This window comes from Ranitomeya variabilis, chromosome 3 (genome assembly GCF_051348905.1).
Source record: "Ranitomeya variabilis isolate aRanVar5 chromosome 3, aRanVar5.hap1, whole genome shotgun sequence".
Taxonomy (NCBI): Eukaryota; Metazoa; Chordata; class Amphibia; order Anura; family Dendrobatidae; genus Ranitomeya; species Ranitomeya variabilis.
Window position 1 is genome coordinate 78,637,829 of NC_135234.1, and position 288,358 is coordinate 78,926,186.

General features: G+C 45.1%; 3 protein-coding genes and 1 long non-coding RNA gene across 4 annotated transcripts in view; 3 read left to right on the top strand and 1 right to left on the bottom strand.

The window, feature by feature from the left end:
• The first annotated feature begins 6,942 nt into the window (after positions 1 to 6,942).
• CENPV (centromere protein V) lies at positions 6,943 to 32,825 on the top strand. Its single transcript, XM_077294239.1, has 5 exons — positions 6,943 to 7,407; positions 21,522 to 21,620; positions 23,255 to 23,324; positions 26,575 to 26,689; positions 32,576 to 32,825. The coding sequence occupies exons 1-5, from the start codon at positions 7,100 to 7,102 to the stop codon at positions 32,698 to 32,700; spliced, it is 717 nt and encodes a 238-aa protein (XP_077150354.1). The 5' UTR covers positions 6,943 to 7,099; the 3' UTR covers positions 32,701 to 32,825.
• A 5,073-nt stretch (positions 32,826 to 37,898) lies between these two features.
• Positions 37,899 to 191,190, bottom strand: PIGL (phosphatidylinositol glycan anchor biosynthesis class L). The gene is made up of 7 exons (XM_077294243.1): positions 190,925 to 191,190; positions 188,494 to 188,593; positions 79,543 to 79,633; positions 72,207 to 72,274; positions 46,004 to 46,035; positions 43,930 to 44,063; positions 37,899 to 38,294 (listed from the first exon to the last, which is right to left on the bottom strand). Exons 1-7 carry the CDS (start codon positions 191,142 to 191,144, stop codon positions 38,169 to 38,171), a joined length of 771 nt encoding a protein of 256 aa, XP_077150358.1. The 5' UTR covers positions 191,145 to 191,190; the 3' UTR covers positions 37,899 to 38,168.
• On the top strand, positions 90,449 to 92,628 carry LOC143815230 (uncharacterized). The gene is made up of 3 exons (XR_013223705.1): positions 90,449 to 90,710; positions 91,522 to 91,645; positions 92,038 to 92,628. It is a non-coding gene; the product is annotated as an uncharacterized LOC143815230 (long non-coding RNA).
• A 10,101-nt stretch (positions 191,191 to 201,291) lies between the features above and the next one.
• NCOR1 (nuclear receptor corepressor 1) overlaps positions 201,292 to 288,358 on the top strand; it is a 181,055-nt gene continuing 93,988 nt past the window's right edge. The window contains exons 1-13 of the mRNA XM_077294240.1: positions 201,292 to 201,754; positions 228,295 to 228,469; positions 243,551 to 243,654; positions 247,853 to 248,042; positions 251,105 to 251,284; positions 252,755 to 252,868; positions 258,329 to 258,385; positions 260,719 to 260,771; positions 262,041 to 262,107; positions 270,155 to 270,327; positions 270,716 to 270,806; positions 272,220 to 272,398; positions 273,569 to 273,623. Of these exons, the coding sequence (XP_077150355.1) occupies positions 228,365 to 228,469; positions 243,551 to 243,654; positions 247,853 to 248,042; positions 251,105 to 251,284; positions 252,755 to 252,868; positions 258,329 to 258,385; positions 260,719 to 260,771; positions 262,041 to 262,107; positions 270,155 to 270,327; positions 270,716 to 270,806; positions 272,220 to 272,398; positions 273,569 to 273,623 (1,368 nt within the window). The 5' untranslated portion in view covers positions 201,292 to 201,754; positions 228,295 to 228,364. The remainder of the gene's footprint in view (positions 201,755 to 228,294; positions 228,470 to 243,550; positions 243,655 to 247,852; positions 248,043 to 251,104; positions 251,285 to 252,754; positions 252,869 to 258,328; positions 258,386 to 260,718; positions 260,772 to 262,040; positions 262,108 to 270,154; positions 270,328 to 270,715; positions 270,807 to 272,219; positions 272,399 to 273,568; positions 273,624 to 288,358) is intronic.

The following is a 288,358-nucleotide window of genomic DNA, read 5'->3' on the forward strand; positions in this document are numbered from 1 at the left end:
TGAGGGGAAAATAGTGAAGTGAGGGGAAAATGAGAGGTGTGAGGTGAAAATGAAGAGGTGTGAGTGGAAAATTAGAGGAGTGAGGGGAAAATAGTGGAGTGATTGGAACATGACAGGTGTGAGGGGAAAATGACAGGTGTGAGGCGGGAAAATGAGAGGAGTGAGGGGAAAATGAGAGGAGGGGAAAATAGTGGAGTGAGGGGAAAATTAGAGGTGTGAGGTGAAAATGAGAGTTGTGAGGTAAAAATGAAGAGGTGTGAGTGGAAATTTTTGAGGCGTGAGGGGAAAATAGTGGCGTGATCAGAAAATGACAGGTGTGAGGTCAAAATGATAGTTGTGAGGGGGAAAATGAGAGGAGTGAGGGGAAAATGAGAGGAGTGAGGGGCAAATAGTGGAGTGAGTCGAAAATAAGAGGTGTGAGGGGAAAATGAGAGGTGTGAGGTGAAAATGAAGAGGTGTGAGTGGAAAATTAGAGGAGTGGGGAAAATAGTGGAGTGATCGGAAAATGACAGGTGTGAGGTCAAAATGACAGTTGTGAGGAGGGGAAATGAGAGGAGTGAGGGGAAAATGAGAGATGTGAGGGGGAAAATGAGAGATGTGAGGGGGAAAATGAGAGGCGTGATGGGAAAATGAAAGAAGTGAGGTGCTGCTGTAGTATGAGGCTGTGTATAGAGAAGAGTGAGGCGCTGCAGGTGGAGGCTGTGTATAAGGCCACATTCACACGTTCAGTATTTGGTCAGTATTTTACCTCAGTATTTATAAGCCAAAACCACGAGTGGGAGAAAAATACAGAAGTGGTGAAGTGTTTCTAATATACTTTTCCTGTGATTGTTTTACTCCAAGTTTTAGCTTACAAATACTGACCAAATAATGTGTGAACGAGGTGTAAAGGAGAAAAGTGTGGTGCTGCAGAAGAAGTAGGCTGTGTATTCGATACGCTTTATTGCAATTAGCGCAGGGGCGGACACAGACAGCTTGGGGCCCCTGTGCAGAAAATGTGTCTGGGCCCCCCTCCTTTAAAGGCGACAAAGCTACATAATATATATATATATATATATATATATATATATATATATATATATATATATATATATATATATATCCACACACATACATGTATATATAAAATAGTCTCCTTTATTATGTATATTGCCGTCCCTTATTATACAGTGCCCTCTCCTATTGTGTATTGTATGTACTGCACCGTCGCTTACATATTGGATTTTATAGAGCCCTGTGTTTTTATTACATACCGTCCTGTCTTGTTAGCTGTAAAATGCAATGATGGCTGATGGAGCATAAGAAAGCTTCTTTTCTAAAGGAGGAGCTGATGGACTGGTAGTCTGGTCACCGGCTCCTCCATCAGTAGTCATTTTATATCTAACAAGAGAGGGGACAATGTAATAAAAGAACATAAGGGTGAATGACCTCGAGGAGATCAAAACATCCAACACCGCGGAGACACCATCACGTGTTTCTCAATGGAGTGATCCAGATGCTGCCCATCCCGTGGTTGTTCCTTCCCGGTGAAAGACCTGGCTATTCATTGCTTGCGTTGAGAAACATGTGATGGTGTCTCCGCGGCTTTTCTACATGCATTTGCATATTTCCCTTTAGGGATGGGGCAGTGTTCTGGATCACTGCGTTGAGAAACACGTGATGGTGTCTCCGCGGTGTTGGATGTTTTGATCTCCTCGAGGTCATTCATCCTTATGTTCATAGCCTTTTCACTAGGCACTGCTCCTAATAGCCAGTTTCCTACTCCACACTGATGAGGGGCAAATACCCCGAAACAGCTGTCTGTGGATGGATACCATGTTTTGGCATAGGTGGTTTTCCTTTATTGGATGCTGCCCTTCCCGTGGTTGTTCCTTCCCGGTGAAAGACCTGGCTATTCATTGCTTGCGTTGAGAAACACGTGATGGTGTCTCCGCGCCTTTTCTACATGCATTTGCATATTTCCCATTAGGGATGGGGGCAGTGTTCTGGATCACTGCATTGAGAAACAGGTGATGGTGTCTCGAACCTTCCACAGTCTCATTGCCCACTCTTGGAAAAACTCCACTTCTGCACCACGTCCTCAGCTGCAGGCTGGTTTTCACAGAAATTTGTCATGACAGGCATAGGCTGTCAACAGGCCTCTGGCCATCATGGCGACCCATCAGCTCCCCACCATCATGTCACAAGTGTCCCAATGGATGCATTGATCAACACTCTCCCCTGCCGACATGCTGTAAATGCTGCTGTCACAGATCCACAGCGGTGTTTAATAGGTGAACAGTGGCTGTTAGTGACAGATGATGGCTGAATATCACTGCCATCATTTGTCAGGAAATATGCGGGATCAGCTTGCGAGCCTGCATGAAGGCAGGAAGGCAACATATGATGTATGCAGTATGTCATATTTCGTTAAGGGCTTATACAGTCTGGGGAGATTTTTCAAAACTAGTAGTAGGAAAAAATGATGTAGCTGCCTACAGTATATCAATGCATCAGTGTACTATATAACTATATATATGAAGTGCACTCATAGTACATACCTATATAAAATGCATACATACACTGTAGAATATGCCTATGTATAATAAACACCTGTGTCTACTGCATATGTGACATACTATACATTAATGTATAAGGGTATGGTTCCACGGTCAGGAATCGGCAGTGCTTTGGATGCAGCACATGTCTGCTCGGTCCAAAGCGCTGCCGGCTTTTGTACGAGTGATGATTCCGCATGTGTTCATTGAACCATGCGGAATCACCGCATCCTATACATTGGACTGTGATATTTATCTTGCGGAGACTGAGCGTCTCCGCAAGATAAATAGACATGCTACGGTCTAGAAAGATGCGCCGCATGTCCGTCTCCGCAGGGAAGCTGCGGGGGCCGCTGCATACATAGTGGACATTGGATTCCTTGAAATCTCATGCACTATGCTGTAACATCCGGCTGCTGCGGATTGGATGCTGCGGATGTACACAGCGTCCAATCTGCAGAGTTTACTGACAGTGGAAACATACCCTTATATGTGTCTATGTATTGTACCTGTGTGTTTAATGCAACAGATGCAGTATATGTGAAAAAGTCTTCACTGGGGGATGGGCCCAGGGGTCAGTCCCAGCCTGGATCTGATACTGCAGTGATGACTGGAGTCCCGTCAGAGAATAGACCCAGTGATTTAGTGACTGTGTTCCCCAGCTCTGAGCTCTCTGGTCCCTGATGTGTGTGTATGAAAATCCTGCACTGACCAGAGAACACAAAGCTCCGGGGGTCACAGTCAGTAAATCACTGCTTCTAGTCTCTGACTGCAGCCCCTGCCTCCCCTCTTTACTCTGCACACAATCCGTCACATTCAGACCGTTCTTTACCTCCTGTTCAGGGTGATTGAGGTCCTGCACACAGCTGCAGCTTCCTTCCAGCAATGAGTGTGCAGACGCAGTTCTGCACAGGCTGGAAGTGTGTGCAGGGAGAAGGGGGGTGATCTAACAACAAGCACCAGACAGGAGGAGCAGCTGTGAAGAAGACAGGAGATGTCTCACCTCTGCGCACGGATCCTGTCCTGAAGCTGCACGCCGGCAGCTTCCTGTCTCGCACAGCCGCAGCGCGGAATGATGATGTCATTCAGCCGCTGCTGTCTGTGTGAGAAAGGAAGCAGGATGGATTCATTCCCTGCAGATCCGTTGCCATTTCCTCTTGCAGGCAGCGGAGCTGCAGGGATTGCTCCCTGCCTGCCGCACATGAGGGCAATCTGGCCAGGGGGCCCCCGGAGCCTCAGGGCCGGATAGACTGGCCAGATTGCCCTCTATATTAGCCGCCCTGCAGGGGCCCCCCAGAGCCTCTGGGCCCCGGTGCAGCCGCACCGGTTGAACCGGCGGTATGTCCGCCCATGAATTAGCGCAATTTCTCTGGGGATCAAGTGTTTCCAATTGTATATGGAAGAGGAGTGTGAGGTGCTGTCGGAGGAGGCGACTATACAGGAGAAAAGCTGTGCTTTATGTGCAATATAATCATTATAATTTGTTATAACTAACCACAGTTAGTTACTTTGCCCAGGCAACGCTGGGCTCTTCAGGTAGCATATACAGGTCCTTCTCAAAAAATTAGCATATAGTGTAAAATTTCATTATTTACCATAATGTAATGATTACAATTAAACTTTCATATATTATAGATTCATTATCCACCAACTGAAATTTGTCAGGTCTTTTATTGTTTTAATACTGATGATTTTGGCATACAACTCCTGATAACCCAAAAAACCTGTCTCAATAAATTAGCATATTTCACCCGTCCAATCAAATAAAAGTGTTTTTTAATAACAAACAAAAAAACCATCAAATAATAATGTTCAGTTATGCACTCAATACTTGGTCGGGAATCCTTTGGCAGAAATGACTGCTTCAATGCGGCGTGGCATGGAGGCAATCAGCCTGTGACACTGCTGAGATGTAATGGAGGCCCAGGATGCTTCAATAGCGGCCTTAAGCTCATCCAGAGTGTTGGGTCTTCCGTCTCTCAACTTTCTCTTCACAATATCCCACAGATTCTCTATGGGGTTCAGGTCAGGAGAGTTGGCAGGCCAATTGAGCACAGTAATACCATGGTCAGTAAACCATTTACCAGTGGTTTTGGCACTGTGAGCAGGTGCCAGGTCGTGCTGAAAAATGAAATCTTCATCTCCATAAAGCATTTCAGCCGATGGAAGCATGAAGTGCTCCAAAATCTCCTGATAGCTAGCTGCATTGACCCTGCCCTTGATGAAACACAGTGGACCAACACCAGCAGCTGACATGGCACCCCACACCATCACTGACTGTGGGTACTTGACACTGGACTTCAGGCATTTTGGCATTTCCTTCTCCCCAGTCTTCCTCCAGACTCTGGCACCTTGATTTCCGAATGACATGCAAAATTTGCTTTCATCAGAAAAAAGTACTTGGGACCACTTAGCAACAGTCCAGTGCTGCTTCTCTGTAGCCCAGGTCAGGCGCTTCTGCCGCTGTTTATGGTTCAAAAGTGGCTTGACCTGGGGAAATGCTGAAATGCTTTATGGAGATGAAGATTTCATTTTTCAGCACGACCTGGCACCTGCTCACAGTGCCAAAACCACTGGTAAATGGTTTACTGACCATGGTATTACTGTGCTCAATTGGCCTGCCAACTCTCCTGACCTGAACCCCATAGAGAATCTGTGGGATATTGTGAAGAGAAAGTTGAGAGACGCAAGACCCAACACTCTGGATGAGCTTAAGGCCGCTATTGAAGCATCCTGGGCCTCCATAACATCTCAGCAGTGTCACAGGCTGATTGCCTCCATGCCACGCCGCATTGAAGCAGTCATTTCTGCCAAAGGATTCCCGACCAAGTATTGAGTGCATAACTGAACATTATTATTTGATGGTTTTTTTGTTTGTTATTAAAATACACTTTTATTTGATTGGACGGGTGAAATATGCTAATTTATTGAGACAGGTTTTTTGGGTTATCAGGAGTTGTAGGCCAAAATCATCAGTATTAAAACAATAAAAGACCTGACAAATTTCAGTTGGTGGATAATGAATCTATAATATATGAAAGTTTAATTGTAATCATTACATTATGGTAAATAATGAAATTTTACACTATATGCTAATTTTTTGAGAAGGACCTGTATATAAACCACCACATACTCACCTCGCTCTGTTCCCCCGCTGCTCTGCTCCAGTCTCGGGTGCACTGCTCTCCGCACAGCAGACGCAATGTAGTGATGTTATTGCATTTGTTGTCTGAGTTGCACGTGCTTATTAGTGCGAAGAAGGAGCCGGTGGCTCTGCCCTCCACCAATGTATTCACCGCTATGTATCTAGACGCAGGTGGTGGAAGCGGAGGGTCTGGTGAGTCCCGGGGGCCACTGCTTTCTGCCCTTCGGCTGTTTTGGTCCGCAGGCCGCACTTCGCCCAGGTCTGCACTACTGTATTACAGTATATTGTACCAGTCAAGTAATAGCGGATTTAAGTGCCCCATGGGATGATAAGAACTGTAAAAGTGACAAATCTAAATATTTTTCCTATCGCTCATTGTCTCATAACGTAAATAATAAAAAAAATCATATATTTACAATTGCTGAGTGTGTAACCGTCTAAAATTTGTACGCTAGACTCTAAACTAATAAAATACCATATTTATCCCATATGGTAAAAGCTGAATAAAAAAAAACACGTAAGGAAGGTGGTGTGTGTGAGATCATAGAGTCTTTTGGGCCCTAAAACACGAAAATATGAACTTGTGGATGGTGAGGCGGGAAAAGCAAAGGGAAAGATGAGCCCACTGGGGGCCCACCTACAGCTCATGACATGAGTGGGTCAGGAGGATGCAGTTTTTGTTCTTTTTACAACCATCTGTTACCTCAGTAATGGCGGATGTACATTACAATTTGTATGAGGGTAAGAAAAACTGAGATATCTGTGCGTCTGAAGGAGGAATCATACATGTGACAGGGGCTGATACTTGTGGCATTCGTGGCACATGCGGGTGCTGACTTGCCTACTACACATGCGGGTGCTGCCCGTGCCCCTGTGGCCCTCCTTCTACACGGCAGTGCAGAGCCTCCATACTGCGCTCTCTACTGCCCCCTGCTGCACATGCGGGTGCTGCCCGTGCCCCTGTAGTTTGCATTCTACACGGCAGTGCAGAGCCTCCATACTGCGCTCTCTACTGCCCCCTGCTGCCCATGCGGGTGCTGCCCGTGCCCCTGTAGTTTGCATTCTACACGGCAGCGCAGAGCCTCCATACTGCGCTCTCTACTGCCCCCTGCTGCCCATGCGGGTGCTGCCCGTGCCCCTGTAGTTTGCATTCTACACGGCAGGGCAGGGCAGCGAGCTTCAATACTGCGCTCTCTACTGCCCCCTGCTGGATGTTCAGCGAAGCGAGCGATTTAAAAAAATAAGGGCATTGAATCTGCCAAACAAAGCGAAAACAGCGGCGCTGTCCTCAGCTAGGACTTACCGGTGACAGCCGCTTATCTCCGTCCTGAGCGAGGACTTACCGGTGACAGCCGCTTATCTCCGTCCTGCCTGGCGATATCCCCCGGGGGGAACTACAACAACAGGGACAACTAAGATGGTGAAGGCAAAAAAATCGTCACCTAAACGTGTCGCAAGACTCGCAACCCCAGAGCGACACACGAGGACTGCGGGGGCAGCCGGGGCTTTGCTGGAGGCTCCTAAAGCCGCAGTGCAGGTGCTGGGCACCAAGAAGGGCAAAGCCAAGAAGGCTGCCATCAGGAAGCAGGTGGAGGAGGACAGCAAGGAGGGCGACCATCGCTTCTCACTGCTGGACCTGGGGGCGCAGAAGGATCGCTGGGTCAGCTTCATCCGACAGCAGAGTCTCAGCACCGAGGACGCGGCCAAACTTCTGCTGGACTCCTTGTAAGTAGCCTGGGGGCACGGAGAACTGACTATGATCAGCATGGGTGCTGGGTGCTTGCCCTGGACAGTGGGCAGCAGGTGGTGGTGCCCACTGACCCCACATCCCATCCATGTCTATGGCACCACAGGGCACTGGAGGAGGGGATTGCATGGCTGCCATTGTGATGGACAGCCTCGGATAACATGGCAGCTGATCTGACAAGGGTCTCTTTCTTCTTAGTTAGGGGTGTCAGGTGTCTTTGTCCTGGGGGCCGATCCTGTGATTAAACAATATCTTCCCTCTGTATCAGGATTGCACATTTCTATGGGAATCCGTTCTTTACATTTATTACTTAGAATTTTTATCATATATCATCGTATAGTTCAGGCATTACTAATAATCCCCATCCTTCTCTCCGATCGGTGATCTGGGCTTGTAGTAGGTAACCGGGCACAGGATAGCACAAAATGGCAGCTGACAAATGCTGGATACAGACACGTCTACCCCCGGGGTCCAGCCGTATACAGATATAGCGGGGTCCATGGTTATCACCTGCCATCACCTGTACAGACCCAATCTTATCACAATCCTCCTCCAGTTCAGGAACGCTTGTACTGGGAGTCGGTGGTAGAATAGTGCTGGTTACCAGATGTAGGAAGCCGATAGATAATATATAGGATGATCTGTGTGACAGATCCTCCAATAATCGCCCTCATCTATTACCGGTGTCTGGTATTGTAGCTGGTAGATCCCATCATCTGCGCAGGGCGGATGCTGGGAGTTGTGGTAATGTTGAATGGTAGACTAGTTTTAGGTCAAATTCCGCACTTTATGTCCCTATCAAACGTGTAACGTGTCAGACTACGTGACTGTATGGCGGTGTACATCTCCCCATGAAACTACACAGTATATGCTTTACTTTAATATAAAAATTGCCCTTGACATTGCCAGCCTCTGTATGGACCGGGAGGTTTTTCTGTGAATTTAATCATACAGGAATAATTGTCAGCTAAAGGCTCATTCACATTCTGGGCTCGTGCACACGACCGTAAGAATCCGACCAGTGCTATCCGTGGTTCTGACCCCTACTTATTCCATGTGTGCAATATTTTCATCAGATCGAGTTAAAAAATACACAGCATGTACGAGTTATATCCGATTATCAGATCTCTCGGCCATTCATGCCTATGGGTCCGTGAAAAAACAAACAAACAGAATGCATTTAGATGACATCTGAGTGCAGTCCAATTTTCACGGATTTATAGAATGGAGAAGATTGAGAATTTTTTTTCTTCTCCACATCTGAGAAAATCGGATCAAGCTCTGATGAGAGTGTAACGTTAATAGACCTGATTCTCTCGGATGAGAGACAGTCGCTCGTGTGACCCCGGCCTACGTTTGTGTACAAGAACCCCGACTGTTTTTCATCAGTGTGCTGGATTCAACTTTCATCTATTTTTTTTAGTTTCAAGTCCAATTTTATTATGGCATTATTTTTTCTCAATTGCAAAAAACCCAAGTACATTCCAAGCTTCTCATTCAGACGGGCGAGTTTGCTCCAGTACACAAAAAATGGTCTGAGTGTCATCAGTGTTTGGTCAGTTTTTGCCATCAGTAATTTTCGCGGATGGAAAAAATAAATGTCAAACCTTCCCCTATCCTTCCCAATGTTAATCTTGGACAGCGCACGGACTGTACTCTGATTCCATCCATGATTTTTTTGCAGCCATAGACTTGGATAAATACACTTTCTTTTTTTTAAAGGACACAATTCTCAAAAAAACTGTGAAGAGCTCCACAGTCTGTATTGGGTACATGTTCTATCTGTGAAAACCACGGCAAGCACATATATGTGAAAAACAGATGTCTGAACTAGTGATGAGCGAACGTGCTCGGATAAAGTGTTATCTGGGCATGCTCATGTGATAATAGTGACTTCAGCGTGCTCAAATAATATGTTTGATTTCCCGCGGCTACATGTCTCGTGGCTTTTTGACAGGCGCAACACATGAAGAAATTGCCTACCAAACAGGACATCCCCGCATGTGTTGTAGCTGCCTAACAGCCATGAGACATGCAGGTGCAGAGACCCGAACATATTTTTCCCTCTCTTTTTTTTCCTCACAGGCCCATTGATTTACATGGATGAGAAGCGGTCATGTCTCTATTTTTTGGGCACACTCGGTCTGTTCTGTTAGGCCTCATTCAGAAGTCCGATTTTTTGCGTATAAGTGTTATCTGTGATTTTCATGGATAGTACTCATACCTGTGATATATGGGACCATTCACATGTCCGATGTTTTCCTCAAACCGACCAATCCACCGAAAATATAGGAGACACGTCCATTTTTGATCCAAGGGTCGTTTCAATGTGTTGACTAAATCATATACAAGGAGAAGTGAAGACATGGGGCTATTATATCATTGCTCATGTAGTAGGGGAACGTTACTAGGCTCTGTGCATTGTGCCCTACTCAGGCTGGGGCTACACACCAGTGAAAAGTCCAGCCGTGTTGGATGTCTTGCGACTTGCATATCGCAGGACCCCGGGGTCGCAGTGCGTCCCCCTTCTTTTGTATTGCGCTGCAATGTAACAGCGACACCAAGCAAACTTAGGCCGCGCTACAGTAAAGACACAATATACCGTGCTGGTGTGGAGTGGGTACAAGCTTTGCACGCGCTTTAGTGGTCCATTTGCCACCACGGCGTTTAAACAAAGGTCTCGACAGTTGGAAATGGATTGGTTGCTATTGGCAACTGCTCCATTTTTCCTTCCTAGCAGTTTTGATAAATCTTCTTTGTCTCCTGTCGATCGTCAACGATTCGTAGTTTCTTGTAACCCAAGGCCAACACCGTAGCCGGCAGCGGAGCGTCTCCTTTCTCACAAATGATGGATGGTTTGTTTGGGTATGTTGCATGTGCGTGAGGTTTTGTGTTATTGTTTTTTTTTTTTAGCATTTTTCAGTACAATTTTCACTAAAATAACAGATAAATCATGTAGACCCTGAGCAAATGTAAGTGAGGAGACCTTCAATGCGTCTTCTAATATTCAGAATTTTGGGGTTCACAAGGAGACTCATTCACTTGCTGCTATTCCTATTCTGACAGGAATTTTAATATCCTGCGTCCAGCTGCTTTCTTGGTCGGTATCTTTTACGCCTATAGAATTACAGGACCTAATCTAAGAAACTAAATATACAATGTAATGTCACCTAATCTCCAGGCCTTGGGGCCACAGAGTAAACTGCTACGAGAGAGAAGTCTGCAGCGTCCGTCTATAATAAGGTCAGATGCTGATCTCGCCCCTCTGCTAACGACTGACCGGCGGCGATAAGTGACCGCTACATATTTACCTATCGGTGGTCGTTTACCAGCCCGATTACACCCACAGATCGCACCCACAGATAGCAATGCATACTGAAGGATCTCTACTAGATCGCTCGTAGGCTCCAAAAGTTCTCGACAGCACAAGTCCTGGTTATACGATGTGCCGCCGAGAATAGTGATCGTTTATGCTGCACAAAAGATCACCTCACCCGATGAACGAGCATTTACCTGGTTCATTTGGTGATTGACAGATTTTTTTATTGTGAAATGTGCATTCTTAAAATTCATCATCTTTCATGGTAAAATTCACTACTAGGACAATCCCTTCTTGAGCAAAATGTTTTCCCCCCATAAAATAATAAAGCCTATACTCACTTACCGTGTCGGCGCCATTCTCGCGCGTTGTTGCGACATGTGACCCCGGCACCCAATCAGCTGAAGCTGATCTCGGACTTCCTCTTCATGCTCAATTCGACGCTAATGTTGATTGGGTGCCGGCATCACAACAACAGCACGGACGCCCCTGGAGGGCGAGTGCCGACACCGAGGGAACGGCGCCAGCACGGGAGGTGAGTATAGGCTTTTATATTTTATCGGGGCCAAGTGAGGGGCATGAGAAGAAGTTGTCCAAATAGTGGACAACTTCTTCAAGTTAAGTTGCCACAATGAGTATTTTTGGATTTTTTGATACTGCATGTGCAGATAATCCCCTTAGACTTCTATTAGATGTGGAAAATTCAAAGGTAAAAAAAACCGCACATGTGGAAAAGCACTAAAAACTCATGAAATCTACACATGACTGTTTCAATTAAGTTTTGACAAAGTCAAATACCAGGAAGTATCAAAAACAAAGATAGCTTCATTAACAGCATAACAAAAAATGTAGAGTCAAAAACATGATAAAATCATGCAGATAGCCTAGTTTACCTAATGGGTGCGGAAAATCTGCAGCATAAAAAACTCACCAAATCTTCATTGTGGGAACGTAGCCTAAAGGCCCCGTCTCACATAGCGAGATCGCTGCTGAGTCACTAGTTTTGTGACGCAACAGCGACCTCAGTAGCGATCTCGCTATGTGTGACACGTACCAGCGATCAGGCCCCTGCTGCGAGATCGCTGGTCGTGTCGGAATGGCCTGGACCTTTTTTTGGTCGTTGAGGCCCCGCTGACATCGCTGAATCGGTGTGTGAGACACCGATCCAGCGATGTCTTCACTGGTAACCAGGGTAAACATCGGGTTACTAAGCGCAGGGCCGCGCTTAGTAACCCGATGTTTACCCTGGTTACCAGCGTAAATGTAAAAAAAAACAAACACTACATACTCACCATCTGATGTCCGTCAGGTCCCTTGCCGTCTGCTTCCTGCTCTGACTGAGATCCGGCCGTACAGTGAGAGCACAGCAGTGACGTCACTGCTGCGCTCTGCTCTCACTGTACGGCGGCTCAGTCAGAGCAGGAAGCAGACGGCAAGGGACCTGACGGACACCGAAAGGCGAGTATGTACTGTTTTTTTTTTTTTTGGTAACCAGGGTAAACATCGGGTTACTAAGCGCGGCCCTGCGCTTAGTAACCCGATGTTTACCCTGGTTACCCGGGTGCTGCAGGGGGACTTCGGCATCGTTGAAGACAGTTTCAACGATGCCGAAGTCGTTCCCCTGATCGTTGGTCGCTGGAGAGAGCTGTCTGTGTGACAGCTCCCCAGCGACCACACAACGACTTACCAACGATCACAGCCAGGTCGTATCGCTGGTGGTGATCGTTGGTAAATCGCTATGTGAGACGGGGCCTTTAGGGTGCATTTACAGTTGCAGACTTGTGTCGTTAAACAACCGCTGATCGGCTACATGACTGCTGAAGGGCGGTCACTAAATAGCCTGTTTGGATAATCCAACTACTCTTTCTATGTGCACAGAATAATCCTTTTTACTTTGTATTTCTGCTTTAGGCTATGTTCACATGTTGTGTTTTTGCGACTATGACTCCACAGCACTGGTCACTACTGAGCATGTGCATAAAGTGCAGCACAGATTCATCTCCTCTATGACCCCACAGCACTGGTCACTACTGAGCATGTGCATAAAGTGCAGCACAGATTCATCTCAACGAAAAGCTGAGACCCTTAGATCAGGAACAGAACAGACATTTATAGGACATTTCATAACTTTCCCAAATGCTTATGAAAAAATTTACAGTACATCCTGCATTGTACTACTGTACCCAATGTATTATATATTGTCTGAGTCGGTCCATTTTATACCGACTCCACCAAAATGGACTCCAACTCATACTCCACAGCCCTGCTTTTTATGGTGTCATGTTTTAAATAAAGCTGCTTTGTTTTTGATAGTTTGGGGTATTTCGGTTTGACAAAACTTTATTGATACATTCATGTGCAAATAGCATGCATTTTGGGTATGTGCACACGATGCAGATTTAGTGCAGAATTGGTGCAGAACTGCAGCAGATTTTTCTGCTGCAGAAACGCTGCAGAACTGCACTGTGATGTACAGTACAATGTAAATCAATGTGAAAAAAAAAAAGCTGTGCACATGGTGCAGAAAAAGAAAAATCTGCGCAGAAACGTTGCAGATTTCAAAGAAGTGCATGTCACTTCTTTTGTGCGTTTCTGCACCCCTCCATTAATAGAAATCTGCAGTGGTAAAATCTGCACAAAAACTGCACAAAAAACACATAAAAAACGCACGAAAAACGCACAAAAAAACGCACTAAAAACGCACCTGCGGATTCTGCCAGGAGTTGCAGATTTAGTGCAGAAAATTCTGCACCACATTTCCTACGTGTGCACATAGCCTTTTGATGCGTTTCCATAGTAGAAGTGCAATAAAAATGCATGTGCGTTTTTTTTATCTGTGGATCTAATGCAAGTCTATGGAGAAAATCCATAAATAAATTGACATGCTGCGGATCTGAAACACGCACCGCAGGTCAGTTTACACTGAGTAAAGAATAAAGCATGGAGGGTAGGAGATCTCTATGAATCTCATCCACTTTGCTGGAACTGTAAGATGCTGCGTTTTTGACCCAGAGAAAATACGCATCATCAGAAAAAAAGGAGAATTTTCTCCAAATGGATTTTACTTGAAAAAACCCCCAAAAAACCTCATCAGATTTATCCTCCTCCAAAAAACTCTGTACACACCGTTAAGCTGTGTTCACACGACTGTATTTCTGTCCGAGTGCCGTCCATGGAAATAAAACCTGACATTTGGACGGGATATTTGAATTTCCATCTTCAAAAAAATTAAAAAAAATCTGATTTCACACGGATCAACCATATGGAATCCTATTTTATGGATACATTGCCAGTATTCACATTGAAATCGGTTTTTGGTCCCGTACATTTTATTCACTGCTGATGGATAAAAACAGATGCCGTATCGATGACAGCACAGATGAAAATCAGACTTTTTTTTATTCCCTGTGTTCTTTCGGGCAGCTGGTAGCATTCACACAGGCACTTAGTTTCTGGGTCACACAGGGAGGTGTACAAACTTCCAGCAAAACGGAAAACCAACAGCCAGGGATGGCACAATGCAGAGAAAGATGAAGAAAAGACGCTTCAAAATTGTTACTAATAGTTTATACAAGAATCTACTAAAACAGAAATGCAAGGAGAGCCGCTGAAATATGTCTTGAAAATTTGCAATATTTTTTGCTTCTATGGTAATTTTTAAAAAAGCTGAAAAACGTCTGTATGTAATTGCACGACTTTGTTGCCCGAGATCCAGTGCGGGCACAGTGGTGTTACATGGTTGGCACGCTGGCATTTAGTAGGTATAATGTTACAGGCGGCTGTAATCTGTCTCCCTGCTGCGGGGCCGTCCAGTATCTGTTTAATTGGTGCATTGTTTAGGAATTTGGGGCCAGCGGAGGATAAATAATTGGATCAGACTACACTCACTGCAGCTGGTGGAAAGTACCCCACGCGCCCGAATGTCCTTCTTAGGGTATGTTTCCACGGTCAGGAAACGCTGCTTGTTTGACGCTGCGCAGAGCTGCAGCGTCAAACAAGCAGCGTCCAGATGTTCCAGCATAGTGGAGGGGATTTTATGAAATCCCGTCTCCACTATGCGTGGAAACCCGCACGCGGCGGCCCTGCGACTACGGACATGCTGCGCGTCTTTTCAGATCGCAGCATGTCCGTACACCTTGCGGGGACGCAGCGTCCCCGCAAGGCATATCACAGGGCCCTATGGGACAGAGCGATCATCCCGGATGTGAAGAGTTAACACATCCGGCATGATCGCGTCCCAGAAAGGGGGCGGGGCTTAGCGCCGAGCGGCTTCGCCGCTGCGGCGATACCGCCGGCCATCCTGAACGTGGAAACATACCCTTACATGGGGGAAGGTGACTTCTGCACTATGAACTACCTGATCATTTTACTCTGAGATCTAGTGATAGAGGTGACACATTGCATTATTAATACTATATGGTGCTGTCCCTGAACATTTACTGCACTGTTCAGCAGGGCTGTGGAGTCGGAGTCGTGGAGTCGGAGTTAGTTTTGGTTGGAGTCGGAGTTGGTAGAAATGTACCGACTCCGACTCCAGCTTTAAAAAAATGTATTAATATTTCATAATTGAACTTTCATATGAATTTTATAAATGTTACTCAAATATATATGTTCTATCAAACTATGAACAACAGTGATAAGCAGTTCTGCTGGAGATAAAGACATTTCTAAAGGCCCCGTCTCACTAAGCGATTTACCAACGATCACGACCAGCGATACGACCTGGCCGTGATCGTTGGTAAGTCGTTGTGTGGTCGCTGGGGAGCTGTCACACAGACCGCTCTCTCCAGCGACCAACGATCAGGGGAACGACTTCGGCATCGTTGAAACTGTCTTCAACGATGCCGAAGTCCCCCTGCAGCACCCGGGTAACCAGGGTAAACATCGGGTTACTAAGCGCAGGGCCGCGCTTAGTAACCCGATGTTTACCCTGGTTACCAAAAAAAACAAACAGTACATACTCGCCTTTCGGTGTCCGTCAGGTCCCTTGCCGTCTGCTTCCTGCTCTGACTGAGCCGCCGTACAGTGAGAGCAGAGCGCAGCGGTGACGTCACCGCTGCGCTCTGCTCTCACTGTACGGCCGGATCTCAGTCAGAGCAGGAAGCAGACGGCAAAGGGACCTGACGGACATCAGATGGTGAGTATGTACTGTTTTTTTTTTTTTTACATTTACGCTGGTAACCAGGGTAAACATCGGGTTACTAAGCGCGGCCCTGCGCTTAGTAACCCGATATTTACCCTGGTTACCAGTGAAGACATCGCTGGATCGGTGTCACACACACCGATTCAGCGATGTCAGCGGGACCTCAACGACCGAAAAAAGGTCCAGGCCATTCCGACACGACCAGCGATCTCACAGCAGGGGCCTGATCGCTGGTATGTGTCACACATAGCGAGATCGCTACTGAGGTCGCTGTTGCGTCACAAAACTTGTGACTCAGCAGCGATCTCGCTAGCGATCTCGCTATGTGAGACGGGGCCTTTACTTCTTGTGTGTCTCTGTTCTCCACTGCCCTTATCTAATCTTATACTTGGTTAACCTCATGCTGCCCCAACCCCCCTACTTACAATGTATGTAACTGAAAGTGAAAATGTGTTGCAAATTCTTAGTAGTAAAGCTCCTCCTCTAGACTAGATGTTTACTAGGTGTGCATCTTCCAAGCATCTCACAGCTGCTACTCAGAAGAGGAAGACTGTAAGAAGTATTATCCTTTCAACAAACTTTGCATCAGTTAACTGTGAGTACATGAGGAATAACAGTATTACTGACCACTATATCAGCTGTACGACCTGGCAATAATTTTGTACAATTGTTTTTAAGAAAAACAATTGTCATTTGGATTGTGAATGCAGATTTAAAAACCTGACAATGTCAAAGAAGCGTCACATTAAATCAGCTGTATTTGAACATTTCACCATCACTCAAGATAGAAAACATTATGTCTGTCAGTGTATGACAAATGATCCAGACGAAAACAAATGCTGTGAAGCCAAGATCAGTGCATATTCAGGCAAAGATAAAAATGCTCCTACCAGAGCTTCTAATCTAAAGAGACATTTACAGCGCTTTCATCCAGAAGTACTGAAAGCAGTGGATGAGAAAGACTGCATCCAAACCAATTAACCAGTGCCCAGCTCTTCCAGCCAAACAAAGGAGCAGAGAACTTTGCAGCCATCAGTTGCAAGATATTTTGTCAGTGACAAAGTTACTGTGACAATGACAGTAGACACATTTAAAAAACAGATCATAGAGCTTGTTGTAAAGGATAATGTGCCTATTTCATTATTTTCACGACCAGCTTTTATGTGTCTGAATGGGGAAATGGCCCGCGAGCTTGGTGTTTCTCTGGAGAGAGAGAGTATTAGAAAATTAGTAATCGAAGAAGCTTTTAAACGAAAGGAAGAACTTAAAAAAACTCTCAAGGGACGCTTTCTGTTTCTTAAAATGGATGCCTGCACACGTCACAGAGTGAACTATTTTGCCATCAATGTCCGATTTGTTTGTGACAAAAATGAAATAGTTACCAAGACATTGGCAGTAAAAGACACCAAAGCTCATCACACCAGTGAGTTTCTCTAGGTCTTGGTGGAAAAGGTTCTGCAAGACTATGAACTTAAAAAAGAGCAAGTTCTTTCTGTCGTAACTGACAATGCTTCAAATATGATAAGTACTATTAAGCTAATGAATGAGAGTAATGATGGTGACCAGCAGCTAGAAGAACATTCTGGGTCCACAGACACAGAAATGTTTGAAATAGAGGAACACAGTATTGTAACTGAGGAGCAAACTGAAGTTGCTTCAGATGAACAGCAACATGATAGTTTAGATGATCTTGCTACTGTTGCCAGAACCCCTAAAGTTGACTCAATTTTGAAGAGACGTGCTGGAAAAGGGGCAATTATTGATCAAGCCACATGATGGGGCAATACTTACTTAATGATTCAGCGCTTGGCTGAACTGAAAACCTTTCTTGTAGACATGGCTAACCCTCAACTGACGCTAAATGAAAGTCAGTGGAATCAGGTGACTGACCATATTGGGTCTCTGTTTCACCAGCAGTATGGCCGCTTCATTCTAAGGGGGGCACGATAGCTTACGGCCGAGCTCTCATTTGACCAGTTATCCCTCATGACTTCCCCATACACGTGAGCATTCAGCACGATCGAACATTCGTGTGATTTCAACCCAGAGCTCAGAGAAAGCCACTGACAAACAGCTCGGACAGAAGCTTATTTCCTAAATAAAAGGATCAGGTGTCAAAATTAAAGCTGCCTAACCCCTATCTCCCCAGACATTATCTGCCAGGGGGAGTCTGGAGCGCCCCATACACACTAGGCTGTCGATAGAGCTCAATATCCATGGGATCGTCACCCCTTGGCCTAATGTGTATGAGGGCCATAAGGATTTTTACATTTTAAAAATTACAAAAAGGAAAATGGGCTGATGCAAAAGTTTGGGCACCCTGCATGCTTAGTACCTAGTAGCACCCCATTTTACAAGTAGCACAGCTTGTAATGGCTTTTTGTAGCCAGACAAGATTCTTTCAATTTTTGTTGAGGGATTTTCTTCCATTCTTCCTTGTAAAATTCTTCTAGTTCTGTGAGATTCCTGGGTCGTATTGCATCCTCTGCTATTTTGAGGTCTAGACACAGACTTTCAATGATATTCAGATCAGGTGACTATGAGGACCATTGCAAAACCTTCAGCTTGTGCCTTTTGAGGTAGTCTGTTGTGGATTTTGACGTGTATTTAGGATCATTATCCATTTATTGAAGCCATCCTCTTTTCAACTTGTTTTTTTTTACAGATGGTGTTATGTTTGCATCAACAATTTGTTGAAATTTCATTGAATCCATTCTTCTTTCTCCCCATGAGATATTTCCCATGCTATTGGCTGCAACACAACCCCAAAGCATGATTACCGTAATCCACCCCCATGCTTAATGATTGGCAAGATGTTCTTTTCCTGAAATTCTGTGCCCTTTTTTCTCCACACATACCATTGATATTTTAACCTCTTCGGTCCACAGGACTTGTTTCCAAAATGCATCAGGCTTTAGATGTTCTTTTGCATATTTCTGACACTGAATTTTATGGTGAGGATGCAGGAGAGGTTTTCATCTGATGACTCTTTCATGAAGGCCATATTTGTGCAGGTGTCTGTGAACATTAGAACAATGTACCACAACTCCAGAGTCTGCTAAATCTTTATGAAGGTTTTTTGCAGTCAAGCGGGAGTTCTGATTTGCCTCTCTAGCAATCCTACGAGCAGTTCTCAGTGAAAGTTGGCTTGGTCTTCCAGACCTTATCTTGTCATCTACTGTTCTTGATAACTGCAGTTTTTTAATTACATGTTGAACTGAGAAAAGGGCAACTTGAAAACGCTTAAATACTATCTTCTTACAGTCCTCTCCGGCTTTGTGGGCCTCCACCATTTTCAGAGTGCTAGGCAGCTGCTTAGAAGGACCCATGGCTGCTATTTCTTTGGCACAAGGTTAGAGGAGGCTGGGTTTTTATAAATTTGGGAAATTTGCATCACCCGGCCATAACCCTAATAAGCTAAATAAGGTGTGAAGCCTTTGTCAAAGTTATCTGAGCACACAGATCTCCAAGGGTACCCAAAGTTTTGCATTGGCCCATTTTCCTAATTTTTAAAATGTAAAAAAATATTATTTTTTTTTAACTAGAAAACAACAGTAATTTGTAATCTTTAACTTTAGGCCTTTTAGAGATAATTTCACCTTCAACTTGCTTAACTATTCACAATTACGGTAATTTTGACTAGGGGTGACATAACTTTTACATGCTACTGTATATTAAATTTATGGGATCAGATAGCTAAAAATTGTCATGTGCATATGTATTCATCCCTTTTGCGATGAAACCCCTAAAAACTTCTGTTGCAAGCAATTATCTTCATAAGTCACATGCTTAGTGACAGAAAGTCAACCTGTGTGCAATCTAATGTCACATGGTCTGTCAGTATATACACTTTACCTTTTCTGAAAGGCCACAGAGACTGCAACATCATTACGCAAGAGGCATCAATACCAAACACCATGAAGACCAAGGAGATCTCCAAACAAGTCAGGGACAAAGTTGTGAAAAGAACAAATCGGGGGTTGGGTTATAAAGAAAAATATCCCAATCTCTGATGATCCCCCAGCGCACCATCAAATTCATTATCATCAATTGGAAAGAACATGGCACCACAACAAACCTGCCAAGAGAGGTCCGCCCACCAAAACTCTGAGCCTGGGCAAGGAGGGCATTAATCAGAGGCAGCACAGAGACCAAAGGTAGCCCTGAAGAAGCTGCAGAGTTCCCAAGCAGAGACTGGAGTGTATGTCCATATGACCACCACAATAAGCCGTTCACTCCATAGAGGTGGCCTTTATTAAAGAGTGGGAAAAAAAGCCTTTACTTACAAAAATTGTAAGGCTCTTTTTGAATTTGCCAAAGGACATGAGGGAGACTCCCCATATGTATGGAGTACGGTGCTGTGGTCAGATGAGACCAAAATTGAACTTTTTAGCCTCCAAGGTAAATGTTATGTCTGGCACCAAACCAACACAGCTCACCATGCACACAGTGAAACATGGTGGTGGCCGTATCATGCTATGGGGATGTTTTTCGGCAGCACGGACAGGGAAAATGGTCTGAAATACAGGAATATTCTTGATCAAAACCTGTTTGTCTGTCAGTGATTTGAGACTGGGACGGAGATTCACCTTCCAACAAGATAATGACCAAAAGCATACTGCTAAAGCATCACTCGAGCGGTTTAAGGGGAAATGTGTAAATGTTTTGATGTGGCCTAGTCAAAGTCAAGACTTTAATCCAATTGAGAATCTGTGGTCAGACTTGAAGATTGTTGTTCACAAAGGAAACCATCTAACTTGAAGGAGCTGGAGCAGTTTTTCCTTGAGGAATGGGCAAAAATCCCAGTGGCCAGAGGTGGCAAGCTCATAGAGACTTATCCAAAGCGACTTGCAGCTGTAATTGCCGCAAAAACGAGGCTCTAGAAAGTACTGACTTTAGGAGGGTGAATAGTTATGCACACTGAAGTTTTAAAGTTATTTTGTCCTATTTGTTGTTTGCTTCACAATAAAAAGAAAACCAAATGTTTACAGTTCTGGGCATGTTCTTTACATGAGCTAGTGATAACCCACAAAAAAAAACTGTGAAGTTCCAGGTTGTGAGGTAGCAAAACACGAAAAATACCAAGGGGGGTGGATACTTTCCTGTTCTCTTCCTTCTTGAAGAGACAATTTGCACATTAAAGATACAACACATACCAATTATAGTCCATGATGCTATTCACACGTCTGTGTTTCTTTTTTGAGGAGTGAATGTCCTCAAATAAATCACGGAGACGTGCGTTTTTGATCTGAGTCAAGCATCAAAATTACTAATACAAATCCATTGGTCTGTGCAAGTCACAAACAGCAGACGCATGGCATAAGTGTACAGTCCCTGATTAACATTGCAGTGTATAGGTAAAGGTCTGTAATATATTTATTTTCATATACGAACATTACTGATGTTAAAAATTGATACTCTGCCCAAATACTGAGGAAGATCAGAGAAACTTTGTTTACATGAAAAATCACAGAGGAGTGAATGAGGCCTAAAATACAGTGTTTATTTGTCAATTTCCTTAACATAAACTTTTATAAATGGTGTTTTCGGGATGTCCCCCTCAGTCAGGTCACCTGTGTCCCACTATTAATGCAGACGATGTGAACAATACCATTCCTGTCATTCTGCAGTGAGTACAAGGGGCTGGTGAAGCACAGCGGAGGATGTCACTGCGGAGCGGTTCGTTTTGAGGTTTGGGCATCTGCTGATCTCCATGTCTTTGACTGCAAGTAAGTTATGAAGAAGTACAATGTGAAAGTCACTCATATATCATTAATAGTATCACCCAGACCATGTGCCAGCACAAGGTAGTATATATACTGTAAACCTGATGTATTTGTCAATAAAAGCTTATAGGGGTTATCCAGGACTAAATAGTTTTTTTTACTATGGGCCTAAAATCTAACAGGCAGGTAGTTGATAACAGAGGCATCTCCCTGCCTGTTCTACCCAGTGCCAGCGCATCGTGGTCACTGACCGCTCCTGACGGCGATTCAGCTGCTGCATGTCAATAGAGCAGCTCTTCTTCTTCCTTGCTCTGTTGACGGGGCGTGACTGTGGACGACATGCTGATTGACAGCCAGGTCACTTTGGCAGAGAAGCCGCTGCCCTGTCAACATGATGTTAACGGACGCCACTGAATTGCCGGCTGGAGCGGTCTGAGCCAGCAGAGACCAGCGTTGGGCACAATAGACAGGTAGTTAGCAACTACCTGCCTTTTAGTTCTTAGACTCATAGTAAAAAAAATGGAAGACCTGAATAACCCTTTTAAAAGCTTCTGAAATGTTCATAATTGTACTTCAGTAACCAAAGAAACATCTGACTAAAAGATCTAAAAACACTAAAGCTGCAAAGTCTGTGAAAAGCAAAATTTTTGTCATTGTACCCATAAGGCTACTTTCACACTAGCGTCGTGCACTGCACGTCGCAATGCGTCGTTGTGGAGAAAAAACGCATCCTGTAAAGTTGTCTGCCGGATGCGTTTTTTCTCCATAGACTTTTATTAGCGACGCATTGCGATGCAGTGCCATATGTCGTGCGACGGTTGCGTCGTGTTTTGGCGCACCGCCGCCACAAAAAAAGTTACATGTAACTTTTTTTGTGCGTCGGGACCGCCATATTTGACTGCGCATGCGCGGCCGAAACTCCGCCCCCTCCTCCCCGGACATTACAATGGGGCAGCGGATGCGTCTTAAGACTGCTTCCGCTGCCAACGTCGGGCATTTTCTTCACAGTATGCGTCGGTACGTCGGGCCGACGCAGCGCGACGGCCCCGTACCGACGCTAGTGTGAAAGTAGCCTTAGTGTCACATAGTGAACGTGGAAAGGTTATGTTCTTTAAGGAAAATGATATTGCTTTTTTGTGCTTTGTGAAACACAATTTTGCAGGGGAATGCCTTCTCTGTCCCAACATTAACCCTGTAGTTTTACGTCAGTCATGCAGTTGAATGGTTTGACATGGAATACATGGAAAGCTCTATGTTTCCAGAGCAGCTTTTCATTCTGGCTCACAATGGGAAGGCGTCTTGCAAATGCTTTACTAGGGTGGCGATACATTGTCTCCCAACACACAGGCTCTCCATGCATGTGCTGTGACAGTGACACATGCAGCTGCGGAGCCGATCAGTCGGAGCGCTCCATGTATCCAGGTTCCCTCTGCAGCTTATTCGGTAAGCGCTATAGCTCGCCGAATAAGGAAAGACCCGATCAAATTCTCTCAACTCTAATTGTCAAACACCCTATCAATATTGAGCATAATATCGTGAAAAAAGTTCTCTCGTTATGTTCCAAACAGCCAAAACATTGTTCCATTATACCTATATTTGTGTGATGCAGTTTAACTTACTATAGATTTATTTTTTAGCTGCAGCATTTGTGTGAAGAAGCAGAATCGCCATTTCATTGTCCCATCGTCGCGCTTCAAGTTACTGAAGGTAGCATCTATTTTTCCATTTTTGCTCAGCTGAGGCCCTGCTTGTGCACGTTTTTTTTTAGCTTTCTTCTTTTGTTCTGTTCAAATTTATGTATTGATGAATGTAACCATGAAATCATTACGAGCTGACAATTTCAGGAAGGTGGTGAACAAGAATAATCCTGATAAAATGTAGGAAATTATAAACCATAAGGATAAAATAAAGTGATAGGTCTGTCCTGGAGCATAGGACACAATTCACATCATTATCAGAGACCAGGATACGAGACCAGGATACGAGACCAGGATAAGAGGCCAGGATATGAGACCTGGATAAGAGGCCAGGATATGAGACCTGGATAAGAGGCCAGGATACGAGACCAGGATACGAGGCCAGGATACGAGGCCAGGATACGAGACCAGGATACGAGACCTGGATAAGAGACCAGGATACGAGACCAGGATACGAGGCCAGGATACGAGGCTAGGATACGAGACCAGGATACGAGACCAAGATACGGGACAAGGATAAGAGACCTGGATAAGAGACCAGGATATGAGACCAGGATACGAGGCCAGGATACGAGGCCAGGATACGAGACCAGGATACGAGACCAAGATACGGGACAAGGATAAGAGACCTGGATAAGAGACCAGGATATGAGACCAGGATACGAGGCCATGATACGAGGCCAGGATACGAGACCAGGATACGAGACCAGGATACGAGACCTGGATAAGAGACCAGGATACGAGACCAGGATACGAGGCCAGGATACGAGGCCAGGATACGAGACCAGGATACGAGACCAGGATACGAGACCAGGATACGAGACCAGGATACGAGGCCAGGATACGAGGCCAGGATACGAGGCCAGGATACGAGGCCAGGATACGAGGCCAGGATACGAGACCAGGATACGAGGCCAGGATACGAGGCCAGGATACGAGGCCAGGATACGAGGCCAGGATACGAGGCCAGGATACGAGACCAGGATACGAGGCCAGGATACGAGGCCAGGATACAAGACCTGGATACGAGGCCAGGATATAAGCATGCTGTAATGCCCTGATATAGGGACTCCTACAATACAGATCTCCTAGTCTATATTCACCACTGTTCTGGATAGCAAAAAGTGTTGAGATGTCAGTAAGCGACGATCCTTGATTTCTTTTCGTTATCATCTTCTGGATTTATGATCTTTCCCTTAAAATAATGTTTTCCTTCCTTACAACGGTCACTAATTATTTCATTTACAAAATCCATCTGGTAAAGAAAAACTTATTTGTGATACGGTCAACTAATTGCAACACTGTTTTTTTGCCATTTTTAAGAATATAAGGCTCTGCTTAGACCACACTTCCATCTGAGGTATACTGTACATCAGGAGGATTTCTCCATTATATTCCTTTTACTTAGTTTTTCTCATAAATGGATAAAAGGCATAAGTACACCCTCTTGGAATTCTAGGGTTTTACATATCAGGAATTCTGCTACCATCATTTGAAAGCAGCATAATGTAGGAAGAGAGACCCTGATTCCAGCAATGTGTCACTTAGTTTACTGGGTGCAGCAGTTCTGATACAATCAGGGAATGTGCACACGATCAGGAATTGGCAGCACATGTCCGCTGCGTCCAAAGCGCTACCGGCTATTGAACGCAGGTGGTTCCGCATGTGATCACTGAACCATGTGGATTCACCGCGTCCAATACAGTATGCGGGTGAAATTTATCTTGCGGAGGCTCGCGTCTCTGCAAGAGAAATTGACATGCTGCGGTCTGGAAAGACGCACCACATGTCCGTCTCTGCGGGTGAGCCGCGGGCATCTCTGGACGTATAGTGGACACGAGATTTCCTGAAATCCCATCCACTATGCTGTAATATCTGGACGTTCCACAAGTTCGCAGCGTCCAACCTGCAGCGTTTACTGATCGTATACACATACTCTCAGAGTTTTCTCTGCAGTAGATGTAGCAGAGCTCAGAAAGCTAACCCCACCCGCAGCTTACCATGTACACTGTATAGTGACAGAGTACTGCTAATCAGTGCTGAAGGCGTTGTTGGACCAGGAGGAACGCGGCAGCTAGTCTGGCAGTGATAAACTGTTTTTTGTTTTTTTTTATCTCCTGCTGATAAAACACTTATTGTATTGAAACAACAACACACTACCTAGTAAGTGACATATCTCTGGAATCAGTGTCTCTGCCCCTACCTCAATCAAACTAAGAAAAAAATAGCTGCACTGTGAAATGGAAAACATTAAATCTAGAAAATTGGAACTGCACTCCTGCCATAAAAATTAGGTGAATGCTATCATATATACATATGAAATATAGAAAAATGAAACTGCAATATTGCTACAGAAAAACTTGCTATAACAAAAAAACCTGAAGGTAAATTGGTCAATTTATAGGCTGAGTACCTTCATTTTTTTTGTAGCAAATTGTAGACTTTTCAGCCCAGGAGAGGAATCATGTCAGGTTAGGTTCCCCACAAGAGGGTACACCTTGCTGATTGGCCCCCATAAATTGTCTGATATAGTTGACTGGGTCTCTTTTCAGTACTTTCCTTTATAAAGATAACTGGTTGCTTTAATTGAATAGATATTTTCATTGCTATCTTCTAGTTAATAAAAATCCTTGCTGGTCACGAGATGGGCAAACGGGTGTACGGCTCATTACAGTCCAGGCTACAGAGCTGTGTCTCGGAACGAGTCGGGCACCCTTGTGTCCAATACAAGATCAGTCTGGCAGAGGGATATCATCATGATGTGTGGGCCCGGCTGCGCTGATGAGATACAGAATATAAACGAGGCTTTGTTTTATTCCACCCAACGCGTTTCATGTCTTTCTCAAGGTTGAGAAAGGCACCGAAACGCGTTGGTTGAATAAAAAAAACCCTTGCTTATACTCTCTGGATCTCACCCTTTCCGTGAGCGCAGTCCGGCCCGCACATCACGGTAATACCCGCTTTGCCAACCTACATTCTGAACACTACTCTCCTCCAGCCACGGGGCCGCAGCTAAGGCGCATCAGGCTTCTTCAGGTGCTGTGTCCATACACATCCCTTACAGGTGAGCGCTGCTGTCACCCTCAACCCCTTTTTGTTCCTTACAGTACTGCCCTATCTGTGCCCGTTTATCCCATCACATGATCAGGACAGACTTATATCCCATGGATGGGAGTTATTGATAAATGACTGCAAGCAGAATCTTGAAGGAATAATGCAGAAATTACACTTTATGTTAATTGTGACTTTTGCATCTTCAGGGTGCAAATAACCTTACAACCTACACGTTCAACACCAAAAAAGCACAGCATACGTTCTGCAAGACCTGCGGCGTCCAGAGTTTCTACACCCCTCGCTCCAACCCCGATGGCTATGGTAAGTCATAAGTGATGGCTCTACGTCCCCCTGTGCTGCCACCACTGTTCCTCCTGCACATCAGCGTTTTATTGTAATCCATCCACTATTCAGTAGTCAATACTAAGTTATACAATCTAAAATATGAGAATGTCCATTATACTCAACGGCAAAGAGCAGAACTGACGAGTCAACAGTAAAGTCAGCCATCAAAACCAATGTCGGCCAAACCCACCGATATTGGCAGGACAGGCACACCATCTGTTGTTGGACCTGAATTATCAAAAATTCTAAATTCCTTATCCAAACTACTAACAAAATGGGTATTTTGGGCAAATATGACCCCTTAATTATACCTGGTAGAGCCTCGATGACCAGCCATTTTTTTTGTTATTACTGTTGTAATGCAGGAGGACATATTGATTTTTTTTCTTCTATTTTACTTGCATGGACTGTTCAAGGCAGAAAATGTCATGCCAGTGTTTGGGAATCCATTTAAATTACTGTGTCATTTCTATAGATTTTAAAATATAGTTTTGTGAATATAGCTGTTCATTTAATTCAGGATATTACATCTTCTACTGGGTCATAACTAGAATTTATAGGATTCCCTAGTAAAATTACACCATCTAATTACAGGAAGCTTAAAGAGCAACCATCGTTTCAAGTTGTATTTCAGAAATCACATTGTGCTACTTTACTGATTATTAACGCGTTACCATAGACTTAACTTATATTTCAGAAATCAATAGTACACATGAAAATAAGCAACATTGTAATAAATCTTATCAGAGAAATCTGCTTCTTTCTCTGCCAAAATAGATCAGTCCTTAGCAAAACTCTCAATTCTGGGGTAAAATCTGTATTCAGTGAAGGCAGGTTATTACATTACTGAGATAGGAGATGAGAGGCGCTACTGATGAGATTCTATGTAGATAAAATATATATATTGAACCCCCTCATAAATCTCAGGGCGGTGTTGCATTTCATTTTATTGTGTACTTTTACATGGTACCTGGGGGGTTAAGGGGAGGAAAACAGAGCTACACCAGGGCACAGATTGTCTATGATATTGCAGCTCAGCCCCCCATTAACGTCAGTGGTGCCAACCTACAGTATGTGCACCCATGATGGAAAAATCCGTTATAGATTTGTTCTGCAAAGCTGCATGCACTACATTCTACATACAGGGATAGTAGACACAGTGATGTCACAGTACAGGGATAATAGACAGTGATGTCACAGTACAGGGATAGTAGACACAGTGATGTCATAGTACAGGGATAGTAGACACAGTGATGTCATAGTACAGGGATAGTAGACACAGTGATGTCACAGTACAGGGATAATAGACAGTGATGTCACAGTACAGAGATAATAGACAGTGATGTCATAGTACAGGGATAATAGACAGTGATGTCACAGTACAGAGATAATAGACAGTGATGTCACAGTACAGGGATAATAGACAGTGATGTCACAGTACAGGGATAATACACAGTGATGTCACAGTACAGGGATAATACACAGTGATGTCACAGTACAGAGATAATACACAGTGATGTCACAGTACAGAGATAATACACAGTGATGTCACAGTACAGGGATAATAGACAGTGATGTCACAGTACAGGGATAATAGACAGTGATGTCACAGTACAGAGATAATAGACAGTGATGTCACAGTACAGGGATAATACACAGTGATGTCACAGTACAGAGATAATACACAGTGATGTCACAGTACAGAGATAATACACAGTGATGTCACAGTACAGAGATAATACACAGTGATGTCACAGTACAGAGATAATAGACAGTGATGTCACAGTACAGGGATAATAGACAGTGATGTCACAGTGCAGAGATAATAGACAGTGATGTCACAGTGCAGAGATAATAGACAGTGATGTCACAGTACAGGGATAATAGACAGTGATGTCACAGTGCAGAGATAATAGACAGTGATGTCACAGTGCAGAGATAATAGACAGTGATGTCACAGTGCAGAGATAATAGACAGTGATGTCACAGTACAGAGATAATAGACAGTGATGTCACAGTACAGGGATAATACACAGTGATGTCACAGTACAGAGATAATACACAGTGATGTCACAGTACAGAGATAATAGACAGTGATGTCACAGTACAGAGATAATAGACAGTGATGTCACAGTACAGAGATAATAGACAGTGATGTCACAGTACAGAGATAATAGACAGTGATGTCACAGTACAGAGATAATAGACAGTGATGTCACAGTACAGAGATAATAGACAGTGATGTCACAGTACAGAGATAATAGACAGTGATGTCACAGTACAGGGATAATAGACAGTGATGTCACAGTACAGAGATAATAGACAGTGATGTCACAGTACAGAGATAATAGACAGTGATGTCACAGTACAGAGATAATAGACAGTGATGTCACAGTACAGAGATAATAGACAGTGATGTCACAGTACAGGGATAATACACAGTGATGTCACAGTACAGAGATAATACACAGTGATGTCACAGTACAGAGATAATAGACAGTGATGTCACAGTACAGAGATAATAGACAGTGATGTCACAGTACAGAGATAATAGACAGTGATGTCACAGTACAGAGATAATAGACAGTGATGTCACAGTACAGAGATAATAGACAGTGATGTCACAGTACAGGGATAATACACAGTGATGTCACAGTACAGAGATAATACACAGTGATGTCACAGTACAGGGATAATAGACAGTGATGTCACAGTGCAGAGATAATAGACAGTGATGTCAAGGTACAGGGTTAGTAGTGATGTCACAGTATGGGGATAAAACATGTCACAGTACAGGAATAATGGACAGTGATGTCACAGTACAGAGATAATAGACCATGATGTCACAGTACAGGGATAATAGACAGTCATGTCAAGGTACAGGGTTAGTAGTGATGTCACAGTACAGAGATAATAGACAATGATGTCACAGTACAGGAATAATGGACAATGATGTCACAGTACAGGAATAATGGACAGTGATGTCACAGGACAGGGATAACAGCGATGCCACAGTACAGAGATGATAGACAGTGATGTCACAGTATAGGGATAATAGATGATGTCAGTATAGGAATAATGGACAATGATGTCATAATACAGGGATACTAGACAGTGATGGGATAATACATAGTGATGTCACAGCAAAGATAATAGACAGTGATGTCACAGTATAGGGATAATACATAGTGATGTCACACTACAGGAATAATGGACAATGATGTCACAGCATGTATGCACTGATCTGTAATAGATCACTCAGTGCAGACAGGCTACCATTGTTCTGGCAATACGAGCCCTATTAAGGCTAAGTTCACATTAGCGCTTGAATCAGCAGTGTGCTGCTGCGGACTTCTTTCCTTAGCTCCGCCTACTTCCGCATGCGTCCTGCGTACCTATCTTTAACATTGGGTACGCAGGGACATGCATTGTATGTGGATGCGTCCACGTGCGTCGTTTGGACGTGCCCATTGAACACAAGAAAATGCAACATGCTGCGTTCGGCGGTCACGTCAAAATGACGCACGCAGAGGTATCCGCATACAACGCATGTCCCTGCGTACCCAGTGTTACAGATAGGCACGCAGGATGCATGCAGAGTAGGCGGAGCAAAGGAAAGAAGTCCGCAGCAGCACACTGTGGACTCAAACGGTAATGTGAACCTGGCCTTACAGAGGACGATGCACCGGCAAGAACAGCACAAAAGATCATTTCACCTGATGAACAAGCATTAAGCTTGTTATCTGAGTAATCAGCAGCCTGTTTACTTCAAAAGATTACTGTGAAATTAGTGTTCTTAGGGTACCGTCTCACATAACGATTTACCAACGATAACGACCAGCGATACGACCTGGCCGTGATCGTTGGTAAGTGGTTGTGTGGTCGCTGGGGAGCTGTCACACAGTCAGCTCTCCAGCGACCAACGATGCCGAGGTCCCGGGTAACCAGGGTAAACATCGGGTTACTAAGCGCAGGGCCGCGCTTAGTAACCCGATGTTTACCGTGGTTACCAGCGTAAAAGTAAAAAAACCAAACAGTACATACTCACATTCCGGTGTCCGTCCCCCGGCGTTCTGCTTCTCTCCACTGTGTCTGCGCCAGCCGGAAAGCACAGCGGTGATGTCACCGCGTCACCGCTGTGCTCGCTTTCCGGCCGGCCGGCGCTCACAGTGCAGAGAAGCAGAACGCCGGGGGACAGACACCGGAATGTAAGTATGTACTGTTTGTTTTTTTTTTACTTTTACGCTGGTAACCACGGTAAACATCGGGTTACTAAGCGCGGCCCTGCGCTTAGTAACCCAATGTTTACCCTGGTTATAAGCGAACGCATCGCTGGATCGCTGTCACACACAACGATCCAGCGATGACAGCGGGAGATCCAGCGACAAAAGAAAGTTCCAAACGATCTGCTACGACGTACGATTCTCAGCAGGGTCCCTGATCGCTGCTGCGTGTCAGACACAGCGATATCGTAACGATATCGCTAGAACGTCACGAATTGTACCGTCGTAGCGACAAAAGTGCCACTGTGAGACAGTACCCTTAGTGATGCCTGTTCACAATAATCTTGCAGGGTACATGGACCTTAGACTGGCTTTAGTCATTAGCTGACTGCTGATCTCTTTTTTCCTGACTTCTCATTAGACTTCCATACTAGGCTGAAGAAGTTTGCCTTCTCAGTAGGAGGAGGAGAGTACGGCTCACTGCATTTATGCACTAAAAGTCATAAGTATATGACCATAAAAGTTTACAGTTTATAGTCCAAATTCTCATGGGCTCCTTATCACCAGAGGCCAATAGTCTGCTTATTTGGCGGTGTGACTGGTATGCCAATGTGACCGTCATTTCCTATTTGCCTGCATAGGAAAGCATTGCAGGCGGCACTTACTGATGCAGCGGGTCACTGCAATAATCATATACTGTGCAATGTGGGCTGTTTTGCAGTAGTTCGGCACTAAAGCCGGCCACACACAATAGATGGCTGTCAGCTGAACTATGCTTGGGCTGACAGCCATAAAGACTAACAACTCTCCTATACACAGGAACGCTCATGTGGCCACGTGCTCTGATGTCCTCTATGAGATATTCGTCCCAAGACATGTCGGCAGCTTATCTCTGGGAGGAAAAAAGCTATTCTGCACTACAAAATCGAACATGCAGATTTACGGCACATCTTCCGCAACAGTCAGTTGTCCCAGACTCCCATACACATTAGAGTGGTGGCCAAACCTGTCGGCGACTTTGTCCTTTGTCAGATCCCTCTGATGGCAGCTTATCTCATCCATAGAGAAAGATTTGTCCAGGCCCATCAATATCAGTAGGTCAGGCTTTTAAAATACATCTAATGTGCATGGCCATACCCCAACACAGTCATTTCACAGCAGATGAATATTACATCGAGTCGTCTCATGTCCTCAGTGATTACCTTGCACTTGAATAGAGCAGAAACTAGTGAAAAAGAAAAAATTTAAGGGAATCTGTCAGCAGGTTTTTGCTATGTAATCTGAAATCACCATAATTTAGGAGCAGAGAGCCTGACTCTAGCGATGTATAAACCACAAAATAATTGTGTTTTTCAGGAAACCTTTGTCAGGGCACCTCGGTGGTCACAATACGACCCCATTCACTTGCATCTTTGGCCACACAGCCTTTGTTGTTGCCACCTAGCCCGAGCCATATAAAGACACGGTGACTTTTGTTCTAGTGTAGAATTCCTCTGTATTAATAGATAATGCGGAGACTTAGAATAGTGGGAATTCCATGTGTATTAGACAATAGTACAGATCCATTTCTATAAGAATCAATCTTGGGTGTGGTGGAATGATGATATACTGTATATTATATTGTGTTTGTCATTTTCAGGCATCGCTTCACACTGCCTCGATGAAGGGACAGTGCGCAGTGTCCACATGGAGCAGATCAATGGGAAAGAATGGGAGAAAGCTATGAAAGAGCACAAGACCATCCGCAGCATGTCAAAGTCCTGAGAGCGACCAGACACTTGTTTTATTAATTCTTAGTCATTTATAGGTTTCTGTCCATTTCTAGTTTTATACATTTCTGCCATTGTGGCCCGTCTTCAGTTTAGTGAATTAAATCTTTTCTATACAGTCAATAATATTTCTTCTGTGATATTTTTAAAGCCCATCCATCAATGTAGAAAAATCAGGCAGTGTGTAAGGTATAGTGCCAGCTGTGTTGTGCGACTGAAGCCAACGGAATCCATCAACTTTATAGGCACCATAAAGAACCATGGTCTAATCAATAAAAAGTACACTTACCTATCAATCCCTCTCTGCCCCCTCCTAGCACTTCCTAGGTCCCCCACTGGTCTCGGTGCTCCCTCTTTCCGGGGGACTGGTGTTGCTCACTTGTTTGGTGAGTGGTTAGCTAGAAGAGCAGCCACGGAGACCATCAAGGACCAGGGAAACGCTGTGAGAGGAGCAGGGAAAATATGATTTTTAGGATTTTATTAAAGCAGTCCACATGATTTTTGGGACAATTCCCTCTAAATGGCCATAGTGGATGGTCAGAAGATTTATAGAAGACCACAGTGCTATACAAAGCCTATGGCACCTGCATTTTCAAGGTCAGTGCGGGGTCCTAAGCTTGGACTACTACTAAGCATAAAATTATGGAACGGTCAGCACCTCCACTGATCAGCTGCTTGCAAATCTGGTGGTAACTGGATGCCAACAGTATATGGAGTGGAGCAGTAATTGTGCTCTAGTACTGCAGCTCAGCTCCTATCCACTTTAATAGGAACTAATCTGAATAACCAGGCAGCGGCTCTACACAGTGCATGGGGTTGCGTTCTTCCAACTTCGTGCAGTAACATCCTACTGCTGCCATGGGAGCTGCTAAGATCTGATTGTCCATGGTTTTGGACCCACACAATGTGATACAAATTACCTAGACTAAGTCGAAGCCATTATTGTCTCAGTCGTGGACAACCCCTTTAAATAAAAACCGAGTTAGGATGAAAAAACAATTAAATATATCACTCTAAAAAAGGTTAAGAAATATTCTGAAAACTGTTATAAAACAGCTGAAAATGGAAAACAATTCCTCTTATATATCAGAACAATTCAGAATAATTGAATAAATGAACCATTAGTTACTGTCTGGGTCACAGAACATCACTGCAGAGTATACAGCAGACTGCCCAGGCGTCACTGCACAGTATACCAGCTGTGGGAGCAGACAGCGTTGGACTTCCCATAGAGAAGGCAGAGAGGGTTCATTACCCTCTCTGCCTTCCTGATCACTGTATACACAGCACTGAACAAGAATCTTTTATGACGTTGCGCAGGGCACAATGTGTGAAATATAAAAATAAATTAAAGCTGCTACCCAACCCTCCTGGAAAAAAAAAAGGGTTCAATATATAAAAATAATAATTAAATAATAATAATAATCTCTTTATTTATATAGCGGTAACTTATTCCACGGTACTTTACAATTTTTTGCACACATTATCATCGATGTCCCCGATGGGGCTCACAATGTACATTCCCTATCAGTATGTCTTTGGAATGTGGGAGGAAACCCAGGGGAAACCCACGCAAACACGGGGAGAACATACAAACCCATACAATTATTACAAAGGTGAACAAGCGTAAACATTTATTTTAGTGGTCCTTTGTGGTCATAAACAAATGAAAAAATGTGGGAAAAAAAGACAAGTATTTAATTTCATTTTCTCATGGCTTTTTCCTGACATCGACAAAAAATAGAGTATGAAAATAACATAATAATTAAGCCCCATGTATCTTGAAAAAAAGAGGCAAAAAGTATTTGAATATCTAAATGAAGCCATTTTTTGCAGCTTTTAACCCACATATGAAAAAACCCGAAACTGGTACTGGCCAGAAACAGGTGTAAATGGCTCAGTACTGGACTGGTTAAAACTATTCAGAGATCTGTTCTGACTTCTGCGCCAATAAGGATATCATTTATACAAGATAATGGATGTCTGGATTGCTGTGTCTACAGGAAAGAATGGCAGACAGATTAGAACAACACAGTAGAAGAAGCAAATGCCAAAGAAAAGTTATACAATGTGCAAACAGTAACTGGAGAGAAAAGGTCACAGGCAGCTCCTTACCTCCACACTGCAGGCGTAAGAGCGGCCTTATATAACACTGATCTACAAACAAAAAAAAAAAATAATAATTTCTGGCATGGACTTTAAGATCAGTTTTAAACTAATTTGAGGGTGCTGAATTCAAATCTGATCCTATAATTTCTCTATCACATCACGTTTTTGTGCTATAGGTATATAGCCCATTTTCAAGAATTCCATGATAAATATAAGTAGTGTATGAAAAGTGCCGGTTTATACGGTTCACTAAGGTAAATTTAGTTTTCATTTAGTCTCCCAATAAATGTGAGAATATCTTTGTTTTCTTTGAACATGCATAATTCCCATTTGTTACACCCTTGTTTTCTGTGCTACTGGGACAGTAGAGCTACAGCAGAGCATTGGGTGAAAACTGAATGGCCTCAGCGACAGAGTTTGGCATCTGGCGATAAGAATGTCATCCATGATCCTCTAGTGGATAGGAAGGGCATTGTCTTTCCTCCCTTACACATAAAACTTGGATTGATGAAGCAGTTCGTCAAAGCTCTCAATCACAGTGGAGAATGCTTTAACTATATATGTTCAACTTTTCCTGGTCTTAGTGAAGAGAAGAAAAAGGCTGGAATATTTGATGGACCTCAAATAAGAACACTTATGAGAGACCCAAATTTTATCACATCAATGAATGAGACAGAAGAAAGAGCTTGGAATGCATTTTGTAATGTGGTGCAGAATTTTCTAGGGAATAAGAAAGCAGAGAACTATGAAGAGATTGTGGAAGAGCTACTAATGAGTCTGCGAAATCTTGGATGTAGAATGAGTATCAAGATTCACTATTTACACAGCCATTTGGACTTTTTTCCAGAGAACCTTGGGGATGTGAGCGAGGAACAAGGGAAGCGTTTTCATCAGGACATTAAAACAATGGAAGAACGGTATCAAGACAGGTGGGACTCACATATGATGGCTGACTATTGCTGGAGCTTGTTGAGAGACAACCCAGAAGCTGTACATCACAGATCAGCCAAGAAAAGAAAGTTCAAATAACTGCCATTTGTCATTCATCTGTGTGCCATACAGTTGTGGCCAAAAGTATTGACACCCCTGCAATTCTGTCAGATAATACTCAGTTTCTTCCTGACAATGATTGCAAACACAAATTCTTTGTTATTATTATCTTCATTTAATTTGTCTTAAATGAAAAAACACAAAAGAGAATGAAGCAAAAAGCAAAACATTGATCATTTCACACAAAACTCCAAAAATGGGCCAGACAAAAGTATTGGCACCCTCAGCCTAATACTTGGTTGCACAACCTTTAGCCAAAATAACTGCGACCAACCGCTTCCAGTAACCATCAATGAGTTTCTTACAATGCTCTGCTGGAATTTTAGACCATTCTTCTTTGGCAAACTGCTCCAGGTCCCTGATACTTGAAGGGTGCCTTCTCCAAAATGCCATTTTTAGATCTCTCCACAGGTGTTCTATGGGATTCAGGTCTGGACTCATTGCTGGCCACCTAAGAAGTCTCCAGTGCTTTCTCTCAAACCATTTTCTAGTGCTTTTTGAAGTGTGTTTTGGGTCATTGTCCTGCTGGAAGACCCATGGCCTCTGAGGGACACCCAGCTTTCTCACACTGGGCCCTACATTATGCTGCAAGATTTGTTGGTAGTCTTCAGACTTCATAATGTCATGCACACGGTCAAGCAGTCCAGTGCCAGAGGCAGCAAAGCAACCCCAAACCATCAGGGAACCTCCGCCATGTTTAACTGTAGGGACTGTGTTCTTTTCTTTGAATGCCTCTTTTTTTCTCCTGTAAACTCTATGTTGATGCCTTTGCCCAAAAAGCTCTACTTTTGTCTCATCTGACCAGAGAACATTCTTCCAAAACGTTTTAGGCTTTTTCAGGTAAGTTTTGGCAAACTCCAGCCTGGCTTTTTTATGTCTCGGGGTAAGAAGTGGGGTCTTCCTGGGTTTCCTACCATACAGTCCCTTTTCATTCAGACGCCGACGGATAGTACGGGTTGACACTGTTGTACCCTCGGACTGCAGGGCAGCTTGAACTTGTTTGGATGTTAGTCGAGGTTCTTTATCTAACATCCGCACAATCTTGCGTTGAAATCTCTTGTCAACTTTTCTTTTCCGTCCACATCTAGGGAGGTTAGCCACAGTGCCATGGGCTTTAAACTTCTTGATGACACTGCACACGGTAGACACAGGAACATTCAGGTCTTTGGAGATGGACTTGTAGCCTTGAGATTGCTCATGCTTCCTCACAATTTGGCTTCTCAAGTCCTCAGACAGTTCTTTGGTCTTCTTTCTTTTCTCCATGCTCAATGTGGTACACACAAGGACACAGGACAGAGGTTGAGTCAACTTTAATCCATGTCACCTGGCTGCAAGTGTGATTTAGTTATTGCCAACACCGGTTAGGTGCCACAGGTAAGTTACAGGTGCTGTTAATTACACAAATTAAAGAAGCATCACATGATTTTTCAAACAGTGCCAATACTTTTGTCCACACCCTTTTTTATGTTATATTTGATTTGCTGTACATAGGACTGTAATCTTTGTTATTCCTTGATTAAAAATATACAATGTAGTATTGAAAATCATGTGTTTTTATCATAAAACATTAGATAGGAGTAATTTTCATCAAAAATTGAAAATATCTCGAAATCCTGATGTGATAGCCAAAAAAAGGAGTTCATATTCATAATCAGCAGCCAAAATTGACTTAAAATATGTTTTAAAACCTTTTGCCAGAAAAATTGCGTTGACCAGTGTAATCAATGACATATATCATCCCTAGGACCACCACTAATAGATGAAAGAAGAGACTGCATTACACCAAGAGAACTGCCACTAATAATGTTAGGAATTCAACTTTTCACATTAAAGGTAAAAAATAAAACATTGATCATCATCATCATCATCATCTCTTAAAATACAAAACAGGACACAGACATGAGAGAAGAGCCACATTGAAAATAGTTCAGTGCAGAGATGTCGGCCTATTACTGCGTGCTCACATTGACATGTAGGGGCGAGAGGGTGAAAGGCATTTCTATGTCACCTAAAGCAATGGAAAGAAATACAGGATTGCCCCCAAAATAGCATTTTTTTTATTGTCACCTGATCCCAATACAGTAAAAGTATTGCCAAATTTATATCTTGTTACAAATCAAATCTCATGCAGAGATTGGTACCGTAAAAATATAATAATAATAAAGTGTTTATTAATGCCACCCACCAACCAACCACTAGTCCAGTATTAAACGGACAGGTCATGTAACATCCTGGATGCCAGAATGTGGCTGCGTCACGCTGGGACGTCCGGAGCATGGCCGCCGTGCGGAGAGCCGACAATGATCAGCTTTCCTTTTCGGCTGTCTTGTCTTGTAAGAAATTTAGCGAGTTAATCATCATGTAGCGCGAGAAGAACAGGTAGACGTGGCGAAACCAAAGTAGTTGACTCTGATGTTGCAGCATTGCCTCCTGGAATAAAAACATGAAGTTTGCATAAGAAATCGCTTTGTAAAATATAATGCAATTGACCCAAATGAAGCCATCGATGCTGTAATCATCTGTCAGACAATCAAAGATATATAATTTTAGCCTTAAAGGGGTATTCCTATCTCCACGTCCTATCCCAATATGCCGTAGTTTTAATAATAATATTATCAAATACCTTCAATTCGACATGTAGTCTAGTTCTTCTAATTAGCTATGTTGCTTACCCCATGTGCAAGGAATTGCAATAACTTAGGTATCCATGGTTACAATCACTAATCGCTAACTGTCACTATACGAGTACTCGTATCCATGGATACCTAAGCTGCTGCATTGCCTGCACATGGGGTAAGCGACATAGCAAATCAGAAGAACTATGCTAAATTTGCATTGCTCTTGTCAGGCGTCCAATTCACTCCCCCATGGTAGCCGGTCTTCACTTCTGTTCCCTACATACTCGGCTCATCACCGTTTAGGCTCTGGCAGTTATTAGACTATGCGACATCATGATGTGCGTCATGAGGCCTGGTAAGTTTCTGGGCAGCAAGGATGCCACAAAGTGAAGACCAACTGCAACGGGGAAGCGGACTGGACGCTGGACTAGGGCAGCACAAATCCAATAGCTTATTTCTAATAGTTACATATAACAGATTAAAAAAAAAAAGATATACGTACATCAAGTTCAACCGTGGTATGGGAGAGATGGTTGCAGGGGCCGGTGCACTCCTGAAGCTTGACAATCCAGACCGGCATGTGGCACCGCCGGACCGAACTGTGCTCTCTCCCAGGATGCTAGCAGGGGCAACTTTACCTCTGCTGAATGGGAGAAGTGCAGGGGGACTAAAGCATAAAGCTGCTGGACATCCTCTCCTTGCTCAAAAAAATGAATGATCCCTATAAAAGGTGTTGACCAATGTTTTCATTTTACAAACTGGCCCAATGTGGTTAAAAATAAGAAAAAATACATAGTCATCCATTCCCTATCACTGCCTGGGTTCCCAGATGGTCTCCTCTCTTTTCCAGCGAGGTCAGCACAGGACTGTTATAGGCAATCAGTGGCTTCAATGGTGTAAAATGCACCACTGATTGTCTGCAGCGGTCAAAAGGCGACCTTTGCTGAAAGAGGAGATCAGCATGGGATCTGGGCAATGGGACGGAATCAGGTATGTGCTGCTTTGTACCACTGTAGGCCAGCTTCTAATGCGGAGCACTGACCCTTTAATCTCGTGACTAAGAGACTTGTCAGTGTTCATCCCACACTTTCTCTATGGCAGCCATATATAGCGTCAGTACAGTATTTGGCAGCTCGGACATGGCCATAGAGGCAGATCCTGGGCAGATCTCATCAAGGGAAAGAAAAGCAGAGTTTTTGATTTTACTTTGGTGGATTCAGCTCCCATCAAGGTTCCCGCTGTCATGTGACAGAAACTCTTCAAATTAAATCAGATCTTAGTGGTTCATTAGTTATTATTTGTTTACTTGTTGTTCATCCTGATGTGCCGGCACTATACGCTCATCCTGAGGTGCCGGCACTATACGCTCATCCTGAGGTGCCGGCACTATACGATCATCCTGATGTGCCGGCACTATACGATCATCCTGACGTGCCGGCACTATACGCTCATCCTGACGTGCCGGCACTATACGCTCATCCTGACGCGCCGGCACTATACGATCATCCTGACGTGCCGGCACTATATGATCATCCTGACGTGCCGGCACTATACGATCATCCTGATGTGCCGGCACTATACGATCATCCTGACGTGCCGGCACTATACGCTCATCCTGACGTGCCGGCACTATACGCTCATCCTGACGTGCCGGCACTATACGCTCATCCTGACGTGCCGGCACTATACGCTCATCCTGACGTGCCGGCACTATACGCTCATCCTGACGTGCCGGCACTATACGCTCATCCTGACGTGCCGGCACTATACGCTCATCCTGACGCGCCGGCACTATACGCTCATCCTGACGCGCCGGCACTATACGCTCATCCTGACGTGCCGGCACTATACGCTCATCCTGACGTGCCGGCACTATACGCTCATCCTGACGTGCCGGCACTATACGCTCATCCTGACGTGCCGGCACTATACGCTCATCCTGACGTGCCGGCACTATACGCACATCCTGACGTGCCGACACCATATGATCATCCTGACGTGTCGGCACTATACGCTCATCCTGACGTGCCGGCACTATACGCTCATCCTGACGTGCCGGCACTATACGCTCATCCTGACGTGCCAGCACTATATGCTCATCCTGACGTGCCGCCACTATACGCTCATCCTGACAGGCCAGCACCATACGCTCATCCTGACGTGCTGCCACTATACGCTCATCCTGACGTGCCGGCACTATACGCACATCCTGACGTGCCGGCACTATACGCACATCCTGACGTGCCGGCACTATACGCTCATCCTGACGTGCTGGCACCATACGCTCATCCTGACGTGCTGGCACCATACGCTCATCCTGACGTGTTGGCACTATACTGTCATCCTGACGTGCCGGCACTATAAGCTCATCCTGACGTGCCGGCACTATACGCTCATCCTGACGTGCCGGCACTATACGCTCATCCTGATGTGCCGGCACTATACGCTCATCCTGACGTGCCAGCACTATACGCTCATCCTGACGTGCCGGCACTATACGCTCATCCTGACGTGCCGGCACTATACGCTCATCCTGACGTGCCGGCACTATACGCTCATCCTGACGTGCTGGCACTATACGCACATCCTGACGTAGCGGCACTATATGATCATCCTGACGTGGCGGCACTATACGATCATCCTGATGTGCCGGCACTATACGCTCATCCTGACGTGCCGGCAATATACGATCATCCTGACGTGGCAGCACTATACGCTCATCCTGACGTGCCGGTACTATACGATCATCCTGATGTGCCGGCACTATACGCTTATCCTGACGTGCCGGCACTATACGCTCATCCTGACGTGCCGGCACTATACGATCATCCTGACGTGCCGGCACTATATGATCATCCTGACGTGCCGCCACTATACGCTCATCCTGACAGGCCAGCACCATACGCTCATCCTGACGTGCTGCCACTATACGCTCATCCTGACGTGCCGGCACTATACGCACATCCTGACGTGCCGGCACTATACGCACATCCTGACGTGCCGGCACTATACGCTCATCCTGACGTGCTGGCACCATACGCTCATCCTGACGTGCTGGCACCATACGCTCATCCTGACGTGTTGGCACTATACTGTCATCCTGACGTGCCGGCACTATAAGCTCATCCTGACGTGCCGGCACTATACGCTCATCCTGACGTGCCGGCACTATACGCTCATCCTGACGTGCCGGCACTATACGCTCATCCTGACGTGCCAGCACTATACGCTCATCCTGACGTGCCGGCACTATACGCACATCCTGACGTAGCGGCACTATATGATCATCCTGACGTGGCGGCACTATACGATCATCCTGATGTGCCGGCACTATACGCTCATCCTGACGTGCCGGCAATATACGATCATCCTGACGTGGCGGCACTATACGCTCATCCTGACGTGCCGGTACTATACGATCATCCTGATGTGCCGGCACTATACGCTTATCCTGACGTGCCGGCACTATACGCTCATCCTGACGTGCCGGCACTATACGATCATCCTGACGTGCCGGCACTATATGATCATCCTGACGTGCCGGCACTATACGCTTTTCCTGACATGCCGGCACTATACGCTCATCCTGACGTGTCGGCAATATACGATCATCCTGACGTGGCGGCACTATACGCTCATCCTGACGTGCCGGCACTATACGCTCATCCTGACGTGCTGGCACTATACGCACATCCTGACGTAGCGGCACTATATGATCATCCTGACGTGCTGGCACTATACGATCATCCTGACGTAGCGGCACTATACGATCATCCTGATGTGCCGGCACTATACGCTTATCCTGACGTGCCGGCACTATACGCTCATCCTGACGTGCCGGCACTATACGATCATCCTGACGTGCCGGCACTATATGATCATCCTGACGTGCCGGCACTATACGCTTTTCCTGACATGCCGGCACTATACGCTCATCCTGACGTGCCGGCACTATATGATCATCCTGACGTGCCGGCACTATATGTCCCTCCAATCCAGGCTAGGACTGGAGTAGCATTTCGGTTATAAGAAACACCGTCAGTTTTATTGGGTTTGATGGGTGGGCATTATCACGTTACATCCTGCAGTGGTTCCTCCCAAGCTACACCGATTTTGGCAGAGCAGGCAGAACATGGCATAAAAGTGAAAAAAAGTTTTGCTTAACGCCACGCTGAGCAAAACTTTTGCGACTGCCTACGCAGGCGTGCTACTCTACCCTGAGGGCAGCGCAAAGTACTGCAGTATGTAGGCGCAGGGAAAGGTCAAAGAGCCCCGGCACACGTGCACTACAGTACTTTAATCTGCCCTCGTCAGGGCAGAGAAGTGAGCCTGCGCAGGAGCACGATGCCGGGGACACGTCATCCACACAAAGGACAGAAGGGGACAGCATTGAAAGTAGAAGGGAGGATCTGGAGCAGGACCAGCAACACCCATCAGACCCGACCGCCCCACAGGTGAGTATAATAAAAGGTGTTTTTCTTTGGTTACATGCTGGATCGGGGCCATACACAGCATTATAGAATGCTGTATAGAGAGCTGAAAGGTGGTGGCCATATCTTATATGGGGAAAGCCTGGTCACAGGTTCCCTTTAATATTATTCTTTGATTAAAATGTACTTTATTAGTAGGAAAACCCCTTTAAATGCTGCAGTCAGAGATTGACAGAGGCATTTAAAAGGTTAAAAGCAGAGATTGCCAATAGCGCTGATCACTGCTTTTAAAGACAGATACCAGCAATGTAATATAAAAAGCAGCAGCCTAAGCTCCTCGGCAGCTCCAAACCCCCAGACACATGGAATAGGACGTCATGGCGAGTTTATGGGTAAAGTGCATTTCTATTACTGTACCAATGCATTTTTCCTTAAAGGGGTATTCCCATCTCCTATCCCAATATGCAGTAGGTGTAATAATAATAATAATATTAACAAATACCTCCAATTAGAAATGTAGTGTAGTTCTTCTGATGAGCTAGGTTGCTTACTCCATGTGCAGTGCATTATAGTAACTTAGGTATCCATGGTTATGACAAATAACAACTGTCACTAGTTGAGTGGTCGTAACCATGGGTACCTAAGCTACTGCAATGCCCTGCACATGGGTTAAGTGACATAGCTTATCAGAAGAACTATACATTTCTAATTGGAGGTATTTGCTAATATTATTACACCTGCTATGTATTGGGATAGGATCTTGGAGATGGAAACACCCCTTTAATCTTGCAAGACCTCCATATGCTGCCAGTGAATTAACCCATAGGTGTAAAACCTGTCCTGAAAATGTGTAGGTGAGTATCATTGAATGGCTGGAAGCAGAAATATAAACTGTGGGATGCTGAAACGCAAAGTTGGTTACAAAGCAGCACACATTTTCTCCCAATACATAAAGCAGAGCATTTGTTATCACCCCCAGCCCCTCCATTACAGGCGGCAGTGTCAGGTCGGTGTTACCTTGGCCCGCTTGTATTGCCTTCCAGATGATATAACGAGAACGTCATGGTGGAAGAACCAGCTGAGCGGCAGGTCCAGTACTGACATGTATTTCCTGAACATGCTCACGGATTCCAGCACCAGAACAGAACACCCTGCGCAGATCCACATGGACAGAACAACAGTTACTGTTATGCAAGTGATGAGAATAACTGCAGATTTGTAAAGGGATTAGAAAAACATGGCCGCTTTCTTCTAGACCAGCCCCTGTCTCCATATACCCAAACGGCACAATAACAAGAGCAGATCTGTCCCAAAGTTCAGCGTCCCCTCTAAAGAGCAGCGCAGTCTGGTGTCAGAGCCCCTTAAAGTGGACGGGGCTGAGCTGCAATGCCAGACACAGACTGGAAGAAAGAAGCCGAAACTTTCTAATCCTTTAACTCAACCTGGAAATCATGTACTTGTTCTACAATCAGAAAATGTCTACAGATTTGGTGTGGGATCAATTCTAAAATGCATATAAAAGTGTAAGTCTATAGACATCAGGTGTGTGTTTCCTATAATGCCCCCAATGATTACACTGCATGGTATATAAAAGCTACAGGGAGCAGTCAGTGCCTGGATGATGGGTGTTAATAATTAGCAGGACGGCGGCATTGACCTCTCGTGGCCCCGGTGATGGCTCAGCTGTTTGCCCACTGTGGATAAAAGCAGGAATATTTGCATATAATGAGTGAAATTAACCAAGAGATGGAGCTCTATGCCTAGGAAACAGCTGACAGCACTGGCTAAGAGCACTGGCTAAGTGCCGGCTTCTGCTAAAAAAATGCTTTTACATCTTGTTTTCTTATTCATGGGTAAGAAGAGCCGTGACTTCCCGCAGATAATAGGCTACAACATGGGAGCAGGGGCCAGCAGGGTGTGCGGAGGACCGTGGTAAACCATGGCCGACGGTCATCCATAGACTGGACATTGGGAATACAAATTATGGTCCTGTGACTTCACACATTGTGCAGTCTCCTAAATGTCTGCACCAGACCCGAGTCATGACCACTTTGGCCATTATCGGGATAATATATCATGAGTCGTCACGATAGACGTCGCTGCAGCTCCATCGTTCTAACGCACTTGTGGTTCCAAATTAGTCCCTAGCTGTAATCTTGAGTTAGATCAGAGAATCTAAGTATTAAAGTGGCTCTCTCACCAGAGTTTACAATTTAACCTGTATACATCATTAAATAGATTAGACCGGATGAGGCTGACATATTTACTTTGAAAGTCCATGTCAGAATAGTTGTATAAGCGGTGCATTGAAAAAGAGATAAATCACACACAAAAAACAACTTTACAGACACCCTATTCCCCCCATCCTTCAACAATACAGGGCTGGATGCATCAAGCAAAGATGGAAAAATACATAAGGAATTAGTTGATATTCTGGCCAAAATCCGTAAAATGGCTGCTGTGTGAGTGATTGCTCATCAGTATTTTGGACCTGTGCTGCCTCTGTCTTTTATCAGAATGGCTGTATAGATCGGATACTACAATGAGCTGCGGCTTGTACGTAGCAGTGTGAGATCTCAACAGGAGGGAGGAGGAGGTACATTGAGGAGCTGTCAATAAAACTAGACTTTTCAAACAGGGGGGACATTCATGATTTGAAGATATGGGCAATGAGATTTAGATGGTCATATCAATCCGGACAATCACAGCTGCTGGAAAGGAAGACACTGCTTTTCTCCAGACAGTATGTATGTGCCACTTTAAAAAGGACTTTGGGTCTTAAGGCCCCCTCGCTCTCGCACCTATGCTCTTGATCATTATCTATGATGATCATGTCTTGGCTCAGGGCTCCACTATACTTGACAATCACTCCTGTTAGGCCAGTTTTCACATAACAGTAATGCTGCCGCATTTTGGCATCATTGTCCAGCCACAATACCCGGACCTCTCATGGTTTTACTGGACTGACGTGAGATTACTATAAAACCCTATGGAGATCTAAGGTCAGCTCAGTAGAATTACTTATGGCACCCATAATACATCCTAACACACAAATTAATACATGGCACGGATGAGAAGAGATCGGTCATACCTTCAGGTAACTTTCCAGAGCTGTGGAGGGATCTAGAAAAGGAGAGAGAAAGATACTGCTATAATATCAGGCAGACGACATGGGGACACAATACCTGATCATCATATAATACGTCTGCAATGTGCCCTACTAATGTTCTTCTCCTGATGTATTGTAACCATAGCAACATTTATTCTATGTTCAAATATTTTTTTCAATATTCACCATTGCCTGGTTATAATGTCAAACACAGGCAGGTGCTACACTATATGGCATCGGCACTCACTGCCCAATTGCTTCTTGTTTTCTGTGATCCTGCCATAATAATGGAGTCCTTCTGCTTTATCTTAGCGATCACCTATTGTTGTTTTTTTCATCCTCCGGTGAGTTATCTGGCAGTCAGGGCAGAGGAATCAGTAAGCCAAACCTCCGACTCCTCAATTTCCATAACAACGACTCCACCAAAATGGGCTCCGACTCCACGACTCTGACTCCAGAGCCCTGCTGGCAGTGTGTGACGCTTCCATCATACAGTTGTCCTTACACCGTAGACAGCCATCAGCCGATATCTCGGACGACTGACAGCCATTGCTCCTGACACGTGAATGTATCGCTTGGCTTAACATTCCCGTGATTTTACAAGGGAACAGAGGACAAGTCCACAGTCGGACAGTTCAGGCAGTGGCTTATCTACCAAGAGAACAGAAGGATCGAGCGCTTGTTTGGGGCACTCCCAAGTCTCCCCCTGAATTATACCAAGGGGCAGTCAGGAGACCTCCATACACATTCGATGGTTGGCAGATTCAGCCAACTGGGGCCTGAAGAGCGCGGCGAGTCAGAAAGATATCCACAATGTGTAAGTGCATTTGTTGCAGACATTTCCACATCAAAAACGCTGCATAAAAAGCACAAGTTTTTCCGCCTGTTTTCTGATTTTTTTCACAGTCATTAGAATGGGTGAAAAACGCTAAGAAAATGCTCAAAAATCTGCAAGGAAAACATAAGCAGCGTGTGCATGAGATTTCAGAAATCTCTTTCACGTTTGCTGGGACAGTAAAATACTGTTTAACTTTTTTTTTTTAAGACAAAAAAATATGGCAAAAACGCGATGTGTGCACATATCCTAAGAACACATGCATCTCAAAAGGAAGACAGGATAATGTCAAACATTCATGGGTGAAAGCACACATGGGGGAGTTAGAGGGGTATTCCCTTCTCCCAGAGCCTATCCCAATATTTGTTGTAGGTGTATTAATAATAGTATTAGAAAATACCTCCAGTTAGAAATGTAGCATAGTTCTTCTGATTCGCCATGTCACATTCCCCATATACAGGGCATTGCAGTAGCTTAGGTATTAGTGATGAGTGAACGTGCTTGGATAAGGTGTTATCCGAGCATGCACTCTATTTCAAGCCCTTGCCTCCTCCTGCTGTCTCAAACTCAAAAATATTTCCCGGATCCGTGCATTCCTTGACCGCGACACCACAAAAACACTAGTGCACGCCCTTATCACCTCCCGCCTGAGTTACTGCAACCTCCTACTCCCTGGCCTCCCCTCTAGCACTCTCGCACCACTCCAATCAATCCTACACCCTGCTGCCCGACTAATCCACCTGTCCCCCCGCTATTCCCCAGCCTCTCCTCTCTGCCAGGCCCTTCACTGGCTTCCTATCGCCCAGAAGCTGCAGTTCAAAACCCTAACCATGACATACAACGCCATCCACAACCTGACTCCTCTATACATCTGTGACATGATCTCCCGGTACTTACCTACACGCAACCTCCGATGCTCTCATGATCTCCTTCTCTACTCCCCTCTCATCTCTTCTTCCCACAACCGCATCCAAGACTTCTCCTGTGCTTCCCCCATACTCTAGAACTCTCTACCCCAACACATCAGACTCTCGCTCGCCTACCATAGAAACCTTCAAAAAGAGCCTGAAGACCCACCTCTTCCGACAAGTCTACAGCCTGCAGTGATCCTCAACCTACTGAACCGCCGCACAACCAGCTCTACCCTCTCCTAGTGTATCCTCACCCATCCCCCGCAGACTGTGAGCCCTCGCAGGCAGGGTCCTCCCTCCTTATGTACCCGTGTGCCTTGTTTTTTGCTCATGTTTATTGTACTTGTCTATATTTGCCCCCTTTTCACATGTAAAGCGCCATGGAATAAATGGCGCTATAAAAATGTATAATAATAATAAATGCTCAAGTGCTAATAGAGTGTCTTCGGCGTACTTGAACACTATGTTCGAGTCCCCGCCGTCTGCATGTCTCGTGGCTGTTCGATCTCCGCAACACTTACAGGGACTGAGTGCTCAGATAACACCTTATCCAAACACACTCGCTCATCACTATTAGGTATCCACGGTTACAACCACTAACGAACACTATATATGAGTGTTTGTAACCATGGATACCTAAGCTACTGCAATGCCCTGCACATGGGGAAAGCAACATAGCGAATCAGAAGAACTATACTACATTTCTAATTGGAGGCATTTACTAATATTATTATATTACACCTACTACATATTGGGACAGGATCTTGGAGATGGGAATACCCTCTAACTGTCCCCCCAGCAATAGAGTCCCTCCTATACCATTCTAACAACAGGTATTGAGTGCTGCTGGAGGGAACCATAAAAACAATCTGAAAGGGATGAAACTTTATTTTTAATTAACCTATCAATCCCCTTTACAACCTATAACTTCCTCTTTACGTGGCACAATTATGGAACTACTACCAACCTATTTTCATCATGTGTTAGATTAGGCATGTTTAGTTTCCCTTTATATGTATGTCGGGTCAAATATTTTGCAGTAAACTGAATTTTATATAAAAAAAAAAAAAATCACATAAATAACACATTTTAACACTATGATATTAGTTTACAAAGGTGCATTCATTTAACCCCTTCATGACCCAGCCTATTTTGGCCTTAATGACCTTGCCGTTTTTTGCAATTCTGACCAGTGTCCCTTTATGAGGTAATAACTCAGGAACGCTTCAACGGATCCTAGCGATTCTGAGATTGTTTTTTCGTGACATATTGGGCTTCATGTTGGTAAATTTAGATCGATAATTTCTGAGTTTATTTGTGAAAAAAACGGAAATTTGGCGAAAATTTTGAAAATTTCGCAATTTTCACATTTTGAATTTTTATTCTGTTAAACCAGAGAGTTATGTGACACAAAATAGTTAATAAATAACATTTCCCACATGTCTACTTTACATCAGCACAATTTTGGAAACAAATTTTTTTTTTGCTAGGAAATTATAAGGGTTAAAATTTGACCAGTGATTTCTCATTTTTACAACAAAATTTACAAAACCATTTTTTTTAGGGACCACCTCACATTTGAAGTCATTTTGAGGGTTCTATATGGCTGAAAATACCCAAAAGTGACACCATTCTAAAAACTGCACCCCTCAAGGTGCTCAAAACCACATTCAAAAAGTTTATTAACCCTTCAGGTGTTTCACAGCAGCAGAAGCAACATGGAAGTAAAAAATGAACATTAAAATTTTTAGTCACAAAAATGATCTTTTAGCAACAATTTTTTTATTTTCCCAAGGGTAAAAGGAGAAACTAGACCACGGACGTTGTTGTCCAATTTGTCCTGAGTACGCTGATACCTCATATGTGGGGGTAAACCACTGTTTGGGCGCACGGCAGGGCTCGGAAGGGAAGGAGCGCCATTTGACTTTTTCAATGAAAAATTGGCTCCAATCTTTAGCGGACACCATGTCGCGTTTGGAGAGCCCCCGTGTGCCTAAACATTGGAGCTCCCCCACAAGTGACCCCATTTTGGAAACTAGACCCCCCAAGGAACTTATCTAGAAGCATAGTGAGCACTTTAAACCCCCAGGTGCTTCACAAATTGTTCCGTAAAAATGAAAAAGTACTTTTTTTTCACAAAAAAATTATTTTAGCCTCAATTTTTTCATTTTCACATGGGCAACAGGATAAAATGGATCCTAAATTTTGTTGGGCAATTTCTCCTGAGTACACCAATACCTCACATGTGGGGGTAAACCACTGTTTGGGCACATGGTAAGGCTCGGAAGGGAAGGAGCGCCATTTGACTTTTTGAATGAAAAATTATCTCCATCGTTAGTGGACACCATGTCGCGTTTGGAAAGCCCCTGTGTGCCTAAACATTGGAGCTCCTCCACAAGTGACCCCATTTTGGAAACTAGACCCCCCAAGGAACTTATCTAGAGGCATAGTGAGCACTTTAAACCCCCAGGTGCTTCACAAATTGATCCGCAAAAATGAAAAAGTACTTTTTTTTCACACAAAATTTCTTTTAGCCTCAATTCTTTCATTTCCACATGGGCAACAGGATAAAATGGATCCTAAAATTTGTTGGGCAATTTCTCCTGAGTACGCCGATACCTCATATGTGGGGGTAAACCACTGTTTGGGTGCACGGCAAGGCTCGGGAGGGGAGGCGTGCCATTTGACTTTTTGAATGGAAAATTAGCTCCAATCGTTAGCGGACACCATGTCGCGTTTGGAGAGCCCCTGTGTGCCTAAACATTGGAGCTCCCCTACAAGTGACCCCATTTTGGAAACTAGACCCCCAAGGAACTTATCTAGATGCATAGTGAGCACTTATAACCCCCAGGTGCTTCACAGAAGTTTATAACGCAGAGCCGTGAAAATAAAAAATAATTTTTCTTTCCACAAAAATGATTTTTAGCCCAGAATTTTTTATTTTCCCAAGGGTAATAGGAGAAATTGGACCCCAAATGTTGTTGTCCAGTTTGTCCTGAGTACGATGATACCCCATATGTGGGGGTAAACCACTGTTTGGGCGCACGGCAGGGCTCGGAAGGGAAGGCACGCCATTTGGCTTTTTGAATGGAAAATTAGCTCCAATCATTAGCGGACACCATGTCGCGTTTGGAAAGCCCCTGTGTGCCTAAACATTGGAGCTCCCGCACAAGTGACCCCATTTTGGAAACTAGACCTCCCAAGGAACTAATCTAGATGTGTTGTGAGCACTTTGAACCCCCCAAGTGCTTCACAGAAGTTTATAACGCAGAGCCATGAAAATAAAAAATTATTTTTCTTTTCTCAAAAATGATTTTTTAGCCCACAATTTTTTATTTTTCCAAGGGTAACAGGAGAAATTGGACCCCAAAAGTTGTTGTCCAGTTTCTCCTGAGTACGCTGATACCCCATATGTGGGGGTAAACCACTGTTTTGGCACACGTTGGGGTTCGGAAGGGAAGTAGTGACGTTTTGAAATGCAGACTTTGATGGAATGCTCTGCGGGCGTCAGGTTGCGTTTGCAGAGCCCCTGATGTGCCTAAACAGTAGGAACTCCCCACAAGTGACTCCACTTTGGAAACTAGACCCCCAAGGGAACTTATCTAGATGTGTGGTGAGCACTTTGAACCCCCAAGTGCTTCACAGAAGTTTATAACGCAGAGCCATGAAAATAATAAATGTGTTTCCTTTCCTCAAAAATATTTTTTTAGCCCAGAATTTTTTATTTTTGCAAGAGTAACCGGAGAAATTGGACCCCAAAAGTTGTTGTCCAGTTTCTCCTGAGTACGCTGATACCCCAAATGTGGGGGTAAACCACTGTTTGGGCATATGCCGGGGCTCGGAAGGGAAGTAGTGACGTTTTGGAATGCAGACTTTGATGGAATGGTCTGCGGGCATTATGTTACGTTTGCAGAGCCCCTGATATGCCTAAACAGTAGAAACCCCCCACAATTGACCCCATTTTGGAAACTAGACCCCCCAAGGAACTTATCTAGATGTGTGGTGAGCACGTTCAACCCCCAAGTGCTTCACAGGAGTTTACAACGCAGAGCCGTGAAAATAAAAAATCATTTTTCTTTCCTCAAAAAAGATGTTTTAGCAAGCAATTTTTTATTTTCACAAGAGTAACAGGAGAAATTGGACCCCAATATTTGTTGCCCAGTTTGTTGTGAGTACGCTGATACCCCATATGTGGGGGTAAACCACTGTTTGGGCACATGTCAGGGCTCGGAAGGGAAGTAGTGGCATTTGAAATGCAGACTTTGATGGAATGGTCTGCAGGCGTCACATTGCATTTGCAGAGCCCCTGATGTGCCTAAACAGTAGAAACACCCCACAAGTGACCCCATTTTGGAAACTAGACCCCCCAAGGAACTTATCTAGATGTGTGATGAGCACGTTCAACCCCCAAGTGCTTCACAGAAGTTTACAAAGCAGAGCCGTGAAAATAAAAAATAATTGTTCTTTCCTCAAAAATTATGTTTTAGCAAGTAATTTTTTATTTTTGCAAGGGTAACAGGAGAAATTGGACCCCAACAGTTGTTGCCCAGTTTGTCCTGAGTACGCTGGTACCCCAAATGTGGGGGTAAACCACTGTTTGGGCGCACGTCGGGGCTTGGAAGGGAGGGAGCACCATTTGACTTTTTGAACGCAAGATTGGCTGGAATCAATGGTGGCGCCATGTTGCGTTTGGAGACCCCTGATGTGCCTAAACAGTGGAAACCCCTCAATTCTAACTTCAACACTAACCCCAACACACCCCTAATCCTAATCCCAACTGTAGCCATAACCCTAATCACAGCCCTAACCCCAACACACCCCTAACCACAACCCTAACCCCAACACACCCGTAACCCTAATTCCAACCCTAACCCTAATCCTAACCCTAATCCCAACCCTAACCCTAATCCCAACCCTAACCACAACTGTAACCCCAACACACCCCTAACCCTATCCGTAACCCTAACCACAAGCCTAATCTTAACCCTATTTCCAACCCTAGCCCTAATTCCAACCCTAACTCTAATTCCAACCCTAACCCTAAGGCTATGTGCCCACGTTGCGGATTCGTGTGAGATTTTTCCGCACGATTTTTGAAAAATCTGCAGGTAAAAGGCACTGCGTTTTACCTGCGGATTTACAGCAGATTTCCAGTGTTTTTTTGTGCGGATTTCACCTGCGGATTCCTATTGAGGAACAGGTGTAAAACGCTGCGGAATCCGCACAAAGAATTGACATGCTGCGGAAAATACAACGCAGCGTTTCTGCACGGAATTTTCCACCCCATGGGCACAGCAGATTTGGTTTTCCATAGGTGTACATGGTACTGTAAACCTGATGGAAAACTGCTACGAATTCGCAGCGGCCAATCCGCTGCGGATCCGCGGCCAATCCGCTGCGGATCCGCAGCCAAATCTGCACTGTGTGCACATGCCATAACCCTAACCCTACCCCTAGTTCTAACCCTAGTTCTAACCCTAACTCTAGTGGAAAAAGAAAAAAAAATATTTTCTTTATTTTATTATTGTCCCTACCTATGGGGGTGATAAAGGGGGGGGTTATTTATTATTTTTGTTATTTTGATCGCTGTGATAGAACCTACCACAGCGATCAAAATGTACTTGTAATGAATCTGCCAGCCGGCAGATTCGGCGGGCGCACTGCGCATGCGCCCGCCATTTTGGAAGATGGTGGCGCCCATGGAGAAGACGCATGGACACCGGGAGCCTCGGTAAGTATAAGGGGGGGGAGATCGGGGCACGGGGGGGGTGCGTCGGAGCACAGGGGGGTGACATAGGAGCACGGGGGGAGCGGACAGGAGGACGGGGGAGCGGAGCACAGGACGGAGGGGACTACGGGACAGATCGGTGGCTTGGGGGGGGTGATCGGTGGGGTGGGGGGGGGGTCACTTCAGTATTTCCAGCCATGGCCGATGATATTGCAGCATCGGCCATGGCTGGATTGTAATATTTCACCAGTTTTTTAGGTGAAATATTACAAATCGCTCTGATTGGCAGTTTCACTTTCAACAGCCAATCAGAGCGATCGTAGCCACGGGGGGGTGAAGCCACCCCCCCTGGGCTGAAGCACCACTCCCCCTGTCTCTGCAGATCGGGTGAGATTCGAGTTAACCCTTTCACCCGATCTGCAGGGACGCGATCATTCCATGACGCATACGCTGCGTCATAGGTCGGATTGGCACAGACTTTCATGACGCAGCGTATGCGTCAAAGGTCGGGAAGGGGTTAAAGAGGTTGTCTGGTGAAAACGAGTTATCCAGAGTATAGGTGATAATTTACTGATCAATGGGGGTCCGGCCGCTGGGACCTGCCCCGATAGGCAAATTTTTATCCCACTTATAAAATGGACCTCTGCTCCATTCGTTCTCTATGGGGCTGCTGGAAAACGATGAACGCAGCGCTCAGCAGCCACATAGAGAATGAAGAAGGTCGACCATGCGCACTGTCTCTCCATTCTTACAAAGATAAAAGTGACCCATTCTGCTGATCGGCCCCAGCAGTCGGACCCCACTGATCAATAAGTTATCCCCTATCCTGTAGATATGTAATCATTTGTTTTCGCCGGTCAAGACCTTAAATGTGAATGGTGTAATACTTTATTTTACCTGTGGGGGCACTGCAGGAGAATTGCATACTTATTCCCAAGCTTCCCTTCAGATCACAACTGATCTTTCATTCGTGGAACATCCTTTGATTAGAGGAACTTTTCTACCAAAAAGTAATTGTCCCAAATAGACAACCCCTTAAACTCTTCCTACATGCCAGACAGCTCGTTCCATAAATAGCACTGTACATTTTTCTTTAATATGATGGTTCTCCAGGCAGTAATCTTTCAGTCTGGTATTTTCCAGAACTGTCTGCAAAACACAACCCCATTTTCAGGAACGGCTGTGAAAAGGCAATGTGGAAAAGTGAGTGATTAGGATGAAATGTTCTTCGCCAGCACATAGCCGATGGCAAAGGGAGCTGTAAACTGGAGAAATGATCATAATGACACCATGACTGTTCATTTTCCTTTTCTTAAATTCCGACCTGGCTTGTGATTCCAGTTAGGCAAAGTCTCCTAAGAGAGAACGCCTTCTTATTATCTGACTGTGGGATCCAGGCCAACTAGAGGAAAGGTTCCACTTTTCAGAAGTCCAACTAAGGTATATTCTGGTAACCCAGGATCGGGGTGTTGTATCCTAAACTGTAAAGTAATGTTGTGTTACCGAACAGCCTCGGGGAAATCCCATCTCAAATTGCATGAGATCAGGTGATAGGGTCCCCCGACTATCTTCACGTCCCCCTTATTCTGTTATGCTAGGGAAAGGGTCTCCTTAATAAGCTTAGCCATTGAGTCTGGACTTTACCGACTGCTCCTTCCAAATCTACTAAAGTCAATAGATTGTTTGCTGGTGTTGTCCTAAGTTACAACACATCCCAGGTTGCACCCAGAGTAGTCACTGACTAGCAGAGCGAGCTAAGGGATAGACCTACACAAGCCGGTGTGCAAACCAGAGATATCAAGACAATGACAAGTTCATAACGAAAGAATGAAGTCAGGAAGGGACGATAACTCAAACCGAGCAAACAGGTAAATTATAAGTCAAATAGACCAAAGTCAAACCAGAGGGCACTTACACTGGGTTTACAAAGGTCGATTGCGGCCATCAAACAAAAGCCGATCAGCTATATTCAGGATAATCGGCGGTAGTTTAGGCCAGCCGATCACAATCCTAGGCACACGGAACAATCAATATTATGATCTTTCTGTGAGCATTGATTATCACATTATGAACATAAGGATGAATGACCTCGGGGAGATCAAAACATCCATCACCGCGGAGACACCATCACGTGTTTCTCAACGCAGGTCTTTCACCGGGAAGGAACAACCACGGAAAGGGCAGCATCCAATAAAGGAAAACCACCTATACCAAAACATGGTATCCATACACAGACAGCTGTTTCGGGGTATTTGCCCCTCATCAGTGTGGAGTAGAAAACTGGCTATTAGGAGCAGTGCCTAGTGAAAAGACTATAAACATAAGGATGAATGACCTCGGGGAGATCAAAACATCCAACACCACAGAGACACCATCACGTGTTTCTCAACGCAGTGATCCAGAACACTAATGTTAAGTATAGAAAAAAAAACGCATGCGTTTTTTAGCGCTAAAACGCAGCGGCAAAAAACGCAAGTGTGAAACCAGCCTAAGGCTATGTGCACACGTTCAGGATTTTTTGCGGTTTTTCGCTATAAAAACGAGAAAAAACCACAAAAAAAAGCGCATACATTAAAGCATCCTATTAGAATGCAATCCGCAATTTTTGTGCACGTTGCGTTTTTTTTCCGCGGTGGAATCGCATTCCAGAAAAAAACGCAGCATGTTCATTCTTTGTTCGGATTCGCAGGGATTCCGCACACATAGGAATGCATTGATTCGCTTACTTTCCGCATGGGGCTATGCAAACCATGCAGGAAGTATGCGGATCATGTGCGGTTGGTACCCAGGGTGGAGGAGAGGAGACTCTCCTCCAGGCCCTGGGAACCATATAATTGTTAAAAAAAATAAAAAAATAAAAAAATAATAAATCGTGATATTCTCACCTTCTGGCGGCCCCGGCAGTCATCCCGCTCCTCGCGATGGTTCCTTTCCCAGGGATGCTTTGCCGCAATTACCGCTACATCATCTGGGGTCATTGCCGCTAGGCATTATTGGGAACGGGAGCATCACGAGGATGCGGGAAGACTGCCGGGGCCGCCGGAATGTGAGAATATCACGATTTATAATTTTTTTAAATAATTTTTAACATTAGATCTTTTTACTATTGATGCTGCATAGGCAGCATCAATAGTAAAAAGTTGGTCACACTTGTCAAACAATATGTTTGACAAGTGTGATCAACCTTTCAATCAGTTTTCCAAGAGATGCTACATATTGCTTGGAAAACGCTAGTGTTTAGCGGGAAAACGCATGCCAATTTCGCATGCGTTTTACCTGCGGCACAGTTGCGGAATTGCCGCAGAAATTTCCGCGGCAATTCCGGACGTGTGCACATAGCCTTAGAATGAAATAGTCAACAAATGGGTGGGTCGGAACACCAGACATCTGCTCAATGAAAAGGAATCTGTCAGAACGATCCACAAGCCCCAAACTGTTTATAGGATCATGTTGTTCTCTGAAACATCATGTCACCCAAACCTTTACTAATGTAATCTGTTGCTTCTTGATTGAAAAATCGCTGGTCATATTAAATGTGTTCTGATTAGTGATGAGCGAGTATACTCGTTGCTCAGGTTTTCCAGAGCACGCTCGGGTGATCACCGAGTATTTATGACTGCTCGGAGATTTAGCTTTCATCGCCACAGCTGGATGATTTACAGCTAGTAGCCAGGCTGAGTACGTGTGGGGGTTGCCTGGTTGCTAGGGAATCCCCACATGTAATCAAGCTGTCTAGTAGCTGCAAATCATCCAGCTGAGGCAAGGAAAACTAAATCTCCAAGCAGTCATGAATACTCGGAGACCACCCGAGCAACGAGTATATTCGCTCATCACTAGTTCTGATGAGAACGTTCTTCACAACCTCTTTCCGCCAGTGCTGCTCTCCGGCCAGCCTTACCTCTTCTGCTTGATTGACAGCTCACAGGCTGCTAAGCCAAGCTAGTGACCTGTCAGTTGCACAGAGGAAGGTGGCATTGGGTAGGGAACATAGCGGGGGAGGCCAAAGCTTGAGAAGTGCTTTGACACTCCCAGAGTACCTAAGCTTTATTTGCAAATGAATTAAAACAGTGATTTTTTTTTCATCAAATTTATGAGTAAAAGTGTGTATGACATTAACTTTCAGAGAGCAACAAGTTTGAGGAGCGGTGAGGGATCGAGTCTGTGGGAAGGGCGGAACATTCTGCCACCAGACAGTAAAAGATGAATACAAAATTTGTCACAGACTAAAGAAAAGACTTTTAAACAGAGTATGGGTACAGATGATTGGCAGCTGAACTCATCCTGTGATTAGTCCACTGACCAGCTCACCTGACTGACCATTAGAGTATCTGGATGGCTGTGCACACATGCTGTCCATCACATCTACCCGTCCCACCAGTGTGGCCAGTGGCAGCACCAGGCAGAATGGCTGACGGAATATGATGGAGTAAGTTTGTGAACTGAGAACTTGATGCAGTAAAGTGGACTGTCACAGCTCCATACTTTACAGAGTAGCAAATCTAAACCCTGCTTAGAATTTTGATTTCTTAACATCAAAATGAGAATGATGTCCATCACACTTATATCCCCTGGAACTTGGCCAATCCTATCCGATCCAATTATATCCAATCCAAGATGCACAAATACAACACAGGAAGTGTCTTATTGTTTATATCCCCAAAGCTTAGACTCGATGGACTCAATTTACTGTTGTGTTTGTTGCTCTTTTTTTCATGTGATAATGTCATTTTTCCATTATCACTTTTTTTTTTTTAAGTTTATTTTATGTGTATCCCTGATTTTTCTTTTTTTTTACTTTTGCCATCGTGTGTGAAGTTTAGAGTGCCCAGATGTTTTCCTTTGATTTATCATTTATGTTTTTTCGAAAAAGTCACTAAATTTGCTGCAGATATTCTCCAGTTCCCCACTGGAGTAATTTTATGCACGCCAGTAATTTTGGCAATTTTTTTTAGCCATGTTGTGAAATAAGCAACATTTTGCACTAAAATGTTGCAAAAAGGAGTAAAGACAAATATAAAGATCATTTTTTAATTTGGACAAAATTCACAAATTCATTTTAAAAAATGTGGTCCCAAAAAACGACAAATGCAAGACAAAAGAGAAAAGTGCCTTAAAAAAAAACACACGTGATTTTACCATTTTACCTAAATGCGTTCAGCCTCATGAGAAAGAAAGTCAATGGACTGTGTGTAACCACAAATGAGTGATCGGAGGGTTTTCCAGCAAGCAAAGAGTTCACAAGCTAATGAAAAAAAATTGGTGGTACCCCTAGAAAAGATTTAATATAATTTGACTGTGGGTACATGTGAAACGAACGTGCGTCTTGTAATTAGCATCACAGTTAATAACCTTTAAATCAGTCAGTCTGCCATTTTAGAGGGAGAAAAGTAGTCACTGTGCTGTTTGGCATCATGGTAAGTACTACAATGAATATGGATTAAGGAAAGCTAAGGAGAGAGTTGTCTCAGGAGAAAAAGAAAATTATATAAGTCCATCGGCAAAAATCTTGATGTTCCTGTTACTACAATTGCACATATTAAAGGGGTTGTCTACTACTAGGACAATCCCCCTCTCATTCCCTATGTTTGGCCCCGATAAAATAAAAACACCTATATTCACCTATCGCAATCAAGAGGAAGTGGGAGCTGCGACTGCTCACGTCACTGCCGGGATGGAACGCATGCTTGCACTGCGTTCCAGGTGCTCCCGCCTCCCACGTTCCCCTACTGTCGCGTCAGCTGTCTGCGGCGCCGGGGGTTACATGGGGCGGTAGTGCCTGGCAACCTCCAAAGCGGACGTGCGCCACACCACGCCCACCCCTATTCTCATTGGCCATTCTTCCATTTTAAACCGTACCCTCCCTGGATGACGCCACCCCCTGACGAAAGCAAACGCAGAAACAGGGGTCTGAGTGGATGCATTCTTCTTTTCTCCTTTTGCCACTCTATGGAGTGTACGGCTTATTGTGGTCATATGGACAGACACTCCAGTCTCTGCTTAGGAACACTGCAGCTCCTTCAGGCTTACCTTTGGCCTTTGTGCAGCCTCTGATTAATGCCCTCCTTGCTTGGGTTAAGGTTTGGTAGGCGGCCCTCTATTGGCAGGTTCTTATACTTCTCAACAACTTTGTCCATGACTTGTTTGAAGATCTCCTTGGCTTCATGGTGTTTGGTTAGTGATGCCTGTTTCTTAATGATGTTGCAGCCTCTGTGGCCTTTCAGAAAAGGTAAAGTGTATATACCGACAGCCCATGTGACACTTAGATTGCACACAGGGGACGTCCTTTCACTAAGTATGTGACTTATGAAGGAAACTGCTTGCACCAGACATTTTTGGGGGCTTCATATTAGAAGGGGTGAATACATATGCACATGCCAATTTTTAGCTATTTGATCCCATAAATTTAATTTATGCCCAGAAACACAGTGTCTGCAAATTCAGATTTTGGTTTTGGCTTTTATCCTAAGTCATGTGACAAAGCTCGTTAGAAAGTCGATAATGACTGTTAGGATTGCTACTTCCTATAGGTGGCACTAGAGTTCTAGTCATCTCCCTCTCTGAAGAGACAATTTGTATATTTCCCAGAGGAGCATTACGGTTTAAAAGTCCCCTCACTTTCACATGTGAGGCTTGACATGTCACACTCCACAAGGAGAAACGTTACCCCTTGGATCCTCGCACCATCAGTCACTGTCTTGGAACTTCATGGTAGATGATTGAGGAAGAAACCATTGTTGAAAACAAATTTAAAAAAAAGCGAGACTGGAATTTGTCAAAATGCAAAGACAAATCATAAACCTTCTGGGAGAACGTCCTTTGAAAAGATGAGGCAAAATTAGAGATTTTTGGCAACAAGTCACATCAGCTCTATGTTCACAGACACCAAAATGAAGTTATTTAATTGACTATTGTGAGTTTTTCTTACTTTACCAGAAGGTACCAACAATTTTGTCCATGTGTGTGATTCAACCAGTGGACGCTGCTATTTGCTTTAAATTCCCCTGCCATTTGGTCATCATCCAACACATTGACGTTGAAAGTTTGCTAGGCCAGGAGAACCTGTTTGTCAGTAGTTTTCCGCTCTGGCTTGTAGATGGAGTCCCAGGGAAGAGGAGTCCAATCTCTGATGCTCCCACTCCGTTAAAATTGACGTTGACATTTTTTGTCCACCCATTTATTTTTGGATGGTACCTCTCCATGGCAGTGGTTAGGGAGCCACATATGGCTCCTGGGCGTCCATGCCTATGGATGTCCATCAGATGTTCACTTAGGGTAGCATTGTTCACTCGTGGCCACAGCACTAGTAGAGTCAAGACCAGATCAAACACATACAACTTTAGGCTGGGGTCACACATGGCGTAAGACAATACGCCACGTATTATACGTCCGTACTACGGCCGTAATACGGAGAAATGTTCCCAAAATAGTGATCCGTAGTCAGGGTGTGTCAGCGTATTTTGCGCATGGCATCCTCCGTATGTAATCCGTATGGCATCCGTACTGCGAGATTTTCGCGCAGGCTTGCAAAACCGACATCTAATGGATTTATGTGCTCAAATGTTCGGGAAAACATATATACAGTATATATATATATATATATGTCATTGTGACACATATATATACAGGTCCTTCTCAAAAAATTAGCATATAGTGTTAAATTTCATTATTTACCATAATGTAATGATTACAATTAAACTTTCATATATTATAGATTCATTATCCACCAACTGAAATTTGTCAGGTCTTTTATTGTTTTGATACTGATAATTTTGGCATACAACTCCTGATAACCCAAAAAACCTGTCTCAATAAATTAGCATATCAAGAAAAGTTCTCTAAATGACCTATTACCCTAATCTTCTGAATCAACTAATTAACTCTAAACACATGCAAAAGATACCTGAGGCTTTTAAAAACTCCCTGCCTGGTTCATTACTCAAAACCCCCATCATGGGTAAGACTAGCGACCTGACAGATGTCAAGAAGGCCATCATTGACACCATCAAGCAAGAGGGTAAGACCCAGAAAGAAATTTCTCAACAAATAGGCTGTTCCCAGAGTGCTGTATCAAGGCACCTCAATGGTAAGTCTGTTGGAAGGAAACAATGTGGCAGAAAACGCTGTACAACGAGAAGAGGTGACCGGACCCTGAGGAAGATTGTGGAGAAGGACCGATTCCAGACCTTGGGGAACCTGAGGAAGCAGTGGACTGAGTCTGGTGTGGAAACATCCAGAGCCACCGTGCACAGGCGTGTGCAGGAAATGGGCTACAGAGAAGCAGCACTGGACTGTTGCTAAGTGGTCCCAAGTACTTTTTTCTGATGAAAGCAAATTTTGCATGTCATTCGGAAATCAAGGTGCCAGAGTCTGGAGGAAGACTGGGGAGAAGGAAATGCCAAAATGCCTGAAGTCCAGTGTCAAGTACCCACAGTCAGTGATGGTGTGGGGTGCCATGTCAGCTGCTGGTGTTGGTCCACTGTGTTTCATCAAGGGCAGGGTCAATGCAGCTAGCTATCAGGAGATTTTGGAGCACTTCATGCTTCCCTCGGCTGAAATGCTTTATGGAGATGAAGATTTCATTTTTCAGCACGACCTGGCACCTGCTCACAGTGCCAAAACCACTGGTAAATGGTTTACTGACCATGGTATTACTGTGCTCAATTGGCCTGCCAACTCTCCTGACCTGAACCCCATAGAGAATCTGTGGGATATTGTGAAGAGAAAGTTGAGAGACGCAAGACCCAACACTCTGGATGAGCTTAAGGCCGCTATTGAAGCATCCTGGGCCTCCATAACATCTCAGCAGTGTCACAGGCTGATTGCCTCCATGCCACGCCGCATTGAAGCAGTCATTTCTGCCAAAGGATTCCCGACCAAGTATTGAGTGCATAACTGAACATTATTATTTGATGTTTTTTTTGTTTGGTATTAAAAAACACTTTTATTTGATTGGTCGGGTGAAATATGCTAATTTATTGAGACAGGTTTTTGGGGTTATCAGGAGTTGTATGCCAAAATCATCAGTATTAAAACAATAAAAGACCTGACACATTTCAGTTGGTGGATAATGAATCTATAATATATGAAAGTTTAATTGTAATCATTACATTATGGTAAATAATGAAATTTAACACTATATGCTAATTTTTTGAGAAGGACCTGTATATTCTGTATTTAGATTTCAATCAGCGCGATATCTGTGAACAGCCGGTAATTCAATTGCCGGCTTTTCATTTCTCCTGCACAAACCCGACAGGATATGAGACATGGTTTACATACAGTAAACCATCTCATATCCCCCTTTTTTTTGCATATTCCACACTACTAATGTTAGTAGTGTGTATGTGCAAAATTTCTGCGCTGTAGCTGCTAAAATAAAGGGTTAAATGGCGGAAAAAATTGGCGTGGGCTCCCGCGCAATTTTCTCCGCCAGAGCGGTAAAGCCAGTGACTGAGGGCAGATATTAATAGCCTAGAGAGGGTCCATGGTTATTGGCCCCCCCTGGCTACAAACATCTGCCCCCAGCCACCCCAGAAAAGGCACATCTGGAAGATGCGCCTATTCTGGCACTTGGCCACTCTCTTCCCACTCCCTGTAGCGGTGGGATATGGGGTAATGAAGGGTTAATGCCACCTTGCTATTGAAAGGTGACATTAAGCCAGATTAATAATGGAGAGGCGTCAATTATGACACCTCTCCATTATTAATCCAATTGTAGGAAAGGGTTAAAAAACACACACACATGATTGAAAAGTATTTTAATGAAATAAACACAGCGGTTGTTGTAATAATTTATTGTTCTCTCAAATCCATTTGCAGTCCCTCGCTTGGCAACATAATAAACGCACAAGATACATACCTTCTGATGTACTGTCAGGTCCAACGATGTAATCCATCTGAAGGGGTTAACTAATATTACAGGCAGGAGCCCTGCTAAATGCAGCGGTGCTCCGTGCTTGTAATCCCCGGCGAATGAATGAAATGTAGGTCATTGACCTACATTTCATTCATTCGCGGTGAGGCGCCCTCTGGTGGATGTTCTCATGAACTGCAGCCTGGGAACTTTTTCCCACGCTCCAGGTCATATGAGGACATCCACCAGGGGGCGCATCACCGCGAATGAATGAAATGTAGGTCAATGACCTACATTTCATTCATTCGCCGGGGATTACAGGCACGGAGCACAGCTGCATTAGCAGGGCTCCTGCCTGTAATATTAGTTAACCCCTTCAGATGGATTACATCGTTGGACCTGACAGTACATCAGAAGGTATGTATCTTGTGCGTTTATTATGTTGCCAAGCGAGGGACTGCAAATGGATTTGAGAGAACAATAAATTATTACAACAACCGCTGTGTTTATTTCATTAAAATACTTTTCAATCATGTGTGTGTGTGTTTTTTAACCCTTTCCTACAATTGGATTAATAATGGATAGGTGTCATAATTGACGCCTCTCCATCATTAATCTGGCTTAATGTCACCTTCCAATAGCAAGGTGGCATTAACCCTTCATTACCCCATATCCCACCGCTACAGGGAGTGGGAAGAGAGTGGCCAAGTGCCAGAATAGGCGCATCTTCCAGATGTGCCTTTTCTGGGGTGGCTGGGGGCAGATGTTTGTAGCCAGGTGGGGCCAATAACCATGGACCCTCTCCTGGCTATTAATATCTGCCCTCAGTCACTGGCTTTACCGCTCTGGCGGAGAAAATTGCGCGGGAGCCCACGCCAATTTTTTCCGCCATTTAACCCTTTATTTCAGCAGCTACAGCGCTGAAATTTTGCACATGCACACTACTAACATTAGTAGTGTGGAATATGCAAAAAAAAAGGGGATATGAGATGGTTTACTGTATGTAAACCACGTCTCATATCCTGTCGGGTTTGTGCAGGAGAAATGAAAAGCCGGCAATTGAATTACCGACTTTTCACTAACAGCGCTGCGTATTTCTCGCAAGTCACACTGCTGGTCCGTGTGGAATCCGTATTTTTCTCGCCCCCATAGACTTTCATTGGCGTATTATTTGCGCAATACGCTGACAAACGCAGCATGCTGCGATTTTGTACGGCCGTAGAACGCCGTATAATACTGAACCGTAATATACGGCTAATAGGAGCAGCCCCATTGAGAAGCATTGTGCCGTATGTAATGCGAGTTTTACGTACGTAGTTTTTGCGCTCTTACGTACGTAAAACACGCATGTGTGACCCCAGCCTTAGCAGTTCTCATTCTATTAGCATGAATCCCGTATTACATTGCTCATTTTTGAGAAAATATAGATCCATTTCTTGCGGGATCATAAAAGGATTTTGTGGAGTTATGATACATCTGGATTGGTTTTGTTTCTTCAATAGTAAAACTTTATATGACAAGAACATCAAATACAAGGATTTTCCAGCTGAGAGAACATTCAGACCTGCAGGAAAAATTTTCTGGGATAATTACATTCACAATGGACCCATCATGAAGTAGTTACAACTCGGGAACAATCACTGATCATTGTTTGCAGACACCAACACAAGAAGACGGCATAAAGGAACACGAGGTTTGTGAATGCAGCGTTAACAAAGAAGAAAATCAGACTTGACCTGTGGACTAATCGAAGGAGTCCTGCGCTCCGGCTTCTTACGCTGCATGTAGTGCATGCTTCCATGCTTGATGGGATCGAGGTATAACAGATGTATCCGTTGTATTAGACATTTTAAGTTCAGATTTATGTTTAAAGGGAATCTGTAAGATTCTCTTTAATAAGCATAAGTGCTCTACCTTTAGGCTGGTTTTACACTTGCCGTGTTTTTCTCGGCCCGTTTTTGCTGCCTCAATGCATTTCTATAGGGCCGCAAAAACGGGCCACACAAATTTGTAGGAGCGCCGCACGCCGTACAAAAATATAGAGCTTGCTATATTTCACGGCTTACGGACATGAGCCCCAATGAAAATCAATGGGGCCGCAAAAACAGCGGAAGCTTGTTTTTGCAGTGCCCAGTGACTTCCGGTTTTGCGGAATGTCGTTTTTTTCCCCCAATACTCTTTCCATAGTATTGTAAACCCGAAAAACGGCGATCCGCAAGTTTTTTGCGGTCCGTTATTGCGGCAGACTGTAAAAATTGCGGCGATACGGCCCGCAAAAAAGGACCGCAATAACGAGCCGCAAAAAAACTGGTTAATGTAAAAGAAGCCTTATAGCATAAAGAGGTCCCAAAAGGAAGAGTGGGGGTGCATGCTTTTCAAAATCCTTTAAAGGGGTGGTCCAGTCCAAATTGTTAAGTCTGCAGTCACACAGAGTAACTGCAAACTTATGAATCCCCCCAGTGCACGCACTGTGCGCTGCGGGGATTTGCCGGTTTCTGACCCGGGACAGGAGGGTATGTACGAGTTATAGATATTCCCAACGCTTTATGGAGCGAGGTGGTGCCCTCTAGTTAGCAACGCCTACTAAATTGCCTCGTCACTAGATGGGGCGTGGGCTAGCTCTATACAAGTGTATGGAGCGAGGCCGTGCCCACCGGCTGGGAGTATGTATAACTCATACATATCCTCCGCTCCATGGTCGAAAACCGGCAAAACCCTGCAGCGCACAGAGCGTGTGCGGGCGAGATTCATAAATATGCAGTCACACAGAGTGACTGCAGACTTATCGATTTGGACCGGACAACCCATTTAATAGAGAAAAGTTCGCTAAAAATTAGCAGATCATAGACTGCCAGCAGTTCTGGCACAAAGCATTCAAACCTTTACCGATCAATGGTCGTTTAAATGCCTGTTTACACAGGCAGACAAAAGCAAACGGAGAGTACTGAGCCATCTGTAATAGATCGCTCAGTGAGCACAGTCTACCATGATTCTTGGCAGGACCATGCGCCACCAAGAACAATGATTTTTTTTGAGCTACACAAAAAATTACTTCACCGGATGTTCATAAGATGAGCGGCAGCCTGTTTACACTGCAAAATAATCGTGAAACAAGTGTTTTTAAGAACGTTCGTTAACGATTGCATTTCAATGTAAATGCAACTTAATGGTAAGTTCACACAGGGCGTTTTTGTTGCTTTTTTTTCTGCAGCACAACCTGATCCTCTTGGCAGGAAAGAAGCTGTGTCAAAAACACAGGTTTAGGTGCCTTTTTTGTTGCGTATTTGGTGCGTTTTTTTCTCTCTTTGTCCAGGCTAATGTCCTTGGATTTTCAGCAGCAAAAACGCAGCAAATAATGATACCTGCGTTTTTTTCAAAACCCATTCAAGTCAATGGGTGAAAAAACGCAGCAAAAACACTGAAAGAAGTGACATGCTCTATGTCCAAAAAACGCAGCAAAGCACAAAATACTGATCAAACAAAAAACCAATGTGTGTGCATGAGATTTCTGAAATCTCATAGGCTTTGCTGGTACTGTAAAAAGCAGCTGAAAATTAGCATAAAAAAGCTAGCAAAAAAACACCCTGTGCGAACTTACCCTAAGGCTCCTGATTGGAGGAAACACTTGTGAACTCAAAATGTTCTTTATTAATATATAAAAGGGTTTTCTAAAGCAATCACTTTAATTAAAAATCCTACACTAATGCTATAAAAAATGTTTTGTACGAGAAAGGTTTGGATTGGACAGATCAACAGCGGATCGAGCAAGAAAGGACACAACCACTTTTCAAAACAAAATGTGCTCTGAACAATAGAGTCTCCCCCTCCCCCACTCCACTGGTTACTTACAACTACCAAGAAAGCAGCAAAAATATAATTATATATTCCAACGTGCAATTAAAGGAGACCGGTTAGTTTGTATATCGGAACAACAAAAAAAGAGGAAAAAAAAGGCAAAGTGGACATACGGTAATTTTACACAAAACCCCAAAAATGGGCAGGACAAAATTGTTGGCATCTTTCCAAAATTGTGGGTAAACAACTTTGTTTCAAGCATGTGATGCTCATTCAAGCTCACCTGTAGCAAGTAACAGATGTGGGCAATATCACCTGAAAGCAGATAAAAAGTGGAGAAGGTGATTCAATCTTTGCATTGTGTGTCTGTATGTACCACACTAAGTATGGAGAAAAGAAAGAGGAGAAGAGAACAGTCTGAGGAATTGAGAACCAAAATTGTTGAAAAATATCAACAATATCCAGAGATCTAGATGTTCCTTTGTCCATGGAGTGCAACATAATCAAGAAGTTTTAAACCTGTGGCACTGTAGCTAATCTCCCTGGATGTGGACGGCATAGAAAAATTGATAAAAGGTTGCAACGCAGGATAGTCTAGATGGCAGATAAACAGCCAAAATACTTCCGGGAAAATGTCTTGTGTACCGATGAGACCAAGATAGAGCTTTTTGGTAAAGCATATGATTCTACTGTTTACCAAAAACAGAATGAGGCCTACAAGGACAAGAACACAGTACATACAGTCAACTAAGGTGGGGGTTCAAAGATGTTTTGGGGTTCTTTTGCGGTCTCTGGAACTCGGTACCTTGACTGTGCGCAAGGCATCATGAAATATGAAGATTACTAAAGGATTTTGGGTGGCAATGTTGTGACCAGTCTCAGAAAGTTGGGTTAGCATCCCAGGTCCTGTGTCTTCCAGCAGGACAATGACCCCAAACATACTTCAAGAAGCACTCAGAAATGGATGGAAACAAAGCTCTGGGGAGTTCTGAAGTGTCCAGCAATGAGTCCGGATCTAAATCCCATTGAACACCTGTGGAGAGATCTTAAAATTGCTGTTGGGAGAAGTCGCCTTCAAATATGAGCGACCTGGAGCATTTTGCAGAAGAAGAGTGGTCCGAAATTCCAGTTGAGAGGTGTAAGAAGCTTGGTGATGGTTATAGGAAGCGACTGATTGCAGTTTAATTATTTGAAAGGTTGTGCAACCAAATATTAAGTTTACCAACAATTTTTTCATCCGGCCCATTGTGGCAATTTATTCACCATGTCTACAGGTTTTTGCTAATTATTGTCTTTAAGTGTATCGTCTAATATTTAATAAAATGAGTGAAGATTACCATTGGCATATCGTAGACTCAATGATTATAGTTTGCAAGATTCCTAATGAAAAAAAAAGGGAAATTTTAATTAACCTTTATAGATTGTAATTTCACAGAACGAAGGATGGCCATGTATACCAAATTCACTTCCCCATAACCTGCTGCGGTGACCAATAAGTGACATTTTGCCGGCATTATAACAAGCAAAAACTTCATATTCTGCTATGGAGGTAAATGTATATGAGGCGACTGTACACATTTTTATGGTAGGAGCAGCAACAACAACAAAAAAACCCTCTTGATTGAAAAGGCCGACAGTTCTGGTACAAGCAAATCACTGGCCTGGTGCTCCGTGAACGCCCGGTATCCAAGGCCAGAGAAAGCAGCTGCAACAGTATCCGTGATACCCATCTGCCGACGGGTTAATGAATGGCCTCTTACATAACGGTTACCATGGGAACCGGCAGAGCCGCATTCACAAATGTGGGGGAGCGAGGAGCTATTTCTATACACAATTGAAAGGCCCATAGAACAGCGTGAAAGACACATCAGATGGAGGCTGAGACGTTACCCCAAACCTGGAAATGCCGGTCTGTCCGAAAGCAGAATGGGGCACACTTCAGGAGCCGCCCTGAGGATGAAAGCGACATTGAACCCCCATCATGTTACTAGTCAATAAGAAGCAACATCTTCTGGCTTTGGGGAGAAAAAAAACAAAACATCCCGGCCTTTAATAAAAATGGGTGTGATTTCTGCCTAGGAGTGGAGAATCTTTTCCAAAAAGAAAAGATTCCAGATACTCAAACACACAAAAAAGCCCGATGCCTTTGTAATGCTGCTGAATTTGTCTGCTATGGATTTGCAATAGATGAATTTAAAAAAAAAGTCCCAAAATTGGATTGTCTGAATATATACCAATGAAAGTGTATAATTTTTCGCAACTGGGACACTGACACCGGCCAAGCGCGGCAGTCTATCATGTTAGCCAATAGGCGTTGTTTGCTGGCCTTTTTTCAACAGGCCGGCCGCATTCCCACCATCCAACGATGGCGCTATGTGTACAGAATGTCATGCTGTCGGCAGCACATCTTCTGTTTACACAGGATGATGCGCTACTGACAACCAGGAAGTGCTGCTTAAAAAAAATCATTTTGCCGCCGTTTGTTAGACCGGTGATTGGCGGCATGATAGTACAGATCAATGACTGGGAAAGAAGAGGTTTTTAAATGAAGAAAAGTCTTGTTCCATATACAACAATAACACAATATTGCAGAATAGACTAAAAATGACATTCAGCCACAGCCTCAGTAGACCCCTGCTGCCTTTCCAACCTACCGGCAACCCGCAATCACATCAAGTAGTGATGGAAGCTTGTCAATTAAATTGTATATGTGTATTTAATGTAGTTTGTTACTCTCCTATCGTCGTATTCTCCGGTTCCCGATGCTGTTACGCCTCTCTTCTCACTGATGTGACCAGGTCCAGGACGTTTCTATGCATGTGCATTGTAAGGTCACTGCGGCCTTACGACTCTAGGCCAGGACGACTTCCGGTCATAGACAGTGTCACTCTGGGCCCAATCATGGCTGGAAGTCCTCCACAGTGTCGCTCTGGTCCCAATCATGGCTGGAAGTCCTCCACAGTGTCGCTCTGGGCCCAATCATGGCTGGAAGTCCTCCACAGTGTCGCTTTGGGCCCAATCATGGCTGGAAGTCCTCTACAGTGTCACTCTGGGCCCAATCATGGCTGGAAGTCCTCCACAATGTCACTCTGGGCCCAATCATGGCTGGAAGTCCTCCACAATGTCACTCTGGGCCCAATCATGGCAGGAAGCCCTCCACAGTGTCACTCTGGGCCCAATCATGGCTGGAAGCCCTCCACAGTGTCGCTCTGGGCCCAATCATGGCTGGAAGTCCTCAACAGTGTCGCTCTGGGCCCAATCATGGCTGGAAGTCTTCCACAGTGTCATTCTGGGCCCAATCATGGCTGGAAGTCCTCTACAGTGTCACTCTGGGCCCAATCATGGCTGGAAGTCCTCTACAGTGTCGCTCTGGGCCCAATCATGGCTGGAAGTCCTCCACAGTGTCGCTCTGGGCCCAATCATGGATGGAAGTCCTCCACAGTGTCGCTCTGGGCCCAATCACGGCTGGAAGTCTTCTACAGTGTCACTCTGGGCCCAATCATGGCTGGAAGTCCTCTACAGTGTCACTCTGGGCCCAATCATGGCTGGAAGTCCTCCACAGTGTCACTCTGGGCCCAATCATGGCTGGAAGCCCTCCACAGTGTCACTCTGGGCCCAATCATGGCTGGAAGCCCTCCACAGTGTCGCTCTGGGCCCAATCATGGCTGGAAGCCCTCCACAGTGTCGCTCTGGGCCCAATCATGGCTGGAAGTCCTCCACAGTGTCGCTCTGGGCCCAATCATGGCTGGAAGTCTTCTACAGTGTCACTCTGGGCCCAATCATGGCTGGAAGTCCTCTACAGTGTCACTCTGGGCCCAATCATGGCTGGAAGTCCTCCACAGTGTCACTATGGGCCCAATCATCGCTGGAAGCCCTCCACAGTGTTGCTCTGGGCCCAATCATGGCTGGAAGTCCTCCACAGTGTCGTTCTGGGCCCAATCATGGCTGGAAGTCCTCCACAGTGTCGCTCTGGGCCCAATCATGGCTGGAAGTTCACCGGGTTCTCCAGTTTCCTCCAATACTCCAAAGAAATACTGATAGGGAATTTAGATTGTGAGTCTTAATGTGGATAAGCAAAGCATAATAAATTAGGGCCTAGTGTGAGGGTGCACTGTGTGGTGGTAAGAAGATGGGATAAGGACTGTACATTGAGCAGTGAAGGAGAGGACTACATCTTATGTTTATTATGCCCTGAGGACTTTCCAGACCCAAGATCATAATAAGGGACATTCAATACACAGAGAATACATTTCTAGGTAAAATCCATGTAATTTGGCAAATTTGAAACTCTTCGGATCCGCTTATCTCTAGTATTTAATACAACAGACACATCAGCATCAAGACAGAATATATTCTCACTACAGAACGCTCAACATCCCAGATGGTTATAGAGGGGGAATTGAGACACATTTATACACTTTGGGGACAATCAATAACACACTGTATGCCAGAAAAATGTCCTACAATTTTCTCAAAAGTAAATGGAGCTTAGTAGAAGATGGTATGACTTATCACGACCAGAAACACTAGGATTTATGTGAGAGAGTGACTACTCCTCTATAGCTCGGACTCTGTACCCTGCCGGTCCCCTGGCTGCTTCTTCTGGTGGGGATCACGTGATCGCTGCAGCCAATCAGTGGCTGCAGATCAGATGCAAAATTCACAATACATTCAGATTGTTTATTGCAGGTCGGATGGAATGTGATGGGCACAGCTCATCAGGGATGACGATTGTCAGCAGTGGTCGCATGATGCTGCTAGAAGAAGCCATGAAACGGGAGAGGAACACAAAGAAGAGAAGGGGTGGATATTTTTTCTTTTTTCTTATTTTCCCACCACCACTGTCCCATTTTCAATGTGTGTTTTATAGTAGTTCAATCCCCTTTAATAATTTAGGCGATGGACGATACCTAAAAAATGAGCCAAACCTGCGAGTTACCTAAGCAGAATTAATAGAAGTCTCAGCATTAAAAGGGGTGTTTGTGGCATACAAAGTTCTATGAGGAAATAGGATTAGGCAATAAACTAGGTAGTAACATGTGTGATAAAATGAAGCGCATTACCTCACTGCACGGAACAAGGAGATATGGTTGTAATGTCCGCTGACACCTCCCTCGTCGAACGTGATCACCTAGGAACAAATCATTATACATCAAACATCAGATTAATAATCTTCAAGTTAAAATACACATTGAAAAAAGTGATAAATACAGGCCTACAAAAGGAAAATCACTACAGGGAAGTAAATGGGTTCTGGAATTTCACAGACTGATATGCCCTCAATATGTCCGGCATTACAAGGACAAAATGCCTTCCTCCAGAACCAGTGTCACACCATTCCCTGGGTTGTGTCTAGTAAAGCAGTTCGGCTTGAATGAAATGAATAGGATAGAGCAGCAATACCACACACAAACTGAGCACAGGCGTGGCGCTATACTCTCCGATTCTGGACATCCTTTTGTAACAAAACTAATAGTGGGTCTGAGGAATTCACAGACAGCAGCAGATGCTGAGAGTTTTTCATGAACTTTATGAACTCAACAAGGAGGAAGAACCCATAACTTAATGGACTACTGTACTTGCATGTCAAGAAAACATTATTTCAAGGTCAGTACACCCTAGGGATAATGCTATTCATGTATCCATACACATACTATTTGATTCTTCCACAACTCAATATGTTAATATGTCTATGCTTGTAGTTCCATATGTGCCAATAGTATTTTATTTATTTTTTATATTAATATTACTTTCCAATTCTTACTATAATTACAAAAGGATGAAAACCTAAAAGATAAGTTCTAGTCATTTAGTATTTAGTATGCATTCCCTAGTAGGACCTGGAAACTTTTAGAAGTAGGAAATTCGTCACATTTTTATAATTGGGTCTTCATTTTGTTCTATTTGCAATTTTTTTTTTTTTTTTGCCAGAAATAACTACAACCTATATGGTACGTAAATAACGGGAGTGAATAATTGTCAGGGCTGGCGTTAGGGGCAGGAGACCCGGCAGCCGGCCTAGGGCCCCAGCTCCTCCAGGGGCCCCCAGCCAGATAGCGCTATGGGGCCCCTGAGTAAGAGGATTGCGCGGCGCCGCCCTCTCCCCACATTGTGCATTCTACTTATCGGAATCATAGATGCTGATAAACTTGAAAGCAGTGATGGAGGAGAGAGTGTCACGTAACACTCCCTCTCCCATCACTTCCCTCTGCCTCAGCATGTTTCAGCAGTGGAGCTGATGAGACCCTGAGACTCTGCAGAAGTCAGAGCAGCTGAGGAACCAGGAGGAGAAGTAAGTATTGCATGTGTGTGTCTGTATTACAGTGTGTGTCTGCATTATACTGTGTGTGGGGCTGCATTATACTCTGAGGGGGCTGCATTATACTGTGGGGGGCTGCATCATAGTCTGAGGGGGCTGCAGTATACTCTATGAGGAGGCTGCATTATACTCTACCACGGACCATGCATTATACTGTATCAAGGACTATCTGTACCAATCATTCTTCCTCAGCCGAGTACGGATAGGTGCACACGGTCAGTAAACGCTGCGGGTTGGATGCTGCGTACTTGTGCAGCGGCCAGATGTTACAGCATAGTGGATGGGATTTCAAGAAATCCCATGCCCAGTATGCGTGCACAGACGCCTGCAGCTCACCCATGGAGATGGACATGTGGAGCGTCTTTCCAGACCACATCATGTCAATTTATCTTTATTTGTTTCACCCGAACAATGTATTGGGTGCGGTGATTCTGCACGGTTCAATGAACACTTGCGTAATCACCAGCGTTCAATAGTCGGCAGTGGACATGTGCTGCGTCCAAAGCGCTGCCAATTATTGAAAGTGTGGACATTCCCTAAGGAGGCCGGGAAACAAGCGTCGATCAACTTCAATACTGTCAATGACGCTCGTTTAGCGGTCTGAACTTTGCGCTTGTAAATACAACAGAAATGTTTCTGTGTGATGGTGCGATATGTTAGCATTTGTCTAAAACCGGCCCTGATAATTGTTATTATATTACGACATTAATGGGGTTGTCCAGTGAAGATAAATGATCACCCATCGGCGGTATAGGTGGAAACTAACTGATTTTGTGGGGTCCGACCAGTGGAAAGCAAAGTGACCGGAAAAACTGGGCACACGTTCCACAGCTATTTCATTCATGTATTCGGTTTTGGGCAGCCAGAAAAAGCTCTGTAGTCCCATAGGAATGGAGCGTGGGTTGAGCATGTGCACCTCCGCTCTATTATAGCAGGGATAAAAGTTCCTCTTTTTTCTAATCTATCTATACAGGTTCCACCAGTCACCCCCCCCTCATTGATCTATAAGTTATCCTGGGCCCTGCCCTGTGGAAAGGTAATAACCTGTTTTCACTGGAGGTCCCCTTTTAGAATATCAACTGAATAATCAGGTTTCTATTTCTGGCCAACCTGCCTTCCACCACTAGAGGGCCCATGAGCTACACAAATTGGTATTTCGTTTTTTCCTCCTTGGATTAAGGGGGGGGGGGGGGGGTACAGAAGATAAATAACTAGAGGTCACACTGCTTTCAAGAAAGCCCATTACCCATTATCTTTCTTGATTAATCAATCAATCCCCTATGTAGCAACAGGTATTCTAGAAACTGGCTACTATCACTGTAGTACTCACACCTGTCTGTACACTGTCTGTGAATGTGACAGAAGCATAACGTATATTGGGTGGGAGACAAGGCAAAATAGACAAAATGGCCAACAAGCTTATCCTGTGAATGACTGGAAATGTTTCTCCAGAGAAAACCTAAATACTGAAAAATCAGAATCCAGAGTCACATATTAGTGTCCTGTATAAATCACTACAGTATAACTGGCTTCTTAATCTGAGGACAGGATAATAATAATTTTTATTTATATAGCGCCAACATATTCCGCAGCGCTTTACATTATAGAGGGGACTTGTACAGACAATAGACATCACAGCATAACAATAAACACAGATCAAAACAGATACCAGTAGGAATGAGGGCCCTGCTCGCAAGCTTACAAACTATGAGGAAAAGGGGAGACACGAGAGGTGGATGGGAACAATTGCTTTAGTTATTTGGACTAGCCATAGTGTAAGGCTCGGGTGTTCATGTAAAGCTGCATGAACCAGTTAACAGCCTAAGTATGTAGCAGTATAGACACAGAGTGCTATTAACTGCATGAAGTGTATGAGAACATGATGCGAGGAACCTGATTATGGTTTAAGTTTTTTGAATGGGCCACACAGGGATAGTTAGATTAATGCGTTGAGGCGGTAGGCCAGTCTGAACAAATGAGTTTTTAGGACACGTTTAAAACTGTGGCGATTGGGGATTAATCGTATTAACCTAGGTAGTGCATTCCAAAGAATCGGCGCAGCACATGTAAAGTCTTGGAAACGGGAGTGGGAGGTTCTGATTATTGAGGATGCTAACCTGAGGTCATTAGCGGAGCGGAGGGCACGGGTAGGGTGGTAGACTGAGACCAGAGAGGAGATGTAGGGTGGTGCTGAGCCATGGAGTGCTTTGTGGATGAGGGTAGTAGTTTTGTACTGGATTCTGGAGTGGATGGGTAGCCAGTGTAATGACTGGCACAAGGTAGAGGCATCGGTGTAACGGTTGGTGAGGAATATGATCCTGGCAGCAGCATTCAGGACAGATTGGAGCGGGGAGAGTTTGGTAAGAGGGAGGCCGATTAGTAGAGAGTTACAATAGTCCAGACGAGAATTAATAAGTGAGACAGTAAGAGTTTTTGCAGAGTCGAAAGTAAGAAAAGGGCGAATTCTAGAAATGTTTTTGAGATGCAGATAAGAAGAGCGAGCCAGTCATCGGATGTGGGGGGTGAATGAAAGCTCGGCAGCGGGCATGTTGCTTGGGAGTAATGGTGGAACCACACACAGAGATGGCAATGTTGGGCAAAGGTAGGTTAGTAGAGGGAGCAAACACGAGGAGTTCAGTTTTTGACAGGTTCAGTTTCAGATGGAGGACATGATGTTAGAGACAGCGGTAAGACAATCACTGGATCTCAGAGTCTGCTGCCGCACGCAGACGAAGGCTGCAGAATTACCGAATGCACGCAGACGAAGGCCGCAGAATTACCGAATGCACGCAGACGAAGGCAGCAGAATTACCGAATGCATGCAGATGGAAGGCCGCAGAATTACCGAATGCACGTGTAGCGCCCCCACTGCCGCAGGGCCGAGGGGTACCCGGTACCGGGCCTCTGAGTCTCTGCTCTGGGGTTGTCACGGTGGCTAGGCCCCGGTCCGTGACCCTGCCGAAGGGCGCACAGTATCTGATAGATGTGGATGGTGGTAGTGGTGCGGTGTAGTGCCGGTCGCAGTAAATAACGAGGACACCGGGTTGCAGTCTCTTTACCTCTTTACTGAAGATCTCTGGGTCCTCAGTCCGGAATACGGTTCACCAGGCTGCGCAAGTCCGGCCGGTCCAATGGCACCTCCAGAGTTCTCTTTGCAGGTGGAAATCTGTGCCTTCCTGCTAGCGCTATGTGTTGTGGTCCTCCCCTGCTGTGCTTACGGGATAGTCCCCACAACTGTTGTGTCTGTTTCTGATGTTCCCTCACAACTCGTTCGGATGATGTTCTTCTCCTCCGTCCCTCCCTGATGTTCTGGTTAGGACGGCACCCGTATGACGAGTAGGCTCGGAGCTCTTCCGGGACCCTAGAGTCGCCCCTCTCCTAGTGCGCCCCCCATGTCTTCATAGGTGATGTATGTGAGACAGCCCGCCTGAGGCTGACTGTCCTGCCGTGGTTTGAAGTATTGCTTGGAGCTAGATATATAAATACTTCCTCGGCGTTCCGGCCGCCGGTTGTGCGCCTCAGTAGGATGTTGCCTCGGTCTTACAGCACGACTCCTACTGGTATTTCTCCTCTTGCTTTGATCTCGTTTCTCACTCAGCACAATATATCTCGCTTCTAATCCTTTCTTAGGGCACCGCCGCTATGCTGAGCAGGCACGGTCCCGTGACGTTCTTTCTTGTAGCCAGGCCTCTGTCAGGGTCCCAACCGAATCTTTCCCCACAACACCCTCTGCCACAAGGTGTTGCCTGGTTCAACCCAGTCAGCTTTCTCTCCTAACTTCCTGCCTGACCCCCAGTTTTACCCACAGTGGTGAGGAGTGGCCTAATAAATAGCACCCTTAGCTCCCCCTGGAGGCTCGACTGTGAAATGTATTGGTGTATGTGATACCTGGTCAGATGAATTCCTTCAGTGCCATCAGACGTACCATAGCCCCCCTTAGCGGCGGAGCCACAGTACTGCAACGACCAGGACTCTGGGGCGCTGCACACGCAGACGAAGTCCGCAGAATTACCGAATGCACGCAGACGAAGTCCGCAGAATTACGGAATGCACGCAGACGAAGGCTGCAGAATTACCGAATGCATGCAGACGAAGGCTGCAGAATTACCGAATGCATACAGGCGAAGGCTGCAGAATTACCGAATGCACGCAGACGAAGGCTGCAGAATTACCGAATGCATGCAGACAAAGGCTGCAGAATTACAGATTGAATGCAGACGAAGGCTGCAGAATCAGCGAATGCATGCAGACGAAGGCTGCAGAATTACAAAATGCATGCAGACGAAGGCTGCAGAATTACAGAATGCATGCAGACGAAGGCTGCAGAATTACAGAATGCATGCAGACGAAGGCTGCAGAATTACAGAATGCATGCAGATGAAGGATGCAGTATTACCGAATGCACGCAGACGTAGGCCGCAGAAGTACCGAATGCATGCAGCCGGGGGATAAGATTTGGTACACTCTCATCAGCTCTGTAATAGGCAGTGGATCTCCATCTCTGAAAAGTCAGACAATAGTCATACAGTATCATCTCCTTGTTATCATGCCACAAAAGTGCCCGCTTATGACTAGAATAAAGGTTATTTGGCATTACATACTCTGGTATCCTCAGATACAATACAGTAGCGATACACAGATGCATAGGACCCAACTTAAAGGGTTAAAAATTGTGAGCTTCCAAAATATCTTATTAAACTTGTCTGAATTATGGCATGACTGGACTTAAAGGGTAATTCCATCTCCAAGATCCTAGCCCTATATGTAGTAGGTGTAATAATAATATCAGCAAACACTTCCAGTTAGAAATTTGAATAAAAGAACCCAGAAAAAAGTAAAATAAATTAAATCAGTAAAATAACCACTATTAAAACTATTAAAATAAAATACAGCTATATACAAAGAAATACAAGGAGTACAAAAATACCCATATAAAATATATTAATATTGTAGTACTTGTTTTTAAATAATCAGTAAAAAAAAATTATTATAAAAATTGATAAAATGGACAACAGTAATCGCAGTGAAGAACACAAACAAAAATCTGACACTACTACAATTGTATATGGACCGGGAATACAAAGACCATAATAATCTCCATAATGCAATATTATACTATAGATGTATCAATATAGCAGCACTATCATAGCACTAAAAAATTTTTTTTTATGATACTATGGATTTAATTAGGCTAAAAACGTATTGCTGTCACAGCTGTGCACAGCCCCTTGAGAAAGCCCACGCGAAACACGCGTCGGGGCTGCTTGGTCTGACTACTTCTAAGGACTGATTTGGGTGAGATCTTTTTTCAATGCTAGATTTATATTATATTTTATGGTGTTTATGGTGTGACAGCTGTAACAGCAATACGTTTTTTAGCCTAATTAAATCCATAGTATCATCAAAACATTTTCATGATTACGACCACTAGCAACTAGCTGTCACTATATCAGTGGTCGTAACCACAGACACCTAAGGTCCTGCAATGCCTGCACATGAGGAGAGAGACATAGCGAATCAGAAAAACTATACTACATTTCTAATTGGAGGTATTTGCGATTATTATTATTATTACACCTACTACATATTGGGATAGCATCTTGGAGATGGGAATACCCCCTTAACTTACAAAAACTGTATAGAAAATACTGTGTAATGCTTCATCTACACTGGGGGGGCACTGTAGGGCCCTAAGTTATAGTATGGAGCTGCAGCTACAGAACCCCTGTGGTCACCACTTGAAGACAAGGTTTTAACAAAGAAAATACTGTACTGTACTGTGAATAATGGAGACTACAAACTCTATTATTTTAGATTCCCAATAATCCCTTTAAAAGGATACCCTCACAATTGTAAATCAATCCCTATCTATATAAAGGGGGATAACTCCCATATCACTATGAGTCTGACTGATGGGAACCCCAGAATGGAGCAGAGGTGTGCATGCTGGGCCCCTGCTCCATTTATTGTCTATATATTTGTAAAAATACCAAAATAAAGGTTATATATATATATATATATATATATATATATATATATATATATATATATATATATATATATGGGTCACCTTTACTCACCAGATCAATGTTCTTCTTTTGAATGTGATTTAATATAAGAGAAGAGAGAAGACGTTCATCCCACTTCACTGAGGGACTGTCCGGCAGGTCCCTGGAAAAGCAAAAATAAAATAATTTTTTAATCAGTAACATTGGGGTGATAAATAGTGATGAGCGACTGTGCTCCGATAAGGTGTTACCCATGCTCGGGTGCTGTGTCTTCCCCGTGCTCGAAAAATATGTTTGAGTCCCAACGGCTGCATGTCTCATGGCTGTTCAACAGCCGCAACACATGTAGGGACTGCCTGTTCGTTAGGACAGCAGCAAGACGTGCAGGGATTGCCTGTTTATTAGGACAGCCGCGAGACATGCAGGGATTGCCTGTTTATTAGGACAGCCGCGAGACATGCAGGGATTGCCTGTTTATTAGGACTGCCGCAACACATGGAGGGATTGCCTGTTTGTTAGGACAGCCGCGAGACATGCAGGGATTGCACAGGGATTCCCACAGGTATGCATTGACTTTTCCCAGCTCTCCCTGGCTCCTGAATGTCTCTGTATATTGCATTGATTTTCCATGGTATGCATTGACTTTTCCCAGCTCTCCCTGGCTCCTGAATGTCTCTGTATATTGCATTGATTTTCCATGGTATGCATTGACTTTTCCCAGCTCTCCCTGGCTCCTGAATGTCTCTGTATATTGCATTGATTTTCCATGGTATGCATTGACTTTTCCCAGCTCTCCCTGGCTCCTGAATGTCTCTGTATATTGCATTGATTTTCCATGGTATGCATTGACTTTTCCCAGCTCTCCCTGGCTCCTGAATGTCTCTGTATATTGCATTGATTTTTCTATGCCTACCCTGGATCTGAGTGTCTTGGTGCAGCACATATAATCCTTTTAGTATGCTTTCTTACCTATCAGCCTGTTTCCATGACCTGTTTCATGTATCTTCATTGTGTTTTTCTGGCATCTCTCTGAGTGGTCACTCCAACCCCCCCCCCCTCTCTTTATGACCTCTGCCTAAAGGCCCCGTCTCACATAGCGAGATCGCTAGCGAGATCGCAGCTGAGTCACAAGTTTTGTGATGCAGCAGCGACCTCAGTAGCGATCTCGCTATGTGTGACACGTACCAGCGACCAGGCCCCTGCTGTGAGATCGCTGGTCGTGTTGGAATGGCCTGGGCCGTTTTTTGGTCGTTGAGGTCCCGCTGACATCGCTGAATCGGTGTGTGTGACACCGATCCAGCGATGTCTTCACTGGTAACCAGGGTAAACATCGGGTTACTAAGCGCAGGGCCGCGCTTAGTAACCCGATGTTTACCCTGGTTACCAGCGTAAATGTAAAAAAAACCAAACAGTACATACTCACCATCTGATGTCCGTCAGGTCCCTTGCCGTCTGCTTCCCACACTGACTGAGCGCCGCAAAGTGAAAGTGAAAGTACAGCACAGCAGTGACGTCACTGCTGCGCTCTGCTCTCACTGTACGGCGGCTCAGTCAGAGCAGGAAGCAGACGGCAAGGGACCTGACGGACATCAGATGGTGAGTATGTACTGTTTGTTTTTTTTGGTAACCAGGGTAAACATCGGGTTACTAAGCGCGGCCCTGCGCTTAGTAACCCGATGTTTACCCTGGTTACCCGGGTGCTGCAGGGGGACTTCGGCATCGTTGAAGACAGTTTCAACGATGCCGAAGTCGTTCCCCTGATCGTTGGTCGCTGGAGAGAGCTGTCTGTGTGACAGCTCCCCAGCGACCACACAATGACTTACCAACGATCACGGCCAGGTCGTATCGCTGCTCGTGATCGTTGGTAAATCGCTATGTGAGACGGGGCCTGGGGATATATTCACATGCAGGCGTCTGCTACAGACGCAGTCTGCTGCATTTCATCTTTTAACTTCCATCTTTTTAATTATGACTTTGAATTAGACTGAATTGGACTGGAATTGACTGGAAGGTATCAGAACACCAAACCACTACAATGTTTCGGTTTCTTTTCTCTTTCACCCCCGTACTACTTTCCTTCTTACAATCTCCTGCAATCCCTCCACCTAGTAAGGAACTGGTCATTTCTTCCTCCATCCTCCCCAGCCATCTCACCTTCTCCTCAGAACTGTTCCTCCACATACAATCCTTTTTCTCCAGACACACACGGCCGCATCATGTCCTATCCTGCACCCACTTTCTAACGCTCTGTCTGCTACTCCTCATTGCTGGTGATGTATCCCCAAATCCTGGCCCTCCTCAACACATCCCCACACTCATTTTTAACCCCCTACCTCGATCCTCCGCACGTTTTCTCAACCATGACAACCTCATACCCATTCATCCAGCCCCCACTCCCCCGGTCCCCTTACCTGGAGCACTATGGAACGCACGCTCCGTCTGCAACAACCTGCCATTTATCCATGACCTCTTCATCACCAACAAACTCTCCTTCCTTGGCATCACGGAAACCTGGCTCACCCCCTCTGACTCGGCCTCTCCAGCTGCGCTTTCCTACGGCGGTCTCCACCTCTCTCACACCTCTCGCTGCACCAACAAACGTGGTGGAGGGGTTGGCTTGCTCCTGTCCGACACCTGCTCCTTCACTCCAATCCCGCTACCACCCTCCGCTACTCATCCCTCATTTGAGGTGCACTCCATCCGCATCTATTCCCCCTCCAACCTCCAGCTGGCTGTCATCTACCGCCCCCCAGAACTAGCCATCTCCACCTTTCTCGACCACTTCACCACATGGCTACTTCATTTCCTCTCTGTTGACATCCCCACTATCATCATGGGTGATTTCAACATCCCCATTGACACTTCCACCTCAGCTGCCTCTAAACTTTTATCACTGACTGCCTCCTTTGGCCTCACTCAATGGTCCTCTGAGGCCACTCGCAAAGATGGCCACACGCTGGACCTCATCTTCACCCGCCTCTGCTCCCTTACTAATCTCACTAATTCACCCCTTTCCCTGTCTGACCACAACCTACTGACATTCTCTTCCCTCTCCTCTCCTAGTGTGCAACCCTCACTCCACAAACTCCCTCGCAGAGTCCCTTCTCCCTCTTACCGACATAGCCTCCCTTCATGACACAAATGCTGCTGCTGCTTTTTATAACACCACAATAACAGCAACACTCAATTCGGCCGCCCAGCTCATGCATAGCAAAACTCGTACAATTAACAGGCAGTCTTGGCTGACCAGCCTGACCAAAGAATTGAGACGGGCTTCTAGGATCGCTGAGCGGAGATGGAAGCGATCCCGCTCTGCCGAGCACTTCACTGCATACAAGTAGTCCCTCGCCAGCTTCAAGTCCGTGCTCACTGCCGCAAAACAAACTTACTTCTCATCTCTCATATCCTCCCTGTCTCACAACCCTAAACAGCTTTTCAACACTTTCAATTCTCTACTCAGTCCCCCTGCGCACCCCCTCCCTCCCCTCTCATTTCTGCTGAAGACTTCGCCTCTTTCTTTAAACAGAAGATCAATACGATCAGAGAAAGCTTTGGCCCACAGCGCCCACTGCCCCTCTTAGTTGCTCACCCCTGCTCCTCCAAAACCAGCTTCTCCACCATGACAGAAGATCAGCTCTCCACCCTCCTGTCAAGATCACACCTCACCACATGCACGCTCGACCCGCTCCTGTCCCACCTCATCCCTAACCTTTCCACGGTCTTCATCCCAACCCTAACGCACCTCTTCAACCTCTCACTCACAACAGGTGTCTTCCCCTCATCCTTCAAACATGCCAAGATCACACCCATCCTCAAAAAGCCGTCCCTCGACCCATCCTCTGTGTCTAGCTATCGCCCGATATCTCTTCTCCCTTATGCCTCCAAATTGCTGGAGCAACATGTCCATCTTGAACTGTCCTCCCACCTCTCCTCCTGCTCCCTCTTTGATCGGTTACAATCTGGCTTCCGTTCCCATCACTCAACTGAAACTGCCCTAACTAAAGTGACCAATGACCTACTAACCGCCAAGAGCAAGCAACACTACTCTGTCCTCCTTCTCCTGGACCTGTCTTCTGCCTTTGACACTGTGGACCACTCCCTTCTGCTACAAGTCCTCTCATCTCTTGGCATCACAGACTTGGCCCTTTCCTGGATCTCGTCATATCTGACAGACCGGACATTCAGCGTCTCCCTCCCCCACACCACCTCCTCACCTCGCCCCTTGTCAGTCGGTGTTCCTCAAGGCTCTGTTCTAGGGCCCCTACTCTTCTCCATCTACTCCTTCGGTCTGGGACAGCTCATAGAATCCCACTGTCTGCAGTACCATCTCTATGCTGACGACACGCAGATCTACCTATCCGGACCTGACCTCACCTCCTTACTCGCCAAAATCCCACACTGCCTGTCTGCTATTTCAGCCTTCTTTTCTGCTCGCTTTCTACAACAGAACATGGACAAAACAGAATTCATCATCTTTCCCCCATCTCACTCTACCCCTCCACCAGACCTATCCATCAATGTCTGCTCACTTTCCTCAGTCCCACACGCCCGGTGCCTCGGGGTGATCCTCGACTCTGCCCTCTCTTTCAAGCCACATATCCAAGCCCTTGCCTCCTCCTGCCGCCTCAAACTCAAAAACATTTCCCGGATCCGCACATTCCTTGACCGCGACACCGCAAAGACACTAGTGCAAGCCCTTATCATCTCCCGCCTCGACTACTGCAACCTCCTACTCTCTGGACTCCCCTCTAGCACTCTGGCACCACTCCAATCCATCCTACACTCTGCTGCCCAACTAATCTACCTGTCTCCCCGCTATTCTCCAGCCTCTCCCCTGTTGTGTATCCGCTTTTTGGGCTCCCCTGGTGGTTGCTGGTGGTACTGGTGACTTGTTTGCACTTTGCTGTTTCTGTTCACCTGCTTCCATCAGTGTTTGGGAGTTTCCTATTTAGCCTTGCTCTCCAGTCATTTCCTTGCCGGTCATCATTGTAACCAGAGCCTTTCGGTTGCATGTTCCTGCTACTAGTCTGCTGATCATCCAGATCGCCCTGGCGGTTCTTGTGAGGGTTCGGTGCCCCCTCCTTAAGGGGAGGGTACTGTTGTGTATCCGCTTTTTGGGCTCCCCTGGTGGTTGCTGGTGGTACTGGTGACTTGTTTGCACTTTGCTGTTTCTGTTCACCTGCTTCCATCAGTGTTTGGGAGTTTCCTATTTAGCCTTGCTCTCCAGTCATTTCCTTGCCGGTCATCATTGTAACCAGAGCCTTTCGGTTGCATGTTCCTGCTACTAGTCTGCTGATCAGCTAAGTGGACTCTTAGTCCTTATCGTTTTTGTACTTTTGTCCAGTTTACAGTTTTGTCATTTTCTGTGGCTGGAAGCTCTTGTGGGCTGAAATTGCCACTCCTGTGTGATGAGTTGACACAGGAGTCTTAAAGTAATTTCAGGATGGTTTTTGGAAGGGTTTTCAGTTGACCGTGAAGTCCTCTTTTGTATCCTTCTGCTATCTAGTAAGTGGACCTCTCTTTGCTAAATCTACTTTCATACTGTGTATGTCATTTCCTCTGAAATCACCGTTAATATATGTGGGGGGCTGCTATCATCTTTGGGGAATTTCACTAGAGGTAAGCCAGGTCTGTTCCTTCCTCTACCAGGCGTAGTTAGTTCTCCGGCTGGCGCGTGGCATCTAGGAAGTCGTAGGTATGCTCCCTGGCTACTATTAGTTGTGTGGTAGATTTAGCTCACGGTCAGCTCGAGTTTCCATCACCCGAGAGCTCGTCCGTTATTTATATGTTTCTGATGTTCCCTTGCCATTGGGAACCATGACACTTCCCTATGCCAAGCCCTTCACTGGCTTCCTATCGCCCAGAGACTCCAGTTCAAAACCCTCACAATGACCTACAAAGCCATCCACAACCTATCTCCTCCATACATCTGTGACATGATCTCCTGGTACCTACCAACACGCAACCTCCAATCCTCTCATGATCTCCTTCTCTACTCCCCTCTTATCTCTTCTTCCCACAACCGCATCCAAGACTTCTCCTGTGCTTCCCCCATACTCTGGAACTCTCTACCCCAGCACATCAGACTCTCGCCTACCATAGAAACCTTCAAAAAGAACCTGAAGACTCACCGCTTCCGACAAGCCTACAGCCTGCAGTGATCCTGAACCTACTGAACCGCCGCACAACCAGCTCTGCCCTCTCCTAGTGTATCATCACCCGTCCCCTGCAGACTGAGCCCTCGCGGGCAGGGTCCTCCCTCCTTATGTACCCGTATGCCTTGTTTTTTGCTCATGTTTAATGTATTTGTCTATATTTGCCCCATATTTCACATGTAAAGCGCCGTGGAATAAATGGCGCTATAAAAATATATAATAATAATAATTGCCTGTTTATTAGGACAGCCGCGAGACATGCAGGGATTGCCTGTTTATTAGGACAGCTGCGGGACATGGAAGGATTGCCTGTTTATTAGGACAGCCGCAACACATGGAGGAATTGCCTGTTTATTAGGTCAGCGACGAGACATGCAGCTGCGGGGACTCAAACATATTATTCGAGCACGCCGAAGACACTCAGCACCCGAGCACGTTCGCTCATCACTAGTGATAAAGCGTAATAATAGTGATGTACACACATGGATTGCCTGTTTATTAGGACAGCCGCAAGACATGCAGGGATTGCCTGTTTATTAGGACAGCCGCGAGACATGCAGGGGTTACCTGTTTGTTAGGACAGCCGTGAGACATGCAGGGATTGCCTGTTTATTAGGACAGCCGCGAGACATGCAGGGGTTACCTGTTTGTTAGGACAGCCGTGAGACATGCAGGGATTGCCTGTTTATTAGGACAGGCGCAACACATGGAGGGATTGCCTGTTCGTTAGGATAGCCGCAACACATGGAGGGATTGCCTGTTTATTAGGACAGCTGCGAGACATGCAGGGATTGCCTGTTTATTAGGACAGCCGCGAGACATGCAGGGATTGCCTGTTTATTAGGACAGCCGCGGGACATGGAAGGATTGCCTGTTTATTAGGACAGCCGCAACACATGGAGGAATTGCCTGTTTATTAGGACAGCGACGAGACATGCAGCTGCGGGGACTCAAACATATTATTCGAGCACGCGAAGACACTCAGTTAGCACCCGATCACGTTCGCTCATGACTAGTGATAAAGCGTAATAATAGTGATATACACACATGGAGAAAATTGTTAGTACCTTCTGCTAAAGTAAGAAAAACCCACAATAATCAATGAAATAACTTGACACTGAAAAGTAATTTTCTATTCAAATTTACTGAAATATCAACTATTGAGAATCAGACTTTGCTTATGAAAATGTCCTGGACACAAATGATGGGACCCTTAGAAACTTTTAATAAATCGTTAAAGGTTTAATCCTCGCAGGCTGTGATTCTTTACTGTAAGAGCAGCGAGACTATGGAACTCTCGGCCACAGGATGCCCCGTGCCATCACTGCAGGTGTAAGTATATATCATTACAAGGGTCTCAGCACCGTCCCTTCATATACTGTATCTGTACATGATATGTTATGTCCCAAGTACATTTGGTTGCATCTGGAATATAGGGTGCGATTTTATCACCTAAAATGTCTTTCCGGACAATGGTCGCTGATCTATACACGCCACATACTTTTAATAAATCATTTGTTAGTGCCGACGAGCAGGTGACATGATCCTGTTCGGCTTTGAATAGTTGTGTTTGCATGTATTGGACAGACACTCGTTAGTTTTGCAAAACATCTGAAGTTCTACACATCTCACTTGGGTAATTCGATATTCCAGGGGCAAAAACTGCAATTTTTGAAAATTTGCCAATGAACTCGGCTTCTAAACTGTCAGAAATGATGAACAATATTGAGCCCATCATCTCCCAACCCCTTTTATTCTTCGCTCTACCTACAATAATATATTTAAAAAATCCCAGGAGATTGTTGTTGTTCTGTAGTAGAATTACATTTTTATTTTTGGGGGGGCTTTACTTTTCACTAAGGCCTGGGCGATTTTTCATTTTTGTGCTTTTTCTTTTTGATCCCCAGTGCGTTGATGCCACTGGTCTGAATGGTTAATCAATCAAGAAGACCTCATCAGGAAGCCAAGAGAATGGGGAGTGGTGACCTTCTGAAGCTGGAGAACAAACCTTTAATACAATACTATTAACAATAATTAAATACCAGTAATTGAAAATGTATGTAAAATGTGTATATTATTTGCACAAATGTCATTTCTATGCAAATCCAGACATGAAGGTTTCTTATGAATAATTTTTGGCGGTTCCAATATGTTCTGTGTTGAATTTTCATCTGTTTTTTGTATCCATGTTTCCGTTTTTTGCCATCAATGTGTAAGCCGTCTATCATATCGTTTTATCATATGAGAAAAAAACAAACTGGTTTCCTAAGCTTCAACTATAACCAGTCAGGGAAAGACAGACAGCACTAGCACGGACAGCACTAGCACGGACAGCACTAGCACGGACAGCACTAGCACGGACAGCACTGGCACGGACAGCACTGGCAGTGGCACGGACAGCACTGACACGGGCAGCACTAGCACAGGCAGCACTAGCACAGACAGCACTAGCACAGACAGCACTAGCACAGACAGCACTAGCACAGACAGCACTGGCACGGACAGCACTGGCACGGACAGCACTAGCACAGGCAGCACTAGACCAGGCAGCACTAACACGGGCAGCACTAGCACGGACAGCACTAGCACAGGCAACACTAGCACAGGCAACACTAGCACAGGCAACACTAGCACGGACAGCACTAGCACGGACAGCACTAGCACAGGTAGCACTAGAACAGGCAGCACTATCACAGACAGCACTAGCATGGACAGCACTAGCACGGACAGCACTAGCACGGACAGCACTAGCACAGGCAGCACTAGCACAGGTAGCACTAGCACGGGCAGCACTAGCACGGACAGCACTAGCACGGACAGCACTAGCACGGACAGCACTAGCACGGACAGCACTAGCACGGACAGCACTAGCACGGGCAGCACTAGCACGGGCAGCTCTAGCACGGGCAGCACCTGCATGGGCAGCACTAGCACAGACAGCACTAGCACAGACAGCACTAGCACAGACAGCACTAGCACAGGGCTAGGATACCTTCCATATATAATCTAATTTTTGTACTGACCCACTTGGGAGAGTTCTGACACAAAATGGTCCAGAATTAGATAGGCCTGTGAATATCCCCATATATTGTGAAAAGTAATGACAGCATAAGTACGACAAGCGCTGATGTGTGACTGAGCGCTCACAGTCTACATAAAGAGCAGCAGTTTCTCGTGATGAGTCAATGTGGTCGGATAACGGGTTATCCGAGCATGCTCGGGTACTATCCGAACATCTGGGTGTGCTCGTATATTATATTCGATTCCCCACGGCTGCATGATTCATGGCTGTTAGACAGCCTCAACACATGCGGAGGAGATTGCCTGTTTGTTAAGCAATCCCAACAAGTGTTGCACCTATCTAACAGCCGCGAATCATGCAACCGCAGGGACTCGAACATAATATCTAAGCACACCGAAAATACTCGGCTAACACGTTATCTGAGCAGGTTCGCTCATCACTAGCATTTACCTGTCAGATCCATACAATAAGTCTAGTGCTGCGGTAATTACAATTTAATGTTTGGCTACGGTTGTATTTTTATGTTCTGAACGCTGGACATCACTTTAGGAAATAACACATATATCAAAACATCATAAAAATATGTTCAAGACCAAAAAGCAGTCATATATGGAAAATCCATTTATGGCTGATGGCAGTGTAAACAGAGAACAGCAGTGGTGCGCGCCGGTGCTCGCTACAGACGTCATTATTTGTAGAGCAGAAAGGTCAGTTCTCGCTTGCGTTAGTCACCGCAGTTACCTAATCCAGGGTCATAGCTTCCATTCACTGTATCGCCTCAAAGGCTGAAAGATACAGAAAGACGTTTTCAATATTGCCAAAGACAAAGTATCATCCATAACTCACGAAGACTCAATGGCCGAAGAATCCATCCAGCCATAATTCCCAATTACGGTGACGTTCGCATGATCGGTATCAAGGTCTGAAGATGTAAACCTGCTTAAAGGAGTTGTCAGGTAAAAGCAAGTTATCACCTATCCACAGGAAAGGTAGTAACTTGTAGATCGTAGGGCTCCGACTACTGGGACCCACAATTGGTAGAACTGGGCACTTTTATCTCCCCGCGGCTGCATGTCTCCCGGCTGTTTGACAGACGTAACACATGCAGGGATTACCTTACCTGTTTGCTAGACAATCCCTGCATGTGTTGGGGCTGTCAAACAGTCGCGAGACACGCAGCCGCGGGGACTAAAACATATTATTCGAGTACGCCGAAGTCACTCGGTTAGCACCTGAGCATGCTCAGATAATACCTTATCCGAGAACGTTCGCTCATCACTATTCAACTGTCATTATAAAGCAGTGTCGGTGCCATTTTGTAATAAAGCTGAAGAATGTAAAGCAAATTACTATACTATTCTGAACCCACTAAAACATTTTAACAATGTGCAAAAGAGACCGGCGCTCTGTCTTCCAGTGTATTTCATGAATGAATGATACAAGAACATTTATACACAGAAATGACCAGACAACTGACGCGTTTCAGATATTACATCTCTATAGCTATAAATAAGGAGAAGTACTCTCTGAAACGCGTCAGCTGTCTGCACATTTGTGTCGATATGTGGTCTTATATAATTCATTCATTAAATAAAACTGGATCGTTTTTATAAGGAAGAAGGATTGCCGGTCTCGTAATTTATTTCTACAAGAACATTTACGTTTGTTATTTTACAAGCATGCGTGTTAGAATAAATGTTGCAATCACATAATTTATTTATTATACAAGTCATCATTCATATTTCATATTGCAGCAATGTGCTAGGTTAAATGTGAGGTCACACACAGGGGTGATGTAATAATGATGTGACATCACCGGGTTCTAGACAAGTCGTCAGCAGATGTGATTCTGAAAGTATAGAGAGGAGAGAGCGTCACTTTTGCTGTTACTGAAAAAAAAAAAATGCTTAAACTTTTGTTGATAATTGTTTGGACGTCACATATTTTGAGCCGACCATTACCTCCACATGACGTGGAGCCCGAGAGTGAGAAGGAAGAGCCCACTTACTCTGAAAAACGATTACCGGTATCTTCCGATACTGAGAAAGAGCAGAAAGTAGAGAGTAAGCGTCCTCCATGTGCTTAGAAACTGGGATATTATGCATTACCAACAATATCTAATTAACTTATTCATTTAAGACACAAAGTCAACTAATTGGTGGCTTAAACCTAGACAATTATCATTATACAGCATGAACCAGAATGATACATTTGGATAATTTTTAGACTGTGCAAAAATTAGACTGAATAATATGCCCTGATGTGTGACTGGAAAGGTTCACAATCTCGGGAATCACAACCCAGCACATTGGTATGCCGGTCTACGTGCGACTTTGCCTGGTCCTGTAGCTCAGCCGCATACACTTGATCTATATTATAAATCTCCCTATGGCATAAATCACACGAGCCTCACTGTACATAAAAAGTTACAAATGTTTATATATAAATTGCTCATTTTGAAAAGATCCAACATTACAGTCTGAATTATATCTGCAAATTAAATATCCGAGTGTTCATCACTGGTTCAGTACCTGCCAGGGTGATTTGGGAAGTAGTCGGCTTAATTGGGGCTTTCAGTCTGATCTCGGAGCGCAGTGGACAGACTGACAGCATCTCTCCCGCCCCGAGTGTGACAGCCTCATAGAAATACATGAAGCCGCCATGCTTAGATCAGGATACCTGTGGCCAGTCCATGAATTACCAGTCAGGACAGATTTGCACAGACATATGCATGAGCCCTTAGTTTGAAGTATAAAAAGAAAAAAACAAAAACATTTCCCAACTTTACCTCGAAAGGTAAAAATCAGTCACAGGACGGCTAAAAGTCTCAGTGCGGCCCAGGCCTAATGGTAACATGGATACTGTTTGTCGTAGGGATCCGGAGATCGTTGTCATCTGATCTACAAGAATGGAGTGAACATGTGCTGAACGCCCCGAGAGCAGTGATCGCTGGTCTGCCGTTCCTCATCATCTTCTTCGCCATCCTTTGTTTTTGCACGTATGTAGTATTTCAGTGGTCTAAAACCCTGACTTCAGGAACTAACTCCCCCTGAGTTGTAAGTCCTCATTACTGATGTCATGATATAGAGAGAAAACATATAGTGTCACCCTCCAGGCAGCACATTCTTCCATTATATCTCTCTCATATATATATACACACACACACACACACTAGCATGTAAAAGTTTAGGCACCCCTGGTCAAAATTACTGTTATTGTGAACAGTTAAGCAAGTTGAAAATGAAATGATCTCTAAAAGGACTAAAGTTACAGATGACACATTTACTTTGTATTTTAGGGAACACAGGAACTTTGACCAGGGGTGCCCAAACTTTTACATTCCACTGTATACACACACACACGTAGTATAATAACTTTGTTTTATTGCAGATGCCTGGATCCAGAAGAGACATAACACCAACAGGAAGCTGCAGACATTTAAAGGGCTATTGATCCAATTTTTCTATGTGGGCTACCGGTTTGATGGTTGGCACCCAAAATTTGCCTGCTCCAATCCATCATTAGCGGCCGATGCTGATGTCTCCTGACATGCGCTCTCATAGAAATGGTTTCTCTATAAAACTCCTCACCAGGAGCAGCTTCTACCCGGTAATGTCCTCCCGGCTGCAGACATGTCTTCTCTACACTATCGCAGCTGGATGTCCTACCTTCTCCATTCCCCACATTCAGCAAAGCCCGAACACAGGTGGTATCTGACCGGACCCAAATTCAAGGAGAATCCCCCAAATAACACTATTGTCATGTCTTACTCCTGGTACTAGAGACTTAGAAGTCGCAATATATACTGTACTCATGTGTACCTATGTGATGTATTCCCCCACAAAGAGTTATCTGTGACTTATATACTACAATATAAAATTCTTATATTGTTATAATTGCCTCTAACTTTATCATTTTGAATGGGCATTAATATCATCCATATATCACGAATTAATCGGCCATTTATGAAAATAAACTCAATATTTCCTATTAAATGGGCTGTGCAGTGATAACTTGCTGGGACACACAGTGATCGCCAGAACGGGGAATGTCTTATCCCAGATCGGGGAATGTCTTATCCCAGATCGGGGAATGTGTTATCCCAGATCCTTCATCATTGCTCCATTCATTCTTAGTGGGGCTGCCAAAAAAGCCAAGCGTAGCACTGCGTAGCCCCATAGGGTATGAATGGAAAACAGGTTGAGCCTCATTCGGCACACTGCAATAACCAGAGCAGACATCAGGGGAACGGAGGAAGGTGAATAGTTTTTTTTTCTATGGTCAGTACTTGAAGGTGACATGATGCCTTGTGGGGACATCATAGTGAGTGTGTCTGTCTGTCTTTGCAGGGCTATCAAACTGTGTGTGGGGGTCCCCATACTGAGGTGGGGGCCCTTATACTGAGTGGAGGGCTGCGGGCGCTATCATAATGTGTGTGGGGGCCCTCAAACTGCATGTTGCGGCTTTAGGAGACGTAATACTTTGTGGAGGGCATCATATAGTGTGTAGGGGCCCTCATATTATGTAGAGGGCTATGCTGGCCCTCATACTGCATGTTGCGGCTGTAGGAGACATCATATTGTGTGTGGGGGCTCTCATACTATGTGGTGAGCAGTGGGTAACATTATACTGTGTGTGGGGGCCCTCATATTATGTAGAGGGCTATGCTGGCCCTCATACTGCATGTTGCGGCTGTAGGAGACATCATATTGTGTGTGGGGGCTCTCATACTATGTGGTGAGCAGTGAGTGACATTATGTTGTGTGTGGGGTCCCTCACACTGCCTTTTGGATTTGTGGGGGACATCATATTAAGTGGATGAGCCATGGGGACCATCATACTGTGCATAGAGGGCTTTGGGTCCTCCATGCTATAAATAGGGGAGCTGTGGGGCTATCATACTGTGTGGAGGACACTTAGGGGCACCATACTGTGAGAGAAATTATGCTATGTTGGGATTACTGTGGAGGTTGCATACTTTGCTGGAGGTACTGCGATGTCATCATAATGTGCGTGATGGGGGACTGTCCGGGAATTCACTATGAGTGTATCAAGCAGTATGGAGGGCATTATATTCTACACGGGTATATAAGTAGTGATTGAGAACACTAAGGAGCTTAAGTATTGGCATAATTTCTGTGTACCTGCCACAATACATGTCCCTCTCCCTGATTTTCAAAGTTGCAAGGTATGACTCCACCAAATTTTTATTTTTGTGGGGAGAGGGTGATGGTGGGTGTAGGGGGCATTTAGGATAGGTGAACTTGTTCTAGCCAGGCAAACCCCTTTACTGTAAGCAGCACCAACATCAGATCTCTGTTATAGCTTATAGTGGAAAGTCCTGATTGAGGTGAACCCCAATATGTCATCCATGTGCTATGCCCTAGTAGGACATATGGACAGGACTGTCTTCACAAGGCACCATCTTTATTAACTTCACTAATCAAGGAGGCCGGTGAATAGGTTTGATAACTCTTATAATATTGAAAATTATAAATTTTACAAAAAAAAATTCCCACGCTGTAGTTCATATGAGTTTATGCCAGCAGGCGTCGCAGCACAGCAAGTCTAGGTAGCTACGTTCCCCTGCTTTCCATTCATTCCCCACTTTTTACAGGCAGGAGCACAGCTGCATTAGCAGGCTCCTGCTTGTAAAATTATTTAACCCCTTCTGATGGATTTACATCGTGGGACTTGACTGTAACGCCGGAGAGGTATGGGATATGGTTGTTTTTTTATTTTAACTTTGTTTCAGGTGACAAGGGTCTTCAATTGGATTGAGCGTTTAATAAACTATTACAACACCCTGTGTCTTTATTTCATTACAATACTTTTTTCCTAATGTGTGTGTGTTTTATTAACCATTTACTACTATTGGATTAATAATGGATAGGTGTCTTATTGACGCCTCTCCATTATTAACCTGGCTTAATGTCACCTTACAATAGCAAGGTGACATTAACCCTTTTGGGAAGAGAGAGGCCAAGTGCCAGAATAAGCGCATCTTACAGATGTGCCTTTTCTGGGGTGGCTGGGGGCAGATGTTTTTAGCCAGAGGGGGCAATAACCATGGACCCTCTCTAGGCTATAAATATCTGCCCTCAGTCACTGGCTTTACCACTCTGGCGGAGAAAATTGCGCAAGAGCCCACGCCAGTTTTTACCGCGATTTAACCCTTTATTTTAACAGCTAGAGTCCCCAAATTTTGCACACATACACTTCTAACATTAGTAGTGAGGAATATGTAAAGAAATAAGGGATATGAAATGGTTTACTGTATGCAAACCATGTCTCATATCCTGTCGGGTTTGGAAAGGAGATAGCAAAAGCCGGCAAATGAACTACCGGCTTTTCTGCTATCTAACGCTATATGAAATATAAATATATATGTGTCTCAATGATGTCACACGGATAATTTGCTGCGAGGAAATCGCATCCTCGCACTGCACATGGATCACTGTTTTGTAAACATTTGTGCGATTCTCGTCTGTGTAAAACGGACCATATTTTTATACGTTGTGTGTGATCCTGGCCTTAGTAACACACTACGCCGTCATGGATTAAAATCCTGCAGAGCATGCAAGGTCCCAATGCTCACACCAGCACATGTCCAGGCAAATTTGAAGTTTGCCAATGACCATCTGAATGATCCAGAGGAGGCATGGAAGAAGGTTGTGTGATCAAATGAGACCAAAATAGAACTTTTTAGTATAAACTCCTTTCGCCGTGTTTGGAAGAAGAAGAAGGATGAGTATAAACCCAAGAAGACCGTCCCAACAGTGAAGCATGGCGGGGTCATCATACTTTGGGGAGGCTTTTCTACAAAGTGGACAGGAGGACTGCATCGTATTGAAGGGAGGATGGATGGGGTCATGTATCATGACATTTTGGCCAACACCCTCCTTCCCTGCGGCAGTGTGTTAATGTTTCTGTACCAAATATTAAGTTCTGTTTTTCTATTGTATCAAATACTTATTTCATGCAATAAAATGCAAATTAATTATGTAAAAATCATACAATGGGATTTTCTGGATTTTTTTTTTTAGATTCTGTCTCTTAACAGACCGGACATTCAGCGTCTCCCACTCACACACCACCTCCTCACCTCGCCCCCTCTCTGTCGGAGTCCCACAAGGTTCAGTCCTTGGGCCCCTGCTCTTCTCCATTTACACCTTTGGCCTGGGACAGCTCATAGAATCTCATGGCTTTCAGTATCACCTCTATGCTGATGACACACAGATCTACATCTCTGGACCAGATATCACCTCCCTACTAACGAGAATCCCTCAATGTCTGTCCACTATTTCATCCTTCTTCTCCGCTAAATTTCTGAAACTTAACATGGACAAAACAGAATTCATCATCTTTCCCCCATCTCACGTGACCCCCCCAACGAACCTATCCATTACAGTAAATGGCTGCCCACTCTCCCCAGTCCCACAAGCTCGCTGCCTCGGGGTTATCCTTGACGCTGATCTCTCCTTCAAACCACATATCCAAGCCCTTTCCACTTCCTGCCGACTTCAACTCAAAAATATTGCACGAATCCGTTCATTCCTCAACCAAGAATCTGCAAAAACCCTAGTCCATGCCCTCATCATCTCTCGTCTTGACTACTGCAACCTCCTGCTCTGTGGCCTCCCCTCAAACACTCTCGCACCCCTCCAATCTATTCTAAACTCTGCTGCCCGACTAATCCACCTGTCCCCCCGCTATTCTCCGGCCTCTCCCCTCTGTCAATCCCTTCACTGGCTCCCCATTGCCCAGAGACTCCAGTACAAAACCCTAACCATGACATACAAAGCCATCCACAACCTGTCTCCTCCATACATCTGTGACCTCATCTCCCGGTACTTTCCTACACGCAACCTCCGATCCTCACAAGATCTCCTTCTCTACTCCCCTCTTATCTCCTCTTCCCACAATCGTATACAAGATTTCTCTCGCGTATCACCCCTACTCTGGAACCCTCTACCACAACACATCAGACTCTCGCCCACCATCGAAACCTTCAAAAAGAATCTGAAGACCCACCTCTTCCGACAAGCCTACAACCTGCAGTAACCACCGATCGACCAAACCACTGCACGACCAGCTCTATCCTCACCTACTGTATTCTCACCCATCCCTTGTAGATTGTGAGCCCTCGCGGGCAGGGTCCTCTCTCCTCCTGTACCAGTTATGACTTGTATTGTTCAAGATTATTGTACTTGTTTTTATTATGTATACCCCTCCTCACTTGTAAAGCGCCATGGAATAAATGGCGCTATAACAATAAATAATAATAATAATAATAATAATAATTATAGTTGAAGTATACCTACAATATAAATTACAGACCTCTCCATTCTTTTTAGATGGGAAAACTTGCAAAATCTTCAGTGTATCAAATACATATTTTCTCCACAATAGATAGAGTGACCCTAGAGTCTGGAATGTTAATAAGACTGATAAAACCATGCTTTCTGTGAAACTGTATGAATATGTAAAAGAGCCTAGAGAAATTAGAATTGAGAATATTCTTACAGGACAAAGCATGGCGTGCCAGTGTCAGACCGATGTGCTTGGTTTCCTCAAAAATACTGAAGTAAGATTTATTTTGGGAACAATTTCAAGTGAAAAACGTTTAGGCATTATGGGAATGGAATGGGGTCAGGAAGGATACATTAATATTAGGTGTGACAAGCTGAAGAAAGGCCTGAGGGTCTCTGCCGGAGTCTGCTGACTGTTCTGTCTATAGGAGAGAGACAGAGACAGATAAAGGTCACTTCAGTTCACTGGACCCCTACAGCTGAAAGCCCAAAATTAATCCTACAACCTTTACCCCTTTATGGACAGGGTTCACATCCTTTATAGAACCCTTCACCTCGAAGGTCAGGCTCACTAACCACATGAGTCAAAACCTAAATCTTCATGTAATGTTATAGGGTCAGGAATGATTAATCGAAAAACCCCATCCCATATAGCAGAAAGTGTCATTATTTGGCTATGTCCATAAATTGCATTTTTGCTGTGTTTTTTTATTTCTCCAGGAAAAACCTGCTCTTCGCAGTAAAGATTCTGCTTACAAAAAGCAGGTTTTGCTGTGTTTTTATTGTCTCTTGTGGGTGCTGATAAAGTTTAGTGCCCCCCAAAAAACATGCTGCAACTTCCTTAGGTTTTTGCACCAAAAATGCAGCAAAACCTGATTTTTTTGCTGTGTTTTAGCTCTTACTCACCGGTTTCTATGGGTAAAAAAAAAAATGCTACAAAAACACTGAAAGAAGTGGCATGCTGCAGTTTTCGAAAACACAACAGTTTTCCAATTCAGACAGGAGAAAAAAAAAAAAAAGTGTGCATGAGATTTCTGAAATCGTATAGCTTTATCTGGTACTGTAAAATGCAGCTTAAACTTTGCATTAAAAAATGAAGTAAAAAAAACCACAGCAAAACATAGCCTAAAGATGTGATTAAAACTCATGGCTTCAGTTTATGAAACTATTTCATCTATGAAGAGTGGCTTTTACCTAGTGTTATATAAAGCTATATAGAGTCCGGGAGGCTCGGATCTCTTTGCGCAGCTGTACGGTACTGCGCACCATTTTATGGAGGTACAAAATAGAACTTGGAAAAAATCTCCCGTGAGCAAAGCTGAGACATCACAGTTGGTTGAATAAAAATCCACTTTTTTCCCTTTTTTACTACACCTTGTGCTTCCTCAAGTTATTTTTGCACCCATCTGATAGGACCCTAACCTTGCATTCTTAGAGGAATAGCACGCTATCTCAGCGCTGCTCCTATCCCATATTTCATTTTACATATTTAATTTAGGAGAGGACAAATGTGTAATATCGTGTCACATAGAGCAGGATACTACAATTTTTTGCCTTTTTTTTTTCTTGTGTTGTTCCAATACACACAAAGGAAATAAACATGTGTATAGCAAAACATATGTAATTGCAATACATTTCTGGGAGAAATACTTCACTTTCTGGACCAGTTTCAATAGTGCTGACACTTTCAGCATACACACAGCACATACATAAACATGGATATACATACACAGCACATACATACACTGCACACACGGTACCTACCACCCTGCCTCATCTTCAGATCCTCTTGACTTCCGAAGTTAAAAGACCCTTGATGAAATCAGGTTCACATGGCCATGATGCCACCAGAGGTCCTTAAGCAATATTAGTCTCGGAATAAAAACGCCAGGGGCCCCTAATAGGGCGGGGTCCCGGGCAATTGCCGAGCTTGCCTCCCTTCACCCAAAACAAAAAATTAAACAAAAGAAAAGAAAAACCCCTGACTGTAACTAGGGCTTATTTTTGAAGTGGGGCTTATATTTGAAGCATACTCCAAAAATTCTGTAAAATCATGCTGGGGATTATTTTTGGGGTAGATCTTAATTTGGGGGACATAAAGTAATGGGTTTCTAGATGGTTGGTGGATATTTTATGAGTTATTATCTACTAGCCATGGGGGAGGGGGATTTCTTGCTTTATGTAAATAAAGTGTAATGTAGATGAAAGGCTCTACTACCTTAGGCTACGTTCACATTTGCGTTGTGCGGCGCAGCGTCGGCGACGCAACGCACAACGCATGCAAAACGCATGCACAACACAGAATTTTGTGACGCATGCGTTCATTTTTTGCATGATTTTTGGCGCAGAAAAAACTGCATCATGCAGCGTCCTCTGCGCCCTGACGCATGCGTCACAAAATGCAAGACAACGCATGTCCATGCGCCATGTTAAATATAGGGGCGCATGACGCATGCGTCGCCGAGGCTGCGCCCGACGCTGTGCCGCACAACGCTAATGTGAACGTAGCCTTACAATGCACTATGGACCAGATTAATCAAAACTGGGGTTGTGCACATCATTCTGGTATAACTTAGAATAAAAACAATGCATAGAAACCCTACAGTAAGTAAATAGCAAAACATAAGGTACTTCGTTAATATTTTATTGATCAAAAAAGCGGAAAAGCAATCCCTCTGCGAAAAGGTGCACCCAATCAGGATGGTGACCTATGTGCCAGCAGGCCTCTAAATAGAAAGGGGCAGCACTGGACTGGGGCCTATCAATGTAGCCAATAGATTTAAAGGGAATCTGTCACTCCCCCGGGACGTATATGACCTATTAATATGGGCATACAGGTAATAGAAATGTTACACTAGTCCTACCTGTAAGCCTCATATTAATGATTTTGTTATGAAGAAATGTTATTCTCTGTCTTTATGTTAATGGTTTCTTCCAGGCTCCGGGGCGTATGGTGCCTGGAAGAAATCCCTGCCTCCTCTCCTCATTACAATATTATCCCCCTCCCATCAGCATCAGTTACGGCCCCAGAATCCCGCGCCTGCACCCTGCTCTCCCTCAGAAATACATACATCATCCTCCCTTCTATGGGCGCTGCATTCAGAGATTTTCTGTGCAGGCATTGGCGACTCAATGTTACCTCTGGTGTGAGCACCGGTAATATGCACTCCCCACTTCCTCCCTGCACAGTCATCGCTAGGAACCATGTGTACATGGCGATGACTATGCAGAGAGGAAGTCGGGAGAGCACCCTATTGGCGCGCACACCGGAGGTCAGTCCGTATATAACATTTCTCAGCTACAAGACTGTTAATATGAGGCATACAGGTAGGACTAGTGTAACATTTCTATCACCTGTATGCCCATATTAATAGGTCATATACGTCCCAGGAGGTGACAGATTCCCCTTAATGAGGGTGCATTCAGAAAGAATGAGCTCTGCATATGTACAACACTACCTCCTGTGGATGTGGCTCCAGGCCCCGATTGGTTTATACTAAACATGTCCATCGTGTTGATCTTAGACTGACATTGTTATGTACTTTTTTATTTACATATACGGTATGTAATTTCTCCATTTACTTTCTGCATTATTTTTCGTGTTGAGGTGCTACCTGTTGATCTCTAACTTTTTAAGAAGTCTTTAAGGTGTTTTGTCTCTATTTAATATTATGCACATTTCTTTGCAGGCACTCACTTATGTTCATGCTGAATATCAATGTGCATATTTCAGCACAGGTTATAGTAATTATTTGCAATTAACATTATTTTCTATACAATTCGTACTTGTGCCCTGACTGTTCGCTGTATTTGTCCCCGCACATTTGGAAACACGCAGTGAGGCACCATCTACAAGGAGCTTTGTACTCCTTCAATGACGTGTTATTTCATCTCCAAGTATGATAAAATCTTCACTCATACAAATTATATCAAGAACCCCAGAGGACTAATAAACAGATCTTCACATATTACCTGACAGTCATCATACTAGGATTATATTCCTCAAATGAACTTTGGCTGAACCCATTCATTTTGGAGGGACAGGTAGATTATAATCAGTCTGTCCCACCGAAATGAAATTTAATATGACTACAGTCGTGGAAGAGTCAGGACACCATCGTACATGTTAGAGGAGGATTATTGGGGGAAAAAAAGGTTGGTCATATTAAATTTCAACATGTCCAATCCTTTGCTTTCAAGGAAGATAATCCACAAGCAGAAGTAGAGGTGTCTGGTAGCAGCTTATTCCCTTTTCCCTATTAGGCTGGATTCACACATCCGTGTTTTGTGGTCCGAGGTACAGACTGGCGGTCTCCTGTCCTGAACACAAAAGCTTCACACATGCCTATGATGCTTGTCTAGTTTGGATCAGAAGACTCGCGCTCAGTCTGTACATGGCAGTCCTTACTCCACAAAACACAGATGTGTGAATCCAGCCTAAAACAAAGAAAAATTATTTCCATGTGTATATATTTGGTCCATATCCCCATTTTTACCATCAGTATGGCAACTATTCTTCTCACATGAAAAAAATAAAACCCAGTTTGCTAGGCAATCCCTGAATGTGTTGTGGCTGTCAAACAGCTGTGAGACATGCAGCCACGGGGGGGACTCAAGCATAGTTTTCGAGCACGCCGAAGATACAGTGTTAGCACCTTATCCGAGCACGCTCGCTCATCACTACGAGGGATGACGCTTCTTTTCAGGATGGGGATAGCACCTGCAGAAGAGACCGGAGACCCAGTTCCCTGATGACATCCAGTTTGAGCATCCCAGCATGTACTGGGGATTTTAAAACAAAATTTTATGGGAACTAAAATTAAAAAAAAAAAAATGACGGGAAGTTAGGGTAGAAATGGAACTGTAGTGAAGTTTTAACTGAAGTATATTTGAAAAGTGATTAGATTATTTAAATAGATAATACATTTAGTATGAAAATAAACTATAGTTTTGGAGCCGAACACCGCTTTAAGAACATATGTATGCTTGGTTACACCAATGCATGTATGTGTATTAGTGGGAAGGGAAGAGCAGGTGACTGCCAAGAGAGTGTCAGGCCCAGATGTCACCTCTCTGCTGTCCAGAATCCCAGAGTGTCTATCAGCCATATCCTTCTTCTCCTCTCGTTTCCTCTAATTCAATGTGGACAAATCTGAACTAATTATCTTTCCTCCATCTCGCACACCTTCCCTACCTGATCTATCTATCACAATAAATGAAATCACACTTTCCCCAAAATCCGCTGCCTCGGAGTAACCCTTTACTCTGCCCTGTCCTTTAAACGGCACATCCAAGCTCTCGCCACCTCCTGTCGCCTCCAGCTCAAAATATTTCCAAAATCCGTCCTTTCCTCAACCCACACTCTACCAAAATGCTTGTGCATGCCCTAATCATCTCCTGCCTTGACTTTTGCAACATCCTCCTCTGTGGCCTACCCTCTACCACTCTCGCACCCCTCCAGTCCGTCCTTAAATCTGCTGCCTGACTAATTAATCTCTCTCCTCGCTACACTCCTGCTTCCCCTCTTTGCAAATCCCTTCACTGGCTCCCAATTTCCCAGCGTATCCAGTTTAAACTACTAACACTGACCTACAAAGCCATCCATAACTTTTCTCCTCCTTATATTTCCGAACTAATCTCTCAATATCTTCCCTCACGTAATCTCCGGTCCTCCCAAGACGTCCTCCTCTCCTCCACGCTTATTCACTCCTCACCCAATCGCCTCCAAGACTTCTCCCGAATATCCCCCATCGTCTGGAATTCTGTGCCCCAAAACGTCCCATTTAAAGAATCCAGATGTGGTGGATAACCGAACATGAAAACCCATCTCTTCAAAAGGAGCTTACAACCTGTAATGGCCACATGACCACCTCAACACCATTGGAGCTACTGCAACCCCCGACCTGTCTCCTTCCCCATAATCCTGTAGAATGTAAGTCCACAAGGGCAGGGTCCTCGCCCCTCTGTACCAGTCAGTCATTGTTAGTTTCGTACTGTAAGTGATATTTGTATTTTGATGTAACCCCGTCTCATGTACAGCACCATGGAATTAATGGTGCTAGATAAATAAATAATAATAATCACAAAAGTAGATGCATGAAAATTAAGAAAACGAGACCAATAAAGCCACTGCACAAAATGCTGACAGAAGCCCAAGCCTTCTAGTTTAGGGACATAACCTTCTCCAAATGTAAATGTAGGCCAGACTGAATGCTAGTAGTCCAGGAAAACCTGGAGAGAGTATGTCAGATGCCTTGTAGTGGAAACTATGTGACCAGCCTGCTGCAGCCAGCTTTCTAGCAACATGTGATAGGATCTGTAAGCTCAAGGTCACAAGGTGGGGATAAAGCAATGTGATGGACTGCAGCTGAGGGCATTTTGTCCTTGTCAATGGGCCCAGCCTCCTTCCACCCCCATGGCCTTTTGTCTCCTTGGGTCTTGATGGCAAAGCTGCCAAGCAGCATGATGGATCAAGGTATAAATCACGTGTTGTACAAGAGGGAAGTCACCGATGCAACCCTCCCCTTGTCACCGGAGAAGCCAAACACACAATGGTTTAACTCTCTCTCAACCACAGGCCATTGAGTTGTTAATGATTCACTGACAACAAAGGCCTTCCGTATGATCGACTATAGGGTTAGGGTTTACCATTGTACATAATACGATAATTTGCAAAATATCCTTAAAAATAACTTTTTCCAAAAGGAGAGGAATGCTCCTCTTATTATAAAAAAAAAAAAAAGCAAATCACATGAGAAGGGTGGTCTGCCTGCATCACCAACTCCCGATTAAGAAACAACTGGATACCTAGCTAAATTAACAGGATTGAATAGTAATTTCTTGGGAAACATTTTTATCCATTTTATGGACAAATATTAGATAGTCAATGAGGCACCTATGAATTATATAAAAGGAGGTGGGGGTATTAAAACATACGCTCTTTTCCATTCCTCTGCACGTCTTCTTACAGCTTCAGAAAGGAGTGTGGAGGCCTGACATCAACTGTGCCCCTCGCTCCATATACTTCATCTGTCTTGGTATCTAATCACAAGAGTGAGGCTAGTGTAGGGAATGTCTAAAGATGTAGATGTTCCTTACATAAGTGTCGGCTGAAGGCTCGTTGGACCGCTAGCTACCGCTTAGCTGAGCATTCATGTGTTCTCTATGGCAAAAAGTGGAAGAAGCAGTTCTCAGACTCCTCTAGGGGAAGGTTACCTTTCAGAAGAAGGCAAGAATCAGACATATCAATTCCATCTGCCCGATATTCCTCTACCCAAATATCATCTGTCAGGGAGGAGTGGGCAGAACGCCATATACATCAGAGGCCAGCAGATCCTCCTGAAATTGGCTTAAAGGGATTGTCTAGTGAAAACAAATGATCTCCCATCTACAGGATACGTGATAACGTGTTGATCAGTAGAGGTCCAACCATTCAACTGATTGACAGAACGAGGATCATTTATTCCTGTTAGATTAGAGCGGCAGGGCGCATGTGTGACCTGTGCTCCATTCATTCCATGCACTTAGCTTTATCCAGCATTTCTATAGAGAATGAATGGAACAGTGGTTAGGCGTTCGACCTGCCGCCATTTTATAATGAGGATAAAAGTTCCGCCGATCTGCCGATCGATGTGGACCCCAGTGGTAGAACTCACACCGGTCAGCAAGATATCTTGTGGATAGGTTATAGCTTGTTTTCACTGGACAACACCTTTATATACCGCTAAATTTCTGAAACTTAACATGGACAAAACAGAATTCATCATCTTTCCCCCATCTCACGTGACCCCCCCAACGAACCTATCCATTACAGTAAATGGCTGCCCACTCTCCCCAGTCCCACAAGCTCGCTGCCTCGGGGTTATCCTTGACGCTGATCTCTCCTTCAAACCACATATCCAAGCCCTTTCCACTTCCTGCCGACTTCAACTCAAAAATATTGCACGAATCCGTTCATTCCTCAACCAAGAATCTGCAAAAACCCTAGTCCATGCCCTCATCATCTCTCGTCTTGACTACTGCAACCTCCTGCTCTGTGGCCTCCCCTCAAACACTCTCGCACCCCTCCAATCTATTCTAAACTCTGCTGCCCGACTAATCCACCTGTCCCCCCGCTATTCTCCGGCCTCTCCCCTCTGTCAATCCCTTCACTGGCTCCCCATTGCCCAGAGACTCCAGTACAAAACCCTAACCATGACGTACAAAGCCATCCACAACCTGTCTCCTCCTTACATCTGTGACCTCATCTCCCGGTACTTTCCTACACGCAACCTCCGATCCTCACAAGATCTCCTTCTCTACTCCCCTCTTATCTCCTCTTCCCACAATCGTATACAAGATTTCTCTCGCGTATCACCCCTACTCTGGAACCCTCTACCACAACACATCAGACTCTCGCCCACCATCGAAACCTTCAAAAAGAATCTGAAGACCCACCTCTTCCGACAAGCCTACAACCTGCAGTAACCACCGATCAACCAACCGCTGCACGATCAGCTCTATCCTCACCTACTGTATTCTCACCCATCCCTTGTAGATTGTGAGCCCTCGCGGGCAGGGTCCTCACTCCTCCTGTACCAGTTATGACTTGTATTGTTCAAGATTATTGTACTTGTTTTTATTATGTATACCCCTCCTCACTTGTAAAGCGCCATGGAATAAATGGCGCTATAACAATAAATAATAATAATAATAATAATAATAATAATTATAGGGATTGTGAAGCCTTAGGCTACAAGTCTGTAGTCACTCTATGTGACTGTAGACTTGTAAATCCTCACATCACGCACGCTGCACACTGTGAGGATTCTCTGGTGCTGATGCAGGAAGTGACGAGCGTCTGACCGCAAGTTTGTCATCGTGCCGACTAGGTGGGAGCGGCCTTGCTCAAGGCAAGTGAGCGAGGCCGGACATGTCTAGTCGGAATGTGGCTGGAAGTATAAATTGTATACTTGCGGTCACATGACCATCTGCTCCCAGCACCGGAGAATCTTCACAGTGCACAGTGCGTGTGATGTGAGGATTCACAAGTCTGGTCACACAGAGTGACTGCAGACTTGTAATCTAAGGCCCAACTACACCTTTCATCCATTATGTATGGAGGCCATAGCATTATAGAGCTGATTAACAAGTACCGTATTCGCTACTCTGCAAATATGACATATACCAGTACGGTACTCTTAGCATGACAATCAGGCAAGAAGGCAAAGTGCATTACAGAAGCAGGAAATTATACATTTTATGTCTAGAGCAAGTAATATTGCTGCATTTTTAACCAGAGGAACAAATACTGCACTTATGCATAAACCCCATCAAGGGTGAAATTTATACTTTTCAGATTTGATTTTATATAGCTAGACAAAAACCTAAACAATAAGGACATACAGAAGATGGATTGCCAGAGTGAAAATGTATAGCAGTGTAACCAATAAATCCATACCGGGAACCATTACATCACAAATCCACAGCGACAAGCTGCACAGATCTGTAAACCTGGGCCAGATGCTTTCCTCTACAGCTTAGATCTGACGATCCCCGGGGCAGAGTATCCATTTCTGAAATGCAATGCCTGGTACCAATACTAAGCTTCTCATACATTACCAATTGCCTACATTAATAATAACTTTTTTGATATTTTTCCAGCTTTTAAAAATGTAATTTAAGTATAATTCTGGCAACAAATGAAAGCAGCAACTATCAAACATGCCAGTAATACCAAATTTCAGTAACCCTTGCAGACGCCACTGGGAAGAAACGTGCGTCGGGGCCTGAGATGGAGGCCACTGTCTGGGTTTGTATATTCGGCCATTATGGGACTGCCTGGCACCGCATCTACAGCACTTGTCCCAGGGACATTTCCTTTATTGAAATTTGGCATTTTTCTCTTATCAACATCACAATTTATTTGCTTGTTTGTATCAATGAAATCTGTAATCCAGATATAAATGTAGTAAAGTGATTTTTGCCTTGTGGCATGTGTACGTTATATAATGTCTGGAGGGAGGCTGAATAATGGCAAGCAAAGAAAACCAAGAGTAATAGGACAGATCCGTAATGTGGAAAACAGCTCACCAGCGTACTGCAATTAGTGGCCGATCATTTTTCCCCTTAATTATAATGTAGATCTCCTGGAAATTAAAATGAAAACACTTATAAATTTATATATTTTTATAATTTGTGCCAGGTCCAAAACTGGGTATTTTTTCTCTATTCTTCCTGGTGATATTGAGACTGCTGATATCGGAAGTGACGGCCATGAGAAAAAAAATGGCGCCATTTTTTTGCCACATACATCATTACAATGTGTTACCGTATAGCACTGTATTTCAGAAGCATTCTCTATTAGAAGCAATGTCTTTAGGCAGAATAACTCCATAATACAGCATCCAATAACATTTTAGGCTTTGTATGCATCAGAGAGAAATATAACTCTCTGTCGCTGGTAATGGAATAATAATAATAATTTTATTTATATAGCGCCAACATATTCCGCAGCGCTTTACAACTTATAGAGGGGACTTGTACAGACAATAGACATTACAGCATAACAAAAATCAAAGTTCAAAATAGATACCAGTAGGAATGAGGGCCCTGCTCGCAAGCTTACAATCTATAGGAAAAGGGGAGACACGAGAGGTGGATGGTAACAATTGCTTTAGTTATTTGGACCAGCCATAGTGTAAGGCTCGGGTGTTCATGTAAAGCTGCATGAACCAGTTAACTGCCTAAGTATGTAGCAGTACAGACACAGAGGGCTATTAACTGCATAAAGTGTATGAGAACATGATGTGAGGAACCTGATTAAGGTTTAAGGTTTTTTTTTTTTTTAATGGGCCACACAAGGATAGTTAGGTTAATGGAATGCGATGCTTGACAAATTTGGAGCACTGAGTGGCCTATAAGGGTATGGCTCCACGGTCCGGAGGGGCGGCGGTATCGCCGCAGCGGCGAAGCCGCTCGGCGCTAAGCCCCGCCCCCTTTCTGGGACGCGATGATGCTGGATGTGTACAGTACACATCCGGGATCATCGCACCCCTCGCCATAGGGCCCTGTGATATGCCTTGCGGGGACGCTGCGTCCCCACAAGGTGTACGGACATGCTGCGTTCTGAAAAGACGCGCAGCATGTCCGTAGTCGCAGGGCCACCGCGTGCGGGTTTCCACGCATAGTGGAGACGGGATTTCATAAAATCCCCTCCACTATGCTGGAACATCTGGACGCTGCTTGTTTGACGCTGCAGCGTCAAACAAGCAGCGTTTACTTACCGTGGAAACATACCCTAAGTCTCCTTACATGAACTTGGCACTCTCCACAAGAATAAACGTTAATAATAATAATAATAATAATTAACTTCCCTTTAGACCGACAATTCCCTGCCGCATATGTCAGGACCCTTGTTCTAAAGATTATACAATAATCATTTATCAGACATTTATAGCATGTGGAACAGCAGAGCTAGATACGCTGGACGACACCTGGACCAGTGTGGAATAGTAGGGCTGGATATGCTGTATGACACCTGGAGCAGCGTGGAATAGTAGGGCTGGATATGCTGTATGACACCTGGAGCAGTGTGGAATAGTAGGGCTGGATATGCTGTATGACACCTGGAGCAGCGTGGAATAGTAGAGCTGGATATGCTGGACGACACCTGGAGCAGCGAGGAATAGTAGAGCTGGATATGATGGATGACACCTGGTGCAGCATGGAATTGTAGAGCTGGATATGTTGGACGACACCTGGAGCAGCGAGGAATAGTAGAGCTGGATATGTTGGACGACACCTGGAGCAGCGAGGAATAGTAGAGCTGGATATGTTGGACGACACCTGGAGCAGCGAGGAATAGTAGAGCTGGATATGTTGGACGACACCTGGAGCAGTGCGGAATAGTAGAGCTGGATATGTTGGACGACACCTGGAGCAGTGCGGAATAGTAGAGCTGGATATGCTGGATGACACCTGGTGCAGCATGGAATTGTAGAGCTGGATATGTTGGACGACACCTGGAGCAGCGAGGAATAGTAGAGCTGGACATGTTGGACGACACCTGGAGCAGTGCGGAATAGTAGAGCTGGATATGTTGGACGACACCTGGAGCAGTGCGGAATAGTAGAGCTGGATATGTTGGACACCTGGAGCAGTGTGGAATAGTAGAGCTGGATGACACCTGAGCAGTGTGGAATAGTAGAGCTGGATGACACCTGGAGCAGTGCGGAATAGTAGAGCTGGATATGTTGGACACCTGGAGCAGTGCGGAATAGCAGAGCTGGATGACACCTGGAGCAGTGCGGAATAGTAGAGCTGGATGACACCTGGAGCAGTGTGGAATAGTAGAGCTGGATGACACCTGGAGCAGTGCGGAATAGTAGAGCTGGATGAAACCTTGAGCAGTGTGGAATAGTAGAGCTGGATGACACCTGGAGCAGTGTGGAATAGTAGAGCTGGATGACACCTGAGCAGTGCGGAATAGTAGAGCTGGATATGCTGGATGACACCTGGTGCAGCATGGAATTGTAGAGCTGGATATGTTGGACGACACCTGGAGCAGCGAGGAATAGTAGAGCTGGACATGTTGGACGACACCTGGAGCAGTGCGGAATAGTAGAGCTGGATATGTTGGACGACACCTGGAGCAGTGCGGAATAGTAGAGCTGGATATGTTGGACACCTGGAGCAGTGTGGAATAGTAGAGCTGGATGACACCTGAGCAGTGTGGAATAGTAGAGCTGGATGACACCTGGAGCAGTGCGGAATAGTAGAGCTGGATATGTTGGACACCTGGAGCAGTGCGGAATAGCAGAGCTGGATGACACCTGGAGCAGTGCGGAATAGTAGAGCTGGATGACACCTGGAGCAGTGTGGAATAGTAGAGCTGGATGACACCTGGAGCAGTGCGGAATAGTAGAGCTGGATGAAACCTTGAGCAGTGTGGAATAGTAGAGCTGGATGACACCTGGAGCAGTGTGGAATAGTAGAGCTGGATGACACCTGAGCAGTGCGGAATAGTAGAGCTGGATGACACCTGGAGCAGTGCGGAATAGTAGAGCTGGATGACACCTGGAGCAGTGTGGAATAGTAATGCTGGATGACACCTGGAGCAGTGTGGAATAGTAGAGCTGGATATGCTGGACAGCATGGAACAGCAGAGATGGATATACTGAACAATACCTGAAGCAGTGTTGAACAGCATTGCTGGATAGCACAGAGTAGCAGCAGAGCTGGATATGCTGGACAGCACATGGAGAAGTGTGAAACAGCAGAGCTGGGTACAGTAAGTTTAATGGCACCTAGAGAAGCATGAAACAGCGGAGCTGTATATGCTGGAGGGTATGTGTTATAGCAGGGTTGGATAATTGGATGAAACCCGAACCAGTGTGGAACAGCAGACCTGGATATGCTGAGCAAGACGTGAAATAGCAGAGCTGAGTGTGCATGGTGAGTGTTGGGCTACCATGGTAACCTGATGCCTTCAAGGAAGCGGAAACCAGCCACAAGAGGAGGATGGAGAGCTGCTTTTTTGGTGAATGAAACTAACTTTATTATTAAACATGTCCAATCAACCTTTCTACGTCTGGGTGAATCTCAGGTGAAAGTATCGCCCTGTACACTTTAGATCTCATCCGGCTGCTTCTGTCCTCAGTCACATCATCAAAAAAACACTAGTAACGCAGCGCCATTGAAAGCCCTGCATGCCCGTGCCATCACACTGCCTCCACCATGTTTTATGTGGTGTGCTGTGGATCATAATCCGTTCCAAGCCTTCTCCATACTTTCTTCTTCCTATCATTCTGGTACAAGTTGATCTTAGTTTCATCTGTCCAAAGAATGCTTTTCCAGAACTGGGCTGGCTTCTTCAGATTTTTTATTTTTTTTTGCAAAGTCTAATCTGGCCTTTCTATTTTTACGGCTGATTATTATTATTATTATTATTTATTTATATAGCACCATTGATTCCATGGTGGTGTACATGAGAAGGGGTTATGGTACATACAAATTACAGATATCACTTACAGTAAACAAACTAACAATGACAGACTGATACAGAGGGGCGAGGACCCTGCCCTTGCGGGCTTACATTCTACAGGATTATGGGGAAGGAGACAATAGGTTGGGGGTTGCAGGAGCTCCGGTGTTGGTGAGGCGGTAGCTTCAGTAGTGGTGAGGAGGCCGGTGGGTCAGTGCAGGCTGTAGGCTTTCCTGAAGAGATGAGTTTTCAGGTTCCGTCTGAAGGATCCGAATGTGGTTGATAGTCGGACGTGTTGGGGCAGAGAGTTCCAGAGGATGGGGGATATTGGGGAGAAGTCTTGGAGGCGGTTGGGTGAGGAGCGGATAAGTGTGGAGGAGAGAAGGAGGTCTTGGGAGGACCGGAGATTACGTGAAGGAAAATATTGGGAGATTAGTTCAGAGATATATGGAGGAGACAAGTTATGGATGGCTTTGTAGGTTAGTATAAGTAATTTGAACTGGATATGCTGAGGGACTGGGAGCCAGTGAAGACATTTGCAGAGGGGGGAAGCGGGGTAGCGAAGAGAGAGATGAATTAGTCGGGCAACAGAGTTAAGGATGGACTGGAGAGGTTCAAGGGTGTTAGCAGGGAGGCCACAGAAAAGGATGTTGCAGTAGTCAAGGCGGGAGATGATGAGGGCATGCACAAGCATTTTAGTAGATTGACGGTTGAGGAAAGGACGGATTCTGGAGGTGGAAAGAGCTTGGATGTGCGGTTTGAAGGACAGGGCAGAGTCGAATGGCTGAACCCTCTGTATTTGATCTTATGAAGTCTTCTCTTTATGGTAGACTTGGATACTGAAACACTTACTTCCTGGAGAGTGATCTTCACTTGGGTGGATGTTGTGAAGGGGTTTTAATTCACCATGGAAAGGATTCTGAAATCTTTTTTTTTTCTTCAGAATCTACAAAACTGTTGATTTGGCCACTCTTAACATTTTTGCTCTTTGATGGATTTCTTCTCTTTTTCAGCGTAATGATGGTCTGTTTCACTTCTGGACCTTTCATCTGCTTAAATTGATGATAGTAAGTAAAAATGGAAGTGACCAAGGGCAAATAGATATAACTCATCCTCAGGGCAAATATAAACACATCAAAACAAATAATAACAATAGTTAATACCCAGAATTAATAAATGCTGTGGACTCAAAATTAAGACCGGTTATCAAAAACATGCAAGCAAAAGGGGAGGAAAAAATCCAGACAATAACCTATGGTCTTTGTTAAAATATGCTGTATTGTGGAGGGCAAGGAAGCGAGGCGTAGAAACAGAAAGAATACTGGGACCGTCTACCTGCCAGCACTTGCCTGCACTTTGGGGTGATGTATTCTTGCTATATATTTATTCTTTCTGTTTCTACTTAGCATGATTTTAGGCTCTATTAGGAGCTGGGATGGCACTGTCCTGTATGAGATATAATCTAGTATACGTATACATTCTCTCCCATATGCCTCTTGGATACATCTACTGCCTTTTTGTTACCTATACAGAATGTGTACTATATTTATAATATGGCATGTATGGTTTTCAGTGCCCTTTCTACAGTTTGTTTGGTGACTCTTGTCACCATCGCTTCTTTGCCCTCCACAATAAAGCATATTTTAACAAAGACCATAGGTTATTGTCTGGATTTTATCCTCCCCTTTTGCTTAATTGATGATGGGTTAATGAGGGAATAGCCAATGCAGCCCGTTAAAGAGCTTTTGAGAAAATGGTACAAGTACTTTTGATCCCATGAAAAAGAGTTGGCTGCATATTATTACTATTTACAGCTAATTAATATATGTGCCCTGGAAAAACTTCTTTAAACCAACTGATACAGGAAAGATATATCTTGGTACCGTGTTAGCCAGTAGGTAGAAAAATGTTTAGAATTGAGAGTCCTCAGTGGTTGATACCTTTTAATGGCTAACTGAAAAGATGGTAACAAATTGCAAGCTTTCGAGACTACTCAGGTCTCTTCATCAGGCATAGACTAATACAAATTCTGAAGAATCACATATTTATGCACAACATAGCACAGAAAAAAACAAAAACAAAAAACAAAACAAAACCATGGATAAGACAGGTGGCATGAAGCAGAATTACCAGGAGTGATAAACAGTTACCGTATATACTCGAGTATAAGCCGACCCGAGTATAAGCCGACCCCCCTAATTTTGCCACAAAAAACTGGGAAAACTTATTGACTCGAGTATAAGCCTAGGGTGGAAAATGCAGCAGCTACCGGTGAATTTCAAAAATAAAAATAGATGCTCCATACTGTTCATTATGGCCCCATAGATGCTCCATATAAAGCTGTGCCATATATAATGCTCCATACCATTGATTATTGCCCCATATATTATCCATATATAGCTGTGCCATATAGAATGCTCTGCACCGTTCATTATGGCCCCATAGATGCTCCATATAAAGCTGTGCCCCATATACAATGCTCTGCACCGTTCATTATGGCCCTATAGATGCTCCATATAAAGCTGTGCCATATATGCTCTGCACCGTTCAGTTTGGCCCCATAGATGCTCCTTATAAAGCTGTGCCCTATATGCTCTGCACCGTTCAGTATGGCCCCATAGATGCTCATTATAAAGCTGTGCCCCATATACAATGCTCTGCACCGTTCATTATGGCCCCATAGATGCTCCTTATAAAGCTGTGCCATATATGCTCTGCACCGTTCAGTTTGGCCCCATAGATGCTCATTATAAAGCTGCCCCATATGGAATGCTCTGCACCGTTCAGTTTGGCCCCATAGATGCTCCACATAAATCTGTGCCATGTATAACGCTGCTGCTGCTGCTGCAATAAAAAAAAAAAAAACACATACTCACCTCTCTTGCTTGCAGCTCCCCTGCGTCCGGTCCCGGCGTCTCTCCGCACTGACTGGTCAGGCAGAGGGCGCTGCGCACACTATATGCGTCATCGCGCCCTCTGACCTGAACAGTCAGTGAGGAGAGACGCCGGGAAGACAGAGCGGCGCCCGGCGTGTGGATCGTGGACAGGTAAATATGCGATAGTTACCTGCTCCCGGCGTCCCGCTCCTTCCCCCGGACAGCTGGTCTCCGGGTGCCGCAGCCTCTTCCTCTATCAGCGGTCACCGGCACCGCTGATTAGAGAAATGAATATTCATTTCTGTAATGAGCGGTCCCACGTGACCGCTGTACAGGGGAAGAGCTGCGGCACCCGGAGACAGTGTGACGGGCAGGGGGAGCGTCAGGATCGCCGGGACTAGGTGAGTATGCCTCAGCGCTCTCTCCCCCTCACCCGCCGACCCTGCCACAGACCGTGACTCGAGTATAAGCCGAGAGGGGCACTTTCAGCCCAAAAATTTGGGCTGAAAATCTCGGCTTATACTCGAGTATATACGGTATGTCCATAAATGTTGGGCCAGTTCTTAGATAAGGAATGTTTTATTGTCTTCTGATTGGGGTCTTTGTTGTGATGACCCCTCATAGTCTGAGGGGCAAGTTCCCTAGTTGATGTAAAAAGACATAAATCCATGCGACACATTCATTCCACCACTAAGACAGTCAAAGGTCGTCATCAGTTTACATCCCCAGATTCTCCTGTCTCTCTGAGTTTTGAAGTTACCTTTTAACACAAGTAATTTCATGTCCATAATGTTATGATTTGGGAGACAAAAATTTATTGCCACAGGTAGATCCATTCTTTTTTCTCTTATTGTATGGCGGTGAGAATTCATTCTTGTTCTAAGCTTTTGCCCTGTCTCCCCCACATACAGACCCCCAGTTGGACATTTAGTACAAATAATTAGGTACACCACACTAGAAGTGACGCAGCTGAAAGTACCTGGGATCTTGTAGTCCTGATGTGAATTGGGGATCTTTATCTTGTCCGTGGTCATTATAAATGGACAGGTTTTACGTTTTTTCTGATTGCAGGGAAAGGTTCCTGCAGCTGTTGGAGAGGACAGGGAGCTTCTGACAATGATGGTTCTTAGATTTGGGGGCTGTCTAAAACACAGTAGTGGGGGGTCTGGAAAAATGGATTGTAAGCAGACATCTTTTTGCAGTAAAGGTTGTAATTTCCGTGCAGCTCCCCTTAGCACCTCCAGATTCGGATTGTAGGTAACTACTAGAGGTACCCGGTTATTTTCTTCTTTAGCTTTGTAATGTAGCAGGTGATTCCTTGATATTCTAGTTGCTCTTGTAATCTGGTTTTCAATTGTTCTTGGATAGTAGCCCTGATTCAAAAAGGTCTTTCTGAGGCGACCCAGGTGTTCATCCCTATCCATTGGGTTGGAACATATATGATTGTATCTGATGGCTTGGCTGTAGACAATGGAGTTTTTTATGTGTTTTGGATGGAAACTGTCCCATTTAAGGTATGTTGGACGGTTCGATTGGCTTGTGATACAGGGATGTCTCTATTTTATTGTTCTGCAGCTTAATGATGGTGTCCAAAAAGTTAATTTCAGTACAGGAGTAGTTGAGTGTCAAGTTGATGGTGGGATGAAATTGATTAAACTGTTCATGGACCATCTTTAGCTGTGGCTCAGACTCCGTCCAGATGATTAAAGTGTCATCAATGTAGCGGTAGTAGGCCAGAGGCCTGATGGGACATGAGGACAAAAAGTCGCTTTCAAGCTTGGCCATGAAAAGATTTGCATACTGTGGGGCCATTTTACTTCCCATCGCTGTGCCAGTCTCCTGTAGATAGATCTTCTTGTCAAACTCAAAGTAATTGTGGGTGAGGATGAATTTTATAAGTTTCACCACAGAATTTGCATCAGTCCCTGTGTTTTTCAGGAAGAATTTTCAGGCATTTAATCCATCCTGGTGTGGGATATTGGAGTACAAAGATTCCACATCCATGGTGGCCAGGATGGTTCCTTCTGGTAGAGGACCTATTGCTGATAGTTTATTCAATAGGTCAGTTGTGTCCTGAATGAAGCTGGGTGTATCTTTTACCAGGGGTTTAAGAATACCCTCTACCCATCCAGATACCTGCTCAGTAAGGGTGCCCACACATGAAATAATTGGTCTTCCTGGATTTCCAGATTTGTGGATTTTGGGAAGCATGTAGAATGTCCCTGTTCTTGGACTTCCTGGTATCAGGTCATCGGCTCTTATGGATTCGACGGGCAGATAAGATACCAACTTGTTTAGATCCTTGTAATAGTCCTGTGTAGGATCCGACTCCAATTTTTTATAGTATCGTGTGTCCATAAGTTGTCTGTTTGCTTCCTTCATATAGTCTGATGTGTTCATCAGGACTATTGCACCTCCCTTGTCAGCAGGTTTGATGATGATTTCTTTGTTGGTTTTCAGAGACTGTATGGCCTTTCTCTCCTGGGCACCGATGTTGGATGCTTGTCTCCTGTTAGTATCTATGATGGTGGCCCCTCAGACTATGAGGGGTCATCACAACAGAGACCCCAATCAGAGGACAATAAAACATTCCTTATCTAAGAACTGGTCCAATATTTATAGACATAACTGTTTATCACTCATGGTAATTCTGCTTCATGCCATCTGTCTTATCCATGTTTTTGTTTTTTTCTGTGCTATGTTGCGCATAAATTTGTGATTCTCCAGAATTTCTTTTAGTCTATGCCTGATGAAGAGACCTGTGTAGTCTCGAAAGCTTGCAATTTGTTACCATCTTTTCAGTTAGCCATTAAAAGGTATCAACCACTGAGGACTCTCAATTCTAAACATTTTTTTAAACCAACTGATAATTGAACTTCAGGATCCCTTTTCTTTAAAGGTTAAGTTAATACTGCATTTGGATACTATGCAACCATACGGCAAATACAGTATTATAATATTATTATTTATTATTATTATAGCGCCATTTATTCCATAGCGCTTTACGTGTAAGGAGGGGTATACATAATAAAAACAAGTACAATAATCTTAAACAATACAAGTCATAACTTGTACAGGAGGAGAGAGGACCCTGCAAGCGAGGGCTCACAATCTACAAGGGATGGGTGAGGATAGAGTAGGTAAGGACAGAGCTGGTCGTGCAGTGGTTTGGTCGATCGGTGGTTACTGCAGGTTGTAGGCTTGTCGGAAGAGGTGGGTCTTCAGGTTCTTTTTAAAGGTTTCGATGGTAGGTGAAAGTCTGATATGTGGTGGTAGAGTTCCAGAGTAGAGGTGATGCGCGAGAGAAATCTTGTATGCGATTGTGGGAAGAAGAGACAAGAGGGGAGTAGAGAAGGAGATCTTGTGAGGATCGGAGGTTGCGTGTAGGTAAGTACTGGGAGACGAGGTCACAGATGTAAGGAGGAGACAGGTTGTGGATGGCTTTGTACGTCATGGTTAGGGTTTTGTACTGGAGTCTCTGGGTAATGGGGAGCCAGTGAAGGGATTGACAGAGGGGAGAGGCCGGGGAATAGCGGGGGGACAGGTGGATTAGTCGGTCTGCGTTTAGAATAAATTGGAGGGGTGCGAGAGTGTTCGAGGGGAGGCCACAGAGCAGGAGGTTACAGTAGTCGAGTCGGGAGATGATGAGGGCATGGACTAGGGTTTTTGCAGATTCTTGGTTTAGGAATGTACGGATCCATGAAATATTTTTGAGTTGAAGACTGCAGGAAATGGAAAGGGCTTGGATATGCGGTTTGAAGGAGAGATCAGTGTCAAGGATTACCCCGAGACAGCGAGCTTGTGGGACTGGGGAGAGTGGGCAGCCATTTACTGTAATGGATAGGTTCGTTGGGGGGGTCGTGTGAGATGAGGGAAAGACAATGAATTCTGTTTTGTCCATGTTAAGTTTTAGAAATCTAGCGGAGAAGAAGGATGAAATAGAGGATAGACATTGAGGGATTCTGGTTAGTAGGGTGGTGATATCTTGGTCCAGACATGTAGATCTGTGTGTCATCAGCATAGAGATGATACTAATATAGGGAATACTCCAAAGCTATATATCATCAGGTGCCCACAGAATTCTATTATCTTGATGTAGACCAAGAAAAATAAGAATGAAAGTTAAAAGAGTGTCTTTAAACTAAGTACACCTTATGAAAACTTTTTTTTGTTCAACATTTAATAAAAAACAAAAATAAAGTTTCAGAAACAACATGTATCAGCTAAGCTAACCACAGGACAGAATATAAATGTGCAATTGTGGAGATCCCCACAAATCATGAGAACAGGTCTCTGAAGTCTCCTGTGTGAATGGAGTGATGATAATGAGCACGTGCGACCACTGTAAAGTTTCTTATGCTCATTACCACTTCATTAAAGAAGCACACCCATCTAAGTTTTTATCCTTTTACTATATTGCAGTCATCATATTATATAGCACTGTGTACTTACAATTGCTCATTTTGTCTTTCCACCCAAATAGTTCTTTTCTCTGCTCTATGTAGAAACAGGAAGTCTCTTGTCCATGCATTTATCATTCCCCTCTTCAACTCCTGACCCAGCTGCTCCCTCCTCCCCCTGATCAAATTGTGAATGTGTGGTTTGTTTGTGTCTTTTCTTGCTGAAGGGGGCAAGTTTACCTTTCAAATTGTGTATTATTTGTGTGTGTTGGGCGAAGTAATCACCGAAAAAGCAGTGCATGTTTACAAATGTGTTTGCATATGTGACTCACCATTGTGTGTTTGGGGACGAAGTAATCACTGAAAAAGAAGGGCATGTTTATAAATGTGTTTGCATATGTGACTCACCTGCAGTGAAGTCTTTTCTTGCTGAAGGGGGCAAGTTTACCTTTCAAATTGTGTATTATTTGTGTGTGTTGGGCGAAGTAATCACCGAAAAAGCAGTGCATGTTTACAAATGTGTTTGCATATGTGACTCACCATTGTGTGTTTGGGGACGAAGTAATCACTGAAAAAGAAGGGCATGTTTATAAATGTGTTTGCATATGTGACTCACCTGCAGTGAAGTGTGCAATCCTCGAATTTGCCTGAAATAGGCTGGGCAAGCACTTGGGCAAGCTGGAAAGACCCCAAGGCAAATGCCACCTGCAGGTAATTTGACCTTTGAAATGGTGTATCATTTGTGTGTGTCGGTGGACTATAAACGGAGCAAGTGTGCAATTGAATAGGCAGTGCATGTTTACAAATGTGTTTGCATATGTGACTCACCTGCAGTGAAGTGTGCAATCTGGGCTGGGTAAGGAGTTCGGCAAGCTGGAAAGCCCCCAGGGCAAATGTTAGGATTTGTTTGTGATGTCTATAAGAAGATTTGTGGTAGTGTGCTTTGGGGTAGTATGGTGCTACATGCAGGTCATTTTTCCTTACTGCAGGTTTATGAAAATTAAAGGGAACCTATCACCCCGTTTTTTTCGGTATGAGATAAAAATACTGTTAAATAGGGCCTGAGCTGTGCATTACAATAGTGTAGTTTGTGGACCCCGATTCCCCACCTATGCTGCCGAAATACGTTACCAAAGTAGTCATTTTCGCCTGTCAATCAGGCTGGTCAGGTCGGATGGGCGTGGCTTCTTCCCCCAGATATTGCGTAGTTTTCCGTTGGTGGCGTAGTGGTGTGCGCATGTCCAACGTCCCCAATCCTGCACGGGGGGGTGAAAATAGCAGCGATGTCCGTTATTCCATTGGTGGTCGGTGGGCGCGGCCATCTTCCTTTGGCCGCGCGTGCGCAGAAGCGGCGCTCTGCTGGCCGCGGCTTCAGGAAAATGGCCGCCGCGATCTCCATCTGCGCACGCGCGGCATCCCGCGGCCATTTTCCTGAAGCCGCGGCCAGCAGAGCGCCGCTTCTGCGCACGCGCGGCCAAAGGAAGATGGCCGCGCCCACCGACCACCAATGGAATAACGGACATCGCTGCTATTTTCACCCCCCCGTGCAGGATTGGGGACCTTGGACATGCGCACACCACTACGCCACCAACGGAAAACTACGCAATATCTGGAGGAAGAAGCCACGCCCATCCGACCTGACCAGCCTGATTGACAGGCGAAAATGACTACTTTGGTAACGTATTTCGGCAGCATAGGTGGGGAATCGGGGTCCACAAACTACACTATTGTAATGCTCAGCTCAGGCCCTATTTAACAGTATTTTTATCTCATACCGAAAAAAACGGGGTGATAGGTTCCCTTTAAATGTTTAAACTGTATTTTGTGATCACATCGTGGATGTGTGGTTTGTTTGGCTATTTTCTTGCTGAAGGGGGCGAGTTTACCTTTCAAATGCTGTATCATTTGTGTGTGTGGGTGCAGTATGAACGGAGATACAAAGTAATAACCGAAAAAGAGTGTTTAGAAATAATATAGAAGGATAATACTTGTAATATTACAATCACTTTTGAATGTTTTTAATTTCGTGTAGTTGGAATATTTTGGAATTTTGCACTAATCCGGAGACCTGATCAGGGAAGTTTCCATGCACTGAGGAACTAACATCACTTTACTGGAGGTGAGATGGTTGTTTTTTTGAAGATGAGCGAATATACTCGTTACTCGAGATTTCCCGCATGCAATTTCCGCATGTTTTTTTTTTTGGCTGTCTAACAGCTGCAAAACATGCTCAAGCACCCGCGATACTCGGCACGTACCCGAGCACCTGATGCAAACTTGAGTAGCGAGCACTTTCACTCATCACTAGTAACGATGAGAAAGAAAAAAAAAAGTAAGAAAACAGACGACTACAACAGATTCTTTCATAAATCCCGATTCCAATTAACATGTAACATTTTTTGCATTGATGCACGTAATCGAGGCAGACAACAGTTAACTTATGGTGGTTTACATACAGTCTGGACCGATTTATATTTAATGGTTATTTTTATCTTATTAATATGAAGAAAGAATAAGCGATGGCGCCTACGTAGAATATGTCCCAGACTGTTCCCAATCACGGTGCACAATAGGGAAATACAGCCCAGCGTAAATCATTCATTATATGAAAACTGCGTGTGGTTCGGGCTCAGCAGCCGACGGAGGATGTTCAGGAAGAGGAGGACAGGATGTACACTACAAGTAAATTATTAATGATTCTAGGAAATCTGGCAAATCCTAATTCATTTTATATCAAACAAAATGTTCTGATTGAGAAATGTTCCGAAACCAGGATTTTCCCTCGAAATCTCGCCTTAGTGACGCGTCTAGGGATAAATGCTATCCGATGGCGCAAATCACCCTTTTTAATGGCTAATATTATAAAATATTTCTTACACAATGATTCGTTTTAATAATTCTTCCAAAGAACAGATAGTTTAAGTGCAAGAACGGTAATTTACCTCCATGCACTTCACAAAAATACAGATATTCCCAGAAATCCCACAGGGATTCTCCCAGACAGAAGTAATAAGTTAACGGATAAAAGCTATTGGCATCCAAAGTTGCAGATTTGGAAACGGGGTGAAAATATAACAAAGTGTGTACTATCAATAGTTCAGCTAAATATTTGCTCCTTTTATCAAGGGATGGCATGTTAGACGAATAAATAGACCTTTGTAATTTAATGGTCATTTCCATAGGGCGAAGGTGAGCGGTGGGATAAACGTAGGCTGTATAACAAATTTACCATCCATTGTAAATAGAGAAAAATAATAAAAGATGAAACGGCAAATATATAAAATAGAAAGGATAAAATAATATGTAAAACAGCCCCATGGTTATATCCCATTAGGTCACACGGATGTCAGAGAAGGCCATTCTAGCTTCACTCTGTCTGTAAAAATTAGAATGGAAAACCACTATGGACCCAGTCCGTCCATGCAAACGTCTGCGACTGTCCCAGTCATCTGAACTTGGCTTGCAGAAATCTATGAACGTTCTACAGAAGCAAGGCCATTCAGATATGTAGATTGGATTTTTCACAAAAATGTCTACAACCATTACCCATGTGTGAATACAGCGTACCCTGATGATACTACAAGCAAGAAAACATCTAGCAAATCAAGACAGATACTGTAAATGCCCGATAACTACTGTGTGACCAAATATTTACATACACTAAATGCCCAAAGGTATCAGGAGCCTAAATCTTTCCTGCAAAATTATGGTCATTATTCGAAATGTGTTGTCCCATTGTGTAAATAAATCGGCAGCAGATGGAAATCTTTACAAATGACGTACAGTGACTTGAAAAAGTAATTCTTACACCATTAAGTTTTTCACATTACACCCACAAACTTAAAATGTATTTTATTGAGTTTTATGTGATATACCAATATAAAGTAGCAAGTTATTTGTCAAGAAAATGATACATGGTTTTCGAATTATTTTAAAAATATGAATCTGAAATTTGTTGACATGCACTTGTATTCAGCTCCCTGTAGTCTGATATCCCTATATTAAATCCTGAGCAACCAATTGCCTCCAGAAGTCACAGAATTAGTAAATTGATTCCACCTGTGTGTCATTTCTTCTCAGTATAACTACAGATGTTCTATGAAGGCCTCAGAGATTTGTTTGTAAATATAAGGATCAAACTGAATCATCAAAACCAAGGAACACACCAGACAGGTCAGGGATAAAGTTGCGGAGAAGAGTAATGCAGGGTTAGGTTATAAAAATATAGCCCAAGATCTGAACCATCATCCAAAAATGGAAGGAGGATTGTACAACTGCAAGCCTACCAAAACATGGCTGTTCACCTAAACTGACATCCCAAGGAAGAAGAGCACTAAGAGAAGCATCGAAGAGGCCCATGGTCACTCTATAGGAGCTGCCGAGATCCACAGATCAGGTGGGAGAATCTGTCCACAGGATAACTATAAGGCCGGAGTCACACTACCGTACAACACAGCCGAGTGCTATGCGATAAATCAGCGCACAGTCCTCGGCCCAGTGTTACTCTATGGGGCAGCTCAGATCTGCGATTATTTTCTCATGCCGAAACGGCATGCAAGAACAATCGCAGGATGCTGCGATTGGTAGTGAAATTCGGCTCACTCGCATCCATATAAGTCTATGGGTGCAAGTGACAACGCACATCACTCTGATATCACCCAAGTGCGGTGTGCTATACGGCAATGCCGGCAGCAGAGGAGATGGAGAAATTAATTTCGCCGCCTCCTCCTCCGCTGTGCTCCGTTCCTCTCTGTGCAATAGCACAGTAGCACTGACACTGGACTCCCGCTCACAGCAGAGCAGGAACCGAGGGTCATTAACATCTCGCAGCGGATGCCATACGCTGGTGTGACTCCAGGCTTAGTCGTACACTCCACAAATCTGGCCTTTATGTAAGACTGGCAAGAAGAAAGACATTTTTTAAAGGAAGCTGCAAGATTGGTATATCATATAAAAAACATATGGGTTTGTGGGTTTAAAGTTCACAGGGTATGAATACTTTTTCAAGGCACTGTATAAGGATGCGATACCCTCACTGATCCCGTATTGCTCCTATTAAAATACTTACCGTACCTGTCCCCTACTTCCTAGTCCTGTTTCAACACTGGAAATGCCATGTCAACCAATCATTTAGAATTCCAGTCCTTCCCCTCCCCCCCTGGATAACTCCTGTAAATCATCTATAGCACCAGTGCCGATGATCAGTAGCTTTGATTCATTTACTGCAGCGGCCATGTGCTGTATGGAACCTCTGCAGTCAATCACTGCCCTGAGCGGTGTCATGCCGTATATACTAACATTAGCAATGATTGGCTGGTGTGTGGATACCCAGCACTTCATCACTACATGAAAATAGAAACCAGGGGCGGGAGTGGTGGGGCCCAAAATCACTGCACTGGAAAAGAAGGCGATTTGACATGCGAGTTATTGTTGCTTTTCTACTTTTTTTTTCTAACATTTCTACTATAATTTCTTTACTTCAGATAACCATTTCAGTTTCAACATCAGATCAGAAAAAAATCCAAGCATAAAAATCTAGTTATTAAAACATAAATAGACTACTTATTTCATATACTTATAACCGTGGATTGGTGACTTTATCCCTCGGATATTTATTTTTTTCATTTAATTTAACCCCTTAGTGACAGAGCCAATGTTGACCTTAATGACCAAGCCAATTTTTACAATTCTGACCACTGTCAATTTATGAGGTTATAACTCTGGAACGCTTCAACAAATCCCACTGATTCGGAGAATGTTTTTTCGTGACATATTGTACTTCATGTTAGTGGTAAAATTTCTTCGATATTATTTGCATTTATTTATGAACAAAATGGAAATTTGGCAAAAAGTTTGAAAATTTTGCAACTTTTAATTTTTGTGCCCTTAAATCAGAGAGATATGTCACTCAAACTAGTTAATAAATAACATTTCCCACATGTCAACTTTACATCACCACAATTTTGGAAACATACTTTTTTTTGTTAGGAAGTTATAAAAATTAAAAGTTGACCAGCAATTTCTCATTTTTCCAACAAAATTTACAAAACCATTTTTTTAGGGACCACCACACATTTGAAGTGAGTTTGGGGGGTCAATATGACAGAAAATACCCAAAAGTGACACCATTTTAAAAACTGCACCCCTCAAGGTGCGTAAAACCACATTCACGAGAACTAAAAGTAATGTGGAAGGAAAAATGAACATTTTACTTTAAAAAAAAAAAATAAAAAATTACTTTAGATCCAAACTTTTTTATTCTCACAAGGGTATCAGGAGAAAAACAAAATTTGCTGTGCAATTTCTCCTGAGTACACCGATACCCCGTATGTGGGGGAAAGCCACTGTTTAGGCGCATGGCAGGGCTCAGAAGGTAGAGAGCATTGCTTGACTTTTTGAACGCAAAATTGTATGGAATCGATGGTGGGCGCCATGTTGGCTCTGGAGAGGTCCTGATATACATAAACAGTGGAAACCACCCAATTCTAACTCCAACCCTAACACAGCCATACCCCTAAACCTAATCCCAAAATTAACCATAATCCCAACACCACCCTAACCCCAACACAACAGTAACCCAAACACAACACTAACCCCAACCGTATTGTCAACCATAACCCCAACACCTTAACCCTAGCCCAACCCTAACCCTAGCCTCAACCCTAACCCTGGCCCAACCCTGACCCTAGCTCTAACCCCAACACTGAATCCTAGCCCAACCCTAACTCTAATCCCAACCCTAGCCCAAACCCTAACCCTAGCCCCAACCCTAACCCTAGCTCTAACCCCAACACTGAACCCTAGCCCAACCCTAACCCCAACCCTAACTCTAAACCCAACCTTAACTGCAAAGAATGGAAAAAAATACATTTTTTTATTTTATTACTTTTACCTAACTAAGGGGGTGACAAAGGGGGTTTGATTTACTACTTTTTTATTTTGATCACTGTGATAGGGTCTATCACAGTGATCACAATGAACCAATAGGAAAAATCTACTCGGCGGAAGCACTGCACATGCGCCTGCCTTCTTCTTCCAGGAAGAAGATGCAGAGGGCCGGGGGACCAAAATGGAGGGTCCGGGGATGACGGACGTACTGTGGGAGCTCAGAGGACCCCATTTCTCTCTTCTCTGGTAAGCTAGATCATATCGGAGGGCAGAGAAATGATTAGGAAACTGGAATTTTTTTTTTTTTTAACGATTGTTGTTATTCGGTGAGTAACGGCGATCACAAGACTGGGGAGGGTAAAAACAGACCCGAATCATGATTTTCCAAAGCTGGGGGGTGCTATACCCTTATTTCTCAGCACCATTAGAAAGCGGCACTGAGGAATAAGTACACTTAACTGCTGCCGTTAAAAAGTATTTCGGTGATCGTTAAGGGGTATTTCCAGCTCCAAGACCCTATCCCAATATGTAGTAGGTGTAACAGAAATAATATTAGCAAATACCTCTAATTAGAAATGTAGTACAGTTCTTCTGATTCACTTTGTTTCATTCCTCATGTGCAGGCATTGTAGGACCTTCGTTAACTAGTTGCTAGTGGTCATAACCATGGATATCTAATTGTCACTATCGGTGGTCGAAACCATGGATACTTAAGGTCCTGCAATGCCCTGCACATGAGTAAAGAGACACAGCAAATAAGAAAAACTATACTACATTTCTAATTGGAGGTATTTGCTAATATTATTATTACTACATATTGGGATAGGATCTTGGGAGATGGGAATACCTGTTTATTTCTGCTAATAAAGTGGCTCTACCACCAGATTTCACAATATAAACTGCATGCATTAATTAACAGATCTCCTAGACCTTATGAGGCTGGTGTACTTACTTTGAAAAATCCAGGTCAGAATGGCTGTAGAAACCTTTATAAAGTTTTACAGCCTGATAATAAAATTAGCATTTTTTTAGGAATTTAGCAAAGATCTTGAACTCCATTTCTGCCAACTATCTGCATAAAGAGACTTTGTTTCACTGATGTTAGCATCTTTATGGGGACTAAAGGAATGATAAAAGGGGTAAAAAAAAAAAACCCCACAGGAATTGTTTAGGAGGTTCAGCTGTAAAGATACAAGGTGGCCACTAAACCTAGACCATACAGGCTTCAGAGCAGCGTCACGGAGCCGGACGACACCGGAGCCATAACTTTAAGCAGTAATATCAGCATTACATAAGTTTTCCATGTTCTGGATAAGCAGCTCTTGTTCGAGCATTGCTCTCCGAGAAATGTCTGAACTTGATAATGAACGTCCTGACCAGTTTCTGATAGGATTTAGCAGTATCTGTCCATTTACACAACCTTCAAGCTTGCACAAACTTTCACTTTAGCAACTATCAAGTTGGGCTCTAAAGGTACCGTTACACTAAACGACTTACCAACGATCACGACCAGCGATACGTCCTGGCCGTGATCGTTGGTAAGTCGTTGTGTGGTCACTGGGGAGCTGTCACACAGACAGCTCTCTGCAGCGACCAACGATCAGGGGAACGACTTCGGCATCGTTGAAACTGTCTTCAACGATGCCGAAGTCCCCCTGCAGCACCCGGGTAACCAGGGTAAACATCGGGTTACTAAGTGCAGGGCCGCGCTTAGTAACTCGATATTTACCCTGGTTACCATTGTAAAAGTAAAAAAAAAAAACAGTACATACTCACATTCTGATGTCTGTCACGTCCCCCGCCGGCGTCCACAGGGTTAAAACTGCTTTCGGCAAGAGCGTTGCTAATGCACGCGCTGCTGCCGAGAGCTTCCCTGCACTGAATGTGCCAGCGCCGGCAGTAACAGCGGTGACGTCACCGCTGGGCTCTGCTTTACGGCCGGCGCTGACACAGTCAGTGCAGGGAAGCTCTCGGCCGGAGCGTGTGCATTAGCAGTGCTCCTGCCGAAAGCAGTTTTAACCCTGTGGACGCCGGCAGGGGACGTGACAGACATCAGAATGTGAGTATGTACTGTTTTTTTTTTTACTTTTACAATGGTAACCAGGGTAAATATCGGGTTACTAAGTGCGGCCCTGCGCTTAATAACCCGATATTTACCCTGGTTACAAGTGAACACATCGCTGGATCGGCGTCACACACGCCGATCCAGCGATGACAGCGGGTCATCAGCGATGAAATAAAGTTCTGGCCTTCTAGCTCCGACCAGCGATATCACAGCGGGATCCAGATCGCTGCTGCGTGTCAAACACAACGAGATCGTTATCCAGGACGCTGCAACGTCACGGATCGTTGTCGTTCTCGTTGTAAAGTTGCTGAGTGTGAAGGTACCTTTAGGATAAGACAGAAATGTCACACGGCGACTTGTCAAGATTACAAGCTATGACCCTGCTATGAGTACGTGAGGTCCTGGACTTTTTACTATAGTTGTCCATTCTGCACACTTTTCCACTGAAGCATTGTCAATGAGACTGGACACAGCTGGGCTGACCACTTTCGGCCCCAATCACTAAGAGCTCATGCAGTTGTCTGTGCAAATCAGTCAGAGCACGGAGTGGCCGCAGGTCTCCCGATCATATAAATCTATAAGCCTGTGATGCTTGGGTCGGGAGAGCCGTGGCCAGTCCGTGTCCTGACTGATTTGCCCGGACGCTTGCAGGTGTTAACACCAGAATTCTGTTGTAAAATATCTTACAGTTATGCTGCAGACATTTATGCATCAAAAACGCTGCATTAAAAAACAACAACGTGTTTTTGAGGGTTTTTTAATGACTTTTTTTTCCCCATTTATTTGAATGGGTGAAAAATGCTGAAAGATTTTACAAGTTGCAGATATGAAACTGCTTCAAATCTGCAAGGAAAAAATAAGCAACGTATGCATGAGATTTCACTTCGCTGGGACAGTAAAATGCAATGTGTGAACACACTCTATAACATGGACGTTGTGCAAAATATTTAAAAATTTGGAGTTTGGAATGCCAATCTCAGCCGGCTATGCCAATATGGGTGGATGGGGTATGTCTACACCAGTCCATCAAATTCTTGAAAAGTTACGTCAAGTTTACTAGCTCTTTACTATAGAGCCTGCTATGAAGATGTTTGGATCGCTTTATCCTGCCAGCTTCCGTTCTCCTCAGCGCTTCCAAAATTGCAGAGGTAACGATGCAGCATTGATCGGAATTGTTAATTACGCAGAAGCGCACCGACCCCTAGCCAAGCTGGGAGACAGTGGAGCGGTGAGCTCCTGCTCAAGAACATAAGACAAGCCCTATAAGCTGGCACTATTCATTAAGACAATGTCAGCTCAACGGATCGATCCAGTAGATTGAACATTGATGCTTATTGACTACCATGCTGGATTTCAACATCTTATTTTCCTGTGGGAAAGAAGCACCCATTCCTACTACCTATTGAAATAGACATGCATGCTCAGCGGAGACAAGTGTGCATGTGGAGTCAGGACGCTAGCTGCTGGCTGATGGATCGGACACACAGGAGAGGGCTCCTGTACAAGAACAATACATGGGCCCTTTGCGTTGATTAGCTCATCATAAAGGAGAATTCCACAAGTTGGCCCCTAACCTCTTGCACCAATGGAGCGCCGCCCCTCAATGGCTGAGCATTATTTGTTATGGATGGTATCAGACCACAACGGCTTCCCACAAACCCAGTGACTGATCATTTACCAGATGTCCTGGTGCATTAAATCCGTTAAACATCCTGCTGATATTTTCAATTCCTTGGTGAGATGACCAGAAAGGGACATTTTCATTGCCTCCTTCCTTTTCTGCCTGTTATCTATCTAATGACAACCAAATACAACAAGATTCAGGTTTTTAACCCCTTCCCGCGACGGCCCTTTTTCGTTTTTTGCGTTTTCGTTTTTTCGCTCCCCTCCTTCCCAGAGCCATAACTTTTTTATTTTTCCGTCAATATGGTCATGTGAGGGCTTATTTTTTGTGGGACGAGTTGTACTTTTGACTAACACCATTGTTTTTACCATGTCTTGTATTAGAAAATGGGAAAAAAATTCCAAGTGTGGTGAAATTGCAAAAAAAGTGCAATCCCACACTTGTTTTTTGTTTGGCTTTTTTTCTAGCTTCACTAAATACTAAAACTGACCTGATATTATGATTCTCCAGGCCATTAAGAGTTCATAGACACCAAACACGTCTAGGTTATTTGTTATCTAAGTGGTGAAAAAAAATTCTAAACTTTGCTAAAAAAAAAGCGCCATTTTCCGATACCCGTAGCATCTCCATTTTTCGTGATCTGGGGTTGTGTGAGGGCTTATTTTTTGTGTGCTGAGCTGACGTTTTTAATGATACCACTTTTGTGCAGATACGTTCTTTTGATCGCCCGTTATTGCATTTTAATGCAATGTCGCGGCGACCAAAAAAAACGTAATTCTGGCGTTTCAAATTTTTTTTCTCGCTACGCTGTTTAGCGATCAGGTTAATGCTTTTTTGTATTGATAGATCGGGCGATTCTGAACGCGGCGATACCAAATATGTGTAGGTTTGATTTTTTTTTATTGTTTTATTTAGGATGGGGCGAAAGGGGGATGATTTAAACTTTTACAATTTTTCCTATTTTTAAAAACATTTTTTTTTAACTTGTGCCATGCTTCAATAGCCTCCATGGGAGGCTAGAAGATGGCACCACTCGATTGGCTCTGCTACATAGCAGCGATCATTAGATCGCAGCTATGCAGCTGAAATGCAGGCTTGCTATGAGCGCCGACCACAGGGGGCGCACACAGCAGGCCGGCATCAGTAACCATAGAGGTCTCAAGGACCTCTATGGTTACTGTCCTGACACATTGCTGACCCCTGATCATATGACAGAGGTCGGCGATGCGCTCATTTCCGGCCGCGCGGACGGTTAAATGCCGCTGTCAGCGTTTGACAGCGGCATTTAACAGGTTAATAGCGGCGGGTGAATCGCGATTTCACCCGCCGCTATTGCATGCACACATGTCAGCTGTACAAAACAGCTGATATGTCGCGACTTTGATGTGAGCTCACCGCCGGAGCCCACATCAAAGCAGGGGACCCAACATGCGCAGTAATAGAACAGCGCATGTCGGGAAGGGGTTAATATTGTTAGACCACGTTTTAGACCTTTATCCTGAAATGTGGATAATGTAACGACACAGGTGAAGAATTTTAGAATTTTTACCAGCCCAAACTATGTTCAGGTTCTGCATTCATTGAGAGAGGACCCATCCGTTGATTGACATCTGTTTTACCAAATACTAGTATTGCACTTATGCTGTTGTCCCAGCTTGTTCTTATCCCCCCGGAATGAATGAATAAAGTGTCAGTTGGGCATTTTAACCCTTACCCATCAAAAGGTGCGGGTGTATCGAGTGGGGTCTGGAAGTGAGCCCATTCCATAAGGAACAGATGCCTCTATCCCAGGGGTTCTGAGGTAAGAAGAGGCTGCTCACGCTACTGTCCACCATCTATCTGCTCTATTACTGGAGATACCAGGAGTGCTGAGGTAAGAGGAGGCTGCTCACACAGTATCTGCTGGAATTCTGGAGACACCAGGAGTGCTGAGGTAAGAAGAGACTGTTGTCCACCCTGTCTTTCTGATCTAATACTGGAGACACTAGTAGCGCTGAGGTAAGAAGAGGCTGTTCACACTGCTGTCCACCCTATTTGATCTAATACTGGAGAAACAAGCATGATGAGGTAAGAAGAGACTGCTCAACATCTGTCCACCCTGTCTTTCTGATCTAATACTGGAGATATCAGGAGTGCTGAGGTAAGAATAGGCTTCTCAAATTGCTGTTGACCCGGTCTATCTCATCTAATATTGGAGAAACCAGGTGTGATGAGGTAAGAAGAGGCTGATCACACTGCTGTCTACCCTGTCTATCTGATCTAATACTGGAGACACCAGGGGTGCTGAGGAAAGAAGAGGCTGCTCACACTGCGATCCACCCTGTCAATCTGTCCTAATACTGGAGATACCAGGGTTGTTGAGGTAAGAGGATCCTCACATTGCTGTCCAACCTGTCTATCTGATCTAATACTGGAGATACAGGGGTGTTGAGGAAAGTAAAGGTTGCTCACATTGCTGACCACACTGTGTATCTGCTCTAATACAGGAGACATCAGGAGTGTTGAGGTAAGAAGAGGCTGTGCACACTGTTGTCCACCCTGCCTTTCTTCTCTAATATTGGAGATACCAGAGGTGCTAAGGTAAAAAGAGGCTGCTCACATCTGCTGTTCATCCTGTCATTTTGATATAATACTGGAGATACCAGGAGTACTGAGGCAAGAGGAGGCTGTTCACACTGCAGTCCACCCTGCTTATCTGCTCTAATACTAAAGATAATATGGGTGCTGAGGTAAGAAGAGGCTGCTCACGCTGCTGTCAACCCTGTCCTTCTGGTAATACTGGAGATACCACAGGTGTCAACGTAAGAAAAGGCTGCTCAAACTGCTGTCCACCCCTTCTGAATGCTGAGCAGCTGAAATCCTGGAGATAGATTCACAGTACACTACGTGGTATAAGTTATCTCCAAGACACAGCAGTGGAGCACACTATTAATATTCTAGGACAGTGTACCAGGACCATGGTCATTTTAATTCTATAGTTATCACCCTAGACAAAACAAGCGTGATTTGCTAATTAAAGGTAATTACGAATTTATTTATAATGGTGTTTTCTTCTTCTTCTTATTATTATTATTTTTTTATTACAATTCTTCGATCATTCCTTTAAAAATATTTTTGTGGTCACAATATTTATGGCCTATCCTTAGAATATCAGAGTAGTAGGGGTTAGATTCACCAGCAAACCAAATCAGATCAGCTGATTATAGGGGCTGCGGACAGAGGAATAACTTGAAACTCAAGAGCCCAAGTGCAAAACTTCCAACAGGGCCCCCAACTATCGCAGGCCTTTAATAAAACTGGACTTCTTCCGTAGGCAAAATGGACCTTTTGGGCCTTCTTAGGCTCCAGGGCCTGGGTATGACTGCAACTCCTGCACCTATTATAGCTATGCCCCAGGCTGCAGATCTCCGGTGAGCATAACATCTTCATTCTGTCACGACTCAGCTGTCGGGTGACCCAGGACCAGTGGCTCCTTCCCTGTCCCTACCACTAGGGGGTGCCCTAGCTCACCGGGGCCGCCACCCTTGCCTCCTGAGTTAGCCCTCCGTCCGTTCTCTTCCCCCTACCCAGGGAAGAGAGGCGCTACTGTGCTCCGCAGTAGACCAACCCGACAAGCAAGGCAATACAAACAAGGGTAACTGAAAATAGCTAGTATAAAAATATTCACTCACATATGACAGAGGAATGCACCGGGGAGTGGAAGATGGGGAAAAACCAAAGTAAGAGGAGGGAAGGGAATTACCAGTATTATAATGAGGACAGGAGGCAGGGATTTCTTTCAGGCACCGCACGCCCTGGAGCCTGGAAGAAATCATTAACATAAAAAGAGAATATAACATTTCTCAGCAACAAGACATTAACATGAGGCATACAGGTAGGACTAGTGTAACATTTCTATTACCTGTATGCCCATATTAATAGGTCATATATGTCTCGGGACGGGGCAGATTCCCTTTAATATATTTGCTGTGTAGAATGAACCAAAAGATTGTTTCTTGCTGATAGATGAATGAAAACGCACGTCCATTCCCTACAGAAATGGAAATCTGGCAAACAAAGCATCTATGTACGATAATGGGCATACAAGGCAAGACGTCAAAGTCGAGAAGAGTTAGGGACACGTAATGTAACATGTGTTACCCCTCTTTCCCTTTTTACTTTTTTCCAACTGTAGGCGTCTTTCTAGGATTACGCAAGGCTTTCTCCATAGTAACAGCCGGGATGATCTGCAGTAACCTCTGCAGCCTCCACCCTCCTCTGCAGAGGAACACGTCTGATTGCCTGAGGGGGTTTGGCACGAATGTGTTCAACTTTGGCCTAGTAGCGTCCCTCCTGTTTTGATTGGCGGGGCTCCTGCATGTTTGGTAGAGTCACATGGCCTGAGTATTGGAAGGCCACTTTGGATTTGGAGAACCTTCATTTAGAATCCAAGACTTTTTTTTTCTCTAAACCTGCTGACCTCAGCAAAGCCCACATTTAACCCCTTCACCACATCAAGAGACTATCTTGGCCTGGAGGACAGGTTATAGTTTATCACACTAGTCACTTATTAATTCAGACATGGAAAGCTTTACCAGAATGATTAGGAACATTTGTTGATCTGATTGCATAAAATGTTCCTGCTGAACAGTCCTGGAATGACTGGAGTCTGGTTAGGAGGCGTTGGGGCCTGTGTACACAGGTCGGATATGCAGCGACTCCACTGCATATTACAGCGCTACTACATATGCGCAGATTTTAATGCTGGATTTCACCTTTTAAAATTGACGGCTAAAATCTGCAGTAAACCTGCAATATATAGATGTTTATATGGATTATGGAAAGGATTCTGCTCCAAAATCCACATGAAAAAAACACTTCAATTGCTCTTTACCTTGATAGTAATATTAAATAGTAAAAGAAATATGAAAATTCTTGAGGTTTTTCCATTTGGGCAAAAAAAATGTTCCACATTGACTACCGAATCAACAGAAGAGAAATAAATGCTCCAAATTTGACTGAAGAATCAACAGAAGAGAAAAAATGCCCAACAGTCAAAAAAGTGTAAAAACACACAAGCAAAAAATAATTTTTTACAACTTTTTTCATGTTGGTTTTTTCAGCCAGAAAAAAAAGAAAAATGTCATAAACTTCATTGTGAGTATACACTTAAGACATGTCCGATTTTTTTCCTCAGACCATGTGGTCTGAGGAAAAAAAAAAAGGCAGCATGCATGATTTGACTCTGAGAATTGGATGGCAATCGCCCATTCAACTCTATGGGTCTGCGTAAAAAAAGGCAGACTGCAATTGGATGACATCCGAGTGCGGTTCAATTTTCATGGACAGACATTATAGAGAAGGTAGAGAAAGGTTTTTTTTTTTTTTCTCCCACCTCTGAGAAAATCGGATCACACACTGATCAATCTGTGATTAGTTTGTGATTAGCATAATCAGACCAATTTTCTTAGATGTGGAGAAAACACTGCCTTTAGGGTGAATTCTTACACGTCAGACCTTTTCCAGGTATTACCAAGACAGAAAATTGAGTCCATTCATCTGAATGGTGATCTAAGTTCCCATGATGAATATTTGGGCGTTTCCGATGTTATTTATTTTTGCTGTGCAAAAAAAAAAAAAGCATTGTATTACAGTTCCAGCAAAGCGAATGAAATTTATAATCCACTGTGTTTTTTGGGGGGGGTGTTTTTTTCTCTAGAATCTGTATGGAGAGCTTGAAATAAACATAAAAATAAAACAGCACGTAAAACACAGTTGTAAGTAAGGAAGCAAAGCTTTTCTATCCTGAAAAAAAAAACTGCTTCAAATCTGCACTAAAAAGGCATCGAATTAAGGAAACAAACACATGAAAAAAATGTTGAAAAATTGCACTAACCAGAGAAGACTGTCATTGTGAATTATGCTGTGGACACCTGCAGACAACAGGCAGATAAAGAGCAGCAGTAAAAAAAAATACAGCATTTAAGCAAAGTGTGAACAACAGCCCACGGCGTCAAATTTTTGCACCATTTCATGCAGATTTTGCCACTATTATTGTCACATCCCAAGTCCCCATGCAGATGTCTTGCTTTTTGGGCGTACTAGAACAAAACCAGACTGTTTATCACTGGAGTGCTGGGTGCAATCTTCATCCATTTTAAGTCCATGTGTCAGATTTTATCATCAATATGGCAGGTGTTTTCCTAGTACACACAAAGCCCACCCTCCCCCAAAACCAAGCATCTCCTATTTATTAACCTACTAGCTAAATAAACTCTCAAACTAATGAAAATATGAATTAATGTACAACTAGCTGTTTCCAGCCAGCTAACGCTCGGCATGCTCATTGCTATCTAATTAACGCTGCTAGTGATTAAACTTAAGTAAATAATGACAACATTCAATAGCGCTTACGCAGCTGGTAAATTAACTTAAAATGAAGTTAATAATAATAATAATAATAATTAAAAATCAGAATAATACTAATACATTTTATTCACAGTGTAAAATCAAAAGCAAACTGGATTTGTGTGGTAATGTGTGGGGACAGAGCCTCGTGTGGTAATGTGTGGGGACGCAGCCTCGTGTGGTAATGTGTGGGGACGCAGCCTCGTGTGGTAATATGTGGGGATGGAGCCTCGTGTGGTAATGTGTGGGGACGGAGCCTCGTGTGGTAATGTGTGGGGACGCAGCCTCGTGTGGTAATATGTGGGGATGGAGCCTCGTGTGGTAATGTGTGGGGACGGAGCCTCGTGTGGTAATGTGTGGGTACGGAGCCTCGTGTGGTAATGTGTGTGGACAGAGCCTCGTGTGGTAATGTGTGGGGACGGAGCCTCGTGTGGTAATGTGTGGGGACGGAGCCTCGTATGGTAATGTGTGGAGACAGAGCCTCGTGTGGTAATGTGTGGGGACGGAGCCTCGTGTGGTAATGTGTGGGGCAGAGCCTCGTGTGGTAATGTGTGGGGACGGAGCCTCGTGTGGTAATGTGTGGGGACGGAGCCTCGTGTGGTAATGTGTGGGGATGGAGCCTCGTGTGGTAATGTGGAGGGACGGAGCCTCGTGTGGTAATGTGTGGGGACGGAGCCTCGTGTGGTAATGTGTGGGGTCAGAGCCTCGTGTGGTAATGTGTGGGGACGGAGCCTCGTGTGGTAATGTGTGGGGACGGAGCCTCGTGTGGTAACGTGTGGGGACGGAGCCTCGTGTGGTACTGTGTGGGGACGGAGCCTCGTGTGGTAATGTGTGGGGACGGAGCCTCGTGTGGTAATGTGTGGGGACGGAGCGTCGTGTGGTAATGTGTGGGGACGGAGCCTCGTGTGGTAATGTGTGGGGATGGAGCCTCGTGTGGTAATGTGGTGGGGGGCGGGATTATGTGTGGTAATGTGGTGGGCGCGGGATTATGTGTGGTGATGTGGTGGGGGGTGGGACTGTGTGTGGTAATGTGGTGGGGGGCGGGATTGTGTGTGGTGATGGGGTGGGGGGCGGGATTGTGTGTGGTGATGGGGTGGGGGGCGGGATTGTGTGTGGTGATGGGGTGGGGGGCGGGATTGTGTGTGGGATTGTGGGGGGGTGGGATTATGTGTGGTGATGGGCGGGATTATGTGTGGTAATGTGGTGGGGGGCGGGATTATGTGTGGTGATGTGGTGGGGGGCGGGATTATGTGTGGTAATGTGGTGGGGGGCGGGTTTGTGTGTGGTAATGTGGTGGGGGCGGGATTATGTGGTAATGTGGTGGGGGGCGGGATTATGTGGTAATGTGGTGGGGGGGTGGGATTATGTGTTGTAATGCGGTGGGGGGGCGGGATTATGTGTGGTAATGTGGGGGGGCGGGATTATGTGTGGTAATGTTGGGGGGCGGGATTGTGTGTGGTAATCTGGTGGGGGGATTATGTGTGGTAATGTGGTTGGGGGGGCGGGATTGTGTGTGGTAATGTGGTGGGGGCGGGATTATGTGTGGTAATGTGGTGGGGGGCTGGATTGTGTGTGGTGATGTGGGGGGGCGGAGCTACTGTGCAGGGGCGGGATTAGCGAGTAATCACGATGCCTCTTATATATATAGATTTATTTACATCTCAAGCCGTGGAAATTGGAAATTTCTGCAGATGTAGCCAATAACTATAAGGCTAAATTCACGCATTTATGCTCATTTTCAGCTGTATCTTACAGTACCAGCTATGTCTATGAAATCTCAGAAATCTCATGCACACGCGTTGCTTTTTTCAGTGTTTTTTCAGCGTTTTTCACCCATTAACTTGAATGGGTGGTGACAAAACGCTGAACAAAATGCACCAGAAAAGAAGGTATAATTTTTCGCAGAGTTTTTTGTGCCAAAACCTCATTCTTTGGAATAGGACTTTTTTTTCAATACTAAACATTAGCAGCAACAGACAAATCTAGCATGCCAAAACCAGATTAAAAAAACAAGCGAAAAACGCAAAGAAAAAAAAGAAAACGTGTTTTTTTTCTGCAGCTTCTTTCCTGCCAAGAGATCAGACTTCGCTGCAGCAAAAAACACTGAAAAAAGGTCTAGTGTGAACTTAGATGCAGACAGAGTTATTGTGTGCTCTGTCGGACATCGTTTTTGTCCGTTTCCGTCTATTTGAGGCGTACACCAAAACACAGCCCACTTTAAATAGGCGGATAGGGCTGAAAATGAGGTACAACAAAGCACAAAGAGACTCGACTCTGCATGATACCAGTCAATGGCCCCATCAACGTAAACAAACCGAATCTCTACCAGCCATTAAGAGTTCTGGCTCCTACAGACCCATTAGATGCTGCTAATCAACTAGTTACCTGCATTAAAGACAGCTGTCTTACATAGTCTCCTTTATAAAAGACTCCTGTCCACAGACTCAATTAATCAGTCAGACTCTAACCTCTACAACATGGGCAAGACCAAAGAGCTTTATAAAGATGTCAGGGACAAGATCATAGACCTGCACAAAGGTGGAATGGGCTACAAAACCATAACAAAGACGCTGAGTGAGAAGGAGACAACTTTTGGTGCAATAGTAAGAAAATGGAAGAAATACAAAATGACTGTCAATCGACATCCATCTGGGGTACGATGCAAAATCTCACCTCTTGGGGTATCCTTGATCATGAGGAAGGTGAGAGATCAGTCTAAACTACACTGGGGGAACTTGTTAATGATCTCAAGGCAGCTGGGACCACAGTCACCAAGAAAACCATTGATAACACATTACGCCGGAAAGGTTTAAAATCCTGCAGTGCCCGCAAGGTCCCCCTGCTCAAGAAGGCACATGTGTAGGCCCATCTGGAGTTTTCCACTGATCACCTGGATGATTCTGTGAGTAATTGGGAGAAGGTGCTGTGGTCAGATGAGATGAAAATTGAGGTATTTGGCATTAACTCAACTCACTGTGTTTGGAGGAAGAGAAATGCTGCCTATGACCCAAAGAACACCATCCCCACTGTCAAACATGGAGGTGGAAACATGTTTTGGGGGTGTTTCTTTGCTAAGGGCACAGGACTACTTCACCGCATCAATGGGAAAATGGATGGAGCCATGTACCGTGAAATCCTGAGTGTTGTCAGGATGTCCTCCAGGACATTAAAAATGGGTCATGGCTATGTCTTCCAGCAAGACAATGACCCAAAACATACAGCTAAGACAACAAAGGAGTGGCTCAAAAAGAAGCACATTAAGGTCATGGAGTGGCCTAGCCAGTCTCCAGACCTTAATCCCATAGAAGGAGGGAGTTGAAGCTCCAAGTTGCCAAGCGACAGCCTCAAAATCTTAATGATTTAGAGATGATCTGCACAGAGGAGTGGACCAAAATTCCTCCTGACACGTGCGTTCACCTGATCATCAACTACAAAAAACGTCTGACTGCTGTGCTTGCAAACAAGGGTTTTACCACCAAGTATTAAGTCTTGTTTGCCAGAGGGATCAAATACTTATTTCTGACTGCAAAATGCAAATACATTTATATAATTTATACAATGTGACTTTCTGGATTTTATTTTTTATATTCTATGTCTCAATGTTAAAATTAACCTATCCTTAAAATTATAGACTGTTCATGTCTTTGTCAGTGGGCAAACTTACAAAATCAGCAAGGGATCAAATAATTATTTCCCCCACTGTAAGCTCCGATGAATGCACAGAAGTGGTGATCACCCCGGTCAGGATGGCCTAAATGTTCTTTGTTATGTAATGAAGTGTCATTCCTTCATTGTCTGTACATATAAAAGTCTTGTAAGACTCTACAACCGGGCAATAAACCTGCAATGCCGTATGCTGAAAACGTCGATGTACATTTAGCAGAGTGTGCCGTAGCACACACTGCATCCGGCATGGAGGTAAATAGGGCTCTCCACCATGCTGAGATTGTTTGTGTGCGTCGCTATTGACTTTGCTTTTCCTAACCGCCAAACGCCCTGCAAAGGTCAGTTCTGTTTATGGACAACACAGTGGTGCCAAATTCAGAACCTGATACTGTTGTTTGGCAGCTCAGCCATGTCCCCCCCCCACCCCATATAGCTCAGTGCCATGTGACATCAAACAGGAGGGAGTGCGGTGGGAGTTAATGTCCGCTTCACATTTCATAAGACGATGGACAATAACTCACGCAGCTGTCACAGAGAAGACGTGAAAGTCGGAGCGCCCTTTGCATTGGTACTTAATAGTGTTGCAAACTGAAATCTTGTGGTTCATGTAGAAAAAAAAATAAAATCCGTGCTGGGGACAAATGAACATGTGTCCACTGGCTTATACGCTGGAACAACATCTGACATATGGAGTGGTCGACTGGTCCACACTTGGGTCCCACTGTATCTGCCTGAGAGGAGAGCTCTTGGAAAAGCATTTCTCAATCTTTTAGATGGGTTTATAGCTAAAAATAAAAGCCCCCAGTGTCCTTAGTAGCCTCATTTTATGTGTCATTTAGCCAAGAATGACATTTAAAGGGGGTCTCCACTGCTATAAAAGTTAAATTTAATGGGTCCCAGGGGGGTAAAAAAAAAATTACACTTCCTGCCGATTTACTAGCACACTTGCTACTGTTCCCGCCAGTCTACTAGTATCAACATCCAGCAGGAAGGGGCATTCCAAGACCGCCGTTCCATTTACGGGGGCAGCGGGTTCAATCCCTGCACTGCACATAGAGAATGGTGGCTGTAAAGTCGCCCCCCGCACTGACTGACAGCTGCTCATCATTAGAGCTGGCTGTCAGTCAGTACTGGTGACACGGTTACAGCCACCACTCACTATACACAGAGCGGTGTCTGAAGCTGCGCCCATGCCACCTCCATAACTGAACCCAAATGTTACTGGGGGGAGGACAAGTAAAGTTAATTTCCTCCCGGTAGTGGGGGTCTAAGTGCGGGCGACGGCAGGTTCAGAATGCTATTAACCTGCAGATTGACCCCATGTTTGCAGGTTAATAGCGTTTTTTTCATGTGACAAATTCCCTTTAAAGAGTAACCGTCATTTTACTTTTTATTTCATAAATCGATATTACACATCAAAATTAGCAACTGTAATACGTTTTATCAGAGTAATGTTTCTTTTTCCGTCAGGACTGACCTTTCAGTTTCACAATTTTCAATTCACAGATAATGTCTGCATTCAGTGAGGACAGGTTCCCCCATTACTGAGATAGGAGATGTGAGCTGCTTCCTGACAAAGTCTATGGAGGAGGGAGGAGCTCTGCCGCTAACTCCTCCCTTCTGTCCAACTGAACATGTTGAAAGTGAAAGATCAGTCCTGGCGGACAAAGAAGCAGATTACGCAAAGATAAGATATATATTACAGGGTGGCTAATTTTCATGTATATTATTGACTTATTAAATAAAAGAATGGCGGTTACCCTTTTAAGTACCGTAATTGAAAATTCACCTCTAAGGTATTGGATGCTGGTAATAGATGGGTAAGTCTCTCACTATGGAGCCAGATTTCTGATTTATAGAAATGAAAGGAGAAAGAAATATGGATCTGTACAGCAAATACTATCGTCTGCGAGACCAATGGAGCTACACAAGAAGGGATAATGTCTATTGTAAGGGTAAGTTCACACTAGGTGTTTTTTCAGCGTTTTTTATTCGGCAGCTAAACATGAAAGAAGCTACAGAAGAAAGTATGTTCTTCTTGCGTTTTTGATGTGTTTTATGTGAGGTTTTGTCATGCTAGATTTGTCTTTTGTTCATGTTGGAAAAAAAAAAAGTATTATTCTGCAGAATCAGGTTTTGGCACAAAAAATGCAGTAAAACCTGATACCTGCGTTTTTGGAGCGTTTTTTTCAGCATCCATTCATTTCAATGGGTGAAAAACGCTGCAAAACACTGAAAGAAGTGACATGCTCTATTATGCAAAAAAAAAAAAACACGCAAAGCACAAAATCCTGATGGAGAAAAAAAACAAGCTATGTGCATGAGATTTCTGTAATCTCAGACTTTGTCGGTACTGTAAAACACACCTGAAAATTTACATTAAAAAATGCCTAAAAAAGCTGCAAAAACGCCTAGTGTGAACTAAGCCTAAAAATGACAATGAGGAATATTAGTGATGTCTTTATATCTAGTGGTAATATCTGACAAAACTTTATTACCGTATATACTCGAGTATAAGCCGAGATTTTCAGCCCAAATTTTTGGGCTGAAAGTGCCCCTCTCGGCTTATACTCGAGTCATGATCGGTGGTGGGGTCGGCGGGTGAGCACTGTCATATACTTACCTGCTTCCGGGGCTCCTGGCGCCCCCCCTCCACGTCCCACGGTCTCCGGGTGCCGCAGCCTCTTCCCCTGTTCAGCGGTCACGTGGGACCGCTCATTAGAGAAATGAATAGGCTGCTCCACCTCCCATAGGGGCGGAGCCGCCTATTCATTTCTCTAATGAAGCGGTGCCGGTGACCGCTGATAGAGGAAGAGGCTGCGGCACCGAAGACAGGCAGGGGGAAGGAGCGGGACGCCGGGAGCAGGTAAGTATCGCATATTCACCTGTCCTCGTTCCACACGCCGGGCCCCGCTCTGTCTTCCCGGCGTCTCTCTGCTCTGACTGTGCAGGTCAGAGGGCGCGATGACGCATATAGTGTGCGCGCCGCCCTCTGCCTGATCAGTCAGTGCAGAGAGACGCCGGGAAGATGGCGCCGAGGAGCTGCAAGCAAGAGAGGTGAGTATGTGTTTTTTTTTTGTTTTTTTTTATTGCAGCAGCAGCAGCACAGATTTATGTGGAGCATCTATGGGGCAACGGTGCAGAGCACTATATGGCACAGCTATGGGGCAATGGTGCAGAGCACTATATGGCACAGCTATGGGGCAACGGTGCAGAGCACTATATGGCACAGCTATGGGGCAACGGTGCAGAGCACTATATGGCACAGCTATGGGGCAACGGTGCAGAGCATATATGGCATAGCTATGGGGCAACAGTGCAGAGCACTATATGGCACAGCTATGGGGCAACGGTGCAGAGCACTATATGGCATAGCTATGGGGCAACGGTGCAGAGCACTATATGGCACAGCTATGGGGCAACGGTGCAGAGCATATATGGCATAGCTATGGGGCAACAGTGCAGAGCACTATATGGCACAGCTATGGGGCAACGGTGCAGAGCACTATATGGCACAGCTATGGGGCAACGGTGCAGAGCACTATATGGCATAGCTATGGGGCAACGGTGCAGAGCACTATATGGCACAGCTATGGGGCAACGGTGCAGAGCACTATATGGCACAGCTATGGGGCAACGGTGCAGAGCACTATATGGCACAGCTATGAGGCAACGGTGCAGAGCACTATATGGCACAGCTATGGGGCAACGGTGCAGAGCACTATATGGCACAGCTATGGGGCAACGGTGCAGAGCACTATATGGCAAAGCTATGGGGCAACGGTGCAGAGCACTATATGGCACAGCTATGGGGCAACGGTGCAGAGCACTATATGGCCAGCTATGGGGCAACGGTGCTGAGCACTATATGGCCAGCTATGGGGCAACGGTGCAGAGCACTATATGGCACAGCTATGGGGCAACGGTGCAGAGCACTATATGGCAAAGCTATGGGGCAACGGTGCAGAGCACTATATGGCACAGCTATGGGGCAACGGTGCAGAGCACTATATGGCAGAGCTATGGGGCAACGGTGCAGAGCACTATATGGCACAGCTATGGGGCAACGGTGCAGAGCACTATATGGCACAGCTATGGGGCAACGGTGCAGAGCACTATATGGCACAGCTATGGGGCAATGGTGCAGAGCACTATATGGCACAGCTGTGGGGCAACGGTGCAGAGCACTATATGGCACAGCTATGAGGCAACTGTGCAGAGCACTATATGGCACAGCTATGGGGCAATGGTGCAGAGCACTGTATGGCACAGCTATGGGGCAACGGTGCAGAGCACTATATGGCACAGCTATGGGGCAACGGTGCAGAGCACTATATGGCACAGCTATGAGGCAACTGTGCAGAGCACTATATGGCACAGCTATGGGGCAATGGTGCAGAGCACTATATGGCACAGCTATGGGGCAACGGTGCAGCATTATATATATGGCACAGCTATCTATGGGGCAACGGTGCAGAGCATTGTATATATGGCACAGCTTTATGTGGAGTATCTATGGGGCCATAATGAACGGTGCAGAGCATTATATATGGCACAGCTTTATGTGGAGCATCTATGGGGCCATAATGAACGGTGCAGAGCATTATATATGGCACAGCTTTATGTGGAGCATCTATGGGGCCATAATGAACGGTGCAGAGCATTATATATGGCACAGCTTTATGTGGAGCATCTATGGGGCCATAATGAATGGTATGGAGTATCTATTTCTAATTTTGAAATTCACCGGTAGCTGCTGCATTTTCCACCCTAGGCTTATACTCGAGTCAATAAGTTTTCCCAGTTTTTCGTGGCAAAATTAGGGGGGTCGGCTTATACTCGGGTCGGCTTATACTCGAGTATATACGGTACTATTTATAAGCCTAAATACTCTATACCTTTATGGGCTACATTTGTGTGTACATCTGTGGTGGAAAATGAATGGTGTCCTTCCGGATTGTGACCACAGAGGTAGATGAGCTCCGCACGCCACCATGCAGGGCAGGCTGTATAATACTCATACTTCCTGGAGAAGCATATCCCGGACTGTTTACCATAATTATAGAAGATAGATGTGAATGGAAAACCGCAGAGATCTTTGCATAGTTACCTGCCTTGTTCTATCCTCTGAAATAGAACAGGGCTGATATAGCACGCAGCAGGATTCCTGTGGCTCATCCTACACCTAAACAGAAGCAGAGCTGAATTTCCAGTTTCAATAGTTCAGCACAAAACCCCAAGAGATTTTCCATAGATTTTTTCTCCAAATTGATTTGTTGCTAGAAGAGAGATGAGCTGACTGTTACCAAGCAATACAGGAGTCTGGAATATGTCTGTAGTGCACCTATACTTGCTCTCACTAAGACCCACTTCACACGTCAGGGTCTCGGGAACAGTGTATCCGTGGGCAAACCACATGCCAGTTTTTATCAGCAGCACGAGCTGCAAAACGTCCTGCACACGTGCACACTGATGACGCCCGTGTGTTATCAGTGTGACATGTACCAATGCCTGGCAATCAGCAGTACTGTTCACGCTAATCCCCCGACTCCGGCTGCACCTCTCATCCTTATCTACTGCTTGCGCTGATCTGGGGACAATGTTGAGAGTTGTATTCAGTCCCCTCTGTCTACATAGAATGTAAAATGAAGAATAAAACTTAAAAAACACACGTTCTACTCACCTTAACATCTAATCCCCTGAAGCCATTCATTGTCACCTGTAAGAAAAAAAAAAAAAGGTAAAAAATAATATCCCTCACCTATCCAAAATTGAAATAATCCAGTGTCCCATGCCGTAATCCATCTGTATGATATTTTCTCATCAGGCCACCACTCAAGCTGATGAGTAAATGTTGCAAAGGTGGATTACAGCTTGGGACACTATGGATTATTTCAACTCCGAATAGGTTAGAGATATTGTTTTTTTGCTTTTTTACAGGGGACAATGTCTTCAGGGCATAATGTATTAAGGTGAGTATAATGAGTTTTTTTCGCGGTGAACTGCGATGATCTCACTGAGTCAGCACAGTTCACGGGCCTGCTCTCGCTGCAGCGAGTCATTCTCCCCTGCTCATGCTGATAAGCAAATGTCGCACAGATGGATTACTTCGTAGGACACTATAGATACTTTCAACTTCGGACAGATGAGGGATATTGTTTTTTTTTGTTGTTATATTTTTACAGGGGACAGTGGCTTCAGGGGACTACCTGTTAAGGCGAGTATAATGTGTTTTTTTAAATTTTATTCTTCATTTTACACTCTATATAGACAACGGGGGCTAAATACAACTCTCAACATTGTCCCCTGCTCTCGCTGACAGCAGGTGACAATCATGTAAGCTGTATTCAGCTACTGATGCCTGAGAACAGCGCAAACTGTTCCGGTTTTTCTCAGGAGCCGGTACGTGTGATACTGATGCGGCACATGGTTGCCCCACGTATGAAACGCACGGACATCTCTGGTACAGGTTTTTCCAGTACTTGAAATATCAGGACGTGTGAATGAGGCCTATGGCTGTGTTCTGATGCTGCATTTTCAACGCAAAGGAAATACTCAGCATCTTACATTTCCAGCAAAGTGAATAGGATTTATAGAAATCTCCTACCCACTGCGCTTCTTTTTTACTCAGCGTAAACTGACCTGCGGTGCCCCCCATAGACTTGCATTAGATGCAGAAAATCCACAGGTAAAAAACACACATGCAATTTAAGTGCTCTTCTGAAGTGGAAACACATCAAAAACACATGTAATCTGCAACATCAAAAACTCATTGTGGGAACGTAGCCTAATTCACTGACACCTGTCATGTTGGGCAATCTTTGGGCAGTATGTCAGGAAAAGCAGAGAAGATAAACAAGTTTGTGGGAAAATATTTCACTCTAATTTCTATTTTTTCCCTGAGATCCAAGGGGTAATGTTCTCCTTGTGGAGAGTGACATGTCACAACTGCCATGCCAAGGTGAGGAGACTTTTAAGCCTTGCAACCCTCCTCTGGGAAATTAATTATGCAAACTGTCTCTTCAGGGACCAAGAGGACTAAAACTCTGCTGCCACTTATTGGAAGTAGCAAACCTAAAAGTCAATACTGACCCTTTAACAAGCCTTGCCACATGACTTAGGATAAAAGCCAAACCACAATCTCAATTTGCAGACACTGTGTTTCGGGGTACTGCCCCTCGTCAGTGCAAAGCGTGAGATCTGGTTTGGCTGATTGAGAGGCGTCTGACTGGGATACAAGGGGTAACATCTCTCCTTGTGGAGAGTGACCTGTCAAGCCTGCCATGCCAAGGTGACAATTAAGCCATGTGGCAAGGCTCGTTAGAGGAACGATATTGACTTTTAGGATTGCTACTTTCAATACAATAGGTGGCGCTAGAGTTCTAGTCCTATTCCTCTCTGAAGAGACAATTTGCATATTTATTTTTTTCCCTAAAATTTCTACACAGTCTGGGCTGAGTCAAGGGGGCACTGATCAGTGATAATCAACATAAATAGTGCGAATAAATCAAAAGCTGTCACTATTAATTACGACCACCCATTCAAGCACGAAATGTGCATGAATAAAAAAACTTGTATTAAATCTACCAACTTCTCCTGTTCTATAACATGCTGCCCATAGATTGCACAGCAATATTAGGCTCTGTTTTAACGCTATGGACCCAATTCATCAAGACGTTTAAGCCAGAATTCGGCCGTAAAACGTTGAAATTTTGCAAAGTTTTTGTGCAACTCAAAGTTGCGCAAAATATGTACAACTTTTGGAGTTTTAGAATATTGGGTGGAGCCGGGGCGGCACAGAGTGTGACCAAGGGGGTCAAACTAATTCATACAATTTACACCACTAAAGTGGCATAAATTAAGCCAGAAATGTTCTCCAGTCCATAAACTGTGTACTATTTCTGGCAGTGGCGCATGGCAGCTGAAAGATGCTCCAAATTCATCAAGAGCCATGAGCTTTCTTAAGGGTTGTCCAGCCTTAAGGTACCGTTACACTAAACGACTTACCAACGATCACGACCAGCGATACGACCTGGCCGTGATCGTTGGTAAGTCGTTGTGTGGTCGCTGGGGAGCTGTCACACAGACCGCTCTCTCCAGCGACCAACGATCAGGGGAACGACTTCGGCATCGTTGAAACTGTCTTCAACGATGCCAAAGTCCCCCTGCAGCACCCGGGTAACCAGGGTAAACATCGGGTTACTAAGTGCAGGGCCGCGCTTAGTAACCCGATATTTACCCTGGTTACCATTGTAAAAGTAAAAAAAAAACACTACATACTCACATTCTGATGTCTGTCACGTCCCCCGGCGTCCACAGGGTTAAAACTGCTTTCGGCAGGAGCGCTGCAATGCACGCGCTGCTGCCGAGAGCTTCCCTGCACTGAATGTGTCAGCGCCGGCCGTAAAGCAGAGCACAGCGGTGACGTCACCGCTGTTACTGCCGGCGCTGACACATTCAGTGCAGGGAAGCTCTCGGCAGCAGCGCGTGCATTGCAGCGCTCCTGCCGAAAGCAGTTTTAACCCTGTGGACGCCGGGGGACGTGACAGACATCAGAATGTGAGTATGTACTGTTTTTTTTTTAACTTTTACAATGGTAACCAGGGTAAATATCGGGTTACTAAGCGCAGTCATGCGCTTAGTAACCCGATATTTACCCTGGTTACAAGTGAACACATCGCTGAATCGGCGTCACACACGCCGATCCAGCGATGACAGCGGGTCATCAGCGACGAAATAAAGTTCTGGACTTCTAGCTCCGACCAGCGATATCGCTGCTGCGTGTCAAACACAACGAGATCGCTATCCAGTACGCTGCAACGTCACGGATCGCTGTCGTTCTCGTTGGAAAGTCGCTCAGTGTGACGGTACCTTTAGGCCACAAGTCTGCAGTTACTCTATGTGACTGCAGTCTCGTGAATCCTCACATCGTGCGCGCTGCCTCGCTCATTCCAAGTGTATTGAGTGCAGCTGGACAAGTCTAGTTGGAATGTGGCCGAGAGTATGCATATCGCATACATGTGGTCACATGACCACCCGGTGAATCCTCCTAGTGCGCGCGATGTGAGGATTCACAAGTCTGCAGAGTGACTAAGGCCGGACAACCCCTTTTATGAATTAGGCCCATCTTACGGCAGCGCACAGCTCATCAACACCGGTGCGGCACACGCCAGTCTGAATTAATCAGGTCCTATGTTTAGCATTTGCCCTGGAATGGCTCATGACACATTTAATATACCAATCTATAGGCCCGATTGAAAAGACATAAGCTGAAAGTTTGTTTAGGCATATGCTGGACAGATATGACACTGCTCCAGGGGTGAGGACGATAAGGTCAGCTATTAGTGACCAAAGCCAGGGGTAGAAGAATAATCGGTGCAGGGGCTGCAATCCCACCCGGCACTGGAGCTTGAAAACACCATTATTATTAAAAATCTAAGATAATTGGGGGTCCTGCTGGACATTTTACGTTGGGGTACACAAGCTTCAAGTTATGCCATTGTCTAAAGGAGATGTCACATAGATCTCCACTAGTGATGAGTGAACGTGCTCGGATTAGGTGTTATCTGAGCATGCTCGGGGGCTAACCGAGTGTGCTCGAAAAATGTTTGAGTCCCCGTGGCTGCATGTCTTGTGGTTGTTCGACAGCCGCAACACCTGCAGGGATCGTCTGCTTGTTAGGTAATAATCAAAAATCTGGCCTGTATAGAAGCCTATAATGGGGGCTTATTATAAATCGGAGCACCCCCTTTTATGTATGTGCACTACTGCACCCAATTTTCCTCCAGCTCTTTACTGTAGACACCGGCACGATACCCTGGAGGATGTCCACCTGAACCACCGGCATGGTCTATGCCGATAGGACTAGGATCCTATTCTGATAAAGAAGGTTTTTCTCATTATTTGCGCTAATAATAATGTTTTCCGCCTTGCATAGCTTGTTACTGATCTGAAGGGGACGCCCGGCCAACTGGTTTTCCACTGTGACCTTCCACAGTAGACATCTGAGCTGTGTGGAGGCCTGTGTCCCGCCTGCTGCAGACCCCTGTGCACACTGTGTGCCCGGCCTTACCACAGGGGCTCACACACCCCCATATTCGGGGCTTTTGTCCTTTGAAGCCTGCCATTGCTTTGCCAAGTGTTCTCAGTCACTTCCTCTGTGGTACTAAACACACAGGGGTCACCTCAGTTCATTGTTAAAGCAATGGAGCGCTTGCAGATCTGGACTGATTACACCCGACCCACAATGCCTTGGGGCATACAGACTGTCAACACAGCCGTGCTCTTCAGTCATCCTCTGGGATGGGAGCCAAAGGGGCCTGCCAGTCCTCAGGGCAATCCGACATGTAGGAGGAAGCTGGATGCCAGGCCGGACGCATTAACCGCTTCTATGCCAGGCTGCATTCTAGACAAGTGCAATAACGCGCTGACATCGAAATGTACCCTCCGAAATGTAACTGGAACCGCGCCGTTATAAGCCGTCATTGGCAGCTATTAAAAATAATGATTGTGAGGAGTGCAGCAAAAGTTCTATAATGCCATGAACGTAGGACGCTACAGCCTAAATTCACTCAAAAATTGAAAATTTAGGTGTAACTGCAATTAACTAAATTATCCCACTTCCCACATGTCACACTGAGGGACTCGAAATCCTGAGATGTAGGCAGTGGCTCAGAGGGAATTTAGTCAAATAAATATTAATGCTATTTTCTGTACTCTGCACTGTGTTACAATCAGACCGGGGTCACATTAGAGTCTAACATCGGATGTGATAAGCTAATGACACTCGCCTCACACACTGATCACATTCTCTGGCATGTGAGAATCGGATCACAGTTCAGAAGAAGGAGAGATTAATCTCTCCATCTTCTCCATTGCCTGTCTCGATGTATATCGGACTGCACTCTGATGACATCCGAGTGAGGTTTGATGTTTTGCACACACTCATTGACTTGAATGGGTGCGCACCGTGCGAGATAATCGCAGCACGTGGCAATTTTTTTTTCTCATGCTGAATCGGAATTAGAACAAAATGGCAGATCTGTTCTGTCTCATTAAATAACAGGGGTCACAGTGCAATGCCAGATTTTCTCACATTGCACTCCTCCGTATTATACACCAGTGTAAGCGAGCCCTTAGAGGAAGCAGGAAAATGACAAGTAGCCAGAACAAACAATAGAAAGAATCATAAAAGAGGAGCGAGGCCTAAACGCCTCCATAGACCTGGTGACGTCAGATTACTGCAGGGCAATTACAGGCATTGGTGATGGCGGCTGGAAGGTGTTGCTTATCTTTGAATCAGATAATTTGGATTTTTGTCAATGCAATCCTATTAGTTGTTTCCTGTTGCAAAAGATGTAACGGGAAACTACTATTTAGCAGTCCACAAATTATCAGATCCTAAAGGCCCCCATAAACAATTGAGGAGAGTCGGCTGAACACACACGATTGCTGCAGGAATCGCTGACCGTCTGATGAGCACAGGGACCACCCAACTCTCCCCTGACAGATGATGGATATTACACCGCCCGATTCCTTTCCTTTAGGCCTCATTCAGACATCTGTGTTTTTTTCACATACACAAATAAACGGTATGAGTGTCATCAATGATTCGGATCAGTGTTTCATCAGTGTCTGGTCAGTGTCTCATCAGAGTCTGGTCAGTGTCTGGTCAGTGTGTCATCAGTGTCTGGTCAGTGTGTCATCAGAGTCTGGTCAGTGTGTCGTCAGTGTCTGGTCAGTGTGTCATCAGAGTCTGGTCAGTGTGTCGTCAGTGTCTGGTCAGTGTGTCATCAGTGTCTGGTCAGTGTGTCGTCAGTGTCTGGTCAGTGTGTCATCAGTGTCTGGTCAGTGGGTCATCAGAGTCTGGTCAGTGTGTCATCAGAGTCTGGTCAGTGTGTCATCAGAGTCTGGTCAGTGTGTCATCAGAGTCTGGTCAGTGTCTCATCAGAGTCTGGTCAGTGTGTCATCAGAGTCTGGTCAGTGTGTCATCAGAGTCTGGTCAGTGTGTCATCAGAGTCTGGTCAGTGTGTCATCAGAGTCTGGTCAGTGTGTCATCAGAGTCTGGTCAGTGTGTCATCAGAGTCTGGTCAGTGTCTCATCAGAGTCTGGTCAGTGTCTCATCAGAGTCTGGTCAGTGTCTCATCAGAGTCTGGTCAGTGTGTCATCAGAGTCTGGTCAGTGTGTCATCAGAGTCTGGTCAGTGTGTCATCAGAGTCTAGTCAGTGTGTCATCAGTATTTTGGATCAGAGTTTCATCAGTGTGTCATCAGTGTCTGGTCAGTGTGTCGTCAGTGTCTGGTCAGTGTGTCATCAGAGTCTGGTCAGTGTGTCATCAGAGTCTGGTCAGTGTGTCATCAGAGTCTGGTCAGTGTGTCATCAGAGTCTGGTCAGTGTGTCATCAGAGTCTGGTCAGTGTGTCGTCAGTGTCTGGTCAGTGTGTCATCAGAGTCTGGTCAGTGTGTCATCAGAGTCTGGTCAGTGTGTCATCAGAGTCTGGTCAGTGTGTCATCAGAGTCTGGTCAGTGTGTCATCAGAGTCTGGTCAGTGTGTCATCAGTATTTTGGATCAGAGTTTCATCAGAGTCTGGTCAGTGTGTCATCAAAGTCTGGTCAGTGTGTCATCAGTATTTTGGATCAGAGTTTCTTCAGTGTGTCATCAGTGTCTGGTCAGTGTATCAGTTTTTACCATCAGCGATTTTCACGTATGAAAAAAAAAATGACAATGTTTCACCTATTCTTTGCAGTGTTAATCAAGGACAGCGTACAGACTGCACACTGGTGACATCTCTGTGCTGTCCGTGATTTCTATGGACCTACCTATAGACTTGTACTGGAGCTTTACATTCGTGATTCTGGTAAAAAAACAGACATGTCTGTATGAATTTATGAACAGACACAGTCTGCAAAATAACATGGACACGTGAACAGCCACATATTCTACAATGGGTATGTGTTCTATGTGTGACAATCACAGATGGGACAGGTATGTGAAAAACGGACGTCTGAATGAGGCCTAAGAGAGAAGCCACTGCCAGAGATGTCTGTCTGCAGCTTTCTCCTTTCTTCCCATTCACAACGCTCTACAAAGCTAAGCACTAAGTGTACGGCGGAGGTCAGGTTGAAGGTTTTATGTAGGATCTCTCTTGTGTAAGTCTTGGATTTAATTTTCTAACATAATAAAGGGGCGGTCTACATTAGAAAACCCATTTTTAAATACGCTATAAAATAATTTTGAGTCTATAGAGAGGATTTCTAGATTAGGATCCCCCATTTCTTGGCCAGAGCGGAGAGTGGCTTGGTGCAGTCTGTCCCTCTGGAGGACCTGCCTTGTCCTGCATTGCAAGATTGGAATGGCCACTGTGTAATGTGTAATTTCCCCTGTGGTGGCGCTGTAGACAAACTGAACACTTATTGCTGGGTGTCCCACAGAGTAATTGGTGGACGCCGGAGAACTTTGTGGCCAACCTGCTGTCTGAGGACCCTTCTAACACATAGGGACTGTCCTAGGTGCAGAACCTCAGTCGAAGCTATATATCTAGGAATATATTTATTATTATTTTTACGCCTATCTCATGGCTTGTGTACACCGATATATCTCCATGCTGACTCCCAGTTACATCAGTAACAAGACTTTTGAAGAAATCACTGACTGAGCTTTTCCAGTTACAGGCATCAATGCTCGCTGACTATGGCTACTTGGGCGAGTCCTTACAACATTCACAATTACTAAGAAAAACCTGAAGAACAACCAGTATGTGCAGCATGTCCATTCTTCAGGCTCCATTACGTGTAAGCAGGATGTTGTTTTATCACTCCACCTTAATAATCAAGTCAGGGTATAACAATATCACAACCATACAATGTACACTTTTATTATAAGGAATTGTGGATGACTCACACACAGCTGTCCAACCTGCTTTACATCCTGTAAGAATAATGGGGCCGATTTATCAAAGCTTTCATGCCAGAAAACAGGCAGAAAAACTTGTAAGATCTTTCCGCAATGGGAAGATGCACAAAAATGTTGCCACTTTTGGTGTTTTCACGCCATGGTCATTCCCACTGGTCACATTCATCAAATGTGCTAGCGTTTTGTATGTCAGAAATGCTACTCCAGTTGCTGACTGGAATAACAATTCTGGAGCAGAGGATGGTGCTATGTGATGGCTTATGTGATACGCCCTGAGCTGACGATACTATTGATACCATTTTGGGGTAGATACAATATTTTGATCGCCTCTTGATGTATTTTATTGCACTGGTGCGGCGTCTAAAAAAAGTAATTGTGACTGTTTGATTAAAAACTGTTTAACCTGTTGCAGATCTATCGGTTCTCTGAATGCTGAGCCCTGTATAACCCCACCCATACCACTGATTGACAACTTTCTGTCTATCAACAGAAAGCTACCAATCAGTGGTGGGAGTGGGGATATACAGAGCTGAGGTCCTGTAATTAAAACAGTGATTTCATACAAACTACAGCAAGCAGCCCAGTAAGTGACACATTGCTGGAATCTGGGTCTCTGCCCCTACATCATGCTGATCTCAGATTGATTTGCAAAAACCTTTAAAGAGTAGCTACACTTTCATTTTTATATTTTTTTGTTATTTATGTCTTTAATTGTGTGCAGTGTGGAAAGTTATGAAACTTTGCAAATCACTTAATTAGTGTATTTGTCTGCTTTACCAAATAAAAAAAATGGCATGTAAGTAACTTCCAAACCTCCGCTCTTCCCCAGTCTGTTTACCTGCATTTATATCCGAATGTACTTATCTGGAGTACAGATGATGGCAGTGACAGGGTGTTTACAGGGATTAAGACAAATACCCGAATATAGTTTCATAACTTTCCATGCTGGGCAAAAAAACAAAACAAATGTTTAGTTGCTCTTTAACCTTTTGCTGATTTTCGTTTGTTTGCATTTTCATTATTTCCTCCCCTTCTTCAAAGAGCCATAACTTTTTTTTTTCCATCAACATAGGTGTAAAGGACAACATTTAAAAAAAGAGAAAAAAAATGTAGAAGTTTGAAAAAAAAAAAAAAAAAATTATTTGTGTCGCCATATTCTGAAACCTGTAGCACTTTTATTTTTCTATTTATTGAGTTTTGTGGGGGCTTGTTCTAAGGCTGATCAGCTGACAGCTTTATTAATTTGGGGTACATACAACATGTTGATTAGTTTTTATTGCATTTTTTTTTTTTTTTTTTAGGAAGGACTGGTGTAAAATAAAACCTGCAGTTCTTGTGATTTGATTTATGTTTCTCGCTATGGCATTTACAGATCTGATTATTCTATATTCCGATAAATCGGAGTCTTATTTAATGATTTTTTAATTTCTTAATTTTTAATGAGGGGGAAGGAGTGATTTATAAATGTTTTTTTTTTTTTACTTTCCTTTAAACTTATTATTATTATTTTCATTTTTTAGTCTACCTAGGAGATTTAAATCTAATTACTTAGGCTATATACTGCAATAGCATAGTATTGCAGTATACAGTGTAAATTGCAGGTTACTTGAAGTTCAACATATGGCTACGTTCACATGTTCAGTATTTGGTCAGTATTTTACGTCACTATTTCGGGTTTAAAACCAGGAGTGGGTGATAAATACAGAAGTGGTGACGTGTTTCTATTATACTTTTCCTCTGATTGTTCCACTCCTGGTTTTGGCTTACAAATACTGATGTAAAATACTGACCAAATACTGCTAGTGTGAATGTGGCCTATAGCTAAGGTTGAGAGGAAGACCAAGATGACAGCAATGGGGGCCTTCAGCAAGCCCCCAACTGTTATATTAACCCATCAGCAGCCTGTGACTGCGTCATGAAGGGCTGTCCGAGACTGACCGCAGCGTTACAACTGCCACCAGTCGTGGGTGGAGCTCAGCTCCGTCAGGCCAGTCTCACACGTCCAGATAATTCCGGTACCGGAGTTATCCGTGTGTCCGTGTGCTCACGTGGCACATCAGTGTGGCACACGTGCGGCAGCCGTGTGCCGACTGGTTACCACACGGACCGTGCAGGAGACAGCGCTAGAGATAAGCGCTGTCCCCTTCATCTGGTGCTGAAGCCGGAATTCATTCCTTCTTCCCAGCAGCGTTCGCTGGAGAGAAGGAATGAAAAATCATTGTTTTTTTTTGTTTAAAATAAAGATCCTTGTCACCACCCCCTGTGCGCCCGCCCGCTGGAAATAAAATACTCACCTGGCTCCCTCGATGCTTCCTCAGTGTCGCAGCTTCTTCCTGTATGAGCGGTCACGTGGTACCGCTCATTACAGTGATAAATATGCGGTTCCAACCCTATGGGAGGTGGAGCCGCATATTCATCACTGTAATGAGCGGCACCACGTGACCGCTCATACAGGACAAGCTGCGGCTCTGAGAGGAAGCATCGAGGGAGCCGGGTGAGTATTTTATTTCCAGCGGGCGGCCGCACAGGGGGTGGGAGGGGGGTGGTGACAAGGATCTTTATTTTAAACACAAAAAAAAATAAAAAAACAATGATTTTTCATTTATTCTCTCCAGCGAACGCAGCTGGAGAGAAGAAATGAATGGCGGCTTCAGCACCACAAGCTGGGGGGACAGCGCTTACTGTAGCGCTGTCTCCTGCACGGCACACGGACGGCACACGGACAGCATCCGTGTGCGGTACGTGTTTTACACGGACCCATTGACTTTAACCCCTTCATGACCCAGCCTATTTTGGCCTTAATGACCTGGCCATTTTTTGCAATTCTGACCAGTGTCCCTTTATGAGGTAATAACTCGGGAACGCTTCAACGGATCCTAGCGATTCTGAGATTGTTTTTTCGTGACATATTGGGCTTCATGTTAGTGGTAAATTTAGGTCGATAATTTCTGCGTTTATTTGTGAAAAAAATGGAAATTTGGCGAAAATTTTGAAAATTTTGCAATTTTCACATTTTGAATTTTTATTCTGTTAAACCAGAGAGTTATGTGACACAAAATAGTTAATAAATAACATTTCCCACATGTCTACTTTACATCAGCACAATTTTGGAAACAACATTTTTTTTTACTAGGAAGTTATAAGGGTTAAAATTTGACTAGTGATTTCTCATTTTTATAACAAAATTTACAAAACCATTCTTTTTAGGGACCACCTCACATTTGAAGTCAATTTGAGGGTTCTATATGGCTGAAAATACCCAAAAGTGACACCATTCTAAAAACTGCACCCCTCAAGGTGCTCAAAACCACATTCAAGAAGTTTATTAACCCTTCAGGTGTTTCACAGCAGCAGAAGCAACATGGAAGGAAAAAATTAACATTTAACTTTTTAGTCACAAAAATGATCTTTTAGCAACAATTTTTTTATTTTCCCAAGGGTAAAAGGAGAAACTGGACCACGAATGTTGTTGTCCAATTTGTTCTGAGTACGCTGATACCTTATATGTGGGGGTAAACCACTGTTTGGGCGCACGGCAGAACTCGGAAGGGAAGGAGCGCCATTTGACTTTTTGAATGAAAAATTGGCTCCAATCTTTAGCGGACACCATGTCGTGTTTGGAGAGCCCCCGTGTGCCTAAACATTGGAGCTCCCCCACAAGTGACCCCATTTTGGAAAGGAGACCCCCCAAGGAACTTATCTAGATGCATAGTGAGCACTTTAAACCCTCAGGTGCTTCACAAATTGATCCGTAAAAATGAAAAAGTACTTTTTTTTCACAAAAAAATTATTTTAGCCTCAATTTTTTAATTTTCACATGGGCAACAGGATAAAATGGATCCTAAAATTTGTTTGGAAATTTCTCCTGAGTACACTGATACCTCACATGTGGGGGTAAACCACTGTTTGGGCACATGGTAAGGCTCGGAAGGGAAGGAGCGCCATTTGACTTTTTGAATGAAAAATTATCTCCATCGTTAGCGGACACCACGTCGCGTTTGGAGAGCCCCTGTGTGCCTAAACATTGGAGCTTCCCCACAAGTGACCCCATTTTGGAAAGGAGACCCCCCAAGGAACTTATCTAGATGCATAGTGAGCACTTTAAACCCTCAGGTGCTTCACAAATTGATCCGTAAAAATGAAAAAGTACTTTTTTTTCACAAAAAAATTCTTTTAGCCTCAATTTTTTAATTTTCACATGGGCGACAGGATAAAATGGATCCTAAAATTTGTTGGGCAATTTCTCCTGAGTACGCCGATACCTCATATGTGGGGGTAAACCACTGTTTGGGCGCATGGCAAGGCTCGGAAGGGAAGGCGCGCCATTTGACTTTTTGAATGGAAAATTAGCTCCAATCGTTAGCGGACACCATGTCGCGTTTGGAGAGCCCCTGTGTGCCTAAACATTGGAGCTCCCCCACAAGTGACCCCATTTTGGAAACTAGACCTCCCAAGGAACTTATCTAGATGCATAGTGAGCACTTTAAACCAACAAGTGCTTCACAGAAGTTTATAACGCAGAGCCGTGAAAATAAAAAATAATTTTTCTTTCCTCAAAAATGATTTTTAGCCCAGAATTTTTTATTTTCCCAAGGGTAACAGGAGAAATTGGACCCCAAATGTTGTTGTCCAGTTTGTCCTGAGTATGATGATACCCCATATGTGGGGGTAAACCACTGTTTGGGTGCACGGCAGGGCTTGGAAGGGAAGGCACGCCATTTGGCTTTTTGAATGGAAAATTAGCTCCAATCATTAGCGGACACCATGTCGCGTTTGGAGAGCCCCTGTGTGCCTAAACATTGGAGCTTTCCCATAAGTGACCCCATTTTGGAAACTAGACCTCCCAATGAACTAATCTAGATGTGTGGTGAGCACTTTGAACCCCCAAGTGCTTCACAGAAGTTTATAACGCAGAGCCATGAAAATAAAAAATAATTTTTCTTTTCTCAAAAAATTTTTTTAGCCCTGAATTTTTTATTTTCCCAAGGGTAACAGGGGAAATTTGACCCTAATAGTTGTTGTCCAGTTTCTCCTGAGTACGCTGATACCCCATTTGTGGGGGTAAACCACTGTTTGGGCACACGTCGGGGTTCGGAAGGGAAGTAGTGACGTTTTGAAATGCAGACTTTGATGGAATGCTCTGCGGGCGTCAGGTTGCGTTTGCAGAGCCCCTGATGTGCCTAAACAGTAGAAACCCCCCACAAGTGACCCCATTTTGGAAACTAAACCCCCAAGGGAACTTATCTAGATGTGTGGTGAGCACTTTGAACCCCCAAGTGTTTCACAGAAGTTTATAACGCAGAGCCGAGAAAATAAAAAATCATTTCCAGGTCATCCACCTGACAGCACCATGGAGGTTGTCTTCTTATCCACAGTGGGACAGGAAACCACGAGCATAAAAGGACCCTCCCCTTACCAATCATCAGTGTTTTTCCTGTCCCACTTTGGATAGGAACTACGAGGATTCCGGCAGCTCCGTTTGGGGGAGTGTGGATCGGGGGGTCTCGGCCCTTATTACCCTTCCCACTACAAGTCCCCGTAAGCCGAAACCCGACACAGGGTCCCTCAGCTCACCCGGTGCAGCGCTGCTCCTGGGATTGCCGGTCGTTTCCTCCTGGAGAGGCTCTCGACCGAGCACGCCGCCGAGCGTTTCCGGGTCTGCCTTTGGAACAGAGCAGACAGCCTGGACGCTCACCGCAGCTCTGTCTCCCTGGAACGCCGCACGCTGAGCCCGGCATAGCACTTCCGGGTCGCGGTCGACAGGGGGCGGGGGCGGCGTCCCCATCTCTCTATGGGGAAGATGCAGCACTTCCGGGGCATGCCGGCGAGCGCGAACGCTCCAACGCCAGGAGGACAAGCATATAAGCAGCTGTAATGCGTGCGAACATAGCAGCAACTTCAGTAGCACGGTCTATGCACCTATGGGTGGACGACCTAGCGGACCAGCTTTCCTCTAAAACCCCTAGAGAAACAATATTAAAATCCCTTCCCCTCCTTAAAATGGGTACAGATTTCTTAGCAGATGCGTCGGCGGAAACAGTAAGGTTTACGGCTAGGAATCAATCCCTATCAAACGCGGCCAGAAGAGCCATCTGGCTCAAGAACTGGTCCGGGGACGTTCATTCCAAAAATAAGCTCTGCGCCATACCATTTTCAGGGGGAAGAGTATTCGGTCCGGTACTAGATGACATCTTAGAGAAAGCGTCAGATGATAAAAAGGGGTTCCCAGAGGACAAACGTAAAAAATTTCAGCCCTTTCGGAGACCACGTTATAATCAAAAAAGTGATTATAGGGGGAAAGGGAAACAAGGCAGGTGGAGTTACCCAAAGGGCGGAGAATCCAGAACCAAGAATAAGGAATCCACCTTTTCAGGTTCAACACCAAGCTACCATAGAAAATGACGCCACCAGAGTGGGGGGGCGTTTAACCAGATTTTCAGGAGGCTGGCAAAAGATCACTACAAGCCCATGGGTGTTACAACTAGTTGCTCAGGGCTACAGAATCGAGTTCTCTTCTCCTCCCCCACAAAAATTCCTGATCTCCAGCCCCCATCTCACCACAACATCGAAATCTCAAACACCTAAATTCTTGGGTAGTATACAAACGATTCAAAATGGAATCGATAAAATCTACGATTCCCCTCCTGGACAGGGAAGTGGTTATGTGCACTCTAGACTTAAAGAGTGCGTATTACCACGTTCCTATCTGCCTAAACCACCAAAAATATCTGAGGTTTGCAGTAGAAAAAGGAGGAAAAGTCCTTCATTACCAGTTTCGTTGTCTGCCGTTCGGTAGTGGTAGCAGACACGGTAAATCAACTCAGGACCGACTGTCAGTTCGTAATCTCCACACTGCAGAATTTGGGGTGGATCATAAACTGGAAAAAATCCGATCTAGTACCCAAACGGAGGATAAAATTCCTCGGGGTCATGTTAGACTCAGATGTCAGGATGTCCTTTTTGCCGGAGGAAAAACTCCGAGGCATAATAAGCAAGATTCATCTCTTCGCGAAAAACAGAGTTTCCATCAGGGATGCTATGAAAATCCTAGGAATGATGACGGCATGCATACCTTGCGTAAATTGGTGTCAGTTTCACTCCCGACAGCTTCAACAGGCGATTCTCTCATCCTGGGACAGAAGACAGGGGTCCTTGGACAAGGTGATACAGTTGCCAAACCAGGTGAAAACCTCGTTGCGTTGGTGGACAGATCCCAAAAACCTCAAGCAGGGAGTACCCTGGAGTCATACTCCCGAAGTAATAATTACCACGGACGCAAGTCAGCAAGGCTGGGGAGGCCACATCCAGGGAAGGTATTACCAAGGTCTGTGGACCCGAGAAAACAGCATGCGGTCCTCAAACTTCAGAGAGCTGCTCGCAGTCTGGAAGGTCCTATCTTCAGCGCAAGCCTTGGTGAAGAACAGGCACGTGAAGGTGCTCTCGGACAACACGACAGCAGTGGCGTTCCTTCGACATCAGGGTGGCCCGAGACACAGAGCTCTACAGCAGTTGGCGGAACGAATCTTCAGGTGGGCAGAAGTGACGGTACTCTCGATCTCCGCAGTTCACCTGGAAGGTTCCAGCAACCAAGTAGCAGACTTCCTGAGCAGGAGGACGGTGCTATCTACGGAATGGGAGCTAAACAACGTGGTTTTCAGAGACCTGTGTCGTCATTGGGGGTATCCGGAGATAGACCTCTTTGCAACCAGACAGAACGCAAAGACCAGCATCTTCTATTCACTAAACCCTCAGGAAAACCCAGCTGGAGTCGATGCCTTCTCCCAATCATGGGACAGAGGCCTGTTGTACGCGTTCCCACCGCTTGCCCTAATCCCAAGAACTCTCAGGAAGATCGCAGAAGATGGAGCCAAAGTCCTTCTTGTAGTACCGTACTGGCCGAAGAGGAGTTGGTTTACCTTACTGAACAAGATGTCAAAGGGGAAACCAGTTATTCTTCCACAAAGAAGGGATCTCCTCTTTCAAGGTCCCGTTCTACACCAGAATCCGGAATCCCTCCGTCTATCAGCCTGGATCCTGAGCGGCAAGTCCTAAGAGCAAAGGGTTTATCGGACGAGGTGATCTCTACGTTAAAAGCAAGCAGGAAGCCAGTAACCTCTTCTATCTACTTAAAAATCTGGAAAAAATTCTGCAGCCACTGTGGAGAAACTGCAGTCGATACTGACCGGCCTAATGTTCCCAAAATCCTTGATTTTCTCCAGGCAGGGTTTAATGCAGGTCTCAGACCCAGTACCTTACGGGTACAAATCGCGGCCCTTAGTGTTTTCTACGACTGTACTTTATCAGCTCACCCATGGATAAGTCGATTTTCCAGAGCAGTTGCAAGACTAAAACCTCTATTAAGGAAGACTATCCCACCATGGGATTTAAATCTGGTTCTTAACGAATTATGTAAAATTCAGTTTAATTTGGACGATAACCCAGACATAGGTAAATTGTCCCTAAAAACGGCCTTCCTTGTAGCCATTACTTCCGCTAAGAGACTGGGAGAGCTTCAGGCCCTCTCTATTCAAGATCCGTACTTACAGATTTTTCATGACAGGCTGGTTCTGAGACTGGACCCAGCTTTCCTTCCGAAGGTGGTCTCCGATTCAAATATTAATCAGGAAGTCATACTCCCTTCTTTCTTTCAGTCTCCCAGAAATCAAAAAGAGTCTCTTTATCATAGTCTGGACGTTAAAGAATCGGTTCTTAAATACCTAGAAATTACAGCACCCTGGAGGGTAGATAATAACCTTTTTGTTCAATTTAGAGGCCCGAATAAGGGTAAGAAGGCATCTAAATCCACAATTGCGAGATGGATTAGATCCGCAATAATCTCGGCCTATAAAGCCCGGGGGAGGGATCCACCGGGTTATATCAGAGCACATTCGTCTAGGTCAATGGCAGCCTCATGGGCAGAAAAAGGGGGGGCTTCAGCAGATCAAATTTGTAACGCCGCTTCCTGGTCTAACCTTAGTACTTTTTCCAAACATTACAAACTAGACGTGATGTCAACACAATTAAGTTTTGGCAGGAGGGTACTCCAGGCAGTATTCCCACCCTAGGAAGTAGTCTGCTTTGGTACTTCTCCATGGTGCTGTCAGGTGGATGACCTGGAAAACGGTAATTAGTCTTACCGGTAATAGTATTTCCAGGAATCCATCCTGACAGCACTGCTAGTTTCCCTTCCCATGCTAATTTACTAAGATCTGATGTGACGTAAACATTTGTATCTTGTTTGTGTTTAAATAAAATATTCTTTTTTGGCATCCATCCAGATGTGGTACTTTGAAAATCACTGATGATTGGTAAGGGGAGGGTCCTTTTATGCTCGTGGTTTCCTGTCCCACTGTGGATAAGAAGACAACCTCCATGGTGCTGTCAGGATGGATTCCTGGAAATACTATTACCGGTAAGACTAATTACCGTTTTTTCTTTCCTCAAAAATAATTTTTTAGCCCGCAATTTTTTATTTTCCCAAGGGTTACAGAAGAAATTGGACCACAAAAGTTGTTGATCAGTTTCTCCTGAGTACGCTGGTACCCCATATGTGGGGGTAAACCACTGTTTGGGCACATGCTGGCGCTCGGAAGTGAAGTAGTGACGTTTTGAAATGCAGACTTTGATGGAATGCTCTGCGGGCATCACGTTGCGTTTGCAGAGCCCCTGATGTGCCTAAACAGTAGAAACCCCCCACAAGTGACCCCATTTTGGAAACTAAACCCCCAAGGGAACTTATCTAGATGTGTGGTGAGCACTTTGAACCCCCAAGTGCTTCAAAAATAAAAAATAATTTTTCTTTCCTCAAAAATAATTTTTTAGCCCGCAATTTTTTATTTTCCCAAGGGTTACAGGAGAAATTGGACCCCAAAAGTTGTTGATCAGTTTCTCCTGAGTACGCTGGTACCCCATATGTGGGGGTAAACCACTGTTTGGGCACACGTCGGGGCTCGGAAGGGAGAGAGCACCATTTGACTTTTTCAACGCAAGATTGGCTGGAATCAATGGTGGCGCCGTGTCGCGTTTGGAGACCCCCTGATGTGCCTGAAAAGTGGAAACCCCTCAATTCTAACTCCAACACTAACCCCAACACACCCCTAACTCTAATCCCAACCCTAACCACAACTCTAACCCCAACACACCCCTAACCCTAGTCTTACCCCTAATTCCAACCCTAACCCTAAGGCTATGTGCTCACCTTGCGGATTTGTGTGGATTTTTCCGCACAGTTTTTGAAAAATCTGCAGGTAAAACGCACTGCGCTTTACCTGCGGATTTACCGCGGATTTCCAGTGTTTTTTGTGTGGATTTCACTTGCGGATTCCTATTATGGAGCAGGTGTAAAACGCTGCAGAATCCGCACAAAGAATTGACATGCTGCGGAAAATACAATGCAGCGTTTCCGCGCTGTATTTTCCGCACCATGGGCACAGCGGATTTGGTTTTCCATAGGTTTACGTGGTACTGTAAACGTGATGGAAAACTGATACGAATCCGCAGCGACCAATCCGCTGCGGATCCGCAGCCAAATCCGCACCGTGTGCACATAGCCTAATTCTAACCCTAATTCCAACCCTAACCCTAATTGCAACCCTAATTCTAACCCTAATTCTAACCCTAACCCTAATTCTAACCCTAACCCTAATTCTAACCCTAGCCCTAAGTGCAACCCTAGCCCTAAGTGCAACCCTTGCCCTAAGTGCAACCCTAACCCTAAGTGCAACCCTAAGTGCAACCCTAAGTGCAACCCTAGCCCTAAGTGCAACCCTAACCCTAAGTGCAACCCTAAGTGCAACCCCAAGTGCAACCCTAGCCCTAAGTGCAACCCTAAGTGCAACCCTACCCCTAACCCTACCCCTACCCCTAACCGTACCCCTAACCCTAACCCTAACCCTAATGGAAAAACAAAAATAATTATATTTTGTGTATTTTATTATTGTCCCTACCTATGGGGGTGATAAAGGGGGGATTTATTTACTATTTTTTTTATTTTGATCGCTGTGATAGAACTTATGACAGCGACCAAAATGTGCAGGAACGAATCTGCCGGCTGGCAGATTCGGCGGGCGCACTGCGCATGCGCCCGCCATTTTCCAAGATGGCGGCGCCCATGAAGAAGACGGCCGGACACCGGGAGGGACATCGGAGCTAGGTAAGTATGGGAGGGTGGGATCGGAACACGGGGGGGGGGGAATCGGAGGACCTGGGGAGCGGACAGGAGGACCGGGGGAGCCGAAAGGAGGGAGGAGGGGAGCGGACAGGAGATCGGGGCAAAAAGGACGACTGGGGAGACGATCGGTGGGGTGGGGTGGGGTCAGATCGGGGTCTCCAGCCATGGCAGATGCTATTGAAGCATCGGCCATGGCTGGATTGTAATATTTCACCATTTTCATAGGTGAAATATTACAAATCGCTCTGATTGGCAGTTTCACTTTCAACAGCCAATCAGAGCGATCATAGCCACGGTGGGGTGAAGCCACCCCCCCTTGGCTGAAGTACCACTCCCCCTGTCTCTGCAGATCGGGTGAAATGGGAGTTAACCCTTTCACCCGATCTGCAGGAACGCGATCATTCTGTGACACAGCATATGCGTCACAGGTCGGATTGGCACCGACTTTCATGACGCATACGCTGTGTCACAGGTCGGGAAGGGGTTAATGGGTCTGTGTGATCCGTGCGCTCCCACGAACACTGACATGTCTCCGTGTTTTTCAAACGGACACACGGTCCGTGAAAACACGCTGACATGTGCAGAGACACATTGATTTTAATGTGTCTACGTGAGTCAGTGTCTCCGGTACGTGAGAAAACTGTCACCACATGTACCGGAGCCACTGACGTGTGAAACAGGCCTCAGCAGCAGTTAGATACAGATACCGGCACTGTCATATAGCCAGTACCTGCCCTGTGTGGTAGGAGCTCAGCTCTCGATCCCTCTTCACACACGGTAACCTCTGCAATCATGTACATGTCAGTGATAATGCGCTCACTCCTGGGACCATTTATTTTTACTTAAAGTCAAGTATTTGGGGGTAAAAAAAACAGTTCTGTAATTCAGTTTCACTAAAAATTTGGCTTTAACAATGCTCTTTGTTTCCCTATACCTTCATCTTTGATGTGGTCTGTGGTCATAAATCAGCAGAGGGGAGCTCAAAAAAAGACAGACACAAAAAGTTACACGTTCTTGCATTGGACCATCAGAACGAGCTCACTGACAAATTCTCAGTTATTCTGCAGCCAGTAATAAATAGTGCAAGACAGAAGTTATAGAAAGAAACTGAGGCAAAGTGTTTTATTAGCCAAAAACACATGCATTTAATGTTTAACTTTTTTTTTTTTACAAAGCTGCTTTGGAATAGGAAATTACCATATTCAGCAGCCCCCTGTCCAGGCGCGGAGATTAGCGGAGTATGAACATTAAAGGTGGATATGCAGATTAGATGATCCAATGTTCAAAAGTCTCCTAACTATCACAGTATGTTAATACCGTAATTATTTTTTTTAACAAGGATTTTGAAGTCGAACAAATCCAAAATACACATTAAAGGGTTTTCAGAGAGTATTTGATGCAGATTCAGCTTTTAAATCCAAGCAAGGCTACGTTCCATGAGTTTTTAATGCGGCGTAATTTTCAAAAATGCAAGTAGCCTCTTACTTAATGGGTGCAGAAATGCTGCAGCAAATCTGCAACTTCAAAAATTCCCCAAAAAACTCATCATGGGAACATAAAAAAAAAGAAGCTTTTTTTTTTTTTTACTTCGTATAATCACAAAAACAGCACTCAGATGGCAATATGGATCGAAAAGAAACCGGCCATTTTTTTTTTTGCAGACGGAGACCACATTGGATATGTTGAAAAACATGGAAAAGGTGTATGCGTAACAAGGATGTGTGAATGGGGCCTAGGTCAGACACCAGCGGGGCCTCATCACTGCCTTTGTTGGCCCCTAATTCATTATTCTATTTGCGATTTGTTTAAAGTGTATTTTAATATGTGCTTGTCTGTTTTTTTGTTTTTTCTTTGCTTTGTAGGTGGAGTCTGTTATTACTCAAAAATACATGGGGGGGGAATAAAGTCACAAAAACGGATCAAGACAGGAGGGAAAACCATTTTTTATTTTATGAAAAATTAATGAATCCCATGCACCATGTTGACGAATGTAGAGCCGAAGACAGCAACTAATACCAAAAGACAATATGGAAAGCGGCTAAAAACCCTGCCGGTGATGAATCAGGGTCGTAGTGTTATTTTCGTTATTTCAGAAAGGTCATTAGTGTCAATGGGATCTTTTGCTAAATTGATTTTGCTAAATTTTGACCTAAAAAAACGGACAACATTATCAATATCTAGGTATTTGAAAGGACTTTCAAGGGGCTCTGTCCTCTTTATTCACACTACAGACTGCATACATTACTAAATAGATGTCTTAGACTTGATGAAGCTGATGTACTTACTTTATGAAAATCTAACTCAATCTCTGCTAGCCGGATTGGCAGCTCCTCACTGTTCTGCTCATCAGCCTGACTGATAGCTGCAGCTTGTACTAACTCGTGTGAGATCTTCCCCAGGCCCAATGTAGCCCATCATTGCACTCAGCCGCCCATGCAGTCTACCAGCAGTGTCACTGAGCCTGACCTCAGCGGCGGGGAACACGGTGCTGAGCCAGGGGAAGGCAAGTATCCTCTTTGATATTTTACCACATTTAGGGGTTTACTTTCCTGAAAATAGAAAATCTCTTTTAACATCAGGATTAAACAGCCATTCCAACAGGGATTTTCAATGTAAGTATACCAGTCTCATCAGACGTAACAGATCCATTTATTAATGTATACAGTTGGTGTTGTGAAATCTGGTGACAAATCCGATTTAAATTATTGCTTATGGAAATAGCGAAGGACTTCGCAGTGATGGAGCTTTACAAGAGGCTTAGAAGCCCAATTTCGGTGTGACTGCTGCAGGCCAGATCCTTCTCAGCGTCACATTTGAATGTGATTTGAATTGCATAGAGGAAACGGCCTCTCGCATCGAGGGGTTTGCATATTCCTTTCCATCAGCTGATCTGCACAAAACATCAGGATGATACTCCAGACCACTGAGGCGTATGCCAAAAGGAGACTCTTGGCGCATCAGGTCCTATTGATGGCTACAGGGTTTGTGCTGGGAACTTCCCTTCTACCGTATGCCAAGCTTGTACATAAAATGATATGTGAGAAGGAGTTTTACTCTATGGCTAAATATTGTTTTCAGTGAATTTACTATAGATTTAATGATTGAAACATCTGATGTTTCCCTGATGACGCCATACATGCCAGGACAATTAAAGGGGTTTTCCAGTAGATAAGTTATCACTCCTCCAATGGCTAGGTGATAAGTTATAGATCAGCGGGGGTCTGACTGCTGGGACTTATACTGATGGCAGAATAGGTCACCGCTAAGAATGGAGCAGTAGTGCGCCTGCCCAAACGCTGCTCCATTCATTCTCTATGCGGCTGTCGAGCGCGGCTTTTCCTAGTAGCCCCCTAGAGAAAGAATGGTGTCAGGCAGGCACTGCCGCTCCAGTCTATCTGGGGATAAAGGTGCCCCCTTCAGGTGATTGGGGAGGTTGCAGTTCGGGAGTATGACAGCACTGGAGGATAATGGTTTACTGGTCGCTTCACGTTTATTCTTCTCAAATCTTTGGCATATTTTGTTTTTTTAGACACCCTGCAGATTATTTCCAGCTAATCTTCTGATGGTTCTGTGATCACGCCTCAACATCTTAACAGTTTGAAGAGTGCTGCGTCCCCCTGTAAGACAATTTTTGACTTTTCAGAGTCAATTAAATGGTTTTTTTTTGGCCCATTTTGCCTGAGGAAACCAAGCTGCCTAATTAATTCTGCACACCATGATAAAGGGTGTTGTATCCTTAGGCCTCCTCATTACACAAATACCCATCACATGACCTGCTTCATCCAATAAGCATTCAAGTTATACAGCGCGGAGTTGGAAAATCTGCATAAAAATTATATTGTCAAAATACTCACAGCCTAATGATTGTGCGGACAAGTGTAGAAGGTCAGAGTGTAAGGACTTTTTTTGGGGGGAAAATTATTTTTCTTTCTGTAATATGAAAAGTGATTGCCATCCATGTATCAGTTCTTCATTTGGACACAAATTAAACTCTCAAACCTACTGCCAGGTAGAAGACACTATCTTCAAGCAGTAAGTCTGCAACTTTCAAGAAAACCATCATTTTTATGCAGGACCATCAAACCACTGCTCGGCTGCCAGTAAAGGCCTTAAAAGGGGTATTCTCATCTTCAAGATCCTATCTGATTATGTAGTAGATGTAATAACAGTATTAGCAAATACCTCCAATTAGAAATGTAGTATAGTTCTTCTGATTCACTATGTTGCTTACCTCATGTGCAAGGCATTGCAGTAGCTTAGCATCCATGGTTAAGACCATTAACAGCTATATGAGTGGTCATAACCATGGATACTTAAGCTACTGCAATGCCCTGCACATGGGGTAAGTGACATCGAGAATCAGAAGAACTATACTACACTTCTAATAGGAGGTATTTGCTAATTTTATTATTATTACACCTACTACATATTGGGATAAGATCTTGGAGATGGGAATACCCCTTTATGGGTGAAAGAATAATGACCTGGTGGTCCCTACCCCACCAGACCAAACCCTACTGGGAACTTGTGGCCCTTCTTTTATGGGGTATTTACGGTGAAGGAGAACAGTCGCCTCTCTGATCAGTGTCTGGGAGGACGTGGCTGGTGCTGCCCAAAAAGTAAATTGTCAATAGACTAAGAAACGGATAAACTCCATGGATGGCGCTTATGGCTGTTATTGAAAGGAATACCAATATTGGTACCTGATATTTTTTGTGAAATGTCACAAATTTTGAGCTGTTTGGTCATTATTCTCACTGTTACAGATGAAAATAACCAATTGAGATGGGAAAATTTACATTTTTCATTTAATGGCCCTTATTCTGCACACAGAAAAAACATCACTCTCACTTTCCTATTCAGGTTTCTGGTTTATTAACCTTATGGACTGACTGACAGATAACGTGCACTTGGCCATTTTGGGTGCGGCTTTGCCTGCACCTCCCGAATATTAAGGACTACTTGTGAATACCACCCACAGGACTCCTACACACCACATACAATGGACACGGTGCTCAGATCGGTCAACACCTTAGATGGGGACAGATTTCTTTTAAAGGGAATCTGTCAGCAGCTTTTTGCTATGTAATCCGAGGGCAGCATGTGGTAGGGGCTGAGACACTAATTTGGGTCATTTGGTCAGTGATGTGTCACTTATCAGGCTGTGTGCTGCTGTTTCAACACAATGAGAGTTTTATCAGCAGGAGATTAACTACATGACTACATCTCACATGCCTACTGGTCCAACCATGACCCCGGTATTTTTTCTCTTACGGTCAACAGACAATGTACACATACAGCTGTGGTGTGGACGGGGGCAGCTTTCTGAGCTCTGCTACATCTAAAACCTCTCTGATTGTCTCACAACTGCCACACCCAGTAAATTAAGTGACACATCGATGGAATCAGGGTCTCTTTCTCTACATTATGCTTCTCTCCGATGGAGTAGAAAAATCCGGTGACAGATTCCCTATAACATCCACAATAGTAAAGGAAAGTGCATGCACATAGTAGAAGTCCTAGCTTATGCAACTGAAAGCATGACAAAGTGATCATGGGGAAACAGGGGCCTCCGGAGCATGGCCTGGCTGGGGTTAGACTGTTTATGTCACAGGGTGATGAAATGACACCGTTTCCAGGAATTGCTGTCTGCACTCCTCGGTGTGTACTTCTCAGTATCATGTAGACATAGATTTTCCTGACATGCAAAAGATATGAAATTACACTTCTCATTTTAAAGGGCCTGTCAGGTTGAAGGTTGGAGCACTCGATGGTGGAACAGAGCCAGTAGATTAATACGGCGGAGTTTTGTTTTTCTTGCAGAAGTGGTTCTGTATGAGCGTCGGCTGTGTCACTCTTTATAGGACCCGGACATGTACAGGTTAGGATCTACTGTCAGGTGCACTTTAGGGTTGTTAGTAGTGAAAGCAAAAATGCAAAAACATGCCAATAATGGGGTCTTCACTATATATGCTTATTCATCATCCATATACAAACTAAGCAGGTGGTGGGGTGCGAGATGACCTCCGGTGGAAACCTCAAAGGTGGAGGTAATGCAATATCATACATAAGGTCGTCTACAATGTGAGTACAGGTTACCAGGAGCCAGCTACACAAATGGCGCTGCAGGGTAATTCAACACGTTTGCCAGGTTTTCCAGAGATCACAGCTGCACAGAGGGGGTCTTAGCATGGAGACACTTTGTGATCTGTTTATTTTTAAGGACCTATTCTATCAGTAAGGACAAATCCCTGCGTGTGCTGCGGCTGTCGGTCAGCCGTGAGACATGCAGCCGCGGGGACATGAACATATTTTTTGAGCATACATAACTCCGTTATCACCCGATCATGTTCTGATAACACCTTACCCCAGCACGTTCACTCATCACTACGGAGGACCCATCAAGGACTCTGACGTCAGTGCTCTTTCTCCGATTTTCACCATTGTTTGGTCAATGTCCATTTTTATCATCAGAGTTTCTTCAGTTTTTCTCATACGCAAAAACAAATAAACACAGTGATGGAGGTTTCTCAAGCTTCTTCCATCAGTCATTGAAAAACATACAGTACACCGATGACATCTGAGTGCTGTCCAATCCAATATTTATTTTCACATACGTTCATAGACTTGCAAAGGTGTTGAGCATTAATTTGGATCAAATTCAGACAAGTTTTTTCGTGTTTTGGCCTGAACCACACAGTCCGCAAATATGAACATCCCCATAGTCTGAAGGTAAACTAATCATATTTGAAGACTGTGCAAAGCTAGGAGGGATAGCACTAACACTAAAGACCGAGAAAGGATTCAGAAGGATCTAGATAAGCTTGAACAATGGGCAGTGACTAATAGAATAGTAATTAACAGGGAGAAATGCAAGATTCTACATCTGGGCAAGAAAAACAAAAATTACATCTATATAATGGGAGGAATAGAACTAAGCAACAGCACGTGCGAAAAAGACTTGGGTATACTAATAGATGACAAACTGCACATGAGTCAACAGTGTGATGCAGCAGCAAAAAAGGCAAACGTATTTCTAGGATGTATTAATCCCTTAAGGAAAAGGGGTATTTCTGCATTTTGCGTTTCAATGTTTTGCTCCCCTTCTTCCCAGAGGGATAACTTTGTTATTTTTTCGTCAATATGGCCATGTGAGGGCTTGGTTTTTTTTTGCGGGACGAGTTTTACTTTTTAACAGCACCATTGCTTTTACCATAGAGTGTACTGGTAAATGGGCAAAAAATTGTAAGTGCGGTGAAATTGCAAAAAAAAAAAAGAAAGAAAAAAAGTGCAATTCTACAAGTTTTTTTTTAATTATTTTTTTTACCATGTTTTTTTTACCATGTGACCTGCCAATTATGATTCTCCAGGTCAATTCGAGATTTTAGATACCAAATATGTATAGGCTCTTTTTTATCAAAGTGGTGAAAAAAATCCAAATTTATAAAAAAAAAAAAAAAAAAAGCGCCATTTTCCGAGACCTGTAGTGTCTCCATTTTTTTGGGTCAGAGTGAGGGCTGATTTTTAGCACGTCTAGCTGACATTTTAATTGATACTATTTTGGTGTAGATACAATGTTTTGATCGCCCATTATTGCATCTTATTACAATGCTGCAATGACCAAAAAAAATGTAATTCTGGCTTTTTTTTCTCGTTACACTGTTCACCAATCTGATTAATTCTTTTCATATCTTAATAGATCGGGCGATTCTGATACCAAATGTTTTTTTTTTTATTATTCTTCTTTTATTTTGAATGGGGCAAAAGGGGGGTAATTAACTTTTTAATATTTTTTTAAATATTCTTAAAACTTTTTTTTTTTTTTTACTTTTAATTTACTTCATTAGTCTTTATGGGAGACTAGAAGGTGCGATCATCTGATCGCTTATGTTACACATAGCGGGGATGTAACAAAAATGCTCGTCTGCTATGAGCACCGACCATCAGACAGCGCTCACAGCAGTTTGGCAATGACAACCACAGAGTTATCCTGCAAACCCTGGGCTGTCATGCCAACCCATTGGCGACTTGGGGTCATGTGACACCGTTACTGATGAGCGGAGTCAAGACGCACATCCGGTTTGCGTGAGTTAAATGCCAGTGTCAGAGATTGACAGCGGCCTTTAATTAGTTAACAGCCACGGGTGGATTGCAATTCCACCCATGGCTGTTAGGGTCAGGTGTGGGCTCAGCGTCGAAGCCTGCACCAAAGAGGGGGACGTGACCTATGATGGACACCGCACGTCATAGATTGCTAAGGGGGTTAAGAGAAGAATAGAGTCTAGATCACGTGAAGTCATTATCCCCTCTTCTCCTCCTTAGTCAGATCTCATCTGGAATACTGTGTCCAGTTCTGGGCACCACATTTTAAAAAAAGACATCAACAAACTGGAGCAAGTTCAGAGAAGAGCTATGAGGATGGTGAGCGGACAGCAAAGTATGTCCTACAAGGAGCGATTAAAGGATCTGGGAATGCTTAGCTTGCAAAAAAGAAGGCTAAGAGGAGACTTAATAGCTGTCTACAAATATCTGAAAGGATGTCAGGGTGTACTATAGAGGGATCATCATTATTCTCATTTGCACATGGAAACACGAGAAGCAATGGGATGAAACTGAAATGGAGAAGATACAGATTAGATATTAGAAAAAAACTTTCTGATAGTGAGGGTGATCAGTGAGTGGAACAGGCTGCCACGAGAGGTGGTGAGTTCTCCATCAATGGAAGTCTTCAAACAGAGGCTGGACAGAAATCTGTTTGAGATGGTTTGGTGAATCCTGTATTGAGGGGGTGTTGGACATGATGACCCTGGAGGTCCCTTCCAACTCTACCATTCTAGGATTCTATGACTATGTTTACATGATCTATCCCTGAGAATCACTAACGTCTGAATGAGGCCTTAATTTCAGACTTTTGTGGATTTCCTTTTTAAAAGTTTCCCTATGTTCTGCTGTTGGTGGTAAAAAATAGGATCCCATTTTCTACTGCCCAGGGAATAACCTGCTGCCAGAAAACTCTGCAGGCTGCTTATTCTGCTCTTGCTATTGAAACAAACATGAATTTGTGGCCGTCTGTGCATGTAGGTTTATAGGGAAGTAGAGGGAAATTGCTATTGTATATGTAGTCTATATGCACACTGTCTTTTTCAGAAAGATTCAAGATCAAATATGCAAAAGGATAAACATATGACAACTTGCTGTTCTTATGTTTAGGCTTTTGAAGGTCCTTTAACCACTTCATGACCTCGCGTCTTTCTGTTTTCATTTTTTCCTCCTTTTTTTCCAAGTGCCATAATTTTTTTTATTTTCCCATCGCTAATGATGTATGAGAGTTTTTTTTTTTTGCAGGACAATTTGTACTTTTGAATAACGCCATTCAGTTTATCATGTAATGCAGTGGAAAGCAGAAAAAAAAAAAATCAAAGTGCGTTCAAATCGCAAAAAAGTGCAATTCCAAAATTGTTTTTTGGATTTTTTATTTACCACGTCCACTACATGGTAAAACTGACCTGGAAATATGATTTCCCAACGCAGTACGAGTACGCAGATACCAAACATCTATAGTTTGTTTTTCTTTTTATTTAAGAGGTGAAAAAACTTCAGAATTTTTTTACATTTCTTTTGCTTATGTTGCCATTTTCCCGAGACCATTACTTCCTCATTTTTCAGGATTTTTGAATGTGTGATGGTTTATTTCTTGTACCCTGAGCTGTCAGTTTTATTTATATCTTTTTGGGGTAGATACAATGTTTTTTTTGCTCTTATTGAATTGTATTGCAGTGTTGTGGTGGCCAAAAAAAGGTAATTCTGGCGTTTTTAATTTTTTTCTCGTTATGCCAGCTACCGATTGGATTAATGTACTTTATATTTTGATAGATCTGAGTTTTACGAATATAGAAATAGCAAATATGCAAAAACAATTGTAATAGTTTTATTTTTAATGGGGCAAAAGAGGCTTATTTGACTTAGTTTTATTTTTTAATATTTTTACATTATTTTTTTTTTTCTTTTACTTTTCACTGAATATAATAGTCCCCTTAGAATACTTGAAGCTGCAATTGTCCAAGGCCGGCATTCACAGGAAGATAGTGATGACAGCATGGGGGTCATCAGCAGATCCCAGGCTGTCATGACAACCCACTGGCGCCCCGCAATCATATGACAGAAGCGTCTATGGGTGGGATCAATCAGGTACTTCTGGCCCTTGACTTAAATCCCGCTGTCAGATTCACCTCTTCAATTCAAAGGTCTTGAAGCGGTAAAACGCTTCACATTCCTAAAATCCCCAAGTGGTTAAAAGAAATGGCATGTACAAATCTTCTGGTATTTTCCCCTCAGAAATCACTCGGCTTTAAAATCCAACGGGAAAGCTCAAAAGACACCCAGAAAATATCCATTAGTTTGGGTGAAGCATTTTTGCTATTTTAGTGGCTTAAAAAAAAAAAAAAAGACAGCGCTTTTTTAATTATTCAATACAATGCAAAAAAAAACAAACAAAAAACAAACAAACAGGAAAATGACAGTAAAAAGACCAAATAAACCAAAGTAAAAATGGTGCTACAACATACGGTATCTCACAAACATTATATATAATAATAATAATAATGATTTTATTTATATAGCGCCAACATATTCCACAGCGCTTTACAACTTATAGAGGGGACTAGTACAGACAATAGACATTACAGCATAACAGAAATCACAGTTCAAAATAGATACCAGGAGGAGTGAGGGCCCTGCTCGCAAGCTTACAAACTATGAGGAAAAGGGGAGACACGAGAGGTGGATGGTAACAATTGCTTTAGTTATTTGGACCAGCCATAGTGTAAGGCTCGGGTGTTCATGTAAAGCTGCATGAACCAGTTATCAGCCTAAGTATGTAGCAGTACAGACACAGAGGCTATTGACTGCATAAAGTGTATGAGAACATGATGCGAGGAACCTGATTATGGTTTTTTTTTGTTTTTTTTTTATTATTCCACACAGGGATAGTTAGGTTAATGCGTTGAGGCGGTAGGCCAGTCTGAACAAATGCGTTTTTAGGGCACACTTAAAACTGTGGGGATTGGGGATTAATCGTATTAACCTAGGTAGTGCATTACAAAGAATCGGCGCAGCACGTGTAAAGTCTTGGAGACGGGAATGGGAGGTTCTGATTATTGAGGATGCTAACCTGAGGTCATTAGCAGAGCGGAGGGCACGGGTAGGGTGGTAGACTGAGACCAGAGAGGAGATGTAGGGTGGAGCTGAGCCATGGAGTGCTTTGTGGATGAGGGTAGTAGTTTTGTACTGGATTCTGGAGTGGATGGGTAGCCAGTGTAATGACTGGCACAAGGTAGAGGCATCGGTGTAACGGTTGGTGAGGAATATGATCCTGGCAGCAGCATTCAGGACAGATTGGAGCGGGGAGAGTTTGGTAAGAGGGAGGCCGATTAGTAGAGAGTTACAATAGTCCAGAAGAGAATGAATAGTGAGACAGTAAGAGTTTTTGCAGAGTCGAAAGTAACAAAAGGGCGAATTCTAGAAATATATATATACACACTAGATGGTGGCCCGATTCTAAATGCATCGGGTATTCTAGAATATGCATGTCCACGTAGAGTATATTGCCCAGCCACGTAGTATATTGCCCAGTGACGTAGTATATTGCCCAGTTACGTGGTATATTGCCCAGCGACGTAGTATATTGCCCAGCGACGTAGTATATTGCCCAGTGACGTAGTATACAGCACAGAGCCACGTAGTATATTGCCCAGCCGCGTATGTCACAGGTTAAAAAATAAAAAATAAACATATACTCACCTTCCGAGGGCCCCTTGTAGTTCTGTCACCTGTGTGCGGTGCAGGCGGCAGCTTCCGGTCCCAGGGTGTGATGACGTCGCGGTCACATGACCGTGACATCATGACAGGTCCTTCTCGCATAACATCCTTGCCACCGGAACCTGCCGCTTGCATAGAACAGTCACCGGAGCGTCGCGAGGAACGGGAAAGGTGGCGGAAGGTGAGTATATAATGATTTTTTATTTTTTTTATTATTAGATGTTTTTACTATTGACGCTGCATAGGCAGCATCAATAGTAAAAACTTGGTCACACAGGGTTAATAGCGGCGGTAACGGAGTGAGTTACCCGCGGCATAACGCGGTCCGTTACCGCTGGCATTAACCCTGTGTGAGCGGTGACTGGAGGGGATTATGGAGCTGGCAGACGGGGAGTATGGAGCGGGCACTGGCTGCGGGGAGTATGGAGCGGGCGCCAGGCACTGGCTGCAGGGGAGTAGGGAGGGACTAATCGGACTGTGCCCGTCGCTGATTGATTCTGTAGTATCTGCTAATGGGCATACCTGAAATGTAGCACAGGGCCCATTCACCCAATGGGGCCAACAGAGTCTCCTTGTGCCTTCTAACAGTCTGGTATACATCAGTATATCCTTTTTTAAAGGTACAGAATAAGTCTTTTACTACGGGAGCATATAGGTAACCTATGTCCCTTTATGCCTATATAGTGGCATCTATCAGAGATATATCCAAATGCCAAGCTGACCTTCCATCGTAGTGTCAAAGACCCTGAAGTTGTCATATTAGACATCTTAAGGCCCTTATAAGCACTAGATGAAAGTTGCCTAGACCTTGTGTATGGGGGGCCTCCTGATCTGCCCCCACACATGATGTATGGGGGCAGAAGGATCAAACAGTTGGAATTTCACTGCCCGCTCTACTTCTGTCCTCCTCTCTTTAAATCACATATACGCCCAGCTGAGCCAATCGCTCTTGTGTCTGGGGGAGATAGGAGCGATGGATGCCCGTGAAAGTAACGCCGACAGCTATCTTGTATGTATGGGCAGCGTAACAGTCCTACAGATGGGACCGGTCTAGGATCGCTGTACACTCTCGGCTACTTTGTATTATCTTAGGTGCATTCAATACTCAGCATGGGACAATCTTCCCGGTACCGTACAGGAAACTTCAGAATTGTATCTTTCTCTCCAGCTATTTCCCGGTGTTTGGATTGTAAAGCTTTAATATTGCCGCTTTCAAGAACAGAAGCCGTAAGGCAGAGTAATCCTATTCTTGAACCCCGCTGTGCTCCGGCAGACCAGGCCCATGGGTTGTGTGTATACAGCTGGGAGTAACGCCCCGGTCTGATGAATGTCTCCAGATCACTCACACGTGGCCTGTGGATAGATCTGATCCTTCTAGGACAGAATAGGATTTGTGCCATCATTTTCCCTCCCTCCTCTCGGTCCCCTTTCACCTACCTCGCCCCCTCTCCCGCCTTCCAACCTTTTCTTTTTAAAACTGAAGGAAATGAATAATGTTTGAAGTGGTGAAAAACCGCTTTAAAAAAATGTCCTTTTCTTTTATTTTGGTAAAGTCAAAAGTGCAAATATTCCATAAAGACCTAAAGGGGAAAAACATCTTTTATTGAAGGAGTCTTGTGAATAAAAACAAATAAATTGCACCCGGAAGCAAAGTAGGAAATTGACCAGAGGAATTAAGTCTAAAAATCCTGAAAAGTACAATCCAAACACAAGTACATGCAGGGTGTACTGTACAAGAACTCGCTGGCATCCTGGGTTTACTAGAAAATCCTGGGTATGGCCTGGTCCACACAAGGAGCCAGGGCGACAGTATGGCCGGAGTCACACTAAACGTATGAAAAATCGGTCCGAGTCCCTTCTTCACACCTAGCATCCGATTTACATCCGAATGCAGTGCGATTGCAACATGAGATTATACATACAGCAGCTCTCTATGTCATTTACACATCGTTTTAAAAGGAAATATTCGTCAAAACACACACACACACACACACACACACATATATATATATATATATATATATATATATATATATATATCTGATAGAATAAAAGCCGGCAATTCATGTGTTGCGTACATTAAAATCACAGAGTTACAGCTTAGAATAGAATATATATATAATGTTTGTGTGATACCGTATGTTCTAGCAGCATTTTTACTTTGGTTTATTTGGCCTTTTTACTGTCATTTTCCTGTTTTTGTTTTTTTTTTGCATTGTATTGAATAATGAAAAAAGCACTGTCGTTATTTTTAAGCCACTAAAATAGCAAAATGCTTCTCCCAAACTAATGGATATTTTCTGGGCGTCTTTTGAGCTTTCCCATAAACATAGAATACATAGATATATAGATGTCAATGACACACACACATATATAATTATTACATAGATCAATGAAAAGCCGGCAATACAGAAGCCGCGTAGAGTAATATCACAGCAGGAGCCGACAGCAAATTCCTGTAGTGCGCAGGTGCTGGGCCTCTCTGACCTTTCCCGGCTCCTGCGCACTGCAGGAAATTCCGCTGTCTGCAACAGGGCAGATAAGTGCGCCTGAGCAGGAGCGCGATGCCGGGGAGCCTGTGTGGATGATACAGGGATGCGTCATCCACCAGAAGCAAGCAGGAGGACGGCATCGCAAGACGTAGTGAGGTGTTGTGAACTCCGTTTTCAGGCTCCCTCTTGTGGTCACAGATGGTATTGTGTGACTTTGGTTTTTTGGCTCCCCCTGGTGGTTTGGTTTATTATCCTGCGGGTCTGGCTGGATCAGCTGCCTCGTTATCCATCAGGGAGGCTCCTATTTAGCTCTGCTTCACTTCCACTTGTCGCCGGCTGTCAATGTATTCAGTGCTATTCTGATTGCTCTTGATCATCTTGTTTTCTGCCTCTTCAGGATAAGCTAAGTTCTGTTTGAATATTTTTGCTCATCTGCCTGCAATATGATTTCTGTGTATGATGAGTCTAGTCCAGCTTGCTAATATGTGATTTCTTTTTGCTGGTAAGCTCTGGGGTACGGAGTTGCTTCCCCCGCACCGTTAGTTGGTGCGGTGCTTGAGCAATCTCTGCGTGGATATTTTGAATAGGGTTTTGTATTGACCGCACAGTCCCCTTCCTATTTTCTGCTATCTAGTATTAGCGGGCCTCATTTGCTAAATCTAATTTCATCTCTGCGTTTGTGCTTTCCCCTTAACTAACCGTTAATATTTGTGGGGGGCTATTCTATTTCTTTGGGGTCATTACACTGAGGCAAGCGAGGACTTTCTTTCCCTCTAGGAATAGTCAGTTTCTCCGGCCGTGACGAGACGTCTAGGAATTTTTTAGGTAACGTTCCACGGCTACTTTTAGTTGTGTGCAGATAGGATCAGGTTGCAGTCAATCTAGCTACCACTTCCCCAGAGCTAGTTGTCCGTTAGTACTTAGCTTGTCAGACCTGCGATCCTTGCCACTGGGATCATAAAAGTGAGGCACCGGACCAGGACGAGCGACACCCATCTGACCGGACAGCTTCGCAGATGACTATAATAAAAGTTATTTTTCTTCTCTTACAGGATGGATCGGGGGCTTATATATAGCATTATAGAATACTGTAGATAAGCCCTGAAAGGGGTGGCCATAACTCGTATCGGCCAAACCTGGTGACAGGTTCCCTTTAATGCCAAAGATCTCAATTTTTGCCTCCTCTGACCACAGCACCTTCTCCCAATCACTCACAGAATCATCCAGTTGTTCATTGGCAAACTCCAGACAGGCCTGCACATGTGCCTTCTTGAGCAGGGGGACCTTGCGGGCACTGCAGGATTTTAAACCTTTACAACGTAATGTGTTACCAATGATTTTCTTGGTGACTGTGGTCCCAACTGCCTTGAGATCATTAACAAGTTCTAAAGCTCTCTCTTTGGTCTTGCCCATGTTGTAGAGGTTAGAGTCTGACTGATTAATGTAAGACAGCTGTCTTTAATGCAGATAACGAGTTAATTAGGAGTGTCTAACTGGTCTGTAGGAGCCAGAACTCTAAAAGGGTACGTGTCAACGATCAGGATGGCCGGCGGTATCGTCGGAGCGGCAAAGCCGCTCGGCGCTAAGCCCCGCCCCCTTCCGGGACGCGATGATGCCGGATGTGTTCATTGTACACATCCGGGATCATCGCACCCCTCGCATAGGGCCCTGTGTTATTCCTTGCGGCGACGCAGCGTCGCCGCAAGGAACACGGACATACTGCGATCTGAAAAGACGCGCAGCATATCCGGAGTCGCAGGGCCGCCGCGTGCGTGTTTCCATGCATAGTGGACACGGGATTTCAAAAAATCCCCTCCACTATGCTGGAACATCTGGACGCTGCGTGTTTGACGCTGCGGCCCCACGCAGCGTCAAACACGCAGCGTTTCCTGAACGTGGACACACGGCCTAAGGGTATGTGCACACATTGCGGATTCTGCTGCGGATTTTTCCGCAGCGGATTTGGAAGGAGAAGGAGAAAGCCGGCAATTGAATTACCGGCTTTTCTGCTATATCGCGCTGAATTAAATATATATATATATATAGTCATATGAAAAAGTTTGGGCACCCCTATTAATCTTAAGCTTGATGTTTTATAAAAATGTTTTTTTTTTTTTGCAACAGCTATTTCAGTTTCATATATCTAATAACTGTTGGACACAGTAATGTTTCTGCCTTGAAATGAGGTTTACTGTACTAACAGAAAATGTGCAATCTGCATTCAAACTAAATTTGACAGGTGCATAAGTATGGGCACCCTTATCATTTTCTTGTTTTAAATACTCCTACCTACTTTTTACTGACTTACTAAAGCACTTTTTTTGGTTTTGTAACCTCATTGAGCTTTGAACTTCATAGCCAGGTGTATGCAATCATGAGAAAAGCTACTTAAAGTGGCCACTTGCAAGTTGTTCTCCTGTTTGAATCTCCTCTGAAGAGTGGCATCATGGGCTCCTCAAAACAACTGTCAAATGATATGAAAACAAAGATTATTCAACATAGTTGTTCAGGGGAAGGATACAAAAAGCTGTCTCAGAGATTTAACCTGTCAATTTCCACTGTGAGGAACATAGTAAGGAAATGGAAGAACACAGGTACAGTTCTTGTTAAGGCCAGAAGTGTCCTCCTTTCCAAGGAGTTGGGCCTACCTGTCTCCACTGTTGGGAGCATCATCCGGAAGTGGAAGGCTTATGGAACTACTGTTAGCCTTCCACGGCCTGGACAGCCTTTGAAAGTTTCCTCCCGTGCCGAGGCCAGGCTTGTCCGAAGAGTCAAGGCTAACCCAAGGACAACAAGGAAGGAGCTCCGGGAAGATCTCATGGCAGTGGGGACATTGGTTTCAGTCAATACCATAAGTAACGTACTCCACCGCAATGGTCTCCGTTCCAGATGAGCCCGTAAGGTACCTTTACTTTCAAAGCGTCATGTCAAGGCTCGTCTACAGTTTGCTCATGATCACTTGGAGGACTCTGAGACTGACTGGTTCAAGGTTCTCTGGTCTGATGAGACCAAGTTCGAGATCTTTGGTGCCAACCACACACGTGACGTTTGGAGACTGGATGGCACTGCATACGACCCCAAGAATACCATCCCTACAGTCAAGCATGGTGGTGGCAGCATCATGCTGTGGGGCTGTTTCTCAGCCAAGGGGCCTGGCCATCTGGTCCGCATCCATGGGAAGATAGATAGCACGGCCTACCTGGAGATTTTGGCCAAGAACCTCCGCTCCTCCATCAAGGATCTTAAGATGGGTCGTCATTTCATCTTCCAACAAGACAACGACCCAAAGCACACAGCCAAGAAAACCAAGGCCTGGTTCAAGAGGCAAAAAATCAAGGTGTTGCAGTGGCCTAGTCAGTCTCCTGACCTTAACACAATTGAAAACTTGTGGAAGGAGCTCAAGATTAAAGTCCACATGAGACACCCAAAGAACCTAGATAACTTGGAGAAGATCTGCATGGAGGAGTGGGCCAAGATAACTCCAGAGACCTGTGCCGGCCTGATCAGGTCTTATAAAAGACGATTATTAGCTGTAATTGCAAACAAAGGTTATTCCACAAAATATTAAACCTAGGGGTTGAATAATAATTGACCCACACTTTTATGTTTAAAATTTATAAAAATTTAACTGAGCAACAAAACTTTTTGGTTTGTAAGATTTATGCATCTGTTAATAAATCCTGCTCTTGTTTGAAGTTTGAAGGCTCTAACTTATTTGCATCTTATTAAACCTGCTAAATCTGCAGGGGGTTGAATACTACTTTTAGGCACTGTATGTGTCTCAATGACATATATATAAATATACTGTATATATCTTTTAGCGAACATTTGAGCACATAAATCCATTAGATGTCGGTTTTGCAAGCCTGCGAGAAAATATCGCAGTACGGATGCCATACGGATTACATACGGAGGATGCCATGCGCAAAATACGCTGCCACACCCTGCCTACGGATGACATACGGATCACTATTTTAAGAACAATTCTGCATATTAGGGCTGTAAAAAACGGACCGCATTGTCTTACGCCTAGTGTGACGCCGGCCTTCATGGTTGGTAGGGGATCAAATACTTATTTCTCACTGCAAAATGCAAATAAATTTATATAATTTATACAATGTGATTTTCTGGATTTTATTTCTGATATTCTATATCTTAATGTTAAAATTAACCTACCCTTATAATTATAGATTGTTCATGTCTATCAGTGGGCAAATTTACAAAATCAGCAAGGGATCAAATACTTATCCCCCACTGTAATTCGTACATGACTATATTAATAAATCTCTGTCAAAGCCAAATACGAGAAAGTATAGAAAACAAAGAAGCTTCATTTAAAACAAGACATACCAACAACAGACAATAAAAGCAGCGTCAAAAACGAGATAAAAATGCATGTAAAAAAAATGCACTCGAAAAAGCAAGTGTTGCGGTCATGGCTGGGCTGAGCAGATCATTACGCCCGCCCAGCCGTGGCGCTCGTGGATTTGTGGACCCACTGTGCCACAGGACTGGGCCTACCTAGGAAGGGGTATAACTAAGCGGCTACCTTGATGTTCACAGGTGCATCTAATGGTGAGGTCAAGCTTGTGCAGCAGGTAGTGGCCAGGTACCACTCCTGGGCAGAACCCGGTACTGCAGCTCCTGACCTGAGGGGTCAGGTATGCTGACACCATTTTAGGGCTTAGTTCAGACATGTCAGTCTAGGATTCAGGATCAGGATTAGGCCACTCATGGACCAGGGAATAGTGTTTATGCACTGGCCGCACTAGGATCAGGGGACTTCGGGAACAGAACTGGCCGCTCTGGGACCAGGAGACAATGTTCAGGCACTGGCCGCTCCAGGACCAGGAGACAGGGTTCAGGTACTGGCTGCTCTGGGACCAGGGGACTACGGACACAGGACTGGCCACACCGGGACCAGGGGATAACGTTCAGGCTCTGGCAGCACCGGGACCACAGGACAAGGGGACCTCACAACTCACTAGCAGTACACCATACTAACTAATGATTCACCACATTGCTTGGCTACTCCCTAGGGAGGGGAGAGTTAGTATTTCATACAAGATGCCTTCCAACCATTGGCTGGGAATCATCTTGCAGGTGTACTAATTATGCTAAATGCGTCTCCGCAGCAGGCTAAGAGCAATTAGAATAATGAGCGCGCTGCCCCTTTAAGAACGAGGAAGTGCGGGCATGCGAGTACAAGGTGCGGCACGCACACACCGAATTCAAGCCCGCAAGAACTCTCTGCAGAGAAGTTGGAGGCCGACACCTCTTCACGGACTCCCACAATTTTTCATTAATACCACGACTTCCGTCCTCTAGAAGAAAAGGGACACCTCTCACCATCTTTACGACTAAGATGTTTCTCTCCGTCAAGCCATACTCAGCATAGGACGAAGAGGGTGTAGTACCAGGAACTGAGCATTGTAAAGTCTCTCTCCGGACGTTGAGAACAGCTACCACCCCGGAGGATTCAAGGACCAACTGGAGTTCCTCAGCCTGGTTGATGGTTTGCAGAGACTTGGAAGATGCCACCGCACTGACGTTCTCTTCACCAGACCTATTAGAGTCTGAAGATCCCTGCTCTGCGTCCATCTTCAGCCAGGTCTCCAAGATGACACGTCCATGAAGCAGGGTGTTTCCTGGAACAATTGTTGGCACTGTGTGAGGACATCGCTTCTGCTTCCCTTTCTTCGGAGACACCAGCACACAGTGACTTGGCGACTAGCAGACCTGGTGGAGAAGATGTCAACACGGCTCCGAGCACAGAGAGGACTGGGGATCAGTGGGGCCCTTGGCTAGCAAACTGGGGTCAGCAGCTGCACTACCGGGTTCTGCCCAGGAGTGGGACCTGGAGGCAACCTGCCGCACAAGCCTGACTTCACCACTAGAGGCTCCAGTGAGCACCAAGGTAGCCACTTAGTAACGCCTCTTTCTGGGAAGGCCCGATCCCCTTGCACAGTGGGTCCACAAATCCACGTGCTCCACGGCAGGGTGTAACAGTCTGCTTGGCCCAGCAATGACCGCAACAGCAAGTAACCTAATTTACTTAAGTGCAGAAATGGTGTATAAATTTTGCAACATCAAAAACTCACCAAAACCTCATCGTGGGAACGTAGCCTTAAAGGGAACCTGTCACCCCCAAAATGGAAGGTGAGCTAAGCCCACCGGCATCAGGGGCTTATATACAGCATTCTGTAATGCTGTAGATAAACCCCCGATGTATCCTGAAAGATGAGAAAAAGAGGTTAGATTATACTCACCTGGGCATCGCGGTCCGGTCCGGGCCTCCCATCATCATAGGATGACGTCCTCTTCTTGTCTTCACACTGTGGCTCCGGTGCAGGCGTACTTTGTCTGTCCTGATGAGGGCAGAGCAAAGAACTGCAGTGCGCAGGAGCTGGGCCTCTCTGACCTTTCCCGGCACCTGTGCACTGCAGTACTTTGCTCTGCCCTCATCAGGTCAGACAAAGTACGCCTGCGCCGGAGCCACAGTGTGAAGACAAGAAGAGGACGTCATCGTATGAAGATGGGAGGCCCCGGACCGCGACCGCCCCTGGGTGAGTATAATCTAACCTCTTTTTCTCATCTTTCAGGATACATCGGGGGCTTATCTACAGCATTACAGAATGCTGTAGATAAGCCCCCTGATGCCGGTGGGCTTAGCTCACCTTTGATTTTGGGGGTGACAGATTCCCTTTAAAGATAAGTGATACCAGTCCTTATAGCTACAAGGGAGACAATAATCGCAGAAGATTCAGTTTCTATGTGTGAACACACCCAATAGAAAATGTTATTAGGGAACATCCATACAGGATGAAGCTTTGATAATTTTCATCAGGTGTTGAAACAAAACAAACAAGAAAATTCTGTGGGTTTTGGATTTTTCTGTGCAAATTTGTCACAATTTTCACAATATGCACTACAAAAGAGTAGAAAATTTGCAGCATAAATCGACAATTTGCAGACTAAAAATCCAAATTGCACGTCAATTGATGCTGTAAATTTTCCCTGCAATGTGTGAATGGGATTTGTTAATATTTTTAAAAAAATGGCTGCTACTGTAAGACTGTGGCTTCTCCACCCTAAAAAATCCACAGCATATCTGCTGGAAAAAAACATTTTTGCTAAGAATGAAGGGACGGGATAGCAAGCATAACCCCTGCTGTCCGCTCCCCTTACCACTGGCCATCTAGGCTCTGACGTATCCTATCCCCCTTCAACAAAGCCCCCAATGACCTTTAGAGGCCAAAGTACATGAAAATGAGATTCTGCTTTTGCCTATAGCTGGTGCAGGGGAAAGGTTATGTGACAGTGTGACCTCGCAGAGAGATTCATTGCCTCCGCTGTCCCAGGTCTCTCCATCTATAGTGGAAAAAGCTGAGCTTTGAAATCCATTATGATTTGGGTGTCTCGCTGGGTGGAGGATGGGCTCTGCGGCCAATGCAGGGGGATATGACCCTGTCTAACACCAGTTCAACCAAGCTCATCTGGGTTTAATGAAATCTAGAGATTAATGGTTACCACGGCCTTCATACATGAAAGTGAGACACAACTTTAGTGACTCAGTCGCCCTGTCATCTCCAATAGTGAGGACACAGCTTTTAAGAAGATGAAGTATAATTGTGAGGAGGGACCACAATGAATCCTATAAAATGGAGAAGTCTGGAGCAGGACAGGATTAGCTGGCCTTTATGTATGCAATCATCTACACATAAGGCTGCATAGTTAGGTGATACGGGTCATGCAGAGCAGCATGCAGTGACTGTCTATGGCTCCGCTGCTGCTGCTCAGACTCCTATATGTGGCTTTCCTAAGTGCATTAGGCCCATCACAGAGAGTTCGTGTGTTGGAGATCAAAAATGCATTTTGTGAAAATTAAATCCCACAGAAACAATTTCATTCTGCCATGAGGATTATTTTCAAATGTTCTTGCTGACAAAATACAGGTGAACATAAAAGAGACTGAGAAGTGGTTGTCAAATTATATTGATGACTTATCCTTGGGGGTTAAATCATCAATCAGCTTCATTGAATGTGTAGTGGCGGCTGCTGGGCACTGCAGAGAAGAGGAGCTGATCTGTAGTACCCTGCATTGCCAGCTACACCTTGAATGGAGCTGGAGAATGCAGCTCCACTAAACCCCTATTTCAGGCTGTCTCTGAGCTTAGAACAGCCAATCAGTGGGTATTAACGGGAACGTATGGTATCCACTGGTGGCTAAATTGTGGCCATGAAGAGCTAAATGAAGAGGCTTGTTGTCCATGAGATCTGTCGCTCCATTCTATGCCAATAGCAGCAACGATCCAAAGATGGACGAGTGCAGTGCTACAAAGTTACCACATGGGTTGTGAGCTATAAAATGATCTTTAGTAATGATGAGAGAATATACTCGATACTCGAGATCTCCCGAGCATGCTTAGATGTCCTCCGAGTATTTTTTAGTGCTCGGAGATTTTGTTTTCTTCACCGCAGCTGAATGATTTACATCTGTTATCCAGCAAAAGTACATGTGGGGATTCCCTAGCAAACAGGCAACCCCCACATGTAATCACCCTGGCTAATAGCTATAAATCATTCAGCTGCGGTGATGAAAACTAAATCTCCGAGCACTAAAAAATACTCGGAGGACACCTGAGCGTGCTCGGGAGATCTCGAGTAACGAGTATATTCGCTCATCACTAATCTATCAGTTTCTAGAGAAAATCTAAAAATTGCAGTTTATAACAGGTGTTTAAGCCTTGTTTTATGCCTATAACTAAACTGAGACATTATATACGACGGTATGCAATCCAGAAGAGCTGTAGGAAACAGGTGGAACAAGACACAATAAATTATAAGGATGGTTCAGACAGTGGTAACAGAAAAGGACAGATCCTCAATGAAAAGTCAGCACAGACATGGGGAGAATTAGAACTCATAGGGCCTCACAGGAGGGACAATAATTGCCCCAAAACTGATAGGTAATAAACCTGACAGCACCTCAACTACCATTACCTGAGCAGCAACCTAAAGATGAAGAATACCCCCATATATCACACCGTCTGCACAAAGGAGAGACGCAGAGTACAGCCAGACAGCTACTCTACCACTGTTTGTTTCCTTCATAATGACGATTTCAGAGGCTGTGGAAAAAAGTCAGCTGCAGATTTTCATACCCACGGCATGCTTATAATTATGCAGCCAGTGTTACCCAGCGATTTTATCCTTCAATATTTATGGACAAAAATCAAGAGAATCTGCAGCACAATCAGCAGCAAAACCTGCATGTAACAAAGGCGGATGTCACTGTGCAATCAATGTGACTTTGTGATGAGATTCTGTTTGGAATAAAGAACCAAAGCTCTTACACCCGGTTCCACCTCCAGGTCACAAAGTAGCTGCTACGGCTGCAGTTACAGCCATGAGAGTGGTTGATTATAGAACATAATCATATGTGCTGGCTAAATAAAGATGAATTGCAATTGAATATTATTTTCCAGATGCAAGACATAGGGATACATGGCCAATAGTACCGGTATATATCAATCACACAGTACATGTCACATAATTATATATATATAATGGAACCATAATGAAACCTAAAGAGGATAAGTACTAATTATATATAATGGAACCATAAGAGCACCCATTGTAATATGTTGGAGCAGAGCACCAGCCAATGCCCCGTGTTTCACATGTTTGGCTTCATCAGGGAGCGAGGAAAGTTATATGGAAGACCTACTATAAGGGAAGAGACAGACTGGCCGTACAACCCGTGCGAGGATCGGTTTTAATCCTACTTATATGTACTTACAACATTGTAGAAAACCTAAACTGCTGAGACCTGTGATTGGCTGCAGTAGTCACGGGCGATATAGTTATTGATGTTACAGTTGCAGCCAGTCAACAAAGATAATGCAAGCAGCAGAGAAGAATTACTGGACCTGGGGAGGGTGAATATTGTGTAGTTGTTATTTTCAACAACCACAGGTCTACGCAGTAATTATATTAATGCCAGAAACGATAATGCGCTCTTTTATAGAAGAACAAATCTAGACTCGAAATGAGACTAGATTCCCCTTTAAAAGGGTTATTGGGCTCAAAACCTTAGTATGGAAATCTAAAGCCTTAGGGTATAATTGTGCGCTGTCCTGATGCAAAATCGCCCGACATCTCTCATGTGTATGGCCAGTTTTACTGTAAATACATATTATTGCACAGGCGAGGTTATCATCTGCTAGAAGAATGAAAACAATCCTGAGACATACCCTTGCATTGTGCATCATACCTGTGGTCAATTAGCGTTACATTGGAAGGAGCGATTCCTAGAACAGCGCAGCTATGAAGCAATTCTTTCTTACGGGTCTCACCTTGATTGTAGTAATTTCCTATAAATTATAAAGAAATAAACTTTATTATTTTTATTATGCTCTTGTTACCTTTTTTTTATAATTTATTATTTAAAATCTCATTACAAAAGGGAGCAATTTAGTTAAAGTGGTAAATCCAGAATGAAGTCGTTCCCTATCCATAGTATACTGTAGGATAAGGAGTGTAGAAGTGCACCCTAAGTTCAGACAAAGGTGCACTGCAGAGCTCCATCTTGAATGTGAGAGGACGAGCACATGCTCAACCTCCACTCCATTGTCTGAGGGACTTCTGGAGAAAGCCGAATACAGTTCTTAGCTATTTTTGTCCCTTCCATAATCTTCAAATGGCATGTACTCTTCTTCTCCACTCATGGCGATGCTCTGCTGTGTTTTGTTCTCACAATCATGGTGGGGGCCTACAAGTCGAGACCCTAGTGATCAGTCACTCATCCATTATCCTATCCTGGACAGGGGATAACGTTCGATTCCAGCAATACCCCTTTAAGGGCACATGAAGGTGAATGTGTCGGAGCTGTACATTCATACATCCTGGATTTGGAGATTAATATTTTGGGAATGTCAATAGGGTCTATCACAGTGATCAAAAGAAACAGGAAAAATTCCCTATTGTTGCCCGGTACCGGCCGGCAGATCTCAGTAGGCGCACTGCACATGCGCTGGCACTTTTTTTTCAGGAAGATGATGTGGAGGGTCAGAGCAAAAGGATTTAGGGGATGGCGGAGGTTATCGGGTCTCAGGGGACCCCATGTATCTCTTCCCTGATATGTTAGATCATATCAGAGGAGAAATTAATTTTAAATCAGACATTTTTTTTTTTTGTGATCGACATTATTTGGTGAATATTGGCAATCATGTGACAGGGGCACGTAAAAACCGGCCATGATCATGTTCTTCATGATATCAGCTACCCCCGGTAGATTTTCCAACGCTGGGAGACGCTATACTCTTATTCCTCAGTGCTGTTAAAAAGCGGCGCTGAGGAATAAGTACCCTTAACGGATGACGTTAAAGGGCGTATAGGCAGTCATTAAGGAGTTAAACACATTTAATTGTGGAACTTATTATTCCAAGATCTATTGATTAAAATTAAAACCCCTTTAAGTTGCATTTGGACGAGATTATGAAAGAACCAAATGATAGTAGCATGGCTCATTCTTGATTAGCAGCCAGCATAAACCAGATAAACTAGAAAGACGCTTGTTTGTTGGATGATTGGATCATTTATGTTGGCCGAAGAATCACTGCTGAGCCTCATTTTTCGCGTATGTGTGCTATCCAAGTAACCATTATAGTCTGTGGGGTTATATACATTTCCGTGCAAAATAATCATGGCGACACACACATCTGTTTTTTTATTCCAAGTCAGAGAGTAAAATCACCCATATAAGACAAGATAAATCACAGGCAGCACTTGGATGCCATCTGTGTGCAGTCCATGTGTTATCTATTTTTAATATTATAATTGGAAGAACATTTGCTTTGATTTTTCACATAGAAAAAAATCTCTGAAAATTGTTTTTTTTTTGCGTTCGACAAAAATCACCGAGGTGTGAATTAGTCTGTAGTGCAGCACATCCCCATATACACAAGCAATGTGCTTCCTATTACATTGTCTTGTATTGAAACAAAACATCGTATCAATGATCATTCTGTCTTGATCATTCTTTGTCGGCCGTGTAAATTGGTCAGTAAATGAGCGCCAAGTGTATATGGACGATCAGTGCATTGACGGGCAGAAATCAGAAAGTCGAAACGCACCATAACGTGACTTGTATTGGGGAGTTTGATCTGTGACTCGGATTAGAAACAGTCAGGTCAAGTTTTTTGTGAACAGCTCCAGAAATTGTGGGTATTTGTTCTTTCCTTAAAAAAATTTGTACAGAAGAGGTGCGTGAAAAACAGGATGTCTGAATATCCCATACATGTGAATAGGGAGGGAAATTTTCACTACAGCATATGCATGGATTTCTAAAAGAAACCTCTACAAAAAATCTGCTGGTGAACACAACACATAACAAAAGGATTAAACTAATTCTCAGCAAACTGACAAGCTGCTTTTATTGCTGGTGTCTGTACATATATGTGACCTCAGGGCTGTACTGTAGTACACTGCACAACATAAATGGTCAGCATCAGCTACAGTAACCAATCAGAGCTCTTCTTTCATAGTCAAATCTACTTAGAATCAAAGAAAGCTGAATTCTGATTGGTTGTTATGCACAACAAGGACATTTTATCCTTATATCATCTGGTATGAAGGCAGATCGGGAAGGGTTAAACTAGTCCTACATCGCTGTGTCCAGTGCCCAGCTCCACCAGTGTCCATACCTGCGGAGCAGCAGAGCACAGAGAGGGGGCGCTGTTCCTGCAACAGCCCGAGGATTGTGGGGGCAAAGAACATACACTCATCATCTGGGTGGGCGATGAGCAGCAGCGGAGCCCGGACACCTGGCAGCAGAGCCGAGGTCCGGCCAGAAACAGCGTCCCGCCATCTGCTGCACACCCACCACAACACAGCGAGCACCGCAACCACCGCGACAGCCAGCATCGCGGAAGAGGGTGCGAGCACAATAACGCTCCGGCTGGAAACTGAGGCAGGAAACCAAGGTTCCGCTATTAGCGCATGCGTAGTCATTCATCTCGCCCACACTGTTCTGTCATTTGCCTTGAAGTGCGGAGTGAATGCGAGGGCCGCTGACCGTTCTGGGTGTCACTTCCTGGTCTAATGTTTATATCTACATTAAAAGGAGTATTGTGCCAAAAAAATCCAAACAAAAGCAAGATACACCACATGGGTGATCTGGAAGTTGCCTTTTTATGGGGCAGGTCACTGGTACAAGAGTAATAGCGCCTAAAACCCGGCAGTATGAATCAGAGCCTGTCTGTATTAGTGCAGTGGTGTGTTTTTCTCTGCAATGCTGCTGTGTGCACTGCAGCACTTTGCTCTGCCCTCAACAAGGCCGATAAGTACGCCTGCGCCGGAGCGTAATTCCGGGGAGACTGGATGATGCAGGGACTGGTGATGAGCGAGTGTCCTCGTTGCTTGGGTGACCTCCCGAGTATTTGTTAGTGTTTGGAGATTAAGTTTTCATCGCCTCAGCTGAATGATTTACAGCTATTAGGCTAGGTTCACATTGCGCTAGGGGAGTCCGTCTTACGGACACGTTTTTAAGTAGTGAAAACGCAATGTAGTGAAAACGCCCTGAGGCTATGTGCACACTTTGCGGATTTTGCTGCGGATCCGCAGCGGATTTTACCGCTGCGGATCCGCAGCAGTTTCCCATGAGTTTACAGTACAATGTAAACCTATGGGAAACAAAAAACGCTGTGCACATGCTGCGGAAAAAGCCGCGCGGAGACGCAGCGGATTACATTCCGCAGCATGTCACTTCTTTTGTGCGGATTTTCACCTGCTCCAATAGGAAAATGCAGATGAAAAACCGCATAAGAATCCGCAGTAAAAACCACAACGGGTTTTCACTGTGGATTTTGGAATTCCGCTGCAGAAAAATCCGCAGTGGAATCCGCAAAGTGTGCACATAGCCTAAAAGTTCCACTCCTTGTTTTGGCTTACAAATACCAATATAAAATAGGGACCACATACTGCTAGTGTGACGGCAGCCATGTGGTTTTAGTGATAAGGTTGTTGACGTCATCCATTGGACACAGACTGAAGAGACAATGGCTGTCATACAAAACAGATCTATAATCATCAAGTCAGGTGTCAGAAATAATGAATTCATGGTGCACATATAAGGCTACTTTCACACTAGCGTCGGGAACAACCCGTCGCCGTGCGTCGGGCCGACGCTAGCGTGGTCTCCGCAGCACAACGGGGGCAGCGGATGCATTTTTCCCACGCATCCGCTGCCCCATTGTGAGGTGCGGGGAAGTGCGGGGAGGTGGGGGCGGAGTTCCGGCCGCGCATGCGCGGTCGGAAAAAGCGGACCGTCGGGAGCAAAAAACGTTACATGTAACGTTTTTTTCTCCCGACGGTCCGCTACCACACGCCAAAGCGTCGCAAAACGGACGCACCGTTTGGCAATGCGTCGCAAATGCGTCGCTAATGTTAGTCTATGACGAAAAAACGTATCCAGCAAGAACTTTTGCTGGATGCGTAGTTTCGGCAAAACGATGCATTTGCGACGTATTGCAGTTAACGCTAGTGTGAAAGTAGCCTAACAGCCTCATGAATTCACTATTTCTGACATATGGGCAGGTGAGCATAGATATGCCGTGTATGACCGCCATCGTCCCTTGAGTTTGTGTGAAATAGATTATGTACACAGAAGAGAAAAAGGAGGCTATACAATGCACTTCTCTACTCACCAGGTCAGGCTTCCCAACTAATGAGTTTTTGGACACCTGACCTGTAGAGTATAGTTTTGCATGGTATTGCCACCATTTTCTCTTCAGTCTGCAACACTAGTCACAGACTAAGCAGAATGAAGAGACTAAGGGGAAAATACAAGTATAAATTTTTTGGTCCACCTCACAGCTCTATACTAAAGACACACAAAGTCTCGTACTTGCTAACTACTGGAGCTATGATGTGGCCAAAAAATAAAGTGTGTGGCGAAGTTTTTTATTTGGCGCACGGTGTGTTGCCGGCGGCGAAAGACACAATAAACCAAACATAATTGGGGCAAAAAAACTTGCATTTATTTTTTAACAACCAAAATATTTATTTACCTGCACCTGCTTGGGGTAGAGTGATGTAAACGGGGGGTGGGAAGGTGAGAGGTCTGGCTAACTGTTGATGACGCAGAGGTGACAGGAGAAGGGGCAATGAAACTTGTAGGGTCTGGTAGTTCGGGGATAGGGCTTGACACATGAGAGGCTTGAGACGCACTGGAAGGGTGTGACAAACCTGACATTACAGACACAGTGGGAGGTGAAGTGGGAGGAATACTAAGAGTCCGCTGTTGTTTTTTGTTGTTTTTTTCTTTTTCCTTTCTGGGTTTGCCGGGTTCTGGGAAGCCTCGGTGGGCTCATATGTCGTGGCATGGTCGTGGTGGGTGACCTGTCAGGGTCCGGCTGCACTATGTGAGAGTCCATAGTGCTCGTAGAGCGTGCAGCCATGCCAGAGTCCATAGTGCTCGTAGAGCGTGCAGCCATGCCAGAGTCCATAGTGCTCGTAGAGCGTGCAGCCATGCCAGAGTCCATAGTGCTCGTAGAGCGTGCAGCCATGCCAGAGTCCATAGTGCTCGTAAAGCGTGCAGCCATGCCAGAGTCCATAGTACTCGTAGAGTGTGCAGCCATGCCAGAGTCCATAGCGCTTGTAGAGCGGAAGGCCATGCCAGGGTCCTGCTGCATCGTGGTGGTGGCGGTACGGAAGGCCATCCCTGGGTCCTGCTGCATCGAGGTGGTGGCGGTACGGAAGGCCATGCCTGGGTCCTGCTGCATCATGGTGGTGGCGGTACGGAAGGCCATGCCTGGGTCCTGCTGCATCGTCGTGTCAGTGGAGGAGGTCCAAGCAGGAGCAGCGGTTGTCATGGTGGTGGCGGTGGGCTGTCCAACAGCACTCGGCATGGTGGGGATGCTGTGCTGGTGTCCGGCAGTGCTAGGAATAGAGGTGGCCGTGCAGTGGTATGCAGCAGAGGTCGGCATTGAGGTTATTCGTGACAGTGAAGGCACAGGTGGATATGCCGCCACTGTCTGCTGAAAATACCGACTCTGCTGCATAGCCTGCACGTAAGCAGCATTGCAGGCCTGCATGACACTAAGCTGGAGATCAGGAGTAAGGTGTTCCGACATGCCCTGCTCAATTTGGTTAAAAAAATGATGTGCTGGCCTCTGGAGGTCGGCTTTTACTTGGTCAAGGCTTTTGGTGACCACCTGGATACATGTATTCATGTGGCTAAGTGAAATATCCATTCGGTCACCCAAAGCCTTGAGTCCTTCGTGAAAAACCGAGCTCAAGTGCAAAAATTCGGGCATGAGGGACCTGTCCGATGCCCTCTGTCGCTGCCGGGAGGAGCCCCCCAAAAAAAGGGGCAGTGGCAGAGGACTGGGAAAGGGGAACACCTGATGGACCAGCTTCCTGTTCTCCAGTTAGAGAGGCAGGCCCACTTGCTGCAGCGCTGCTGGATGGCTGGGACGGGTCCGTGGCTGTCTGATGAAGGACCGCTCCAGAACCTGGGCCAACAGGGCTGCTCCATGTGCTGTGAAAAAAGGAAAAAGAAAAATTAATACCAAAAATTAACCAGACGCAAAATCCTGTGGAATAGAAACATACAGATTATGGCAATACAACACAACATAATGCACGGGAGAAATACTTACGTTCAATGGGCAAGGACCGGTCTTAAAAATGCCAGAACACGATGGTATTTGTATTTTCTGATCCTTGCTCCTGAACCACTGGGAACACAGCTCTCTTGACGCAGGTCCTTGTTGAAGCAGTCCTTCATTGAACGCCAACGTGTTTTGACTCTGGCCACTGTTGAAAAAACAAAACATAATGGTTAGACAATGGACTTTAGGCCATGCTCACACAACTGTGTGTGATGAGAGAAACTCCTGAGAGATTATCTCATCACGGACAGTTGTGTGAGCACGGCCAAGGCCTCTGCTGCTTCACACTGCATTGCAATACTTACCAAAAGCATTTCGGACCCGAGTCGGGGCGTTGTCCCAGCCATCCCACATCTCTTTGGCCACCTCATTCCATAGGCGCCGGATCGTCACGTTGTTCGAGTGCAGTGAATCCCGGGTGTCCCACAACGGGACTCGCTCCTGGACCAGGGAGATGAGGAGGTCATTTTCTATGAAGTCTTCATCCCGTTCTGGAACCTAAAAATTAAATAAAGACATTAATGTTGGATCCAATAACATAAGGAAAAGAAAGAAAACAGAGGCTGAGAAATGGCATGAATAAGGAAAGTCAAGATACAAAAGGATTCCAGAAGAAAAATGTAAAGAAATAGGAATGTAAAGAAAGGTAGATTCAAGAATACTACAGTGAGGATACAGTAAACAGTCAGCCTTGTATACGTACACGCTGCCGCCTTGCCACCCGACCGTGACTCCGCTGCTCCTGCCCAGTCTCTGCCGCAGTAGAAGAAGTACTCTAAAAAAATGAAAAACAAAAAATTGTCATACGTGTAGATGTGACAATGAATACTTACCAATCTGTGGAGGTGAGTACTCACTTCACTGACATGTTCTACTTCAGAAGGCCCAGGACGTTGCTCCTCATCAGAAGAAGACATTCTGATGCATGCAGAAAGAAAGAAATGGCAGAAATTAGGAAATGTAGAGACAAAAAATAGAAAATAAAGGCATTGGCTAGGATATACTCACATTGTTCAGAGGCTTGTTTGCTCCAAGGTGCTGTGGTCTGTCTGCTCTGCATGGCTGTCTGCTGAGTAGTGACCTGCAAATGTCCACTCCCTCCCTTTATCACCTTGTATGTGGGGGGTGGCTTATCAGTTTCTAGACATGTTTTTCTCTGGTGCAACGCATGCGTTCACGAACGCAAGCAAATGCATGTGCTTGTGAACGCATGCGTTCACATAGACAGCAATGCGTTTTTTTGGCGCATTCATTACGCAATCGACCGCATTCGTTTCCAGGCGGCAAATTGACGCCTCTAAAAATTACTACATGTTGCATTTCCGCGACAAACCGCAGATGATGAAACGACGCATGCGTCGTCAAACGCGGCAAAACGCAAACGATCGCAGACGCATGCGTCAATGTTAAATATAGGAATACACAACGCATGCGGATATTTGTGGAAGAAACGCTGCGGACACAACCGCAAATGTGAAACCGGCCTTAGAAAGGGACTTCTTTATAAGATTTCTAAACAGACATACAGATGCAGTTCCATGATTAAGACCTGCTTGGGTCCAAACATGTTGGGTTTCTATGCCTTTTTTCAAATCATGAGTGTATCCAAACTGCCTGACCTTTTCATTACCTGTTTTTAATATGAAGAAATCAATAGATGTTTTCAGAAACCTTGGATTTCCTGGGATCATTCATCCAAAGAGGCGCTGGATGTTAACTATTTGATGCATATCAACCTTCACCCAGTGGATCCGTGCACCCTGGAGGACATATTAACCAGAGGAGGAGGTGAGCTGACAATCTCATTTTATATACATAAAAAGAGCAAATACCCTGCAGTAAGTAAATAAAAAGTAATAGTACATGGATGTAACTAACACAGGGAACTTCATTAAGGCTATGTGCACACATTGCAGATTTGACTGTGGAATTTTCTGTGCAGATTCTGCATTTCTTGGCAGAAAACGCAGGTCAGAATCTGCGCCTTTTTTTGGTATGTGCACATGTTGCAGATTTTTGTGCGGATTTCTTCCTCCGCAATAGAAACCGCGATACATCCGCAGGAAAAACCGCAGCGGTTTTGCCCTGCAGATTTATCAAATCCGCTGCGGAAAAATACGCAGTGGACCATTCTACGTGTGCACATACCCTAACTCTGTTTGATAAAGAAAGTATAAAGCCATCCCACCGCGACAAGATGTACTCAGTCAGGATGACTTTGTATTAAACGCCTCCACGTGCCATCAGGTCTCAATAAACAGGAAACCGAGCAGGACCCAGGCCTGACTAGCCAGGTACTTGCCTGTGGAAAGCCATTTAGACTAAATGCACAGCCCTAAAAGGAAGAGCCGCATCCCTGTATGTACAGAGTGCAAGGAACTAAAGCAAAACCGAAGAAGTGGGCCAGCACACCTGTTGTTGGTGCACATTCACACTGTGGCCATAATCAGACATAACCTAGGATAAAAACTAAATGAGCAAATATTTTAACTATCCACATTTCCTAGACTAGATTAATGGGATCGGGTGTTCTAGAACAAAGGGTGCACAAGGGGGTGGCTATGTGCACAGATATTTTTGAGGTCTCTTTTGCAGTCGGGTGGTCGGTGGAAAATCGTGAAGACTTGTCTGATTTTGATCCAAGCATCAGATCAAAATCCACAAGGAAAGTCTATAGACCAGAGTAAAACGCCATCCAAGTGCCATCTGATTTTTATGAACTTTCAGAAAGCAGGTGGAGAAATTTTTTTATTTTTTATTATTCCACGTATAGAAAAAAAAACTGATGACACTGGGATCAAAGTCTGATCAGAATAATATATGTTGCACATGAAAAAAACGTCTGAATGAGGCCTTATAAAAATTCTCATGTCCACTTTTCGTTTTGTCATTTTATGCAGTGAAAATTGATCTCTGGCCCAGTTTTTAACACCTTCCCAACCTTGGATGTATTCCATACGTAATGGAAGGGAAGAACGTTCCCGACCTTGGAAGTATGAGATACGTCATCGCGATCGCACAGACACAAGAGCTGTGAGAGCGCGATCGCCGCCGGGTGTAAAGATAACATTATAGCCAACACCACATTCTCACTGCTGGGAGTGGTACCCGCACTACTCTTGGCAGCTTAAATCCTTAAATGTTGTGATCGATATCGATCGCAGTATTTTGAAGGCAGGGAGATTGATGGGGCTCCCTCTCTCCTCCGATCGGCACCCCTGCGATGTCATCCCGAGGCCCCAATGGTTGCCATGGTGACCCAAGGTCATCATGACGACATCCAGGTCACCAGGCTATGGCAAGCCCCTTAGACCATGCGCAGAGCATGGTCTAAGGGGCTTCTGTCAGTGCAGCACTGACAGTTATAAAGCATTGCACTGCTTATTAACAGCAATCAGAGTGCTAAAAGTGAAATTCCCATAAAAGGACTAAGGCTACTTTCACACATCTGTCGGTACGGGGCCGTCGCAAACCGTCAGCCCGACGGACGTTGTGCTAAATGTAGCACAAAGTGGGCAGCGGATGCAGTTTTACAACGCATCCGCTGCCCATTGTGAGTTCCAGGGAGGAGGGGGCGGAGTTTCGGCTGCGCATGTGCGGTCGAAAATGGCGGACCCGATGCACAAAAAATCGTTACATTGAACTGTTTTTGTGCGTCGCAGCCGCCAAAACACGACGCATCCGTTGCACGACGGATGCGACGTGTGACCATACGTCGCAACGCGTCGCTAATGCAAGTCTATGGAGAAAAAACGCATCCTGCAGACAACTTTGCAGGATGCGTTTTTTTCTCCAAAATGACGCATTGCGACGTATCCCTAAAGACGGAAGTGTGAAAGTAGCCTAAGTAAAAAAATAAAAATAAAGTTAAAAAAAAAGGTAAAAAAATATAAAACTATACATTTACATGAAAATACATATTTATGTATATAATATACCATATATATATATACACATAAAAGTTTGTGTTTTTATGTAAAAAAAAAAGCAAACAAAACAGTTACGTTTGGCATTGTTGCGTCTGGAATGACCCACTGTATAAAACTGTCACACTAGTTAACCCCTTCAGTGAATACTGTGAAAAAAAATTAAAACCTGGGCAAAAAAACTATGCTTTTTCATCATACCGCCGAACAAGAAGTGGAATAAAACGCAATCAAAAGGTATGGTATCACTGAAATCGTACTGACCCAAAGAATAAAGCTACCTTATCAGTTTTACAGTTTTACCACACGCGGAACGGCATAACCTCCCCCTCACCGGAAAAAAAAAATCCTGACTGGTTTATTTTGCCTCCGTAAAATTGAAATAGAAAGCAATCAAAAGACGTTCTGTGACCGAAAATGGTACCAATAAAAACTAACTCGTCCTGCAAACAAGCCCCCACATGACTCTGTCGGCATAAATAATGGAAAATTAAAGCTCTCAAAATATACCAATGCAAAAGCTAGTTTTTGCAATAAAAGTGTTTTTAGTGTGTGACAGCAGCCAAACAGCGCTTACATCGGGGTTTCCATGTAAATCTCTGAAATACGTGATTCAGATGGAACCCCCGGTGGAAGATTCCCTGTAATGAGGAAGGTGGAGGCACTGTGGACACTGTCTCAATATGGACTGGTGGATTCCATCTTTTTAGACGTGCTTAAGGGTCTTAAATGGCCCTGCCGATCCGCAGCAGTTTTCCATGCGGTGTACAGCACCATGTTAACCTATGGAAAACCAAATCCGCTGTGCCCATGCTGCAGAAAATACAACGCAAAAACACTGTGTTGTATTTTCCGCAGCATGTGAATTCTTTGTGTGGATTCCGCAGCATTTTACACATATTTCATTATAGGAATCCGCAGGTCATTTTACCTGCAGATTCTGCAGAAAAATCCGCAATGTAATCCGCAACGTATGCACACGTCCTAAGGCTCTGTGCACACGTTGCGGATTTTGCTGCGGATCTGCAGCTGTTTTCCATGCATTTACAGTACCATGTAAACCTATGGAAAACAAAATCCGTAGTGCACATGCTGCAGAAAAAAACGAGCGGAAACGTAGCGGTGTTTATTCCACAGCATGTCAATTCTTTGTGCGGATTCAGCAGCGGTTTACACCTGCTCCATAATAGGAGTCCGCAGGTGTAAAACCGCAAGTGAAATCCGCACAAAACCAGGCCAGGCTCAGGGGAGTAGGGGGTTAAATGCACCAGATCAGTTTCCTTTGTGGTAAATCTGTTTTATTTGCAGATTTTTCTCAGACTTGGGAGATAAGGAACCATTTGCAGATAAGGCTACGTTCACATTTGCGTTGCGTCGGGCGCAGGTTCGGCGGCACATGCGCCCCTATATTTAACATGGGGGCGCATGGACATGCGTTGTCTTGCGTTTTGTGATGCATGCGTCATTTTTGGCGCAAGCGTCAGGGTGCACAGGACGCTGCATGATGCTTTTTTTTTGCGCCGAAAATCATGCCAAAATTGGACGCATGCGTCACAAAAAGCTGCATTTTGCATGCGTTGTGTCGCCGACGCTGCGCCGCACAACGTAAATGTGAACGTAGCCTAAGGCTACGTTCACACGATCCGTTTTTTGCTGCGGATCCGTAGCGGAATTGCAGCTACGGATCCGCAGCCGTTTTCCATGCAGGGTACAGTACAATGTTACCCTATGGAAAACAAAACCCGCTGTGCCGACGATCCTTTTTTTCGCTGGAAAATCCGCGCGGATTTGCCAACGGAAAAAAGAAGTACCATGTCAATTCTTTCAGCGGATTCCGCTGCGGGTTTCCAACAGCACCAATAGGAAACTGCAGTTGGAAACCCGCAGTGGAATCCGCAGAAGAAAAAGGACACAAATCCGCCGAGAGAAGCACCGCCGTTTTCCACTGCGGATTTCCCCGAAAAAGGACCGGAAAAATCCGCAGTGAAAAACGGATCGTGTGAACGTAGCCTAAAAGTGGTTTTTCTGCAGCAGAAACGCTGGAAACATCACATGCAGTCTGCACAGGACGGTGTCAAATGTTTTCAACGCGAACATGGAGGAAGCAAAACATTGCAGTTTTAGTTAAAAACGTGACATCCCAAGGAGGGCCAAGTAAAAAAAAAAAAATCAGCCAAAAACGCAGTGAAAAAAAACTGCACGAAACCTGAGGGAACAATGGTGGGTTGTGAGGTTTCTACCCAGTGCGACAGATGTGAAGCAGTTCGGGGCTTGTACCGGATGTACAGACCGGCGTACACGGCCCGCACTCCACCGTCAGGCGGCGGACAGACCGGCGCACACGGACAGACCGGCGCACACGGGCCGCCCGCCACCGCACAGCAGCCGGGCCCTGCACGTAGAGCGAGCGGCGCACAGACCGCGCGACTTGTGGCCGCCGCCACACATGTAACATGTAGGTGAGGCCCCGCCCCCGGACACGCCCCGCCGCGCGGCTCCGCAGGTCCTGGCAGCTGTGTGCTGAGCTCGTGCCGTCTTTCGGGTGTGTGACCCGTTCAGTGTCCCGGAGCGCCGGCCGTGCGACACATTCCCGGTGACCTCACTGCGCGACACGAAATCCCGGCCGCTTCTCCCTCCCTGAGCCGCTTGGCTCTGATCCCGTACAGTGTCCTGCCAGGACCGTGCGAAGCCGCCGCGTCCGAGGAGGAGGAGGCGGAGTGATCTGATCCGTACAGGCGCCGCGCACACCCCATCCGGGGGACACAGGGACCTCTCGGGACATGATCCGCGGGCCACAGTGAGCCGGAGCCCGGGCCTGAGCTGCTCCCGGGAACGTGGGGACCGGCAGGACGAGACAGCGGAGGCGGGGGGTGCACAAGATGGCGGACATAATGCGAATCCTGCCCGGCTGACATCAGCGGAGGACGGAAATACGGTGAGTGTGAGAGGAGGCCGGGGCCTGTGCAGAGGGGCCGGGCGGGTGTACGGGCCTCATACCGAGCCCCCCGGGGCAGGCTGGCGGATAACAGAGGACAATAGAGACCACTTCATTGTCATGTAGGATACGCGTATGTCTCATCCCGGCCTATCAGGAGTCTGGGAAAGCTGAATGTGATCAATGTTATCTCTAGGAAACATCACTGAAACCTGCAGAAATAGAAACCAGGATTTGTTATTATTTGTTGTGTGTGGAGGCCTCCGTGATTTCGCTCCCACTAGTGTGTGTGGGGTCTGTAGGACGTGGGGGGCTGAGATCCCGTGTGTGACATCCTAATGTGTCGCCATATACAGCGCGTGGCCTGGACACATCGCACCTCCCGGGATGACGGCCCACGGGCACTAACGGGTGGTCCGGGCTCTTATATCAATGGCCTGATCTTACAATAGCTCACCAATATCTGGCCGGTGGGGGTGCAGCACCCGGCACGGCCAATCAGCTGATCCGGTGCTGGCGGCCAGGTGCACAACTGTCATCTGCCTAGTGGCCGCGGCTGTCCGCTGCACATCCCCCGCCCCACCATCCCCCGCCCCCCCTATCGTCCTTCCGCTGCATATCCGCCCCCTATCGTCCGTCAGCTGCAGATCCTCCCCCCCTATCATCCATCCGCTGCACACCCGCCCCCTATCGTCCGTCCTCTGCACACCCGCCCCCTATCGTCCGTCCTCTGCACACCCGCCCCCTATCGTCCGTCCTCTGCACACCCGCCCCCTATCGTCCGTCCTCTGCACACCCGCCCCCTATCGTCCGTCCTCTGCACACCCGCCCCCTATCGTCCGTCCTCTGCACACCCGCCCCCTATCGTCCGTCCTCTGCACACCCGCCCCCTATCGTCCGTCCTCTGCACACCCGCCCCCTATCGTCCGTCCTCTGCACACCCGCCCCCTATCGTCCGTCCTCTGCACACCCGCCCCCTATCGTCCGTCCTCTGCACACCCGCCCCCTATCGTCCGTCCTCTGCACACCCGCCCCCTATCGTCCGTCCTCTGCACACCCGCCCCCTATCGTCCGTCCTCTGCACACCCGCCCCCTATCGTCCGTCCTCTGCACACCCGCCCCCTATCGTCCGTCCTCTGCACACCCGCCCCCTATCGTCCGTCCTCTGCACACCCGCCCCCTATCGTCCGTCCTCTGCACACCCGCCCCCTATCGTCCGTCCTCTGCACACCCGCCCCCTATCGTCCGTCCTCTGCACACCCGCCCCCTATCGTCCGTCCTCTGCACACCCGCCCCCTATCGTCCGTCCTCTGCACACCCGCCCCCCCTATCGTCCGACCGCTGCACATCCGCACCCCCTATCGTCCGACCGCTGCACATCCGCACCCCCCATTGTCCGACCGCTGCACATCCGCACCCCCCATTGTCCGTCTGCTGCACATCCACCCCCTATCGTCCGTCCGCTGCACATCCACCCCCTATCGTCCGTCCGCTGCACATCCCCCGCCCCCCCATCGTCCGCCCCCCCCTATCGTCCTTCCGCTGCACATCCGCCCCCCTATCGTCCTTCTGCTGCATATCCGCCCCCTATCGTCCGTCAGCTGCAGATCCGCCCCCCCTATCATCCATCCGCTGCACACCCGCCCCCTATCGTCCGTCCTCTGCACACCCGCCCCCTATCGTCCGTCCTCTGCACACCCGCCCCCTATCGTCCGTCCTCTGCACACCCGCCCCCTATCGTCCGTCCTCTGCACACCCGCCCCCTATCGTCCGTCCTCTGCACACCCGCCCCCTATCGTCCGTCCTCTGCACACCCGCCCCCTATCGTCCGTCCTCTGCACACCCGCCCCCTATCGTCCGTCCTCTGCACACCCGCCCCCTATCGTCCGTCCTCTGCACACCCGCCCCCTATCGTCCGTCCTCTGCACACCCGCCCCCTATCGTCCGTCCTCTGCACACCCGCCCCCTATCGTCCGTCCTCTGCACACCCGCCCCCTATCGTCCGTCCTCTGCACACCCGCCCCCTATCGTCCGTCCTCTGCACACCCGCCCCCTATCGTCCGTCCTCTGCACACCCGCCCCCTATCGTCCGTCCTCTGCACACCCGCCCCCTATCGTCCGTCCTCTGCACACCCGCCCCCTATCGTCCGTCCTCTGCACACCCGCCCCCTATCGTCCGTCCTCTGCACACCCGCCCCCTATCGTCCGTCCTCTGCACACCCGCCCCCTATCGTCCGTCCTCTGCACACCCGCCCCCTATCGTCCGTCCTCTGCACACCCGCCCCCTATCGTCCGTCCTCTGCACACCCGCCCCCTATCGTCCGTCCTCTGCACACCCGCCCCCTATCGTCCGTCCTCTGCACACCCGCCCCCTATCGTCCGTCCTCTGCACACCCGCCCCCTATCGTCCGTCCTCTGCACACCCGCCCCCTATCGTCCGTCCGCTGCACACCCGCCCCCTATCGTCCGTCCGCTGCACACCCGCCCCCTATCGTCCGACCGCTGCACATCTGCCCCCTCTATCGTCCGTCCGCTGCACATCTGCCCCCCCTATCGTTCGTCCGCTGCACATCCGCACCCCCCATCGTCCGCCCGCTGCACATCCGCCCCCCCTATCGTTCGTCTGCTGCACATCCGCACCCTTTCATCCATCCGTTGCACATCCGCCCCCTATCGTCTGGCCACTGCACGTCCACCCTCTATCGTCCATCCATTGCACATCCGCCCCCCATCGTCCAGCCGCTGCACATCCGCCCCCCCCATTGGAATCAATCTGGTGCAGATCTGCAGTTTTCTGCACTTCCCTGAGATCATGGGTGTTTTGCACCTCCACTGATCACAATCCCAAAGATAGCCATCAGCATAAAAGTCCTGCACAATCCCTTTAATGTGGAGTTGGTCACTTTGTGAACGTAACGGCTTTCTTTATTCTGGGAAGTCTTTTTCCAAGATTTTAGAGATGTCAGTGAGAATTTTCGCCAGGAGAGGTTTTGTCAGTTCAGACCTTGATGTTGGTCGAGCAGTCAGGCTCATAATCTCCGGTATAAAAGGTGTTTATTGAGGTCAGGGCTCTGTATGGCCGGTGAAGTTCTTCCACACCGAACTCCCCCAACCGTGCCTTCATGGGCCTTCCCCAAACTGTTCCTACAAAGTTGGAAGCCGCAGTCTGATATGTCCTCATATGCTGAAGAATTAAAGGGCATCTCACCAGGTTTTTGTCACCTAATCCAAGAACAGCATAATATAGAGACCGAGACCAAAATCTCAGCGATGTATCACTTACTGGGCTGCTTGTGTGGTTTTGATAAATCACTGATTTATCAGCAGGAGATTAACACTAGAGGACTTGTAACCCTGCTGCAAGGTAGTCAAGCATGTTTCTGAGGTCTGTATAACCCGTCCCCCTACTGATGGCAGATTTCTGCCTATGCACAGTGTACACAGAAAGCAGCCAGTCAGTGGTGTGGGTGGGTTATACAAAGCTCAGCATTAAGAGAGAACTGCTAAATCTGCAGTAGGTGGCCCAGTGGTTAGCTCAGGTGGCACCATGGTGGCTCAGTGGTTAGCACTGCAGCCTTGCAGTGCTGATGTCTTGGGTTCAAATCCTGCCAACCTACCAAGGAGACATCTGCAAGGAGTTTGTATGTTCTTCCCATGTTTTCTCTGGTTTCCTCCCACACTCCAAAGACATACTGATGGGAATGTAGATTGTGAGCCCCATCGGGGGCAGAGATGATGATGTATATAAAATGCTGCTGAATATTATAGTGGTATATAAGCATAATAAAGAAATTATATATAAATGATTATAAGCATAATAAAGAGAAAGCAGTATCACAACTGCACCAAGCAGCCCAGTAATTGACAGATCGTTGGAATCAAGTTCTCTGTACCTACATCATGCTGATTTCAGATCACATAGCAAAAATCTAATTGTATGTATATTTACAGTGTAAACAGGCTTCCAACCATCCAAAAAACAAAACGCTCATTTGTAGGGTAAGATGCTTTTACTTTTGCTTAAAAATCTTAATCTGCAGCACGTCGTCTTGTGTAAACAGGGCATGTGCTGCCGAGAAACATAGAGCAATCTATTACTAATTGTTCAATGCTGTCAGTCTCTCTTTCACACTTCCGTCTTTGTAGTCCCGTCGAGATACGTAGTTTTTTGAGAAAACAGGATCCTGCATTTTCTCATAGACTTGTATTAGGCCTCTTTCACACTTCCGTCTTTCAGCTCCCGTCACAATCCGTCGTTTTTGAGATTGCAGGATCCTGCATTTTCCCATAGACTTGTATTAGCGACGGATTGTGACGGATGGCCATCTTTTTCATTCGTTTTCCACTGGATCCTGCATAAAAAAACGGTCCGTCGGGCAGAGAAAACGTTCAGAGGAATGTTTTTTCTGCACGTCGGAAAACCGGTCAGCGTCGCTGCCTGTGAAAAGCAGGAATCCAGCCTTTTCAAAGAGAGCATGCGTGGAAGAATTTCCCGTCAGAGAAATTCTCTCTCGCTCGCTCTCTTTCTCTTTTTACTATTGATGCTGCCTATGCAGCATCAATAGTAACAAGATATAATGCTAAAAAAAAAATAAAAAAAATCGCAATATTCTTACCTTCCGGCATCCTGCGCAGCGTCACCGATGCTCCTGGCAGCTAGCGTTACTTCCTAGTGATACATTGCGAAATTTCACGAGAAGTCGCGGTCTCGCGAGACCGCTACTTCTCGCAAGATTTCGCAATGTATTACTAGGAACACTAGATGCCGGGAGCATCGCTGTGCGGGAACGCCGGTGGGTGAGAATACTGCGATTTTTAATTTTTTTAACCAGGTTTGTGTTGTGTATGCGTTTTCGCAGCGGAAAACCACTGCGAAGACGCATACACAACAGGTGCACATAGCCTCGACGGGTCCATCAGAAAGACGGGCCCAGTGCACACGTTTTCCACAATCTGCACAGGATCCGTCATTTGAACGTCTTGACGGATCCTGTGCAGTTTTGGAAGACGGAAGTGTGAAAGAAGCCTTAGTGACGTATCGCGACGGCTGGCCACACGTTTTGTCCGTCGTGCACTGGATCCTGCAGAATTTGACGGGCCGTCTATTTTTGTCTGCAGTGGAAAAACGTGCCAGGACGTCAGTCCACAGAATGGGAGCCTATGGACGCAGGATCCTGCGCACACTGTGAAACGCAGGAATCCAGTGACGGATCCCGTTTTTACATTTGAGCATGCTCGGAAGCAAATTCCAACCCGGGGAAAAACTCTCTCTCTTGCTCTCGCTCTCCTCTCTCTCTCTCTCCCTCCATTGGTACGTCTCCTCGACGCATTAGGCCTCTTTCACACTTCCGTCTGCTGGCGGGCGGCGTTGTGACGTATCGACGGTCGTCGTGCAAATAGTGAAAAACTTGTGTAACGCATCCAGTGTTTTGACAGATGCGTTACACACGTTGTTTCCTGCATTTCAATGGAGAAATTTCCGGAGAGAGAGACTTTTCCCCGGGTTGGAATATGCTTCCAGGCATGCTCAGAAGTAAAAACTGCATCCGTCACTTTTATCCTGCGTTTCACAGTGTGCGCAGGATCCAGTGTCCATAGGCTCCCATTCTGTGGAACCACGTATGCAGCAGGAGGCGTCAGGGGAATGTTTTTCCACTGCAGACAAAAACATTTCATGGAACGTTTTTTGGAAAAGACGGCCCTTCAAATTCCGCAAGATCCAGTGCACGATGGACGAAACGTGTGGCCACCCGTCGCGATACGTCGCTAATACAAGTCTATGAGAAAATGCAGGATCCGGTTTTCTCAAAAAACGACGTATTTCGACGGGACTACAAAGACGGAAGTGTGAAAGAGGCCTAACACTCAGCGATGTCTGACAATAAATCTTCAGGATCACCTTTCTGCCCAGGCTCTCGCTTCCTGGTGGGCAGGGGCAGTGTCTCCTGAGGACTGGCAGCAGTATGGGAGAGCCACAGGGGCGCCGAGGCTGCCGGCATCCGTGATCTGGCCAGCTTCAGAGCGGCACGAGCAAGGCTGTTAGGGATGACTTCTGCTCCTGCCATTGTTTGTTTTTAAAAGGATTTTTTCATTTTACCATTTAAGAACTTGAGACAACTCCTTTAATGACCGTTGATCTTCTTGCAATAACCCAGGCGTCAGTGGTTTAACTACTGTAGTTGTGTAAATTCATCTTAAGGGGATCTAGGCCGACCCCTGAAGAATAATCCTACAGCACTATCCTTCTTCCAGCAAACATTACAGCGGGCAGAGTGCTGTCAGGCAGGTAACGTCCTGACATTAGTCCAGACTCATCCAGGAGATGCCAAATAGACAAGTGTGATCAGTTACTGCCCAGAACACATTTCCACTAATCCAGTGGCGGCGGCTTTACACCACTCCATCCATGGTGGCGGCAGCTTTACACCACTCCATCCATGGTGGCGGCGGCTGTACACCACTCCATCCATGGTGGCGGCAGCTTTACACTACTCCATCCATGGCGGCGGCTGTACACCACTCCATCCATGGCGGCGGCTGTACACCACTCCATCCATGGTGGCGGCAGCTTTACACCACTCCATCCATGGTGGCGGCGGCTGTACACCACTCCATCCATGGTGCCGGCGGCTGTACACCACTCCATCCATGGTTTCCCCCCTCTGTAGCATTTTTGGGTTTTCACATTGTGGCTGAGCTATGGAGGGTCCTAAACGCTTCCAGTAATCAATAGCATTTTTTTCTGTGCAGTTTTGTCACAAAACTTGGAGGATTTCCTGGTGCAGCTAAGTGGGAGAGAATCCTTAAGTCTCATACACACGTTGCTTATTTTTTCCTTGCAGATTTAATCCTGCAGTATGTCAATTGTTTTTAGCGGCTTTGCAGCAGATTTCTCCCTGAACTAATGAGTGGGGAAAAATCTGCACAAAAATGTGGCAAAAACTCACCAATTTTACCCTGCGTTTTTCCTGCTAAAAGATGGAGAAATCTCAGGAGCAAATACCAAAAACGTGTGTACATACCCTTAGGGTGGGCTCAGGGTGGAGCAGCCCCCTGCCTGCATCTTAGTTTTAATAATATTTTCTGCTAAGTTTCTTGTGCTGGCACATTTTGTATAATATGTAGTGACCCAACGCGAGACCTACATTGTGACACCAGACATAATGGGCGGCTATGCTCTCACCGCTGTCCAGTAACCAGTGACCCGATTCCAGGTGACCTCTTTGGTTCTGCCTGAATTCAGCCTGATATGATTGTCTGCAAGGCTTGTTGGGACTTGTAGTTTGTCCACAGGTTGTGCATTTCTGGTTCAGTAATAGGAGGGCCGTAATGCCCCCCCAATGCATGCTTTTGGTTAGCACTGTCGTAGGTAGAGCAATTAAGGCTAAGCCACTGATTGACATTTTTGCAGATGCTTGTTGGACCGGTAATCGGACATGTTGGGTTTCAGCAGAGGTTGGGGAACAGTCTGCCCCCATATACATTAAGTTGTCAGCAGGTATATAATTTGTGTGGCTCCCTTAAACATGGTGATATAAACAGTGGATACAAGAAGTCTAAACACCCCTGTTAAAATGACAGGTTTTTGTCACGTAATATAAAAACACACAGAAGAATAATTTCAGAATTTTATCTGCCTTTAATGTCACCTGTAATCTTCCTTGCTATAGATCTCTAAATCTGTTGGCTTTCAAAAGCATCCCTTGGGTAAATCGCCCTCTTCAAGTAAACCCACAGATAGTCATGTGGGTTCAGGTCTGGATTTTGTCTGGTCCATTACAAAACTTTAACCACCTTCTCACAAAGCCATTCCTTTCCTGATTTGGAGGTATGATTAGGGTCTTGCTGAAAGGTGAAATTCATCTTCCGTTTTGTTTTTTTTTTGGAATTGTTCATTATTCACTCAACCTTGAGTAAACCCCTCAGATCCAGCTCAAGCTGCTAAAAACAAAACAGCCCCAAAGCATAATGCTGCCTCTGCCATGCTTCACTGTAGGTATGGTCTTATTTTTGTAATGCGCAGTGTTGATTTTTGCGCCAAACATACCTTTTGGAATTATGGCCAAAAATTTCAACCCTGGTCTTTTCAGACCATAACACATTTTCCTACATGATTTGGTAGACTTGTAGGCTTTGGCAAAATATAGCTGAGCTGGAATGTTTTTTCTTTGTAAAAATAGGCTTCCGTCTTGCCACCCTACTGCACAGGCCAGACATATCAAGAATATGGGAGATTGTTGTAACATGCAGTACACAACCAGTGCTTGCCACAAAATGATGCAGCTTCTTTAATATTGCTGTAGGCCTCTTGGCTGCCTCTCGAACCAATTTTCTTGTCCTTTCATCAATTTTTGAGGGATGTCCAGTTCTAGCTAATGTAGAAAAGGAATAAACCGGGAAGGAACAAAAAGCGCGATAGGGTCTTATCTAGATAGTGAATATTCTCCACAACATTGTCTATCATGCTCACCTGATAGGGTTGTGTGCACACAACCACTGAAAGAGGCTTAGGGTACTGTCACACAGTACCATTTCCATCGCTACGACGGTACGATTCGTGACGTTCTAGCGATATCGTTACGATATCGCAGTGTCTGACACGCAGCAGCGATCAGGGATCCTGCTGAGAATCGTACGTCGTAGCAGATCGTTTGGAACTTTCTTTCGTCGCTTGATCACCCGCTGACATCGCTGGATCGTTGTGTGTGACAGCGATCCAGCGATGTGTTCGCTTGTAACCAGGGTAAACATCGGGTAACTAAGCGCAGGGCCGTGCTTAGTAACCCGATGTTTACCGTGGTTACCAGCGTAAAAGTAAAAAAAACCAAACCGTACATACTCACCATCTGCTGCCCGTCAGGTCCCTTGCCGTCTGCTTTCCACTCTGACTGTCTGCCGGCCGGAAAGTGAGAGCAGATCACAGCGGTGACGTCGCCGCTGCGCTCTGCTCTCACTGTACGGCCGGATCTCAGTCAGAGCAGGAAGCGGACGGCAAGAGACCTGACGGGCAGCAGATGGTGAGTATGTACGGTTGTTTTTTTTTACTTTTACGCTGGTAACCAGGGTAAACATCGGGTTACTAAGCGCGGCCCTGCGCTTAGTTACCCGATGTTTACCCTGGTTACCCGGGGACTTCGGCATCGCTCCAGCGCCGTGATTGCAACGTGTGACCGCAGTCTACGACGCTGGAGCGATAATCATACGATCGCTGCGACGTCACGGATCGTGCCGTCGTAGCGATCAAAATGGTACTGTGTGACAGTACCCTTAGGCTGCAGACCCACAAAGAAGGAATCAAAGGTGCTGCAATGTTATGGGTTCACCTGTGCTGCCGTCAGTAGATGATAAGAAGACAGGAATCCAAAGATCAATTGCTGTGGTTTATTGGTCAACACGTTTCGAAGTTTCAAACTTCTCCATCAGGGTAAAAGACCTTGGTTTTGTCCTGATTAAGAAGTTTGAAACTTCGAAACGCGTTGATCAGTAAATCGCAGCAATTGATCTTTGTATTCATGTCGTCTTATCATCTATTGACGGCAGCGCAGGTGAACCCATAACATTGCAGCACCTTCAGTTCTAGCTAATGTCACCATTGTGCCACATTTAAGCCACTTCTTGATGATTATCTTCAGTGTTTCATGGTATATCTAATGTCTTAGAAATTATTTTGCCCTCTTCTGCTGACTGATAGCGTTCAGCAATTAGATCCCTTTGCTGTGTTGTAAGCTGTTGACTGAACTTGGCTTTTTCTGTGAAATGCAAATATGAAATATATGAAAAATCCTAGTAGATCAGCTAAAATTTTTACGGGTTTAATTAGAATCCCTGTAAATGATGGCAGCTGTGTACTGACTACTATTTGGCATCAGTTAAAATGTGATTGGCTAATTCTGAACACAACCACGCCCATTTATAAGAGGGTGCTCACACTTATGCAACCATATTTTAGTTTTGATATTTTTATTTTCCTTTTAAAATGTTTTCAGTTTGTTAATGGATTTATGCAGATTATGGTGACAGTAAAGGGAACCTGTCAGGTCTGGTAACACTAATAACCTGCAGGGTAATAGCGTTCTGAAGGTGACCGGTCGTTGTACTGTAAGCGCAGCACCTGGGAGAAAATAAATGTTATTTCTCCCAGGAGCCGCCGGCTTTTAGTCATGTAGGCGTGTCCGGAGCAATTAGTCACTGCTCCCAGGACTGAGAGCGACAACTGTTAGCGCACCCCACCACTGATTGGCAGCCAGCTCTGCACAGATAGGGCGAGGTTCACACTTCATCAGAGCTTTTGTTTGCAAAATCCGGTGTAAATTCTGTCATTTCTGACACTCTCTAATGGAAACCAAATGCCCCCAATTATAGCGTATGGAGCGCCATTTGTATCCGTCAGTGCAGTTGCGTTTTCTGCAGGAGTTTGCTCCTATGCTATGTTTACACACAGCCTTTTTTTTTTTTAACTGCATTTTTTTTATACTGCCAAAACCTGCTTTTTTGGCAATAAAAAACCCCCATGTTTTTGTCACTTTTTTTCAGCGTTTTTGTGGATGCTGTGGCATTGCGCCGACTGTTTGTGCTGGGGAACACTCGCTTGGCAGTGGATTAAAGTAGTCAGGCACTGTTTTCACACAAAACCGTCCATACGGTTTATTTAAGCGTCATAAACCGCACCGTAAGCCAGGTTACACATCACCGGCTTACACATAGTCTATTACTTCATCACGTATGGTTTTACAAAGCATTCACTAGTCAAGCCTGTCTCTCTCCAGTCACCGGGTGACCGCGCAGTTCAGTAACTGTTCTTTGTCTGTGCATAGTTCTTTCCCCATGCCTGGGGTTACCTTTCAGGAGCTCCACTCCTCACGCTGACTCCTTGTCAGTCCTGGCTTCACCAACACAAAAGCCGTGCCAGGTTTTGTAGGTACATGGCCTCTCCGTGCGCTCTTCAGGACGTCCGGCCCTAGCTGGGACCGTCCAACACACAGGCCGCACAGTGCCAAAGCCCCACCACGTGCTCTTCAGGGAGATAGCACTCCCAACACATAGGCTTTTCCAGGACCTTGCATACGGACCATACAGATCCAAACACTCTCCACCATGTGACCAAACCCTGGTCACATTATGTAGCTGTAACCACCCCCATAGGTAGGAGGTGTATGTGTGGTTAGCCAATTCCCGCCCAGCTCTTTGACTAACCCTATAAGCCCCCCTTATAAGTAAGCACAACAAACACTTGTGGAACTATAAGTCCCAGCATAACCATATCATTTCGGGCTTACAGCGCAGAGAACCTCTGCGACACATACTGGCCATTTACAATAATGCCAGTCTCTAATTCACCATCATAATTATGCCTCCAAGTGCGTCCTGAAGCGCACGCACAGCGCCCCCTGGCCGTAACATGGGTTACTGCATCACAGTGTGGAATACATGTGTGCTTTGTCTACAGTCCATGTTTATTACGGTGTATCACCAAAAAAGTATCAAAAGCACTGCAAAAACATATGTTGCATTGTTTTGCAGCACCTTTTCACTTTCTCGTTGCTTTCTGTGGGTGAGAAAACGCTGCAGAAATGCTGAAAAAAGACCTGCTACAGATTTCAAATTCAGTCACGGAATAGAAAGTGTCCATCAGATTTCTGAAATCTCACAGCTTTATGTAGCTATGTATGCAGCAAAGAAACACTCTATGTGAACATGGCCTTAGGAGCAGAGAAACAGAACGGCGAGTGCTAGTGTGAACCCGGCCTGAAGGCTGATAATGTCACTAATCCGTTACAGAGAGTTTATCGTAAAGCAGACGTCTGGGTAAATGCTACAACGTCATATGTGTCTGAAAAAGTTTTCGGCACAAAACTGCAGGATCTCATAGGCGTCCTATGATAGAGCGGACTAGTGACAGTCTCATTGTTACTTGAAGGTTCCCAAGGTCATGTTGTAAGGTGGCCATTAGGCTGCATTCACACAACCATTGTACAGGTCTGTGTGATGTCTGTTTTTGTGTGTGGACCCATGTAAATGGACAGCGCATGGACCCATAGATGAGCCAATATAATGTACAGCTCGTGGACCCATGTAAATGGACAAATAGGTGGACAGCTCATGGACCCCTAGGTGAACCCATGTAAATGGACAGCTCGTGGACCCATAGGTGGACACATATAGATGGACACCTCATGAACTATAAGGGGACCCATATAAATGGATGTATAGATGGACAGCTCGTGGACCCATAGGTGAACCCATATAATGGACAGGTCATTGACCATAGGTGGGCCCATATAAATGGACAGTGCATGGACCCATAGCTGGAGCCATATAATGGAGAGCTCACGGACCCATATAATGGGCAGCTCACGGACCCATATAATGGGCAGCTCACGGACCCATATAATGGGCAGCACACGGACCCATATAATGGGCAGCACACGGACCCATATAATGGGCAGCACACGGACCCATATAATGGACAGCACACGGACCCATATAATGGACAGCACACGGACCCATATAATGGGCAGCTCACGGACCCATATAATGGACAGCACACGGACCCATATAATGGACAGCACACGGACCCATATAATGGGCAGCTCACGGACCCATATAATGGGCAGCTCACGGACCCATATAATGGGCAGCTCACGGACCCATATAATGGACAGCACACGGACCCATATAATGGGCAGCACACGGACCCATATAATGGGCAGCACACGGACCCATATAATGGGCAGCTCACGGACCCATATAATGGGCAGCTCACGGACCCATATAATGGGCAGCTCACGGACCCATATAATGGGCAGCACACGGACCCATATAATGGGCAGCTCACGGACCCATATAATGGACAGCACACGGACCCATATAATGGGCAGCTCACGGACCCATATAATGGACAGCTCACGGACCCATATAATGGACAGCTCACGGACCCATATAATGGGCAGCACACGGACCCATATAATGGGCAGCTCACGGACCCATATAATGGACAGCTCACGGACCCATATAATGGGCAGCTCACGGACCCATATAATGGACAGCACACGGACCCATATAATGGACAGCACACGGACCCATATAATGGACAGCACACGGACCCATATAATGGACAGCACACGGACCCATATAATGGACAGCACACGGACCCATATGATGGGCAGCACACGGACCCATATGATGGGCAGCTCACGGACCCATATGATGGGCAGCTCACGGACCCATATGATGGGCAGCTCACGGACCCATATAATGGGCAGCTCACGGACCCATATAATGGGCAGCTCACGGACCCATATAATGGGCAGCTCATGGACCCATAGTTTCATTGATGCATACACACATTCATATTAAGAATGAATCCGTGAGGCTCCGCGTGTCCTATTTTCAGATCTTCATTCTATATTGTTTCTGTGATGCTGTTGTGTTTCCTAGACTAATATACCTGACTGCAGCAATACCAGCGCGGTTTGCACAACATTAATTGTCTTGACAGGTTTCCATTAAAGTCTGCAGGGATTTGATAGAAATGGATGAAAAACTGAAAACCTCCCTTTTATTTTAATGTTTCATCTGTTTTTAACTAGTCAGTGGATGGAAAAAAGTTCAGACCGATCAAAGTGGTGCAAAAATGATGGCACGGAAGAGAAACGTTCTGTTTTTCACGGATGCAAAATTGGAAACGGATTTGTGATTATAGCCAATGGTCACAGTCACATCTGTGTCAGTTCTTATGACCGTGAAAGATTGAATGTTACTCGTCTCGCCTCATTCTTCCATATACTGTGTATTGTTTTCTTATCTGTCAGTAAAAACTGAAGGCATTGGACTGTCTGGATCAGTAAAAATTGGACGGAACAGTAGGTGTTTTGCTTTTATTTTACTAAATAGCCAGAGATGAATGGCCGGGTCTGATCCTGAGAACCAGTGGGCATGTTGGAGTCTCCAAGTTGGGGCCCACAAGCTTTACATGTCTGATCCTTTTCCTCTGTCATTTAGAAGACATGGACACTACTCTGAGCTGAGCGTTCATGGACAGTGATGCACCCTGCTTTCCATGGACCTTTGTCTGTCCGTACTCCAGATTAACAGGCCATTATATGGTGTCATTAGTTCCTCAGCACTTACATTATCATCACTGTCCCCATTGGGGCTCACCATCTGGATTCCCTATCAGGATGTCTTTGGAGGAGTGTGGGAGGAAACTCACGCAAACACGGGGAGAACATACAGACTCCGTGCAGATGATGACCTTGGTGGGATTTGAACCCAAGACCCCAGCACTCGGCTGAACAGTTCAGTGCAACTTTCCACCTTCTAATTTTGCATCTATCTCTATTCTCCTTTAACTCCTGTAAAACCAGAGCTGTCAGTCAAAGAAGAGGACTTGCCGAACAAATGGGTGGGAAGATGCACTGAACTCGTAATCCTCCCAGGAGTGCTTCCAGCTCCTGCGCTTGGTTTGAACAGTCATTGTGTGTTGACAGTCTGCATTTGAAGTGTATTAATCACCTCATGCTCCAATATATATCTTTACTACCCTTTGTTTTAAAATATGTAGATTTTTTTTTTGCACAAAACATGTTCCAATATTCTATTATAATGAATTATTATCAACGGTCTTCAGCTCTATCTCGAGCCTTGGCGACTTGATATGTGTGTGTATATAATATATATATATATATATATATATATATATACTGAATAATCTCTGCAATAGAAATAACCCAAAGAACACCGTACTCCCTATTCTTAACCCCCCAGATGTAACAGTGATGCTCCTTTTATGCTCTGTGTCTCTAGTGTATTTAAACAATCAGTGGCATGCCATCTACTAACTGGTGGTAGTAACTGTAGGCCATCAGTGTTCTGTGCCTGGAAGATCCCTTTAATAGCCTTTAATTGTCCGTTTTTGGCTGACAAACAAATTGGAAGGGATTAATTAGGGCATAGTGACCAGCCGCTCAGTGACCAGCCGCTCAGTGACCAGCCGCTCAGTGACCAGCCGCTCAGTGACCAGCCGCTCAGTGACCAGCCGCTCAGGGACCAGCCGCTCAGGGACCAGCCGCTCAGGGACCAGCCGCTCAGGGACCAGCCGCTCAGGGACCAGCCGCTCAGGGACCAGCCGCTCAGGGACCAGCCGCTCAGGGACCAGCCGCTCAGGGACCAGCCGCTCAGGGACCAGCCGCTAAGGGACCAGCCGCTCAGGGACCAGCCACACGTTCCTGTGCATGGGTGAGTCGGGAGAGCCGTCGGCTGAATGATGGTTTGGCCGACACTTATACAATGTGTATGGCCGGCTTTAGAGTCTTTGATCTGTTTCCAACATCTTAGGCCTCTTTCACACTTCCGTCTTTCAGCTCCCGTCACAATCCGTCGATTTTTGACAATGCAGGATCCTGCATTTTCCCATAGACTTGTATTAGCGACGGATTGTGACGGACGGCCATCTGTTTCATCCGTCTTTCACTGGATCCTGCATAAAAAAAACGGTCCGTCGGGCAGAGAAAACGTTCAGAGGAATGTTTTTTCTGCACGTCGGAAAATCGGTCAGCAACGCATCCTGCGCTGCTCGTCACTGGCTACAATGGAAGCCTATGGGTGCAGGATGTGTCGCTGTCTATGAAAAGTAGGAATCCAGCGACAGGTCCCGTCTTTTCAAAGAGAGCATGCGTGGAAGAATTTCCCGTCAGGGAAATTCTCTCTTGCTCACTGTCTTTCTCATTTTACTATTGATGCTGCCTATGCAGCATCAATAGTAACAAGATAGAATGTGAAAAATAATAATAATAATAAAAAAATAATCAGTATTCTCACCCACCGGCGTTCCCGCGCAGCGATTCTCCCGGCAGCTAGCGTTTATAGTAATACATTGCGAAATCTCGCGAGATGTCGCGGTCTCGCGAGACTGCGACTTCTTGCGAGATTTCGCAATGTAGTACTAGGAACGCTAGATGCCGCCATCATCGCTGCGTGGGAACACCGGTGGGTGAGAATACTGCGATTTTTTTTTTAATTTTTTTAACTTGGTTTGTGTTGTGTATGCGTTTTCGCTAGCGGAAAACCGCTGCGAAAACACATACACAACAGGTGCACATAGCCTCGACGGGTGCGTCAGAAAGACGGCCCAGTGCACACGTTTTCCACAATCTGCACAGGATCCGTCATTTCAACTTCTTGACGGATCCTGTGCAGATTTGGAAGACGGAAGTGGGAAAGTAGCCTGCGTGGGCCGGCTCCTTCTACGTCCAGTCATATTACGTCCAGAGTCAGGTCTGAGGTTTGTGAGAAGGGGACGTTGGCAAATCTCCAGCTTCAGAATAATTCTGTATACATTTCTCCCAGGGTTTGTCACAATAGGAGGCAGGATAGGATGGAAAGGAAGCGAGAATAGAATGTAAGCCTCTGGTTACCATGACCCACGGCTGGATCTGTCACATGATGGGTCACAACAGTTTCTGGTGAACCTCATTGAAGTGTCATGGAGGAATTTACTTTTATTACTATGTTCCTCCTCCCTTTATAGAAATGGAGACGTGCAGTGTACGGACCTCGGTGTGTAGATGACTTGGGGTCTAGTTGCTGCTTGTGGAGGACAGATGTCTGAGCTGAGCACCGGGTTAGTTATTGGCACGGTTACTGGAGGAAGGTCCGCGCCATACTGTGCCAACATGTCCCTCTGCCCCACCTCTGTGCACCTTCATTGTTTTGCTCATGTTGGTTGGCAGAAGATCCAGGTTTGCCGTTTTTTCCATCATGGTTTTAGATCATTATCTGGCCCATGTCATTGGACCTTTAGGCCTCATTCAGACAAGTGTATTTCCGGTTCACATGCAGCACAGATAGCAGACGACCAATGTAAGCGAGTCGGCCCGTTCAGATGGGGGTCTGTGGGGGAAAATGCAACCTGCACTTCAGTTTTTAACATAACCTCTGCAAAGATTGCATGGAGAACTCTACTAGGCCCTTTATATTTCCCACTTGTGGATGTGAAAAAATTGGCACAAAAAACATCATATGAATGTTGTTTTTTATTAATATTATTATTATATATATTTTTTTTTATTCAGAATTTTCTCTAACACCTTCTCGTCATCCATTTCTTTATCATTACAGACCACAATGAAATGTGAGGCTTAGATCACACACTGCTGATCTGTGACCGTCCACAGTGGCCACTGGCCGCATCCTTTTCTTTTACAATCGTGTGGCCGTAGGCAGCCAACCATGTGGTCTCCTCTAGGGCTACATTCACACATCCATAAACAAAATAACAACAAGAAAACACATAGCTGAACAAGATTTCAATATAGAAGCCATAAAAAGCTCACCAATGATTTACAGCTATAGAAAGGTCTAATAGGACTATAGTGAAGGATAAGTCGCTTAAATGGAGGACAACAAGAGGGTGTGGGTCACAAGGACCCAGAAACAACGACCATAATATCAAAAAATAAAATAATGTATGTAAGAGAGTTTATTTAAATAACTTTATTAATCCACAAGATACATGTACAAAATATAACATACATTACATATAAAAGGTACAGGTAAGTATCAGGTGCTGCAAGGTGTGCCTCAACACCGCAAGATAATAAAAACAAACTAAGGGCGCATGGAACCCAGGACGTATACACCCGCAATAATCAGGACATGTGCCACCAAAAATCTAATAAATAAATATATATTGCACATATTGAGCTGTAAAAATGCCTCCGTTTGGACCTAGAAACAGGTCCCTTCCAATGCAAGCAAGGTAATGGCTTATCCAATACAGCACATACATATAGGGCACGAAAAAAATACTTACAATTTTACCTCCAAGTGGAGAGCTGGGTGGAACGTCCACAGGGTCCGTGCGTCCTCCCCTGCTTCAACGGGAACAAAGTGATGAAAAGAAACACTGATACAAGTAAGATGACACCTTAGAAAACTATCGGTCCGCTTCTTTCAGATGATAGCCTGACACCTGTATATTGATTAGCACAGAATCAACTATTGACAATTGGTGACGGGCACAGCTCACCTCCTCTCCTTCCCTGCACAGATGGGTCACAGCATACGAAGACTCCCATAGAAGTCAGTGACCATCTCCAGACAGTTTGTTTCCTGCAGCTAAGGGGTGTCTCATCTCTGAATGCTGAGATTTATAAAAATAAATAATGGTGAAAAATTTCAGTGCAAAAAAACAAATATAAAATTGATGATTCTAGAAAGTGAGATGTTATGTATTGCCGAGCTCACTTATTTTACCCGGTCACATCGTTCTGATGTCAATAACGATGACTAACTGTCAGTAGATTGGGACCTTGTGATTCTTGATTTTGGCTCTTTCATGAGCACATGATCGTCCTCTACACACCAGTAAGTATCGACTGTACAGACACACAGAAACGTCTCGGTCATCACTGGGATGGGGAAGGTCCCAGGGTCGGGATCGAGCTGGATGAAGATGCTGCAAGGAGTTACATAAAGGGCAGAAGTATTTACGTGACACGGTATCATATAGTACGTGACACGGGATCCTTTATATACTGCTTTTCATTTTATTGAACTGATAGTAAAACGTGTTCTGGTTCCTTTAAGTTCCAATTTCCTTAGAATTAGTATTTCTATGTCGCTCAAAATATTGCCGTTCTTTCGACTGCTGCAATGCTGTGATGATAGTGGCGGCTTTCCCATTTGCATCGCAGAGCGCACAATCCGCCATTCTCTGCAGCACGTGGGTGAGGTTTTATAGAATTTCATCTACCATGCAAATGTATCCTGTCTAAACAAACCCTTGGGGTAAGTCAACACCCGGCAGCAAAATCTTCAAATTTTGCTTTGTGTTTGCTCTAACATTCGCTGCAGATTTCAACCTTCTACATTGAAAGTGAGATCGGAGGTGAGAAATCTGCAGCAGAAATTGCCATGTTCGTAATGTGATATGGTGCACGGAAGTAATGAGAGCGGTTCAGGAACCTCTGGTGGCTAATCAGGTCGCACGGTGGTGCAATGGGGACATTGGGCAACCCTGCTAAGTGCACCACTAGGAAATCAGCCACGCAGGAGGCCATGGCGTCAGCATGACTCACTTTCTGCTGTGTACACAGCCAGGGTTTGCAGACTTAGACTTGACCTGATTATTGCCCTTTCCCAACATCCACGCCGCAAAGCAACTAATCCGGTTCATACATTCGTGTGTCACCTTGGAGTGTGACACCGTGTGAGCAGCTCATGTTCTAGTGGACACTTGATAAAGTGGCATGTAGTGACCTTGGTGACATCTGTGTGGAAACTGCCTTCTTTATTTAGGCTTATGGCTTGTTTGCCCTCTGGTCAGTACTTGTCTCCTTGAATCGCTGTGATGATAGATGTGTACAGGGGATTTGCAGAGTTTTCTTAGGGACTTTTTTTTAGTCAGATGGTTATGACACTGCCACATTGGCGACCTATTAATCTGGAAAAATGAAAATGCGATTGTGTTATCTGCTTTAGAAGAGGAATTGGTCACTTTTGAAATGGCATCATGACCTGATAGAAAACCTGTAATACAGTTCCTTTTAAGGCTCAGATCACACCTAAGTTGGTTGTTTTCTTCCATCTGACTTGGTGGTAGTCTGTCCGGCTTTCTCCCAGCACTTGGCAGTGGCCTGTCCGGCTTACTCCCAGCACTTAGCGGTAGTCTGTCCGGCTTACTCCCAGCACTTAGCGGTAGTCTGTCCGGCTTACTCCCAGCACTTAGCGGTAGTCTGTCCGGCTTACTCCCAGCACTTAGCGGTAGTCTGTCCGGCTTTCTCCCAGCACTTAGCGGTAGTCTGTCCGGCTTACTCCCAGCACTTAGCGGTAGTCTGTCCGGCTTACTCCCAGCACTTAGCGGTAGTCTGTCCGGCTTACTCCCAGCACTTAGCGGTAGTCTGTCCGGCTTACTCCCAGCACTTAGCGGTAGTCTGTCCGGCTTTCTCCCAGCACTTAGCGGTAGTCTGTCCGGCTTACTCCCAGGACTTAGCGGTAGTCTGTCCGGCTTACTCCCAGCACTTAGCGGTAGTCTGTCCGGCTTACTCCCAGCACTTAGCGGTAGTCTGTCCGGCTTTCTCCCAGCACTTAGCGGTAGTCTGTCCGGCTCACTCCCGGGACTTGGCGGCGGCCTGTCCAGCTTTCTCCGAGCACTTGGCGGTGGCCTGTCCGGCTTTCTCCCGAGACTTTCTTGGCGGCCTGTCCGGCTTTCTCCCGTCACCTGGCGGTGGCTTGTACGACTTTCTCCTGGGACCTGGCGGCGGCCTGTCCGGCTTTATCCCAGCACTTGGCGGCGGCTTGTCTGGCTTTCTCCCGGGACCTGGCGGTGGCTTGAACGACTTTCTCCTGGGACCTGGCGGCGGCCTGTCCGGCTTTATCCCAGCACTTGGCGGCGGCTTGTCTGGCTTTCTCCCGGGACCTGGCGGTGGCTTGTACGGCTTTCTCCTGTGACCTGGCGGCAGCCTGTCCGACTTTATCCCAGCACTTGGTGGCAGCCTGTCTGGCTTTCTCCCGGGACCTGGTGGCGGCCTGTCCGGCTTTCTCCTAGGACCTGGCGGCGGCCTGCCCGGCTTTCTCCCAGCACTTGGCGGTGGCCTGTCTGGCTTTCTCCTGGGACTTTCTTGGCGGCCTGTCCGACTTCTCCCGTCACCTGGCGGCAGCCTGTCCGGCTTTCTCCCAGCACTTGGTGGTAGTCTGTCCGGCTTTCTCCCAGCACTTGGCAGTGACCTGTCCAGCTTACTCCCAGCACTTAGCGGTAGTCTGTCCGGCTTTCTCCCAGCACTTAGTGGTAGTCTGTCCGGCTTTCTCCTAGGACCTGGCGGCGGCCTGTCCGGCTTTCTCCCAGCACTTGGCGGTGGTCTGTCTGGCTTTCTCCCGGGACTTTCTTGGCGGCCTGTCCGGCTTCTCCCGTCACCTGGCGGCGGCCTATCCAGCTTTCTCCCAGAAATTGCAGCTAACACCCCTTGAGAAATCCATATGGAAAACGCTCGTCGGGGTAGTGTGGAGGGCTCATCAACTTCCATTTTCATGGATAAGACCCTGAACTGTACACTAGATTATATGTGACCCTTTTGATGATGCAGTTTAGTTGATTGACCTCCTGTGATAGAATATTTAATGTTTTTGGTATCTCAATTAAATATATATATTTTTTGCTTATTTGGTGGTTTCTCAGTTACTACATTGTTACCTCTGCTGGGCAAAGACTTACCTCCACATACTCCACATGAATTCTGCCACTTTTCACAATTTTTGTTTTTCACGTTTTACTTGGCAGAGTACAGCTGGCAGCGCTATTAACACTGGCAATATGTTCTGCCAAGATGTACTTGGCACAGACGTCGACTTCACAGGTAGCGATCTACAGAGCAGTGTGATTTTTCTTTTTAAAGCACCACTCGCCAATAGAAATAGGTGCTGCTCCACGCTGCCTATCTTCAGCCCTTATTTAGTATTTTTACGTGTTACTAGGCCAGTGAGCGAGCATCATGTCATACCTCTGTGACGTCACATCATGCTCCCACAAAGTCCCAGCGCAGCCGAATATCAAGGTGGACAGATAATTTTTAAAGGGTTTTCATCTATTCACAGGGTAGGGTGATTACTGAGGGTACCTCCACTAAGACCCCCAAGAGCTGAAGTCTCAAAGTCCTTTGAACGGTGCTGGCAGGTGTCCTGATGGGTGATAAATGTGTTTAGTGGGGAGCGGAGCGTGCAGCCGCACAGCAATACATGGAGCTCCCAAGTGCTGGCGCCAGAGGAGGGATTTCTCCTGCTAGACTCGGCCGTATCTCGCGTATGTGTGATCCCGGCCTTAAAGGGAGAGTGGCCACCAGTCATTGCGATTTACTGTCTACCAATATGCCATTGTCCAGGTCAGACAATTTGACTCTGGGTGATGGATATGCCCTTATTGTTGGTAATGGAGCGGTAATATAGACAGTCAACACAGTTGGGATTGTATTATTTTGATTGCCAGGGTAATACTTGAGCAGAAAACCCCTTTAAGGGGTGGTCTGCATGATGGTATTGGTTCTCAGCGTGACCTACTGTATTTTCCCAGTGTCAGTGACTATGGAGCCGTGTTTTATTATATTTTGGCATCCTTTGTATCAGACCCATATGCCCTTTTATTTTTTTCATCTTTGTACCATGTATTCCTGGATGTGGCCTGAAGCTGTCAAACAGTAGCTGACCGCAGCCCATCCACAGTGGGAGACAGCTGTGACATATAATGGTTAACCCCTTAGACGCCGCGGTCAGTAACAGTCGCAGCATCTAAGCGGTTTGACAAAGGAATATGATCTCCACATTGAATTCGCGTTGTTTGGTATTATTATATTGATTTTTGGCTTCGTCTTGTTTATTCATACACAAGTTGTCCAGGGAAGTATCGACAGGAATTGCAGATGTAGATACTTCTAAGATTCTGTTGTAAATCTAATGTCTCCTTTAGGCTACGTTCACATTTGCGTTGTGCGCCGCAGCGTCGGCGCCGCAACGCACAACAAAAACGCAGCAAATCGCATGCACAACGCTGCGTTTTGCGCCGCATGCGTCCTTTTTTTGATTGATTTTGGACGCAGCAAAAATGCAACTTGCTGCGTCCTCTGCGCCCGGACGCGGGCGCCGCAGGGACGCATGTGGCGCAAAACGCAAGTGCGACGCATGTCCATGCGCCCCCATGTTAAATATAGGGGCGCATGACGCATGCGGCGACGCTGCGCCGCAGACCGCAAATGTGAACGTAGACTTACATGGTTGCTTGAGTTTAGTTTATTTACTATGAAATTCACTATCTAGACTCCTCACCATGTTAAGTAGGTGGTAAGTCCCAACACTTAGGACCTTGACTTGATAATTCTGTTCTTCGTACCCATGTAACTGCAGTATCAAGTGCTCCAAAATGTGTGCAGGCAATAAAGAAAGTGGTATGTAATGTCCAGAAGTGTACTCCGTCACCAACATTCTGCCAGCACTGTAGGAGCTGGAACGACCTCACTTTCCAGCAGTTGTCCAATATGACTAGCCTGTCCTGTCCTGAAAGCCCATATCTCTGCCATAGCAGTCTGCAGCTTGACAGGAGCGTGGGAGCAGAGAGACAAAGACCCAGTCACTGCGGCTACTGAAGGATTACACTTGACAACAGGCAGTGGACAGAAGGGAGACACCTAGCGGCTGTTGGCTGTTACTGATGGTAGTAGTTCAGTGTAAGTTTTATAGATGCGGTGAGTTATGTCACCACTTTGTATTCTGAGTGGAGTAATAAAGTTATTAGATGCCGGACGTAATCTCTAATCATCCTGCTTCCATGTTAGTCTTTCTTCATTGAAGGTCATAAAACGCAAAACCTGTTTCTATCCTTCACTTGTGTAAACCTTTCATAACCTCTTCTGCATAAAATTAAGAGATTACATATGTCTTTTTTATAGTAGTGAGGAACAGGGAACTTAAAGCAATCCTCCAACTCACAATAAACGAGGGGCGCACGGCTCCCCTGCCACCCGGGGTTTGCGGGGTGAAGGGTGCGCTCTTGCTTGGCAATGTGGACCTGCAGTATCGTGGTGCCACTGGCACAATCTGTGTTCTTTGGAATAATGCAGGCAGACGCAGGGGGATGGTGGCTGTCTAGATCCAGTGATCAAGCCTCAGAAAAGCGATTACAAGCTCTATGGCTTGTAAGCGCTGCACTCCTTGCCATGGAGACCGACCACCTCTTATAGACTGCAGCAGTGTCCAGTGACAGCGAGCAGTTAACAATAAAAATTTTAAATCCTTCCGTTCTTGACATTGTAAGTTGCAAAACTGTTTGTTGTTCCAAACCCTTTGCAATTGTAATAATTTATGATTGCGAATACCCCTTTAAAGGGTCAAAACTGATAAGTTTGCAGTCACTGTGCACTCCAGGGATTCGCCGGTTTCAGACCCGGGACCGGAGGGTGTGTATGAGCTATGCATACCCCCGAACAGTGGGCGCGACCTCCCTCTTCATACACTTGTAGGGAACGAGGCCGACCCCTCCAGTCAGACACACCCACTGGCTGTCCGTGTCACTGGTCGGGGCGCGACATCGCTCCATACAAGTGTATTAAGCGAGACTGTGCCCTCTGGCCAGGAGTATGGATTACGCATACATACCCTCCGGTCTGAAAACTGGCATATCCTCGCAGCGCACAGTGCGTGTGCTAGGCAGATTCATAAGTGTGCAGTTACACCGAGTAACCGCAGACATTGATTTGGACCGGACAACCCCTTTAAGGCTGGTGGCAGAATCATCAGACATTCTGGCGCCCCTAACAAAATACTGATGGGGGAAGATGAGGTGGGGACTTGTATTTATTAACTTACAAATATAATTTATGAATAAAAAAAAGTATAATAAAATGACTAATATAATAGTGATAATTGATTGGGCGTTGCAAGCCGTTCTGGCTGCTGGTGGTCACTGGAGCCTTGTTATTCTAATTGTATAGTGTATGGTTGGAGAGAGGTGCGAGCTATTAGCTCCTAGTGCTCGGTGTGCGGATCTGGCAGGACTGTACGTGCGTCCTGTTTGTCACTTCAACAGGAGGTGCAATAATATGCAGAAATCCTTGTCGATGAGACACCAGGGAGCAGCACAAAGATCAGAGCCAGCGGCTGCATGAAACATCTGCTCCATCTTCCACCCTGCTTTGCCCTTGACACTGCGCCTTGTCATTGAGTATACCGTATACTGCCACCGGCACAGTGAGGGTACCAACATGTAGATTTATCATAGTGTCATCCACGTTACTGGCGCTGTATTACTCTAAGAGAATCTGCCGTGTATCCAAGTAGTGTGAACATAGCCTAATAGTGCAGGTAAACATACGGGAACATTCATTAAAGAAACACGCTTACGTGTGTGAATGTGTATGTAATGTGAGAGCATTACTATACTCTCTGACCGCTGTTTTCCCCGGTTTCCAGCGCTGTTCCAATCACCTGCTTGCAGAGGAACAGCGCATCGCTGGAAACGGGGAAGTCAGCGATTGGTGAGTATATAACGGTGTGTGCACATCATTCTCAGTTCATTAGAATAGTTGAAAAATACTGAAGAATTGACATTCTGTAGATACGTAACCGCTTCAAATCTTCCAGGAAAAAATAAGCAACGTGTGCACGAGGCTTCAGGAATCCGATTCACATTGTTGGCACTAGGAAAAAAACATGACAAAAATGCAGCAAGTATTTTACGTGTTCACATACCCTTAATATACGGGCCACGAAAGGGCAGGCTGTACTATATGTGCTGCAGCAGATTTTTCTGCAGTTATCAGAAATCTCGCTCACTTTGGTAGTGTAAAACATCTTTATTTATTTTTTTGCATCAAAATCGCAGCATGTGTACTTACCCTTAGGCTCTGTTCACACGTTGCAATTTTGCAGCTTTTTAATGCAAATTTTAAGCTGCTTTTTACCGTACCAGCAAAAACTATGAGATTTCAGAAATCTCATCCTCACACATTGTTTTTTTTTCCTGACTGCATTGGAAAACTGCAGCATTTCACTTCCTTCAGTGTTTTTCTCCCATAGAAAATAATGAGTACCGTAAGTGCAAAAAACGCAGGTATCAGGTTTTTTTGAGGGGCACTAAACTTTATCAGCATTTACAAGACACAACAAAAATGCAGCAATAAAAAGGCAGCAAAACCTGCCTGCTTTTCGTAAGCAGCTTCTTTATTGCCAAGAGAGCAGGTTTTGCCTGTAGAAAAATAAAACGCAACATGTGAATATAGCCTTCCACAGCTATAGGGCAGAGTCACATCTTACAGGAGTGTTTCTTAAGCATACCTTTGGCCAAAGGGTTATATTCTTGGTCTCTGGCCAGCATGCATATGTGCAGGAACTATCCTCTATACAAGGGGCCACTCCAACATAAAGTATGGGTCTTTGTGGTGGAGGTATGCCCCAGCGCCCGTCCACACTGTGACCACTGTCGGTGATGGCCCGATGAGCATGTACATCCTGCAGTGCTCCCTTATCCCTGGAACATTAGTTTTCTCTTCCCTCCTATTCTAGTTCTTGTGGAACAAAGTCAGCATAAACGCTGAAAGAGTTGACATGTTCAGATTTAAATCTACAAGAAACAATAAGCAATGTGGGCATGAGACTTCACTTTTCCAGCTTCATGAAATTCTTCAGGCTGATAAATCTGCGCAGAAAAAAATGCGACAAATCTGCAGCATGTGTGCACAGGCCCTAAAGAGGAAGATCTCCTTTCCTAGAGTGCAATCACCACTTAGACTCCTGAGTCAGCAGAGAACAGAGGGATCAGATCTGCAGTCAGGAGTGAGATGACTGCAGCTCTCCACATCTACCCAGGCTGTGACTCCAAGACTGTCCAAGATGCGGCTTTTTGTGTCATACTATCTGTGAGCGTGAAGATCAGATCTCCGCACGGCATGTAGTCAGAGGAGGCGGAGGTCGCGTGCGGCGTACATGATTCTCCTATTTACTGTACGGCCTGTCGGTGTTCTCTCCTGCTGATTGCTATAACTGTTGTTCTTTCCCCCCAGGTGGTTTCCCGAAAACATGACTGTGCATTGGCCTTGACCTTACTCTCCAGTGAGGACTTTGTCTCCCATTATGTCAAGTTCAGGGTATCCTAACCAAGGAGCGTTCGGCAGTGAGCAGAGCCGCTACTCCACCCACCCCGTGCAGTACGCCTTCCCCAGCAGCCGTCACCAGCAGGTCCGTGTCATCGTCCTCCCTATCAGCTTCCTTTATTTCTGTGTTTTTTTTTCTTATTTCAACATTTTCTTAAAGTGAATAACGAGCATTTTACTCAGAAAGTCTATTACTAATCATAATCAAATCTGTGTGATCTGATCTGTGTTAAAACTTAAACCCCAGAAGTTAAATGCTGAGGGTCCGTCCTATGTCAGAGGTAAGAATGGTGAATTTCCTGACTTAGGCCGTCAATGTGGAGTTTTATTATTATTTATTATTATTACTAGATGGAGGCCCGATACTATCACATCAGGAGGGCGGCAATGTCACAATGGGGGCAGGCTTTGCAGCGTTGAGATTCTCTCCCCCCATGTGCTCACCCACCTACCCACTCTGTCTTTCCCCATGTGCTGACTTCTCCCGTCTGTGCTCTCTTCTCTGACCTGTCTACCCCATGTGCTACCCCCTTGTCTGCTGTCTCTCTCCTTCCTGTGCTGTCCCGTTTGAGCTGTCTCACCCCTGTGCACTTTCTCTCTCCCCCCATCTCCTGTCTTCTCTCATGTCATCTCTTCTTTGACCTGTGTACCCCATGTGCTCCTGTGTGGTATGCTGGTTCCAATGGGTCATCTTGTGAGCCATGGTATTGCTGTTAAGACTGCAGATTTCTGTTTGTGGCGCTGTTGTTGCCTAATGGCATCCTGTGATAATCTAATGACTTTTGCATCAGGGGACTCATGTGACGCCTACACTTATATGCATTGTTTTTGTCCCAGCGATGCTGTTGCTCTTTGAGAGTCTCATTTGCCCTTTGTTGTCTTCGACGTTGTGCCTTTGCTGCTTTCCTTTCATTGTCATTGGTGTACTGTTTAGGAGGAGCCATGATGGCGTTGATACTTGCTTTTTAAAAAGGTTTTCCCACAAACGAAAGTTCATTTTAAAAATTGTCTGTGTCTGACCGTGTACAGAACATACCACAGCTCCTGGGCAGGGGAGGAAGCAAAAGACAATACTGACATTACAGCAGGAGATCGCAGAGGATACATTTTGTGAGGTAAAATATTGTTTCAAAACAGTCAGTGAACAATTTTACCTGACAAAATAAATCCTCTGTAATCCCCTGCTGTAATGTCAGTATTGTCTTTTGCTTCCTCCCCTGCCCAGGAGATGTAGTATGCTCCGTGCACGGTCAGACACAGACAATTTTTAAAATGAACTTTCGTTTGTGGGAAAACCCCTTTAATGTGAGCGGCATCCTCTGCCTGTAGACACGTCGCGCATCTGCCGCCGGGATCAGCCGAATGATTTACTGCACCTACGTGGAATTTGCGCAGGCGCAGTAAATCAGACCGCCGCCATCTTTGTGCAGACAGATAGCGGCGGTCACATTAAAACTGCACATGCGCTCCTCCTGTACAAAGATTGCGGCGGTCAGTGAATCATTCGGCTGATCCTGGCGGCGGCATGTTCGAGACGGTGTTCCGCTGGTGGTACCGCGCAAGAGGCTGCGTACGGCGTATACAGTGTGTGTGGTGCGTACGGCGTATACTGTGAGTGTGTGTGTGTGTGTGTGTGTGTGTGTGTGTGTGTGTGTGTGTGTGTGTGTGTGTGTGTGGAGGTCGGTGAACTGCCGCCGCTTGGAATTCTGGATCCGGACACATCTGGGTGGAACAGGATGTGAAGACATTGCAAGGTAAGTATAAAGATTATGCATTGCTTATATAGCGCCATCATATTGCGCAGTGCTTTACAGACTTTATCATCACTGTCCCCATTGGGGATCGCAATCTAGATTCCCTATCAGTATGTCTTTGGAGCGTGGGAGGAAACCGGAGAAAACCCACGCAAACACGGGGAGAACAGACAAACTCCTTGCAGATGTTGTCCTTGGGATTCTTCAAGCTTTGTGTCATTATACTGTGGGCTACCTCAAGGTTCTGCTCCTTTACTAGTGCGATTTATGTGCTAGTGACCAGCGAATGTGCTGGGATAAGGTGTTATCTGAGCATGCTTGTGTGATAACCGAGTGTCCTCGGCGTGCTCAAAGAATATGTTCGAGACCCTGCGGCTGCCTGTCTCGTGACTGTTCGACAGCCGTAACATGCAGGGATTACCTGTTTGTTAGGCAATCCCCACATATTTTTCAAGCACACCGAAGACACTCGGTTAGCGCCTGAGCATGCTCAGATAACACCTTATCCCAGCACATTCGCTCATCACTAGTACCTTGCTATGATTATTGGGTCCCGTTAATTCTAGAGTCAATAGATTTTATGGTAGCAAAAATTAAACTCTAGGCAAAAAAATGTCAATGTTGAGCCAGTTACATGGAGCTTTAGGGCTCTGATTCATTAAAGGGTTGTCTGGTCTTGTGGCGAAAGTCTGCAGTCACTCGGTGATGTAACTGGCCGGTCTGTGCAGTGGCACCAGAAAATCTTGACTGCATGCTGTGCGCACGCTCATATACTGACTGCAGACTTTCACCACAGGGCTTGACAACCCCTTTAAGGAGATTTCTGTTATAAAACTGCGCACAAATAATAACTTTAGTCAGTTTTACGCTAATTCTTTAATTCTCAGTCTGTCAAATTTGCGAGAAGTTGCACAAATTACATCAGACATGTACGCCAGACTCTGGCTGCAGTAACATTTTTGGAGGATGTGCGCTGCAGCTGTAAGATGTAGCAGTGGGAATGAATGTAGACTTATCGATTTGGACCGAACCACCCCTTTGACCTCATTCGTCCTCTGGACTTGTTTCCAAAATCAATCAGGTTTGTTTAGATGTTCTCTTGCATACTGCTGATGCATAGTTTTTATATACTTTTTTATGGTGAGGACACAATGTACCACAACTCAAGAGTCTAATAAATCTTTCTGAAGGTCTTCTGCAGTCAAGTGGGGGTTCTATTTGGTCTCTAGCAATCTTACTAGCGGCTCTCATTGAAATTTTGCTTGGTTTTGCAGGCCTTATCTTGACCTTCACTGTTCCTGTTAACTGCTCTTTTAATTACATATCAAACGGCAACTTGAAAGCTCTTTTCTAGCTTCTTATAGTGTTCTTCTGCTGTGTGGGCCTCCACCATTTTCATTATCAGAGTGCTAGGCTTTGAAGAACAACCCTTGACTGCTGTTTTTTGGCATAAGGTTGGAGGAAGCTGGGTTTGTATAAAGCTAGGAAATTTTCATCACCTGGCCTTTCCTAGCAATGATGGTGAACAAGCCATAACCCTAACGGGCTAATTAAGGTCTGAAACCTTGGTTAAAGTTATCTGAGCACACACATCTCCAAGGGTGCCTAACCTTTTGCATCAACTCATTTTCCTTTTTGTAATTTTTAAAATGCAAGAAATGACAATATATACATATATTTTTGTGCCTAAAATACAAAGGAAATGTGTCCTCCTTACCTTTAGGCCTTTTAGAGATCATTTCATCTTCAATTTGCTTACCTGTTCACAATAACAGTAATTTTGACCAGGGGTGCCCAAACTTTTACATACCACTGTAACTCCACCTACTGGGGTCACTGCACTTACTGTACGTGCCTCTAGGGTTTTGTTCACACCTTAGGATTTTTGTTTTCTTACGTGATGTTTCATGTATAGTTTTTTTTTTTCTCTGCAGATTTTTGCACCATCCATTTTTAATTGTTTTCTTTTAACGCTCAGTTTTCAAGGTATGCAGAGTGCTGAATTTCAAAGTATTATTTTTCTTAAAGGGATTTTGTCACCTGATTTTTGCAGTTTAATCTTACAGCAGCGAAATGTAGGAGACCCTGGTTCCAGCGCTGTCACTTACTGGGCTACTAGCTGTACTTTTGCTAAAATCTGTATTATCAGCAGGAGATTATCATTGGAGGACTACTTGGCCTGCTGGCAGATAGTCGATCCACGCACATGCTCACCGATTGGCAGCTTTCTGCCTATGCGCAGTGTACACAGGAAAGCCTGCTAATCAGTGATGTGGCTGACTTACACAGAAGTCAGCATTCAGACAAATGATATATCTGGAGCCGAAAACACATTTTTATCAAAACTACAGCAAGCAGCCCAGTAAGTGACACATCGCTGGAATCAGAGTCTCTGCCCTACTATTATATACTACTATGCTACTCGCAAATGAGCTAGCAATACCCTGGTGACAGATTCCCTTTAAAGCTACGTTCACATGATGGGCTTTTGGTGAGTTTGTTTTGAGGTTGCAGACATTCTGCCCCATTTCTGCACCCATTAAGTCAAATAGGTTACTTGGATTTTTCAAAAATACTAATCTTAAAAAAAACCTCACAAAAACTCATCTTGGGAACATAGCCTAAGTCCCTATTTCCTTCAATCCTTACTTTATTCCCTCCTTCAGAATTTCCCAGTGTCCAGGTTAAAAAAAAAAAAGAACAATTCCTAACTTTTTTTTTTGCCAATGCAAACATTGTAGCACTACACTGTTAAAGGGATTTTTCTTGGTGGCGCTTTAAGAGGTTGTTCACTAATTTTCATTGATGACCTATCCTTAGGATGGATTAGTGAGGGTCCGACACTCGGCACCTCCGCCGATCAGCTGTTATCGGTGTTTGTGATCGCCGGAAATACTCACTTGCGGAGCTGCTCTGTCTTCTTCCAGTGGCCACCACAGGTTACTACACATCCGCCCCCCGATTCAAATCAATAGGGGGCAGGAGTGCAGTAACCTGCCGTGGCCACTGTAAGAATATGGCCAGCTGTACAAGTGTGTACTTCGGACACCGATAAAGGCTGATCTGCGGGGGTGCCGGGTGTCGGACCCTCACTGATCCATCCTAAGGATAGGTCATCAATGCAAAGTAGTGGACAACCTCTTTTATTACTCGGTGCCCAGGTCTCGTGGGACATCAGCTCTGTTGGGGTAAAGCTGCTCATATTCGGGAGTCTTCCATGTGTGCTGCACATATGGATCTGTGGTCCTAATATACATCCCCCAATTTCTTGGAAGTATGTTCACCATTGTGCGGAAGGCGCCAATGCGATGCCTGGCAGTGCGAGGACAAAACAATACATCACATAAACATTACATCATGTGCATATGACGGCTGCCGCACTAAGCACACTTCAAAGAGGACTTCTAGAAAAATCTTGTTTGGCTTCTCGACGTGTTCACATCTGCAGTATCTTCCATTGCAGGAGTTGTTTACATGGGCCCATAAACCTCAGTGCAGACAACATAGGATTGTTTGTACCGGATTCATCACGCAGAGTGGAAAAAAGCATCGCCAGATGTTCACAGACTAATGGAGGCAGATATAGCCGAGCTGGCGGGGTGGTATTGTCCAATTTCTGCCCACTATGAGCATCAATCAACGATATAAGAAGCCGATGAGCGCTGCTGTCACTGCCCTGACTGATGACTCTGGGATGAGCGATCATTGATGGTATATTATGTCCTCTGCCAGACGGCGAGATGTGCCGCCGATAATAATCACCCTTCTGGCTGCGGCTGGAAATCCAACAGGCCGGATCCTTCTCTTCTCCGACACCAACAGCAGAGGGACATTTGGGAGACCCCCACACACATCGCTGATCCTACAAATATTGTCGGGTTTGGCTGCCTTTAGTCCCATGTGTATGGCGGTGTCTGAGGAGGAGCCATCATTAGAAAATGACCTATTCTCTAAGGCCACGTGCACACAGTCAGTATTTGGTGAGGTTTTTTTTTTTTCACATCAATATTTGTAAGCCAAAATCATGAGTGAAATAATCCGAAGAAACGTATAATAGAAACACGTCAGCACTTCTGTATTTATCTCCTACTCCTGGTTTTGGCTTACAAATACTCGCACGTGGCCTAAATCAGTTTTTTTTTTATATTACATGTATTTTTTTTAAATATGTTTGACAATTTATTTATTTTTTGCATATCACACACACACACACAAACACACGTGCTTCTCACAAAATTATAAAATCATCAAAAAGTTAATTTATTTCAGTTCTTAAAAAAAAAAAAAGTGAAACGCATATATTATATAGAGTCATTACAAACAGAGTGATCTATTTCAATTGTTTATTTCTGTTAATGTTGATGATTATGGCTTATGGCCAATGAAAACCCATAAGTCATTATCTCAGTAAATTAGAATACTTTATAACACCAGCTTGAAAATGATTTTAACTCTGAAATGTTGGCCTACAGAAATGTATGTTCAGTAAATGTACCCAATACTTGGTCAGGGCTCCTTTTGCATCAGTTACTGCATCAATGCGGCGTGGCATGGAGGCGATCAGCCTGTGGCACTGCTGAGGGGCTATGGAAGCCCAGGTTGCTTTGATAGTAGCCTTCAGCTCGTCTGCATTGTGGGGTCTGGTGTCTCTCATCTTCCTCTTTACAATACCCCATAGATTCTCTATGGGGATAAGGTCAGGTGAGTTTGCTGCCAATCAAGCAGTGATACTGTTGTTTGTAATCCAGGTATTGCTGGAGAATGACATTTCCATCTCCAAAAAGCTTGTCGGCAGAGGGAAGCATGAAGTGCTCTAAGTGTGTGTGTGTGTGTGTGTGTATATATATATATATGTGTATATATATATATATATATATATATATATTATTGCAATTTTCATAATGGCTACTGGGGCATTTAAAAACTCTTAAACTCCTGTTTTTTCAGGAAATGGTCACAGTGGTCACACCCCAACCATTTATTTAGTATTGAAGCCTCTAATGAGTGTGTGCGGGTTGTTGTGAAGGGAGGGGGAGCAGGAGAGCTGTGACATGGCCTCCTGTGATTGGTGGATCTTGTGTTATCAGCTCTGTATACAGGTGTTACCCATCCTTCTGCCTCAGATAAGGAAGTATGCTGAGAACTCCATGAAAGGAGAGAAAATTTGTTTAAAACAGCCCTAGTGGCCAGTGTGAAAATTGCAAGATTGTTGTTTTTTTTTGTTTATAATTAAGATAGTGATATGAAAATTTTAATAAAAAAATGACATGTAACACAAGAACCTGATGTAACCACTAATTTTCTGATGATGGTTTATCTCATTAGTATATGTCAGGGATGGAGGTTGGCAGTAATGCCCAGCACTCATGTACCCATGCCAGTGCTACAGTGGATTACTGAAGTTCATGCAGAGCTGCCTGCTCTGCTGCAGCACTCGTCCCGTCCTGCCATCCGTGCGCTCTCTGGCCGAGTTATGTAACCGGGATTTATTTAGAGAACACTTTATTGTCATGGGACAGAGCAGCTGCTGCGGTGCCAGCCCGAGCAACTGCAGACTGGGGCACAGCTAGGACGGATGGCGGGATTTGTTTTTGATGGATCTGTTACAAAATTTGTTTTAATGGAGTGAAATCCCTCTAATCTAGTCCGAAAATATTCTGGGTTATCGGATGCTCACGAAAAAGTAGCAGAACCACAGTGAAGGCCGAAAATAAATTGCTAATGGGAAAAAAAAATATTCAAAGTGCAGCAAAGTAGCTGAAAATGTGCAATTCTGCTATTGCTTTTGTTATTTTTTTTATTCCTTCTGTACCAGTCTGTCATTGTTAGTTTTGTTTACTGTGAACGTTATCCATAACCCTGTATGTAACCTCTTCTCATGTACTGCACCATGGAATTAATGGTGCTATATAAATAAATAATAATAATTATATGGTTAATATGACGTGATAATATGATTCAGCAGCTCGGTATTAGTACAGAGACAGAGGCATCATTTATTTAAGTAGTGAACATTTTTTGGGAAATATGTGATTATTTTTTCTTCCACTGGCTGCTGTTTTCCTTGACTCGTGCTGTTTTTAATTTTTGGGTGATAAAGCTGCGTGAGGGCTTGTGTTTTTTTTTTTTTTTTTTTTTTTTTCGTTTTAAGACCATTTTTTTAAACTTTATTAATACCATGTTGAAGGTACCAACAAAGTCTCAATTGCTTCTTACATATTGTTGCGGTGGCCGAAGTACCACAATTCTGTCTTCTCGATACGCAGTTTAACAATCAGGTTAATTAATTAGATAGTTTGATCAGATTTTTATGGATATGGAGAAACCTGATTTTTTTTTTTTTTCAATTTCAACCTTGGAAAAGGGGGACAGACAATTCAAACTTTTATACTTTTTATTTTTTTGTTTTACTTGTTTTTCCCTCCATATGTTTTTTTAATTTTTTTTTTTTTGTTAATTGCTTTTTGCTGTATTTAGCAATTGCTTTAGTGGCCATAAACCTGCAATAACGCTTGAACTATATACAGTTGGGAAAATAAGTATTTGATACACTGCTGATATTGCAAGTTTTCCCACCTACAAAGAATGGAGAGGTCTGTTATTTTTCTTAGGTACACTTCAACTGTGAGAGACAGAATCTAAAAATAAAAAAATGAAAATCCCATTGTATGATTTTTATAAACTTAATTTGCATTTTATTGCATGAAATAAGTGTTTGATGCAATATAAAGACAGAACTTAATATTTACTACAGAAACCTTTGTTTGCAATTACAGAGGTCAGACGTTTCCTGTAGTTCTTGACCAAGTTTGCACACACTGCAGCAGGGATTTTGGCCCCCTCCTCCATCCAGATCGTCTCCAGATCTTTCAGCTTTTGGGGCTGTCGCTGGTTATCATTGCGTTTCAGCTCCTTACAATGATTTTCTGTTTAATTCATGTCTGGAGACTGGTTGGCCACTCCAGGACCTTCTTAACCCCTTCCCGACCCATGACGCCTATGCGGCATCATGGAATGATCGCATCCCTGCAGATCGGGTGAAAGGGTTAATTCCTATTTTACCCGATCTGCAGGGAGAGGGGGAGTTGTACTTCAGCCTAGGGGGGGTGGCTTTGCCCCCACGTGGCTACGATCGCTCTGATTGGCTGTTGAAAGTGCAACAGCCAATCAGAGCAATTTGCAATATTTCACCTATGAAAATGGTGAAATATTGCAATCCAGCCATGGCCGATGCTGCAATAGCATCTGCCATGGCTGGAAATCATGTACTGGCCCCCCCCACCGCCCCCGATCTCCTCCCCAGTCGTCCGTTATGTGGCCCGGTCCTCTCCGTCCCCCTGTTCGCTCCCCCGTGCTCCTGTCCGCTCCCCCGTGCTCCTGTCCGCTCCCCCCGTCCTCCGATCCCCCCCCCTGTGCTCCGATCCACCCCCCCACCACCCCCTCATACTTACCGATCCTCCCGGTGTCCGGCCGTCTCCTCGCTGGGCGCCGCCATCTTGGAAAATGGCGGGCGCATGCTCAGTACGCCCGCCGAATCTGCAGGCTGGCAGATTCGTTACAGGTACATTTTGATCGCTGTGGTAGGTTCTACCACAGCGATCAAAATAAAAAAATAATAAATAAACCCCCCCCTTTATCACCCCCATAGGTAGGGACAATAATAAAATAAAGAAAATATTTTTTTTTCTTTTACCACTAGGGTTAGGGTTAGAACTAGGGGTAGGGTTAGGGGTAGGGTTAGGGTTACGGGTAGGGTTAGGGTTAGGGGTAGGGTTATGGCATGTGCACACAGAGCGGATCGGCCGCGGATCCGCAGCGGATCGGCCGCGGATCGGCCGCGGATCCGCAGCGGATCGGCCGCGGATCCGCAGCGGATCCGCAGCGGATCGGCCGCGGATCCGCAGCGGATCGGCCGCGGATCCGCAGCGGATCGGCCGCGGATCCGCAGTGGATCCGCAGCGGATTGGCCGCGGATCTGCAGCGGATTGGCAGCGGATCCGCCGCGGATCCGCAGCGGATCCGCAGCAGATTGGCCGCGGATCTGCAGCGGATTGGCCGCGGATCCGCAGCGGATCGGCAGCGGATCCGCAGCGGATTGGCCGCGGATCCGCAGCGGATCCGCAGCGGATTGGCCGCGGATCTGCAGCGGATCCGCAGCGGATTGGCAGCGGATTGGCCGCGGATCCGCAGCGGATTGGCCGCGGATCCGCAGCAGATTGGCCGCTGCGAATTCGAAGCAGTTTTCCATCAGGTTTACAGTACCATGTACACCTAAGGAAAACCAAATCTGCTGTGCCCATGGTGCGGAAAATTCCGTGCAGAAACGCTGCATTGTATTTTCCGCAGCATGTCAATTCTTTGTGCGGATTCCGCAGCGGTTTACACCTGTTCCTCAATAGGAATCCGCAGGTGAAATCCGCACAAAAAAACACTGGAAATCTGCTGTAAATCCGCAGGCAAAACGCAGTGCCTTTTACCTGCAGATTTTTCAAAAATCGTGCGGAAAAATCTCACACGAATCCGCAACGTGGGCACATACCCTTAGGGTTAGGGTTGGAATTAGGGCTAGGGTTGGAAATAGGGTTAAGAATAGGCTTGTGGTTAGGGTTACGGATAGGGTTAGGGGTGTGTTGGGGTTACAGTTGTGGTTAGGGTTGGGATTAGGGTTACGGTTGGGATTAGGGTTAGGATTAGGGTTGGAATTAGGGTTACGGTTGTGTTGCGGTTAGGGTTGTGGTTAGGGGTGTGTTGGGGTTAGGGTTGTGATTAGGGTTATGGCTACAGTTGGGATTAGGATTAGGGGTGTGTTGGGGTAAGTGTTGAAGTTAGAATTGAGGGGTTTCCACTGTTTTAGGCACATCAGGGGTCTCCAAACGCAACATGGCGCCACCATTGATTCCAGCCAATCTTGCGTTCAAAAAGTCAAATGGTGCTCCCGCCCTTCCAAGCCCCGACGTGCGCCCAAACAGTGGTTTACCCCCACATTTGGGGTACCAGCGTACTCAGGACAAACTGGGCAACAACTGTTGGGGTCCAATTTCTCCTGTTACCCTTGCAAAAATAAAAAATTACTTGCTAAAACATAATTTTTGAGGAAAGAACAATTATTTTTTATTTTCACGGCTCTGCGTTATAAACTTCTGTGAAGCACTTGGGGGTTGAAAGTGCTCACCACACATCTAGATAAGTTCCTTCGGGGGTCTAGTTTCCAAAATGGGGTCACTTGTGGGGTGTTTCTACTGTTTAGGCACATCAGGGGCTCTGCAAATGCAATGTGACGCCCGCAGACCATTCCATCAAAGTCTGCATTTCAAATGTCACTACTTCCCTTCCGAGCCCTGACGTGTGCCCAAACAGTGGTTTACCCCCACATATGGGGTATCAGCGTACTCACAACAAACTGGGCAACAAATATTGGGGTCCAAATTCTCCTGTTACCCTTGTGAACATAAAAAATTGCTTGCTAAAACATCTTTTTTGAGGAAAGAAAAATGATTTTTTATTTTCACGGCTCTGCGTTGTAAACTTCTGTGAAGCACTTGGGGGTTGAACGTGCTCACCACACATCTAGATAAGTTCCTTGGGGGGTCTAGTTTCCAAAATGGGGTCACTTGTGGGGGGTTTCTACTGTTTAGGCATATCAGGGGCTCTGCAAACGTAACATGATGCCCGCAGACCATTCCATCAAAGTCTGCATTCCAAAACGTCACTACTTCCCTTCCGAGCCCCGGCGTGTGCCCAAACAGTGGTTTACCCCCACATATGGGGTATCAGCGTACTCAGGAGAAACTGGACAACAACTTTTGGGGTCCAATTTCTCCTGTTACTCTTGCAAAAATAAAAAATTCTGGGCTAAAAAAATATTTTTGAGGAAAGGAAACACATTTATTATTTTCACGGCTCTGCGTTATAAACTTCTGTGAAGCACTTGGGGGTTCAAAGTGCTCACCACACATCTAGATAAGTTCCCTTGGGGGTCTAGTTTCCAAAATGGAGTCACTTGTGGGGAGTTCCTACTGTTTAGGCACATCAGGGGCTCTGCAAATGCAACCTGATGCCCGCAGAGCATTCCATCAAAGTCTGCATTTCAAAACGTCACTACTTCCCTTCCGAACCCCGACGTGTGCCAAAACAGTGGTTTACCCCCACATATGGGGTATCAGCGTACTCAGGAGAAACTGGACAACAACTTTTGGGGTCCAATTTCTCCTGTTACTCTTGCAAAAATAAAAAAATTCTGGGCTAAAAAAATATTTTTGAGGAAAGGAAACACATTTTTTATTTTCACGGCTCTGCGTTATAAACTTCTGTGAAGCACTTGGGGGTTCAAAGTGCTCACTACACATCTAGATAAGTTCCCTTGGGGGTCTAGTTTCCAAAATGGAGTCAATTGTGGGGAGTTCCTACTGTTTAGGCACATCAGGGGCTCTGCAAACGCAACCTGACGCCCGCAGAGCATTCCATCAAAGTCTGCATTTCAAAACGTCACTACTTCCCTTCCGAACCCCGACGTGTGCCAAAACAGTGGTTTACCCCCACATATGGGGTATCATCGTACTCAGGAGAAACTGGAAAACAACTTTTGGGGTCCAATTTCTCCTATTACCCTTGGGAAAATAAAAAATTGTGGGCTAAAAAATCATTTTTGAGAAAAGAAAAATTATTTTTTATTTTCATGGCTCTGCGTTATAAACTTCTGTGAAGCACTTGGGGGTTCAAAGTGCTCACCACACATCTAGATTAGTTCCTTGGGAGGTCTAGTTTCCAAAATGGGGCCACTTGTGCGGGAGCTCCAATGTTTAGGCACACAGGGGCTCTCCAAACGCGACATGGTGTCCGCTAATGATTGGAGCTAATTTTCCATTCAAAAAGCCAAATGGCGTGCCTTCCCTTCCGAGCCCTGCCGTGCGCCCAAACAGTGGTTTACCCCCACATATGGGGTATCATCGTACTCAGGACAAACTGGACAACAACATTTGGGGTCCAATTTCTCCTATTACCCTTGGGAAAATAAAAAATTCTGGGCTAAAAATCATTTTTGAGGAAAGAAAAATTATTTTTTTATTTTCACGGCTCTGCGTTATAAACTTCTGTGAAGCACCTGGGGGTTATAAGTGTTTACTATGCATCTAGATAAGTTCCTTGGGGGGTCTAGTTTCCAAAATGGGGTCACTTGTAGGGGAGCTCCAATGTTTAGGCACACAGGGGCTCTCCAAACGCGACATGGTGTCCGCTAACGATTGGAGCTAATTTTCCATTCAAAAAGTCAAATGGCACGCCTCCCCTTCCGAGCCTTGCCGTGCACCCAAACAGTGGTTTACCCCCACATATGAGGTATCGGCATACTCAGGAGAAATTGCCCAACAAATTTTAGGATCCATTTTATCCTTTTGCCCATGTGAAAATGAAAGAATTGAGGCTAAAAGAAATTTTGTGTGAAAAAAAAGTACTTTTTCATTTTTGCGGATCAATTTGTGAAGCACCTGGGGGTTTAAAGTGCTCACTATGCCTCTAGATGAGTTCCTTGGGGGGTCTACTTTCCAAAATGGGGTCACTTGTGGAGGAGCTCCAATGTTTAGGCACACAGGGGCTTTCCAAACGCGACATGGTGTCCGCTAACGATGGAGATAATTTTTCATTCAAAAAGTCAAATGGCGCTCCTTCCCTTCCGAGCCTTACCATGTGCCCAAACAGTGGTTTACCCCCACATGTGAGGTATTGGTGTACTCAGGAGAAATTGCCCAACAAAATTTAGGATCCATTTTATCCTGTTGCCCATGTGAAAATGAAAAAATTGAGGCTAAAATAATTTTTTCGTGAAAAAAAAGTACTTTTTCATTTTTACGGATCAATTTGTGAAGCACCTGGGGGTTTAAAGTGCTCACTATGCTTCTAGATAAGTTCCTTGGGGGGTCTAGTTTCCAAAATGGGGTCACTTGTGGGGGAGCTCCAATGTTTAGGCACACGGGGGCTCTCCAAACGCGACATGGTGTCCGCTAAAGATTGGAGCCAATTTTTCATTGAAAAAGTCAAATGGCGCTCCTTCCCTTCCGAGCCCTGCCGTGCGCCCAAACAGTGGTTTACCCCCACATATGAGGTATCAGCGTACTCAGGACAAATTGGACAACAACGTCCGTGGTCCAGTTTCTCCTTTTACCCTTGGGAAAATAAAAATTTTTTTGCTAAAATATCATTTTTGTGACTAAAAAGTTAAATGTTCATTTTTTACTTCCATGTTGCTTCTGCTGCTGTGAAACACCTGAAGGGTTAATAAACTTCTTGAATGTGGTTTTGAGCACCTTGAGGGGTGCAGTTTTTAGAATGGTGTCACTTTTGGGTATTTTCAGCCATATAGAACCCTCAAACTGACTTCAAATGTGAGGTGGTCCCTAAAAAAAATGGTTTTGTAAATTTTGTTGTAAAAATGAGAAATCACTGGTCAAATTTTAACCCTTATAACTTCCTAGCAAAAAAAAAATTTGTTTCCAAAATTGTGCTGATGTAAAGTAGACATGTGGGAAATGTTATTTATTAACTATTTTGTGTCACATAACTCTCTGGTTTAACAGAATAAAAATTCAAAATGTGAAAATTGCGAAATTTTCAAAATTTTTGCCAAATTTCCGTTTTTTTCACAAATAAACTCAGAAATTATCGACCTAAATTTACCACTAACATGAAGCCCAATATGTCACGAAAAAACAATCTCAGAATCGCTAGGATCCGTTGAAGCGTTCCTGAGTTATTACCTCATAAAGGGACACTGGTCAGAATTGCAAAAAACGGCAAGGTCATGAAGGGGTTAAGGTGCCACTCCTTAGTTGTCCCTGGCTGTGTGTTTCGGGTCATTGTCGTGCTGGAAGACCCAGCCACGACCCATCTTCAATGTTCTTACTGAGGGAAGGAGGTTATTGGCCCAAAAGAGAGGGGGCACACGGTGCGCAGACCCCGCTCCCTCTTTCCTGTGTATGGATCTTCCCCAGCAATGACCAGTTTGGACAGGACTTCAGCTTCATTTTTTTTACAGGAGACAAAATCGATTAATTTAACCATAGTAAAATAATGTTTGAGGATTAAATTTGCAGCACAGAAGAAGAAGTTATACTTTGCTTTCTATTCGGTCTACCGAATAGGCTCTTGTGAATTGCAGAATTGCGCAGCTTTGTCCAAATGCCAGTGTTGGAGTTTCACCTAGGATCTCGAATATTCTCCATTGTTTTCTGATTGATGATTAGGTTCCCTTCTTCTGATCCACGTGCACTAAAAATGCTGCTGGACTCAATCCTGTTTGTGTGGGGACAGTCTTGTGCCCGAATTAATGGCCGAGGGAGACACTTTTTGGCAAATATCGGAATCTGTATTAGTGGAGACAATGGCTTATCTGAACACTAATGTGCCTCAATTATTTTTAGGAGTTTTCTATCCCCGAGTACCGAAATTTGGAGGCGTTGCAGCAACAGCAGCAGCTTCGGAGGCGTCCATCTTTGCTCTCAGAATTTCATCCTGTGTCCGAACGGTAAGTGCTGTAGACGTTCATTGCGTGTCATTACTGTGTACGTAGGACATAAAAGAAGGGTCTTCCATATTAGAAGGATATTATAATTTCAGCAATTTCCTCATCGTTTTGTATCAAGTCATTGTGTTTTACTCCCGCACCTTTCTGTTCTCCTCTGATTTTATTTAGTGCAAACTTCAATTAAAATACATATATCAATTCTTCTCCACTGTATTATGTCTGGCTGTATGACAACTGTCTGCAGCAGGAGCCTCCCCCCTTCCATGTCTTCAGGAGGACACAGATTGTATGGCGAAGATCTTATCAAGGGCTGACCCCCTCAGCTGTTTGCTAGTAAAATTGTGAACCCGAACAGGAAATTAATGTCAATTTCCTATCAGTATATCTTTGGAGTGTGGTAGGAAACCGGAGAACCCGGAGGAAACCCACACAAACACAGGGAGAACATACAAACTCCTTGCAGATGATGACCTTGGGGGGGATTTGAAGCCAGGACCCCAGAGCTGCAAAGCAACAGTGCTAACCACTGAGCCAGACTGGGTTTCTGCAAGACTTGTCATGAATACCCAGAAAATCCTCCAGAACTGAAAACATAGGGTCATATATCTGCCATTTATTTTTATTTTTCATTTCTTGCTTTAGTGTCCTTTTATGATCTTCTTGTTTGCAGTCACTGAATCTGATCCCTCATTTTCCAGAATGTTTTGGTCTTTTGACCAAGGGCGTCTTTACATTCTCTGCCAGACGACAATAAAGGGTCTTAATTAATGACAGCAATCGTTGATCTTAAAATCCAGGAGTACTTTTGAATACATTTTTAATTGGTAATTTTCTTTCTTTTTTTCCTTCTTTGTGATACATTTTATGGGTTTTTACATCTGTTCTACTACGTGCGGTCGGTCTGTAAAATTACCCTAGTTCTCCCAATGTCCAAATACCCGGGGCAGGTCGTGTGTATGACCTAAACTTTATTCCCTGAATATCAAGGTACTGGCGTCATTAGGAAAGTTCCATAAAGTTGAGCCACATGCTCAGGAAAATGCAGAGCAGCAGTCCTGGTCTGGATCCTCCTGATCCGTGCTCTAATTCATGTATGTCAGATTTCATCAGCCTTGATGACGCCCATATCAAAAAAGTATAGTATCAGAGGGGTCAAAAATCAAGTCCCAACATGCACCATTTAAAGGGAGGCTGCAGACCCCTAAACTGTCACCATTCTGTTTTCCAGGATGGTGGCAGGTTCACAAACATGATCTTCTAATTTCTGGCAGATTTGGTGTAAGTTGGAGGAATAGCCTTGACCACTCCATTAAAATGAATTTAATTGGCTCCCCAGACTGTGAATCTGGCTTCTTTTTTACTTGATCAAGGGCATAATCACAAGTCGTTCCTAGCAGCATTTATCACATGTACAGATGATGATGATACAGTCCGCCTCCCCTCACTGCACATGTGCTGAATGCTGTTCGCTTGTGTTGTTGGGTGCCACGAGACCACTACATTAAAATGAATTTACTTGGCGCCCCAAACTGTAAATCTGTTTTTTTTGTCACTTGATTGATTTCCCATGGACCAAGTACATAATCACTAGTCGTTCCCTACAACATTTATCACATGTGCAGATGATGGTGATCCAGTCCACCTCCCGTCACTGCACATGTGCCGGATGCTGTTGGAGGTGGCTTGTGATGTTGGAGGTGGCTTGTGATGATGGGTGCCACGAGAGGGATCAGCCGGCTTCATTGTCCGCGAGAGCATCTCAACCGTGTGACTCCTTAGTGCTGTACATCAATGGAAGTTATTTCTCTCCTTTACACTGAATGAACCATCTGTCCTGGATTACGGGTTGGTGGTTGGTTGGGGTCTAAATCCTGGCCACCGCTTCCTTTTTAACATATTTTTCTTTGCCCCAAGCTGCATATATAGGAATATATATAGCTGTTTGGGGTTGGGGAACGTCTTTGGTGATAGTTCTGCATTTCTTTTTACATTATGATCGCCTTTCCTTAGTGTCGGCAGCACCTTTAATCTGTGCAGGGCTGCAGACTCTGGGAAGATTTCATTTTGGCCAACTTGTTTAGGACAGTTGTCACTTTGTTTAGTTGATGGGGTATGCGGTTTCAGCTGCCTTCATTTAGGAGAGGGGCTCCCACCTAAGGATCTGTTACCTGTTAAGGTGGATGTCTTATTTATCTAAAGTCACATTGCTGAAAAGCTCCAGGAATTCTTCTGCTGCAAATGTGCGTCCTAAAACCGCACTGGAATGTTCTCCGGGTCCGTCAGATTGCTTGCTTGACAAATCTGGTTTCCTTGTAAAACAGTCCGCCAACCACTTCGCCCGGAGCGAAGAAGAAATCTGGTTTTTCAGAATGTAAAACGGCGTCTAGGAAAGCAAATCGCTTCTCGGCCGCACAGTGAATAAATATTGGTTTTGAAATTATCTTGCTTGATAAATAAAAGCCTAAAACCTATCACAATTGTATTAAAAATATCCCCCCCTTTTATTTTTATTAAAAGTTCCTGTGTCTCCTCTGCTGAAGTCCACTATTACTATGAAGCTACTGAGAATCCACCTTTCCCTTCGCATTTTTTTTTAAACTAATGCAAAAAACGTGTTTGCCACCCACATGTGTTGTCTTCTCATTCCCCCATTGGTTATATAGGGGTCACACATAGGGGTCTCCTCCACTTCTGACCTGACCCACTGTGAATGGTGCTGGCTGTAAACCCACAGAGCGCCGCTGTGCGCCTGAGAGCGCCGCTGTGCGCCTGAGAGCGCCGCTGTGCAGGGACGAACTGAAGGGGACGCAGTGCCGGAGCCGTTCCTTTATTCTTGGGATTGGTGGAGGTACCAGTGGATGAGCCCCCAGCGATCATGATGGTATCACTAGGGTATGCCATCGCCTGCTTAAATACTATACTCCCTTAATACTGTTTACACGGATTCATTGCAGTTATAAACATACAAAACTGCATTTAGCATTGTATTATTTATTGAGTTCATATAAACCAGATGGCGTACGGATCGTATATGAATATAACAGACATACGGAAGATGGTTTTGCTTACAGGCGTAAAGGTCAGTCCTGACTTATCGGACCCCATACACACACTTGACTGACGAACTTGTTTTGTCGCCATGTAAAAGATATCCAATTCTAAAGTATCAGCATACAGAAGCTGCACACTTGCTAAGTATAAGGCTATGTTCACACATGGCGTATTTGTAGGTTGTTTTTTTTTTGCCTTTTTACTGCGTTTTTGTCACGCTACATTTGTCTCTTGTGCATGCTGATAAAGTTTACCTGCGTTTTTTCAGCGGTTTTTCACCACCCATTACTTTAAATGGACGAAAAACACTGAAAGAAGTGACAGGCTCCTTTATACAAAAACCATGCAAAGCACAGAATACTGAGGACAAAAAAAACAAGGTGTGCACATGATATTTCTGAAATCTCAGACTTTGTTGGTACTGTAAAATACAGCGGAAACATTGGAAAAAAAAAAAAAAAAGCATAGAAAAAAACCAAAACCTCCATGTGTGAACATACTTATTGTGCCAGATAATTGGACGATCATTGTCTCCTATATACTTTCTTAAAGTGATGTCATAGTTGCTGTGCCAATAAACTGGTACCTGGGCGTTCCCTACCCTTTCTGAGAGGGGCGTGTCTTACACAGACTTATAACTCCACAGCTGATTGGATAGTGTCAGTGCACAGGGACACGCCCCTCAACTGTGTCAATTTATTGTTAACTTTCCAGGAGGAATAATGGAGGAGCAGAACAATGCAGAGCTCTTAGAAAAGATGATCCAGAATTATTAATTCTTGAGATATAAAATAATTTACAAAAACGGACATTTCAGAAGTGGTGACTCCCCTCCTCAACAGATACCAGTGTCTGCACTTAGTCTTAAAAGCTATCTGTCATCAAGTGTTTGCTATCTTATTTGAGAGCAACATAATGTATTGGCAGAGACCCTGATTCCAGCAGGAGATTATTACTAGAGGTCTACTAGTCCAACCAAGACCCACTACTGATTGGCGCCTTTCTGCCTATGCACAGCGTACACAGAAAGCTGCCAATCAGTAGTGTGGTTGGGAATGTACAGAGTGAAGCATTCAGAGAACTGCTAGTTTTGCGACAGGTAAAGCAGCAAATGTGCTTTATGTTATTGATTACATTGGTTTTTCAGGCCTCAGGACAGGCGATCAGGGTATGAACAACAGTACCATTCCTCTGCTCAGGGCGAGCATGACGTGCTGGAGTCCAAGAGACCTCGGCTCGAACAGGTTGACTCGCACTACAGAGTTGCTGCTGGGTCTGTTGTACCTCTTGTATCAACCATCCAGGAGGGGCTCCGAGCACAAGGGGATATTAAGAAGGTAGGTGCCTGCACCAGGGCCACTGGTGTGATGAATACGTTTCTTTAAAAAAAAAATATATATATCTGTCTATATATCTATATGTACAGTGGGGCAAAAAAGTATTTAGTCAGTCATCAATAGTGCAAGTTCCACCACTTAAAAAGATGAGAGGCGTCTGTAGTTTACATCATAGGTAGACCTCAACTATGGGAGACAAACTGAGAAAAAAAAATACAGAAAATCACATTGTCTGTTTTTTTGTCATTTTATTTGCATATTATGGTGGAAAATAAGTATTTGGTCAGAAACAAACAATCCAGATTTCTGGCTCTCCCAGACCTGTAACTTCTTCTTTAAGAGTCTCCTCTTTCCTCCACTCATTACCTGTAGTAATGGCACCTGTTTAAACTTGTTATCAGTATAAAAAGACACCTGTGCACACCCTCAAACAGTCTGACTCCAAACTCCACTATGGTGAAGACCAAAGAGCTGTCAAAGGACACCAGAAACAAAATTGTAGCCCTGCACCAGGCTGGGAAGACTGAATCTGCAATATCCAACCAGCTTGGAGTGAAGAAATCAACAGTGGGAGCAATAATTAGAAAATGGAAGACATTCAAGACCACTGATAATCTCCCTCGATCTGGGGCTCCACGCAAAATCCCACCCCGTGGGGTCAGAATGATCACAAGAACGGTGAGCAAAAATCCCAGAACCACGCGGGGGGACCTAGCGAATGAACTGCAGAGAGCTGGGACCAATGTAACAAGGCCTACCATAAGTAACACACTACGCCACCATGGACTCAGATCCTGCAGTGCCAGACGTGTCCCACTGCTTAAGCCAGTACATGTCCGGGCCCGTCTGAAGTTTGCTAGAGAGCATTTGGATGATCCAGAGGAGTTTTGGGAGAATGTCCTATGGTCTGATGAAACCAAACTGGAACTGTTTGGTAGAAACACAACTTGTCGTGTTTGGAGGAAAAAGAATACTGAGTTGCATCCATCAAACACCATACCTACTGTAAAGCATGGTGGTGGAAACATCATGCTTTGGGGCTGTTTCTCTGCAAAGGGGCCAGGACGACTGATCCGGGTACATGAAAGAATGAATGGGGCCATGTATCGTGAGATTTTGAGTGCAAACCTCCTTCCATCAGCAAGGGCATTGAAGATGAAACGTGGCTGGGTCTTTCAACATGACAATGATCCAAAGCACACCGCCAGGGCAACGAAGGAGTGGCTTCGTAAGAAGCATGTCAAGGTCCTGGAGTGGCCTAGCCAGTCTCCAGATCTCAACCCTATAGAAAACCTTTGGAGGGAGTTGAAAGTCCGTGTTGCCAAGCGAAAAGCCAAAAACATCACTGCTCTAGAGGAGATCTGCATGGAGGAATGGGCCAACATACCAACATCAGTGTGTGGCAACCTTGTGAAGACTTACAGAAAACGTTTGACCTCTGTCATTGCCAACAAAGGATATATTACAAAGTATTGAGATGAAATTTTGTTTCTGACCAAATACTTATTTTCCACCATAATATGCAAATAAAATGATAAAAAAACAGACAATGTGATTTTCTGGATTTTTTTTTCTCAGTTTGTCTCCCATAGTTGAGGTCTACCTATGATGTAAATTACAGACACCTCTCAACTTTTTAAGTGGTGGAACTTGCACTATTGCTGACTGACTAAATACTTTTTTGCCCCACTGTATATGTGAATGTGTGTGTATATATCGGCCATGCCCACTCCACATAGCCCCACCCAATCACTAAGCATCTTTCCTTTTAGCCACGCCCACTCCACATAGCCCCACCCAATCACTAAGCATCTTTCATTTCAGCCACACCCACTCCACGTAGCCCCACCCAATCACTAAGCTTCTTTCCTTTCAGCCATGCCCACTCCACATAGCCCCACCCAATCACTAAGCAGCTTTTATTTCACCAGAGCTGTTTATAAGAAGCTGAGCTGTGATTGGTTGCTATGACCAACAGTTTTCCTTGTAGACAGTTATGGTAACTGAGACCTATTATTCTTATCATTTCTATGGTGTTATCGTCCTTCTGTAAAGCTGGAAATAGCATAATTTATTACCAGACCACCCTCTGACACGGACTGCAGGGGGAGCCCAGTATCACACAGGATAAGAGTAGATATACAGCTCCGCAGTCAGTATCACACAGGATAGGATTAGATACACAGCTCAGCAGTCCGTATCACACAGGATATGATTAGATACATGGCTGAGCAGACAGTATCACACAGGGCAGGATTAGACACACAGCTCCGCAGTCAGTGTCACACAAGATGGAATTAGATACACAGCTCAGCAGTCAGTATCACACAGGATAGGATTATATATATATAACTATGTTTGCCCTGCCCGCCATTACTGATCCAGCATCTTCCACTATGTGTGGCGGTCACTCATACAATGAAACGAGCACGTGAAGGGAGTGAGCATGTGTGACCACTGGTTTATTCACGGTTTAAGGACATGTTCAGTATTTGGTCAGTATTTTATATTAGTATTTGTAGCCAAAACCAGGAGTGGGTGATAAATGCAGAAGTGGTGCATATGTTTCTATTATACTTTCCCTGATTGTTCCTCTCCTGGTTTTGGCTTACACATATTGATGTAAAATACTGATCTTGTGAACATGGCTTAAGGCAGTGGTTTCCAAACTACCATCCTTGTAGCCCCCCAAACAGATCATGTGTTCAGGATTTCCTTAGTATTGCACAGGTGATGGCATCATTGTCAGGGCATCAGAAATGCTCTTTAGGGGATGACAGTAATTTGGGAAGCACTGGTGTAAGGAGAGCTGGTCGCCAATACTCACTGCCGCTCCATTCACAAACACCCCATTCTCCAGATCAGTGGTGGTCTGCTGGACCCCAGCGACCATATATTTATCATTATCCAGTATATACATGTTTATTGGACAAACACATTCATGTTAATATGAGCATAGCGACAGCTTCCATGCTTTACAATCCTTTTTTTTATAGTAAATCTGTCTTTATTCGTATTCATTAGTACGCAGTGTAATCATGGTAATGTTTGTGTTTTTATAGGAACAAGGACTGTCTGGCAAACATGAGGGGTCCGCATCTCCCCTCTCTGGCCAAGCCAATGATGACCAGGACGCATCTCCCTCCAAACTCTCTAAAGAAGAATTGATTCAAAGTATGGACAGGGTCGACCGAGAAATCGCAAAAGTTGAACAACAGATTCTGAAACTGAAGAAAAAACAGGTATTACAATCCTGTGTGCTTTGTACTGGCTGGAATCATGGCTGCCAGAGATGCTTGGATGAAATGTGTACGCTGCAGCCAATCAGCTACTGGTGATTGACTGCAGCGCTCACTCATTGCCCGGTGATGAGCACAGAGATGTACTGGTACCAGTCTGGAAGGAAATATCTTATTATTTTTTTATTCCATGAGCTATAATTATTTTGACATATTTAACTATTTATTTTTTGACACAGCCGTATTAGGGCTTATTTGTTTGCAGAACAAGTTGTAATTGTAAGTGACCCTATTCCTTTTACCATACAATGTACTTAAAAAAGGAGACAAAAAAATCCAAGCAGAATGAAATGGTAAAAAAAATGTAATGCCATAATTTTTAACTTTTTTTTTGGAAGGAGGGGGTTACGTTTTTGCGGCGTCCATTGTATGGTAAAAATGAACTGGCCATTTTGGTTTTTCTGGCCTGTACTATTATGGCTGTACCAGATTTGTATAGATTGCGTCGACAAGTACTTCTGTCAGCGATGGGTAAATGGTTAAACGGCAGTGATCGGAGGTAGCTCTGGTCGCTGCTGTTACAGGCAGATGCTGGTTGTGTTCTACATCTTTATCCCAACTTGCCTGTTCTGAGAACCCAACAATTGCTCAAAAAGATGTCCTGCACGAGTGCGTACACAGAGCCGTGCATGGGCTCAAACTTTCTATTGAACCCGCGCTTAGGTGCTTGACAGGGACGGGTGTTATGGGCCAGATGGTAAGCGGCCATGGGTGCAGTCCTAGATTTGGAGATGTGGCGGGGGAGTGACGAGCGGTAACAGTGGCTCGGTGCGGACCGTCACTTCTGTAACATGTAAATCTAGAGGATGGCGAAAAGGTCAATAGTGTCTTAACAACCAGGTAAAAAGTCTGAATAAAAATGCACAACTGTGCTCCGCTGGTTGGGTTGTGTTCACACAACCATTGATAAGACTTGGTCTGCTGCAGATCCACATGGAGAAATCGAAGAAGAAAACAGAAACAAATGGGTTAACCGGCGCTGCCGTCAAAGACTGATGAGAAAACTGGAATCCAAGTATTGAGGTTTATTTTTCAAAGTATTAAAACATCTTCCTCCTCCGGACAGACCACGCTCGGCAGCAGCAGCACAGGTTCGCCTGTTTGATTCTGTTTTCTGCCTCGACTTCTGTATCGGGGACATGAAGTTCTTGCACCGGATCTGTACTTGGATTAGTCCTTCTGCATCCAGTGGGTAAACTGGATAATTTTCTGTCTGATAATTTTTCGTTAGTATTCGTGCAGCCGTTCCATCCCTGGTTTATATGGTGGTTCCCGCGTTCTCTGTCACTGGGCAAACGTTGGACCGAAATCCAGGAATGTGAACAAACTGTTGCTTCTCGATGTGACTAGATGCTGATTGGAGTTTTACGTTGGATGATGGAGATTTTTTTTTTTCCCTCTTATGTAACTTAGCAACAGCTTGAAGAAGAAGCAGCCAAACCTCCGGAGCCCGAGAAGCCCGTCTCCCCTCCACCTGTGGAGCAGAAACACCGCAGTATCGTCCAAATTATTTATGATGAGAACCGGGTAAGTGAGCACTTTATTTTCTACAACGCGTCCTGGACTTTTTTACCGCTGCTTGGTCTTTAACCCCTTTCCGACATCGGGCGTACATTTACGCCGATGTCGGACTCCCTCCCTTTGATATGGGCTCCGGCGCTGAGCCCACATCTTTCCGGGGACATGTCATCTGTTTTGCATGGCTGACATGTGCCCACAATACCCTTGGGTGGAATCGCGATCCACCCGTGGCTATTAACCAGTTAAATGCCTCTGTCAAACTCTGACAGCGGCATTTAAATCGCGCTTCCAGCAATCGCGCTGGAAATACGCACACCGGTGACCCGCGTCATGTGATCGTGGGTCACCGGTGTGTTGGCATGACAACCTGAGGTCTCCTGGAGACCTCTATGGATGTCAGTGCCAGCTTGCTGTGAGCGCCACCCAGTGGTCGGCTCTCGTAGCGTGTGAGTAAATCTGCTGTATACAGGCGATCTGATCATTGCCTCTAGGTAGCAAAGCCAGTCGGGTTGTGGCTGCTTCTAGTCTCCTATGGAGACTATTGAAGCATACCGAAAATAAAAAGAAAATGTTTTTAAAAATATAAAAAAAAATAAGAAAAATATAAAAGTTGAAATCGCTCCCCTTTCGCCCCATTCAAAATAAAACAATAAAAATAAAATCAAACCTACACATATTTGGTATCTCCGCATTCAAAATCTCCCAATCTATCAAGAAAAAAAAAGGATTAACCTAATCGCTAAACGGCGTAGCGTGAAAAAAAGTCAAAACTGCCAGAATTAATTTTTTGGGTCGCCACGACATTGCATTACAATGCAATAATGGGCGATCAAAAGAATGTATCTGCACCAAAATGTTGTCATTAAAAACGTCAGCTCGGCACGCAAAAAATAAGCCCTCACCCAACCCCAGATCACGAAAAATGGAGACGCTACGGGTAACGGAAATTTTTTTTTTTTTTTTTTAAAACAAAGTTTGGAATTTTTTTTCACCACTTAGATAAAAAAGAACCTAGACATGTTTGAACTCGTAATGACCTGGAGAACCATAATGGCAGGTCAGTTTTAGTTTAGTTTTAGTTTGAACCTAGTAAAAAAGCCAAACAAAAAACAAGTGTGGGACTGCACTTTTTTTTTTGCAATTTCACCGCACTTGGAATTTTTTTTAACCCGTTTTCTAGTACATGACATGGTAAAACCTATGGTGTCGTTCAAAAGTACAACTCGTCCCGCAAAAAACAAGCCCTCACTTGGCCATATTGACAGAAAAATAAAAAAGTTATGGCTCTGGGAAGAAGGGGAGCGAAAACGCAAAACCAAAAAAGCTCCGGGGGTTAAGGGGTTAATAACGGAGTTGGGCTTAGTAATTCTTCATATTTTACACTTTTTATTCACCTTGTGTTTATTCTTATCAGTTTTGCATTAACTTGACTGATTTATATATTTAAAAGGGTTTTCCAGCTTGGCCAAATTAATTTGGAAACGGCTAATTTGCCAAAAGAAGCAGTTCAGATTCTTGTGGGTCATGTGCTGGTCTCTCCTTCTTTTTCCAGCTTTGACCGCTGCAGCCAATCACTGGTTGCAGCGGATTATCAGGGATTTGGAACCAGAGCGGTGGGGGAAGGATAAGGGGAATATAGTTTTTCTGGTTTCAGAATATTTTAGACAAAATAGCCTGTCTGGACGACCCCTTTTAATTGTAGAAGGATGTGTGCAATTTGTGGCTGGTCCTAGCGCTGTAATTGGAGCAGATGGATTAGAATAATCTGTGTGTAAACGATTGCGCCCGTGATGTCGCCCCCATTGTCCGGCTCCCCAACCGCAGCGCTGCTTCATTTCCTGTGGTTGATTTATCAGTATTTCGGCTCTGGTTGTGTTGGCTGCTGCTTTTGTTGATTTCCCAGTTGGGTTGAGCTGCCGGTTATACACGTGATATTGGATTTTTTGCTTTTAGGACTGCACTTTAAATGTGTGGTTTCCAGCATTTGTTTGAGTGAGATTGAGAGCCTGCTCTTATGGAACAGTGGCTGACAATAAAGCCTAGCAACCAGTTGGGGAAAAGAAGACTTCTGCAAGAATTGAAGCTTTCCTTACTTTATAAGAAAAATAAAAAAAAACAAAAACACTGAATTTACTTTGACTCATCCATTCATTCATTCATTCATTTATTCATTGATGGCATATTGCCACAATCCATCAGGTCTCAATCCAAATGAGGATTTGGGGATTTTACTGGGAAAACCAATCTAATCCTCATATTGAAGGGCGTCTTCTGAGGTGCCTTGGCGGCTTCTCTTCCAAACCATCTGTCACATTTAGAAAGGGGAAACCGATCAGGGATCTTGTCGTTCATAGCTATATCACCCCACCTTAAAGTGAAGGGACCTGGTTGTATAATAGATCCGTATGTACATTTTAGATGTAGCCATTGCAGTTTCTGGATTTTTTGCTGCACATGGCACTATATTTTGGTACTGTAAGGTGTACCTTGTGATTATACTCAATAATCTTTGTTGATGCACTTTTTGACTCCCGATCTTGATTGAGGTCGTCATTTTAGGCACATTTGTGTTACAGGGTGACCGTGGGTGGGGTGCACTGTGCGTTCCAAGGTCTCTTGAGTATTGTATTTCCTGTGCATGCAATTTGGTGATTGTGGATCGCATGACGCGTTCCGCGCCTCTTAGTACACCGGATCTGATCTATTACACTTCCTCAAGATGGCGGCGCCCATCGCTGCATGCCGCGTACATCATCCTTGTGGCCAGAAAGATGCACTTCTGCAGACAGCTGAAATCACAGTCTCCGAAGCTCTGACACAGGCAGGGTTACAAAGGAGTTCCGTAATGACAGCCATGGGGGTCATCAGCTGATCCTGGTCTGTCATGACCACCCATCTGTGACCCGCGATCATGTCACAGGCGCGTCACTGGGCAGACGTACTGACATGCTCGCTAGTGATGAGCGAATATACTCGTTACTCGAGATTTCTCGAGCACGCTCGGGGGTCCTCCGAGTATTTTGTATTGCTCGGAGATTTAGTTTTTCTTGCCGCAGCTGAATGATTTACATCTGTTAGCCAGCATAAGTACATGTGGGGGTTGCCTAGTTGCTAGGGAATCCCCACATGTAATCAAGCTGGCTAGTAGCTGTAAATCATTCAGCTGCAGCAAGAAAAACTAAAACTCCGAGCACTAAAAAATACTCGGAGGACCCCCGAGAAATCTCGAGTAACGAGTATATTCGCTCATCACTAATGCTTGCACATCAACGGATGTTAAATTCCACTGTCAGAGATTGATAGCGGGTAGCTCCACTCCACCCGCGATTGTTAGCGGTAGGTCCTGACTTTAATACTTAGCCATCATCTACCGGGTATGGGGCGAGCTCGCTACGTGAGCCCTCTCCATATGCCCGCTTCTGACATGCGATGTGTATATGCGGTGGATGTGCTAAAGGGAATCTGTCAGTAGGATCAACCCTCCTAAGCCATCAAAATGTAGGTTATGGAAAGTTACATAAAGGGAAACCTTTATATCTATGATTCATTAACTGACTCCAGAGAAATCCACATTTTCTTATATGTAAATGAGCTAAGAGCGATGGGTCGTACACAAAACTCTCTGAGAATCTGTCTCCAGAGATTACGTTACATGAAGGGAGACAATTGCCAGGTATTTCGGTAGACACTTTGCCTGCGCTTCTGCTGACATCAGTTCGAGACGTACTTTTACAGCAGCAATATGGACCATAGACCACCAGAGTCCGGTACTGAATCATGGATTTATGTTATTTGTGTAGAGGTCATTGTACAGTGAGGGGAGCTGTTATCACATATTGGGAACGTTGGCTCTATTATAATCACAGGCAGGATTATTGTAACAAGGTTACACACGTGGTTTTTTTTTTTTAAATGTTATTTTTGTAAAAGTATTCTTGAAATCTTGCAATCTTTACTCTCTTTGTAAAACTTTTGTGATAGACGTTTCCAGTTCTGTACAGATCACTTCTCAGCAGTGATATCGCTGTGATCACTGGCAGGATTAGTATGACAGGTAAGGCTACTTTCACACATCAGGTTTTCGCCGTCAGGCTCAATTCAGCTAAATAAAAAAAAAAAAAACAGATTCGGCGAATGTTGCCACCGGATCCGTTTTTTTCCCCATAGACTTGTATTAGTGCCGGATGACCGTGTGTTTTGTCCGGTTTTCGCCGGATCTGGCAAATCTGCAGTCTCTGGGAAAAATGTCCATAGCAACGTTTTTTTTGTCTCCGGCGCTTCCGGCTGTTTGCTAGAATGGAAGCCTATGGGAGCTGGAAGGTGCCGGATCCGGAAAATTATGGATTCCGGTGCTGGATTCCATTTTTTTAAACTGAGCATGCTACAAATTTTTTTTTATCCAATTATCTGGATATGCTAGTTGGATCCGTCGAAAAAACGGATCCTTCGCATCAGTTTTTCACACTCTGCTCCGGATCCGGTTTTTCTAACATTTACCGGGTCGTGCCTGATGCAAAAAACCTGATGTGTGAGAGTAGCCACACATTTTATAAAATGTCTTGACTGTCTTGATCCTGATTCTCCTTCTTGATTGATGTCCTTGCCAGTACTTGTTGTACTGAGAGGGTTGACATTCAGGGCAGAGCCGGCATGTGAACAGCGAGGAGACTGTGACTAGTCCCCTTTGCAGTGCCCCCCTCTCTCGGCACCTCCCCCTCTCTCGGCACTGCCCCCTCTCTCGGCACCGCCCCCTCTCTCGGCACTGCCCCCTCTCTCGGCACTGCCCCCTCTCTCGGCACTGCCCCCTCTCTCGGCACCGCCCCCTCTCTCGGCACCGCCCCCTCTCTCGGCACCGCCCCCTCTCTCGGCACCGCCCCCTCTCTCGGCACCTCCCCCTCTCTCGGCACCTCCCCCTCTCTCGGCACCTCCCCCTCTCTCGGCACCTCCCCCTCTCTCGGCACCTCCCCCTCTCTCGGCACCGCCCCCTCTCTCGGCACCGCCCCCTCTCTCGGCACCGCCCCCTCTCTCGGCACCGCCCCCTCTCGGCGCCGCCCCTCTCTCGGTACCGCCCTCTCATGAACGCCCCCCTCTCGGCGGCGCCCCTCTTAGCACCGCCCCCTCTCAGCAGCGGCCTCTTGAGAACTGAACGCAGCAGTACTAGAACTTCAATTTCTCCATCCTCGTAGGAGTAGCGCTTTAATCAGGGGAATATCTACACAGATAGTTATGCACCTTATAGAAAGCTGGAAGTTTAATTACCAAGATTTTGATTACTTGTTCTCTTTAAACTTAACAACTTGACTAAAACAAGGGGTCATTGTTCAATCCTATGTTTTTATGTTTCTTTAGAGTAGTAGTTCATAGTGGTGTGTAAACCCTCCACTTTTACTTTGGGCTACTAAATTCCCCTGTATCTTGTTTAGATTCGGCTTTCTCTTAACGATCCAATGCTATTGTATCTTGCAGAAAAAAGCAGAGGAAGCACATAAGATTTTAGAAGGTCTTGGGCCAAAAGTAGAGCTGGTAAGTACTGTCTGATGTTTTCGCTTTGTTTACTATTCTATTCTATTCTACGGCTCGCTGTAGTACCACTTGTAGTTATAGGTTTATTATGAACTTCATGCTCACAGGTCTGTGTCTTTTTAATACCCCCTACCTGTCAGAAGGTTTTTAAATATGGTGTTAGTGGTATTTCTGTATAGGCACTTGTCCCCCAATAAAATAGATCCTTTTTTTTTTGTAGTGATCCAAAGTGACAGTCCTGAGAATTCTAGCCTAAAATCCAAGAATCTATATGCAAATCAGCCTGAAAGTGTACTGGGGGTGCGTGTGTGCACTTGGATATAGCAGGCAAAGTGCATTATCACACCTCCAATGTTTTTCAGCCTGATGTATATAAGACTTGTGCTGCATTCCTCATGACTAGCACAACCAGTCCAAGTTTGTGAAAAGCCTGCCCAACTATACCACTACTCTCATATGTAATAAGATAAGCTAAAAATCTGTCCTGGACGCCACGTCACCCCTGCAGTTATTGGGCGGCCTTCACTTTTTGTCTGAATGAGAAACCTTTAAAGGGAGCTTACCACCATGAAAATCTGTAGGCAATATGTTTTGGGACAGGTGGAGCTGAGCAGGTTGATAAATAGTTTTGTGAGAAAAGACTCAGTATAACCTGTGTTTACAGCATTTAAAGCTTTGCACTTTCTTAGACTTTCTTTTGGTCCAGTGGGCGGTCCTGTCAGTGATTGACAGCTGTATAAGTGGGCATACAGAGATATGGACCAAAAATCCCGGAGAGAGCAGAGCTGTAAATGATGAAAACACAGGTTATACTGAATAGTTTCTTGCAAAACTACAGTTGTGCTCAAAACTTTACATACCCTGGCAGAATTTTTGCTTTCTTGGTCTTTTTTCAGAGAATATGAATGATAACACCAAAACTTTCTCCTTTCATGGTTAGTGGTTGGGTGAAGCCATTTATTGTCGTCAAACTAGGGTACTTTCTCTTTTGAAATCATAATGACAGCCCAAAACATGCAACTGACCTTGATCAAAAGTTCCCCATTTCCTAATACTGTGTATTGCCCCTCTAACATCAATGACAGCTTGAAGTCTTTTTTTTTTTTTTTTTGCTGGGGTATGTAAACGTTTGGGCACAACTGTATATATCAATCTACTCACCGCCCCCTTTCTCTATAACATGGGGCCTGCAGGTTGGATGGCATTTTCTTGGCGACAGGTTCCTTTTAAAGCACCGCACCACTCCAGAGATTTTTTTTTTTTACTGCACCTCTAGAGTGGGGATGCTAATCTAAGATGCTTGAGCATAGTGTTATACTTATCAGCCGCCGTCACCTGTTCTTTGTCTTCATCCGCGCCGCTCCGGTCGGTCTCCAGCTGTTTGTGACCTGGTGGATCACTCCAGAGTTTGCTGGGTGATCCCAAAGTCACAACTCAATGTAAGTCTTTGAGAGTCAGAAGAAGGCCAGGACAAGACTCTCCTTGACCTACTCTGAGAGCTTGTGACCGTTACCTCTGTAGTCCGTTCAGCCAGAAGCTGCTGTCACAAGATGGCGAACCGGGACCGGAGCGGCGCTGGGAATAGCAGAAGATATCTACTGGTAAGCGTAAGGTCAGGGTCAGAGAACTTAGATAAGTAGCACCACTCCAGTGGACAACCCCTTCAAAGTTAGATTATGCAAAGGGTTTTTTTGGACATTGAGTGCTGTAGTCACTCTACTGATCAGTTATGAGGCAAAAGCTCTGGATTATTGTCATCTAATGGAGTAACATTAACGCACGCACGCACCAATTAAATGCTAGTTTCATTGCACTTTTCCAGTTGGAGATTCTTGCCGCAGGACGGTGGCTGACATGGACAGTAATGATTAGCTAAGAAAAATGGGGATCTTCTTGTTTTTAAGGATCCTCTTAGTAAAACAGCTGTGTCACTGTAAGGCTATGTTCACACTACCGTATTATCAGTCTGGGTGCTGGCTGTGTAAAAATTTGACGCTACTCGGACCAAAGTTATCCAATATGACTCATTTCTCATTTCTCATCTGATTGGCGAAAGCTTCCCAATTTAGACTTTCCGAGTCCTTGTGAGCTGCATAGTAATTTTGTCTGGTTACTTGAGGACTTTTACTTTTTGACTTTGTGAGCTGTAAATTGGGGTAGAGCGTCCTGTTGTGCGCCGATTTCATGGAGTTATAATGATGTAGTAAGATTGGCCTGCAGGGAAAGGATTGGGCTTTCTTTCTGGCCACCATTCATCCCAAGGTCTGACAATCTCTTACATCTGTGATGATATTCAGCCTTGTTTTTTTTTTTTGTTTTTTTTGTTTCTTTAGCCGCTGTATAACCAGCCCTCGGACACCAAGGTTTACCATGAAAACATCAAGACGTAAGTATATAACTGGCATCGCCTTCCTGCGGCAATCGCATCCTCACACCTTACAAGGAGAAAAAAATACATCTAGGGATCTTTAATGGTGGAGCGTCATGCATGCAAGTGTTTTAAGATTTATTTTTTTCAATCCATCTCTTTCCTTGTAATGTGAAATGTGTGCAGCCAAGTCCAGTCCTCAGCCCAATGACTGCAATGCAGATACTGGATGCTTCAGTGCAGTGCTACAGGCTGAGGTGCAGGTTTTGGTGGTGTGAATCCATCAGAAAAGAGGAGATACTTATTTTTTCCATTCAAGTCAAATCCCCTTTGAAGAACAAAAATCCTACAAATGTGGCCTGCATGAGATCCGCCTCGTGCATATTGAGCACAAAATGTAATGACTTATGCAAATGTTGGAGTTTTCTTATCACCTTCTGGTATTCCTCATCTGCTTATGTATTAAAGGGTTTTATCTTGCCAATATTTTTATCACTTTTATACAGAGTGGGTCATAAAATGTCTGATTGGTGGTATCTCCACCAATCACAAGAACATGGGTCCCATCTCCTCCATGTATATGGCGCGGTGGTCGCACCTGGTTCTGTGTCTGGTTGAGTCCGTCATGGCCTCCAGGCTGGTCTTCCTTACTGTGAGCAGCTTCCTGGGCTCCTCTAGCATCTACTTGGCTGAGAACTAGTCGATAAGCCACAGACAACGTCATGTCATGCGTCAGGCCTTGACATCATGGGGCCTAGTAGCTGTCGGAGGCACAGAGGATTCCGGTTATAGAAGCGAAGACTACAATGGTCTGGCTGTCATGGAGGACCAGACTAGACACTGAATCAGGGCAGCATAAATCTAGTGTGCACGTGTTACCACCTCTCCATTCACAAAGGGGACCTGGGAACCTTTTCTTGTGAATGGTGCTGCAAGCAGCCCCTTTAGCATTGGAATAACACCGCGGCACTGAAGCGGGCTGAGTTCAGCAATTGAGCCATCTTCAGAGCAGTGCCTGCAAGCTCTATAGCAAAGAGCTTGTAAGCACTGCCCTCCTTAGCTAAGTTAAGTCAGGAGGCCGCTGAAAGACTGTAGACGAGGCCAGCCGCTAATCTGAGCAAATAAAAATCCCACCATTCTTTAGAAAGGAAGGTATTTTCATAGCGTGTAAATTGCACAGTTGCTTGCTTTTACGAGCGCTTACCAATTGTTATCTATTTAGAGACCACTTCTTTAACACTTGATTACTACATACAATCAGCTTAATATATTTCTGTTTTGTTCCAGGAATCAGGTGATGAGGAAAAAGCTCATTCTGTTTTTCAAGAGAAGAAACCATGCTAGGAAGCAAAGGGTACGTATCGTTACTGCTGCAGACGGGTGCCATGCGAGCTACCTGCTGCACTACAATCCATTGCTGTTTCTGCTTCTCTTCACTGGAGGTGTGGCAGATCGGCTCATCGGCTGTACACGGAGGTAGACACGGGAACACTCCGGCTTTAGGAATGCACTTGGTTTATTTAGCCGTTGTATAAACCAAGCTGAAGCACAAAGTAAACACTGCCATCTTGGCAAAACAGCAAAACAAAATGGCAGCACTAGGCACAGTCCCTGTTTAGCTTAGATCAGCCCGCGCAGGGTTAGCAAGACCCGCGGTTCAAGCATATGCACAAACACTTCTTGTTCTTCTCCAGACACTGCTGCTTCCTTAGGGGTGGGGTGGAGATAAGGTGGACATCCTCCCACCTGCTCTATGGATGTCCGCATAAAAGCCAGCCCATTATACAAATTAGCTTAACCCCTCACTGCCCTTAGTGTGCTGGAGGAAAAACTCTGGGTATTATATCACTGACACCATTAAGTGTAGTGAAAGTTATCTCCCCTCCAGCACTTTACCAATAACTTTGTCAGTACCCTCCCCCTCTGCCCAAAGCCGAGGTTTTGACACCTTCACTCACTAAGAAGGGGAGTCTGCGCAGGGCATCTGCGTTCCTATGCGACTTCCCTGGCCTGTGCTCCACATGAGTGCTCCAGTCCTGGAGCATCAGAAACCATCTAGTTACACGGGCATTCTTCCTGTTCTTTTCCCTCATCCATCTCACTTTCTGACTAACGGGTAGTATTTCAGGGTGCCGATTTGCCGACTTGATGGCCAAGCACCCTTTCTCTACGATGGCATAGGTCTTTCCGCAGGAGGAAAGTTTTCTACTCAGTTGTTGGACTGGATGTTCGTCCACATGTATTTCCTGGGACAACATAGCTCCTACACCGACCCCTGAGGCGTCCGTCTGGAGCATGAAGCGACCAAGACCAGCTGTCTGTACAGGACGAGCTTCAACTCCTGGAATGCCATCTCTGCTTCAGTGGACCATGTGACCAATCGACGACTTTGTGCCCTTGAGAAGATCCGTCAAGGGGGCGGCAATCATGGAGAAATTCAGAATAATTCGCCGATCGTAACCCACAACTCCCAGAAATGCCCTAACCTGCTATTTGGAAACCGCTTGCCACCACTTTAGTGTTGCCTCCACCTTGTCTATTTATGGCTTTATCTCACCCCTTCCAACGACTTAGCCCAAGTATTTTGCCTCTTCTCTCCCGAGGGCGCACTTTTTGGAGGTTTATGGTAATCCCTGCCTTCCTCAGTGCACCCAGTACCACTTGGACCCAATAAGTGGCGGCGTACTTCTTGTCAGTTGCTAGGATCCTGTCCATGGCTGTCTGGAAGGTAGCTGGGGCTCTTTGTAGTCTGGCATCCAGGTATACTGAAAGCACCCATCAGGTGTAAAGAAGGCAGTCTTCTCCTTGGTACTTGGAGACAAGAGAATTTGCCATTACCATTTCGTTAGGTCCAGGGTAGTGATATATCTGGCTGAGCCTAGCCTCTCAATAAGCTCATCGACCCGGGACATCGGATATGCTTCGAACTTGGACACCTCATTGAGCTTCCTGTAATCATTACAGAAGCGCAACTCGCCATCCAGCTTCGGCACAAGGACAATAGGGCTGGACCAGCCGCTCTTTGACTCCTCGATGACGCCCAGGCTTAAAATTCTCTTAATCTACTTGGAGATCACCTTGCGCCGGGCTTCGGGAATCCAATGCGGCCTTTGGTTTACCCTCACATGCGGTTCAGTTAGGATTTCATGCTCCACAACCTGCGTACATCCTGGTAACTCCGAAAACAGGTCTACTGCTGAACCAGCTCACAGCATTGTTGTTTGTAGGCCAGTGTCTCTACCACTGTGACATCCTCCACCCTGGCTTCAGGATGGGCCCCTAGGCACTTTGCTTCTACCGAATCCCTGTTTCGCCACGGTTTCAGCAGGTTAATGTGGTACACCTGGTACGGCTTTCTTCTCCCTGGTTGGTGGACCTTGTAGTTGACGTCACTCAATGTTTCGACCACCTCGTATGGCCCTCACCACTTGGCCAGGAGCTTGCTTTCAACTGTGGGGATCAACACCAACACCCGGACTCCAGGGCTAAACTGTCTGTCTTGCAAACAGATTGTAGACCCTTGCCTGGGCCTTCTGTGCTTGGAGGAGGCTCTCCCTGTTAATCGTCATCACTCTCGCGATCCTATCCTGCATCTGGGCCACATGTTTGATAATTCTTTGGTGGAGTGTTATATCTGCTTCCCAGCAGGGCCGTATTTAGAGTTTATGCTGCCCTAGGCACTTTTCGTAGTGCCTCCCCCATTGGTGAGTATGACTAATGCAGACCCTGTCGGCAGTGACTAAGGCTACTTTCACACTAGCGCCGTGCACTGCACGTCGCTATGCGTCGTTTTGCAGAAAAAACGCATCCTGCAAAAGTGCTTGCAGGATGCGTTTTTTCTCCATTGACTTGCATTAGCGACGCAGTGCGACGGTTGCGTCGCCACCAAAAAACGTTGCATGTAACGTTTTTTGGTGCGTCGAGAACATCTTTTCCGACCGGCCATGCGCGGCCGGAACTCCGCCCCTGCCTCCCCGCACCTCACAATTGGCCAGCGGATGCGATGAAAAACAGCATCCGCTGCCCCCGTTATGCGGCGCTTTCAACGCTAGCGTTGGTGCGCCGCAACGACGCATAGCGACGTGCAGTGCACGACGCTAGTGTGAAAGTAGCCTTAGGCTACTTTCACATCAGCGATTTTTGCCATTTGCGGAAGATCTGGCAGTTTTTCTGCATCTGCCACATAGCAGATCACTTACGGCAACACTGTGTTCGGCCTCATTCATTCCCTATGGGACTTGCAGACATGTGCAGCACTTGCGGTTTTGCCGTGATCCGGAAAATGCGGTACTTGCAGCAATGGAAATAAAAGTTGCTAGCAGTGTTTTTTGTATCACCACAAGTGCCGCACATGTCCGCAAGTAGACATCACTACCTGACCCTGCACCTTGCTAGCTCATCCCTAGCATCCCTCTCTGACCTAAAACTACACTATAAAGCTTAGGAAAACAATTTATTAACTGACATTCCTACGATAATGAGGGCTCCAGGCTACGGCGTAAGTGCATTGTTTTCCCTGTGGAGGGATTCAGGAAGACGGCCGCCACAGGCGGCGCATGTGCAGACTGAGATCGCATCTGGACCAAGATCGCATCTGGACCAAGATCCGAATCTCCACCTTCGGTGGCCCACAGCTTCAGAAATATGGCCGGCAGGAAAGCAATGCACTCCACTTAGCTCTTACCACCAACATTGGGCCCGCAGCATTGCACGGATGTGACACCCCCTCCTCCCATTCAGGGCCCGCTGCATTGTCTCACTTCTGCCACTGCAGACTTCCAGAGGAAGGGACTCTGCCTCCTGTGATCCTGTTTACAAGGCGGGAGACCGCTATTACTGGATCGGGGACGCTAATACAGGGCAGGGACATGTGTATGTATGTGCACACACACAGACTGCACAGGGGGACACAGTAGGCACACACAGACTGCACAGGGGGGCACAGTAGGCACACACAGACTGCACAGGGGGACACAGTAGGCACACACAGACTGCACAGGGGGGCACAGTAGGCACACACAGACTGCACAGGGGGACACAGTAGGCACACACAGACGGCACAGGGGGGCACAGTAGGCACACACAGACTGCACAGGGGGACACAGTAGGCACACACAGACTGCACAGGGGGGCACAGTAGGCACACACAGACTGCACAGGGGGGCACAGTAGGCACACACAGACTGCACAGGGGGGCACAGTAGGCACACACAGACTGCACAGGGGGGCACAGTAGGCACACACAGACTGCACAGGGGGACACAGTAGGCACACACAGACTGCACAGGGGGACACAGTAGGCACACACAGACTGCACAGGGGGACACAGTAGGCACACACAGACTGCACAGGGGGACACAGTAGGCACACACAGACTGCACAGGGGGACACAGTAGGCACACACAGACTGCACAGGGGGGCACAGTAGGCACACACACACAGACTGCACAGGGGGGCACAGTAGGCACACACAGACTGCACAGGGGGGGCACAGTAGGCACACACAGACTGCACAGGGGGACACAGTAGGCACACACACAGACTGCACAGGGGGACACAGTAGGCACACATGGACTGCACAGGGGGGCACAGTAGGCACACATGGACTGCACAGGGGGGCACAGTAGGCACACACACAGACTGCACACACCCATCACAAGCCAGTGCCACCAGTGCCCAGCAGTCTCCAGTGAGCAGTAGAGCAGAGCCTCAGCAGGATAACCCCGCAGCAGTGTGGCGGCATGAGTGCCTCACTTCAAACCGAGGTCTCGCTCTGGCCCAGTGTTCTCCACTTACCTGTCAGATCCCAGGACCGTCCTAACCAGCTGCGATCTGGACTGGGGGTGCTGTGCCACTCTGGATCTCCTCCTTCCAGTCAGGTGAGTTCGGCAGACACTGACTGCACACAGAGTGGGCGTGTCTGTAGTGCAGGGATGCAGCTGCCGACACCCAGCCTTTAACCCAGCAAGCAGCCAGAAGCTGGGGGACCGTCCCAGGGGCATCTGAACCCTGCGCCCCAGCCCAGCCTGCCCCTGGTGGGATCCGATACTTCCACAGCAGCCGGAAGACAGGTGGGTGGGCGGCCCGACACAGGACTATGAGGCAGAAACTAAACTTGGCGCCTCAGCGAGGAGGGGGTAGGGCTTGCACTTGCACTGTGACTTGTTTCCGGATCCCTGTGCAGTACACATGAGGGCGGTGCGCTGTATCTGACACCCCCGCAGCAGCCATAAGACTTAGGAGGGCGGGAGAAGGGAGGGCGGGAGAAGGGAGGGAAGGAGGGCGGGCGGACCCGGACAATTTAAAAAAAAAAACAAACAAAAAAAAACCCCTTGCCTTGCTCAGGTGCCGCCCCCCCCGCATCTTACCGCCCTAGGCACGTGCCCTCAAGTGCCTAGTGGCAAATACGGCCCTGCTTCCCAGGTCTCCTTTGCAACAGTAAGACGACCCCGAGGGTGCCGTCTGTATATGAGCTCGAACTGTTTGAACCCCATTGGGGACCCCTCTGGGACTTCTCTAATGGAGAACAATAGGTATGACAGCAGGCAATCCCATCTCGGCCATCCTTCTCCGCGACCTTCTTCAACATTAATTTCAAGGTCTTGTTGAACCTCTCCATCAGGCCATATGTCTGCGGATAGTACATAGACGTCCTAAGTTGGGTAATCTGGAGCGCCTTATACAACTCCCTCATTACCTGGGACATGAACGGTGTCACTTGGTCTGTCAGGATCTCCTTCGGCGGGCCCTTCCGGGGAAAAAAAAAAAATATGAGCTAGCTCTCATGCTATACTTCTGGCGGAGGGGTTTTTCAGTGTTACCGCCTCTGGGTGCTGCGTAGCATAGTCTATTACCACCAGGATGTATTGATGAACGTTGGCAGACTTAACTAAGGGCCCCACCAGGTCCATGGCAATCTGACCAAAGGGGACTTCGATTATGGGCAATGGCACAAGAGTACAGTGAAAATAGGATACGGGAGCAGTTAGCTGACAAGTAGGGCAGGATTGGCAGAAATTAACAATGTCCCGGTGACACCAGGCCAGTAGAATCTCTGAAGGACCCGCTCTTGAGTCTTGTCTCCTCCCAGATGCTCACCCAAGTCATGAGAATGGGCAAGATCTAATACCCTATGCCTGTAGGGACTCGGCACCAACAACTGCTCTATCACTTTTCCTCTAAATTTGGTGACCCGATAAATTAGTTCTTCATTTAAAGTGAAATATAGAAACCAGGTGTTGGCCCTTGGCTCTTGAGCAACCCCATTTATCACAGTCACATGGTCAAACACATTTTTAAAAATAAGATCCTGCATTTGGGCAGTTCCAAAAATTCCCCCCAGAAACACCCAGTTCAGGAATTTTGGCAACACTGGTCATCGTCTCGTCCTCATCACCAGCCAGGACACACAAGGGGAACTCATCCACCTCCGACTGCAATGGGGTTTCATCAGAGTTGAGCTGACTCCTGTCTGCTTCACTTGATATATCCCTGCCTTTCCCCACAAGTTCCAGAAAAGGCTGATGTGCCGTCCGATTATCACGGGGTGTAGCAAACCTTTGACTACCCTGACCTCATGGGACTCCGTACCCAGGCTGGTTTTTATCGACACTCTGGCGACAGTATAGTCCTTGGCGTCTCCGTGGATTCAGCAGACTCCCACGTGTTTCCCTGGGATCAACTGGTGGGGGAATGTGTCCCTTATCAGGGTCACCAAGCTCCCTGAGTCTGAGTCCTGACACTGGCGCCCCATTTATTGACACGGACATTTGGACACTCACCGGGCTGATAGTCCACACTGCAGGCGGGATAGGCATAGTAGGAGCAGCACCTCCCTAGGCTGAAGTCCATCTCTTTGGAGGACAAGGGACAATGGGTGGCTATATGTCCCGGACCGCGACATCTCCAGCAAAGCAAGTCCTTACCTATAGCCTTTAACAACCATTCAGCGACCTGTTGGGATCTAGGAACCCCCCCTTCCCCCAGTGGTGGCTCTACTACCCCTCTCAGGCTCCCACTGGTACCTAAGTATGGGGATGCACCACCCCTTGGCTTTCTTAGGGACCTCTCAACCACCTGGTACTGTTCCACTAGGCCCACGCATTCCGGGGATCTCCCTTCGCAACCAAGGTCTGCAGAGGCCTAGGAAGGGAGTGCAAAAATCTGTCATGACAACCCACTCGACCATCTGGTCTGGAGTGGAGGATTCCAGCTGCAACTATTTTGGCACAAGAAGCAGTAGAGCAAACATTTGGGATCGAGGTGGTTTATCCCCATAATATGCTTAGTGGTGAACCCTTTGTGCTCTGACCGACATAGTCATTCCCGCGTGTGCCAAAATTTCAGTTTTTAATTTGGCATAATCCTGCACTTCCTGTAACACCAAATCCTAATAAGCCTTCTGGGGCTCACCAGTTAGATAGGGGGCCAGCACCTCCGCCCACTGCTCTAACGGTAGCTTCTCACACTCTGCTACCCTCTCGACCACTGTCAAAAATGCCTCTACATAATCACCTGGGGCCATATTTTTGCATAGCTCGTCTTCACGCCTTCTGGACGTACGTGTCGTCACCTGGATTTGGAAGATGGGCTGCCGTCCGTCCACGATCTGCCTCTGCAAGCAAGTCAGTCTGCTGGTGCTGCTGTTGCATTTGTTGTATAAGCAGCTTACTTGACTCCTGTTGCACCATCTGTTGCTGCTGTAATTGCTTCTGGTGCTGTTCCTGCTGTGCTTGTACCAGATGCTTAAGCAGGTCCTCCATTTTGCCTGTCGTCGTACGTTGGCTTGTGGCCGCCTTCATCCGGGACATGCAGTTCCTCATGTAGCTGTTACATGTGTTCGCTGAGAACGCTGCCCGCACTTCTAACACCACGTGTGGTAGATTGGCTCACTCTGCTGTACATGGAGGTAGACATGGGAACACTGGAGCCTTAGGAATGCACTCGGTTTATTTAGGTGCGGCATAAACCGAGCTGAAGCACAAAGTAAAAGGCCCCCTGAGCAAAACAAAATGTTAGCACTAGTCACAGTATTTGCATTAGTGGGGATCTGCCCGCTCAGAGTTAGTAAGACCCCACGGTTCAGACATAAGCAAAAACACAACCGCTTCTCTGGAGTGCTCTTCTCCAGACACTGAACACTGCTTCCTTTGGAGGCCACTGACCACACCCTAGAGTGGAGATAAGGTGGACATTCTCCCAACCCGCTCTATGCATGTCCACATAAAATCTAGCCCATTATACAAATTAGCTTAATCCCTCACCGCACTTAGTGTGATGGAGGAAAAACTCTGTGTTTTATATCACTGACGCCATTAAGTGAAGTGAAACATATCGCCCCCTCCAGCACTTTACCAGTGACTCTGTCACAGACATGATGTGCTTTCTCTTGGGTTTTGCAGGAACAGAACATTTGTCAGCGTTACGACCAGCTGATGGAAGCCTGGGAAAAAAAAGTAGACCGGATAGAAAATAACCCAAGAAGGAAAGCAAAGGAAAGCAAAACCCGAGAATACTACGAGAAGCAGTTCCCCGAAATCCGGAAACAGCGTGAGCAGCAAGAAAGGTTTCAGAGGTAAATCTTTCCCTGATAAACCTTTGGGGACTTTGTAGGACCGTGTATTTCACAGTCACTCATCCATTTTCCTTAGTGCTATATAGTGCTGCTTTTCTTCATCAACTATGCTGAAGAAATGTGTAGTAACCGGCAGCTTTCATAAGGGTTAGTTTAACCAGACCCCCTCTACTGGGTTATTATTGGGGAGAGGGGGATGCTTTTATTGTCCCAGTCGGCCATTTATCGATAGATGTATTCCCTTTATAGTTCACCTTTCCTTCTCTTCCATTACTATCAGTCGTGTTGATGTATTTGTTATATTTTGACTTGCCAACTTCTAGCCTCGTTCATGTTAATATGTTAGGTCTCAACCCCCTTTAAACGGTGTCCGTATGCTGTGTTTAAGGGTTGGTCAGAGGGGAGCTGGACTATCTGCCACCATTGCTAGGAGCGAACATGAAATCTCTGAAATCATTGATGGCCTCTCTGAGCAGGAGGTGAGTTAACGTCGAAAAATGTTTTCCGGCTGTTAAAATATCAGATCAGTACATTATAAATTTGTAATATTTCTTTTTTTAATTGAATCCGTCATTGCTGCCGGACATTCCCAATCCTTCTGTAGATCCGCCAGCTGAGTTCTGCAATACAGGGACGTGTAATTGAGTTCATTTGTCTCGTTTTATCATTCACATGTGTGCTACATCGTGGGATTTCAATCCCAACGACAGCCGTTGTCTACAATCGTATTTATTTCCTTCCCTACGACCTCTCCTAGGACTTACATTGCGCTTAAGAAATGCCCATTGCACCAGAAAATACCTTTACACTTATACCCTTTTCGTTTCGACTTTTTGTTTTTGCCCTTTCGTTGTTTTTGTTTGTTTTGTTTTTTTCCATCATTTTTATTAGATTTTTTTTTTGTTAAATTTTGCCGTTAAAGGCATTTGGGGATTTGTTTTATATTCTCTTATATAGCTCAGGGGTGAGCGCAATTCTGCCATTGGATGGGAGTTTAAAGGACTTGACAATAATAAATATGTTTAATTTATTTTTTATATTTTTCAACTGTGAAAACGGAAGTGAATTGAATTTATATTTCTGATTTTTAAAACTTTTTTTTTTTTCCGTTTATGTTTTTGGTCTTATTGGGGGAGGGACCTGAACCTAAAGTTTGTACGGTTGTTCTCTAATATTGCAGCATATAGTGAAACTGATGGTCTCCAAAGACGTCCTGGCCAAAGGCAGGGCTTCATAGGAGGACAGTGTTGTCAGCGATGGGAGCTTTTGGTAGGCAGCCAGCTGCCGTAGCCTTGACCCCCCCTCCCCCACGATCGTATTGTTGGGGGGGGGGGACCACTGTCAATGATTGACAAAGAACCCTCAATGCCTAAACATCACCGTTCACTGCTGATTCAAGACATTTTGTCTGTATAACCCAGATGGCACATGCCGAGTATGATGTGGGCTTAGCTCCCGAGCCCTCTCCATACTGATCTGTGTCCATATGTCGTGTATTTTTTAATTTTTTTTTACAGCATATTCTCTTAAGGGGTTAATGTCTCTTGTTTTTTCTCGCGTCCATAATTCCTTTTTTTTTCTTTCAGTGCTTTGCTTCAGCAAATTCACACAATGCCCCTTACTATATTGTATTGGTTTTATCATCTACTTATATATTCTCAGTAAAACATTATTACCGCACTGTGTGGATGTATCATTTGCTTTGTAGATATTAACGGATCCGCAGAATTTGTGGAAATAAACATTAAAATCCCAGCAAAGTGCTAATCGATGTGTCGCATAGATCAGAAATCTCCATTTTTATACACTCTTTTTTTTTTTTTTCCCTCTTCGTGCCAACTTTTCTTTGTACCAGATTAAACTTTTATTTTATTTTTGTTTGACATTTGCAGAATAATGAAAAACAAATGAGACAGCTCTCCGTTATCCCTCCCATGATGTTCGACGCAGAGCAGAGACGGGTGAAATTCATTAACATGAATGGTCTGATGGAAGACCCAATGAAAGTTTATAAGGACCGTCAGTTCATGAACGTCTGGACAGATCACGAAAAGGAAATATTTAAAGAAAAGTAATTGCTCCCCCACTCCCACCCATCATTTTTAGACATTTTTTTCCCATGTATTTGAGTTTATTACTATATAGAAAATATGTTAATGCCTCTGACCGAGATTTCCTTTATTTCTTTTTTTTTTTTTTCAAGTGGTTGAATGCCGACGTAAGGTTGTTTTGTATGTGTGAATGTAACAGAATAACATAGATTATGAAGCCTGCACCTTTGTGCGTATTTCAGTGTCTTCCCCATGGTCCACTAGGTTTGACTTTGTCGGAAAGCTTCCTCCTCACCCTCTTTGTCTGTGATATGTACGAAGAGGCTGTCTATTTAACTCAGATCATTAACCAAGCCACTCCCATTCATGGCTGATGGAGACACAGAGAAGGGGGCTGGCTTAGCTAAAGACCTGAGCCTGGCAGCCGGCTCCTTCTACACATCATCCACACAGAGAGGATGACGAAGCTGTCTCCTGTGTTGGAACAATGGCAGAAGCTTCCAAAACTACGGAACCAGCCCTGAAATCGGGATATCTGTGCAGATTTACATTGTGGCCTTAAAGTGTAACTATCATTAAAGTGATCCTGACGGGCGCGGACTGTATGATCTCAGCCAGGGATGTTTGACTGAAAATCTGACGCCTTCCAGAAAATCATAATTAAAAAGCTGACTGGGACTGAGCAGTGCTGGAGATTAGCAGACAGATGGGTGCCTGGCGGCTTCTCCCTGCCCACTGCTCTGGAGTGACAGGACTCTGCCTATACGCACATGTAGGCCGAAATCTGTCAAACCAGGGCAGCAGGTGGGGAGAAGACACCGGAAAACTGCCTGTCCAACTTGTCTGCCACATGGTTGTGTCCCCGCCATCTGTTTAAGTGTGTTTTTTTCTGAAATGCCACACTATTTCGTAGTCAAACATACATGGCTGAGATCATACAGCCGGTGCCTGATACATGCTGCCCAAAGATTAGGAAGCATGTGCAATATCAGCTGTCAGGTTCCCTTTAAACATTATATCTCTGTGTATATATCTATATATGTGTGTGTAGAGAGATAATGTTTGAGGAAAAAAATGTTTATTGGCAATTATATTTAAAAAATTGAATTATATAAAACTTATTATTGGATTGTTGTTTCTTCCATTCGATTTCTTTTATGTCTTAATAGATTTGTCTTTTCACTTTTTAGGTTCATGCAACATCCTAAAAACTTTGGACTTATTTCCACTTGTCTTGAAAGAAAGGTAAGTGCGTTTGTATGTTTTAGTTTGTTAAAGGGAATCTGTCACCCCATTTTTCGGCTATAAGCTGCTGCCTCCGCCATTAGGGGCTTATCTACAGCATTCTGTAATGCTGTAGATAAGCCCCCAATGTAACCTGAAAGATAAGAAAAACAAGTTAGATTATACTTACTCGGCGGGGCGGTCCGGACCGATGGGCATCGCGGTCTGGTCCGGCGCCTCCCATCTTCATACGATGACGTCCTCTTCTTGTCTTCCTGTCGCGGCTCCGGTGCAGGCGTACTTATCTGCTCTGTTGAGGGCAGAGCAAAGTACTGCAGTGCGCAGGCGCCGGAAAAGGTCAGAGAGGCCCAGCGCCTGCGCACTGCAGTACTTTACGCTGTCCTCAACAGAGCAGATAAGTACGCATGTGCAGGAGCCGCAACAGGAAGACAAGAAGAGGACGTCATCGCATGAAGATGGGAGGCGCCGGACCCGGACCGTGACGCCCATCGAACTGGACCGCACCGCAACCGCCCCGGGTGAGTATAATCTAAGTTGTTTTTCTTATCTTTCAAGATACATGGGGGCTTGTCTACAGCATTACAGAATGCTGTAGATAAGCCCCTAATGGCGGAGGCCGCAGTTTATATACCAAAAATGAGGTGACAGATTCCCTTTAAAAAAAAAAGATGTCTGATGCTGAAACGTGGATGCATTCCTCATGTAAGGAAACTTTTACAAATAGTATGAGCTGCAGGATCCACACATGACTTAGTCCTCAGCCCCTACATTCACATTGTTTTTGGGAAAACGTGCCTTTTTAATGAAGATGCACTGGGTGGAGGCATCAGGGCATCTCTTCATAAACATAAATGTTCAAAATGTCTTGAACCTTTGGGATAGGTTTATAGAACGTTTACCCTTCCTCATTCACAAATCTTTGCAAGATGGAGTTGGACGGCCCACAGGGCTTCAGCAATGGCTGCTGATGGGGGATACTGTTAGTTTTCCCCTACTGGTTATATCAGTGATATGGAGACACAAAGCCCGCACCACGAGGATGAGATCCTCTACAGTCACTGTGAGTTTCCCTGATCAGAGCGAGGAGGAGACGTCGGCTATTGTTGTTATTGCGGCTCATTTCTTTTTTTAGTCAAATCAACTATTTCCTTTGCTTATATACTTTACTTGGTTTTGTAACCCTAAGAATTAGTGATGAGCGGACCTGCTGGGATAAAGTGTTATCTGATCATGCTCATGTGCTAACTGAGTGTCTTCAGCGTGCTCGAATAATATGTTCCAGTCCACGCGGATGTTCGACAGCCGCAACACATGGAGGGATTGCCCAACAATTTGTTGTGACGGTCAAACAACCACGAGACATGCAGCTGCGGGGACTCGAACATATTTTTTGAGTGTGCCAAAGACACTCAGCACGCGAGCATGCTCAGATAACACCTTATCCCAGCACATTCACTCATCACTACTAACAATGTTAAAAACATTCTTTTAATTTTTTTTTGATTAGTCCTGCTACGTGATCTGTGCAAAAGGTGTTCTAGAGATCAACACCACGACCTGTGATCTGCTGCTTGATCCCTCCCACCCTGCAGTTTTTCAAGCCTTTGCACCACTAAGTTACCTGCATAATAACGTACCCGGAGATCTTAGCAAAACAAAAGCATATGACTAAAATTACCCATAACTTTATGCAGCAATTTTACCTTGAAGGAATTTACTTATTAAACAGTCGATAACTCTGTATGATTGTGTGCTTGAAATGAGGAATATCTGCGCTTGAAATGAGGACCTTCCCGATGGTTACAAGGAGCTCATGTTTAGACCATGCATCACTTGTGGGTAGTGTATACAGACATCATGCGAAATAACAACACAACATATATAGAATGGGATTACACCCATACTAGTGACGAACAAAACACTGTTAAATGATCACTCACATTTCAGAGAACTGAACCTCAAGGGATGCCCACTGCAAGAAATAACCACATTTTATTTAATGGAAATTATATTTTCAGCCAGAATAATTCCAAAATTCCAGCCACAAAGTCTTTTCCTTCTAACTTGGGCCTCACTGCCTGATGGTGGGTTTGTCGAGACAGAAACACCAAGACAGATGATAGGAAGTTAGGAGCGGGAAGGGTGGCCAGTCACCATGGCGGGAAGGGTGGCCAGTCACCATGGCAGGAAGGGTGGCCTGTCACTATGGCAGGAAGGGTGGCCAGTAACTATGGCGGGAAGGCTGCCCCGTGCTCATCTAAAATGGCTTGGCTAGTAGCCACAGCATCTCTAGAGACAGGAGGTGTAGGTAGGAGATAAAGAGGAGGTGTTATTGTAGATGACAGACACAGATGAGGGTGTTATAGGTGGGAGACACAGTAGGCATTATTGTGGGTGGGTGACACAGAGGCGGTGTTATAGGTGGGAGACAGAGGAGGCGTTATTGTAGGTGAGAGAACCAGGAGGTGTTATTGTAGGTGCGAGTCACAAAGTTGTATGTGGGGGAGACAGAGGAGGCGTTGTTAAAGATAGGATGCTTGGAGGAGGTACGGTATTTTTGTAGATGGGAGACACAGGAGTTGTAGGTAGGAGACACAGAGGAGGCGTTGTCGTAGGTGGGAGAAACTGGAGGTATTATTGTAGGTGGGAGAAACTGGAGGTATTATTGTAGGTGGGAGAAACTGGAGGCATTATTGTAGGTGGGAGAAACTGGAGGTAATATTGTAGGTGGGAGAAACGAGGTATTATAGGGTGGGAGAAACTGGAGGTATTGTAGTGCGGGAGAAACTGGAGGTATTGTAGGGTGGGAGAAACTGGAGGTAATATTGTAGGTGGGAGAAACTGGGGGTGTTATTGTAGGTGGGAGAAACTGGAGGTAATATTGTAGGTGGGAGAAACGAGGTATTATAGGGTGGGAGAAACTGGAGGTATTGTAGTGTGGGAGAAACTGGAGGTATTGTAGGGTGGGAGAAACTGGAGGTAATATTGTAGGTGGGAGAAACTGGAGGTATTGTAGGGTGGGAGAAACTGGAGGTATTGTAGGGTGGGAGAATCTGGAGGTATTATTGTAGGTGGGAGAAACTGGAGGTGTTATTGTAGGTGGGAGAAACTGGAGGTAATATTGTAGGTGGGAGAAACGAGGTATTATAGGGTGGGAGAAACTGGAGGTATTGTAGTGTGGGAGAAACTGGAGGTATTGTAGGGTGGGAGAAACTGGAGGTAATATTGTAGGTGGGAGAAACTGGAGGTATTATTGTAGGTGGGAGAAACTGGAGGTGTTATTGTAGGTGGGAGAAACTGGAGGCGTTATTGTAGGTGGGAGAAACTGGAGGTATTATTGTAGGTGGGAGAAACAGGAGTCGTTATTGTAGGTGGGAGAAACTGGAGGTGTTATTGTAGGTGGGAGAAACTGGAGGTATTATTGTAGGTGGGAGAAACAGGAGACATTATTGTAGGTGGGAGAAACTGGAGGCGTTATTGTAGGTGGGAGAAACTGGAGGTATTATTGTATGTGGGAGAAACAGGAGGCATTATTGTAGGTGGGAGAAACTGGAGGCGTTATTGTAGGTGGGAGAAACTGGAGGTGTTATTGTAGGTGGGAGAAACTGGAGGTATTATTGTAGGTGGGAGAAACGAGGTATTGTAGTGTGGGAGAAACTGGAGGTATTGTAGGTGGGAGAAACTGGAGGTATTATTGTAGGTGGGAGAAACTGGAGGTGTTACTGTAGGTGGGAGAAACTGGAGGCGTTATTGTAGGTGGGAGAAACTGGAGGTATTATTGTAGGTGGGAGAAACTGGAGGCATTATTGTAGGTGGGAGAAACTGGAGGCATTATTGTAGGTGGGAGAAACTGGAGGTAATATTGTAGGTGGGAGAAACGAGGTATTATAGGGTGGGAGAAACTGGAGGTATTGTAGTGCGGGAGAAACTGGAGGTATTGTAGGGTGGGAGAAACTGGAGGTAATATTGTAGGTGGGAGAAACTGGAGGTGTTATTGTAGGTGGGAGAAACTGGAGGTAATATTGTAGGTGGGAGAAACGAGTTATTATAGGGTGGGAGAAACTGGAGGTATTGTAGTGTGGGAGAAACTGGAGGTATTGTAGGGTGGGAGAAACTGGAGGTAATATTGTAGGTGGGAGAAACTGGAGGTATTGTAGGTGGGAGAAACTGGAGGTATTGTAGGGTGGGAGAAACTGGAGGTATTATTGTAGGTGGGAGAAACTGGAGGTATTATTGTAGGATGGGAGAAACTGGAGGTATTATTGTAGGTGGGAGAAACTGGAGGTATTATTGTAGGATGGGAGAAACTGGAGGTATTATTGTAGGTGGGAGAAACTGGAGGCATTATTGTAGGTGGGAGAAACTGGAGGTAATATTGTAGGTGGGAGAAACTGGAGGTATTATTGTAGGTGGGAGAAACTGGAGGTATTGTAGGTGGGAGAAACTTGAGGTATTGTAGGTGGGAGAAACTGGAGGTATTGTAGGATGGGAGAAACTGGAGGTATTATTGTAGGTGGGAGAAACTGGAGGTATTATTGTAGGATGGGAGAAACTGGAGGTAATATTGTAGGTGGGAGAAACTGGAGGTATTGTAGGTGGGAGAAACTGGAGGTATTGTAGGGTGGGAGAAACTGGAGGTATTACTGTAGGTGGGAGATACTGGAGGTATTACTGTAGGTGGGAGATACTGGAGGTGTTATTGTAGGTGGGAGAAACTGGAGGTATTACTGTAGGTGGGAGATACTGGAGGTGTTATTGTAGGTGGGGGAAACTGGAGGTATTATTGTAGGTGGGAGAAACTGGAGGTATTATTGTAGGTGGGAGAAACTGAAGGTATTATTGTAGGTGGGAGAAACTGGAGGTATTATTGTAGGATGGGAGAAACTGGAGGTGGTATTGTAGGTGGGAGAAACTGGAGGTATTATTGTAGGTGGGATAAACTGGAGGTATTATTGTAGGATGGGAGAAACTGGAGGTATTATTGTAGGTGGGAGAAACTGGAGGTATTATTGTAGGATGGGAGAAACTGGAGGTATTATTGTAGGTGGGAGAAACTGGAGGTATTATTGTAGGATGGGAGAAACTGGAGGTATTATTGTAGGTGGGAGAAACTAGAGGTATTATTGTAGGATGGGAGAAACTGGAGGTATTATTGTAGGTGGGAGAAACTGGAGGTATTATTGTAGGATGGGAGAAACTGGAGGTATTACTGTAGCATGGGAGAAACTGGAGGTATTATTGTAGGCTGGGAGAAACTGGAGGTATTATTGTAGGTGGGAGAAACTGGAGGTATTGTAGGTGGGAGAAACTGGAGGTTTTGTAGGTGGGAGAAACTGGAGGTATTATTGTAGGTGGGAGAAACTGGAGGTATTGTAGGATGGGAGAAACTGGAGGTATTATTGTAGGTGGGAGAAACGAGGTATTATTGTAGGATGGGAGAAACTGGAGGTATTGTAGGTGGGAGAAACTGGAGGTATTATTGTAGGGTGGGAGAAACTGGAGGTATTATTGTAGGATGGGAGAAACAGGAGGTATTATTGTAGGTGGGAGAAACTGGAGGCATTATTGTAGGTGGGAAAAACTGGAGGTAATATTGTAGGTGGGAGAAACTGGAGGTATTATTGTAGGTGGGAGAAACTGGAGGTATAATTGTAGGTGGGAGAAACTGGAGGTATTATTGTAGGTGGGAGAAACTGGAGGCATTATTGTAGGTGGGAAAAACTGGAGGTAATATTGTAGGTGGGAGAAACTGGAGGCATTATTGTAGGTGGGAAAAACTGGAGGTAATATTGTAGGTGGGAGAAACTGAAGGTAGTATTGTAGGTGGGAGAAACTGGAGGCATTATTGTAAGTGGGAGAAACTTGGTATTATTGTAGATGGGAGAAACTGGAGGCATTATTGTAGGTGGGAGAAACTGGAGGTAATATTGTAGGTGGGAGAAACTGGAGGTATTATTGTAGGTGGGAGAAACTGGAGGTATTACTGTAGGTGGGAGATACTGGAGGTGTTATTGTAGGTGGGAGAAACTGGAGGTATTATTGTAGGTGGGAGAAACTGGAGATATTGTAGGATGGGAGAAACTGGAGGTATTGTAGGTGGGTGATACTGGAGGTATTATTGTAGGATGGGAGAAACTGGAGGTATTGTAGGTGGGAGAAACTGGAGGTATTATTGTAGGATGGGAGAAACTGGAGGCATTATTGTAGGTGGGAGAAACTGGAGGCATTATTGTAGGTGGGAGAAACTGGAGGTAATATTGTAGGTGGGAGAAACTGGAGGTGGTATTGTAGGTGGGAGAAACTGGAGGTATTGTAGGTGGGAGAAACTGGAGGTATTGTAGGGTGGGAGAAACTGGAGGTATTACTGTAGGTGGGAGATACTGGAGGTGTTATTGTAGGTGGGAGAAACTGGAGGTATTATTGTAGGTGGGAGAAAATGAAGGTATTGTAGGTGGGAGAAACTGAAGGTATTATTGTAGGTGGGAGAAACTGAAGGTATTATTGTAGGTGGGAGAAACTGGAGGTATTATTGTAGGATGGGAGAAACTGGAGGTATTACTGTAGCATGGGAGAAACTGGAGGTATTATTGTAGGCTGGGAGAAACTGGAGGTATTAATGTAGGTGGGAGAAACTGGAGGTATTGTAGGTGGGAGAAACTGGAGGTTTTGTAGGTGGGAGAAACTGGAGGTATTATTGTAGGTGGGAGAAACTGGAGGTATTGTAGGATGGGAGAAACTGGAGGTATTATTGTAGGTGGGAGAAACGAGGTATTATTGTAGGATGGGAGAAACTGGAGGTATTGTAGGTGGGAGAAACTGGAGGTATTATTGTAGGGTGGGAGAAACTGGAGGTATTATTGTAGGATGGGAGAAACAGGAGGTATTATTGTAGGTGGGAGAAACTGGAGGCATTATTGTAGGTGGGAAAAACTGGAGGTAATATTGTAGGTGGGAGAAACTGGAGGTATTATTGTAGGTGGGAGAAACTGGAGGTATAATTGTAGGTGGGAGAAACTGGAGGTATTATTGTAGGTGGGAGAAACTGGAGGCATTATTGTAGGTGGGAAAAACTGGAGGTAATATTGTAGGTGGGAGAAACTGAAGGTATTATTGTAGGTGGGAGAAACTGAAGGTATTATTGTAGGTGGGAGAAACTGAAGGTAGTATTGTAGGTGGGAGAAACTGGAGGCATTATTGTAAGTGGGAGAAACTTGGTATTATTGTAGATGGGAGAAACTGGAGGCATTATTGTAGGTGGGAGAAACTGGAGGTAATATTGTAGGTGGGAGAAACTGGAGGTATTATTGTAGGTGGGAGAAACTGGAGGTATTGTAGGGTGGGAGAAACTGGAGGTATTACTGTAGGTGGGAGATACTGGAGGTGTTATTGTAGGTGGGAGAAACTGGAGGTATTATTGTAGGTGGGAGAAACTGGAGATATTGTAGGATGGGAGAAACTGGAGGTATTGTAGGTGGGTGATACTGGAGGTATTATTGTAGGATGGGAGAAACTGGAGGTATTGTAGGTGGGAGAAACTGGAGGTATTATTGTAGGATGGGAGAAACTGGAGGCATTATTGTAGGTGGGAGAAACTGGAGGCATTATTGTAGGTGGGAGAAACTGGAGGTAATATTGTAGGTGGGAGAAACTGGAGGTGGTATTGTAGGTGGAAGAAACTGGAGGTATTGTAGGTGGGAGAAACTGGAGGTATTGTAGGGTGGGAGAAACTGGAGGTATTACTGTAGGTGGGAGATACTGGAGGTGTTATTGTAGGTGGGAGAAACTGGAGGTATTATTGTAGGTGGGAGAAAATGAAGGTATTGTAGGTGGGAGAAACTGAAGGTATTATTGTAGGTGGGAGAAACTGAAGGTATTATTGTAGGTGGGAGAAACTGGAGGTATTATTGTAGGTGGGAGAAACTGGAGGTATTGTAGGTGGGAGTAACTGGAGGTATTATTGTAGGATGGGAGAAACTGGAGGTATTATTGTAGGTGGGAGAAACTGGAGGTATTATTGTAGGTGGGAGAAACTGGAGGTATTATTGTAGGATGGGAGAAACTGAAGGTAATATTGTAGGTGGGAGAAACTGGAGGTATTATTGTAGGATGGGAGAAACTGGAGGTATTATTGTAGGTGGGAGAAACTGGAGGTATTATTGTAGGTGGGAGAAACAGGAGGTATTATTGTAGGTGGGAGAAACTAGAGGCATTATTGTAGGTGGGAGAAACTGGAGGTAATATTGTAGGTGGGAGAAACTGGAGGTATTGTAGGTGGGAGAAACTGGAGGCATTATTGTAGGTGGGAGAAACTTGAGGTAATATTGTAGGTGGGAGAAACTGGAGGTATTATTGTAGGATGGGAGAAACTGGAGGTATTATTGTAGTTAGGAGAAACTGGAGGCATTATTGTAGGTGGGAGAAACTGGAGGTAATATTGTAGGTGGGAGAAACGAGGTATTATAGGGTGGGAGAAACTGGAGGTATTGTAGGGTGGGAGAAACTGGAGGTATTGTAATATGGGAGAAACTGGAGGTAATATTGTAGGTGGGAGAAACTGGAGGTATTATTGTAGGTGGGAGAAACTGGAGGTATTATTGTAGGTGGGAGAAACTGGAGGTATTATTGTAGGATGGGAGAAACTGGAGGTAATATTGTAGGTGGGAGAAACTGGAGGTAGTATTGTAGGTGGGAGAAACTGGAGGTATTATTGTAGGTGGGAGAAACTGGAGGCATTATTGTAGGTGGGAGAAACTTGAGGTAATATTGTAGGTGGGAGAAACTGGAGGTATTATTGTAGGATGGGAGAAACTGGAGGTATTATTGTAGTTGGGAGAAACTGGAGGTATTATTGTAGGTGGGAGAAACAGGAGGTATTATTGTAAGTGGGAGAAACTGGAGGCATTATTGTAGGTGGGAGAAACGAGGTATTATAAGGTGGGAGAAACTGGAGGTTTTGTAGGTGGGAGAAACTGGAGGTATTGTAGGTGGGAGAAACTGGAGGTATTGTAGGGTGGGAGAAACTGTAGGTATTATTTTAGGTGGGAGAAACTGTAGGTATTATTGTAGGTGGGAGAAACTGCAGGTATTATTGTAGGTGGGAGAAACTGGAGGTATTATTGTAGGTGGGAGAAACTGGAGGTATTATTGTAGGATGGGAGAAACTGGAGGTATTATTGTAGGTGGGAGAAACTGGAGGTATTGTAGGATGGGAGAAACTGGAGGTATTATTGTAGGTGGGAGAAACTGGAGGTATTATTGTAGGTGGGAGAAACTGGAGGTATTATTGTAGGATGGGAGAAACAGGAGGTATTATTGTAAGTGGGAGAAACTGGAGGCATTATTGTAGGTGGGAGAAACTGGAGGTAATATTGTAGGTGGGAGAAATTGGAGGTATTATTGTAGGATGGGAGAAACTGGAGGTATTATTCTAGGTGGGAGAAACTGGAGGTATTATTGTAGGATGGGAGAAACAGGAGGTATTATTGTAGGTGGGAGAAACTGGAGGCATTATTGTAGGTGGGAGAAACTGGAGGTAATATTGTAGGTGGGAGAAACTGGAGGTAATATTGTAGGTGGGAGAAACTGGAGGTATTATTGTAGGTGGGAGAAACTGAAGGTATTATTGTAGGTGGGAGAAACTGGAGGCATTATTGTAGGTGGGAGAAACTGGAGGTAATATTGTAGGTGGGAGAAACTGGAGGCATTATTGTAGGTGGGAGAAACTTGAGGTAATATTGTAGGTGGGAGAAACTGGAGGTATTATTGTAGGATGGGAGAAACTGGAGGTATTATTGTAGTTGGGAGAAACTGGAGGCATTATTGTAGGTGGGAGAAACGAGGTATTATAGGGTGGGAGAAACTGGAGGTATTGTAGGGTGGGAGAAACTGGAGTTATTGTAATGTGGGAGAAACTGGAGGTAATATTGTAGGTGGGAGAAACTGGAGGTATTATTGTAGGTGGGAGAAACTGGAGGTATTGTAGGTGGGAGAAACTGGAGGTATTGTAGGGTGGGAGAAACTGGAGGTATTATTGTAGGTGGGAGAAACTGGAGGTAATATTGTAGGTGGGAGAAACTGGAGGTATTATTGTTGGATGAGAGAAACTGGAGGTATTATTGTAGGATTGGAGAAACGAGGTATTATTGTAGGATGGGAGAAACTGGAGGTATTATTGTAGGATTGGAGAAACAGGAGGTATTATTGTAGGTGGGAGAAACTGGAGGTAATATTGTAGGTGGGAGAAACTGGAGGTATTATTGTAGGATGGGAGAAACTGGAGGTATTATTGTAGGTGGGAGAAACTGGAGGTATTGTAGGGTGGGAGAAACGAGGTATTATTGTAGGTGGGAGATACTGGAGGTGTTATTGTAGGTGGGAGAAACTGGAGGTGTTATTGTAGGTGGGAGAAACTGGAGGTATTATTGTAGGTGGGAGAAACTGGAGGTATTGTAGGATGGGAGAAACTGGAGTTATTATTGTAGGTGGGAGAAACTGGAGGTATTATTGTAGGTGGGAGAAACTGGAGGCATTATTGTAGGTGGGAGAAACTGGAGGTATTATTGTAGGTGAGAGAAACTGGAGGTATTATTGTAGGATGGGAGAAACAGGAGGTATTATTGTAGGTGGGAGAAACTGGAGGCATCATTGTAGGTGGGAGAAACTGGAGGTAAAATTGTAGGTGGGAGAAACTGGAGGTATTATTGTAGGATGGGAGAAACTGGAGGTATTATTGTAGGTGGGAGAAACTGGAGGCATTATTGTAGGATGGGAGAAACTGGAGGTATTATTCTAGGTGGGATAAACTGGAGGTATTATTGTAGGATGGGAGAAACTTGAGGTAGTATTGTAGGTGGGAGAAACTGGAGGCATTATTGTAGGTGGGAGAAACTGGAGGTATTGTAGGATGGGAGAAACTGGAGGTAGTATTGTAGGTGGGAGAAACTGGAGGTATTATTGTAGGTGGGAGAAACTGGAGGCATTATTCTAGGTGGGAGATACTTGAGGTAATATTGTAGGTGGGAGAAACTGGAGGTATTATTGTAGCATGGGAGAAACTGGAGGTATTATTGTAGTTAGGAGAAACTGGAGGTATTGTAGGTGGGAGAAACAGGAGGTATTATTGTAGGTGGGAGAAACTGGAGGCATTATTGTAGGTGGGAGAAACTGGAGGTATTATAGGGTGGGAGAAACTGGAGGTAATATTGTAGGTGGGAGAAACTGGAGGTATTATTGTAGGTGGGAGAAACTGGAGGTATTGTAGGTGGGAGAAACTGGAGGTATTGTAGGGTGGGAGAAACTGGAGGTATTACTGTAGGTGGGAGAAACTGGAGGTATTATTGTAGGTGGGAGAAACTGGAGGTATTATTTTAGGTGGGAGAAACTGAAGGTATTGTAGGTGGGAGAAACTGGAGGCATTATTGTAAGTGGGAGAAACTGGAGGTATTATTGTAGGATGGGAGAAACTGGAGGTATTATAGGGTGGGAGAAACTGGAGGTAATATTGTAGGTGGGAGAAACTGGAGGTATTATTGTAGGTGGGAGAAACTGAAGGTATTGTAGGTGGGAGAAACTGGAGGCATTATTGTAAGTGGGAGAAACTGGAGGTATTATTGTAGGATGGGAGAAACTGGAGGTATTATAGGGTGGGAGAAACTGGAGGTAATATTGTAGGTGGGAGAAACTGGAGGTATTATTGTAGGTGGGAGAAACTGAAGGTATTGTAGGTGGGAGAAACTGGAGGCATTATTGTAGGTGGGAGAAACTGGAGGTATTATTGTAGGTGGGAGAAACTGGAGGTATTATTGTAGGTGGGAGAAACTGAAGGTATTGTAGGTGGGAGAAACTGGAGGCATTATTGTAAGTGGGAGATACTGGAGGTATTATTGTAGGATGGGAGAAACTGGAGGTATTATAGGGTGGGAGAAACTGGAGGTAATATTGTAGGTGGGAGAAACTGGAGGTATTATTGTAGGTGGGAGAAACTGGAGGTATTGTAGGTGGGAGAAACTGGAGGTATTATTGTAGGTGGGAGAAACTGGAGGTATTATTGTAGGTGGGAGAAACTGGAGGTATTGTAGGTGGGAGAAACTGGAGGTATTATTGTAGGATGGGAGAAACTGGAGGTATTATTGTAGGTGGGAGAAACTGGAGGTATTATTGTAGGTGGGAGAAACTGGAGGTATTATTGTAGGATGGGAGAAACTGAAGGTAATATTGTAGGTGGGAGAAACTGGAGGTATTATTGTAGGATGGGAGAAACTGGAGGTATTATTGTAGGTGGGAGAAACTGGAGGTATTATTGTAGGTGGGAGAAACAGGAGGTATTATTGTAGGTGGGAGAAACTAGAGGCATTATTGTAGGTGGGAGAAACTGGAGGTAATATTGTAGGTGGGAGAAACTGGAGGTATTGTAGGTGGGAGAAACTGGAGGTATTATTGTAGGATGGGAGAAACAGGAGGTATTATTGTAGTTGGGAGAAACTGGAGGCATTATTGTAGGTGGGAGAAACTGGAGGTAATATTGTAGGTGGGAGAAACGAGGTATTATAGGGTGGGAGAAACTGGAGGTATTGTAGGGTGGGAGAAACTGGAGGTATTGTAATATGGGAGAAACTGGAGGTAATATTGTAGGTGGGAGAAACTGGAGGTATTATTGTAGGTGGGAGAAACTGGAGGTATTATTGTAGGTGGGAGAAACTGGAGGTATTATTGTAGGATGGGAGAAACTGGAGGTATTATTGTAGGTGGGAGAAACTGGAGGCATTATTGTAGGTGGGAGAAACTTGAGGTAATATTGTAGGTGGGAGAAACTGGAGGTATTATTGTAGGATGGGAGAAACTGGAGGTATTATTGTAGTTGGGAGAAACTGGAGGTATTATTGTAGGTGGGAGAAACAGGAGGTATTATTGTAAGTGGGAGAAACTGGAGGCATTATTGTAGGTGGGAGAAACGAGGTATTATAAGGTGGGAGAAACTGGAGGTTTTGTAGGTGGGAGAAACTGGAGGTATTGTAGGTGGGAGAAACTGTAGGTATTATTGTAGGTGGGAGAAACTGTAGGTATTATTGTAGGTGGGAGAAACTGGAGGTATTATTGTAGATGGGAGAAACTGGAGGTATTATTGTAGGATGGGAGAAACTGGAGGTATTATTGTAGGTGGGAGAAACTGGAGGTATTGTAGGATGGGAGAAACTGGAGGTATTATTGTAGGTGGGAGAAACTGGAGGTATTATTGTAGGTGGGAGAAACTGGAGGTATTATTGTAGGATGGGAGAAACAGGAGGTATTATTGTAAGTGGGAGAAACTGGAGGCATTATTGTAGGTGGGAGAAACTGGAGGTAATATTGTAGGTGGGAGAAATTGGAGGTATTATTGTAGGATGGGAGAAACTGGAGGTATTATTCTAGGTGGGAGAAACTGGAGGTATTATTGTAGGATGGGAGAAACAGGAGGTATTATTGTAGGTGGGAGAAACTGGAGGCATTATTGTAGGTGGGAGAAACTGGAGGTAATATTGTAGGTGGGAGAAACTGGAGGTAATATTGTAGGTGGGAGAAACTGGAGGTATTATTGTAGGTGGGAGAAACTGAAGGTATTATTGTAGGTGGGAGAAACTGGAGGCATTATTGTAGGTGGGAGAAACTGGAGGTAATATTGTAGGTGGGAGAAACTGGAGGCATTATTATAGGTGGGAGAAACTTGAGGTAATATTGTAGGTGGGAGAAACTGGAGGTATTATTGTAGGATGGGAGAAACTGGAGGTATTATTGTAGTTGGGAGAAACTGGAGGCATTATTGTAGGTGGGAGAAACGAGGTATTATAGGGTGGGAGAAACTGGAGGTATTGTAGGGTGGGAGAAACGAGGTATTATTGTAGGATGGGAGAAACTGGAGGTATTATTGTAGGATTGGAGAAACGAGGTATTATTGTAGGATGGGAGAAACTGGAGGTATTATTGTAGGATTGGAGAAACAGGAGGTATTATTGTAGGTGGGAGAAACTGGAGGTAATATTGTAGGTGGGAGAAACTGGAGGTATTATTGTAGGATGGGAGAAACTGGAGGTATTATTGTAGGTGGGAGAAACTGGAGGTATTGTAGGGTGGGAGAAACGAGGTATTATTGTAGGTGGGAGATACTGGAGGTGTTATTGTAGGTGGGAGAAACTGGAGGTGTTATTGTAGGTGGGAGAAACTGGAGGTATTATTGTAGGTGGGAGAAACTGGAGGTATTGTAGGATGGGAGAAACTGGAGTTATTATTGTAGGTGGGAGAAACTGGAGGTATTATTGTAGGTGGGAGAAACTGGAGGCATTATTGTAGGTGGGAGAAACTGGAGGTATTATTGTAGGTGAGAGAAACTGGAGGTATTATTGTAGGATGGGAGAAACAGGAGGTATTATTGTAGGTGGGAGAAACTGGAGGCATCATTGTAGGTGGGAGAAACTGGAGGTAAAATTGTAGGTGGGAGAAACTGGAGGTATTATTGTAGGATGGGAGAAACTGGAGGTATTATTGTAGGTGGGAGAAACTGGAGGCATTATTGTAGGATGGGAGAAACTGGAGGTATTATTGTAGGTGGGAGAAACTGGAGGTATTATTGTAGGATGGGAGAAACTTGAGGTAGTATTGTAGGTGGGAGAAACTGGAGGTATTATTGTAGGTGGGAGAAACTGGAGGTATTGTAGGATGGGAGAAACTGGAGGTAGTATTGTAGGTGGGAGAAACTGGAGGTA

What these genes read in the sequence shown, in the direction of transcription:
- PIGL (XM_077294243.1), bottom strand. Translation starts at nt 191,144, where the DNA reads ATGCTGGCTGTCGCGGTGGTTGCGGTGCTCGCTGTGTTGTGGTGGGTG. An exon ending in AAAAGAAGAACATTGATCTG is followed by an intron (nt 72,275 to 79,542) that starts GTGAGTAAAGGT and finishes ATTTGTTCCTAG; the next exon opens with GTGATCACGTTCGACGAGGG. An exon ending in CTCTGGAAAGTTACCTGAAG is followed by an intron (nt 44,064 to 46,003) that starts GTATGACCGATC and finishes GGATCTGCGCAG; the next exon opens with GGTGTTCTGTTCTGGTGCTG.
- CENPV (XM_077294239.1), top strand. Translation starts at nt 7,100, where the DNA reads ATGGTGAAGGCAAAAAAATCGTCACCTAAACGTGTCGCAAGACTCGCA. An exon ending in AAACTTCTGCTGGACTCCTT is followed by an intron (nt 7,408 to 21,521) that starts GTAAGTAGCCTG and finishes GTCATTCTGCAG; the next exon opens with TGAGTACAAGGGGCTGGTGA. An exon ending in CGCGCTTCAAGTTACTGAAG is followed by an intron (nt 23,325 to 26,574) that starts GTAGCATCTATT and finishes TTGCATCTTCAG; the next exon opens with GGTGCAAATAACCTTACAAC.